This window comes from Vombatus ursinus, unplaced genomic scaffold (assembly GCF_900497805.2).
Source record: "Vombatus ursinus unplaced genomic scaffold, bare-nosed wombat genome assembly UNPS02014946.1, whole genome shotgun sequence".
NCBI classification, from domain to species: domain Eukaryota; kingdom Metazoa; phylum Chordata; class Mammalia; order Diprotodontia; family Vombatidae; genus Vombatus; species Vombatus ursinus.
The window spans coordinates 2244488-2520777 of NW_020954724.1; the positions used below are offsets into that span (position 1 = coordinate 2244488).

A 276290-nucleotide genomic window follows, 5' to 3' on the forward strand; every position below is an offset into this window, starting at 1 on the left:
AACTAAGATTTTCCCCTTTTAAAAACTAGAGCTACTCTAAAATATATAGCAGTAGCTTCCTATGACTTAAAGAGTAATTGATTTCCCCCTTATTCCTAACGTAGGACAGCCTGAAGCAAAGAGCTTTATAGAGTAGTGGGGAAAAGCAGATTCTCTGTTCCAGAGAGAATTCTAACAGTGCTTGGACTTGTACATCCAGCTTTTTCATATGCTGAATTCTGATAGCAATCAGCTTGAGTGACCTCCACTTCTGATTTATTACCAGTGGTGAAATCTTTGGAGCATGGTAACTAGTGGTGTTTTAATGATCTGCAAATATTCCCTTTAGGCTACCCATTTCAACTATTACTTGTGACTCCAAGTTTTTACATTTACCTACTGATTGATTATATCTCCTGTCCCTCTAAGTAGCAGCTGAGTTACAAGGGAAGTAAGAGACACTGATTATAAACACAAGTACCAGGAAGAAAGAGTATAGTGGTGGCAGTTGTACTCTAAATCAAGTATATTAATATCTTAATTTAGTTATCTTTAGATACCAAATATTTATAAGAGGCCGAAGTGATAGTTGAGGCTTACCGGAGACTATGGGTTGCTCACTTCTAGGCTCAGGCAATTTCAGAGGTAGAGACAGACCTAAGCAAAAGTGTAAAGTAGTCTTCCCTCTTTTCATTCTTCTCCCATCTGGAGATGTCTCTTCTTTATCCCCCTCAACCCTTGTTGACCAGTACCCCCTATTCTTTCCCTCTTACCTCCAATTAAAACTTGTTCCTAGGAAAAGATCTGGTGGATTTAATGATCTTTTTCATAATAGGCTCTTCATCATTGTTTGTTGACTTGGAAAGAAGGTATAAATGACTAATAAAGCATATGCTATCCCTTTTCTGGAGAAACAAATCTCTGCTTATGGAATACCTCAGGCTCCCTGAGGTATTTTTGGAGGTGTGGAGGGTCTTCTCTTCACATATGTACATATAAGATAATGTATACTAAGTATGTTGCAAACTTTAAAGTGCTATATAAATGTCAGTCATGATTATGTTTGGTTATGTTGTAGAGAGGATTCTTATTCAATATGGGTTGGGCTAGATAGTCTTTGAGATTCTTTCAATTCTGATGTCCTGTGAGTCTGCCTAGCAGGTCAACCTTGCATATGCACTGGAAAATGTTCACTCTAAAGGTGAAGGTATTAGTGTTCTCTCTACTTCCATGACAACTTGGAGCACTAGGAATGAGTAAAAAAGAGAAGATTCCTATAGCATTAGCTTACAGCCTGATCAATTAGAACTTAACTGACCAAAGATGTAAATTATATAACTGTGTCCGCTAAGGACTCAGGCTTAAGTTTTATTTGTCTGGAAGTCTCTATCTCCATTACCTTTGGAACCTATCACCAAGGATGTCTTTATTTGGCCTTATAAATAGCAATGTCAGTGGAGAAATTACCAGTTCCACCATTCTAGGATTAGTCTCTGCTCTACTTCTGAGGGCTCAGGGCTATTCTGAGTCTCGGTATCTTGATCAGGAGCCTGAGTCAAGCCACGAAACCATAGTTTGGACAGCACATAGAGCATAAGGCCTTACACACTCCCTGCACACAGGTAAATTTTACTTTCAAACAGTAATTCAGCCTCCTGATGTCACAGTCAGTTCACTGAAGCATCCCTGTCTGATGCTATTGATGTTTAGAAGAATGCCAAACTGTCCAAATTTGGATTTCATTTTTATGTAAAATTTTATGATATAGATAAAATGTCTGGGAAGAAAATAACTGGAAGAAAAATAACAACATAATCTAATCTAATCTGTCAATTTTCAAATCCAAGTTCTGGTGACTCACTTAATTCTTAGTATTTTGTGATGGCCGACATTGTTTCTTTGATGAGTTCTTAAATCAAACATCATCTATGAAATGAAAGGGTTGGATTAGATTATCCCAAAGCTTTTCATAGCTTGCAGTTTCCCTATCTAATTATATAGATGCAAGAAAGGAGTGTATGTATGCATGTGAATGGTGGTGAGGGAGAGGGAAGGAGATGAGAAAGGGGAAAAAGGGAACTGCAGAGATTTAGGTTTAATGTTCCTGCTAAATAATGCTGTCCAAAAGTGGAATGGGTTAGAGCATAAATTCCTCCTTGTGAGCAATATTAAAAAACAGTCTGAATGATCACCAGTTAGATATTGTAATCTCTACTGTGAGCCCTGAACTTGGAGTCAGGAAGACCTGGGTTCATATACATCCTCAAACTGTGTGATCCTGGAGAAGTTATTTAAATAGAATACTTTACAAATATTACTTCATTTGGTCCTCACAACAACTCCTGGGATAGAGCTGTTATTGTTATTTCCATTTTACAGAAAAGAAAACTGAGGCAGACAGAGATTAAGTGACTTGCCCAAGGTCACACCTCTAAGTAAGTATTTGAAGGGGTATTTTAACTTAGGTCTTCCTGACTCTAGTTCTCATGGTATTATTACATGACCTACCTGCCTCTAATAATAGCAGTGTCCCTTACCTCACAGGGTTATTGTGAGGAACAAGTGAGTTTAAAGTGTTTTGTAAACCTTAAGGTCCTATATAAACAATCAGCTTTCTGTTTTTGTCAAGAATGGTGCAGGGGAGATTCTAGTTCAGGGATGAGTTGGACTAGATGGCTTCTGGAGTCTCGCCCTACTCTGAGGATCTGTGATCCTGTGAATGGGCAGAAGAGAAAGGATGGTTTTATTGCATACCTGATCAGAGGAAGGGGGTTAGATTAGATTTAATTAGATTGTTATTGATGATACCACCATCTTTCACATACCCAAGTTCAAAACCTTAGAGTCATGTTTGATTCATCCCTCTTCTTTATTTCTCATGTTCCACTGGTGGCTAACTCATGTCCATAGTCTTCCTTAATCACTGAATGAGTGTTACCTAAGACAAACTGAGACCTGGGAAAGACCTTAACTTAAAAAGCCCAAGGTCTCCCACTTCATTCAGGGCCATCTCCAGTCATCCTCATCTGTATCTTGCCACTGGACCCAGATAGCTCTGGAGAGAGAGGCTGGGAACTTTGCACTACCTCACTTAAATCCAATTCACTTGCAAGTCAGGACATAACCTTCCTAATGTCATTGGTCCTCTTCAAGAACAAAGGACAAACAACATCAATAATAAATAGTAGTCTTCCTAAGGAACAGGTTTGCCCTGTCACTCTCCTTAAAATCTTTGCAGTGCTTTCCATGTCTCTAGGATAAGATACAAATACAAACTCTTCTGCTTGGAATTCTATAATCTGGCTCCACTCTACCTTTCCAGTCTTATTTTATAATACTTCCCTTCAAACATTATATTCCAGCCAAACTGGATTATTACATGTTCACAGAACTGGAGAGCCACCATCTATTGCTTCCATATTCCCCGCCCCTCCTCACCCTGACATGATTGGGATGCAATTCTTCCTCTTCTCAGCAATTCATTTTGGATTCCGTATCTGGCTTTAATACTCAGGTTAGAAAGTCACCTACTCCCTGTTGCCTCCCCTGGTTTCTTCAGATATCTCCTCCAAAACTTTGTTCCTATTACTCCTTGCCTTGAATTATACTTTAATGATGTACCTGTTGAAAACTCCGTCAGTAAGCTATGACATTTTTATCTTTATATTCTGAGTGCCTAACACAATACTTTTTATGTAGTATGGGAATGATATATGTTTGTTGAAATTGGTCTCTTTTATCCCTTCTACTTAGTTAACTTCTATGAATCTCTTTTGAATCAATATTCCTAATTCCTTTATTATCACTTGCTCCTTGGCAGCCAGGAGGAACTGTATACTTGTCAGTTTTGAAACTTGTGCTCTACACATGGTGGGTCACACTTAGTTATAAAGTAAACAACCAGAGAAGGTGAAAAGGGCATTTAATGAGCCCAATTGACATACTTGGGAAAAGTAAATAATAAAAATATAGTTTCAAAGTTTATGAACAGGAACTCTTATTGGAGGGAGGGAAAGCCTGGTTGAGAAGTTTAGCAAGGGAATAGGAGTCAGAAATATTGAGGTCCATTCTTGTCTCCACCACTGATTTGGTGTCTGACCCTATGTGAATATTAATCTTTTATTTTCTCCGCCAGCAAAATATGCAATGATACTCCCTTGTAAAACACTTTAAGATTTAAGAAGAAAGGGGTATTATTGAAATGTAAACCAGGGTTATAAACCATGCATTCATTATTTTAAATACATATGACTAATTCCTTCACTGGCATTATACAATGAAGATTATAGCCGTACTTCATTGGGATACATGTAAATCAACAATCCAATAATTTCAAAGTAAACAAATTCGCTGGAGAAACAATACAAATAATATTCAACAAACTTTCTCTCATTCCAGTTTGTTCAACTCAAATGTCAGTGTGTACTTTTTTTTTTTTTTAAATAACAATAATGTTGCAGAATTTACCAAAGGTGTGCTTGGCACTTTAAAAAAAAAATTTTTTTTTTTGAAGGAAGGATGACAAGGAAAAGAACCACACGCTTCAGAACTCAAGACAGTACAATGCTTTTGAGTACTTTATAAAAGTGAAGAATTGTGATTTCTTCCATGTATTTTCTTCTTTCTTTCAGTATCCCTGGCAAAATTGTGCCGAGCCTGCACTTCAAAGACGCTTGATTCTTTTCAGGGTTGGTCGAGTTTTGCTCACAGAAACTAAGAGAAATCTGACCGAGGACAGGTACGTTTACCAAGTGGAGTTAGTAACCGTAGATATGGAAGGGAGCCTTCGAATCAAGACTGCTGCAAACTTTTGACGAGCAATGAACAAATCTGAGGTGGGTAAGAAATAGAACAAAATCTACACCTACCTCGTAGGAGGTTTTCTTTTTTTAAATAAGTAATTTTGCCAAGTTGGGTTGCCAAAGACTTTTGAATCTTACCTCCCTTGACAGTCCGAAGCAAAGCAAAGAATGCTCGTCTCTCTCTCTCTCTCTCTCTCTCTCTCTCTCAAAGAAATTCATTAACACCAACACACCAAACACCCCCACAGGAACCTTGCAGCTCTATTAGTCTGCATTTTAGAACAGGTAGAGACCTATTTTTGTTCCTTTTTTTTTTTTTTCCAGAATGCATCTAGCCAGACTAATACTAATTAGCAAAGGACTTTAGAGAAGAGGAAAAGGAGGAGAAGGAGGAAGAGGAGAAGCTAGAGGAAGCCTTGGGAAACTTAAGTAACCTGTCTTTAGTACCAAGGAAACTGGGCGAGTAAGAGTGCCCTGCAATTTTTCCCAAGCGACTGATTATTTGTCTTAACTTTGCTTCGGATTGTCCCTGGGAGCTTCGAAGAGAAGGTAGAAGAGGCAGAGAATGTCCCAAGATCCTGGACTGGACTGGAGGTGTAAGGTAGGGAAGAAGAGGGATTTCTTGGTCTGGGAAAGAGCCCGCTGGGGGCGAGAGAGGCGGAGTAGATAATTAGGGGGCGGGAAAGGCGGGAGGCTCAGAAGCAACCAGAGAAAGGGGAAGTGTGGAGTGGGGTGGGGAAAAGCAGACCGAGCAAATGTGAGGCTGGACTGCCTATGGCTTGTCTTTTAAGCTGGGCAGCCGAGGAGGAGGAGGAGGGGAAAGGGGAAAGAGGTATAAGGGGGCTGGCAAGGATTGAGATGGGTGGGGGGAATTTGTAGGACGTGGTAAATGACATCACAGCAACCCAAGTGAATAAGGTGGGGAGAGAGAGGAGGCAGCAGGAACAGAGTGGACTAGGTCTGAGAGTTTGGCAATTAAGAGTCACCACTGCAGTCTGCTCCCGCAGGGCACCCTGGCAGCCCCCGAGGGACCATGCAGAGATCACCCCTGGAAAAGGCAAATGTCCTCTCGAAACTTTTCTTCAGGTAAATGTTTTGCTAGTCATTCGTGGTAATGACATGTGCCTGAGGGAAGAGGGGAGTGTGCAGGTGTGTACATGGGGTTTACGTCTAAAGGCATTGTTTTTTTGTTTGTTTATTGTGAAATATAACCTTTGAGTGTTTCTCTAGGAAAGGTTCATTTTTTTTTAAAGCTAGAGACAGCTGAAATGAGAAAGGAGATTAAAACAAAAAAGAATGTGAAAGCAGGCTAGCAGAAATGTACATGTACTCCACCCCAACCCCCATCTGCAAGACCCTGTAAACCTGGGGTTCTTAACTGTGTGTGTGTGCGTGTGTGTGTGTGTGTGTCTGTCTGTCTGTCTGTCTGCCTGTCTGTCTATGTCTCAGGGATCTGTTTTGTAGTCTGGTAAAGCTTACAGACTGCTTCTCAGAATAAGGTTTTTGAATAATTTAAGGAAATGCTATTCATATATATGTTAGTGAAATTAAAGACATAATTTTTTTTCTTATCCAAGTTTGTGGATCTCCTGAAATCTATCCATGGACCTCAGATTAAGAACCTTTGTTGTAACTGTATTTAATTATAGCAGTATCTATTAGAAGCTAACATTCAAAAATGCTAGTGAAACACTATGACTTACCCTGTGGTTACTGTCTTTGATTTTTCTAAAGGAAATTATTACCAAGTGGTATATTATTACCAATATTATTACCAAGTGGTTAATAACTAATGATTAAGTTATTAATGAATTCTCCCTTTTCATATTTAGAGATTTCCAAAACTCACACATTTATTTTGTTGCAAATGCAACCAAATCACTGTACTGCCATTTGAGGAAAAATATTTAATTAAGAAAATTATTTTTTGATGGTGATGATAATGAGGAAAACTTCTATGATAGAGTAAATTCTGTTTGCCTCAAAAGTATATTTGTCTTTTGAATAATGAAAGAAAATGATTCCAGTTTTTAACTTAGGAAAAGCTTAGCTCTACTACTCATGAATTGGAGAAGAGTTCATTGTTTCCATGGATACAGGAATGGGCAGAGCGATATACTGTATTGTAGGTATATCCCATTAATAGTTAACAAGTTATTCTTTTATTTCTGTGTATGAGATAAGCTAGGAAGTATCACTTAGTAAGGATTTTTAATGCTAAGGTTTAGTTTTATAGTCCTAGAGTCTCATTAAATAGCTCTATTTCAGATGAAAAGTACTCCTGGGATGGATGCTCAGTTGCTCTCTTTCATTTTCACTTTTTACTCACTAAAATAATAAATACAACTGAATTGATGGGACTCATCTTACCCAATTTTCCAATACCTTTGATTCAAGCATTAACAAGATTTGGCAACAGAAAACAAATCAATTATGAACGCATATCTACATATAGTATTTAGTATGTATCTGTCTATATGTGTGTATATGCATTTTTGGAGGGGGGAATGTTTATTCTCATATCCAAGTTGTATCACCCTTCCTAATATACAATTTTCTTTATATGTCAGGGGAATTTTAAATGAGCAAAACACTGAAGGAGAGCTCCCCCCCGTGGATATGAGAGCAGGTTTTTACTTTTTAGAATCACCTTTTTCTGTTATTTAGGTGAAGGTAAATATTTTGGAGAAAATATTATCAAACTATCAGAACAGTAGCCTAGCAGTCTTTTAATTGCTGTCTCATCGCTAACTTCCTACCTAGGCTTTATTGCTTTGATTTGTATTAGACTTATTTGTATATTCCTCCTTCTTCCTCTCCATATCATAAGATTACAGCACTAAAGCTCTAAGGTAAGATAGAAGCCATCTAGCACAGTGTCTAGTACACAGTAAGTACTTGATAATGCTTTTTCAAGATATCTACCTAGTCCAGTGTCTTCATTTTACAGACAAAGAAATTGAGGGCTAGAGAGGGTAAATAACTTGTCCAAAATCACACAGGTAGTAGGTAGTAATAGAGGTGAAATTTGAACCTAAGTATTCTGACCCTAAGTCACTTTTCACTGTGTTGTGCTGTTCCCCAAAGTTCTGGTTGGATAGATGGTAGTGCCATATCCAATTTCCTTAGCTCCTGGTCTTGCACATAATGGGTTCTTAAAAGAAAAAATTCCTAATACTGAAACATTTACTAACTGAAAACAAGTTAATAATAATCATAGCATAACATACCAGTCTACTTATAAACCAGAGTCACACTTTTCCACCAATACATGCAGTTTCTGTATGGGACAGTAGACAACCATAATAATGTGACAAGGAGGCACATGGGTAAGGAAACCCATGTGCCTGAGACAACTCACAACTCTGGACTTTTATGTACTCCATCTCTTTTGGGAATAGTCATAATTGAGCGGAGCCAAGATGGTGGAGTAAAAGCAATGACTTTCTTGAGCTCTCCCTGAAACCCCTCGAAATACCTGTAAAAAATGGTTCTAAAGAAATTCTAAAGCAGGAATAGTCATAATTGGTTCTTAATAATTGTTGAATTAAACTGTTCATAATCTATTACAATACTTAGGGTATTAAGATTACAGATTTAAAACCAGAAAGACCTAAGAGATCATCTAGTCTCTGTCTTTCTTCATTTTTCACAAGGGTTCTGCTTGTATTCCTGTGACACAAAATACTATATTGGGGTGATGAACTGGTATTTAGAATCACTTTGAAATATCTAAATGCCAGGCACTTTAAAGGTGCGATTTTAATTTACCTTAAATTTCCCCATTAGGAAAAGTTGTGCATTACATCACCTACTAGTCTAACAATAAAACAGTAATCATATTACTGGGCAGCTAGGTGGCGCAGCGGATAGAGAGTGGGGCCTGAAGTCAGGAAGACTAATCTTCACGGGTTCAAATTTGGCCTCAAATACTTAGTAGCTGTGTGACCCTGGGCAAATCACTTAACTCTGTTTGCTTTAGTTTCCGTCTCTATAAAATGAGCTGGAGAAGAAATGGCAAACCACTCCAGTATCTCTGCCAAAAAAAGCCCCAAAAGGGGTCACAGAATCAGAGAGGACTCAACAACAACAATCATGCTACTAGTTCTAAAACTGAATGTAGTTTTTCTTAAACAAAACCCTCTTAGCCTTGGGTGGGAAGAAAATCCTTAAAATTATTAGTGTGTTTCCCAACACTATACCCACTATTTTTCTCCAAACTATTTCATGATAAAGTTATCTAAAATCATTGCATAAACAATCTTGGCTACCTTCTGAGGACTAGTAAGAACTGGAATCTTTAGAGGTTTCAATTGTAAAGAAACTGTGATTTTACATGCTCTATTACATTGTAAAGTCCTAGGTAATAAGTGACAATTGTATTCCGTAGAGTACCTAGCCCCGTGAACTGTAACACATAGTAGGTGCTGCATTTTGGAATGAAAAGAATGAACTCATAGGATAATTTTTGAAAGTATATTACTTATCAAATAGAGCTCTGCCAAATGTGTGGTAAAGGGATTCTTTTTGTCTTCATCATGTATATTGAATATCTTAGCAGCTACCACATAGAATATGAACCCTGATGCCTGAGTTATAAAAAAAAGAAGCATTTGTTACTCATGATTCATATGAAAAATCTCTTCAAAAGGATTTGTTATTCTGAAAATAACTGTTTTTGAAAACTTAAGCATTTTATTAATTTAGCACCATCTTTATAGTACAAAAGCAAAACATTTATGTTTCATCTACCTACATTCACCTACCTACTTGTTTAATTTTTTCTCATAAAAATAATCCAAAAGAAAATTTCACACACACACACACCCCAGAAAGGTACAGTTATTTCCAAATTGTAAGGGGAAATTACATAGTTTTAGATTTGGTCTTCAGCAGTTTTTTTTTTAAGACACGCATATAAAATGATAAGAAGAATTAACAGCTGACATTTATATAACACTTTAAAGTTTATAAACCATTTTACGTAACTCATTTAATCCTTACAACCACCCTGTGAAATAGGTCCTGAAGGTATTATGATCCCCATATTGCAGATAAGGAAACAGAGCATCTGAGAGGTTAGGTGATTTGCCAGAGGTCATATACCTTTAAGTGGTAAAAGTGGTACAGGAATCCTAGGCATTTGACTTCAAATGCGGGGTGCTCTTTCTACTATGCCACTGTGACTTCTATAATGTTTGAAATCAGAGAATCCCAAGTGTTGTATTTGCATAGAGTTTACTTAGGATCCAAGTAGGAGTGGTTTGTGGTTGGCTTACCAGCTTTGCCTGTATTTTTGATTCTTAGGAAGTTTTCCAAATTACACTTTGATTATAGCCCTTAAGGCTGTTTAAACCTTACCTTTTCTATCTGTATCACATGCTATCATTCATCTACACCCCTTATAGTAGGACAGTGGGTCTGAGAGACATCTTGGTCCACCTCAGACTGTAGAATCCTAACAGTGATTTCAGGTATTCTTGGGACCAGGGTGACAAGGGCTACCTGCAGATGCTGAGGCTACACTAAAATCTGAAGCTGGAAGGAACCTCAGAAATTATCTTCATTTTACAGACAAAGAAACTTGACCCAGAGAGTTTAATAAGGTTAAATAAATTGTCCAAGATCACATAAGTAAGGAAGGAACAGAGCCAGAATTTGAACCCAGGTCCTTTTGTATTGGATCCAATGTTTTTAACACTATATCACAGCTTCTCCAAACAAATTTAAAGGTATAATATTTTCCAAAAAATTAACTTTAGAAATTTAGGCAGAAACCCAGTAAAGCACTGTAATAGTTGATGTGTTCCTGAGCAACAATTAAGATCCCTAAGATAATTTTTTATAAATTAATGCATGAAATATAACTAAAAGTCACAAAATTGATCTTTAAAATTACAAATATGTCAGATATATATCTGAGTGAATGTCATTCTTCCAAGTATCTACGTTGGGAAGCTAGGGTTTTAATGATGACTACATCACTCACAACAAAGTTAGAATTCTATTCTGGAACCGTCTCCGAGAAACATAAGAAATCATTCTCACCTGGTTTTTGGTAGAGAAAAAAATGGCCAGCCAACTTGATCATCATTCAGCAGACTTGGTTCTAAATGATTTGAGTCAGTTTCTAAAAATAAAATCTACCTTCGAAGGATGATGATTTGCCACAGTTGAGAAAATTTCAAAATAGGAATTCTGAAAGTGTGTTGAGCAAGAACTTCTCAAAGTAACCACTTTGGAGAGGTTACTATTTATTTGGATGTATGTTCTATTTCTTTGAAAAAAAAAAGCGGACACTTAATCTTGTATGTGTGTGTGTGTGTGAGAGATATCTTATTTCCAATTCAGTAAGTCACTCTGGAATTTTCTAATCATAGTAAAATATTAGTATGTTGATGTTTAATTGAATAATTAATGATTTAGAAGGGGCTATTTTGCCCCCAAAATGTTCTTTTTTTGATCTTGAGATATATTCCCAAAGTATTTCATATGGTAAGTCGAATTGTCATCCCACACAATGTCCTGGGGGGTAATTCTTATCTACATAGAGCAATAGAGGTTTAATGTTCAGTTGTTTATTTGCTTTTGTTTTTAAAAGAGGCAATATGATGTGGTGGGAAAAATGCTAAACCTTGGAGTCAAGAGAAGACAGGATTTAAAAATAGCACTTAACTATCTGTGTGACCCTGCATAAGTAACCGAAACTCTCTTAACCCCTGCTACCTCATAAGAATGATAGTTTTTATGCAGGGTTGTTGTGAAGGAAGTGTTTTATAAATGTGAATGTGTATACATGCACATGTATATGTCACATTAAGGTTTATATGTGATACATATGTGTATATATATATGTATGTATATATATACACACACACATATATACACATATTCAATTGGTCTACTGGGGTATAACAATTTTTATTTTCTACCTTGAGGATGTATGATTATACCTAATTGGAAAATTCAGATTTGGAAAGGCTTATTTGGCCCTGAAATGCTAATATTTGGGGGAGGGGTTTGATTAATAGTGTTTCACATGACAAGTTGTCATCTCACACAAAATTCTGGAGGTAATTAGTACAATAGAAAGAATGCTGGATTTAGAGTTAGAGGACCTGGGTTTGAATCATGGTTCTGCAACTTACTACCTGTGGGACATCAGGCAAGACTTCTTGTTGTTGTTCAGTCATTTCATTCATGCCCGACTCTTGGTGACTCCTTGTGGGGGTTTCTCAGCAAAGATACTAGAGTATTTGCCATTTCATTCTCTAGCTCATTTTACAGATGAGGCAACTGAGGCAACAGGATGAAGTGACTTGCCCAGAGTCACACAGCTAATAAATGTCTGAGGTCAGATTTGAACTCAGGTGTTCCTGACTCCAGGCCTGGCACTCTACTGTGCCACCTAGCTAACCCCTTAGGCAAGACATTATATAATGAAGGAAATTAGACCCGGACTTCTAAGAGCCCTATGATATTTACCATGATTTGGGGGTGCTGAGAGGAGGGGAGGGCAATGCATTGTGGACCCATGATTTCATCCTTGCAAGGAACTTCTGATATGAAAATATCTTTATCAGGGCTCACTGTTCAATTTATCTCTTCTTAAAGAAGTACTACTATGTAAATAAAGCAGAGCATGACTGTTTCTGAAGCTGTAATGATGAATAATGAGAAACAGCTGAGTGTAGTTAATAGCGAGAGGCCTTAGAGTCAGAAAAAATGACCTGGATTCAAGTCCTGTTTTGGATATTACTTCCTGTGTGACCTGAGGCAAATTGTTTAATTTCCCTGTGCCCCAGGCAATTAAGACTTTTAGTTACTATCCAGGAGTTTCCCACCCTAATGATACCACACATATGAACCACAAAAGAAAAAAAAAATTCCTACAGGACAGGATTTAGACACCAGCCTTGGCCTGTTTACCTTATTTGTAAAAACAGTCTCTTAAAACGCCTTTTGACTCAGCAGCAATTTGAGCAACTTCAATACCATTGCTTCCTGACACATCTGCTTTGAGTATTTCCCTTGAGCAAAATCCATACAGCACAATGTAGATCAGGAGAAGGAAGCAGGCCTCTGTTTGAGGAAGGCTGAAAATTCTTTCTTATGATTCTCTGGAGGCCACAATATGCTGTTGCATGTAATATGATTTTAATAGAAATGAATCTTTAAATTTTGCCTTATAGGCAACTAACATCATCTGACAAAAGATGCTCAACCAGCTTCAATTGTTTTCTTCCTTTCATGGAGACTCAATTTATCATGTCATGCACATTTCAGCAAGGAGTTGGCATGACAAGGAATTTTGTGGTTGTTGTGGAATGTATCTGGAAAAGGGTTAAGTTTTCTTTGTCAAGAGGCGTGAACAAAAATTAGGATGTTTACACACCTAAATAGTTGTTCTGCAAGGGCCTGATTTTCATAGCTGTATGCTAGTCAAAAGTCTCAATCAATCTACCCATCAATCAGTCAGTGTACTTGTTAGGACTCTGTCATACATTGTTAACATCCATTAATTTGTCTTTGCCTTTGTTATATGGCTGTGAGTCACTCAAGAATTAAAAAAAAAAGTGAGACGTGAAGAAGAACCTGATTGTGATCAGACTACAAAGAATTACAAACAAGGAGCTTTAAAGAAGTGTTTTGGTTTTTTTAAAGGTGTCATCAAAGAAATATATGATGAAAAATATGTTGAAGCTGAGAGACAGTGTGTGGATGGTTTATAGTTTATGTACTACACTGGTATACTATTTGCTATCATGAAAAATCAAGGAAGACCAACCCTCCCATCTTTGCTCCCCACCCCTATAGGTTGGGCAGACTACCATGTTGGGGGAATTTATGGATCCTAATTTGATCCTCATAATAACTACTAGGTAGGTGCTGTTATTACCCCTGGCTTCCAGATGAGTACCCTGAGACTCAGAGTAGTTAAGTGACTTGCCTATGGTCATGCAAGTAACATGTGTAAGAATCTAGATTTAAATCCAGATTCAAGTTCAGTTGTCTGTTAGCTATTCCACACCATCTCTTCAAGAATGACTGCAGTGCTATGTTATTCTGATGGAATGTGATTTAAAGGAAGGTAAGACTATCTCTGGAGACCCTATGGCCTGAGCCAATTTGACTTAGCATTGATTGTGCTCTGATGTCATTTCCCTGAGGTCCCTTGGTGATGAGCAGAAGCAATGATGAAATGCTTTGAAAGTGCTTCTAGGATTGGGGATGTGGGGTTCAGTTCTGAACCTGGGGTTCAACTGTGCCCTTGGAGAAGTGAAAGGTTCAGGGACTTGTGACAGTCTGCTCCTCTGAGGAGCTGAATCAGCACAAACTTTTCACGTTTGCCTGGCCAGAGCCTTTGAAGAAGGTACCAGTGGCTCAAAGCAAATATTGTCCTTTAGAAAATCTTTCGTGAGATTCAATAGCTAGTGAAAACTAAGTCCTCTGGGGCTATAGCTTTTGGTAACCCTGACCAGCTGAGGTCTAGAGTGATTGACAGACATGCCTAATTGGTTCACTTGATTTGCATTGTGGCTTCTGGGTGTGTCAGAACTGAAAACTCTGGTCTCTGGGAATAGCCCTCTTGTCTGTCATCTTTTTTACTCATTGCTGATGCTTACAGCTCTACCATTAGAGCTTCATTTTTTTAGATTTAGAATTTGGTCTTTACCTATCATCTTTGCTGAAAACCCTTCTTTGGTTCTTCTGCTCCCTATTGCTTCCCAGATAAAGTTCAAATTCCTTTTCCTGGTGTGGGAGTTTCTCCACAATTTGATGGCATCCTATCTTGTGGTATAGTGATTAGAGTGTTGGAATTGGAGTCAGGAAGACCTGAGTTTGAATCTTGACTCAGACACTTAATAGTTGTTTGATCCTTTATCACTTTAACCTCTCTAAGCATGGGTTTCCTCCTCTGTAAAGTTGGAATGACCCACCTCATAGGGATGTTGTCAAGATCAACAGAGATAACCAGTGTAATTAGAACTAGGCACATCCTTTGAAGACTTCTTACCATGTATTGTCTCTGTGCTTGTGCTCATCAAGTTCCTTATGCCTAGAATACCTTCCCTGAACCCTCTCACTTCTTCCCCCTTGCTGAAATCCTATTCATGCTTTAAAACCCTGCTCTAACATCATCCCTATGATGTCTTTCCTGGTGAGTAGACATCCCCAGTCTTCACCACCTTGGAACTCACATAACAATTTTACACTTATACACTTGTATCATAGCTCTTTGTGTATGTATCATCTCTTACTACATTTATAAGGGCATATATTCCAATTTATTTATTCTGTGTATCTTGTCTATCCCTAGTGTGGTGTTTTGGAAATAGTAGGGACTAAACAAAGGTTTGTTGAATTTAGTTGAAATCTTCCTGAGGAGTCGTTAGAAATCTTTTGGATTTTAGTGTGCAGGAATTTAGGGTTCTTTTCAGATAGTAGTTCTTGACTAGAAAGAAGAGTTAATATAAGGCCATTGGTACCTAAGGAATAGAGAAAAGAAGTGGTCATAAAAGAAAGAAAATGGCACAGATTGAGGAGGTTGCAATGCAATATAACAAAAAATTTGCCCTTAGTTTCACTGAAGTTCAATCTTGTCAATGACAGTTCCCTACAGCTCCTTAAATTATCCTTACCAAACTGCACCCTTACTGCTAATTGAAAAGAGGAAAAAATTTTCCTGTGAACGTGACTTGTTCTTATTTGGAATGTTACAAGACTACATAATATTCAGGATGGTAGAATCTTCACGAGATCATCTGATCCCATCTCTTGTCCTTAGGGAGTTGGATATCTAAAATCCTCTTTAGACAGATGGTTTTCTACTCTGAATCTTCTCACAGCATTTCATCACTCTAGAAGTCAAATTCTTTATGTCCAAACATTAGCTCTGCTGCTTAAATTTAAGTCCATTTCCTTTTCTTTTAATGCTTTGCAAACATAGAGAACTAGTCTTCATTAAATTACAATTTCTCATTTTTAGAATATAAGAATTTTAGGGAAGTTTATTCTCCTATTGCCAATGGTCATATTTCCCTTTCAATATTGGTTCTCAGGACAGAATCTTCATGTATATTTTTGTCTTAAAATAGGATTAATTTCAGCAATAAATCTGACCCTTTCCCTCCCAGAGCCCAAAATCTGATCATACCATGTTAACAGCACAACCATATGCAATGCTCAGAGTTATAGAAAGGATGAGCTCATGGTCCTGCTTAGAGCAGTAGCAGCCAAAGAATAGTAGCTTACCAGGGCACATAAAAATTACTCCTCAAAGTGTACAACAAATTGTCAACAAATTGGATGAGACAAAATCCTGAGTAAGGGTTTAGCACTGACTTTCCTTCTCTGTGAAAAGACCTTGTACTTCTGTCCAGTGGGAGGCATTTTGCAGATGTGAAGACATTGTGAATGATTCCTGGTCATTCCAGGTCAATTCACTAAAATTCAAATCTGAAGCCTCATCATGGCATAAAGGTGATATTAAGTTCTCAGAAAGTTAGGCCAATGGACTATGGACTGGCAAGCCACTGTATGCCTGTCAGCTGAGGACCTGCCTTAAGCTCAGAGACTCATCAGCAGGGTGGCTGAATGCTGATTAGTTTTTTTGACCAAAGCAACTCTTAGAAGTCTCCACTGAGTTGGAAGAAAGGTTGCAATTTCTTCTGTGTTTCCTCCATGTTACTCCGCTTCAGGTACTCCATGTTCTGTGGTTTATTGGACAGAATACTTGACTTGGAAACAGGAAGATCTGAATTCAATCTTGCCTCAGACACTTACAGGCTACATGACCCTGTGCAAGTCACTTAACCACTGTCTGCCTCAATTTCCTCTTCTGTAAAATGGAGATGATAATATCACCTACCTTCTAGGGTTGTTTTGAGGATAAAATGAGGTAATATTTGTAAAGCGCTTTACAAACCTCAAAGCACGATATAAATGCTTTGTTATTATTAAGATTATTTGCCAAATTGTATTACTAGCTGCTCCCCTGATGGCATTCCATCTACCATTCCTCTGAATTTGCAGAGGATGTCTCCAATATTAGGACTATATTCCCTTATTTTAAAAATCACTAGTTTTCTGCAAAGCTTATCTTATTGATTATCTCCTAGTCTTTCCTGGTTCTCTCACTTGTTAGTGTTCTCTTCAACCTCTGGTTACCATCAATTTACTTCTCTGTATGGATATTGTATCACTGCAGTAGACTGTAAGCTCCCTGAGGGCATTTTTTTTATCACCTGCATCTAGTTCTATAGAGCTATAACTTGCAATTATAGTATCTGAACACACAAGGGCAACTTATCTGAATAATATCTGATAATCAGCTTTGAAATCCATGCTGTGAAAATAAAACAAGAAGTAATTAAGAAAAATCCATTTTCACAGGAAAGGGGATTAGTTATTATGGTGACTTCTATACAGCTGAATATATTTAATATATGTTAAATTTTTGTATTCTTGTAAAACCCTAGTTGCCCTGTCCTACCTTTGGTATGGGTTTAATAAATGTTTATTGATGTGAGTTTTTTGTTTTGTTAGGCAATGGGTTAAGTGACTTGCCCAGGGTCACACAGCTAGTAAGTGGTAAGGGTCTGAGACCGGATTTGAACTCAGATCCTCCTAACTCCAGGACCGGTGCTTTATCTACTGTACCACCTAGCTGCCCCCTGATTTAAGTTTTTGAGAGAAAGAGAAAAAAAGAGTACCAACACCTATGAATTAAGATTATTGAAGTATTTAAGTGTATAAGAAGTCAAATAATTCTAGTAATGATCACAGGAATTTTTTACTTTTTGAATCAGTTGCCTTGTATGCAGTTAACAGTATACACACACACACACACACACACACACACACACATATTTTAAAAATGGTTTCCTATTTTGCAGGATGTATGTGTGACGTCTGCTGATTTTGTCTTGTGATAAAGCTTTATGTTCAAATAAAAATGGATTATAAAAGTTAAAACAGTCTAATGAGAGCAGGATGGTGGTGGACTATAGTAAACCTCCGTGTGCCTTTAAATTATCTTCCGTTGAGGGTTGTTTTATGACCAGATTCCTTCCTATGTACATTTCATTTCATAGGTGGTACTTGCTCAGCACTTTGATTTTTGCCAATTTTATATAAGCTCTTAAGTATGTTTACATCATTTCAGGCCATTGTAGTTACTTATTCTATCTCTGGGTTTCACTAATTTTCCATAAACTAACTTTAATTTGTAGGATGGTTTGTCAAGGTTAATCTGTGTTAAAACATGACCATATTTATGAGCTAATCCGCTTGAAAATCTACTTACTTATATGTGAACTTAATGCTCAGTAGATATGCTGGTTACACATTGCCTTTTATAGTACAAGAGAGAAAAAGGGTGTGAAAGAAAGTAATATGAGTTTTTAGAAGTCAGGTCTATCTTTTATTCTAGAAGTTTTATGGATGTGAGTGGCATTTCCTTTTTCTAATTAACATTTGACATATGAGATTGTTTTTTGCTTTATTGTAAAAAAATAAAAAAGGTCAAGGACAGTAGCAGGAAGAAATATTTCTCAGACATATTAAGTAATTTTGTTTGTTTGTTAAGGAGCTATGTATATTTCTTGGCATATTTATGAAAGATATGTTAAAATAATATTTTAAATTCTCTTTTGATTGCTACATCTATTCATTTTTGATATACTTTCTTATTTTAAAATTTAATTGATTAAAAATCTAGAAGTAATTTCATTAAGACAATATTTTGGTATGACCTAATGTGATTGTGTTAAGTATTCTGAATAAACAAGTTATCTTCATGGCTTTGAAAAATCATGATTCTTTTGTAACCTCATTGTGCATAAAAAGCTAAATCCAAAGAAAAGTGAACTTCAATAGGTTTCTTCTCATGAAACTAATTTTTAGTCTTCTTAGAACTTTGTTATTATTGACCTCAATGATGACAGCAATATCCCTATTTAGAATGGATTTTTCCTAGAAAACTCTAAGAACAAATAATCACTTGTTTTATACCTAACACATATTTATAGAACATCAAATATTTTAACAAGAACTAAAAATTACTATTACACACTTATGCATTATGTATTATTTATACATCTATACATTACGTACTTCATATTTTAAACATTCAGATCTTTGAGTAGCATCAACTTTTCGTCAAAATATTTTGCATTTTCTGAACATAACCGTAAACTGAACAAATGAAACTTTATTTTTTTTAAATCCATAGAAAAAAGAGGTTAGAAGATCCTTGATTTGGAGAGGCAAATGAAATTCTCCACTAACTATTGTTCCATTCCTTTATTTTTTATTTGGGAAATCCTAGTTTGTATCTTCCCATTTTCATTATATTTTCTTAAAGGAAGATAATTACTGACAAAAATGATATTGCTAAAGGCAAACACAATAAGACGTTTTTCCACCAACTTTTTCAAATAAAATTTAAAAAATTATTAAAATCAATTTGAAAAAAGGTAGCTACCATTTATTAAATTCCAGTGGTCCTCTATTGCATCTAGGATCAAATATAAGCTCCTCTTTTTGGCATTTAAAACTCTTTACAATCTGCCTTGTTACATATTACTCCACTTCAACATATTCACACACACACATGTACACTCACACAAATGTATGCATGTATGCATTTATGGGCATGTACATTTATGTATTTTGCCTAAACACACAGTTTCTAGTGAGGAAGTCAATAACTCCCTTTGGGGAGGGTATCATTTTATCTTTGGCATTGCCCATCCCCTCCATGCAGCTCTGATAAAACCACCTTCTCCTTGCGGGAGTTAGTGACTTCTCACACATGAGAGCTGGGTGACAGGTAGACACCAAACGTAGATAAGCAGCCCTAAAAAAGGGCTCAACAAGCACTCACACCAGAGATTTTAGTCCTCCCCGAATACCCCATACACCCCTGGGTAAAACCACCTCGGCAGACAGGCTAAACCAGGTTGAGAGTGACTGAGAGGCCTCAATCCCATCATTGAGTTAAGAGGATGTCTACTCTAAGCATAGGAAGATTTCCCCTGCCATCCCCATGGAATGGGCAGATGAGAACAATTTGCTCCAATGTCCATGAAGACAGCTTAAGCAAGTGCTGTGGAGCATTTAGAGCTCGATTAGATGTGGAAGACACCATGGTCATCCACTGCATCTCTGGCTAGTGCTAGTTTTCTTGACTTTTGTCTTGCCACTAAACTCTGAAAGAGAGAGCAAGACTGGTAACTTTGTGCAACTCTGCTTCACTTAAGTCCACTTCATGCTCAAGTTGACATCACCTTTAGAAATCGCCAATTCAAAGGGATTGATCCTCTTCCAAAAACGAAGGACAAACAACAATTGACTTCCTCCCTAAAAACTTGTGGGTAGTGCTGAATATATATTTTGTTTGTAGCTCTATGTATATAGGAGCATATCTACATTTGTACATACCCATAAATATACACACACAAACACACACACACATGTAATATACATGTACACATACATGCAACATACATGTACACACTCATACATACATATTGTATGTATACATACTTATATATGTAAAAATATTGTCACCTCAGATAGAATATGAGCTCTTTGAGGATAGGAAATGTTTCATTTTTATATTTGTGTCTTCAGCACAGCATAGCACACGGTAAATTCTTACTAAATGCTTGTTGTTTGATCAATTGCACACTACGATGACTTCTGGATTTTGAATTATTTCTACAATAAAAAAGCAAATTGAAAGTGGATAGTGTTATCCAAAAGAGCATTATTAAAGTTAATATGTCTTAGGTGATATATATCACTGAATTGCTTGGAAGATTTATAGAAATTTATCTCTCCATGGGGAATTTCTTATTCACCCTTCAAAATGGCAAAAATAATGAAGAGCAATGAAATGCAAAGTTGGTGAGATTGTGGAGGAAGAATGGAGAAAGACTTGGGGATGAATGATCATTCCTTGCTGTTGGAAATGAAACCTTGTAGAATTTTTTTTCTGGAGAACAATCTGGTAGTACGTAGCAAATAGGCATATTTCAAAAATAAGTACATTCCTTAGCCTAATAATTCTGTTTTTGTTGACAACATACCATGAAAAGGTTATAAAAAACAAACCCCCCAAAGAGCTATTTTATTCTAGAGATTCTCATAGCGTGTGGTTGATTGCAAATTTACTCCTAACTTAAAAAAAAAAAACAACAGTAAGCAACCTAAATGTTGCTCACCAGGGGACCAGTTAAGTAAATTGTGGCACATTAATTTAATGGGATGAGATGTAATGAAACACAACCAAATATGATGATGAATATAAAGAATTCTGACAAGACTGTTATAAAAGAACACAAACTTTAAAAAAAGTAGCTCCACAAGAACAGAGTACACATTTTGACAACAGAAGAGGAAAATTGAGTAACAAAATGATAAAGAATCCTGAAAGAGGCCATCAAATGAAGTCAGTCAGTCAGTAAATATTTATTAAATACTCGTGTACCAGGCATTTTGCTAAGCACTGGAGATTTGGATTAGCATCACTCTGTGAAGATGATTTTCTAAATAAGGAGTGCTAAGAGGGACAGAAAGAAATGGGTGAATTTTACAATTTTACTTTATATAAAATCTTTTCTATTTTCTTGTCTCATATGTTATTATTGTTATTATTTTGACAAGGCAATCAGGGTTAAGTGACTTACCCAGGGTCACACAGCTAGTTAAGTGTCAAATGTCTGAGGCAAGATTTGAACTCAGGCTCTCCTGACTCCAAGGTCAGTGTTCTATCCACTACACCACCTAGCTGCCCCTTATCTCATATGTTATTGTTTTGAAATTGGAGTTTGGTTTTTCTGTTAATTGTTTTATTGGTGTTTTTATATTTTTCAAGCTGCTGAATTTCATCACCTTTTCTTAAGATATCTTAGCTTTGCCCAGGACCTCCCTCAATTCCTCTTGATATTTTTTGCTTATTCAGTTTCTACCTTTGATTTTTTTTATCTTCAGCATTCGTATTATTGTCTCAGCAATTTCTTGTGGTTTTTCTTATGCAAGTTTTGATGGTGTTATTATAGATCAACTTATTTATTCACTCTGTCTCAATCTTTCTCAGTCTGTTTCTATCTTTTGTCTCTGCCACTCTTTCCCTCACCCCACATTCTGGACCTCAATGGAGAATTCCCAACATGGAATTCCTTTTAGTTGCCTGGGTCACCAACAGATTAATTGACTTGCTTGTGGTCACATAGCCAGTAAGAGTCAGTGGAAGGACTTGCACTCAGGTATTCTTGATCTTCTATCCACTACATCCCATTGCTTCTCATTATTCTTTATTTTTTATTGTGTTTGAGTTTTCCATTTGCTGCTGCTTCTCCTCTTATTCTTCTGTCATTTTTATTGCTACTTTTAAGGGGAAGCATTAGAAAGCAGGCTCCCTTAGGACATCTCACTCTACTGTCTTCCTGGAAGTACTTCTGATTTTTTAAATTTGCAAGTGTCATATATCACTTGAATAAAATATTAAATTCAGGTCTTCCCAGGAGGTCCAGCAACATGCCCTTTAGGGTCTGTTTTCAACATTATTTGTAGGTGATATGTTGCTGTGTGGTCTCACTGTGTCTCGTGATATTGAAGAGATTGTTTATAGAACTCCAAAACATCCAGATGAATAGGGAAAGATTCAGTCAATCATCTGGATGTTTTATCTACACAACACCAAATAGCCAAATGTTTCTTATGTAGACACAGTGATTTTCTCCCAGCTGCATAAAGGTTTACAATAACTCTTATTCTTATCATAGCCTTTCCGATCATGATTCCTTCACATTAGCTCTTTAACAGCATGACTACTCCCGGGTGCTCCATCTCCAGACATGTAGTCTGATATTTCTTACACTCAAGTGATGCTACTCTTTTCCTGTCCTCGGGCTTTCTGTTTATCCAGTACCTGTAATTTAACTAGGCTCCTAATTGTTACTGATTTACTACAGTAGATACTTTATTTAAGCTTAGTTTCATACTCAGTGACATTAATATTGCCCTCATTAATATGCTAAAAGTTCATGACCTTTCATGATGCCTGCCAGTCCCCACTCCTAGATCTACCCTACATTAGTACTTCTGCTTCTAGGCTCCACTGTGATCTTGAAGGAAGAAACAGCTATAAAAACCCAGCTGGTCCTTCTTTAATTATTCATTTCCTCTTGGAAATCTTTTCCTTAAAATTAAAACAAAAACAAAATTCTACAAAAAACAAACAAAAAATAAACCAACTCATGTCAGTTCTTTATGGCATTCCCAAGGTATACTATTCCAAACTTAATTTGTCTCCTCAGCAAATTAATTCACTTCCAATTGATGCAGCTGGGTGCACAGTGAATAGAGCACTAGCTGGAATCATAAAGACCTGAATTTAAATGTTACGTCAGCTGCTCATTAGCTGTGTAACCTTGGATAAATCACTTAATCTCTGTCTGCCTCAGTTTCCACATCTATAAAATGGGGAACATAATGGCACCTACCTGTCAAGACTGTTGTGAGAATAAAATGAGATAATTTTGGTAAAGGACTTACAAACCTTGAAGTGCTATATAAATGCTCATTATTATTATTACTTCCTACATCTACTCCACCATTATCTTCACCTAACCCTCTTTTCTCAGAGGAAGAGGACTTTCTCAGTTAATCTCAATTCAGTTCTCATCTTCTCCCTGGAACTCAGTTTCCTTATCTAAAAAATGAGGTGTTTGGACTAGATGGTTTCTGAAGTTGATTCCAGCTCAGATCTATGATTCTTTGACCAATTCAATTCAGCAGACATCTATTCAATACCTTCTATGTACAAGGCACTCTGCTAGACACTGGAGATAGAAAGACAAAAGTAAGACAATTCTTACTCTCAAGGTTATATCCTTTCTCTATGTAGCCCTTTGAATTCTTTAAACCTGCCACCATGCTTCAGATCTCATTCATTACTCAGTCTAGTGACCTTGTTATTATACTTCTCATTCTACTTCAACATCCTTAATTGTCTAATTTTTGCTGATTTCTACTTTCCACCCAGACTTCAAATATGCGTGTGAATCCTTCATCTTAAGTCCTCAATACCACTCTTTAGACCTCTATCTGTAATGTACTAACTTAGAAAACCACTTCTGCCCTGGGATCCCTCATTTAGAATCTGTGAGAACAGAAATTATGGCCATGTAAAAAACTCTCGAGAGGCAACATGGTGTAGAAAATAGCTATTCTCAGCATCAGGATCTGTGTTTGAGCCCTGCTTCTGCTATATACTGGCTAAATGACCTTGGTTGAATTACTTAACATCTCAATGTCTAGGCAAGTTTCTAAGATTGTAAATTGCAGAGCATGGGTTGACCTTTATTGGTAGAGGGCATTTCCTCACTGAGAAGCCCCTGCATTAATGAAATCACAGGTCTAATTCAAAGGTAGGGGAAAGTGAAAACTTTACTTAAATTGTTTACACAAACTGGGGTGTCTCAACTTGTAAGGTATACATGAATAACTTGGAGATGGTTCAGAAGACAACTATCAAAATGACATGAGAGTTATTATGAAGGGTTAAAATAAGTGACATTATTTAGCTTTTGGATGAGATGAATGATCTTACACATGAAAAAGAATTCCTAGCTGTAGTTTATTTCTATTGAGAATATAGTTTGCAATGGAGGAGATTTAGGCAAAAATAGTCCCTTGCTCTCAAGGAGCACACAGTTTAGTGGGAGGAGACAATATGCAAACAACTTTGTACAAATAAGATAGACATGGGATAAATTGGAGATAATATCAGAGGGAAAACACTAGGATTAAGGGTGACTCAGAAAGGCTTATTGCAGAAGGTAGGCTTAAATCTGAAGGAACTTAGGGAAGCCAGGAAGCAGAGATGAGGAGGGAAAGAGTTCCAGACATGGGGTGCAGTCAAAATGCACAGCAATTGGAAACACAATGTCCTGCCAAGAACATCAAGGAGGCCAGCATCACTTGTCTAAGAGGGAAGATAAGACAGGCACACAATTAACCATAATATTCATTCAGTCATATTTTATTCAACAAACTTTCTTTTTCCCTTAGCATTTGGGTTGCACCTGGCACATAGTAGGTGCCTAATAAGTGTTGATTAATTGATTAATTGGAGTGCTAAAGAAGACACAAGAGTTGGGATGAGACGCATGAATGAAGGAAAAAATATTTATTATGTGTAAAGTACTATACTAAGTTAAGAGCTATTTATAGAAATAGAAAAGTGAAGAGTGTCTGCTCTCTAGGGACTCACATTCTAATAGAGAGACAAGGTATCTAGGAGGTTGCCACTGTAAATCTGATGGAAAGGTAAATCAGATGGAAGGGTCCCATGATCATTATGGTGCAGCAAAATAGATGGTGATACATCTTTGTTAGTACTATTTCCACTAATAAAACCTTCTCTGTTTATGATGTTGAACCATTTGACAGTGTTAGATGGTGGTGAGAACGTTTTTCTTCCTTAGCTGTGGCTGCATTTGCCATGTCAAAACTTCACAGGGGTTGCTCCCCTATATTATGAATATAGGGGCAGAGCTAGGAGCAGGGTTGATGGTCTGGGGAGTATCAAGGCACTGCTATTTTCAGGGCTTTTGGGCTCAGAGTATTAGACTGTCACCATTGGTGTCTGGGAGGAGGTGAGAGCTGAAGTGGTAGTTGTGGTTTGACTCTCCTGGAGCATGACGCCTATTGTCTCTTCCTCAGGATGCCTTTGCTGCATCAGCTGTGCTGGCTTGGAAGTATCAGGTGTGGCAGTTGGTCAGCACTTAGTTGGAGTGGCTAGATCCTTTTCCACAGGAGTTGCTTCCTTAGATAATGTTTACAGGGGCTTGACTGGAAGAAGAGCTAATGGGCTGGTTGTAGAGGAGAGTGCTACTTTTCCTGGGGCCCTTGTGCTTGTCTGTTGGTGTCAGTTGATCAACATTTGGTGTTGATGGTGACAAAAATAATGGTTTACCTTTCCATGGGGGTTGCTTCTCTCAATGATAGGTCTGGGGACAGGGCTGGTATGGTCTCTGTCTTCATGAAGCTCCCAATCTAGTAAGGACTTAAGACATAAATAGAGTTACAATGAAATATATTGAATGCATATGATTAATGTAACCAGTATAATATATGAGAACTATGAGGAGGGAGTGATTGTTTAAGTTGCCCATCTTTTGTAAATTAAAAAAAAAACAAACAAACGTGTGCATGCTTTAGTTAGATGTTGAGCATATAGGGCACCTGCATTGTTTTTGAATAGATTAACCCTGACCAAATCAGGGGAAACATTTAGTACTGTTAAAAAAAAAAAAGAAACCATTGCAATGGTTGGTTTAGACTTCAGATAAGGATATAAAGAAACTTTTGCCCAAGTAGAGATTAGTTCTTCTGTCTTTCTTTAACTTTCTAATTCATCAAAGATGAATTCTTAAATCCTGGTATATTGTACCATTTATATATATTTTTAAGATTGTGATTATCACAAGTGCAGGTAATTATACATTACCAGGCTTCTTTCATAGTGTGTTGACATTTCAGTTAAGCTTTAATAGAGTAATGGTGGAAAAATTTGCTTAATTACAAATGGGCTGATTTTCACACTTGGGCTATATAGCCTAGATATTATTTGAGTGTATAAATGCACAAATTGTTTCCATCAGGCTATTTTTAAATGACTTTTGAGTTACTGAAGGGATTTCAGGAGTGGGAGGACAAAATGAGAAAGAATTTCATTTCTAGATATTCAAAGGCTGTTATTCTCTAATGTGCCATCACCTTTGGTGAGTGTTGGTACAAAACAAAGTTCTAATGAGAATAGGTGAATACTTTTTCAGAGTTCAATTTTGGCTTTCTAAGTACTTTATGAAAGCAATGCTATGGAATGATAATATAATCCCATAAGACACCGACAGTGGCTGGAAGTTTTTGTTTGTTTGTTTTGTTTTGTTTTGTTTTTTAGTAATTCTTGATTATCTTATTCTTTTGCTAAATGACTATCATATTATGGATGAGCTCATGCAGTGGGAGCTCCTACAGAGTTCAAAAGGGAGAGAATCTGGCTGGAAGATTCCTTTCAAGTTCAGGATTATAAAGAGTAAAATATAGAAAAAAACAACTCAAGATGATTTTTGAGGTATCTATAAGTTAAAAGATGTTTTTGATTTAACTATTAATCACCATAAACATATTTCCACTCAATTCAGCCATTTCCATCACAGTTTAACATTTCTGATTTCCTAAGATCTTGTGTACCTGATTGAAAAGGTTACAATTTTGTATTTGCATAACATTTTGGATTGCTCAAGCATTTCATAATCAGTAAATGAGTTAATAAATTAATCATCCCTTCAGCTGCTTAATATTATCTCAATTACACAAATAGAAAAAAAAATGAGGCTTAGGGCTTTGGTGTGTTCATCTCCAATGAGATTATGGACCAGTTCCTACCTATATCTTCCTGCCTATAAATAAGGAGACTTTTTAAAGCATGATCCCTAACTAGTTGACCAAGATGTGTTGGTAGATCTTAAACTCAATCTGATAGAACTTTTCCATGTTTTTCTGGGATTGGGTGGAAGGCAAGAGTGGGGGAATTCAGAGAAAACTAGGAGTAGCAGCTGTTTAACTTCTATTGCTGTGGTTTAGGCACTTTATTCTCAAGGCTTTCAGCCATTGCAGCTTTCCTGATTTCCAAAGCTGTTATGATGCCCTGCTCTGAAATCACTTTGTATTTTTTTCCTATATTATTTATTTACTTATCAGTGAACATGTTATATCCTCTAATAGGAGGTAAATTCAGATCAAGGACTGTCTCACTTTTATATTTGTATGACTAGAGCCTAGCACAATGCTGGCACACATGAGGCATCTAATAAATTCTTATAGATTGGTTGATTGATTTGAAGAGTCACATCAGTGCTGCAGCTTGAGTCCTTGAATCCTATCCTGTCCCTAGTACACAGAGTATGTCAAAATGCACCTTCCCTAAAAGCCAAGAAAATGCCACTGTAACAACCAGCTTGATGCAAATGAAAGTGACATTTGACACATTATTTTTTTAACAACCAACAAGCATTTGTTGCCTTCTGAGTGTCAAGCACTGTGGTAGGCACAAAGAACAAAAAGACAGAAAGGAGACAGTCCCTTCCCTTAAGGAGTTTACATTCCATCAGGGGAGATAACATGTACACATGCTAGCATATCCAAAAATATAAATGAATGAATGAATAAATAAATAAATAAAAGGTATTTTGAGAGAGAAGGCACTAGAAGCTGTGGAGACCAGAAAGGACCTCATGTGGGATATGATTGAACTGGACTTTGAAGGAAACTAGGATTCTAAGAGGGAGAAGAGAAGATGGAATTCATTCAAAGTATGGGAGACAGCTTGAGGAACATCATTATGTGAGGAACAGTAAGAGGCCAGTTTGTAGAGGATAGAACAATGAGAATGGAATAGTAAAGAATGTTTAAAAAAAAAAGACTAATTAGCATATTTAGAGATAAAAAAATCCATTCTAAAGATAGACTAAAACTATTGCATCACATTGCTTTAAAAACTTGTATAAAAATTATTAATACTAAAGGCTAGAAGAGACTGTGGGGATAGGAGATGATATAGCCATTAAAATGGAAGGAAATTCCAAAATTTCTTTTTTATTGTTGTTAATATAAATGTAGCATTACTGCAAACAACAGTAAGCTACCAAATAAACCAAACAACCCCTAGATTTGTACCTTATTTATACCTCATATTTATACCTTATATTTATACCTTAGTTCAATGGAAAGGAAAGTCCCCAACAATTATACAATAAATACATCTTAACAAAATAAAATGAACAAATAAACAAAAAACAAAATACTTTTGCTTTGTATCTCCTTCTATATCTGTTTGTATACTTATCAACTCTGTTACCTTTGGTTTGTTACAAATTTATTGCTATATGCATAATGTGGTGTTCTGGTTCTCACTTAATTTATTCATTCTTTTAGTTAACTAGCACTTTTCATTACATTAAAGTATTATTTCTTTATTTTCTTATTTATTTTTTGTATTTCTTGTCTTTATAGTGCTATATATTGCTTTATCTTAATATGCCATGATTTATTCAGCTATTTTCTAATTGTTGGAGAACATAGATTATTTTCAGGCTTTTTGCTATCACAAAATAGGCATTTATGAAATATTTTCATAGAGGCACATCTTTTTTGCCTTTTAATAATTTTTTTTTAATATAGAGGTGTAGGAATGGGATGGGTGGGTAAAAGGATATGTTTAGTTTTCTAACACTTACATGTTGCCAGATTGCACTCTAAAAGGTTTGCATCAGGCTATTATCCTACCAATAATGTATATCAACAACAATAAGCATTTATTAAGCACCTATACTAGTCACTGTGCTAAGGGTTGAGGACACAAAGAAGGCCAAAAAGAGTACTTGCTCTCAAGGAGTTCACAATTTAATTGGGGAAACAAAATGCAAAGAAATATGTGCAAACAGAAAAGGATAAATTGGACATAATCTCATTGGGAAGATCCTAAGATTAAGGAGGACTGGAAAGGTTTCTTGCAAAAGGTAAGACTTTACCTAGGACTTGAAGGAAGCCAAGGAAGCCAAGAGGTAGAATTCCAGGCATGGGGACCCCTCACTACCATGTCACTAGAAAGCTTTACCTAGGTGTTAGGTAATTTGTGGGTCAGAATACTTTTTCAACCATAAAAGCCAAGTTCTAACTTGTATGCTTACTTTTAGTAGTCAGCCAGTGGATGTACACAGGTTTTTTGTTCGGTTGTTTTAAAAAGGCATTTAATGAAATAGCATAGAAATAAAAGTAACAAAGAATACACTCTCATACGCCTGGAAATCACTCTTCCACAAATATACACACACTTAATTCTCAGCCTATTCACTTCCAGTGAGCTCCTCTTCTGCTTCTCTTCAGCCACTCACCAAATCATCATTTCCTTAATTTTGCCATCATTCACAAATATATCGTGTCCACGTACAAGAATTCTGAAATCCCCTTATCAGATCATAATCTGTTGGCCTTACCCCTCTACCTCTGCTTTCTCTTATAAAACCCTATTCATTATCCACACTGTGACAATCCCTTTACCCTTCACTTCTGTACCAGAATATCTCCCCTGCACCAGTCACTCCCTCTTCTTCTCCCCATCTTGATTCCATGGTGAACCAACTCAACTCTACACTGTCCTCATCTCCTGAATCCCTAGCCCCCTTACCATTTTACCAGGTAAGCCTACCAAGCCTCAGCCTTGGATCACTCCCACCATTTACCACTTTCACTCCAAGATGACTCTGGAAGAGAGAGTGAGGTTCATGTGCAACTTTCCCTCACTTGAATCCAATTCATGTACAAGTCAAGACATCATCCTTGTGATGTCATTGGTCTTCTTTGGAGAACTAAGGATGAACAACAAGAACAACAAAGGATTCTGCATGAGGTCTCTTCACAGAGAGAAAGACTTCCAGAGCAGGTCTTGTGAGTTAAACCTATGTCACACATATTTCTTACACGTGTGCGTCACTACTATTGTAGTCTAAACTTAAGTTTACTCCTCCCATGGATGTTGTGTGTATCTGTGGGAAAGAGTAAACCAGGTTTTTAAAAGGTTTTATATTAACTGTCTTTACCATGTTATCTGTGAGTAGTAGTAGTTGCCCTCTTGGTATCCAACCTGCCAACTGGAGCAGCAGTTGGGTAATTGGAGAGCTGCTTTCTTCTCATTCTCCTTCTTCTTCTCCTTCTCCTTCTTGTTCTCCTTCTCCTTGTTCTCCTTTTCCTCCTTCTCCTTCTCATTCTCCTTCTCCTCCTCCTCCTCCTCCTTTCTTCTTCTTCTTGTTCTTCTTTTTCTGCTTCTCCCTCTCCTCCTCCCTCTCCTTTTCCTCCTCTTCCTCTTTCCTGCACCACATGTGGTCCCTATCTCCACTTGGGATGCTACATGTGTGTGCTCTGTCCATAGGAATATTATTTTTGGTCACTTATATTTTGGGGTTTTAATGTTTTAAATCTTTGTTTGTTTGTTTTTAAAAAAACTGGGACAATTTGCTTTTTGTCCTGAGAAGTTTTCATTTATGATTTCTTGAAATATAGCTCTGAAAAAATGGCTTTAAAATAGCCCTTGTGTTTCAAATGGAACTACTTGACTACACCCTTAAACCCAAATCACTTTAGCTTTCATTGAATGGCCAATGATAGCCCCCAGCCCAAGTCTTTGTGACTCATTGTTTAGGTTTTGTTGGCTTAAAATAAATAAATAAATAGCAATTATTTTCTGTTCTGACCAGAAACTCTGAGGGTCTGCCCCTCCCAGATTGATATATTTGTGATGGTAAATTGCCTACATCTTTTGTCTCCATTCTTACCTAGCCCTTAGTCATTGAATGGGTGGGGCCTCAGACAAACTGAAACCTGGGAAAGACTTTAATTTAGAAAGGCCTAGGTCACTATCCTGGGCCATTGTCAGTCCTCATGACTTTTGTCTTGTCATTGGACTTGATGACTCTGGAGGAGAGAGTAAAGCTGATGATTTTGTGAAGCTGTGCTTTGCTTAAATCTAATTTATGCTCAGGTCTAGACATCCCCTTTGTGATGTCATTGATGTCATTGGTCCTCTTCAAGAATGAAGGACCAATAATAACAATAATATTCATTCAATGGGAAGAGTAGATATACATACATAGGACTCATTTATTGACTTTCATATATGGGCAATGAAGAGGTTTACCTTTGCCCCTTTTCATCAAAAGGAATTTGGCTCCTTTGTTTACAATTCCCAGAAAAACCTTAAAACCTTTACATTCTCTCTTTGAAATCTTATTCAAATGCGCTTTCCTTCCCGGCCCCAAAAAGAACCTGACTTCAGTTTGTCTACCAGTCCCAGGAAAACCTTAAAGTTTTAGAAACTGCCTTATTTCCCTTTAAAAGCTCTTTGAAAGCAAACTTCCCTGTCTTCCAGTTCCCTTCATTATCTATTCTCATTGTCTGTTCAAATCTCTCAGACATTCCAAACGAAATTCTCACCTGGACCCTTTTCTTTATCACCTCCCCCTTCAACTGGCCTCTCATTCCATTGTTTTGCCTTACTGGCCAGATCCCACCCTTAATCCAGGACCCATGAGTTCTGTTCACCCCGGCTTGCTGGCTACTCCCATCCAGATCTTCTTAGACCTCTCCTCTCCTGTCACTCCAAACTGCTTGGCCACTCCTAGACCACTCCCCTAGTCTTTCTGTACTTAAGACTCATCTTTGCCTCATTCAGATGCTTAGTGTCACATGGCCTCCTTAGCCCCCAGCCCCCATTTAGATCACTGATGTTTGGGTTCCTTGGGAGTCTGGCCTATATGCTTTTTCTTTAATAAACTTTTTCTTTGGTTGAAAGAAGATCTGGGTTGAATTCATTCAGGCAGATTTGGCACCGCGATCTGGGCTTTTCCCCAGCACCCCAAAACCTCCTGTGATCTTGGGGTGCCTCTGTGCATCTAGGAGCACCCCAAAACCCCCCACCTCTTCAGGCAATTCACATGATTAGAACACATGTACAAGGGTGAAAATCCCCTGATACTGCTGATGTCTTTTAGTGATTTTTGTTCTAAGCCCTGAATGTTTCTTCCCCATAGTACATCACTTAGCACAGCTCCTAAGTATCACTTCTCTGTTGCACCTAGTCTTGTGCTATTTAGCTATCTTCAAAGTCACCTAGTATTCTTTCCACTATCTATAGGCAGCTAGCTAGGTGGTACCATGGATAGAATTCTGGACCAGGAGTCAGAAAGACTTGGGTTCATATAACCTTGTTAACTGGAGAAAAAAAAAAGAAAGTTTTAAAAAAGCTAAATTTGAAGTGACTTCAGATTTACACTTTAGTATCTACTACTCTTTATCCTTTGGGGACTTGTTTTCTACCACATAATTTACATCTCCTATTTAAACTATACTAGAGATATTTATAAGGGTGTGTGACACTTACCTGGTGTCTGCCCTTAGTTTCTTAATCTATAAATGGAGATAAAAATATCACCCAGTTTCCATAGTTGCTGTAAGGATAAAATAATATTTACAAAAGATCTTTGTAAGTTTTAAAGCACTATATAAATATTAGCTATTATTATCTACTGGGGAAGCTGTTGTTGATAAACCTTTTCCCAATAGGACAGGGTTATAACTCTTTTTAGTAAACTTTTTCATTTTTTTTTTTATTGTACTTTGGCTCTAGTTTTCAGCCAAAGAATCTTCTTCAAGGCCACATGCTACTCTATTCACTATCCATGAAGGATGAGGGTAAGACTCCTTAAGAAGGAGAGGTTACAATTATTTATATTAATGGAAGGGAAAAGGAATAAGTAGTGATGTTATTATCCCTGTTTTATAGTTTATTTATGCTAATGGTAAGGGAAAAGGAATAAATAGTGATGTTTTTATCCCCATTTTATAGTTGAGGAAACTGAGACAAATAGGGTTCAAGTGACTAGCATGGTCACTAGTAAATGTCTAAGAGCTGATTTGAACTCAAGTCTTCCTGACTCTAGGAAATCTTAATCTTTTTGGAAACATAATGCCATGTTGATGCCTCTGGCTATGAACCACTTTTCTCTGTCAGACTACAACTAGGGTAGTAGTATTCTACCTGAGATCATGCAAACTATGTTCTTTTCCAGTCTTCTCTGACTCCCTCAGTCTACTTCTCATTTTATTTATGGTCAAAAATTCCTTTTATTTTTTTTTAATTGCTTATCATACCTTCTTAGTGGTAGCAAATATTTCCCAGGGCTTTGCTTCCTCAAATAGAAAAGAAAGTAAGTGAAATTGTGGTGAGAAAATTGCTTTCAACTTCCTTCTACCATGCTCCTTTGTTCTATGCAAATTTTTTATTTGGCCTAAGCTTGCTGGAGAAGACTGAAAAGGTGAGTGATCTTCATCCCACTTCAAATTAGAGCTTGATTAGTCTCTGGTATTTTAACAAATAGGATAGATTATCTTATCACCCCTAATCCTACCAACATTGAATGTTATAATTTGGGGGAGTATTTTTTTTCAATTTAACGGATATAAAATGGTATATTAAGGTTGATTTGATCTAAGTTTTTTTTTTTGTAGGAAATTTGTCCCTATTTTCGCATTGTTAACCATTTATATTTTTTTCCTTCAATAATTATCTATCAATATCATCTGGCCATTTCTTTAATGAAAATGTATAATATTCTTCTTGATATATAAAAGTTAGCATTAACTTAATTAAGCATTAGACCTTTATTTGATATTTTTACTAGCAATAATTTCAACCAAATTTTTATTTTTATTTCTGAAATAGCTGTTTTTTTTGGGGGAAAATACTTTTGTCATTATATAATGAAAATTTATTATTTTGTCTCAAATAATTTCTCCCATCTCTTACATAAAAATTTTTCTTCTCTTTACAACTGAGACAAATATATTGTTCTTTTTTTCTTCTCACATATTTAAGAAAATAGATCACATCATGGTTTTTATGTATTAGACACTTAATACTTTCTGAATAAAGTTGAATAATTTGTTATGGAGACTTGAATCCTCATTTACGATTACAAACCCATGTTACATTACTATATGTTAACACTTTTGACTGATATCTCTCATATAGTTTAAGTAGGAGGTGTAAATTACATGGCAGAATATATTTCTTTAGAGGATAAAAACCAGAAGATGCTGAATTGCAAATCTAAAGTCATCCCAAATTTAGCATCTTAAAAAATTTAATTACATTTTTTTTTTCAGTTAACAAGAATTTATTTTCCTTCCCTCTCACCTCTCCTTCCCACAGTGTTCATTGTTCTATTACTTGTTTTTATCCAAATCATATCCCTTTAGAAAATTATGATAACTGAAGAATCAAGGAGAGGCTTAAGGTATACTTTTGCAAAGTGTTGGGGTATGATGAGTTAGATGTTGAAAATTCTCTGGTTTCGACTTGTATGGCATGTAAATAAAATATAATTCTGTGGCACTGTTCTGTCAGACCGAATGACCCTACAGGATAGAAACCAGTGCGTAGATATAAAAAACAAATTAAGGGGTTCTCCTTGAACAAAAAAAGGTTCTATATATAACAAAGGTGAGTTACTCTGGAGGATATCTGATTGTATTTTTTTTGTATTTCAACATTTATAAGGGCTTAGGGGTGATTAATTATGTATTTGAGTAACCCAAACTTAGGGCAGCTAGGTGACACAGTGGATAGAGTGCCAGGCCTAGAGTCAGGAAGATCTGAGTTTAAATATAGCCTTAGACATTTACTAACTGTGTGACCCTGGGCAAGTCACTTACCCCACTTTGCCTCAGTTTCCTCATCTGTAAAATGAGCTGAAGAAGGAAATGGCAAACTACTCCAGCATTTTTGCCAAGAAAACCCCAAATTCAGTCATGCAGAGTCAGACACTACTGAACAACAAATGACAAAAATCCAAATGTGTTTATTGGCTTCATACTCCTTGATGAAGAAATGCAGAAAACAGAAAATAGATATTTATGACAATTCAAGTTAACCAAGAAGAGGCAAAAAATGTTTGATTTCAGTTAAACAGTTTGGAGGGGCTTTGCTATGAGCCAACAATGCCTAACATGAAGCTTAGATTCCTCTTAAGGCTCATAACCAACAGCACACAGGGCCTTGAGCTTTTTGTGTGTATATTGGGGTGGGGTTGGAGAATAGATGGGGAGACCTGAATTCTCAGTCTTAGGGTACCTGCCCAATTTAAGGGATGCTCCAATCTGCTGTAGCCATTCAGAAAAATCTCTGCTTGAACCCAGTTTGGTTTCAAGGATGTCTCTGCGTATGGTGAGCCCTCTGGGTAGTCAGACCAGCCAGCAGTTTTTCTGGGGTTTCTAATCTATCCTGGAGATTTTGGTAGTCTAAAGTTCAGCTTAGTTATCATTATAAAATGTCTTTCAAGTTCCTGGGGGGCAGAGGAGGTGCCTCGGCTATTCCTTACCCATGCAGACATTTTCTTCAGGTTTCATCTGAGTCAACAAGCAAATCTCACTGAGTTTTGGGACAACATGGTACCATGAAAAAAAGCACTGGCTTTGTATTTAAATCTCATGTCTACGTTTCTTGTTACTCATGTGGCCTTGGTCAAATCACTTAACCTCTATGGGCGTTAGTTTCCTTATCTGTAAAATGGGGAACATCAGGTCCCTTCCAAGTCTTGATCTATCAGAGTTTTTTTTTTTTTTTGGTGATTATGAGAGATATGGCTTTAAATCCATTTTAGAGGCATGCAGGTTTGTTTTTTTTTTAATTGAGTTGAAGATAACATATGTGAGCATACTCTGTTACTGCAAGGTAAAGGTATCAAGCCTGGGACCCTTGGACCTCACGTGGTTCACAGCCTGAACCAGATTAAAATGTCGTTGGGAAACAGATAAAACAAAAAATAGATTAAAATACAATAAAACATAGATAATATTGCATTTAAAAGTTAAGTCAATATATGGCCTGCAAGGATCCTTATGTATAGTTAAGTGGTTCCATTTCTATTTGAATGTGATACTACCCACGCATAAGGTATTGTTCTTTGGTATATTACATTAAAGTTCTCAGGCAAGTTGTGTTCCCACACTTAGAAAAATACTTCAAGGAGAAAAATAACTAATTGCCTCTGGTTCCAACTGTTGAGTCAATGCCAGGATTATAACCATAGTACCAAAATGGCAAGGGTGTTTATCTGCAGAGGACAGAAAAGCCCATTGGCTAGTATTTATTTTGGGTCTCAGTGATGAATAAACTAGAAAAACAAAGAAAGAAGTACAACAAAGAACAGAGGGTTCTAGAAAAGGGAGGGAATACCAAAGAAATAAGATAATTGTAAAGCAAACATCAGCAAAGTTAAACCAATATGTCATATGGGTTATATCCTTATGTCATTCAGTGGAGGTGATTTTGTCACTCCCTAGTCAGTAGGAGAAATAGAACTCATTTCCCTTCTTTCCATCTTAGCAGTTATAGCAAACATTTAAAACTAGTTCTCTGCCAAATTCTCTATTGAAAGAGCTTATAATAACACCCAGTAGTGCAATTCTGATAGACCAACACACTGTTCTATGTAGCAGCTTTTTTTAAAATGCCAGCCAGTAAACTAGAGTATTTTTTTTTTTAGCTTAAACCTTAAGATATGTCTATTTCCCCTCTTCCTTATTTTCTTGGTTTCAAATATATTTTTAGAGCTGTCATCCCTAGTTAAAAACAGTTCTGAAAGATGAAATAGTGCAGGATGTAGCTAATTTACAGGATGGTTAATCACCTTACCTTCCTCTCCAGTTAAGCCAGTCTCATTGTTCTAATGACAATACATTTCGTGTCTTTTGTCTGTGGCTAAATGCCCAGATAGCATCTAATCAAGAATAAAAACTAAATAAAAAGAATGGCAAGAAACACTGAGATTGCTTTTCCCAAATACATAGGTACTAGGGCTGTAAATCACTTTTTGTTTCTTTTCCTAGTCTCAAGATGGTTGGATTTTTTTTTTCTTTCTGGGGAGGCTCAATGGCCTTTCCTTTCACAATTCAGAGAGATACAAATTATGCAAGTGAAGTTTTTTTTCCTCCTATACTATAGGAATCTGGAGTAACTGTTGGAAGCCATCTTTTTAAATTGTTGTCTATGACTCTGCTTGCTTTACTTGTTTACTTTAATCTCACATTTATTAACTTTTCTGGATGTACTGGTGTTTCAGCTGGTGAGTCTTTTGGTTTCTGAAAATTAGAGGATTAGCATTATTTATACAAACCATGTTCCTTGTCAGTAATGCTTAGTTCCTCATACCATTTACAAGATATTAATCATTTTTAGTATCATCTAGACACTACAGTTAAGGACTCAATTCATTTAAGGGACCACAACTAAATTTCTGAACATGCTAATCACTGTATATATCTGTGACAAATCATTATTTCAGAGAGCCCTTCTAAACTTGGCATAAGCACATGACACTGTTGTTTGAATTTTTCACAAGGGTGTACATTTCTTTACAAATGGCAACTTTCTGAGTAGATGACTTAAACTCAGCATATCTAAAACAGAACTCATTATCTTTTCCTCTAAATCCTCTCCTCTCCCCACTACCTTCCCTGTTACTGTAGAGTGTATAAAGTTGGAGACAACTGAAAAAAGATTGAACAAAATTTTATCTTGTATATAGCTTGCTTTGTTTATAAATATTGTTTGCATGCTGTCCCCCTTGTTAAACGGTAAGCTCCTTGATGGCAAGGACTGTTTTTTGCCTCTTTTTTTGTATCCCCAGCACTTAGCACAGTACCTGGTACATAGTAGGAGCTTAATGGATGTTTATTGATTGAATGATTAATTTAGAATACAGGTAAAAGAAATTATTCCTATCTAGCTAAGGAAGTGCAATAATGAGAAAGTAACTCTTTACATTTGTATATTGCTTTACAATCTACAAAGCATTTTTTGCATGTTTTATTGCATTTGATTCTCACAACAAAAGTGAGAGGAAGACAGTAGAAGCATTTTTATTTCCAGTTTTTAGAAATGAGAAAAATAGAGAAATTAAGTAAATTGCTTATACTCATATGATTAATAAGTGGTACAGCCTAGACTGGAATCCTGAATGAGTATTCTGACTCCTAGTAGCAAAAACCACTAGACTGTGAGTCAGATTCTCTTTCTACTCTAGTTTTAATTCCATCCTGTATTGATTGTGTGACCATGGGCAAGTAACTTGGATTTCCCTGAGCTTAGTTTCCATATTTGTAAATGCAGATAATAATATTTGCCTCACCAAGTAGTTATGAGTACCAAATGAAATAATGTATATGATAGTACTTTGATATGTATATATGTATGTATATGTGTGTATATGTATACATACACACACATATATATGTATTGCTCTCTTACCCTGTATGGTTAATGGGGATTTTTGTTTAGGTGTAGCTTGGACTAGATGTCCTCTGTACCTTTGAGGTACCTTTGAGCTCCACATTGCAAAGGTTTTATTCCTTGTGAGTTCATATCAGTGTTTTGAACCTTTTGACTTCTGGTAATTATATATTTCTTTGATTTCTTCCCAGAGCAGTTTTCCAGATGGAAGAAGAATTTTGTGGGAATTCTTTATTTGTCTTTTATCTGTTTTCTGATAAACATTACAATACAAATCTAAGACATTATCATTATGATATTAATCTGCTTTCCTATTACTGGACTGACTCCCTTAATTCATCCAGTCTGAAGAAAACACAGTCCCATTTTATGTTTTATATTATTGCACCATAGTTACTTCATAGTTACACATAGCACTTCTCTATAGACTTATTATGGGACAGCTAAGTGGACACAGTGGATATAGCACTGGGCTTGGAATCAGGAAGACTAATCTTCCTGTGTTCAAATCTGGCCTCAGAGACTTAGCTGGCTATGTGACCCTGGGCAAGTCATTTAACTCTGTTTTCCTCAGTTCCTCATCTGTAAAGTGAGCGGGAGAAGGAAATGGCAAACCAGTCCAATATCTTTGCCAAGAAAATCCCAAATAGGTCATGAAGAACTGGGCATGACTGAACAACAACAAAAGGTGCTTAACTATTTAACTATTCAAATGTATCTCTGAGCTCATCAATGTCAATATTCCCTCCAACCCATCAGTCACTACGGGCCCATCTTGTTCAACTCTTAACCAGGTAGTTCCATAAATTTACCACAGGGAGAACATCTAATATGCTTGGACCCTCCTTCATTTTTCCCCCTAACATCAGTAGTTAACCAGTGAAGCACTCAAGTTGTCCATGTTCTTAGCCTCACTACATAACCAGTTCATATTTTTTGATCATACATTTCTTTGATAACCTCCTTTACTTCAGTTCTTCTTTATAGTTCCTTATTTGTTTTATGTTGGTTCTGATTATGGCCACTATATTACTCTCTGTAGCCCATGGAATAATAATCATTTTAATTAATTAGAAATTATAGTATTCCATAACTTATAGCCATACAATAATACCAGGATAATTTGGGCTATAGAATATCATGGAAACTCTTGATATAATCTGTAACCACTCATAAGTTTGCCCTAACTACCCACACAAGAAAAACCAAGTGGATGAAGAAATGACTCTTATCCAGATTATGATATGAAGTTAGTTAGACAATTTATAGAGCTTGTCCTTCAGTATAGAGAGAGATACAGAAATATATAGAGAGAGCTATATCAATCCATCTCTGTAGAGATATATATCTTGGACATATCAGTATTGATATAGATATAGATGTAAAAATATATGTATATATCTATGTGGATATGGGTATATATATGTATATATGTATGCCTACATTTGTATATCCATATCTTGGACAAACAGTGCACTATCTGTAGCTTGATGCAGTCAATATTAGATCATCCAGAGACAGGAACATTTGAAAAACTTCACCATATAAGGGAAGTCTCTTTTCAATTTGAACTCTGTACAGGATCTCCTCCATAATAGTGGTTAACTCATTTGATGAGCCTAGTCTCTGTTTTATATGTTTGATATTAATGATCACAGGTTAATGAAACAAGATAAATTTGTTGTCACATCTTACATTGAATCTTGAATAAATTTGATATATAAATGATAGTCAATATGTTGAATGACAGCCATGGGGCTGGGTTTTGCCCATAGGGCTGAGTTTTGCTCTTGAAGATAACTATGATATTTTATGGGGCCTCTGATATTACTTAGTAAATGTAGGTACTTAAATTAGTAGGTAGGAAACTACTGCCCTACTCTTAATTCTGGGCCTTTGCATTTGGTCTCTTGAATTCTTGTCAGCCTCTTAGCCCATAACATTTGAGTTGATACCTACACTTAAAATGTTCAAGTCTTACTGAATCTAAAATTCAATGAACAAGGGATCTACAAATTCATTTAGAAAACCCTCAAGCTTACATTTGAAAAATGACTTAGTAAATTTGTAGTGTTTTTGCAACTAAGCATAATGAAGACTAAGTTATACTTTCCCTCAAGTCTACTCAAAATAAGAACATAGACAAAGCAAAATGGCGGTTTTTTACTATCATTCAGTGAATCCAAATGATACTATTCTTCCCTCTGTCACCCTCCCAGAAAAACTCTATCTTGTCTGAACTGTTGGGATTGACCAAGAGCTTTTTTCAAATTCACCATAAATTTACTAGATGAGTAATTCCTGTCTACACAAAGTGATCTGGGAGAGTTTCCACTCAGTTGCTCTAGTATTGTGTATCTATGCATTAATAAAGGGCATTAGCCTTTAGATATGTTAATCTGGCTATGGTTGGCAGTGTTTACATGCCGTTAGTTTGAATTTCCTTATTTTCCATTTGTTACAGGTAGTTAACATTCTAGAAAAATGTAAATTCTGTAAGAAGCATAAGTGTTTCACATAAACTAAGTCAGTTTGAAGCAAGACAAATCTGATAGTTGACCTTTATCTTGGGTTCCAGTAGGTGAAAATGTTAGACTTCTCAAGTGGATTAGTGCAGCCAAATTTCAAATGTCAAATAATTTTAAAATTCAATTATGTATTGTAAAAAGATCCATATTTGGTGAGTTCAAGAATGGCTATAATTAGAAAATTTTATATTTTTAAGGAGTTAAGCTATATGAATAAAAATAGATATCCTTCAGGAGTGTTAGGTTTCTCTTACTTCAGATTTTAAAAGCAATTCACTATCAGTCGGGAGATTGCATTTTACCCAAACAATATGTAAAATCTTTTTTTCCCCAAAACAATTTAAAATATAAAGAAAAAACAAAACTGTAAACATTGGAAATGCCTATAATTATACTTGACAATTCTACTAGCTGGTAGTCAGTGGTTAGCTATAATTTCCACTGTAAATAGCCAGAACTTTACAAAATAACTCCATGTCTTCAGTAAACAGATTCTCAACCCTATGGTCACTATATATTAGCTAATTGTAAAAGAACACACAGGTTGTACTTGGGGTACAGAGGGAGGAGGAGGAGAAGAAAAGAATCAGGGAAAGATGGAAGGATCTGCTGTGCAAATATGTTTACCCTGATATCATAAAACAGTTGGAAATTTAATTGTTGAGAAATAGATGCATTTGAGTTATATCTCTACTGCAATGCCAAGGGAAAAGTACTATGATTGTAATCCAAAGCCCTGTCTAAATCTTTACAACTTTGTCAGAATTGTTTAGATTCTGGGTTATCCTAATAGCTATAATTTCATAGAGTAAACATTTGTGCATAAATGCCCATTTCTGGTACTTATAAGACTGAATTGAGGGTTAATATGAGATGCTCCTACTCTCTGTGAAGGTACAAAAATCTCCCTTGAGTTCAATCCTTATCAAAGTCAGCAAAAACATTTTTTGTTCCTATGTCATGAAGATATTGCAATTTTAAGAACTCTTGACACTTTTTGAGAGTTTGCCTGTAGAGCCGATAAGCCTTTGGCGGATTTGATGCCAACTACTGAATGATTTACTTTGCTCCAATACTCTTCCAGAAGTTATAGGTTATGAATATAGACTAAGCTGTGTTCAGTTACCTGTGGTTGATGTGTCCAGTAGTAGCACTTAATGGCTTCAAGCCCTTTAGGTAGTAGAATTAGTTTTGTTCTCTATCCTTCATGTTGGAATATTTCAGCTTCATTTGTTGTTTAGGAACTCATTTTGTACATAATCCCAGTGTTTGGTACCACGTGGTACATAATGAGGGTTCAGAGGATGCAGGAAGGTTTTATTAATTTCTCCTAAAGTCAAGCTATTCTGAAATGAATGAGAAATGCACCATAGTCACATGAAAAGAATGACATTTACTGACCTTAGAGATAGCTGTAGATCAGGGGTTCTTGGTCTGGAACCCATGCACTTGTTTTTTGTTTTTGTTTTTTTAAATTCCTAACTGTATTTCAATATAATTAGTTTCCTTCTTAATTCTATATATTTTATTTTATGCATTCAAAAATATTATTCTGAGAAGGGGTCCATCAGTTTCATCATTGCCAAAGGGGTATATAGCATACACAAAAAAGATTAAGAACCTCTGTTCTAAAGGAGAAAAAAAGGAAATAATGACTTTAGCTATAGCTCTAAAAGGAAAAGGGAGAAAGTTATAAACAATTTTTTGAGAATGGTGATCTCTTCAATTCTTTAGGTATTTCTTACTCATTCCCTAGGCCTGTACTTTCTATACAGTAAGACTTCAATGAATACTTATTGACTTGAATAGAGAGTCAATATTTATTGATTTGGGCAAGATAAATTTCTGAGGAATTTATCGACTTGCTCTTTATTTTAGAAGCTGAATCATGAATTTCATTCGTGATCATTAAAGATGTATTAATTTATTTAGAATAATGAAAAAATGTAAGGTAAAAATGAACTTTGTTCCAGAGAGTCACAGAATAGGACCAATTGAGCTGCTATAAGAAACTATCCCCCTTGTGATATAGAGGAAAAGACATTGGGTTTGGGGCATGAGAACATGACTTTGAATCACAGTTCTACTGTTTACTAACTATGTGATCTTGGACAAGTTACTTCACCTATCTGGGCCTCAGTTTCTTAATTTTAAAAACATTAGGGTTAGAATAAATAAACTCAAAAATTCTTTCAGGTTCTAAATGATACAATCCTTTGTTGGTATGTTTGAGAGGCTCTCGCTCATTGCCATTTTTTTCTTACCCCTTCCCATCTCTGCCAAATGCTTGAAGTTCCTACTTAGTAACGCTTTATGTTACTTCTTGAAAATCCCAATTGAAAAGCTACTACTATTAGTTATCAGATTAATTAAGGTGTTATCATTCATTAATGTCTAAGTGATGAGTGGTTTAAGAGACTACCTAACCTGAAAGATCAAACAGAGTCCTGTAGGGATGAGACTAGTCACGGATAGATAAGTTTGATGAGTGGAGGAGGAAAAGTTCTAGGAATGAAGTGCTGCCTAAGGGAAAGTTCTGTTGAGGCACAGAGTGCCTACTAAAGTAGCCAGGCACAGGCACTAACGCATCTAACACCAGGTAATGGGGGTACTGAAAGTGCAGTGGTGGACCATTGAAAACAAAAGTTACCAGCCTTAGAATTTTGCCTTTGTCACCGTAGTCTCCTAATGCCTGTCTGTCTGTCTGTCTGTCTATTTATCTATCTGGATGAATGACATAATGTTTATACTTAACATGGAATCTGAGCTTTTTTTCACTATTGTTGATGGGTCTCCAATAATACCAAAATATTATTTCCTTTTTCTTTGTAAGTTTAGCATATATTTTTATCTATCATGGACACCATAATCCAAATGCCACAATACATTAGTCAGTCAGTCAGCTAGAATTTATTAAGCACCTATTTATTATGTGCCAGGCACTGAGTATAGTGCTTAGAACTCTAAGTCAAAAGAAGGGGATTATAGGGAAGGAAGTTCTCTATAATTTTTTTTTAAAAGTTAGGGAATCAGGATGTCTATACCCAGTTCTAATGGGGATCTGAAGTTTTTCTTGAAGCAAGTAAGTGTTGGAAAAGGTTTCATAACCAGAAAAGTCTCTGGGAAATTTCTCTTTCCATTCAACTCAGAAAGAATTTATTGTGTCTTATATTGCCTGGCACCATGCTAGGTGCTGGGAATACAAAGATAAAACATACAAAAGTTTTTACCCTCAAGAAACTTAGGTTCTACTGGAAACATACTGTACCCAGATAACTCTATACAAAATATATAAAAAGTATATACAAAATAATTATGAGGGAGTGGGTGGAACATGAAAATGGGGTAGAACATGAAAAACAGGTTGGGTGGATCAGGAAGGGCCATTAGAAAGTGGCATTTGTTATAAATCTTGAAAGGAGTTAGTAATTCTAAGAGGGAAAGGTGATAAAGGAGAACATTCCCCAGATATGTGTTACAGTCTGTGCAAAAACACAGTGATGGAGATGGAGTGTTATACATGGGGAATAGCCAGGCCAGTCTGGCAGGAATATAGAGTGTGTAAGAGTCATGTGAAATCTGTTTGGAAACATCATGATGGAAAGAGATTATGAAGGACTTTTTATACCAGAGAAGTTTGTATTTGACCATATGAAGAGAAATGGCAAGGTAAGGCCTATACTTTAGGAATAACAGTTTGGGAACTGTATGTAGGATGAATTGAAGCAGGTAGAGATTAGAGTCAAGGAGACCAATAAGGAGACTTGCAATGGTCCAGGTGAGAGGTCATAAAGGCCCAAACTAGTAGGATGGTAGCCATGTGATTGAATAATAAGAGACACTTATGAGAAATGTTGATAAGGTAGAATTGATAAGACTTGTATTGGATATTATGAGTGAGGGACAGTGACGATTCAGAATAATCTGATGTTGAGAACCTTGGTGAATGGAAGAATGGTGGTACCTTCAACAGAAATGAGGAAGTTAGGAAGTAAGTTAGTTTTGAAGGTGAAGATGATTTCTATTTTGGACATAATAAGGTTGAAATGCCCATTATACATCCAAGAAGAATGTCCCACAGGAAGTTGATGATAAGGAACTAGAGTTCTGGAGAGAGATGAGAACTGAATATTTAGATTTGAGGGTCATTTGAGGAGAGTTGATAATTGAACCCATGGAAACTGATAATAAGAGGAAAATACTCAAGACATCTTGGGATACATTCAAAATTAGGGGTAGAATGGGGATGGTGATCCATCAAAGGAGTCTGAGAAGGAAGAGCCAGGTAGATTGGAAAAGAACAAAGAGAGAGCAGTGTTGTAAAAAACCTAGAAAAGAAATTGTATCCAACAGTGGTGGTCACTTGTGTCAGATGCTACAGAGAGGTCAAGAAGGCTAAACACTGAGAAAAGGCCATTGAATTTAGCAACTGAGAAGTCATTGGTAACCTTGGAGAAAACAGTTTCCTTTGAGTTGGGTGGGGGGATAATTAGAAACCACTATTTCAGGGGGCTAATAAGTAAGTGATAGGTAAGAAAGTGGAGGCCACTAAGCTTTATGTTTAGTGGGAGAGTACCAGGATACTTGTTTATTAAACAAAAACTTAGGTTATTATCACAATTCTGGTTTCTTTTAAAAATATTTTTGAATGGGACTTTAGCCATTATGCCTATGCAGTTAATAGGTATTCATTTTTCTTTTCATCTTATGAAATCTCCACTTTGATTTTTGTTCTTCAGTTTATAAAATGAAGGTCATATCACTTGAATCTAATGTGAAGCTTTAATATTCAAATATTAAAATGGATCCATTTTACTCCAACAGTATAAATTACAGCCCATTCATTCCTGTCCATCCTGTACCTCTCTTGTCCATGTTTTCCTACATGTTCTCTATGGGAAGTTTACCCAACAAGCTGAAGGATTTCCTCATTTTCTCAACATCATTCGAATACTCTGCATGTCTGGCTGCCACATGACTAGCCCATCCGCTGTCCTTATCACACAATTCCTTCATGACATCTTTTATTCCTGTTCTTCTTTGGAGTTCCATGCTGTATACTACTATATCCACCATGAACCTCTCCATTGTTCTCTATGCAGTGGCATTCCATATTTTGCTGCTGCCATATAGAAACATTAGTGAAATTTTAGCATTGAAAAAGTAGGCCTTTGTTTTCATCAGAAGCTTGGACCTCAGTACAAAAGAAAAAGAGCTTTGCAATTTGCTGGAAACAGACCTACCTACTCTCTACTTTTTCAGGGCTAGGCCTAGCTCATTGTCTATCTGAAACTTTAAGGGTTAAAAGTTATCTATCAGAATGACAGATCCTGCCCAGTTTAAGGTTCAATTTATTTAATTAATTGCTGTCATAAACTCATTGTTACTGAATGGCTGTTACTGCATGGTACTATTTACAGTGCTGCAGGGCATAGATAAACACAAACCAAAAACAAAAAAACAAACCAAAAAAAAAAAAACAAAAACAGCCCCCAAAACCCATACAAAAGTCGTGCTCTGTGGCTTCTAAGAGTTAAGCCTGGTCAGATAAGATGATTTATTGAAACTAAATAATGCAAACTATTTACAAAATCTTGAGCTATATATCATCCAATTTTTCAAAATTCATCCAGAACATAGAGCCAAAATAATTAAATATGTGATAAGGTGTAATGGTAAGCCTCATGAGATCTTATCTACAAAGAGCTTTTAGAGTCTCAAGTACAATTGTGATACAGACCTTTTTTTTCTTTCTGAGGAGTTAAATGATAGTATGCTTGAAGAATATTAAATTGGCTTGTAATTCTATTTATAAATGCATATGAATAATTTGTTTTATTATATCACCCATAAAAATTAATCAAGTTGCAGTCTAAATTTATCTTAGAATCAGACTGAAATTAATATTTATTTCTCTCTTATTTTACTTTTCAGTTGGACTAGACCAATTTTGAGGAAAGGTTTCAGACAACGCTTGGAATTGTCAGACATTTATCAAATTCCCTCCTCTAACTCTGCAGACCATCTATCTGAAAAATTAGAAAGGTATGATCATATGTATCTGTTTTACAGTTGAAGAGTAAAAAGTACTTGCCATACTGTTTTTAGAAGCATAAAAGTGATTAGGTAATTTGGAGGGAAATGTTAATTTGAATAGTAGTAAGTACTGTCTATTGGAAAGAGTGAAACAAAATAATAAATTTTATAGTTTCTGAAATTTAAAAAGTGCTATTAGGACCCTTAAAACTTATAAACACTCTAAAGATCCATGATTTCTTCACCATATGAAACTCATTTCATTAACACATGAGACTAGGGATACCCTCAAGATATCTGAGGGAGTGGCCTGAGGTACCTGGTGATTCAATAACTTGACTAGGAACAACACGTATAGTTGTCATTGGAACTAGAATTTGAACCCAGCTCTTCCTGATTCCAAGCCCACCCCATTATATACTAGACCACAGGTATCAAACTTGTAGCCCACAGTGAGTGCCACCAGCATGTAACTGGGAAAGGCTTAACAAAATAGATAAAAACACAACATACATGATGTTAATTTATGATTTTCTAAGTCAATATATTGCCTGTAGGGATTGTTTTAATGTAACAGCTATTTGACAGTTAAGAAGTAATATTTACTCTTGTAAAGAAATCCAAAATTATTTTTGTTCTTCTATTGCTTATTTATAAATTGATAGAACCATAATTTTATTGGGAGAGGGGCATTCCCCTTATGGAAGCAGATCATGATCTTTCCATACCTCATTCTATATAATTCTTAACCACATCTCCCAATAATTCTTCCAAAGACCATCTACTTAACATAGTCATCCACTGCATCCCGGGTCATCACCAGTTGTCCTGACTTTTGTCTTGCCACAGGACTTTGATGACTCTGAGAGAGTGAGGCTCATGACTTCATGAAACTCTGCCTCACTTAACTCTGATTCCCTCACCAGTCAAGACAGCACCCTATGATGTCATTGGTCCTCTTCAAAATAAAGGACAAACAACAATCTAATACACAATGGGCCTCCATTGTATTAACTATCTTGAGTTTACTAGCATGCCATCTTAGCATCTTTTGTCTACTATTCTCAATTCATGATCTGTCCTCTTTTTATTCTTATTTGTGCTTGATCAAGCTGAATGACCACTTGCCAAAGATGTTTGTAGAGCCCTTTATAAACTTAACTTTTCACATCACCTAGACCCCCAGTCTCTTTATGAGAAGCAACAGATGATTCCCAGTGCATGTACAAGTTGAACTAGATGGCCACTGAGGTCACTTCCAGTTCCTGAATTCTGTTCCTGGATCTTCAGAGAAAGTCTAGCCTCTTGCCTTTCCAAGGTTTCAATGGATAATAGCCTGGACACTTGTCCAGGAAGTATGGAAATCATGGGACTGAGTTGAGCACAGGGTTCACTCCAGGCTCCAGGTGTAGGGCCACTCCTTGGACTGGAGAACTCTGAGTTGCACACAGGCATCTCGCTTGACTTTGAATCTTCTCATGAGTGTCTTGCCTTTATTATGCAGAATGACATTAATAGGCATGCCAGTTTACAAAATGCAGAATTGTCCTCTACTTTGTAACTGCTTACACAAGTTATTGTATATTTGATCTCTGAATGGTTAGAGAATAGTGCATACTGATTTTTTTTTTTTGGTGAGACAATTGAGGTTAAGTGACTTGGATTTTTGTTTTTTGTTTTGACTAGGCAATGGGGGTTAAATGACTTGCCCAGGGTCACACAGTTAGTATTATGTGTCTGAGGCTGGATTTGAACTCAGGTCCTCCTGAATCCAGGGCTGTTGCTGTATCCACTGCACCACCTAGCTGCCCCCAATATACTGATATTCTTTAGAAATACAATGCTACTTTAGAAAAAGATAGGGATGCATGGAACTTTAAGCTTTTTATTAACAGGATACTCTGAGAACAACTGGAGAAAGAAATGGCAAACTCCAGTATCTTTGCCAAGAAAACCCCAAATGGAGTCATGAAGAGTTGGACACAATGGGAAAATTACTGAACACTACCAATATTTTACAAGATGATAATATCTAATGACAGATATAGTATTTAACAAAAAGTAAACAAACGGTGTAGTAGAAATACAGGCAGAATTTCTCAGTTTCTTAACTACATAATTTCTATTCCTAACACTAGGTATGACAAAATAGCTATGGTGAATTCCTTAAGTTGATCTTGTTTACTATTTTAAATCTTTCACTTTTAAAACTGTATCTAATACTAAACTAAAAGAGAGATCATGCGGAGAAAGTTGACCCTAGAAGAGTCAAGAGAGGTGCAAGAGAGATACCTTTAATACATACTAGTGGTAGGACTTTGGGTAAGTTACTTAACCTCTTAGTGCCTTAGGCAACTTTTTAAGACTATAAACTGCATGCTTTTGAGAACCCAAGGGTAATTAATTCACCACAGAGAAAATTTTTTTTAATATTTAAGATTTTTTTTAACATTGGTTTTGAAGTAATCAAACTCAAATCTTCCAGGAGGAACCCCATCTGAATAAAAAGATTTGCATGAAAAGTCATTGTTTTCAGTTGGGTCAAACCCTCCTTCATCTTTTTGGTTATGAAATATATGGAAACTGTGATCATTGAAGTGGGACAAAAGTGCTGATTGATTATCATTAATTATGGAGAGCTTACAGGGCTGGGCTCTGTGATACTCCAAATAGACAGTTAACAGTGAAACCATTCTCATTCAGATCATAGAACAGTAAACTTTTAAGCTGAAGGATTCCTGTGCTATGTGTGGGCTAGCAAATTAATAGATTGGTAAATGGGTGTTTTTAAGTGCTCCAATGAACTGATGATGAAACATCTCTCCATTTGTTCATTGGAGAAGAGGGAGACAATATGTATGGAATGTGGTATATCCTGTCAGATGGGATCACAATTGCCCTGTGTTTTGTTTATTTATGTAGATATGTGTGTGCTTGTTTCTGATACAAGGTGGAATTCAGTGAAGAAGGAGATGACTTTGGTGGGGGAAAAGTCATCAATAAGCTTAAAAATAAAAACAAATAAAAAAAAGATTATAGCTTGCAGAACTATTGCTGGTCTGGGCATTGGTATAGGGAAGTTCCAATGAGTGAGAATATTAGATAGATTCATAATTTTAAGCTCATAACTCCCAGTGAGGGAGTTTCTTACTTAGATGGAATCATAAATCCAGACAAAACTAAGATATTAGGAAAATTCAACCTTCTAACTTTTCAGCTTACTGTTTGAGTTTAAATTGTATGTGCTACTTAAGTGGTAAAGATCTAGGAAAATTTTTTGCTAAACTTACAAAATTTTGAAAGACATATTTTAGAATACCTTTTCTGTTTTTTTTTCTTTCTTTTCTTTTAAACTGATTTTCTTCTTTCTGAAGGTTATAGAAACTCCTAAAATTTTTTGCCCATTATTTCTGGTGTTAGACAGTACAGTGCTTTCCGTTAAGAAATACACTGTGACCTTTTCATGAATCAATTCCCTGAAGGGTGATATATGGTGAGGCATTTAAATGTGCCAAATATGTGACTGAACTAGATTTGAACTTTTATTGAGTTATCAAGTCAGTGAGCATTGGGTCTTTGGGGTCTTTACAAATTTTTTTGTTTCTTAAGTCAATTTGACTAAATCTCCTTGGAAATACTTGGGTGAATCAAACTATGTTGAGAGCACATAACAACCCAAACATTGTCCTTCCAACTTAATGGTCTCGTATTTTGTGTTTCTTTTTCAGGGAATGGGACAGAGAGCTGGCATCAAAGAAAAAACCCAAACTCATTAATGCCCTTCGGCGATGTTTTTTCTGGAGATTTGTGTTTCATGGAATCATATTATATTTAGGGGTAAGAATGCCGCAAATAAATTCATTATAGGTATATAAAATGATCCCAATCTCTGTAATTGTAATAGCTAGCATTTCTATACTGCTTAAGGTTTGCCAAACACTTTGCATGTGTTATTTTAACCTCTCAGCATCCCTGTGAGGTAGGTGCAGATGAGTAACCTGAGGTTAAGTTACTTAGCCAGGGTCACACAGTTAGTAAGTATCTGAGGCTGGATTTGAACTCAGCCCTTGGTGACTCCAATACTTTATCTGCCTAACTTTATTTCAATGGGACTGATACAACAAGCTGGCAATGCATTGTTTTGGGTTTTTTTCAGTAATATGTAAGGAAAAACTTACAAGTTGGAACCATTGTAACCAGGAAGGAACTTCAAATCTCTGCTATAGAGATGTAAAATTTTAATTAATTTTTTTTTCTTTTTTGCTAGGCCACAATTTCCTTATCTGCAGTATGGGTAAATTGGACTACATGACCTCTTAGATACCTTCTAGCTCTAAATCTATGTAGAAAGAGGGGCCATGAAGACCAACACAAGTACAAGGTATCAGCACACCAAGTGCTTGAACCTCAAAACTAAATATTTTACCCAGCTCTGAAACACATTCCAGAGCAAATGTGCTTTCCATTCCTTCTTGGATTGCAAGTAGCAAATTAAACTTAACAATTAATGTGCTCATATGAATTGCTTCTTCTAAATAAGTACTCTTTCAGTACCAGTTCACTGTTCATTCTGTGCCTTAGATTAAATGTTGCCTTTGCTTTCCAGAGATCTGAATAGCAGAAGTAGCATAAGGGGGAAAATGGCTCTTAGCCATCTGCCCTTTCAGGGCCTGAGGACCTGGGTTTGAGTGTACACCAGTGATGGGGAACCTGCGGCCTCGAGGCCACATGTGGCCCTCTAGGTCCTCAAGTGCGACCCTTTGACTGAATCCAAACTTCACAAAACAAATCCCCTTAATAAAAGGATTTGTTCTGTAAAACTTGGACTCAATCAAAAGGCCATACCCAAGGACCTAGAAGGCCACATGTGGCCTTGAGGCTGCAAGTTCCCATCCCTGGACTAGGCTCTATTCTATAACCTGCTATATGAATTGTGGCAAGAGATTTCAACTCTTTTAGTCCTCTGTTTCCTTTTTTTGGTAAATTGAGGGGGCCAAACTAGATTATTTTTAAATTCTCTTCTGGCTCTAAATCTTATGCTGAACTGCTTTCCAGTGATGCGAAACAAGGTTTTTTAAATTTTGCATTGTGGTACTGTAGGCAAGTGACAATCTTGAACTGCATTCATTAGGCTTGTCGTGTATTGCATCAGGGTAGATGTGACCTTAGACTGAAATGCTAAATCCAGAGGCAGTGTTGAAAAGGCAGCTTAGGACTTTACATACCTGCTTCCTAAGTGTAACTTTGATTCCATACGTCATCTCTTAAACACTTTAGCTTTTACCTAGAAAAGTTGGTGACAGAGATTGCAAATGAGTTTATTCTTCACATTAGAGCTGCATAAAATATTTGGTTTGGGGTTTCAGGTACTCTGTGTGTTGCTTTCTTGTACTTACGTTGGTCTACCTGACCTCTCCTTAGAGGTCATGTAGTCCAAACTACCCATACTGCAGATGAGGAAATTGTGGCCTAGCAAGTTTAAGTGACCTACTCGAGATCACGTGGGTAATAATCAACAGAAGTGATATTTGATCTCAGGTACTCTGGCTCCAGAGAAAGTGTGCTTTCTACTATACACTGTTACATGTTTAGGCAATATTAGATAATTATCTGAAAGGCAACTGCTGGTGTAATGGATAAAATGCTAGATGTAGAGTCTGAAAGACTGAGTTCAAATCCTGCTTCAGACAATTATTGCTGTGTAACCCTGGACAGGTCATTTAATCTCTGTTTATCTCAATTTCTTCATCTATAAAACTTAAAACGTGATTTCCAAAAGATAGCTTCACTGTATGATTGGAAGAGTAACACTTCCTTCCTTTTTCTTTTTTCTTTTTGGAGAGGATGTTGGGAATTTTTAAATCTTGTGGATTTTTTTTGGTGGGTGGTGGTGTGTGAGTTGTCAAGGGCAGAGTGGAGGAGGAGGGAGTCTGCATTCTCCATTGCTATTTAAAAAATTCATGGAAATAATTTTATTTTGAGAATTTTGAAAATTTTACAACATACTTTGAAATTCTCTGTGCTAAGTAAAATTAGAGTTCAGAATCCCTGGTATGGTGATCACATAATCAAATTCATGTATTGGATATTTTCTTTACATTCTACTTTTCTAGGGTAACTCATGATCTTTGGCCTTATAGAAATCATACTAGAGTTTATTCCTTGAATGTATTATATAGAGATAATTTACAATTGTCCTTTATGACAGATATAGGTAGATAGAGTGATAGACAGACAGAAAGACTAACAGACAAACCTTTGGTGTGACCGTGGCCATTCTAGGCCTTTCTGGACCCTTCTTATCAGTAAATGGATGGTATCAGGGTATCTAGTCCTCAAAGTCTCTTCCAAGCCCAGAATTCTAGCCTAATATTTGAACATATTCTCTGCTTCTGTATACTGGTCTAGGATTATGATGACCTAGATCCATAACATAGCTGTATGTTGTCCCTAGATGTTGTTCTATTACATATGGCTTGTGTTGAATAACATCCTCATCTTCTCCTTAGTAACACATTATCTACCATTACATAATTACTAGTTCCCCAAAGTTGGAGGTGAGCCCTGCCACTACTCCCTTTCTATTTATGTCATCTATTTGTACAACACTCTTTTCCCTTGATTCCCTACAGTGCATAAATTAAATTTAATCCAGTCCAACAAACATTTATTAAGCAATGCACTATGCTAAGCACTGATGATGCAAAGACAAAAACGAAAAACATCACTTCTTCTGTCCTCTAGAAGCTTGTATTCTACTGGTACATATGAACAAAGCAAATCATTTCATAGATAAAAATTACTTATATTGTTAAATAGATGTTTATGCAAATTATGAAGTCTTGTCCAATAGAAACGTAGAGCTATTAAGAAATCTAGGAGATCATCAGTATAATTCACTGGACCTGACCTTGAAAAGTGACTCTACCTTGTGACTTTGAGCAAGTCACTTCTCTGGGCCTCAGTTTCCTCATGTTTAAAATGAGGAGATAGAACTAGATCTCTAAGGTCCCTTTTAACCTTAGGTCTATGACATAATCAAACTCTCTTGTTTTATAGATGAGAAAACTGAACCTTATAGCTATGAATTGACTTGCAGAGGGTTGCACAGAAAATTAGTGGCAAAGTTGGGACTAGAATTCAGATGTCCCAGGGCCAGGCTGTTCCCACTGATACTACAATGTCACATTAAGTATTGTAATAATATTCAGTATCTAATAATTGTAGCTGAAGTTCTTTATAAAATAACACATCATTAACAGTTCACAGTCCTAAGTCTCTCTGTGAACTTAGACAGTTATGAAGTTTCGCATAAAATCAGAACTCATAGAGAGCTTAAATGACCATATGATGATTGCCTTTGCAGTGAGCGAAGCATTCCAGGGTATGTGGTCTCTAGGCTTGCCTAACCCCCATTCCTCTTGCTCAACTTATAATTCCATTACTTCCCAGGTGATGCTTGAAATTATTACAACTTTGCTGCTGCAAATAAGTAGCAGTTATAATTCCCAAGCTTTTTTTTTTTTTAATAATGAATACACTTGGCCAAGATGGCAGATTAGAGGCAACTCAGCTGAACTCTCTCAATATTCTTCTCCAAATAACTTTAAAACAATGACATGAATGAAATTATGGAGCAACAGAGCCAACAAAAGATCAAGGCAAGGTATTTTTCTGGCCTAAGAAAACTTAGGAGGTTGGCAAGAGAAGTTGGTGACACTGGGTTGGAAGCCTGTCCAGGGGCCCGCATACCTGGCAACAACAACAGTGGTCACAACAACAGCAGCAGCTTTGGGAGCTCTCAGCCCAGACAAGGTAAATGGGCCAGACAACTGGTAAGAAAGAGATTACAGGGGACCCTTTGCTATTACAAAGTACAGATGGCACTGATTGGCAAATCTATTGCCTATACACAGTTCTGAGTCACAGTTTTAGAGTGGAGAAGAGAGCTGGGGGTCAGTCACAAGGGAGTAGGGTCCCTGGTCTCAGTTCCAAGGCAAAGAGAGTACTAAAAGAGTTGCTCCAGGGAACCAGGGCCCTTCCTGGGTAAAGACCAGAGTGCAGACCACACCTCACAGGATCATACCACTTTGGAGTAACAAAAACTTACAGATATCCAGAACTAGCTCTGAAAACAATAGCATGAAAAAGGCTAAAGCTTAGGCAGTGCCTCCCCACCCCCAGGTGAGCAGGGCCCAATTTTAACATAAAGTTCAAAGTCAAGAAATAGGCTAGAAAAATGAGAGCAAACAACAAAAAAATAAATTGACCATAAAAAGCTACTACAGTGGCAGGGAACATCAAGACATACACTCCGAAGAAGCCAACGATGTGAAAACATCAATAAACAAAGCCTCAAAGAAAAATTCTAATTGGACCCATGCCCAACAAGAATTCCTGGAAAAGCTAAAGAAAAAACTGAATGGTAGAGGAAAAACTGGGAAAAGAAATGAGAGTGATGCAAGAAAACTATGAAAAGAAAATTAATAGCTTGGTAAAAGAGGTACAAAAAATACTTAAGAAAATAACTCCTTAAAAAGCAGAATAGACCAAATGAAAAAGGAGGTACAAAAATTGACTGAAGAAAATAATTCCTTAAAAAGCGGAATTGGCCAAATGGAAAGAAGAGGTACAAAATCTCACTGAAGAGAATAATTCCTTAAAAATTAGAATTGGATAAGTGGAAGCTAATGACTCCATGAGACATGAAGAAACAATAAAACAAAGTCAAAAGAATAAAAAAAAAAGAACAAAATGTGAAATATCTCATTGGAAATACAACTGACCTGGAAAATAGATCAAGGTGAGATCATTTAAGAATCATTGGGCTAACTGAAAGCCATGATCAAAGAAAGAGCCTAGACATCACATTTCAAGAAATTATCAAGGAAAACTGCCTTGATATTTTAGATCCAGGGGGTAAAATAGAAATTAAAAGCATCCACCATGAATTACCTCCTGAAAGAAATCTCAAAATAAAAACTCCCAGGAATATTATAGCCAAATTCCAGAGTGCCCATATCAAAAAGAAAATACTTCAAGCAGCCAGAAAGGAATAATTGATAGATTGTGAAGCCATGGTTAGGATCATATAAGATTTAGTGGTTTCCACATTAAAGGAGCAGAGGGATTGGAATATGATATTCTGGAAGGCAAAGGAGCTAGAATTACAACCAAGAATCACCTACCCAGCAAAACTGAGTATAAATCTTCAGGGGAAACAATCTTCAGGGGATATTTAATGCAATAGAGGACTTTCAAATATTTCTGATGAAAAGACCGGAGTTGAATAGAAAATTTGACATTCAAACACAAGACTCAAGAACAACATAAAAAGGTAAATATGAAAGAGTAATCATAAGGGTTTCAATAAAGTTAAACTGTTTACATTCCTATTTGGGAAGATGATACATGTAACTTCTAAGAACTTTGTCATTATTAGGGCAGTTAGAAGGCATTTACATGGATAAAGAGCTTGGCTGTGAGTCAGTTATGTTGGCATGATCTCCAAAAAAAAAGGGGGGGGATAACGATAACAAAGAGGGATGCATTGGGAGAAGGAAGAAGGGAGAGGTAGAATGAAAAAAATTTTTCTCACATAAAAGAGGTGTGTAAGGGAGAGCTTTTACAGTAGAGGGGAAAATGGTTGGAGGGGAATAAATGGCAATATTTGAACTTCCATCTCATTGGAATTGGTTCAAAGAGAGCAGAATACACACACACACACACACACACACACACACACACATACACACACACAAACACACAGACTCACTCAATTGTATATAGAAATATAACTTATCCAGTAGGGAAATAGGAGAAGAAGGGGATAAGAGGAAGGGGAGGATGATAAAAGGAAGGGGAGATTGAAGGAAGCAGTGGTTAGAAGCAAAATAGATTTTTGAGGAGGAACAGAATAAAAAGAGAGAAGAAACAGAAGAAAATGGAATAGAGGGAACACCCAATTAGTAATCATATCTGTGAACGTGACTGAATAAGCTTACCTATAGAACTAAAGTAGGTAGCAGAATGGATTAGAAACCAGAATCCAATATGTTGTTTACAAGAGACACACATACTTGAAACAGAAAGATACATACAGAGTTAAAATGAAGAGCTGGAATAGAATCTAATATGCTTCAGCTGTACCAAAAAAAAAAAAAAAGGCAGGGGTAGTGATCATTATTTCAGACGAAGCAAAAGGACAAATAGACTTAATTAAAATGATAATCATGGAAACTACATTTTGCTAAAAGACAGCATAGACAACAAAATAATAAAAATATTTATAGCAAGTTTCTCTGATAAAGGCCTTATTTTAAAATATATATTGAATATAGAACTGAGTCAAATATGTAAAAATAAGAGCCATTTCCATATTGTTAAATAGTCAAAGGATATGAATAGGTGGTTTTCAGGAAAAGAAATCAAAGCTATCTAAGTCATATGAAAATGCTCTAAATCACTATTGATTAGAGAAAGGGGAATTAAAACAACTCTGAGTACCACCTCACACTTACCAGAAATGACAAATGCTGGAGGAGATGAGGAAAAATGGGTATACTAATAATCTATTGATGGAGTAGTGAATTAGTCCAACCATTCTGGAGAAGAATTTGGAAATAAGCCCAAACATAAAACTATATCCTTTGACTCAGCATTACCATTACTAGGCCTGTGTCCCAAAGAGATCAAAGGAAAAGAAAAAGGACCTACATGTACAAAAATATTTGTAGTTTCTCTTTTTGTGATGGCAAAAAATTGGAAATTGAGGAGATGATCATCAATTAGAGACTGGCTGAACAAGTTGTAGCCTGTGATTGTGATGGAGTACTATGGTTCTGTAAAGTGAAGAGGTGATGATTTCAGGGTAAAAAAAAACCAAAACAAAAAAAAACAAAACATGTCCAAGACCTTCATGAACTGATGCAAAGTGAAGTGAGTAGAACTGGGAGACTGTTGTGCACAATAATAGCAGTGTTGTAATGATGATCAACTGTGAAAGACTTGGCCACTCTGATCAATACAATGATCCAAGACAATACCAGAGAACTCATGATGAAAAAATGTTATCCACCTCCAAAGAGAGAACTGATGAACTCTGAGTACAAATTGAAGTATAGTTTTCTCACTTTATTCTTCTTGCTTTTTAAAAAATAATAGCTAATACTGAAATATGTTTTGCATGATTTCATATGTATAATTGATATCATGGAGGCAGTTAGATGGCTCAGTGAATAGAGTGTAGGGCTTGAAGTCAGGAAGATGTGAGTTCAAATCCATCCTCAGACACTTACTAGCTGTGTGACCCTGGGCAAGTCACTTAGTCTATTTGTCTTGATTGACTTTAGAAGGAAATGGCAAAGGATTTCAGTATATCTGCCAAGAAAAGCCCACAGGCAGTATGGTCTATGGGGTCATGAAGAGTTGGATATGACTGAACAATGCTGGGTGGTGGAAGGTGTGAGACAGGTAGAGAATTTGGAATTCAAAATTTAAAAAGAATGTTTAAAATAAATAAATAATGATTTTAAAAATTTTTAAAAGAAAAAGAAAAAATTATGAATACATTTATTTGTTTTCTGATTTCCTCTGAACCTCACAGCTGCAGTACTGGCAGTTTACTTTTGGTTTTGGCACTGATAAATGGTATTGTATTATTTATGCTTGGCCCTGGGAAGGTTGAAAAAAAGGAAATTAGCATCATGAGAGAGCTTGCTTAACTGACATATTTATATCATCTCATGTCACATTAGTGATATATCACCATGAAATACACACTTGGTTTCCTTAAACCTTGTCAGCAGCCAGACCAATAATATTCCTACCATGTTATCTCCAACAGTTAAGGTTTCCATTGGGAACATATCAGCCTTTCAATATTTAATTAAGAAATTGAAAATGAGGATTGAGTAAAGATAAACTTTTCTTTGCAAAGTCAAGCTGGTGGTTATCCTGCTAGTTGACTGATCAAAGAAGATGATAATGATAAATAATAATAGCTAGTATTTATCTAGTGCTTAGACATTTGCAAAGCCCTAAACAATTATCTCATTTGGTACTCAACAACTCTGGTAGATTAGTGCTATTATTACTTCCATTTTTCAGATATGGAAACTGAGGCAGACAGAGATTAAGTGATTTGCCTGTAGTCACACAGCTATTAAGAATTTGTGTTTGAACACAGGTCTTCTTGACTCCGGGTCCTATACTCTATCTATTTTCCCACCTACTGCTTCATAAAAAAAAATCATTTATGGTAATGACAATGCTTTAGTACTTCAGTAATATGCAGTTTTTTTGGTATAGGTGCTCCTTCCACTGAGATCACAAATCCACTATGGCCATATCTGTCAATTATAGACTGTGTGAGTTAGTGCCCAAAAAACTTCATCACATGGTGGTCAGACAGACTTGTGGTGGTAAGCCACTTTACATTTAGCTAGGATGGCCATCTAGCAACACATATTCAGTCCCATGCCTGAAGTTTTTCCAACTGCTTAGGACCTGGTAGAATGAGTAGTCCTCTGACATAAACTTCAGGAATACAGGCTCACCTTCAAACCATAACAAGGTTTCAGAGGAAAACTGATAATAATGCTAGTAATTTGCATTAAGTTTTCAGAAAAATATTTTCTTACCCTTTAATCAATTCTGAACATGTCTACACATTCAAACTGGGATTCTCTCCCTTAATTAAACTTATTTGAAAAGTTTGAGGGATAAAGAAGAGGGTAGGAATTTTAGGTGGTTCTGTTGTTATGGTATTCAAATCCTATCCCTGACATTCCAAGAGACTATTATTTCCTCTTACCTATGGATGGAGGTAGAGAGTATTTTGATTCAAGGAGAAGCAGTGATGGTGATGAGATTTTGATATTGTAAATTCTGGAATAACCTACAGTGATTTCTATGTTCCATATACTATACGAGGTCCTAGGGATACAAAGGCAGAACAAAGCCATCTCCACCTTTGGGGTGTTTCCATGACCCTATATTCTCTTATATAGTAGAAAATATAGGTTGAAATATCAGAATATCACTGGTATATCTAGAATGGTAAGCTGCCTCTTATAGTGGCCGATAATGAGATTTTGAGAAACAAAGCAAAACACATGTACTTAAACTCTGTACCATTTTTCCAAGGATAAACATTTGCCTTGACTTCTCTAAAGATATATTGATACCTTCATGCATAAAAAGGCTATCCTTATCAGGTATACTAAATTACAAATTACAATCCCTGGTTCATATGGTTGAATTCCTCATGATATAATGATTGTTGGTCAATTGAATGAAAATCAGAACATGATATAAAACTCATATTTTAGTTCATAATAGTTTCTCCTTATCTTAATACACACTAATACACACTTAATGCACCTTGTGCATAGTCAAACACTTCTATAGTTTTAAGCATACTATAGGCCAATCAAACTAAATGATTCATTTTGAGCAAAGGCATCCCACTTATTTCTGTGGCAAAAGTCCAAAATTTAAAAAAAAATTGCATGTCAGATTTTGTTGTACCACTTGTATATTGTTTAAGGTGAAACATGTGCATAGTTTCATAATTCTTTTTTGATGTAGAAGTGACCTTAGAGATCATCCAGTCTAACTGTCTCTGTCTCTGTCTCTCTGTGTCTCTGTCTCTCTCTCTGTCTCTGTCTCTTTCTCTTTTTCTCTCTCCCTCTCTCTCTCTCTTTTGCTCTCCCTCTTTCTCTTCCTCTCTCTTACCAGTGAGGAAACTGAGGGACCTTTCCCTTTCCCTTTCTCTTTTATTTTGCTTTTAGGCCAACAAAGGTAGATAGCCTGGCATTTGTTCGAGGTGTCTATCCTGTTGCAGCTTACCTTCCTGGATCAACAATGCCTCTTATGGTAATCACACAGAAAGCTTCATTCAAATACTTTTCATCATATGCAGGTTAGCAGAGCTTAGGATGATTTCACGTTATAGACTGATTCCCTTTGTGGTCTGAAAAAGCCAGAGTATTTCCTAGTTTGTTTGTATGACCAATGGGGTGGATGAACCAATATAAGTCCTTATAACTGTGATCCCTGTTCCTCCCTGCACATATACTCATCGTTTCAGACACTAAGGAAGGAAAACTTAAAGAGTTATGACCATTCACACGTGGGGATGTAACTTCAATATCACTTTTAGTGAGAAAGGTCACCTGAACTCATAACTCTATTCCCACCTTATGAGTTGTCTAAGTTCCTTACTTCTATGTTCTGGCTCTTTTAGATTGAAATTCATCATTCTGATGATCATAATAAACAGCCCTAGTTCTAATACTGCTTTAGCTCTCTTCTGTAGTATGCTATGTCACACTTAGGAACTGTAGTGGCTGACTTGCTACTATTCTACTTATGTTGTGGCATCATGAAATGTGAGGTAATTTATCCAAAGCACTTTGCTAACTTTAAAGTACTATATAAATGTGAATTATTATTATTATCATTATTGTATCAAACTTATCTTCATGTATAAGGGTAATGTCAACATGCCACCTAAGCCACCTTACATGGGTATTTGGTGGTGAGTGGAGGGTGGCATCCTTTTCCTTGGATGTCTGTGTGAGGAAAATGGCTAATTTCTGTGTGCATATTTTCTGTCACCCCCTTAATTTTTTCGCTGCTCCTATTGATCCTACTCCTGTTACTTCTTCCGTTCCTCAAGGACTTGCCTGTGTTTTCATCATGTCTATTGTCATTTTTCTTTTCCTCCCACTTTGGTAAATCCTTCCTCTTATTTTCTTGTTACATATGACCCCACAGACTAGTGCACATCTTCTCAAACACTGATGACTCCAGACGATAATGCAGTTCCAGAGATCTTGGAATGACTCTTCCAGGATGTAGAGCTTGCCAAAGAAACCTGTCTTGCAGTCATCTTGGGGCTTCAATAGCCAGAACAGCATTGTACAGATCAATAGAAGGAATTGTCTAATGTGGGGTCTCTCTGGGGATAACTGTGTGTTACTTCATCTAAGTGAGGCTTCCTTCTGGAACTTTGGGATTCATTTAAATGCTTTGATGAAACAAGGTACTTAAGGTGCCTAAGGTGCCTTATGCTCTTGTCCCTAATGCTCCAAATGTAGGGATGATATTTCTTCCTTTTCCCCACATTGTTGCCCTCTCCAACCCCGTAAAATTTTCAGGGAGATGAGGAATTGGTGAGTTGCCTCCCATAGTCTGATAGGGCCTGGCCAAGGGATTTGTCCCAACTTTTTTTTCTGTCTCTCATCTTCCATCAGGGTGACTTGCTATTCTCTCTAACCAATTCAACACCTTCTCTTGTCCCTCTGGGACTGACAGATTAGGGACTCTGAGCCCTCGAGTAGCTACCATCTGCTCTAAAGTAGTTTAGAATAAAGTTCCTCTCACTCAACTGTGGGAAAACCAACCTCATGTTCTATCTTTGTAGCTTTAAGTCCACCTATTCTCCTTATGAGCTCATTTTGGGTGTTGATAAAAACACAATATTTCTTTCCAAAGCCCTCTGAACCTGCAGGCTCTACATATATGGTCGTTGATTCTGTATTTGGCAAGATGGAGGTATGACAAAGAGGCACCTTCTTTGGCTCCCCATTCTTCATGTTTTATTCCCTGATATGAATTCTCCTCTTCCATATCCTATTTCCATAGGATCATAGATTTTGAGTAGGAAAGAACTTTAGAGGCTATTGAAGCAAACCATTTTATAGATGAAGAAATTGAGACCCAGAATGGTTGTGACCTGCTCAGTGTCACACAACTAATAAGTGTCTGATTTTGGATTTAAACATTGGCCCTCCTGAGTCTGAGTTCAGTGTCCCATGCTCTATACTCTGCTGCCTCCTAGTATATTGGGGATGCACATTTAGGTGGGATGGGGGAGGGTGCCTAGCACATCGTTGGCAAATATTGGAAGTTCTTGACCATCAGGTTAATTTTTCATTGATCTTTTCTCAGTATTCACCCCCATCCTAGATAGATCCTGGTAGTCTGAGGGAGGCTGGAATATATGTAGGCATATACACACAGGCATTATATTATAATGCCACAGATATTATAAATTGAGAAAAGGTTGCAGAGTTACATATTACTCCCAGGCTTTTCTTGTTACAGTGAGAATGAGTATGCTATGAATTACTTTGTACGTGGGACAAATGATTTAAACAAATCTGTCTTATGATGAGGCTCTTTACAATGAAGTTTCTCTCCGTCTGCATAGAAAGGACAGTCATAAACTACTTGTCCCCATCACATCACCCTGTACAATGTCCCAACATACACATATATAAGATTGAAATGGACCAGACTCTCTGCAAATTAACAAATGCAACCTGCCCTAATAGAAATATTAAAAAGTCTGGTTCATAGCTTCAAAAAAACAAGTTAGACAAAACAACAACAAAACAATGTGCCTCTATTGAATTAAAATAGAGTTAAAACAGCTCATTTTGAATCTCAGTTAATAAGCAGTAGACTAAAATAATGGATTAAGTAAATTTTTCAATACAGGTTAAGAGCATGCAGATGTTTCTGTAGATAAATAATAATGTTCATACTACAAGCAATGTATTCTTCAGTTTATTTACAAGTAAATTCATTTTACTTTGTTGTATTAGACACAACAAAGCTTTTAATTTGGGGCATAGGTGGTGTAAACACAAGTTTCAGAAAGATGTCATCACACCTAGTACTTGAAGATAAAGACTTTGGAATAGAAAGAAAGATATCAGGAATGAATATGTAGCACATAGATAGGTGTTGAAAAATAAGGTTTGTTTTTTGGGACCATGGATTAAGATATGAGAATAATGACTCTCTAAAGAGACAAAGTACATTATATGAATACAGAAGAACATGGGTGGCTAGAAATTTGCTTTGACATACTATATGCTCTTTTTTTTTCCTCTTCTGTTTTGTTTTGTTTCTCCTTTCTTGTGGTTCCTCCTATTGGTTCTAATTCTTCTTTACAACATGACTAAAGAGGAAATACGTTTAATCAGAACGTATATGTAGAACCTATATCAGATTGCATGCCGTCTTGGGGAGGGAGGTGGAGAGGGAAAAAATTTAAAACTCAAAAGCTTATGGAAGTGAATTTTGAAAACTAAAAATAAATTAATAAAAAATAAAATAAAATTTAAAAAAAGAAATTTTCTTTGAGAAGGTAAAGTTCTGCATTTCTACTTTTTCATAGCTCAAATAATTATTCACTAACAATTCATCATTCATCACGTTCCAAATCTGCCTAAGTGTACTGAAATCTATACCACATCTCTCTATCTTGTCCAAAAGGATAGCATGAGAGACTTGTCACATGACTCACTTAAATACAGAACTACTATATCTATAGCATTTCCTTGACCTACCAGCCTAGTAACCCTTTCAAAAAAGGAAATGAAGTTATTCTGGCATTACCTGTTCTTGATGAGTTAATTTATGTTAGCCTTTAGTAATCAGCACTTCCTTTTCTAAATTCTTATATAACACTACTTCAGTAATATGTTTTATAATTTCACCTGGAATCAAAGTCAACCTCACCAATCTCTAGTTTGAAGAATCTGCTCTCTTCTTTTTTTTCCTAAAATTTACTCAATTTTCTACTAAGGTTTAGAAGAATATACACTCTCTTGTTGATGAAAACATTGATCTTTGAGGCATTGAAGCACATTTAGAAAATTGGAAAGAAGAAAGCTATTGTAGTCCCAAAGAAGCTTCAAACTCAAACAGGTTATTGATTGGGTAATATGTTAGTATTTGGAGGGCAAAGCTGATCTTTGGGGTGGGAAGCTCTCCTTTTAGATATATCTTATGTTTCATAAACCTTTCTAGTGCACAGGATCTCAGATTTTTATTTATTTTTTTTGTACAGAGAAGATCCTTTAAAGTTATCTGATGCAACACACTGTTTAATTTATGTTTTCTGAGCTTTGATTTCCTGACAACTAATAATTTTGCCAGGATTGTACAAAGCTCACTCCTGGTCTGCAATTTTCAAGATCCACTTTTTTCTTTTTGAAAATGAAGATGACTCTAGTTTTCCAATGTAAAAACAAAGAACAAAAAACACTACCAACAAAAATCACAGTACCTTAGCTGTGGGGCTAGCATGTTAGCTGCTGTGTGCAACCACCCTGAAGACTTTGCTAGTCTTTTCCCCACAATGATGCTGCCTGCAGCCTTCCAGGGGAGTTTGCAGAACTGTTATTGGTTGGTGTTTGTGAGGCTAGTCCATTCAATTGATGTTTACAGAACTCTTAGAAGGAAGTGGTGGAGTTGATCCAAGTGAAATCTTTTTTTGGCACTGCACTACAACTTTTGGAGTCTTTTATTCATGTGTGTCTTTGTGCTCTTCTGTTTTGTGTGGGTCCCTAGAATTGTTTGAAATTGATGAATGCAGTGTAAGATTTACACATGTGCTAAATAAGTTACAGGTTAAGGCCTCATCATAGGAGGGTACTTTTAAGATACATCAGAAATAATGGTGTCAGCCTTAAACCCTGACATCGTTGAGGGCTTCAGTCTGTTGCTTAGGTTCCAGATTAATCTATGTCACAAGGTCAGTTGCATCCTTGACAACTCCCCGTGAGCCATTCTTTATTTTTTCAGACATGCCCGTGTTAGAGTTGATAATACCTGGCAGTCAGAGGTCATAGGTCCCAGCAATCTCATGGCACCTCTTCTGATTCCATAAAAATTGCTGACAGCTGTTCAGCAACCACACATGTAAAAGTTTACTAAGATCAAGTCAGGTCAAATTAGCCTTATTGACTTTTGCTGATAAGGTTCTTAAATTAGTAAATCAGTGAAATGTTGTAGCTATAACATATTGTTAGGACATTTTGTAAAGTCTGTCACATTATCCCAAGGAGTTGTTGACCAATATGAAACTGTAGCAATATGTTAAGTTGCATCCTGGAGGTATCACTATACTTAAGTCTGATCTGTTCAACATTTTAACCAATGATTTGTATGAAGACATAGTAAGCATGCTTATCACATTATGACACCGAAGTAAGAGTGAACCCCTGGATGATGGAATCAGAATCCAGGAACATCTTGATAGTGGTGAAAATAGGAAGGTGGGGAACTCAGAAGCATGTCATAATTAGCAGAATAGGGAACACAGCATAGCTGACTTAATGGGGTGAAAAGTGAGCAGATGCAGTCTGCATGAGAATTTTTACTTGAGTGGGTAAAATTCAATTTAAGAAGCATTTATTGAATATTTGTGTTCTAGACACTGAGTTAGGCACTAGGATATGAACACAAAAATGAAAATTACTGCTTCAAGGGGCTTATGTGCACTGCTATTGGCCAGGGAATTTGAGCATTGAGGAACAATTGAATCTTGAGGTTTTTCTTAAACAGGTCTCAGAATGAAGTATGAAGAGAAATGGAATAAAGGTAATGGCAGGAACTTCATTTCAGTAATATGGAAGGAACAAGCATTTATTAAGTGCTTAATCTATGCCAGGCACTATACTGAGCCCTTTGTGCAAATATCTCATTTGATCCTCATAACTCCTTCTATTAATATCCCCTTTTTATAGTTGAGGAAACTGAGGCAGACAAAGTGACTGTCCGACAGGTAGTAAGTGTCTGATGTAGATTTTGACTCCAAGCCTAGCACTCTGTCCACTATGCCACCTAGCTGCTTGGGCTGTTGTGGTTTGGAATCTGTAGGTACCTTTCCTTCCATATATTTCTTTGCTTTCTGCAGAGATCTCGATTTCATATTCCACTTCTGATGTTCACTACCTTTGAAAGCTTGGGCAAATCATTTAACATCATTGGGCTTCTATTTCCTCATCTGTTAGACTACACAGACTCTAAAATTACATCCAGCTTCAAGTCTGTGCTCCTATGTGTATATGTACCTGGTTACACATTAGGTGATAACAGCGATTAACTGCTGGTGATGAATCACTCAAAAAAAAATGGAATGGTGATGCCTCTTGCCCCAGGGTCATCTGTTGCTGTATGACCGATATGACCAGTGACTATTTCCTTTCCTTCAGTCTCATTATCCTGTTAGGTTCTACTGTTCATTTGAATAATTTTTGAAGGAACTGGTGATATTTAGGTTCAAAAAAGAAGATCTAAGGATGTTATATCTATTTTGAAATATTTGAATGGGTGTCATCTAGAAGAGGGGTTGGTCTCGGTCATTCTAGAAGACAGAAGTAGAACCAGTGGTTGAAAGTAATAGTAAGGTAGATTTCAGCTGAGTATTAGGCAGAACTTCCTAACAATTAGAGGGTTGGGGTGGGGGTGGGGTGTTGTTTTATTTATTTATTTTTTAAGAAATGGTCTGCCTTGTGAGTTACTGAACCCTTTGCTACTGAAAGTGTGGAGCTAGAAGCTGGCTTACCACTTCTGCGGGATAGTGTGGTGGAGAAATTGTATCCAGTGAGAAGTTATACAAGTTTACCAATATAACGTTTAATTTTAATACTTGCTGATTTTATATTTGTGAGAGTTTCCTTTTTTGGAGGGGGTAAAAATAACACTTATGCTACCTCCCTGAGAATAGTGTGAGGAAAGTCCATTGTTAATCTTGATGTAGTACATAAATGTGAGTTACTACCAATAGAAGTCCTCTGAATGAACAAGTTATAGAAACGTAATACCAAAATGATTGGAAGTCATTCACTGATATTGAATTCTACCTCATTTTGGTTGGTGTTTAGTTTAGTAAAGACTAGTAACAATTTAAAAAGAAATTTCTAAAAATATATCTTTATTTCCATTTCTTGTAAATGTATAGTTGGTTATACTGTTTCATACTGTGGAATCTCAGGAATCTTCCTGTGGCTTTGGAAACAAATCCAACGGTGGGACATGTGCACATAGATATGAAAAATCTCCACTTACTATCTTCCTATAGAAAAATTCTGGTTGATTTTTCTCAAATAACCAAATATCAAAAATTGCTTTTCCTTTAGTCAGATTATGACTTCTGCAAGTATTTAAATGAAAGACTCCAAATGGGAAATCTAAGTGCTGCCTATAAGTGATTTACTTAGTAAACATAAGAGAACACACAGCTTGAAAGATTCAGTAAAAAAAAAAAACAAAAAAAAACCCTACACACTGTTTGAACAGTATTGCTTTTGTCCTCAAACTGTCAACTGCTTTACAGTTTTTGAGAAGTTTATGGGAGTCTATTTACTGTTTGCAAATGGTCACCTTATCAGAGCTGTCATTACCAAAAACAACCCAGGTTTTTCTCCTATAAACACATCCTCTCCTCTACCATTGCCTTTGTCAAAACAGTCGATTACTATTTAAAAGCCATGAGTTTTATCATATGTACTGATTCAAAATTATAACTAATCTAGTAATGCTGGTACATAAAACAGGTGTCCCATTCAGAAGCTGATAGAGCTTTTTTTCCCCTTGTATGAAACTACAAACAAACAAATTCACCTAAAAGGTTTATTGGAGTAGAGGTCAAAGGTTTGAAAAATAAAGGTAGACTGGAGAAGCAATGACAAGGAGTTTTGTCCAAGTTACTTACTAGGAAGGAAACTATACAGTTAAGCCTAATTCCTAATAGTAAAAGTCTTAGCTGTCATGGTATGATTCTTTTCCTCAGAATACTCTTTTTTTGCATTGAATAGGCAACACCCAACCCATAAAAGTATTTACATACATTTAAGCAAAATATAGTTTTGACATTGGCTTTAGCAAAGTTCTGTATCTTTTGACCTGATCTATACCTAGTAATCTCTCTATTATATCATTGTTGGGAGAGAAATGAAGACTTGGAAAGAGATAGCATTTATTTTTTGACACCAATAGTGAAATAAATGATTGACTCTTCCAGCAACAGTCACAATTCGTGAGTTTTTGTTGATTGACATTAAATGAGAATGAAAGAGATATCTGATCTGTTATGAGTAGAGGAGATTGTGCAGATATCAGTACAGACCCATCACCACTGGAAAAACAAAAACAACACTCCTTTCTTAATGAAAGTGGATCTTTATGATAGGGATAGACTGATTAAAAATCAATATAAGGAATAAAGAAAGTTAAGTAGCTTCTGGTTCACAAGTTCAATAAGTAAAGAAACAGGATAGGAATTAGACCTATGATTTCAATGGTATATGGAACTCTCAGGTGATGAAAGCCCTTCTGCCAATATAGATAATATTTGTAAAGTGATTAGTATAGTACATGGCAGGTGGGTGCTTAATAAGTCAGTCTTTCCTTCTCCCTTTCCCTTCCTTCCTTGCTTTGTTATTTCCTTCTTTCCTTCCTTCCTTCCCTCTCTGAAAATTATTGCCTTAGAGAACTGCCTCAGTCACTGAGAGACTAAGTGATTTGCCCAGGGTCACACAGCTAGTATCTGTGAAAGGTAGGATTTGAACCCAGGTCAGCTCAGTGTCCACTCTGGCATTATTATAGCTCCTTTCTCCATGAGCTATTTAATTACTGAAAATAATGGTGAGAAATTGAGTGACATTACACAAATGATTTTTAGTGTGCATAATAATCTATGAATTATCAGTTTATTATACATGTATAATCAGTTTATTATACATGTTGATCTGGGAATCCTTAATCAAACCTTCAATCCACACAATAAAATTACAGAGCATGGACCTTTGTGAGAAAGGGGAAGTTCTCATGGAGGTGAACTTTCACACTGGCTCATCACTGACTGATAAGCAAGTGCTTGTATAGGAGCTCTTCGTTGGTTCCTATATGTTCCCCTACTTGGGGACTGTGTTGATGACTGACTCATGAGTCAAAAGAAACTTGCCTCCTTGGTGGTTTATAAGAAAGGTAGAAATGATTACACCAGTTCGCTGTGTAACTTAAATCTAAAGTAGAGAATGCTCTGGATATATTCCCAGAGAGACTGGCCTCAAAGAAAGTAGGTGTAGTCATTTTTACCCTCTTTTTTTCAGTTCAGCAAGGTGGGGAAATTCTACCTGACTTACTCAACAGTCATCTTCAACGCAACTCCTAGGCATGGAGACACACAGAGATCAGTCAGGAGATGCCACGCATACCAAAGCAGCTGCCCTTCAGTGCTGAGCCAGTAGGAAAACGTTCAGTTCCACAGGAAATTTTCTTTTCTGACAAAAAATAACTGTCTATAATTTCATGAAGGGGGTTGAGGGGACTCAATTCACTATGCATGTATAAGCTGTCTGCATTTGTTATGCTGTTAGCATTTGTTGGTTTCTGGCATCAGAGGAAAAAATGTTTATTTCGGATATAGGTTTGTGTAATTTTTTCTTAAAGGGTGCCATAATATAATAATAAAAAAAAACCACATCAGCTACAGAGTTAGAAATCTGTGGATTTAAATACTGACTCTACCATTAGCTTGCTGCTTAGCCACGTAAGTTATCTGAGCCTCAGTTTCATCATCTGTCAGAAAGGAGAAAAGGCTTTGTACTCTCTAAAACACTGTGCAAATATAAATAGTGATCACTATTACTTTAAAAATGAAAGTGGGAGGCTTTATTATAGTATACAGAGCACTGGATTGGAAGTCAGAAGACCTGAATGCTCGTTATTTTCCTTACTCTCAGTTTGACTTTGAGCAAATAGACCCAGTTTTCTCATCTGTACAATTAGCATGTTGGACCAAGTAATCATTAGAGTGTTTTCCAAATCTAAATAATGTGATACTATTGTTTTTCTTATATTTCTTTTAAGTGTTATACTTGTTATTAAGTATGTGATAGATTGGGTTCTTTTGTTTAAAAAGCTTAAAACACAGAAGACAAGCTGCTTCTTCAAATGACTGATCATAAAATGTTTCTAAGCTCTTTTATGTTTTGGCTTAATAGACTAGGGATGAACTGAGAGCTGGCCTGTGTTAGAGAGTTACATGGAAAAGATGTATATATTATGTGGAGAAATAAAGAAAGATATAATGATGCATTCCATGGGAGGTTAAGATCACTGGAACATAGGTTTAGAATTGAGAGAGATTTATAGGTCATCTAGTACACAACTCCTTCATTTTCCAGATGAGGAACCTGATGCCCAGAGTAGCTAACTTGATCACACTCACATAGAAAAAAGGACATGAAATGAATAATGGAGACTGGAGTTATACTGTGCAGTGCCTGAGGTTGAGGACAAAAATCTGCCTTGGAAGATTCATATTTTAAATTAATGTTTTTGTTTTTAATCTAGTTTCCTTTCTCATTTAGTTCCCCTCTTCCTCTTTCCTCAGTCCATTTTAGATCCATCCTTAGTTAGTTTTCAGTAAGCTACAGGGGAAATAAAATTACCCAAACATTACAGTGACATTTAGAGGGGGGAAATAATAAAGTATTTGATCACAAGCTCAAGTGATGCAATTATACGTGGGGATATTTGGGACCATGCCTATATTAAATATGAAAAAAATCTAGAATACCTCTCTCATTTGTTCACTGCCAAATAACTAGCTATATTAGATAAGAAAGCAGACCCATAATATAAAAATTTTTTAAATCCTCAGGATTTTTTTCAATAGTGGTGGTGCAATGGATAGAGTGCCAGGCCTGGAGTCAGAAAGACTCATCTTCCTGAGTTCAAATCTGGTCTCAGATACTCCATAGCTGTGTGATCCTGGGCAAGTCATTAAAACCCTGTTTACCTCAGTTTCCTCATCTATAAAATGAGCTGGAGAAGGAAATGTCAAACCACTCCAGTATCTTTGCCAAGAAAATCTTAAATGGGGTCACGAATACTTAGACAAGACTGAAGCAACTGAACAACAAAATTTTTCCAAAAGATAAAAAAGAACTTATATAAATGAGAGCATATACCTTAAAGCAGCCCCCCTCCCCAGAAACTCTAAATCACAGATTCTTAACTTGGTGTTCACAGATCCTCAAAGAGTTCATAGATAGATTTCAAGGGGTTTGTAAACATGAATGGGAAAAAATTACACTTTTAATTTCACTAACTAAAATTGAACCTTTCCTTCAATTAAAAAAATATTATTCTGAAAGAGTTGGCTTTAAACTCCTGCCCCAGATTCTCTCCATTGTTGTTGCCATTGCTCAAAATATTTTTTGGGAACTTATCTCTTAGCTTTGCTTTCAGGGTCAGTTTAGCAACCACCCAAGAAAACCCACATCATCATTTGTTGTCATGCTTTAAAACAAAAACAAACAGAATTTTATCACTCAGTTTATTTATTTACCCTTTTCATTCAGCTTGTCTCTAAAAGATTTTGGAGGAGAGGTTTCTAGAAATCAAATCTATTCTCAAAAGATAAATATGTGTTATCACTGAGGGTATGTCAAAGAATATGCAGTAAGGCACATACCAAATGTGAATTTCTGTCCAATCCTATCTTAAGTCCTCCCTACAATCTGATTCTTTTTGGATTGATACTATAAGGCTCTTTGTATTATTAAAACAAGATAACTGCAATTTACTTTTTGTGTGTTTTTTTCTCCCTCTGCAGGAAGTAACCAAAGCAGTGCAGCCTCTTTTACTGGGACGAATCATAGCCTCCTATGATCCTGACAACAAAGTAGAACGATCCATTGCAATTTATCTAGGCATAGGTCTATGCCTTCTCTTCATAGTGAGGACATTGCTTCTACACCCTGCCATCTTTGGCCTTCATCACATAGGAATGCAGATGAGAATAGCCCTGTTTAGTTTGATTTACAAAAAGGTAATGTCTTTTTGAAAATACATGATGGCATAACAGGAAGATTCACTTTGGTATATGTTGTGAATGAATCCTGCTAGCATGAAGCCTTTTTTAGATGCCATAAATTCACAATCAGATAGAAATCACAAAGGTTTGAATTTTAAAATAAACTTTGGAGAATTATTTAAAATGCATTTATTCCTCCTTTCCTTTCCCTGCCTTCTTCTTCATTCCTTTAGACATGTTATTTTCCAGGAGAATGCAAGTACCCGGAGGGCAGAGACTATTTCATTTTTTGTCTCTGTATTCCCTGCAGATGGCACAGTTCCTGGTACATAATAGATGCTCGATCAGTGCTGATTGAATTGAATTGAACTGAAACACTGCCAGAAGCACTAGAGTCAGGGTACTGATGTCATTAAATGTCAATATCAAAATGAGTCATATTTAAAATTTTTGTCACCTAATTAACATTGCTATAGCACATTGTAGTCTTCTGAGCTAGAAGTCACCTTAGAGAACATCTACTCCCAAACCCCTTATTTTACAGATGAAGAAGCTGATGTCCAAAGAGGGAAGTGACTTGCCCAATGTCACAGAAGTAGCAACATGGAACTTGAACCCATATCTCCTGACTTCAGATGCACCATTTATACTGCTATACTATATTCCTCTTCTTCAAATCTTAAGGCTATAAACTTCATTGCCAAGTGGATGCAGGCTGCCATATGGCCCATTTTTAACTTATTTTTTATTTCCCATTAAAGTGACTATCCCCATCTACATAAAAATTAGCAGAATTTGACCTTTAAAATTAATTGATGGAAGTAAAGTTAAAGAAAAAATGAAAGATTATATTTTAAATTCTAAAAAAAGAATTATCATAAAAAATACCAGGAAAACTTACAGTCCTAGCATGTTGTAATAGAAAAGTGTAGCCTTAGATGGGGCTTGATTTTACATTCCTATGAACCCTGCAGATCTCATTATTTGTACTAGTATATGCATTACATGCTAGCAGTAAGTACGTGCTCATTCAGTCTACCCTACCTCTGTTTGTAATGGCAAGCATTCAAAAAAGGGTCTGATTTTGCCAAAAGCACTGTAAGTGGATTTAGCCCAAGACATGTTATTTTCCAAACAGGATTTAGAACTGTTATAATGACATATGCTAAGGCCAGTCCTGAGTTAACACAATGTGTGGCTTCCTAATTCTGTCAAGTAGGAATAGAAAGATATTGCAGTAGAGACGTTTGGTAATTTCTTTACCATTCGTTTTTGAAAATGGCGACTTTGTATAGTTGAGTTAATAAAGACAAACAACGTGCAATTCGGCATCAGAGAAGATCCTAATAACAATTTCATGATACAAAAGCTAGATCTCCTCTGTTCTAAAATCATAATACTCATCCTTTATTATTAGGCAAACTTTGTAGTGGGAAGAGGAAGAGAACACATTCTCTATCTTAATCAAATCACTGAAGACCGTCTCCTAAGTTAACAAGCATTAGAAAATAACAATGATGTAATCTTTAGTTTAGAAACTGATCTAAACACTGTTTTGTGAGAAGAATTTATAATATTTTTCCTGGAGTTTAGAGTCTGTACAACATGGACATCAGAGAGAAAAATATCATAAAGAAGACTCTGATTTGTAAACATATCCATAAGTGGTACTTACACCTTATCATTCTTTTCCCATGGGTCCTTGCCAAATTATTTTATCTCTTCAGCCTCACCCTCACGGCATCCATAGTTATCATCATTAAAATAATATAATGAGAATGCATAGCACTAGTTTAGGCACTACACTTGACCATGAGTAAGACCTACCCTTGCCTCACCCTTTCCCATGCCCAGTCGGTTTTTACCCTTATGGCAACTAGCCACTCACCACTCCCAACTCCATTCTTGTCATCTCAACTCCATTCCAACTTTTATGATAGAGCAAGTTGTTCTATTTTCTAAGTTCTGCAGTCTGGCAACACCTTTATAATTTAACTACTAGTCATAGGCACTAATAAAATAAAACAAAACAAAACAAAAACAAGTGCTAGCTCCTTTAATTAGATCCTTATGAAAAGATTTTCCCAAGTGGAAGAATAAATCAAATCAACATACATATATATATATATATATATATATATATATGGATATGTATGTATTGAATGCTTTCTATTGTGCTAGGATATGTGATGCAAGGAAGTATAAGATATGGTCCTTGCCCTCAAAGCTTTCAGTCTTTTAAAGAATTGTTCTCCTATCTCACAGGACATTTGTGAGGATCAAATTAAATAATATATAAGCACATTAAATATAATTTTTATATTATATTATTATACACACATGTATGTGTATATGTATGTCTATGTATACACACACATACACACTCATACCACTCCTTAGGTTTTGATATCAATGCGCTATTGATGATAGCATTTGTGATTTAATTTAATGTAGGAATAGACATTTCTAACCAAAATTATTAAGTGAGAAATTATAATTAAGTTATCTATAATAGATCAGAGTCTATGGATTTTTATACCACAGGATTTCAATATATCTTGTTGAGTCATTTCAGTAGTGTCTAACTCTTTGTAACCACATTTGGGATTTTCTTGGCAGAGATACTGGAGTGGTTTGCCATTCCCTTCACCAGCTCGTTTTACAGATGAGAAACTAAGGCAAGCAGGGTTAAGTGACTTGCCCAGGGCCACGCAGCTAGTAAGGGAGGCCAAATTTGAACACAGGTCCTCCTAACTCCAGGGCCCATGCTCTTTCCACTGTGCCATCTAGCTGCCCTTTTGATATATCACTATATCCTTAGTATGTTCTCTTCATTGATGCAGGTTGTAACTTATCTGTTTCTTATCCTATTAGAATCTTGTCCATGTTCTCCTATAACTTCTCCATGCTAGAGTAACATTTTGTGGATAGCCTTGGATCATTCAGGCTTCACTAAACATAATCTCCTAGGGCCTGTTTGTTTCATTTTTTGCTTTTGGATCACTAGCACCTAACATAACACTCAGAACATTTTTTCTTTTAAAGTATCAATCATTAATTAATATTATGTCTAATATAGTATGCATTTAAGTATTAATGATTCACATATAATGAAGTTTTAATAATTGTATCAGCTGAATAGTTATAAAATAAAAAATATTAATGCCAAGATTCTAATTAAGAATGTCCACTAATTTTTTGTATATTTCTAAAAATATTATATACATGTAATTTAATTATATATAGATATTTATATATTGTTATTCATGTCATATGATTTGGAAATCTTTACAAATGGAGGAGGGGAAGGATTCAGTTACTGCATAGCTTTTAGAAGATAAAAATCTAGCTAACAATGTACAATCATATGAATCTAAAAGGGAAATTAAGTAATTAAATTATTTTCTGTTTTTTTAATAAGCAAAGATAGTATGTTCAGTATAACACCTGGTTTTTATTAATAATTTTTTGGGGGCTGGGCAATGGAGTTAAGTGACTTGCCCAGGGTCACACAGCTAGTAAGTGTCAAGTGTCTGAGGTCAAATTTGAACGCAGGTCCTCCTGACTCCAAGGTCAGTGCTCTATCCACTGTGCCACCTAGCTGCCCCATAATGCCTCTTTATAATGTTACTAGATATTCCTAGTAATGTTAGGATACTTTGATGATACTTTAAAGCCAATTCTTTTCCTTTTTTCTCTTCAGACCTTAAAATTGTCAAGCCGTGTTCTAGATAAAATAAGCACTGGACAGCTTATCAGTCTTCTTTCCAACAATCTGAACAAGTTTGATGAGGTATGTAGCAGCTCATTTAATCTTTTGTGCATGTTATCACACAACTAATGTAAACAACTACACATCTTTACAAAACTCGTAGCTTAGAGCCTTCCTGAATCAGAAAACAACAATGTATGGTTGAACTCTGATTATTATGAAATTCTGATCTCTGCCTCACTCAGCCCTATTTCCTCTGGTTGAATTAATTAGTGATTCAGAAGGGAATTAGCTTGGAGTCTATGATATTACAGAGCTCAGAAGAAACTTCAGCATGGGAACATGGCTTCCTAGTAAGCAAAATTTACTGAGTTATCAGGTCTGTCTTTCCTTCCTAATTCCATTCTTTGACTGCCTATCATACCCTAAGTATTTTTGATTCAGGCCCCTCTGTTAAGGAATGTGCATCAGTCCTTATAACAATTAAATTTCTGTTTTGGCCATAAACAAACACATGATTCTGAGGATCTGGAGATCTATCATGCCCCTGTGCCCTAGCTGCTGTTTTCTTTTTTTTTAACTAAATCATCAGTACGCCATTTGAAATAAATTTTTGACATACTAAGTATTCAAAGTAACAAGTCCTAAACTTAACTGAGTGCAACATTTTCCTATGGAAGTACTCTAAGGTATGGGGCCTGAAATTGACTGAAGTGTGGGTGTAGAATGTGTTGTCAATGTAATTAACATCTAGACTGCAATGTGCTTAGATCCTCAAAGTTTTATTTTATATTACTGTGCTCTCTTTCTGATATGCTTTTGTGGGACATAACTTCCAAGTCTTTTCTTGGCTTTCTTTCTTTTTTTTTTTAACTGAATTTTTCAGGGGCTGGCACTGGCACATTTTGTCTGGATTGTACCTTTACAAGTGGTGCTCCTGATGGGACTTCTTTGGGAATTGCTACAAGCCTCAGCGTTTTGTGGACTTGCTTTCCTAATAGTACTTGCTCTGTTCCAAGCCTGGTTAGGACAGATGATGATGAAGTACAGGTGATAAAGCTTTTCTTGGGGGGGGGGTCCCACCCCCAAATTTTCTTCTTTATGGTGTTTGCAAAAAGTACATTGACATATTCTTAGGACTGTTTTATGTCGTTATCTGACCTACAATTTCACTAAATGGGAATTATTTTAAGGATTTCAACATAACTTTTTGTGATCATGTAGTATTTTATATTTGTTAATCTATTGAATACTTCTAGGAAAATCATTAAAAACTAATACAGTTTTTATAGATTAGAAAATGCATTTGAGAGACATCAATTACATGCACATAATGTAAAGAATCTGACTTTTCAAATTGCTTTCCAGTGACTTTTCCCAGTCTCTCTAGTTTTTTTTTGTTCCTTCAAATGAGGATTACTATAATATTCAAATGTTATATTATCACTGATATGTAGGATTACTATTATCAATAACTTAATTTAGCATTGTTTTGCATTTGTGACCCAATAACAATGCAACATTGATGTGGCATTTTTGCATTTGTGACCGAACTGCCTCAGCAACTCAAAAAAACTGTCTACTGAGGCATGAAAGAGTGGTAATCTGCTTTGGTGTGTGGCAGAAAGATGTATAACTATCTACACCAATTATTTCACAAATACCTGAAGTGCAATATGGAATTGTTATTATTGATAATGATGATCATATGGGTTGAGCAAATGAGAAATCATCTGCAGTCTTTTTTTTTTTCCAAAAGATTTGCAGCTGAATCTTATCCTTTTAATTTTAAAATCTTTGATTCCTCTAACTGGTATGAACAATGCTGATTAAACAATGTAAATTATTTGGACCAGAGAACCATAGAATAACAGTGTTAGAAGAGCTCTTTTGAATCATTTTGTCTAACAGATATAAGACTATACCAGTAAAGATATCCTGAATTTGAACTGATTTAATTTTATTACTTTTTTTTTTTCAGAGAAAGGAGAGCAGGAAAGATAAATGAAAGACTTGTGATAACTTCAGAAATGATTGAAAATATACAGTCTGTTAAGGCATACTGTTGGGAAGAAGCAATGGAAAAGATGATTGAAAATCTAAGACAGTAAGTTATTATCTTTTTATGACTAAAATTTCCAGATTTGTGGCAATTTAGAAATTTAGAAGCTGCTAAGTTGTGTGTTATGCTAACTGTAGCTCCACAATATTTAAATTGTTGCTTTGCAGTTGCTTCTAATATTTTCTTTTTGACCTGGGAGCTTTGAGGCTTAGCTATAATGTTCCTGTAAGTTTTCATTTTGTTGTCTTTTTCAGGTAGTAATTGGTGGATTGTTTTCAATTTCTGTTTTACCTTCTAATTCTAGAACTTTGGGACAATTTTATCTTAATAATTTCTTGAATTATAATGGCTAGAATTTTTTTTAATCATAACTTTCAGGTAGTCTAACAGTCCTTATATTATCTCTCCTCTATTTTCCAGGTTTTCCTAATGACATGTTTTCCATTCTCATATTTTTTTCATTTTTAAAATTTTGTTTTATTATTTCTTGATGTCTTATGAAGTCATTGGCTTCCGTTTGCTCAATTCTAATTTTTACTTTTGGATCTCTTTTTTCAGTTTGTTGACTTTCTTTTTATAATTTTCTTGTTTTTCTTTCATCACTATTATTTTTTCCCAATTTTTCCTCTCTTATTTGATTTTTAAAGTCCTTTTGAAGCTCTTCCAAGAACTTATGACCATTTTACATTTTTCTTTGAAGCTTTACAGGAAACTGTTTTGTCTTCTGAGTTTGAATTCTGATTTTCTGTCACCATAGTAACTATCTATGGTTGGCTTCTTTCTCTGTTGCTTACTCATTTTATTAGCAGCCTGTTTGTTGTTTGTTAACTTTATATTAGGCTTGGGCTATGCTTCTGGGCATGGGGGATAATGTCTCAGGCTTCCAGTTTTTCATGCTGTTGTTTTCTGAGTTCTATCTAGAGGGTCTTTGATTTTTTTAAAAAATTTTTCTATTGTTCTACAATTTAAGACCAGATGTGATCACTGCTTCTCTGGCTCATGCCTTGGTCTGTAAATGACCTCAGGCTGTGACCTGGGCCCCCAGCACCTCCACTGCAAACTCTCTTGCTTCCTGTAGTCTCTCAGATGGCTGCAGACATCAGCTTGCCCCTGTGCCCTAGAACTGAAACCAGGGACTCATTCTCCTGGGAATGACCATAACCGGCAGGGCCCTGCCCCTCTGTGACCACATTCACCAACATGTGCTCACTCCTACTTGCTTATAGCCACAGCCTGAGACCCTCTCTTGTAGCTCACATAGACTCCATGTCCAGAACCAGCAGAGGACCCCATAATGTTCCCCTGACCATCCACCCAACATTCATGGGGTAAAACCTCCCAAAAGTAAGGCTGCTGCAGACATAGCTGCCCCCAGGGCTTGTTGTTTGTTGAATCTGTTTTATCTGTCAGGATGTATCTTCACTTTAGTAAGGCCAGCCATCACCCTGGGAGATGAGATCTTTCTTAATGTCTTCCAAGTTGTCTTAGGCTGGACAATTGATTTATCCCAACTTTTAATTATTTCTGCTTCTCTAAAATTTACTTTGAGGCATTATTTTAAGTTATTTGTGAGGGAATTTGGGAGAGCCCCTAGTTTCCTGCCTTATTCCACTATCTTCCCAGTTTCCTCCCATTCTCTTGATCTTACTAATTAATAAGTCCGTTATACCTTTAAGTAGGTGAATTCCTAGAAGATGTCTGGTCAAGCAATATTAACTATTCCCAGTAATTATGTTGTTGTTTTTCAATGGTTTCAGTCATGTCCAACTCTTTGTGACTCCAGTTGGGGTTTTCTTGGCAAAGATACTGGAATGATTTATTTCCTTCTCTAACTCATTTTACAGTGAGGAAAATGAGGCAAGCAGGGTTAAGTGATTTGCCCACTGTCACACAGCTATTAAATGTCTGAGGTCAGTTTGAACTCAGGGAGATGAGTCTTCCTGACACCAGGCCTGGCCTGGCACAACCAAGCTGTCCCACATAATTGTGTAGCTTCTAAATTATATCTCTAAATGTTTACATCAATAAAATAGAGAAAGAGAAGATCAATGAATTGAGTATGCCATTTAAAAAACTAGAAAAAGAGCAAATTAAAAATCCCCAATTAAACACCAAATTGGAAATCCTGAAAATTAAAGGTGACATTGATAAAATTTAATGTAAGAAAACCATTGAATTAATAAAACCAGGAGTTGATTTTACAAAAAAAAACCCTAAAAAACAATTGGTTAATATGATTAAAGACAGAAGAAAACCAAATAATTAGTATTAAAAATGAAAATGGTGAAAATGAAAATGAAAATAAACATATTTTGGAAAAAATTGGACAAGCCATAAATGAATAAGAATAAATAAGAGAAAATAAATAAGAAAAAATAATTAAAACCAGTTGGATTTACAACTGAATTGTATCAAACATTTAAAAATAAACTAATTTCAATATTAAAGAATTATCTGGAATAATAGGTAAAGGACTCCTATCAAACTCATTTTATGAAACAAATACTGTGCTGATACCTAAACTAGAAAGAGCAAAAACAGAAAGAAAGCTACAGACCAATTTCTTTAATGAACATTGATGCAAAAATCCTAAATAAAATACTAACTAGGAGACTGTAACAATAAGTCACAAAGACAATACCTTACGACCAAGTAGGATACCAGGAAATGAAATCAAAGCTATATATAATCATATGAAAAAATACTCTAAATCATTATTGATTAGTGAAATGTAAATTAAAACAATTTTGACATATCATCTCACACCTATCAGATTGGCTGAAATGACAGAAGGGGGAAATTACAAATGTTGGAGAGGATGTGAAAAAATTGGGACAGTAATACACTATTTCTGGAACTATGAACTGATCCAACCATTTTTAAGAGCAATCTAGAATTGTGGCCAAAGAGTTATAAAACTGTGTATTCCCTTAGACTTAGCAATACCACTATTAAGTTTGTTTCCCAAAGTGATCAGGGAAAAAGAAAAGGAACCTATATGTTCTAAATTATTTATAGCAGCTTTCTTTGTGGTGGCAAAGAATTGGAAATTGAGGGAATGGATGAATGAGTTGTGATGTATGATTGTGATGGAATACAATTGTCTGTAAGAAATAATGAGCAGGATAATTTTAGGAAAACATGGAAAGACCTGCAAGAAATAATGAAGAGTGAAATGAGCAGAACCAAGAGAATGTTGTATATACCATCAGCAATATTGTTCAAAGAGTAATTGTGAATGATTAAGCTATTCTGAGTTATATATGACTATTCAAATCAACTACAAAGGATCTCTGAAGAAAGATGCTATCCATCTCCAGAGAAAGAACTGATATATGGAGCTAGGTATTGTGTAGTTTCACAAATATATCTGTGTCAAATGTTGGCCTCCTCTAGTGCAGGGCTGGGAGGGAGTAAGGAAATAGCTTGGAACTCAAATGTAACAAAAAAAAATTTAAATAAAATAAAAATCAAATTACCTAAAAAGAGATCAAGAGAATGATTTCTCTTTGGTCAATCACTTTCCATTCAGTAGTATAATTCACTACTGTTGCATTTTGTAAGGAGATGTATATGAGGTATCATAGCAAGGTTTAGACAAGAAATGAAGAAAAACAAATGAAAAATCTTCAGTTCTTTTTGCCTGCTGCCTAATGATGGTAGTAGAAAAGTGGCAAAGGGGCATAGGGTGTTTAAGAATCACATAGTTTTTAGATTGAGTACAAACATTAACTGTAGACTCTCTAAAGGTGAGGTCTTGGTCTAATGACCAACGAATTCATATACTGTGTTACTATGAAACAAACACAAGCATTGCAGTAAGCAAACCTGAGTTCAAATCCCTCTTCTGACACTAGCTACCTGTGACACCTTGGGTAGGTCACTTAATATCCCTGAGCTTCATTTTCCTCACCTGTAAAATGAAGCTGTTTGATTCTTTGACTCCTGAGGTCTCAGGATCAATGATCCTATGATCTTGGGATATAGAACTGGATGAATCAACGAAGAAATGGAAGTTGGAGCTAAATGGAAGAATGGATTCACAGGTTTTCCCTGGAGAGGCAAAAAAAAAAAAAAAAGAAGTTGGCGGAATTGGTTTCATCTGATGCCCAAAGGCAACACAGAACATCACTTTATGAGACATATAGCTGTCTCATGCATTATGAGCACAAGAAAAATGCTACTATAAAGATAATTTCACCATATGTACCAATATCCGTTTTGGAGGATGAAAAATTAGAGGAAATTCTATGAGGTACCTCCATATGAAATCAACATCCTCTCCCACATTTACTGACTTTGATGGAACTATGAGCACAAGTTGAAATGTCACTTAAGAAAAGTTGGGAAGAGCGACTGAACTGACATGTATACAGAAGCAACCTATGTTGGAGGCAACATGATTTGAAAAGCCCTCAGAGATTGCTTCTCACATTATCTTAAAGAGGTAAATTACCAAAAGAATGGAGGAAAATCATGAAAAGTGGTGACGGAGAGGACATGAGAAACTAATACCACATGCCTCTTTTAAAAAATGAAATCTCTATGAGCATCATATATGCACATATTGATGGTATCCTTGGTGAAAACATGAGAGGGGAAGAGGCAGGCTTTCATATATGATCCTCTACAGCAGGCAACTTCCTTACAATTTCACAGCCAACTGAATGGTGCAGTAGAGAAACAATTCCCTCGGGTTGGTTTGTTTATTCTAAAAATATATTTGATAGGGCACGACATAGCCTTAAACCTGGACATTTCTCAGCCCTTAATAAATATGTTAAGATCCTATAAGATTCCTGATAGAAGCAACTGTAGAGATAATTATTTAACAAATCTTTGATTATTAGGAAATTAAGGTATAAAATGGGAAATTCTATATTATGCTCACTCAGTGGTGTGTGTTGTTGTTAGAGAATATAAATGAGGCAGGGTATTATAGGGAAAAGAGCCCTGGCTCTAGATATAAATCCTACCTTACATGCCCAATACTTGTGGGACCTTGGGCAAGTCATTTAACTTCCTTGAGCATCAGTCTCCTTATCTGTAAAATAAAGAAGTTGTACTTATTGGCCTTTGAGGTCTCTTTCAGCTCTACATCTAGGATGCTGTGCAAGGTCCAGATGGAAGAGATATTCTTTATTGATATTACAATCCTCAGTATATTTCTGTTTGGTGAAGATGTTTTGCTGATTCAATTACAGGGCCTTCTTAATGAAATCCATGAATACTCAAATGAGATGGGTCTAACAATCTATATGAGAAAAATAGAAGGAGTTGAAAATGTCCAATATCCAGACCATGCCATGCTATAGATAGTCTGTCTATTGAATTAGTATATAAATGCACACATATACATATGTACACATACATTTGAGTTTTTAGGCTCAAAATAGCCCAGCTAATCAAAGATTTTCTAGCTTGACAAGTCTCACTAGAGCTTGTATTCCTTTGTCATAGCCTTTGAGACCAATGTATCACCTGCACAGTGCCGTGAGTCTTTGGGAAATGGCTTTCATGGACAGTTATGTGGCTTATAATAAATGGTAAATACGAAATCTCTTTGGTGAAATGTGTTCTTTAAAACAAGAATAGTAACTTATGGAGGCAAAATCCTAAGCCTGTGTCCCTAGCATTTGAACCTATGAACCTAAGCTTTTGAAGTTAATGCAGCTTATTTAATGAAAATCACCAATAGGAATCATTTCTCCTTCCTCCCTTTCAGTCTTCTTATACTTTACTACCTTCACACACTCCATGATCCAATGACACTGGCCTCCTTGATGTTCCTCACAAAAGATACTCCATGTTGTAGCTGCAAGTATTTTCACTGGCTTTTCCCCAGTGGAACTCTCTTCTTCCTCATCTGTAATTCCTGGCTTCCCTGGCTTCCTCTAAGTCTCAGCTGAAGTCCCACCTTCTGCAAGAAACCTTTCTTGGTTCTTAATCTCTGTGCCTCTCCTCTGAGATTATTTACAATTTTATTGTGTGTGTGTGTGTGTGTGTGTGTGTGTGTGTGTAGTCATGTTCATACATAGCTTGTATGTTATCTCCATTAGACTGTGAAGTCCTTGAAAGTAGGGACTATTCTGTCTTTCTCTGTATCCTCAGAATTTAGCATAGTGCCTGGCACATAGTAGGTACTTGATGAATACATTTTTACTTGATTTGAATTGATTCTTTGTTTTGGTTTGGAACTGTTCTTTCATTGGTATATAGAACTAAGGAGGGAGATTCCTTGTATGAAATAGACTGGAAACTTTTCTGAAACTTTGAGTTTTAGAGAGTTGCCTAGGGCACTGAGAGATTGAGTGATTTGCCCAGGGTCATAGGGTTTTGTGTGTCAGAGGCAGAACCTGAACCTGTCTCTAAGGCTGGAATTCTATTCACTATGCCACAGTGCCTCTCCATTTGTAAAAAACTACTAGTACCTAGCACTTGGGATCCTCTTTGGCTTCACCCCAAATAACTTTCTTGCTTTGATCATTCAAGACTATATCCAGGGAAGCCATACAGTACAGACTGTGTTACGATTGCTCAACTAACCCTTGGCAAAAAATTAATCCAGTGTATTTTCCAAGCCATAGAAGGTCAATTTCCTTTAGCCAAAGCCTTTGTTCCTTAAACATTAGGAATCTGGAAATTTGAAAAATTAGGAAATCGAGTGATGGGAGACATACTGGTTCAGGAAAGTTGGTGAAAAGTGATCAGTAATGTAGGGTTATTTATATATTGCATCAAAGTTTCAAAGGGAAAAGTAGACTAAAAGAAAAGTACTTTCTTGGATGAGCTAAATATGGGTTACCTGGAATTCAAGGGGTTGATTCATGTAGACAGGAATGAGAGCTAAACTACAGGTGTGTGATTGGAATAACAAGAAAGAAAAGGTGAAATGTTAAGTCCCCTGCCATATAAATAGAAGGAGTAAAAGAGTACTATTTCCCAAACATGGTTATTGGTCATTTATTTTTGTTATGCCATTTAAGAAAGAATCCAGGAAAGCCACAGAATTTTTCTCACCATCATCTAGAAAAAGTTTACAATACCATGGCAGTTTGTGTAGGACTTAGGAGTTGTTTTTGGAAGTAACAGCGATTAGCCAATCACAATCTTCATCACTGTTGTATATATTAGTGCTGGAATGGCAAGCTAGATGACTGGTTAGCAGTTATCCTTTTGCTCAGACCTCCATGATAAATTTTATCTAGGTGATCCCTACTTCTGACTTTGGCTATTTCTTCCTCTACTACAAAAGATAACAATGTAACATAACAAACATAACATAACATAACATAACATAACATAACATAACATAACATAACATAACATAACATGACAACATAACATAACGTGTTATGGTGAATAGAGAGCTAGGTCTACAGTCAGAATTTGAATCTCACCTCAGATTCTTACTAGCTATATGACCTTGGAGAAATCATTCTTCAGGCCTCAGTTTCTTCATCTGTAAAATGAGAGGGTTGGACTGATCTTTAAGGTCCTTTCCAGTTTTACATCTATAATCTTGTGAAACCCATCCTTTCCACTGTAAATTGATGTTTGCATAGTTTTAATAGTAAATGCTTGTTGTTCAGTTGTGTCCGACTGTGCATGACCCCATTTGGGCTTTTTTTTGGCAAAGTGAATGCTTAGTTGTGGCTTATAAAATCTAGTTCCTTAATCTGGCATGAAATTGTTGCTTGAAAAGGTTGGAAATTGCTGACGAAAGGCATGTTTTGAACTGACGTAAATATGGGAAATAGTTGGCATCTACCAGAGAGATCAAATAGAACGTTCAGAGAGAGATTGCTCTGATGAAGGGCAATAGAGTGATTAAACTCAGCCTGTGCCAGCATTGAACCAGGGCAAAAGTGTGCTCCAAAGCTCAGGTCACAGCTATTGTTTTATTGCACTTCTGTCATAAAATCACTTTCTAGTTTTCAAAAGACACTGATAAAAGTATTTTTGTAACTCATATAGCATAAGTGGATTTCAAATGAAAAATACTACTCATTAGAGAATAATCTTTAAAAAAAGTCTCCCTTTTTCTGCTTCCAGTTATTTTTTCTAAATTATCTGTTTTCTTTTCCCAGTATACCTTTGTGCTTCTTTCTCCCTCCATTGTTCTTTTTTAAGCTGTTTTATCTTTTTATATTCTTAGTGTTTTAAATGTAATTTAACTTTCATAAAAATTTTGAGTTTTAAAATAATTTGAGATTTTATTAATTTTAAATTGACCTTAGCCAACATTTTTAACTTGGCTTACTAAAATAAGTAAAACTCATGGACTAAGTCATTGTGTAGCTTGAGCAAATTCAATCACTTTCATCTCATCGTGTGTTTAATCTCCTTTTTCTTTGGAACATTATTTTTGGGAAAAAATTAAACAATAATTTTTTCTACTACTTTAGTACAAAGCACTCCATACCTAGATTATGTATATAAAGTGGGACTAACTCACATTTCCTGTGCACTCCCTAAAAATACCGTGTGGTGCTTTTGTCTGCTTGACCTCTCCTTTAGTATAGTCCCTAGTCCCATTATTTTTTCTTTATACCAGGGCTAGATGGGATGGGTCCTTGTGTCCTGTGAGCAACATGGAACCAGAAGAGATAGAGCCTGAAGTTGGACTCAATATTGACATAAACTTTCATTGGTCCCTTTTGTTGTTTCCTTACGTGTCGTAACTCAGATTTCTATGGTATTTGTCCAAATACCTGCTGAAACATCTCCAAAGTTTAAACACTTAAATTGCTCTTTGAGCAAGAGGACTGAAAGACTTTGGGATGACAGCAAGGTAACAGAACTGTTTTATTGACATATAGCTTAGGAATGATCTAAAATATTTTTAAGAGCCACCTAGTAGTGTCAAAAATGTTAAAAAATTTAAAAATTTTCTTTTTTTGAATATGAAAAGTAGTGAGCTATAAGTAATTATAGATATCTTTATTAGCATGGTATCAATGAGTTTCTCTTTTAAACTACATGAGAAAAGTTACACATTTAACACTTTCCTGAATTCCATATTTAATTTCACTAAAATAAAAAAAATGCTTAGTTACAAATTGTTTCAAAAAGTCAGACCAGTAGACCATCCAGTCCAGTATTACATCTCTGCCAATGGACACAAGTGATATACTGTGGGAAGACACAATAATTACTCTCCAAATTATCACCTACAAAGATTAAAGATGTACTCTGAACATCTCAAATGTATTTTTAATACCTATTATGGTATTATCATTCCTTTATTATCTAAACTCTTCTTTACATTTATTTAAATTTACATCTGTAACAACTTCTCAGGGTAAATTTTTTTTCAAAAATAAAATTTACTCCCTATTGTATGTAATAGCATGGTGCTTATTTTTATGTAATTCAAATAAATATTTTGGGGGGTATCTGAAGAGTGTCTTAAAAGGAGTGTTATAATAAAAGAGAATACTAAAGGTGAACAAAGTTTAAGAAATGGAGTTTTTCTTAATATAGAAACTCTCTTGTGTAAGAAGAGTAGTTACATAGTTAGCAACATTAGGGCAGATATATTATCACAGCCTATATAGCACTTCTACATTTGAAGCTTCTTTGAAATGAATGAGAAATTTTGATGAGATGCACCTGATGATAGGAATCTAGGATGTGATTAGCTAAGTGTCATTGCTTCTAAAAAAGAACATGTTTAAAAAAAAAACCTAAAGATAGAAATATTAGCATTTAGCCAGAATATCATCTACTGCAGAAGTTTTATTCTTATATTTAACCCTAATGCACTTCATTGTAGGTGTGTGATGAAATTTTGTTGAATTGAATTTTAGATTAAGAATAGCCTTCTTTGTCTGAATAATGCCTCCTCTCTGATTTCCAGAAATATTTGGGAATTGGACACTTTTTTTTAACCAATTAATTATATGTCAATTCAGTCGAATGACATTTTCAGCAAGCCCCTAGACTGCCTGACAGTTTGAAAAAAGATAACATTCTGAGATTAAATTCCAAGATGCATCAAATCGGCAGCTCTGAAATACTACCCAAAATTCATTTTGTTTTGCTTTGTTTTTACAGAACTGAACTGAAACTGACCCGAAAAACCGCATATGTGAGATACTTCAATAGCTCAGCCTTCTTCTTCTCAGGTTTCTTTGTTGTATTTCTAGCTGTGCTTCCTTATGCTTTGATCAAAGGAATTATTCTGCGAAAAATATTTACAACCATCTCATTCTGCATCGTTCTTCGAATGGCGGTCACTCGGCAGTTTCCCTGGGCTGTGCAAACTTGGTATGATTCTCTTGGAGCAATAAACAAAATACAGGTAGTGTATAACAGCTACACATAATGTGCAGCACTTTCTGGGTATTTCTACACTTGCGTAGTGAACCCATCTTAGTAAATGGGAATCTTGGGGTATGAGCCTTCTTCAAGCATAGGCTATTTCATCACAACAGCTGTTCTCAGTCTGATGAATTTTTCTACAGAGAGGGCTATTGGATTGAAAGAAAGGAATGATGGATGCAGAGTGTTTTAGGAGTTCCTTTTTCTTTGGTCCAGAGACTTTTCTGTTGATTCTCAATGGATTAGCCCTGAGATTGTTCATTTTCACATAGATTGGTGGCAGAATAACTAGAAAGATAGGAAATTTATCAGGCAATACCTCTGTTAGGAGAAAGATATGAAATTTATCAGGCAATACCTCTGTTAGGATAAATGTTTCTAAATCATATGGTTGGAAATGATTAAGTCTGAGCCAAAATGGCCTTATATGCCAAGTCAAATTACTCGCAAAACTCAGCATTAATGATAACATTAAGACCTTTTGAGAGAAGCTTTAAAACACACATGTAGTAAGTTATCTTTTTAAAATGTAGGATGGACTCTTTTCTACTCTCATTGAATCATAGACTAAGGCAATCAATAAATGTTTATCAAATACCTACTATGTGCCACGTGCCATATGGAGTGTTCAGGGAGGACTAGTGCCTCTCATTTGAAGGCTTGTTGAGCCCTTTTCAGGGCTGCTCATCCACCTTTGATGTCCACCTGTCACCCAACTCTCACCTGTGGCTTCAAGTGTGTGTAGCATGGGCAGTGGCCACACCTCAATAAACCATCTAGGTAGATGGGCTAAACTACTTGAGAATAACTGAGAGGCCTCAAACTTGTTTGTGAGTTAGGGAGATATCTACTGCAAGCATGTGAAGATTTCCCCCAGTGGAATGGGAGATGAGATGAGAATAATTTATTCCAATGGCCACGAAGGCAGCTGAAGCAGGTGCTGCAGAGCACTTAGAGATTGGTCAGACATCAAAATTGCCAAGGTCATCCACTGCTTCCCGGGCCATCATCAGTTGTCCTGATTTTTGTCTTGCTACTGGACTTTGATGACCCCGGAAGAGTCTGATGAGAGGTTGATGACTTTGTGCAACTCTGCCTCACTTAAATCCAATTCATGAGAAAGTCAAGACATCACCCTGTGACATAATCAGTCCTCTTCAAAAAGAAGGATGAATAACAACAACTACGTGCCAGGCATTGTGCTAAGCACAGTGCTGAGTGGGTCTTAGAGGTCAGCTAATTCAATCTCTTCATCTTCCAGACTCAGAGCGGTTAAGTCCCCAAGGTCACATGGGTAGTAAGTAGCAAAGCCAGGATTCAAACCCAGGTCCTCTGATTCCAAATCCAGTGTTCTTTCAACCAAACCACACTTCCTTTCATTATCTACAAATGCACAAAGAGATGAAAATTTCTGTGACTTTTTTTAGTAGAACATTTATTGATCTTCCTTTGAATATTTAACTTACGGGTTATTTTCATTTTTATTCTAATCTTCAGAATATTTCTCCAGATCACCTTATATCAATTATTGAAAGAACTTACAGTTCTGGATTATAATATAAAGTTAGGAATAATAGAAATAGAGTCTGGACCTGTGATATCACTGCTATAAGGAACTCCCAAATAAGACATCCTTTCTGACAATGTATCTTTCCGACAGGTACTTATGCCTCCCCTGCAATGCATAGTCTTAGAGAATTACCTGCAGGGGCAGCTAGGTGGCGCTGTGGATAGAGCACTGGCTCTGGAGTCAGGAGGACCTGAGTTCAAATTTGGATTCAGACACTTAACTAGTTATGAGAACCTGAGCACGTCACTTAACCCCAATTGCCTCCAAAAAAAAAAAGTTACCTAGAGCACTGAGAGGGATTTGTCCAGGGGTTACATAGACAGGATGTGCCAGAGGCAGGATTTGAGCCTGACTTTTCCTTCAAACTAGCTAGCTAGCTCAGTTTCTATCTACTACACTATATATAACATATGTTATATTTATGAGTGGATATATATATACATACATACATACATACATACACACACACACACACACACACACATATATATATATATGAATATGTTAAATGAAGAAGGTCTCAGACCTTGAGCAGGATCTCTTTTGAATTTAGGGATTCTGTTTCTCATGAATACTACCTCGGTGACCTTGGGCATGTCACTTATTTGGGCATCAGTTTCCTCATCTGTAAAATGAGAAAGTTGGCAGACGGTCTCTGAGGTCCTTTCCAGTTCTCGATCTATAATCTTTAATAATAATCAAAGTGAAAACTTTAAATCAGTAACTTTAAGAGGCCATTTACTCATTCACCAGAAGCTGTTTTTTTTCGAGCTTATATTGGAAGTCGGGTTACACTTCCCAAGAGGACTAACTACATGTGTGTGAGTCAGAGAAACAAGCGTGAAAGTCTTTGGTATAGTTGTGCTCCATTCTTGTATCTCTTTTCTGCGCTTATCTTCCCTAGCAAGGATGGTAAAAACCTTTGACTTATGTAACTTCTAAAATCTCTTTTTCCTTAGGACCATGGACTGATCTTTTAGGAAGAGTTGTATCAGATCTTCTACTTAGTTTAGTAAGTTTATGGCATAGTAATTAGTGTAGTAATAGTACTAAAGATGAAATCATAATAACTAGTAACAGTAACATTAAGGATAAAATTATAATATTAATATGCTGTAAGGCGAATATATTTTATTAAAATTCTGATAGGCTTCCTTGATATTCCAGCCATGTTGAACCGTGTATCTAGGCAGTATAGAGTCAGTCAGTCAATAAGCGTTTATTAAATGTCTACTATATACCAGACATTGTTTTAAACAATGGAAAAAAAATACAAGCAGAATGAATGTGTTGTGGGGTAACACATAAACACATAAAAAGGAAGCTGAAAATGGGAGTGGGGTGGGGAATTAGAAGGTGGAGGTCCCTTCAGTATACAGAACATGGATGGGTGGCTGGAGGGCAGCCTGAGGGAATATGAAGTGCAGCCTGAAGAAGAATGAGACATAGCTGGCCTGGGAGCCCTTCTTAAATGGAGATTCTGAGAGGAGCTACTCATTCAAGTGGAAAATCCGCAGGTGCTGAGGGTACTTCCAATGTATGAGTACCGACAGCTGGAGGATAGAGATTTCTGCTAAATCCTGAGTTATGGACTCTTTTTTCCTTGCAAGATGGGCATAATACAAGCACCCTCAGCATAGGAAAATTATCTGTGTTGTCAGATCAGCAGGCTTCTGACTCAAGATGGTCAGTTGGGGTGACCAACCCTGGCATCAGGCTCTCTGCTTCTTGTTATTGTTCTATCCTCTACAATCCTCAGCTCTGACAACCTGGTGATGTGATTAGAGCAGGGATCCTTAACCTGGAGTCTCTGATCATTAACATTTTTTCATAACTGTATTTTAATGTCATTGGCTTTTTCTGTTATCTTTGTATTTATTTTCTGCATTTAAAAACATCATTCTAGCGGCAGCTAGGTAGAGCAGTGGATAGAGCATTGGCCCTGGATTCAGGAGGACCTGAGTTCAAATTCGACCTCAGACACATAATACTTACTAGCTGTGTGACCCTGGGCAAGTCACTTAACCCCATTGCCTAGCCAAAAAATAAAAGAAAAAGAAAAAATAACATTATTCTGAGAAGCAATGCATGGGTTTCACTGGATTGCCAAAAGATTAAGTATCTCTGGGTAGAGTTTTCTTCCTAACAGAGTCAATGGTTCTGGAATTTGGACATACTGAGAAAGAACCAGTTCCTTGTTAACAAAGAAAAATTTGTTTTACTGAAAATTTTGTATGTTCAAGTATGGTTTTTGCTGCAATGTAAAAATTCATTTCAGAATTCTGCAATATGGGTATAACTGTTTAGCTCTTGAGTCTCTAAATTACACTTCTTAAGAAGTTTCAAACTCAGATTATAGTATCTGTATTTGGAATTTAGATAATGATGCATTGGAAATAGGTATACCAGTGTATAATTGTTATTTTTGGTCACACAGTATCTGTTTCTGCTCTCTTTTATAAACAGGATTTCTTACAAAAAGAAGAATATAAAACATTGGAATATAACTTGACAACTACAGATGTTGTGATGGAAAACATAACAGCATTCTGGGATGAGGTCAGGATTAAAAAAACACCCAAATAATTGTATTTTATTTTATTTGCTCTAAATACTTAAACATTTTGACCTTTTATATTTTGGATTTGTTCTGTAGGATGACAGGGTTATAGTCACAATAGAATTTTAGAGTTGACATTAACCAATCCTCCTATTTTTTTTGGATGAAAAAATACAGCTTAAAAAGGTCAAGCATATGTTACATATTATTTTTAATCAAAGGGAATTGCGAATTTGAGATGTTGTTCTTTGTTCGAGATCCCATGGCCAAGTAGCTGAGTAAGTAGTGGAATCTAGAATAAAATCCAGGACTCATGACCCCTAGTCCCTTACACTTTGCCTACACTACACAAAGATATACAAACCAATAACTTTTAGTACTCTTATACTTTGATACACTTATCAGTTTGGAAACTTTTCTATTAATTGTTTATATTTCTTATTCCCTCAAATAGCATTTTGTATCTTCTAATATTAGAGAATAGTTTTTGTTGCAGTGAACAATAGCAGCAGGAACTTTCCCTTTGGTCATTTAGGCCTTCTGTGCCTAGAGAATATGAGCCAAAAAGAAACCAGAAAAAATAGGAGCAAGAAAAAAAGAAAACAGAACATTTTTCTTAGTTTCAGTTATTTTGCTCACTCCAGTATTAGGCTGGGTCTTATTAGCTCCTGGGTCACCTGAGCTTCTTTCTCTCTTTCTCCCCCCACCCAAATCTTTATCTATTGAAAATGCACAGATTGGTTTAAAAATCAGCTCAGCTCATGTCTCGTTATGAGTAGAAATTCCAAACACCATCCCAATAAGAGGAAGAGATAGTTCCTTTTTCTTATCTCCTCAATTCCTTGCTGTCTCATCTAAAGCCATAGATAGTAATAAGGCACCTGAGGGAAGGCCAGCTATTCTGGTTAACTGTATGTGTCTGAAGCTCCCTCATCTAGAAGTTCAAAGGAACCAGGTGTGTGCCAGATGTAGTCAATCTCCACTCATTTATTCTCCTGATTTGTTCCAGGTTAGAGTGGGTATAGTGTTACTGCCCTTCAGCAGTACATTATGGAAAGCCTAAGATATCTGGGCTCTCTTTTTTTTTTTTTTTTTTTTTAGTGGTTTGAATTTCTCAGTCAGTTACATTGTGTATGAGGGTGTCTTAGAATCTAATGAAATATGCTATAACTTTCAAATGTTTTGCATTTTGATTAAAAATTATTTTAAATTGGTAAAAAGACATAGGATCCTTCCCTAATGTGTGACTATGATAGCTCATAGTGAGTTCTAGAAAATCACAAGTTTAATACTAGAGTTTCTATCAACTTGAAAATATCTAGATTACAGGCTTTGGGAGAGACTCATGTCTATCATTATCTGAACTACTTAAGTTTGGAAAGGTTCATTGCTAAGTGGTTGGTGATGAGGTGATTTTGGGGAGGGGTTGGTACTGTAAGACATAGAATATTATCTATGAAAAGGTGCTAATATACACAAATGTAGCAAGTACTCACACTAACAAAATTATGGTCTTATGAAGCACTTAAGTTAAAAGATAGGATAAATAATTAACTGATATGCCTCCCTTTTATTTTCTGTGTATTCTTTTCCAGGGATTTGGGGATTTGTTTGTAAAGGCAGAACAGAACAACAGTGATGGGAAATTTTCCAATGGTGACAATGGCCTCTTCTTCAGCAACTTCTCACTTCTTGGTACTCCCGTCCTTAAAAATATAAACTTCAAGATAGAGAAAGGACAGTTATTGGCTGTTGCTGGATCTACTGGGGCAGGCAAGGTATTCCATTTTATGTATGTTAGCTACAAACATTATTTACAAATTTGTGCTATATTTACTCTTGCAACTTAAAGATTTCCTTAATATTTCCCTTTTGTCTTTCCAATGTGATTCTAATGTGTGGTGTAGTTTAATACAGCATACTACTTTCAGTGGAATTTTTAGATATAATTTCTCTCCTATAATGATGAATGGTGAAGTAATTTAACTTTTCAGGTAGGCACAAATATATAGAGTTATAGGAATAGTTTTTTCCCAGATTTGACACATTATTAGAAAGTAGGGTATCAAATGGAGTCCATGAAGGGAATGATGCTCTTATACTACTCTGCTTCCTGTAGCATGATGCCTAACCATAATGTTGTTGAGTCATTTTAGTAGCACCTGTGTCTTTATGACCCCATTTGGGTCAGATACTGTTCCTTCTCTAGTTCATTTTATAGATGAGGAACTGGTGCAAATAGGGTTAAAGGATTTGCCCAGGGTCACACAGCTAATAAGTGTGTGAGGCTAGATTTGAACTTGTCTTCCATACTCTAGGCCTGGCATTCTATCCGCTGTGCCACCTACCTACCCCATAGTGTTTGTGAATTATATAATAAATCCTCAGGAAATAATATGTTGAAGGAGTGATTTAGGGAACCATCTGCATTTTTATCAGAATTTACCAAAAATTATTTTAGGCTTAATAACAATACTGATGATCTGGTACAACTGCTGTAGATGTGGTGAGGTAAAATGTGGCCAGCGTTGGTGTCTGGAAGTCTTAGGTTTAGATATTGCCTCTGATTTGACGATGGGTAAATCACTTAAACACTCAGCATCAAATGGAGGAAGTTTTCATACTGCTTACTTTCCTACATCAGTGAAATCATAGGTCTAGTTTTTTTTTCTTAAAGGCTGATACGTGCATATGTGTATGTATGTGTTCACACATATACACATGTATATATGAGAGTATGTATATATCAGATATATATGCATGCACGTATATACACACAAGTATGTAGATGTGTATGTATTACGTATGTATATGTGTGTGTATATATAAACATATATGGGGTATCCTAAAAGCCTTAGAGAAGCTTAAGCTTTACTACATTAACACTGCATTAAGACTTTTGCAACACTTTTTATACATGTGTTTGTATATACATGTATACAGACATCTTTAAGGTTTTTCAAGCATGTTACATTAATTAAATTGCTAATATATGAGATATGCTAAAAATTTCACTGCTTCTATTATGTAAGCAATAATTTCTCATTTTATTACATTAAGTTATGCAACCTTATAAAATTCTTTGCCTTTTTTTCTTTTAACAAACCATGGGATAAATAGGGACAAGATAGAGAAGTTGATTTTCATAGTGCTAGTAAGACCCTTGCTAGAGTATTATCTCTAGCATTCAGAAATTGTCAGAAATAAAGAAGGCTTTATAGATAGTATATAAAAAAGGTGATTTAGGAGATTGGAAAATAAGAGTTAATGGATCCATATTTATTAGTCTAAAGAGCAGAAGGCCAGAGTGTCACTTAATACTGGTCACATTTCAATCCAGTTTGACTCAACAAATGCTTATTAAATGTATGCCATGTACAAAGTACAGTGCTAACTGTTGGGGACATAATGATGAAAAATTACTTATTACCTGCCTTCCTGGAATTTACAATCTCATTAGGGTGATTGATATTCCACATGTACAAATTAATGTGATAAAAGATGGAATGTGATAAGGCAAAGGCAAAATCCAGTCCAAGCACTTTGAGAATATTTGAAGGTAGAACTGCTTTCAGCTTGGAGAATAAGGAGAAAATCAAGAAAGGCTTTATGGAGCAGGTGGTACCTGAGCTGGATCTTGAAGAAAGAGAAGAGTTTTAATAAACATAGATAAATAAGGAAGGGAGAGAGTGCTAAGAGAAAAGAAGGTTGAGGAGACAGTGTTAGTGATACTGAAATTTCAGGGTGAGAAAAGGAAAATAAATTGATGGAGAACAGCTTCATTTGAGAAGGTAGTAAAGAATGTAGACTGTTCAAGGGGAAATACAAGGAAAAGGATGCAATGGAGAAAGCATCCAAGTTATTGTAGGAATTGATGAACTATGGCTCTCTATAACTTGGGTGAGAATTAGTGGAAAAAAGATTTAAAATGCATGAGAAATTTCCATTAGACCTTAAGAAAGAATTTCCCAACAGTGAGAAATATTGAACATTAGAGTGGGCTACTAGGTGTAATTGCTTTATCTTTCTCTAAAGGGCTTCCATTAGAGGGTAAATTCTTGTTTGACTATGATTGTCTAGATTTCATACTTCATAAAGTATGTGGGGAAAGGCTGACTAACTTCACAACAGCTTTTGAGCTATTGTTTTTCCATGAAAAGACATTTTTTTCTAGGACCAAATGTTTATAAGTGGTTGAACTAGGAACAACAGAACTGCTAGTTAAAAATTAAAATTAAAGTAGAAAGGTTCTTTCTAAACAGAGCACAATTAATTATACACATCTAGTCTTGTTATTAGTATTTTGAAGAATTTATTACATGATACATGGGAAATAAATGTCACAAAATAGTCTCAGTGATTGAATTTGGTTTTAGACATTATTTAGCTCATTGGGTGTCAGTACCATTTCATATAATTTTTTTAGTGTTCTCTCTAATTTTGGTTTTCTCTCCATGATGCAGATTTTGCAGAGAAAGAACCAGTGAGATTTTTCTTCTTACTAAATAATTTCCCCTGCAGACTGTTTCCCCCCCTTCCTTTTTTTTTGGCCCTGTGTTCTCTTTATTTTTTTTTAATCACCAGCTGTAGTCATTGGTAAGGGAAAAATTTGATGGAGGAAAGATATAGGTTGCTTCAAAGATAACCCCAAGTTTGCTAACAAGAAAGTTGTTAGTGTATTTCATTTAATATTTTTCTATTTTCTAATTCTGTAGCTTATTATCAGTTATGGTATACAAAAGAAGTAATTACCTCTGAATTATAAGACCTCTCCTTATTTAAATTACCAGCAATTATTTCAAGAAATGATGAACTGTTAAATGTTAGTTGTAAGAATGACAATGGGAAAGGCCAAACCACAAGCTGAGAGGCAGTCCCTGCAAATAATCCAGCTAGGTCTTAGAAACAGAACCTGTCAAGGTATTTATGAGAGAATGCATCTTTGTTAGAGTCATGAAGTATTCAAAAGAACATTTTAGCATTTTTATTGAGCAGCAGAAAAAGATGAAAAATGCTCCAAAATAGTTATTTTAGGGAACTTCTGAGTGAAGAAACTCCTTCTCACCAGTATAGGTTGGCACCTTCTCTGAAACTTACAGAGTTACTTAGAACATTGAGAAGTTAAGGGACTTTCCCAGGGTCACACAGCTAGTATATATCAGAAATGAGTCTTGAACTTAGGTTGTCCTGGCTCCAAGACTTGCTTTCTGTCTACTATGCTACAATTTTCTTTCCTTCCCCTGTCCCTGTCCCTTTCTCTCTCTCCAGCTGCATTTATTGACTTGTAACATCTTTAAATAAATAATAGTTCATTTTTATATAGCACTTTCCTCACAATAACCCTATAAGGTAAGTCGTGCAAATATTATCATCTCCACTTCCTAGATGAAGACACAAGGCCTCTGAAAGGTTTAGTGATATCATTTCACAGCTAGTAAATGTCTAAGAAGAGATTCAGACCTAAGTTTCCTCACTCCAAACTCCACTCTGCTGTTCTGTCTCTCAGATCTATAGTTTTGTCCATAACAAGGGCTTAAAGATGCTTTTTCATCTCATTCATTCAATATTCTTGTTTGGGATGACTTAGATATAGTGCCATTCTGGGGATGAAGAATGTGAATGAATTCTATAACCTCTCTAGGAGAATGTGTTAATAATTTATTTAGTCACATGTCTCAGTTTAATGCTACTGGGTTTCATTTTCAGACTTCACTTTTAATGTTGATCATGGGAGAATTGGAACCCTCAGAGGGCAAAATTAAGCACAGTGGAAGGATTTCCTTTTGCTCGCAGTTCTCCTGGATTATGCCTGGTACTATTAAAGAAAACATTATTTTTGGTGTTTCTTATGATGAATACCGATATAAAAGTGTCATCAAAGCCTGCCAACTAGAAGAGGTATGTCTTTATCCGAAATTTTTTGTAGCATATCATTTAAGTTTGTGTGGGGAGTAGTCCTCTTACTGGTAGAGGGAATTGTTTTTGTTATTATTTTATTTTATTATTTATTATTATATTATTATTACTATATTTGTTAAACATTTGTTAAACATATTTTTTTTCTTTTTTCTACTTGAATTCTTGAAAAGGCCAACTTTATAGTGAAGTAGAAGAGCAAGGTATATTATGGTTGGGTCATTACTGAACATCTGAGAGATGTGGATATTTCTGGTCACTAGAACATTAAGCATTCACTGAGTTTGTTGCATGCCTGCCAGCTCTACTTTGCCAATAAGCTAAGGATCAAAAAAGAACCAATGTCAGATGGGGGTGGAAGCATAGCTTTTGATGCAGGAAGGGTACACTTTATTGGGAACCCTTGCAGAGAACAATATGAGGAAGGAAGTGTCGAGGATAATGGTGACTCTTAGGCTTCATGGCAACTGGCCACATGGTTACTAGAATGGAAATAGGCTAAGGTTCCAAACTAGAGCAATAAGTAGAAATGCAAAACCTTACCTAAAGGATTGAGTCACCTTTAGCAAACATATATTAACCACATCAGGGAAATCAATATGGGCAAAATAGAGCAGGTAAGAACAAGTTAAGATTGACAGAACTCAAGTTGATGAAACTACCAACAGAGTGAAGGAAGCCATGGAGCAGCTATATAAAATGACTTGATGCCCAGGAAAGATATTTATGGATACCATATAGAGAAAGACTTTTCTTGGCTAGGGAGTCAGGAGGGCCTGGAGTCACTAAGATATCCCCAGAAGAATCAAGGTTGAGAATTCAAAGTCTTTAAGTTGTTCATTTATTTATTGTGTCTGAGTCTTCCTGACCCCATGGATCATATCATGCCAATGCTATCCATGAGATTTTCTTGGTGGTTTGCCATTTCCTTTTCCAGTGGATTAAGGCAAATATAATTAAGTGTCTTGTCCAGGGTCACACAGCTAGTTAATGTCTGAGACCAAGTTTGAACTCAAGTCTTCCTGACTCCGAGCCCAGTGCTCTGTCCACTATTACTTAGCTGCCTTTAAGTCTTTATAGCATAGCATAAAAAGGAAGCATGGATCATTAAATAAATGCTTCCTGTGAACCAGAGAATACCTTAGCCAGAGATAAATACAATTGGGAGTTAGATTCTAGAAGGGCTGAGAAACCTAGCAAGCCTGCCAGATTAGATCAATATAGAGTTAGGAGTCTTCTCTGCTTTCCAACCCAGGCAGGATTTGGACTAGAATTTATATGTAATGTCTTATACCCATAGCCTCCTGCCCCAGCAAAGAAGTATGTATATTTTTAGGGCCATCTTGGTCACCACAATTTCCTAGAGTTCAGTTCTGATTTTTTGTTTTCATATACATTGTTATAGTAGTCATTGTGTACATTGCTTTCTTTGTTCTGCTTATTTCACTTTACATAGGTTCATATAAATCTTTTCATGCTACTCTGCTTTAATTGAATTTATCAGTATTCTGTTGTTATAATATGCAATTATATTTCCCTTCTTCAGAAGTATAAAAATCATATATCATAACTATCTCAGTATTATTTTACATTTCATCAAGGTTATTGTCAACTATAATCACATATACAATATAAAATAAACAATTATTGTATAACAATAGCATCTACCACTCATGTTTATACAGGATGTTAAGTTTTACAAATTGCTTCACAGTAGCACTGTGAATTATAATTTCTGTTCCTTCAAAAATGTTGAAGGCACCTATGAAATAAAACAGTTTAACAGCAACACATTTATCAGGTCCTTAATGTCTTCAAGGTACCATGCTAGAGAATGCATGGTTATTGCTCTCAGGGAGCTTGAAGACATTGAAATGTGTTGTTTCCTGTTGTCCAGAAGGCAGATGAAACCTCTTCTAAAATGACTGACGGGTGATTTTTAATAAGCAAGCTCTGAAGTAGTAAATGTTTCACTTGAATGTAAAAGGAATCTTGGATCACTGATCAATGGGCTCAGATTTTTCTGTTCATACATTTATAGGACATGGACTCTTTTATGGTGCTCCAAAAGTCACCTTTTGGGACGTCATTAAAACAGCATAATTTACTGAAGAGAGTGTAAGACTGCCATGTAGGAATTCTTGAGACAAACTGAGAATTAGAGCTCAATCAATGGCCTCGGTCATACAACCATATAACCTTTCTTGGCCTTGGCTTCTGTTCTTTGATCTAGAAACAAATTTAAAATGATTCGATAGATTGATTTTACAAGTGAGTTACAGAAGTTTATTATCTATTAATCACAACCAAAAATTATCTGAGTTCTTAAGATTTTGACTTATGTTTTAACTCATGAAATACATGATATAGACTTTGCTATAGCTATTTATCTTAGAGTATAATAGTGATGTGTACATACCTTGGACCAGATACTAATCTTTGCTTGAGTGTGATGTTCTTTCTACATTTATAGGTGTGTTCTTTGAATCAATGGTGCTATTTATTAGTCATTCTCCATGTAGTACTACTAGCATGTACTATTTAGTACTGGTAGTTCCTTTCATGGCCTCTCACAAAATTAGGACAGAAGCATGGATAGAGAGTGTATGAAAATTTAAATGAATGAATTGGTGGGCTAGTTCACACTGTAAAACTAAAACCTCTTCAGTTTTTGTAGAAGTGTCCAGTACGTTTTAGCAATAGTTTCTCTATATATTAATTGTTCAACAATTAGGTTACTAATGTGCAGTTCTCTGTATTGCACGCATGGCAGCCCTACTCTGGAAGCAGAGGAGAAACTTTCAAGGTGAAAAATGAAATCATATTCGAATATAGTTAGAAGCAACAGAAACTAGAGCAGTAAGAACAATATTGCTTAAATCAGATGGTTGACACGTCCGAAGGAGTTCTTGGAGAATTCTGTCTGAGTTCTAAAGGTTACTCCGGGGGCATCATGGAAGTTAGAAGGCCTGGCAAGATAAAATGGAAGTTTCATTTAATGATTGTAGAGTTAGAACAACTTGAAGTAGGTGTTTGTTTTCCTGTTTACTATCCCTTTGACACATATTGGGGAACTCTTTTCCTATGTCACACTGTCAAATAATTAGGCAGTCCCTTTAAATGATATATAAAATTTTTTATTGAACATCAATATTGAATACTTTATCTCTTTAGAATAGTTATAATCCAAAGGCAAACCTACAATTTTATTTTTTAAAAGAAAAGCAATTATCAACGTACATGGATTATTATCTCTTTCAATGAAATCTCTCTTAACTACTTCAACCTACAACATTATTTTCCTCCTAGAGCTCAATAGTTAACCACTTTTTTCCCACATTTATCAACCATACAATTCATTCAATAGATAATTGTATAGTGCTTTGTGGCATCACCTGTATTATTATTTAATTTATATTTTCCCTCAGATACTTCACTTGTCTTCCTAACATTAAAAAAAAACTCCTTTAGGGCAGAGACTAGGGTTTGTACTTTTTTATATCTCCCCCAATTCCTTAATCCAGTGGAATACACATAGTAGGTACTTGATAGTTATAGCTTAAATGAATATTGATGGACTACCTGTGATGAACTCTGTGAGTAAAGTACTTTGTAAGGGACATGTAGACAAGTAAATCCAGAAAAAGTTCAATTTAATATATTTCAGTTAAACAAGTACTATCAAGCAACTTCTCTGTGGCTAGAATTGTAGTTGGGGAAATAAAATCTTGTAGCAACCAAGAGCATTTCCTAAATACACGCCTATACATAGGAAAGTATACATTTGTACTGTATACATAAGAATAGAGAGAATTCAGAAAAAAGGAAAATAACACTGTGTAGTGTGGGATTAATTGGAGAACACTTAATAGAAGAGGTGACACTTCAAGTGGACCTTAAAGGAAGTATAAAAAATCCCTAATTTACTAATTTAGTCTTTTGTTCCAAAAACACTTTTGCAAATCAGTTCTTTAGAATTCTGAATATAGTTTTTCATGGAAACGGTACAATGAATATTAATGTTCCCAGTCTAGTCCATAAAACTTAATTGAAATATAATAACAGTGTCCTGATTTCTTTATCCTAAGAGCATGGTCCCTGTGGAACAAGAGGGAGGAAGAGGAAGAAGAGAGTATCTTCACCTTTTGCTTAATTCAGAGCCTATTGTAAGCAGCATTTTGAAACAGATCAAGATTTTCCTTGATACCTTCTTACAAACTCCATCTTTAGAAGGCAGGAGTAAAAGGAAAAGAAGGAAGAATAAGAATCTGTTATTGGACAAGAGAAACAGAATAGTAATAAAAGAATGGAAGCAGATGGTATCAAATATAGATCACTAGTATTGAACACACTCTTTTTTATACCCTCTTCTTGTTTGCAAAAAAAAAAAAAAGGACAGAAGGGAAAAGGATAGGAGAGAAGGAAATACACAATTAATAATCATAAATGTGAGTGTGAATGGGATGGTCACCTCTAAAATTAAGGAAACTACCTTAATGCATTAGAAAACAAAATCTAACAATATTTTGTGTACAAGAAACAAATTTGAAATACCCTTGAGACAAATTTACATAGAATTACAATAAGGGGCTAGAATAGTCTTATGTTTCATTTGAATTTTAAAAAGCAAAGCTAGTAATTGTAATCTCAAGGCAATGATAAAAATAGTAATTAGAAGATTAAAAGAGAAAAATTGATTAAAATAGATGAATTGGGAAACTAAGCTATGCTTAAAAGACAGCATAGACAATGAATCAATATTAACACTTAGTGCATATCTACTGAATGGCATAGTACCTAAATACTTAAAGGAAAAGTTAATTTACAGGAAGAAAGAGTACACCTAAAACAATTGGGGATCTCAATGTATGCCTGTCAGACTTAGATAAGTCTAATAAAAGAATAAACAATAAAAAAGTTAAGGACATGAATAAAAATTTAGAAAAGTTAGGTATAATAAATATATTGTGGTTATCAAATGGGAACAAAAAGGAGTATACATATTTTTCAGCTATATATAACATTTCTACAAAAATGGACCATGTACTAGAGCATAAATACCTGGTAAACAAATACAGAAAAACATAAATCCTTTACTAATCATAAGGCAAAAAAAAAAAATCCACAAAAGAGTCTTTGAAGAAAGGATGAAAAATTATTTAGACATTAACACAATCCTAAAAAACAGATGAGTCAAAGAACAAATCATAGCAAATCATAGAAACAATAGAATATTTCATCAAAGAAAATTACAAAAACAATACTTTGGGATGTAAGCAAATAAATCTTGAAGATAAAAATATCTCTATATAGTTTCATCAACAGAGAAGAGAGAAGAGATCAATAAATGCAGAATGCAACCAAAAAGCAACAGATTTTTTAAAACCTTACCAATCTAAACAAAATAAAAATCTAAAAATCAGAGAAAAGATTAAATAAAAATAGAAATTTAAAAACAAAATAGATAAAATAGATTAGCTAGCCTGATTTTTAAAAAGAATGATGAGTTGTTGTCTTGCTAGTTTGACTGGTTCCTTGAAAGAAGTGATATTGCTGCTGACAGAAAAATTCAATGCTTGGCTGGATCAGAGAGGTCTCTTGGCTACTGCAGTGGCTTCTCCCAAGCTATTGCTGCTACCAGCTTCTTTGTCATCTCCTACAGACTCCGGCTGATGAGGGAATTTCTAATGGCTCTTACAACATTTTAAAGCTCACAAGATTATAAACTGGTCTATTCTATTTCTAAATATTCATTCATTTAAGATCATGAAAGGATAAACAGACAAGAAACAGACACCATATACTTAGGAGGAAGCTGGAGGAGGGGGAGATGACCAGCTGTTCTTCCTGCAACTCAGTAGCTTATAGTGGTTCTTTACTTCACTCAAAAACTACAAGGGAAGAAAGTAAGAGATTGTCTACTTGAACCTTTTGCATGAATACTTAGTTCTGTATGAGCTTTTATTTTCAGTCCTTCTGGCTCCTCGACTGGCTTTTCTTTATCACATAAGATTCACCCTGAGTCATCCTGCATGAAACTGGCTTCTGCAGTACCATATTTTGGATTGGTAGTAAGTAAAGGATATTGTAAATGCTCTGTATGTTGGACAAATCTAAGTATGTTCCAAATACCTGGCCCTTGTTTGCAAGTGTTCCCCTATCCTCCCCAACTCCCAATTCACCTGCCTAGGATTTGGATTATTGAAATATTTATAGAGAGGCTATTTTAGCCCTTACCAAGATCATAAACAAAGACATGGAAGAAGGAATAAAAAAATAATGAGGTTGATAAAGAGATCTGGCCTGACTTGAAGTAAAGGACATGTAAAAGAGGAAGAAAATGAGGGGTCAGGGTTATCATCTTAATAAAGATAGCCAGGAGCTATTAGAAATATGGGACATGAGAAAAAGAGAGTGAGAGGATTAAAGGGAAAGATTGAAAGAGTCCCTCTAGAAAGTGAGCCCAGGAATCACTGAAGGATGAATTGTAGGATTGCTGATCAGTAGCCTTGGCCAAATTGTAGAGCATAAACTTGTAAGAGATCAAGGCTTTTCAGTTCCTGGAAGTTCCTCAATAAAAGGAGTGGAGAAAACAAATGATGAGGGTAATCCATGGTTAAAGAGAAAATTCATGGAGTTAGGGAGGCAGGTGATAATGTGGCTGATTATGGAATGAAGAATTTGGCAAGGAGGATAAATTAGTTGAGTAACATTGTCAGGGTTAAGCACTTTAAGTTCCTGGTAATAATCGTGATAAAAATAAGAGGTAATATGGTCTCAAGGTTTTGAAACTGCTTTAGTAGAAGAGTGCAGAGAACATATATATGAAGAGTAGAAAAAATTGAAAGCACAGAGAATGTGATCTGAGAGGGGGAATGCTAAATTGGAAATCTCAAGTAGAATAATACCTTATGAAAAGAGGTCAAGGAACTTGATAAGAATCTGATGTGTAATGGAACTGGAGGCTGGAAAAATCATGGGTTGTGGGGCCAAAGACATAGGAAAAATTATGAACATGAATTTTTAAGTTGCCAAGAATGATGGCATAGGGACTACTGGACAAGAAGCTACCTAACTGGAAGTTGACTGCCCAGCTTCCATATTCCTACTCCAGCAAAAGCCTGAAATCCTCACTAGACTTAGTAATGATCAAGAAATCCAGTGGGAAACTACAGTAAGTTACTTTTTTGACTCCATTACCTTACAAAAAGTCATCCACAGGGCCACAGATGGTAGGTAGAAGGGCCACTAGCGAAGCCAGCTCCAGCAAAGGCAAATGAGATGACAGCTTCTGAGTGTGATCGGAGTGCCAACGAACCATGGTGAGGATTGCACAATACCTGACAACTTCTCTAAATGAAAGGAGATAGTGGAATATAATATTCCAAAAGGCAAAAGAGATAAGTTTGCAACCACAAATAACTTATCCTGCAAAGCAGGGTATAGTTCTACAAGGGGAAGAAGGGGGGTGCTTTTTATGGAATAGAAAATTTCCCAGTATTTGTGATGAAAAGACCATGGGGAAATAGAATCTTTGAAATGCAAAAACAGTATCAAGAGAAACCTAAACTCAACCCAGAAAGGTTCAGGCAGAGAATGCACCTCATAAGTCTGAGCTGGAGAAGGTGCCATGACTATTAGGGAGTTGTGCTGAATGGTTTATCAGACTTCTTTTCAAGTGATCACTTTAGCAATACATAAAATATACATGAGCTGGAAGGCAGGAACTGAATTGTACTGCTGTCATTTAGCATGATATTATGCCAGAAGTGAGGAAAACCTAATGCCCAGATTTTGACAAGCATTCCTATAAACTGTTGATCATTCACAGGCTGATTATACAGTTCGTAGATTCTAAATGTCTCTCACATCTCTCCTTTCTTGCCATTCATGGCCATTTCATCTTTTATTGACATCTCTACTAGAGTTTCTCAAGCTACTTGCTGGTGACAATGATACTAGGGAGTCTGGATCAATCAACGTTATACCTCTCTCCTATTAGCATCAATTAATCAAGAGTTAACTGTATCAGCATTTAAGGGATTGAATCACAACTATTTTTAATGAGATATATGGTACCAAAAAATGTGTACAGATGTTCAATTTTTAAAAAAAAATGAATGATGGCAGAGAGAAGAAAATAGAAGAAAAACAGATGCTGATGTAATTTCAGAAGTTGGAAATGAATTTGGAAAAGGGGATAAAGTGCTTGATAAATAATAGGTTTAATGATCATAGAATAATAACACAAATGGCTGACATTTATATAGCTCTTTAAGATTAGAAAAGAAATTTACATACATTATCTCATTTTAGCCTAGGCATGTAGATGATGTAAACTTCACATAATGAAGCATCAAGAAGATGGTTCAGTGACATTTGGTGGAGAGGGAGGTGATCAAGGAAAAGGATGACCCCCCTGCCTTATCAGTACTAGGCAGCTCAGTGGCATAGTAGTAGACAGACCACTGAGCTTTGAGTCAGTAAAACCTGAATGTAAATTTCACATCAGACACTAGCTATGTGAACCCAGTTTATCCTTTTTCAGATTCAGTTTCCACATTTGTAAAATGGACAAACTAATACTACCTACTTAAAGGGTTATTGTGAGGACCATATGAGATCACATATATAAAATGTAATATAAACCTTAAAACACTATGCAGCTAGTTATTTTTATCATCATCATTATCATTCATTTTTCTAAGGGCATAGGAAAAGTTAATGTCTCTAATGAAACAAGGAATTAGGGAGTCCTAGGTTTCCGTTAAAGTGAGAGTGGTAAAATAGGTTTAGGATAAAGGGGAAATCTACTGTATTGGAACAGGTTAAGTTGTAATTGGTGATAATAATAAAATAGGAATTGAAAAAAATATGTATGCCTATAGGCATATATATATATATATACATATAGGCATCAAGTTTCTTGTGGCAGCAGAAGTATGCAAGGCATATGTTAACAGAATGAGTGTGGAGAACATAGATGAAGGAAGCAGTGCTAGTAACTGAAGCATTGGATAGGGTTTACTGTCTCTTGTTAGCTTAAATGATAAAGACTTTTTGTATTTTGAATCCATGATTTACCCTTGAGAAACAGCATGGTATAGCTGATATAGAGCTGGTCTTGAGGTCAGAAAGATCTGTGTTTAACTCTCCGTTCTGACATTGTGACTCTGGACATATAACTTAATCTCTCAGTGTTTTCAGGCATTTGTGTGTGTGTGTGTGTGTGTGTGTGTGTGTAATTTCACGTGAGGAGTGCACAAGGGAAGGGGATAAGCCTTTGTAAAGCAACTAATACGTACCAGGTATTGTCATAAGCATTTTTTTTCCAAATATTATCTCATTTAATTCTCACAACAACCTTGGGAGGTAGATGCTACCACTGTCCCCTTAATAGGGATGCTTAGTGGGCAGAGAGCTGGCTGTGAAGGGTGGAAGTGCAGATTCCAGTCTTGCCTCTGGTACATACAGCCTGTGGGACTCTAGGCAAGTCTCAGTGTTTAGGCAGCAACCTAACAGTATAAGTTGAGGAAAAGGTGATGACCTGCATTAAGCAGAGGGAATTTCCTCATCATTCCTTCACTGTACACTAGTGAATTTAAAGGTCTTGACCTGATCCTCAAGAGTAATGTAATGATAACTTTTTTAAAAATCTCATGTCATAGTATCCCTCTGTGTTGTGGCAATAGTAGATAACATAGTAACATGGTAGATGACATAGTAGGGGCCCATTAATTACTTGATCCAGTAAAATCCAGTAAATTAAATCCAGTAAAGTATATATTTTTTCAAGTAGGAATGTCAACTGCAAAATTATGTAGAATTTTCTAAAAAAATTACAGTTTCACAATTTTCTGATGGTTCAATCAGACAGCCTTGCCACTAGACATAATGAATACAATTTTTTTTTTTAACTGTTTTGGAATCCTAACAGTCTAAAACAGAAATTTACTTCATCTGGATGGACTAAAATGCTACCATTTGGTAAGGTCATTCTGGTGCCAAAAAGTGTTTACAGCTGAATCGAGGTGTGGAAAAGGCTAATATAGTTCATGGTCATGTGCTAAAATGAATATTTTATCTATAAGGAACATAACATTGTTTTGATCCTAGGGAAATAGAAACAACAACAGGACTCTTGGTGGCTAAGCAAATAGTGCCAGAAATATAATCCCTTAATGTATTTTTGACACTTGTCACCAAGTTCAAACCTTTGCAAAAAAGCTTATTTTCATTTTGACTGCCAAAGTTGATCTGATTTCTAACGCACTATCTAGACTTGGAATAAGAGATGAGGGAAGCATTTTCTCTTCCTCATTTTTATTTCGTTCCAATCTAATATTTTTTCACAGCACTTACATCCTTAATGGTTATAGGAGTGGACAGACAGATATAAATTTTCCTGGATGGAAACATTTCACATGGTTTCCTGATTTGTTTGTCATTAAGTAGGGATATTTGAAAGTTTTATTAGAGGTTAGCATATTTATGGTATTAGATGTTCACAGAATGACCTTCAACGAATAGGCATGAGTCTTAGGTCAATAGTCTCTAAATCCTATATGCCTATTCCTTTTGTCTCATCTTTCTACCCATCATGAACTCTCTGCTCTGAAAATATAAGCTTTTATCAAGATCATAGTAATAGGAGCTTTTATACAAATTTTTCCTCCTCCCCTTTGTAGTCCAGTTGAACACTTGTTCCTATTATAAACAGCCATCATTACAGAATCACAGCATTTCTCAGTTAGAAGGAACCTAAGTAGTCATCTAGTCTATGAATTTCTGCTACAACCTTCTTGACAAGGTTTTTCTTGAAGACTTCTGACATTACAATCAGTATTGTTGGAAGCAGGTAAGGAGAAACTCATCTAATTAGACCCTAGAGAGCTGATCTGTTTTCTTATCCAGAATAAATCAGAATCAATCAATCTCTCTCTCTCTCTCCCTCTCTCTCTCTCTCTCTCTTCCCCCCTCCCCCATTTATCCATCCTTCCCACTATTTCCAACAAATGGTCAACCATCTTCCAATTAAAGATTTCCAATAATGATAAATTCATTATTTCTCCCACCCAGTACTAACATCAGTTTCTTACACTTTTGGACAGTTCATTTTGTTAGAAAAGTTCCTCTTAGCTCCACCTTCTGCTATCTAGAACCAAGTAAATGAAACTATTCCTTCATTTCTTCCATTCTGTACTTAAGCAGTTGATTATTTGAACTCAAATGTAGGACTTTACATTTACTCCTAGTAATTTTTGTCATATTAGATTTTATCCATTGTTCTTCCTTGCTGAGAAATTTTTGTACGCCATTTCTGTCATCGGGAGACTTAGGATTATATTTGCCTTTTTCCTACCATAATACTGATATTCTTTGACTCTCCTAGGATCACGACCCTGACACTATAGCACCACATTTGTTAGGAAAAATATTATTAGTTAGGTCATTGTTAAATAGGGATAATTCACTATTCTCTTAATGTGCAAACTTGAAATTGGGGAAAAAATAAGATTTTTCAAAGTGAAAAGGTGTCAAAGATTTTTAGGTATTATTTGGTTATCAACAAAATTAATGTGGTACTTTGGATATGAAGTTTAAGATTACTGCACTAAATATTAATCATGACACGCATTGCCTAGCTATTGTAATCAGAAGATTTACTGTGTAATTTGAAGAAGATAAAATCTGCTTGTGTTCAATCTGCCTACTCACTGCTTAGTAGGTTTCATTTTTAAACTCGTGATTGGGAGGAAAATTGGCAAAGAAAAGGAATTCTTTCAGTAAAGAGAGTTGTATGATTATCAAATAAAACACCTGTCCTGAAAAATAAATTCCATTATTCAGATAGCACACTAATGAATTTTGACTTTGACATCTGGGTCAGAAGTTCTGATAACCACTAACCTACACTGTAGTTGAGACTTAAGCATTAGAGAGTTAGCAGTGTGAAGGGAATGAATGTGTGGTTTGTTGGGAAAGATCCAGATAAATAGTGTTGTGGGAAATGACCTTTTTTATTGAATCAAGTGAGATAACGTGTAAAGTACTGCATTTTGCAAACCTTAAAGCAGTATATAAATGATATCTTTTTATTATTATTATTATTTTTATAGGACATCTTAGTTAACAGAAAATGAATGACATCTAAAATAGATATTTGAACCAAATTGAAAAGTAAACCATGATTTTTTTTTAAAATGGAGTGCATTAATGAGTAGAACCTGGAACCAGACCCCAATCTTAAATTTTCTACTCCGCAATCTAAATCAGTGTTTTAAAAAGCCTGTGTTGGCTAGTTAGTTTGAACCAGAACCGTATCTATTTATTTCCTGAATTAGAACTAAACTGGACCACCAAAATATTTTCTGAATTAAACTCTGATCTCTTTCAGTTGGGGTTGCTAAATTAAAATGAATTCTTAGATCTGCAATTTGCAGGGTTCCTGTAGACTGACCTTATTTGCTATATAGCTAAGGTGGATCATTTCTTGTCTACCATAAATAAACAAAAAGCCATGAACATTTCAGAAACAGGTTAAGTCAATTTAGAAATATGGATTGTTGTGGGGATTAGAGGGAGTAGACATCACAGAGCATGTAGCAGGCACTCAACACATATTTGTTGATTGATCGATGGAGAGGAATTCACTTGCAGTGATCTATCAGTCAAAACAAAAAAAAAAAACCATACCATTATTGCAAAGGCTTGAACATAGTGACAAATATATGAAAATACATATATGTGTGTATATTTACGTAAGCCTGTATATATGGATATACACATACATATAATACAATTCTTAGGAGGATTTGAAGCAAATTTGGCTAGTTAGGATTAGGAAATTTTAATTGCAATTGACCACTATGTAGTGTATGAGTTTAAGACTTCAAAGTTATTTGCATTTTTTAAACCTGAAATTAAAAGCAATATTAACTCTCTGTAGATGATAAGCATATCATAATGATAATAATAATAAACATTTATGTAGAGCTATTAGGTTTATAAAATGTTTTATATATAATTTCTCATTTATCCTCATAATAACCCTCAGAGGCAGATATTCTTATTACCTCTATTTTACAGATGAGGAAGACAGAGGTTAAATGACTTGTCCAGGGTCACACAGCTACTGTCTAAGATCACATTTGAAATTGGGTCTCCCTGACTGCAGGTCCAGTGGTATATCCACTGTACCAACTAGCTGTCCCCCAAAACTGGGGGACTTTTTACCTGAAGCTCAAGGATCAAATTAATATTAACATAAATATTTTAAAAATGTTTAGTATATACAGAGAACTGTGCTTGGTGAGATACTGGATTTAGATAAAATACAGTTCCTACTTTTATAGAATCTACTGATTAAAAGCATGTTATGACAGATAACTATAACTGGAGTTTTTTTAAGGGGCTAGTTACATGATTGAAGCAGTGTTCTAGGAAGACTAATTTATCACTAGTGTGTAATCAGTCAGTGCTTACTATGTGCCAGGCACTGTACCAAGTGCTGGGGATGCAAAGAGAGGCAGAAAACAGTCCCTGCTCTCAAGGAGCTCACAGTCTAAGGGAAGATACCATATACAAATAGCTTTGTACAAATAAGATATATCAAGAATAAGGGAAGGGAAGGCACTGGGAGGCCTGGGAAAGACTTCTTGAGGAAGGTGGATAAATTATAGGTAACCTCAGAGGAAAGATGCCAAATTATAGAACCTCAGAGACTCTTTATTCAAAACCATATCTAACGAGAATACCTCTGAATCATACCTGACAAATTAGGTACATTGGTGGGATAAGAGTCCAGGCAAAAGAGTTGGAATTAAAAATAAAAGATATCATTCCCTCATAGTGCAGTATCCATGGAGTCATAACAGACTTCGTCATGTTTGCTCTCCGTGTTGTTCATTGTTTCTGGGCACGTACAATTTGACAGAATATAAATCTGTTCATGAGAAAGGAGAAGTTCATGATAGGATAAGATAATGTCATGAGGGGCATGAAAATTTATTGGCATCAAATGCCTCTGTGAAATATATTTAAAATGTACACACACACAAATTTTCAAAAGGAATAAGAGCAAATCATATTTTTGACATAGCAGAATACTAAAGGGTTGTAGCATCTTGGGGAAAAATGGTAATTATCAAAACAACACTTGCAATGATTGATGCCTTTAAGTACCTTGGGTTCTCTATGGAGAATTGGTGGGAAGACATAGACAAGAACTGTACAGAATGAAAAAGCATGGATGGGTTGTGATCTGTGCTATTCAAGGTACTCACTCCAAGAACTCACAGATACCTGAAAGTATTGAAATAGCATGGCTCCTATTTGTATCATGCATTACAGTTTACAAAGTGCTTTCCTCAAAAAACTGCCCCATGAAGTAACTAGTACATGTACCCCCATTTTATAGATGAAGAAACTAAGGCTGAGAGCTTAATTAACTTGGCTGGAATAACACAACCAATAAGTGAAACCCAGGAACTCTACATTCTTATACCTTATTTCTTTACCATGCTTGTTTACCATTGAGCAATGTTACCTCCCCAATACTAAGGTTCTTGTAACTTCACTTCTATACCTAAAGCCACCATATACCATACCATAGTCTTGTAGCTATTATAAAAATGCCTCAGCTGTTAACTCCAAATAATAATATTGCACATTTTTCTCTAGAAAGCTTTGGAGTTTCCTGTGATCTTGTGAATTAGGTGGTTCTTTTTGTATCACCAACACTTAGTGCGGTGCCTCGCATATAGTAATTGCTTAATAAATATTTATTGATATTTATTGACTGACTAGGCAATACAAGTATGATTACTTTACAGATATAGAAATTGAGGTTTAGAGAAATTAAGTGACATATCTATGTTTCTATAGCAAACAAAATTTTTTTGAGGAAATTGGGATTAATTGATTTGGTCACAAAGCTAGTAAGTTTCTGAGGCTAGATTTGAATTCAGGTCCTCCTGACTCCAGGGCTGGTATTCTATCCACTCTACCTCCTAGGTATCTTAGCAAGCATATTTTTGAGAAAAGTTTCCTGACTTCCAATCCTATAGTCTTTCCACTGTACCTCTCTCTAAATATAAACACAGGTGTCAGGACCCATGGAGAAATACATACATAAATGAGTATGCATCTTCCTACCTCCCCAAGTGACAGGAGAACAGGATTTGGAAACAGTTTGGCTGAGTACCCTAGCTTGGATATTTAGTATCTGTAAAATCTTTGTGCCTTCCTTTCCTCTTTGCAAAACAATGGGGTTGTATTAGAACTCTGATGTTCTTTCCATCTTTAAAACCTGTTACCCACACGGAGGGTAAACACAAACATAAATACACATTGTAGGTTAATACACACTTTTAAATATATAAATTCACACAATGTAGGTTAAAAACTGAATAATGGTCTGTTGATAACAGAGAAGACACACCAATCTGTTTATACCTTTCGCTGTTAGCTCTAATAATTAGTTTATTCAAAATTTTCTAATGCTAATTGAAGTTATTAATTCCTCCCAGTGAAAGATTCAAAATTTCTGAAGGGAGGAACCTGGTCTTATTTACACTTGTCTCTCCTATACCTAACATAATATATTCGACATAGTGTTTAATAAATGTATTTACATTTTCTACAAAATGAAGTTTTATATATTTTTTGCAGTTCTCAGCAAGGACTAATTTTCAGTCAATCTTTTTTCTATACTGAAACATGTATTAAGGTTTGGGGACTTGATTAAGCTAAAAAGAGTTATTCTAAGCAATAGCACTAAAATCTAAACTCTTTTTTTTGTCTGTAATTTCACTGGCTAAGGCAGACATGTTAAATATGCAACCTGCAACACTACCAAGTGCAGGCAGAACCAGATTAAAATGTAATTGAGAAAAATTTAATAAAATAAATAAATATACAACAGAACATAGATGATATTAATATGTAGTTTTTAAGTCAACATGTAGTCTTGCAGGAATCCTTATGTACAGTTGGTTGTTCCCCTCTCCTCTCACCCCATTTCTATATGAGTTTGATACCACTGAGAATTCCTAGTGAGGGAACTTCCACTACCAAAGCAGGTTCCCAGCTCTTCTGCAAGTTGTAGACAAAATTACCTGGGACTCAAAGAAATTCAGTGACTTGGCCAGAGTAAGATAGCCAGTACAATATTTATCAGAGGCAATTGTGAATATGTGCTAATTACTCTTATCTATTACAAATACTGTCTTTTATAAGTCAAAAACACTCATACTATTCATAAGCGTGTATTACACTAAAAGATACACAAATACAGATAACTGTACATTCACATTTAAAAGATCAGAGTGGAAATTAGGTAAGAGGATTTGTGGGTTGGTGGCAAAGGGGTAATGACTTTCAGAGTGGAAAAGTTATCTTTCGTAGTACAAAGCACAGAACTTAGCAAATAGTCAATATTAATAACAATATTACTAACTCTTGATTGGTTTACAACATCTCAGTTAATAGGCTTTATTCAGTCACTTTTACAAGCAAGTATTCACTTCTAAAGTTCATATTCAGCCATCCTAGGCTTTTTTCTCTCCTTGTTCCAAGTAACTCTCTTGTCAAAGTTTAATCAAAGGCTGATAAGACAATTATAAAAAGAGATTTATGGCCTTTTTCCTATCTCTAAAGTCACAGGAAGCTAACATGTGCTTAGTAAATATTGCAAAATTGCACAAGGTGAGTTGGGAGGAAAAAAAAAAAAACACCCAACCCTTTCTTTAAGGGTTGGGTGGTTTTTTTTCCCCTTTTTGGTTTGGTTTTTGTTTTTTTCCTTCTGGTTAACAGTACTGCATTCCTTTGCTCCCTAGTAAGTTGAATGTAATGAGAATGAACTTTATTTTATCAGTTCCTCTTTAAAAATGACTGCTTTTGTTTATGATTTTTGTATACTATTAGACTGATCAGAAATGATTTGTTATTTTTAAGTGAAAAAGTAAATATTTATGCAAATAGTCTATATGCAAAGTTTGGATGTACTATAGTCCTATAGGTAATAAAATGAGTTAATCTTTGTCATACAATGACTTCAATATTACCTTGACCTTCTCTAGCACCTCTTCTCTAAATGTTTCCAAGTACTTTACAGTCTGAAATGAATTTTCTTACCCAGAATCCTTTGAGATAGGCATTTCTTAAAGGGAGTAGCCTATTACCACAGTAGGTAGCCAAGCCACTTCCTAAATTCTTAACTTCATTTGGGCTTTGTTGGAATCTAGGATTTAAGGTAATGACTAAATTAAACTGTTCCTGCAGATGCCTAAAGATCTGACTTGTGTATTTTATGTATATGAGACTACCCATCTAAATATTTTGTAAGCTATCTAGATTAAGTGAATAGGGAGCAGAGAACATCACTAAGCATTGAAACGTTCCTTTAGGAAATGGTTTACCTTAAAATATGGACTCTCTGTGTGAGTTCTAACCTTAACATCCAATATTATAGTGGAAAGTACTTTCAATTAAAATCTGATAATAGTTCTTCCCGTCTTCACCCCACATAGTTCACTTTTTATTCTTGGACTCAAGTTGAACTTCTTAATATATCAATTCTTATGGTCAGTTTTCCCAGTAAATTATTAAAGGCAACTCCTATTTGCTTCAAGGAAAGTTGTAGTGTGAGTGTATCAAAACTAAATTTGGCTTGATGTTCTTATAATTATGTTTTTCTAAAGAATGAATGCTTTTCTGTTGCTATCTTACATTATTTAGCCAAGACTGTAGTAAAGGCATGTAAGTTACTATCTTTAAGAAATGAAAATCTTTCTTCAAGGTTGGAAGAGCCAGCAACACCCTTAAAAGAAATTTGATATTTCTTAGTAATCAACAAAGATTTAATAATAATAATGTTTAATAATAATAAAGTTTAATGGTGAATATAAAACAAACCGTTTTATGTAAAATTGAATAAAGAGAAAAGACAAACGCTAATAATCTGAGAATGAACAATAAACTAAGTAGGCAAAACGGGTAAGCACATTAGTGGTAGGCTATTACTGTTATAAATGCCTGATTTTTTAAAAAAAATGGGCTTATTTAGAGTTCTTTCCTTCTGCCCATATTATTTAATTTCATTTTGCTACACAAGAAAGTGTTCATTTATAATCTCAGTAGTATTTACAATGACAAAATAAGCAAAATATACTTAATTCCTTTTCATAAATGGATTCAATAGCACCTTTTCAGATGTCAGAATCTTTTAATTATTTAACTTTTAAATTTTTTGAGGTGGGGGGAAGGGGAGACAGCCTGTGATTATATTGATATCAGGAACTTTTAGTGAGGAACTCCCTCTACAAGTGCTGATGAGAAGCTATTCTGCAATGTATAGTTTTAGAGAGTTGTCTAGATACTGCTAGGTTAAGTGACTTGACCAGGGTCCCACAGCCTTCATAGGTAGGCCTGAAACCCAAGTCTTCTTGACTCCGGTCTAGTCACTATACCATGCTGGTTCTCAATATTTAAGAGAATCCATGCCTCTACTATCTGTTTTAGATTGCAATCCTCATTTTAAAAAACTTGCCTTTGTAAGACACATAGCCAAACAACATGCATTTTGATAGGGTCTCTGGTGAAGTGAGTGGCAAGATTGTTGGACTCGGAGTTAGGATGTATCTGGGTTCAGATACTGGTACTTTGCTTACTTTGGCAAGTCATTTACCTGTATGCAAGAAAGAAAATTTAGGCTCCACGTAATGAAAAACTTTTGAACAATTCGATTCGTTCCAAAATCAGAATGGACAAGATGGTCCTGAGGTCCTTTCAGCCTCTGAGAATCTGGGATTCAGCAACTTCTTTGAAGCTCAGTTTCCTCATCTGTAAAATAGAGAGTGTTGTTGTTTACCTTTGTTCTTGAAGAGGCTCAATGACATGTTTCCTCATCTGTGAAATAGAAATAATAATAGCACCTACCTCCCAGGGTTATTATGAGGCTCAAATGAGATAATGCATTAAAAGTGCTTTGCAAACCTTAAAATGTTATATAAATCCTAGCTATTATTATTATTATTATCATTGTTGTTGTTGTTGTTGAGATTTTAAACACACAATTTAAGACACAATTCAAGAATATGTTGTATTATAGAAGATTGTGTCTGCATCATTTGGAATGCAATGTATTTTCCCATAAACAATCACTCAGTAAATGTTTGTTAAGTACCTACTATGTAGCAGTTACTGTCCTAAGGGCAGAAGACAGTTCCTGTTCTCAAGGAGCTCACAGTCTAAGTGGAAAGACGTTTTTCCTTCAGGCCAACCACCTAAAGTCTCCTTAGCTATTATATACCTGAAACTTAGTGTGATACCATAGAATCTAATCATCACATATAAGAATCTTTCTGTTAAGAATACACTTAAAGTTTCAATTTGCTGTCAGTAGAGACCAGTGCAAACCCTCCCCCCTACGCAGACACACATGCAGACACAGTAGGATCTGTGACTTTGCCTATCCTTTATCTGCTTGGAAGACAGGGGATTCTGCAAATTCCTGGGGGTGCTTCTACTCCTGTCCAGTTTGGGGAGTGAAGGTGAGGGAATCAAATATCAACCATCAAATTCCTTGTTTAGAGAGAGTAAGAAGAAGGGCATTTGGATCCATATTTCAAAGCTAATTCTTTCTGTTGAGTGTGTCAGGAGAAGGGTGCAGGGCCTTGTGGGGGCAAGGAATCCCTGTGTGGCTATTTGCACAGGTTATGGGCCCTAGTTCCTGTGCCAATTCCCATGGTTTGGGAGGTGTGATTTCCCAACCCCGGAAAAAGTAAGTAGCTGACTGGAGCAGTACCTTGGAAGGACTACTGGATCTGAAATCAAGAGAATCATGTTTGAATTCTCCTGCAACTTGACATCTCTGTGACTTTGAAAAACCAATACAGATGACCCTCAGTTTCCTTTTCTAGGTGAGCCAAATGACCTCTACGATCCTGTGTCATTTCTAGGCCCTTACTAGTCATCCTGTGAGAAGAAAAGAGAACTTGGGCAAAAGCCAATGGATCGAGTGTAGATATGAACATAATTAATGGCAAATGGTGAAGTATATACATGTCCTTATCATTCCTTCCCTCCTACCACTACTGATTCCCCCCTGGATTGGCCCTGACAATACCTGAGAGATAAGGACTGTGGGGGGTAAGCCTCAGGAAGCTGGTTGAGTATGGAGAAAGGGAGAGAAATGATAAGCCCCGATTCTGGAGGAAATGGGAATGTCAGGAGCCATCATCTATTCCAAGGTGGCATTTAATATTGCAAAGGATTTAGAGTAGTTGGGCAGGAGTCAAGAACTCTCTGTATAGTAATATCTTAGTTAACTGACTTGATTGGAGAATGAGATATTTTTTAATGATTAGCTTTTTGATTATCGGGTAAACCGACTAGCTCATTTAGATAGTATAAGTCCTCCAGTTAAGAACTTTTCTGCATAAGATATAGGACCTAACTCAGAAATCTCTTGCATATATGTAACTTTATATTATTGATCTGTCAATTGTGTATCTTTAAAAATGCAGAACTTTACCATATCTTGCATTTATTAGCCAGATAGATCAATCCAAAGTATCAACATACTTTGAAGGAGGCCTCATTAAAATATGTAATTAAAGTTCTTTTTAAGTCAAAGAAAATAAACCTAGAGAGAAAAACAAGTCATTTTATCTAAACATTATACAGTATAAAAGCAATAAGCTTTAGAATTCCATGAGAAATGAATGGCATTTGAAAAATGAGGTCTGATTAGAAATGTTCTTCCATTACAGAACCAAAGGTAATTTGGAGAGGTCGGTGATAAAAGTGCAAATAGCAGATTATTGCTAGATTCCGTTTAGTCCAATAAAACCTACAAGTCACTCTGTCTCACTGTTACAGATTAATGGCTTTCGAGAACACTATTTTGTATCTTCTAGGCCCAAGCTCTCCTCCCATTTAAATCTAGAGCCAAGTCTAAGCTTAGTGCTGATTACCTGATTAAATTCCAAATGAAAGACTGCTTAAAATGTGAAACAGAGAAGGCTATTGAACAAATTTATAAGTTTGAATTCAGTTTCCATTTTGTTCTTTTTTTCAAAGTCAGATGTTCATTTAACTGAGAGTTATGACTTGATTAGGCTTATTAGTAAATGAAATCAATGAGTATTTGAATTTTTTAAGTTTTTCAGTTCACAAAAGAAAGCCAGCCTTACTGGACTATTTATTAAACCTTTAATCAATCCGGAAGGCTTAAATTAAGCCTCATTCTCCCATTGAACATATACTAGTTCCAGCACTAGTCTTTTTCCACTCCAATCCATGCCACTGTCATACTACTCTTCCTAAAACACAGCCGATCATTTATCTCCCTTCCTTGCTGTTCCTTAAACTAGGCACTTCTGTCTCCTCACTCAAGACATTTTCATTGGCTGCCTCCCATGCCTGGAATATTCTCCTTCTTCCTCATCACCTTCAAGTTCCAGCTAAAATCTCACCTTTTATAGGAAGCCCTAGCCCTTAATTCTAGTGCTTTCCCTATATATAGTGTATATAGCTTGTCTGTAGATAGTTGTTTGTATTTTGTCTACCCCATTGGACATTGGACTCTTTGAGAGCAGGGCCTGTCTTTTGCTTTTCTTTACATCCACAGCACTTAGCACAGTCCCTGGCACATAGTAGGTGCTTAATAAATATTTATTGATTGACTCTACCTTTCAATGAATTGTTCTGTATATGTCAAAATTTCTACTAGTTCCAAAATTTTTAAAAGTGTTTAATAACAACTAGGATATATGCATACACATATATGTATGTGTGTGTATGTGTGTATGCTCTAAGGTCTGCAAAGCAATTTACATTGTCTCATTTGACCCTTACAATGACCCTATAAGACAAGTATTATTATTATTTATATTTTGTAGAAGATGAAGCTAGGGCTGAGAGAGTTTAAGTGACTTGCCCACAATCACACAGCAAGTAAGTACCTGGGGCGAGATTTGAACTCAGGTCTTAATTCCCAAGTACAGCAGTCTATCCACTACACCACTTAAGTGCATAATGTGTGACTACATGAAAAACAAATTTACCACCTCTCTTCTAAAACCAGCATCTCTTCCTGACTTTTCTATTTCCCTTATGCCATTCTTCTCGATAAAACTATGAAGTCCATTTTTGCTTCTCTCACCTTTCTCTTCTTACCATTCAGTTAGTTGGCAAGTCCTGTCTTTTCTCCCTTGAAATGCCTCTCCAATCGGTGCCTTCTTTCTTGTTATCATTCTTATTTAGATTTTATTACCTCTTGTCTGGGCTGGTCTCCTTTTTTCTAGTCTCTTTCCTACTCAAATCCATCCTATACCTGGCTGCCAAAATAATCCTAAAGCACCAAACTGATTATGGCTTAAAACCTTGGGCAGATCGCCATTGTGTATGGAATAATGTCCATGCACTTTGCTCTGGCATTCAAAGCTTCTACTGCTCAGGTCTCCACCTACCTTTCCAGCTTTGACCTCCATTGCTTCATACATATACTCTATATAGTAGCCACACCCAACTGCTCACCACTTCCTGAACAGACTCTACATTTTTCTCACCTCCACTCACATTTTTCCTTTTCCCTGGAATGTCCTCCCTCCTAGTTATGCCCCTCAAAAAAAATCTAGCTTTTGTTACCTTCTCCCTGAAACTTTCCTGATCATCCAGCTATGACATCAACCCCCATCATACTTTGTATTCTTTTATGATCCTTAGCACTTTCACCCTTATATGGTGGCTTAGTTCCCATACTAGATTCTAGCTATTTTAGTGCAGAGACCATGTCTTAATCATCTTTATAGTGATTTTCAAGAAGTCTTGTGTGTAGTGGTTACTAAATAAATATTTGTTGAACAATACTGTAAGTTGCTTGAATTAAAGTTGTCTTCATCTGTACTTGTGAGAGGCAGTGTGGTGTGATGGACAGAGAGCTGATCCATCAAATTTCTTTGAAGCTAAATATTAGATTCAATGAATATATTTTATTAAATATATTGTTTGTTTCACTAAATATTTCTCAATTACATTTAAAATTTTTTAACATTCATATTTCAGATTTTTGAATTCCAAATTCTCCCCTTCCCTCTCCCCCCATCATACTCCTCAAGAAGGTAAGCAATGTGATATTAATTATGCATATGAAGTCATGCAAAACCTATTATCACATTAGCCATGTTGCAAAAGAAAACACACACAAACCAAGAAAAACAAAGAAAGTGAAAAAAGTGTGCTTCAATCTACACTCAGAGTTAATCAGTTTGCTCCCTGAAGGTGGACAGCATTTTTCATCCTGAGTCCTTTGGAATTGTCTTAGATCATTGTCTTGATTGGAGTAGCTAAGTCTTTCACAGTTGATTATCATTGCAATCATCGTTGCTGTTACTATGTACAATGTTCTCCTGGTTCAGCTCACTTCACTTTGTATCAGTTCATATAAGACTTTCCAGGTTTTTCTGAAACAATCCCACTCACCTTTTCTTTTTTTAAAAATTAATTAATAAATTTATTTTTAGTGTTTAATATTCATTTCCATAAGATTTTGAGTTCCAAATTTTCTCCCCCTCCTTTCCCTTCCCCCTCCCCAAGACAGTGTGCAATCTAATATAGGCTTTACATATACATTCATATCAAACATATTTTCACATAAGTCATGTTGTAAAGAAGAACTAGAACCAATGGGAGGAACCACGAGAAAGAAGAAACAAGCAAACAAAAAGAGAGCAAATATTATGCTTCGATCTGCATTCAGACTCTATGGTTCTTTTTCTGGATGCGCATAGCATTTTCCATCATGAATCTTTTGGAGTTGTTTTAGATCCTTGCATTGCTAAGAAGCTAAGTCTATCAAAGTTGATCAGCATACAATGTGGCAGTTACTGTGTCAATGTTCTTCTGCTTCTTCTCACTTCACTCAGCATCAGTTCATGTAAGTCTTTCTGGGTTTTTTCTGAAATCCACCTGTTCTTCATTTCTTATGAACAATAGTATTTCTTTACATTAATATACCACAACTTGTTCAGCCATTCCCCAACTTACAGGCATCCCCTCAGTTTCCAATTATTGGCCACTACAAAAAGAGCTGCTATAAATATTTTTTGTACATGTGGGTCCTTTACCCATTTTTATGCTCTCTTTGGGATACAGACCTAGAAGTGGTATTGCTGGGTCAAAGGGTATGCATAATTTTATAGCCCTTTGGGCATAGTTCCAAACTGTTCTCCAGAATGGTTGGATCCCACTCATCATTTCTTAATATTCCATCACAATCAGATACCACAAGTTGTTCAGCTATCCCCAATCATCTCTTTCCAATTCTTTGCCACCATGAAAAGAGATGCTATAAATATTTTTGTGCAAATAGGTCCTTTTCTTTTTCTTTGATCTCTTTGGGATGCAGACCTAGTAGTGGTAGTGCTGGGTCAGAGGGTAGCCCTTTGGCCATAGTTCCAAATTGTTCTCCAGAATGGTTGGACCAGTTTACAACTCCACCAACAGTGTATTAATGTCCCCATTTTTTCCATTTCTCCTCCAGCACATATCATTTCCCTTTTCTATTGTGTTAGCCAATCTGATAGGTATGAAGTGGTATTTCAGAATTGTTTTATTTTTCATTTCTCTAATCAATAGTGATTTACAGCATTTTTTTCATATAACTACTGATAGCTTTGATTTCTTCTTTTGAAAACTGCCTGTTCATAACCTTTGATCATTTATCATTTGGAGAATGGTTCTTATTTTTATAAATTTGGCTCAGTTTCCTGTATGTTTGAGAAATGAGGCCTTTATCAGAGAAACTTGCTGTAAAAAAATTTTCCCCAATGAATATATTTTCAAGTGTCAGAAGAAATTTAATTTACTAGGACTATATTAGCTTGCTAAGAAATCTAATAAGGATAACCCACTGCTCAATCCAGTGAACCACACAAAGAATCTCAGCCAACATTTCAGCTCATTATTATATTTCAAAACCAATATCTTAGAGTAGGTTAGATTTAAAACTTCTGCTTTTGTTATAAGCAGAAATTAACAAAAAAGTAAATTTAATTCAGCTTTGTGGAGATTTTGTAGTATAATGGATAGAATATGAGACAGGGCAACAGGAGTTTGAAGCTGTTGGTCTTGGGCAAATTTCTTTGGATGACTACCTAGGACTTATCTATGAAGACATAAATGAGTTTCCCCTGCATCAGTAGAACTCCACTGGGAATGTCTGATGCTGATAAAATCACAGCTCCTTAATAGACTTTAGCTGAGCCTGTTGTATTGAAAATGTCTTCTGGGGAGAAAATTAGTAAAGTCTTTGTTTTGCTCAAGAAAAATGAACTTAAGGGCAACTAATAAAAGGAATAGAGAGCATTTCTTCTTTGTCTAGAACTGGCGGTATGGGAACGATGAGTCCTGGAATTGTTTAATTAAGCAATAGACTGGGTTTAATTGGTGTGTGTGTGTATGTGGGTATGAAAACAACAACATTGTATAAAGGTAGCCCTATTTCCTTGATTGAAATTTTCAGGTTTCATAAGAAAGTTTTAAAGAAGAGAACAAAGTATGTACCCATATCTAGACCTGTCCTGTGACATTTTGAGTATATGCACAGATGTGAGACATAAGATTTTTAGAGGGGCAGACTATCCTGCCAGCTACACCAATTGTAAGACCAAATGTAAGGGAGCTGAGCTGTTCTGCCTTGATATGCCAGTTGTAGAGATACTAACCCTCCAAGACAATTCTGAGAAACTGAAGAAAGAGAGGCCCATGCCAGCTTGGTTGTATATGTGTAAATTTATTAGGGTTATGGGGGAATTTACTCATGAAACCCAGTCTTTGTAGCAGGAGGACAGAATAATATAGTAAATCCCCATACCAACCCCAGGCCAGGTCAGATATTATGTAGGAACAGAACAAAGAAGGCTTAGTGTCAGGGATGGCCTAGGGTCACATGCAAGTATTCCCTTGAGATGTTGGAGCTCCTTTTGCCGTTTACATTTACTCAAGGTAATTTACATTCTTCTGTGTAGTCAAAGGTCACATTCCCACTTTGGCTACTACAGTACAATAGAGTAACCCATGGTCTTAGAAATGATAATCACTTGTTAATACATTTCATAGAATTATGTATCCAGAAGGGGCATCAGAGGTTATCTAATCCAAAGCTCCTCAGTTTACAAATGAAGAAATTGGGACCTAAGGAAGCTAATTGAATTGCCTGAAGTCATATAGGTAATCAACACCAAAGGCCACATTGGAACCCAAGGCCTGGGACTCCAGAGCCAGGGCTGCTTCTCTGTTCTCAAAGCTACTGAAGTAGATTGTTCAAGTATGAAATTTTGGAAATGTTTGATATTCTTCAGGTGTACTTGGCCATTTCTTCAAACATAAATCTATAAAATTTTCACATTTAACTCTCCTTTCAGCTGTATATCTTGAAAATATTCTCTAACTACACAGACAAACTCTGGGACAGAAACAGTGCAATCCACTGATGATTACATCAATATAATAGCAGAGGAGTAAATTTAAATTTTGAATTCATTTTTTAAAAGCACTTAAAATTTTTTTAAAGTAAAGATGAATACATACAAGGTAGAGACTTAAATTAAGTTGTTTCCAAAAAGGTCAAGGAAGGTTGAGTAGAATTCATTACTGGACTCCTAATTATCTTGTTAGAAAGGATAACCAAGAAAAAAAAAATTGAACTGAAAATAACCAGTTGATCAAATGCATTTTGCCCAGCAAGAATAGAAGGGAGAATTCTTCAGTGTAAATTCTTTACTACTATAATAGTCTAATGTTCATTTACTAAGAGGGTTGCCACATTGTTGCTTACTAAAATATTTATCTAACTGGGTGTTTCCTTATGCAATAAGTGGTACTTTAGTCAATTATCATAAAGTGTGGGAAAATGACAATAATCTTGGTATTCATACTCACTGCCAAAAGAAAAAAAATCAAACCCAGTAGTACACAGTGTGTTTCTGCTTCTAAAAGGAGGATGCAGATTCTCAGAAACTAGGCTACAAGGACCGAAGACATGATTTTTTGTAATTAGGAGATTGCAATTAACATGGATGGAAGGTGAATCAAAAATATTTTTTAAAAAACCAGTCAAATGTTGTAAAATTTGAAACTGTCAAAAATATATGATGTTAACCAGAATGGCAATATAAATTTACTAAGGCCATAAGCACTAATAAACTTGGAATTCCCAGCTTTAGAAAAACAAAAAAGGAGCATATACAACTATTTTAGAGGAATTCTAAGTCTACAAAAATATACCATAGTATATTGGAAAATTTATATCAGAGAATTTTAGGTAATAGTGAATTTTCTTTAAAAATCAGCTTTCTTTTCCTGCCATCTGTAATATGTATCAAATGACATCATTCTCTGGACATGGAGAGATGGCTCATATTTTCCTGCCAGATTTTGGTCAAAGCAGAGAGAGAAAATTAACTAGGATCTCCTAGAGGCAATGCTCCTAATGTAAGATACTCTTTTGGCCATCAGTTCGATCCTTTTCCCATTACACTTGAATACCATTCATGTATTCCACTTTAGAAGCTATCTAATCTGTGCTGTTCAAGTTTTTTTTTTAAGAAAACTTAATTAAAGTAAAAATGGATAGTAATACATTTTCTTTTTGTTAAGAGCATCTCAAAATGCTTTGTGATGTCAAGTTGCTAACCTTTATAAATAAACAACCAGTGTGCAAGAATTACTCTAAACAGAATGACAGGTGGAAGAATTGAGTTACGAAGTTTTTGACCTCAGAATTCACAATAACATTGGCAAAGCTTAGTGTAAAATTTGAGTTTGCTATTAACATGGTACAGAAAAGACAGAGTGATACATTTAGTTTCAGAGAACCTAGATTGAGGTCCCATCTCTGCCACCTGTGTGAACTTGGGAAAATCACTTTTCCTCTCTGGCACCTACTTTTTTCATTTGTAAAATGAAAGGGTTATTCAAGGTGACTTTAAGGTCCCATCAATCTCTGTTACCATAATTCAATATTCCAGATATTTCTTGAGTACATACTATGCACCTTGATTGTATGACATCCTGGATGCCTGGAAAATGGCACCACAAACAAAAATCCAATCTTGGCTGTAATACAGACTTGGGAGCAAAAATGCTGGGTATGTCATGCATTTTCTACTTTGAGGTTTAACTGCATTCCAGGAGCATACCCTAACTAAACTAGTACCAAAGCCAACTCTGGTGAAAAGTGAATTGAGAAGAGCCTGCTTTCTGAAAGCTCATGCCTTAAAATTTGGGCCAAGGAAAAACCTTAATCATGTGGGAAACTGATGTTCATCTAGCATTTCAGGAGGCAGACCTGAAGCATTTCCAGAATGTAGAGCAGGACTGATAAGGGGGCAGGCCATCTGAGTAATGGAGGATGTTGAGTGAATGAATAAGTGAATGGATGCATGGGGAAAGTCCATTTACAGTGGAAAAGAGCACCATTCTTCATATTTTTTTTTTTGGCAGTCAGTGGCTCAGCAATCACATCTGGAAGTTATATCAGTAAAAAATAAAAACATTTCTATGGCTATAAAAAGTAATTACAAAAAAAGTGGAATTTGGTTAATGAGAACAGCTGAGAATAAGAATATAAAAAGCTAGTTGTTTTTTCCCCCTACCTCTAATTCTACTTTTTGCAGAGGATAATAGGAAGGGAAAGAAGGAAATAAGCATTTGATAAGCACCTGCTATGTGCCAGGCACCATGTTAAGTACTTGGAAATATTATTTCATTCAATTCTCACAACAGCCCTGCAAGGTACTGTTATTATTCCCATTTTACAGTTGGGGAAATTAATGCAAACAGAGGTAAAGTGACTTTTTCAGCTTTACTGAGCTGTAAGTGTTTAAGACTGGCTTTGACTCTAGATCCACTTCTCTGTCCACTCTTCCACCTAGCTTTTGGGAGTAGGATTCTCTTCTTCACATCAAATTTCTGGAAAATAGGATTTGAAATGTGATGGAGCCAAAGGGAATGTGATTTCATATTTTCTTTGGAGGACTTTAATTTTATTTTATTACTTTGAGAGGATAAAAATCATTTTGCCCTAGATTTTTTTTAAATTTTTTCTTCTTCTATTTTCTTTCCATTAATCCTCTTTCCACTCCTGTAAGAGGCAGTCAGGAAAAGGATTGGGAATTTTTAGAAAAAGGAAAAGAGAGAGGGGATCTTTTTCTGTTTCTTCCCTGCCTCTTTCCTCCAACTTTATTGGCAAGACTCTTGTATAAATATTGTCAGTTCCTGGGAAAGAAATTTGGCTAGAGATTCCTGTTTTGTTTTGTTTTTAATCTTGTTTTAAAGATGGAAGAATGAATGTAAAATAGTTTCTTTTCTGATCTTACTTTCAACATTTGAACTTACTAGAAGTGGAATAGTCTACTTAATACCTCCAACATCTTGCCTTTCCCATCTTTTTTTACCCATTTCAATTTTCCTAATTGTTTATCCTGTACTTTCTCTCTTACACTCTATGTCCTTCTGCTTATTTTTTTCCTCTCCTATTTACTTTCTCCAGTGTGTTTCTTTTTATATCATGTTGTTCTTTCCTTCTTCCTTCATGCTTGGTGTAATGTACTAGATTTAAAATAAGAAGACCTAGATTTTAGATGCAAGTTCACCATTTACTAGTTAAGTGACCATGGACAAGTCACTTAATTATGAACCTCAGTTTTCTTATCTACAGAATAGAAATAATCATAATTGCACCTTTTCTCATACAGTTTCTGTGAACAAAGTACTTTATGAAGTGTCTATCTTCCTTATATGTCTGAAGACTTGACGTTTTTTCTCCACTTTCTCTCTTTGTGTGTAGTGGCTGTTTCATTCTGTATCTGCTGAGTCCCTAAAATAATTTTTGTCCTCTCATTGGCACCAGAACTGGGGCTAAGTACATCATTAAAACTCATTTATTATGTACTGTACTGTATATAGGAAAGAGAAAAAAGATAATGCTGTAGGTGAAAGAGAGGAAGGGAATGAATAGATGCTATGGAGAGGAGTAACTACCCAACACTTTCTTTTCCATCTAACCACATTTTTTATGTCCTCTATAAATTTTTCCCCATTTACCCTAACCTAAGACATTCTCTCTCATCTGAACTCTTATGGTTTATTTGTCTGTATAGTTCATTTGGACTCATTGAGGAAGAGAGGAAAGTATACTGGACGTTGGTTGAAAACAGCTACCAGAATCTTGAATGGTTGATAAACATGGATTGAGTAAACCTTAAAGAAAGGCAGGTTACTGAGTGATGGTGGTAAAGGGAGAGCCTGGAAGTAGCAAGGGTGTACAAGGAGTATTCCAATTCTCCCCCTTCAACCAGTTGGTCAGGGTGAATGAGTGAAAGATCAGCCAGTGCTGGAGGTGGCCAAAGAAGCTGTGTCATCAAGAAGGAAACCAGGTCTCAGTGAGTGCAAGAAGACATAAAGAGCAAGAAAGGAAAAGGTTTAGCATAAAAGCTTGTTTGGTAGGCATTCTAGAATAGGCATTCTAAAAAAGCACAGTGGAAGGGATGGGAAGCTTTAAAATGGGGTGTTGGCAGGGTTGTATTGAGGGGGATGGGAATGAGGGAGCAGCCCATGAGGGAGCAGCCCATGAGGGGTCAAGAATGGGGTTTGGAGAGGGCAGGTAGAGATTTAGAATCACTGGGATGGAAAGTGAATGATGGGGTGGGAATATGTTAACCACTGAGGAATAGGGATTCAGCCTGGGAGCAGAGTTTTCCTGGAGTGTGAGGCAGCAGTGTATAGATGGAAGGGGTTGAGGGGCCAGGGAAACTGAATGATAGCCAGATTGTGCTCAGAATCTGATCCAGTAGCTTTCCTGAGAGGCCAGGAATGGAAGCCCTAACAAATTATAGTAGCCCAGATAAATAGTACATGCTCAATAAATATTTATCTATTGATAAGTTGAAGAGTTGGAGAGTACTGGTCATGAAGGAGACAGAGGACAGGTTGGGATATAAATGGGGAAAAGTTTGGGGAAAGGATAGAGCATGGGGTTGCTGTGAGTAGGAGAGAAGAGGAAAAGAGTTCCATGAAAGAGGGAGGAAGAGAGACTGAATGGGTATGAGGCCACCCAAATTTCACAGAAAAAAGAGCTACTTATTAATAAGACTGTTTTCCACATTCATACTTACCTATTACAAAAGCTTGGTGACTGTAGTTCTCGGGCAGTAAGAATGATATTTATACTATTTTTCTTATTAGTGAAGATGTGCATTTGAGATTTTTTTAAAAGCAAATGTCTTTAGATATACATTTAATTAGGTTGAAATAAAAAATAACAGTTGTAGGGGTAGCTGGTTCTGTAGCAGTGGGAAACCAATATCAGCTTATACATAAAGATAGGCATCTCTTTTATGTACATGCAATGCTTGCAGGTATGTATATGTATCTATATATGTACAACATCTTGCCCATGGTATATACTAATTATGGGACCCTGAACAAATCACTTAACTTCTCAGTGTTCTAGGTGACTTTTTAAGATTAGATGTTCACCTCCAAGATTAGATGCTCACTTCTTCTTCTTCTTTTTTTTTTTTTTTGGTTAGGCAATTGGGGTTAAGTGACTTGCCCAGCGTCATTCAGCTAGTATGTGTCAAGTGTTTGGTCTGAGGCTGGATTTGAACTTAGGTCCTTCTGACTTCAGGGCCGGTGCTCTATCCACTGTGCCACCTAATTGCCCCTAGATGCTCACTTCTAAGAGTAGATGCTCACCTACACTCACAGGAGTTTCCTCACCTGGTAATTCTCTATACACCAATGAAATCACAGAGATATACCTCTATACATACACATATATGAGTGTGTGTATGTAGTTTTCATATATTATAGATCATTCTGAACAATTGTATGAACACCAACACTTTCTGTTACATGTGGTATAGTAAATTTCATTGACTAACATTCTGTAAATGCCTGAATCTAAAAAATAAAAGAAAACATTATTTAGACTAAGTGACATGTGAAAACATAAGAATGCTATATGGATTCCAGTAATTGCTCAATGATTTTTATCCCGTGTTCCCATTACTTAATTCAAAACATTAATGTACTTGCAAAGCTACCAGGATAAAGGGGAAAGGATAAGAAATTCTTTTTATTCCCTCACTACAAAAAGCAAGTCTGATCCAACTTAAAAGATGTGATGATTGAATTGGGACAGACCTGAGAAATCCTTACAATAGTCACTGCAATTTGCCTAGTCTGAACTGCCTCTGGGAAACAATGCTGATTTTGACACAAACGCCAACATTTTGATTACTTCAAGAGTGATATTTGGACTGCATGTAACTAGGAGTGTGATGGCTCAGGAAAGTCAGTTGTTAAATTTGTTGGCAAATGCTATAAATCAAGACTTGATTTACTACTTTGTTGATTGCCTAGACTTAAGAAAGTAATGAAGAAAATGTTAATAATACAGATTAAGTGTAAAAATATGCTGCATATAGTTTTTTTTTTCCTTCCTCTGGAGAGCCAGTTTTTAAACATTTACCAGCACATATCAGTGGATGACCCTGTTGGGCCATTATGGTCCTTCCCTAGAATGAATAAGAATTCCTTAATTTCTGCTTGACTGAAAGGTTTAAAAACTGGAAACTGGAAATTTTAAAATCCCTCAGCATCATCATCAATTCTTTCTTCATTTCCTGTTTCAGCAAAATAGGTACTCTATCTCCTTGTTGAGGTTAACTTTTTACTGTGGGTTCTTGTTCCTCTCTGCTAAGGCTTTGCCTTCAACAATTACCCAACCCCTCATTCTCATCTTCCCCCTGGCTCCTTCCCTTCTCTCTATGAGCATCCTGAAGACTTTGAACTCTAATAAAGCCTTTCCTTAATCCTTTTTATTCCACCCAACTAACACCTCATCACTCTTCACCCCTTTATAGCATTAAGCTTCTTGAAAAAGTAGTTCACGCCTACTGACTTCTCTCTCCCTAACACCTGGTATTTTGTTTCTGTCCTCTCCCTAAAAAATAAAGAAAAAATATTCTTTCGAAGGTCATCTATCACTTCCCCCATCAAACAGGATTGTTCTTTTTTTTGTTTTTTTGTTTTTGCTTTTTCCAGGTCTCATCCTGTTTAGTTCCTCTGAAGTATTTGACACTGTTTATTAATTTGCCACTTCTTTCTGGATCTTTTCTACTTTGTTGACTTCAGATATCACATTATCCTTATCTCTTCCTTACTTCTATAACTGGTCTTCCTATCTCTTTCATTAGCACCTTGTCTTTTTTTCAAAGTATTCTCTTTCATCTTCAGTTCTGTTCTCCATATGCTGACTACTTGGTCAATCTAATTAATTCCCATGGCTTCAACTATCTCTTCTTTGAAGGTGACTCTTAAGTTTTTACATCCAGCTCTGACCTCTCCTGACCTCCAAGATCCCATCTTAGATTGCCTACAGGATACATTTACTTTATTCTATATCTCATGTCCATTTTATATCTGTAATGATACCCTAAGCTCAATATGCCTAATACAAAGCTTCTCCTTTCTCCAAAAATTTTCTTCTGCCTGACCTCACTATGTCTGTCGGTGTGACTAACATTCAACCAAATCTTTCCCATTTAAAACACGCTGTTATCTTCCCACTATCTCATCTCTTATATCCACTTAGCAAATCCTTTCTATCCTACCTCAGAGTCATCCCTTCTTACTTTTCCCAATGTCCCTATTCTCACTGTAACCACCCTAGTATGAGTCCTCATTTCAATCCAATCTAAACTTCCTGACCCTCCTGCCTTTAATCTTCCCCCCCACCTTACAAATCATCTTCAATGATGCTGCCAGACAAAACTCCCTTATGCATGATCTAGTCATATTACTCCTCTACTCAAAATTATTTAATGATTTCCTGTTGCCTACTGAGTAAAGTTGAAATTCTTTGCCTCGTATTCAAAGTTCTCTTATGATTTGGTGGAAACTAATCTATCTTCAGCCTTGTATGCTATTCTCCCTGCTGCTTTATATCTATATACATACGTATATACATATACATATCTCCTAAAAGAAAGAACCATCCCTTCCTTTTTATAGCACAAATGGCCCGACTGAACTATTCAAAGAATTTTGCAAGAAAAGACCCATCCTATTCTAATTTATATGACTGTCTTCTTTTTCTTTGTGGCACCCAGTTCCTAGTATAGATTACTAAACATAGTAGGTACTCAATATATGTTTGTTGAATAAATTTTTAAATGAATATTTTACTATCTCACAAAATTTTTATTTCTTCCTGTACTTACTAAAATCATAGCAGTAATGTATTACTCCTGAAGAAGTAGAGTACAAATGTTATGGGCCACATTTAAAACTTGTAACTATTTTTATAATCCAGGTTTTTGTGTCTGGGCTCATCAGTATGGCTACTTTTAGTTATGGTGAAATATGAATTCTTTGTCAAGTAGAAATTGTTAAGTTGTGGCTTGTTCCATTGTATTGCTACATTATTCTGCTGGAATCCATTTAATTGTGAACTGATTTTCTTATTCAACTACAGCTTTTTATGCCATATTAATTTCATATTAAGGATATTTTAATATATTTATTGAGATTTTTCCCCTTTAAAATAATTGCTTCATTTTAAAAGTCATAATTTCTCAAGAAAGAATTATGACAGAAGGTTTCCACCTGACCAAAACATACATTTTCATTCTTGTAATCAGATGGTAATTTTCATGTGTTATTCTTTTAATAGGAAATATCAAAGTTTGCAGAAAAAGACAACACAATTCTTGGAGAAGGTGGAATCACTCTGAGTGGAGGTCAACGAGCAAGAATTTCTTTAGCAAGGTTAATATTTTGGAATTTGTTCAACTGAAATTTGCTGTAACTACAACATTTATGAAAAGGCACAAAATCCTTTCAATATTTTTTAGATAATTTGATTTAAAATACCTTAGGGTTCAGAGCAAGAGCGGTATTTTCTAAAGTTTTGTAAGTAATACATTAAAAACATACTTTAAGATCTATAGATAATGATGTACCATCCAAATCTTATTAAAATGAAAACTTTTACAATGAGTGAACCCTAAATTGTAGATTATATTAACAGACGTTTTACCATACACTGTTCCACAATCTGAATCTCCCTGAGAACTGGGAACCATTAGTGAGATAATGCTAATTACATAAATTCAACTAAACTCTCTCTTCAAGTGCGTCTTCTCAAGTAGCAAAATATTTAATTAAGATCGACTAGCCAAGTAGGGGGCAGAATCCTTCTTAGTTTTCCTTCTCGCCCCCCCTAAGAAAATCGAATGCAATCTCCTATGCAAAGGAGAGAGGGCTCGCTTACTTCCTGAATAAATGTCCCCTAGAATGACTTTTCCATAGCACCCGTAGAAGGAAAGAAGGAATGAGAGAGGGAAGGAGGAAAGGAAGTAGAGAAAGATGAAAGGAAGGAGGGAAGGAAAGAGGGAAGGATAGAAAGAAGGAAGAAGAAAGGAAGCAAGGTCATTTTCCTCCATATCATCTTGTGTGACCCTGGGCAAGTCACTTAACCTGTCTGTCTCATTTTGTCACCTATAAAATGAACTGGAGAAGGAAATGGCAAGCCATTGCAGTGTCTTTGCCAAGAAAAACCCCAAAAATGAGATCATGGAGAGTTGGATGTGACTGAAACAACTCCACAACAACAACAGCTTCTCAGTGTGGTCTTGTTAGCTAACGTGGTGATCTGTGTACATCTCTGGGGTATAGGCTTCAGGATCATCAGAGTTTTTACCAGAACTCTTGTGCTCAGGCAGACATTTTGTAGTATCTCCCACACAATTTTGTCTTTATTTTCTTTTCTCCAACTAAAGACTGTTTCCAGTTACAGTGGGAAGTCATCTCTGTCTCTTGTCTCTCTTAGTTTATTCTCAGAATTGACAAGCAACTTCCATGGGCAGCTGCTTCTCCCACCCTGTGGTGGATATCACAGTGAATGAATTCTTCATGTGTGGCTTCTTCTTCAATGAAGCCTGTACCTCCTCAGACAACCCTTGCATCTAGTTACAAACCTGGCATGAGTCTGATATCCTGGGACATCTCCCAAAGAATAATAGCTCTCTTGTCTCATACTTTGTGGGCAGTAAGGTCGGATAGGAATTAGACAGTATTGACAATCATCAGCTTGCCCTTGGTATGCTATTGTATCCTCACGATAACCCTGTCAGGTAGGTAGGGGCTTGACATCATAATCTCCATTTTTCAGAAGAAAAAAACAGACTTGAAGAGATTAAATAACTCGTCCAAGGACACATTGCATGTCATTGGGAGAGGTGGGATTTGAATCCAGTTTTTCTTACTTGAAAGTTCAGTGATTTCTTTTTTCCTTTTGTTACACCTCACTGCCTCTCCTAGTCTTTAAGTCTATATCATGCCTTTGCATTTGTGGGTATGTATTTGCCTTATGTAGCTGAACTATTAAGCTTAAATTCACACAGAAAGTTCATAGAAAATACGTAAGATTTTTAGTTTGCCATTTTGTCTCAGATTTCACTGATATAGGGAAATTTCTCCCTATGTGGAAATTATCTTTACAGATATAGATCAGCACTACACATCAGCACAAGCCTTTGGTCTTAGCAATTGCTTGGGAGTCAATGAGAGTAGGGAGTGTTCGTTCAGTGGAAAGGGTACTGACTTTGGAGTCAGAGGAAATTGGGTTCAAATTCTGGTTCTGCCACTTCTTGTCTGTGTGACTTTGGCCAAATCATGGCCTCTCTGGGCCTTGAGTTTTCTCAACTATAAAATAAAGAGTTTAGATTTGACCTCTAAATTCTCTACTATCTCTCTGTGACCCTATGACTTTCCCTAACTAGTATGTGTCAGAGGAGGGACATAAGCCTAGATTTTCCTGAGTTTGAGGCCAGTTCTCCCTCCCATAGTTTTCATTTTAATAGGCTTAGAAGTTAATTTTTTAAAAGAGAAAGCTGAATTATATTAGTTGACAATGGCTAGAATTTATAATTGTTAAAGAAGAATGGACACAGTGGCTGTTCTTACCAGTGTGAAGAATTATACTGGGGCTTATTGTATTTTGCAAAGAGGTAATAAATCATAAATTTCTGGAGTTGCATGGAAATTCAGAGTCATCTAGCCTAATTGTACAGAAGCATAATTCCCTTTCATAACTGATTAATTTGTTTTTGAGAACAAAAAATATTAAATATGCTGAATCATAATTTAATCACTTAACCCGTTATCTCTGATAATAAAATAAATCCATCACTATTCCTCAATCATTCATGTCTCATTAGAGTTGTTAAGGGAAAAAATGGACTCATTAAGGTTTCACCTGGGTAATGAGAACAATTGTCTCAGTAATTCACAAATGAGGTAAAAGTTGACTTAACCTCTGCCTCTTAGTTATCCTGGCTGCCTTTGATACTTAACTCAAAGCCCACATTTTTTTTTTCTTTTTGGTTAGGTAATGGGGTTCGGTGACTTGCCCAGGGTCACACAGCTAGTAAATGTTATGTGTCTGAGACTGGATTTGAACTCAGGTCCTCCCAAATCCAGGGCTGGTGCTGTAACCACTATGCAACCTAGCTGCCCCCAAAGCCCACTTTTCGAAAGAGCCTCTTTTGATTTTCTAAGTTACTCATGCCTTACCTACCAGATTGCCTTCTCTATATATCTTAGCAGAAGAAGGATTTGAATCCAGGACTTCTGATTCCAGGTCCAGTGTTCTTTCCCATATACATCTGGGATGCCATTGAACAAGAAGTTATTTAATGTTGTAAATTCCTCCAATAGAATGTATGCTTCTATCTTGAGGGTAGGGACTGGGCTGTTTTACTTTTTTTTATATCCCCAAAGCTCAGCAGAGTGCCTGGCACATGGTAAACTTTTAATAAATGAACATTGAATGACTATACTGGTACATTAATGAATTAATGTGAGAAACTTCTGCAAAGCTTACATTTCCATTTTTGTCCTTTCTGCAAATAGTTTTCAAAAATATAAATGTAACTATAAAAATTCCATTTGACTTTAGAAGCTACATTGGTTTGTTTTATATTTACCACTCACTTCTACCTTGTAAGCATTTTTCCTTCTTGTACTGTCCATAATAATAAGGTAAAAATAAGCTTCTACTTATAAGAACAGAGAGGTAGCCACAAAAGCAAAATTAAAAGGATAAACAGTGTCCATTCCTTTTATATGAATGCTTTGGATTTATCTGTCTCACTTTGGTGGGAGTAGCTAGGCCCTATATTAGTAAGCCAGAGTTACCAGCTGCAAAAGGCAGGTATACACAATGTCCAGTTTGCAAGGCTAGGAGGTCCCTTGATTGCTAATCAATGAGTTGTAGATCAACTATGATCAACTGTAGATCAACTGTAGATCAGTTGAACAGATAACATGGGCCAGACCAAGTACTTCAGGACCCATTTTTAGAAATAACAATATTCTGCCCTATTTTACTACCTAAAAAGTTTGGGTCTCTCAGGGTCTGTTTTAAGAAGAATCTGATTTTTCTGACTTGGTTTAAGGCCCCCAGATTCACTCCAGAGTGAACTTCAGCGTCTGAGGGTAGCCCTTGAATGATCTTAGCTTTTCTAGTGCATCCTGAACAAAGCTGAGCCAAGAGTAGTCCAGGCTCCTTAGCCTGGCTCTGCAAGTAAGTAGAATCCCAAAAGTATCACTAGACCTCGAAGCAGAGGTCCTAGACTAAAATCCCAGTTCTGCTGCTGAATATCTGTTTGACTTGGGTAATTATTTTACCTTTCTGCCTTAGATTCCTTATTAATAAAATGGGGGTGATGGTGGATTAAATGATCTCTGTCACTTCCAGCTCTAAATCTGTAGCTTATTGTACAGAATTTTGTAGAGAAGCCTTTCACCAGTCTCCAGAAATACCCCCACTTTATTCAGGAAAATTCTCCTTCCCTTCCTTCGTTCCTTCTTTTTCTTTCCATTATTCTTTTCCTGCTTTCCTCCTTCCCTCCCTCTCTTTCTCCCTTCTTTCCTTTTCTCCTCGCTTCTTGGCTTTTTTTCCCCCTTCTATTCTGAGGTTGCTTCCACATCAGAGGTTAAAGAGATCCCAGAACTTGGTCAAAAAGAGCATTTTTTCAGGAATTGAAAAGCCCTAATGTATAACCAGTTTTAAATTCTAGATATACTTGTCACCAAAACAACGTATCAAAACTGAATAATAAGAGAAATCGATCATGTAGTTTGAAAGGTGTGTGGTTTTTTGTTTTTGTTTTTTTAGCAAGCAAAACTTTTTCTTTATTCTTCTTGTTTAATTTTAGAACATAAAAATTATTTTGTAATATGCCATAATATAGTGTTATAGCAGGATTTTTGCTTACTCATATGCAACAATCTCATGCATGCAGGTATGCGTGTTGCAAGATGTAAAGCAATACCTTTCAGGTTTTTTCTGAGACAAAGACACAAATCCCTACCCTCACCCTACTACTAATATGTCACCTTATAAATTCTTCCAGTTTCAAAGACCATTTAGTAGATATGAATGGAATTTCATTAGAAAGTAACAAAATTAGTCATTAATTGATTGACTGATTCATTGGCTCTGAGCCTCAGGAAAACCAAAGAAATTTCTTTTCCCCATAAGCTTTTTCTCCTCTCTGTCTCATACTTCAAACTCATAGACTTAGACAAACATCAGTGATATTGATCATATAATTTATTAACAGGAGAACATAATACATGACATAGATAAATATTTAGAGAATGCATTGGCTGTGAGAAAATCACTGCCAGAGTGCACTGTGTGCTCTTTAAAAGTAATAAAAGAAGTTGTTGACTAGAATTCTCTCCCCGGTAGTTACCACTACTGAATCCTCCAAAACTCTGAAACCATAGTTCAACAATTCCGTTCTCTCAGGAATAAATATAATTTAACTCACTCAATTCACCTCTGGAATGATTAGTTAAACTCAGATCTCTCAAAATATCTCTTTAGACTCTCAAATGACAGTTAATTTTGTTAGTCACATTCTCATTCTCTCGTGGAGTTAACTGTAGTCTTTTGTTACTTGAAAGTTAGCTCTCCACCTCTCCTCAGGACAGAAATTCTCATAATGCTTTCTCAGTGTTTCACATAAACTCCCCCAAAGATGAATGTTAATGGTCAGTCCCCAAGGTTCTTTTCTCCTTCTTATAAAGGTATAGCAATAGCATCTATTGTCTCTGTGAAAATGGCTATTTAATCTAGGGTTACAATCAATTTTAAGAAGCAATCAGGCATTTCTCGTATTACCTTTGAACTTAAACTTCAATGTTTCAATGGAGTTATGATCTCATAGATTTCAATATTCCCTCTGTCAGTGCAAGTCACGTCCCATCCATCACTCATTCTGTGCAATATTTGGTTTTGTTCTAACATAGATCCTCCACAGAGGGTCTAACTCTAACCTGTGTGCCCATTGTCTATTAAATAAGTACATCTATATTTTAAAAAGCAACAACAGATTTTCAGCATCAAATAATTAACATCTTGAAAAAAGTTCTGTGAATTACAAAGAAAGTTCTCAAACATATTTGAATAGTTTACTGTCTATTTATAATCTTAAGGGCAAGAAATATGTTCATTATGCCTTTTGTATCCCTCGCACCTGGTACAATGTTTTGCACATAGCCTTTAATAAAAGTTTGTTGAATTTGTTCAATGATGTTTCTTAGTAATAAGTTAATTAAATTCACATTAAATTATGGGAGCATAATCTCATTATGCTATTGTTCCAAAATTGAATCAACAAGGATTTTATATGGCCAAAGATATTTTTCTTCATAAAGTTAGGAAAGCACAATAAAAGTTCGTGGATGAACCCTAAGAGACTGAGCTAAGAATTCTTCCTTTGAGGAAATTACACATTCACTAACATTTGACATTATCAAGAACAAAATGTTTAGTGATCCATCAACAATGTTTAGTAGCCATCAACATTATTTGTTATTTTAAAAACCAAATGGGTGTTCTCTACTATATTCCATGGAGGGAAGTTGTATGGGTTGGTGAAAGGAGCACTGGACAAGGAATCAGAAACCTGCCATGGACGTGCCATATGACTGTAGACATTAGTCTCCCTTAGCCCATCTTTTCATTTTCAAGGCAAAGAAATTGAACTATGTCAGTGAATGGTGATTCTAAATTTTTGTTTTCAGTTATAGAACCCTTCAGAGCAAAACTTTGTGAATATGTGAATATGTAATTCTGCCATCAGTTTTTGTTGTCAATACTTTTACTTTCAAACAATTAATAGCATTTATTAAGTGCCTGATATGTGGCAGAATATGTTCCACTTACATATAAAACAAAAATGTAGGTAGGCAGTTATTATTTCATTCCCTCTCCACCAACATACATTGACTGGGCATCATATGTTATTTGGATATATTCAGTGATTGATTTTGACCAATCTCCAATCATACTGTGCATTGGCTAAACAGCCAACACTGATGGAAAAGCTTTATTATGTGCATTTCTCCTCTCTTATTATTATTTTGTTTGAGGGAACTCTCATACTCTTTTGTGGAGTCCCAAAAATCTACAGAATAGTTTGACAAATATTAGCCTAGCTGATTTTTAAGGTTCCTTTTACTGCTCTGATTTTCTTTGGTTTAAATACTTTTAAATTTTTTTAAAAAGTTGTTTTTTGTAATATATGTTTTCTCAAGGTAATATATTAAAAGGAGGTGAATACTTAAATTACTATAAAAATGTGCTAGTTACATGGCAACCACCATGAGTTAATTTTATTTAAATTTAGCAAAACTCTTGCCTTTAGGTAGTTGTTAAAAGTCATAAAATCTTGCATAATTCCCACCCTACCTGTACATTTAAAATCACTTACAAGAAATAGAATATAGAAATTTGCAAGTAAATATGGAAGAAAAATGAATTTGTTTCCATTTGTTTTTTAGAGCAATATACAAAGATGCAGATTTGTACCTTTTAGATTCTCCATTTGGCTATTTAGATGTGTTAACAGAAAAGGAGATATTTGAAAGGTAAGTTCTTTGAATAATTTATCAAATTCAGTTGTTTTTAGGGGAACCTGACATTTCATTGACATAGAGTTCCTTAGGTGAGGAAATTCCCTTTACCAAAGCTCATCAACATCTCTGCAATTCATATTCTTAGAGAGTAGCTTAGAGGCATAGAGGGTTTAAGTAATACTGGGGTCAAGTGGACAGCTAGGTGGCTCAATGGATAGAGCACTGGGCCTGGAGTCAGGAATACCTGACTTCAAATTCAACCTCAGGCATTTCCTAGCTGTGTGACCTTGAGCAAGTCACTTAACCCTGTTTGCCTCAGTTTCCTCGTCTCTAAAATGAGCTGGAGAAGGAAATGGCAAACTACTCCAGTATCTTTGCCTAGAAAACCCCAAATGAAGTCATGGAGAGCTGGACACAACTGAACACCAGCATCATAAGGTCAAAACACATGTGATAGGCAGGACTTGAACCCAGATCTTCCTAGAGGAAAATTGGAAGGACCACTTATCAAGTTGATTTTAATTCAATACATGATGACCGGATATTTAGAAGAATTTAGTCACCTTATATGGTCCAGGGGGTTGCTTCCAAAGTCTAGTTTTGTTTTCTTTTGTTCATAATTCGACCAAGTTTCTTGTGGTAGTCTTGGCTTCATTATTAATCAGAGGTTAAAACCTGAAAGGAAATTTGTGAAATTGCTTAAGAATTGAAAAGCTCTGAAATTTAAAAAGGCATAAATATAGAATTGAGAGTTCCAGAGGGCTGTGGAAACAACATGGGTCTATTCTTCCACCTCCTGTACCATTTTATGATTTATAAAGAAAGTGAAAAAAAAAAGTAAACTGTGTGAAGTCACACTTTTATTAGAAGAATTTGCTTATGGCACAATTAACTAAAAACTCTAATTCAATTTGGAATAAGAATTACAACCCCTTTGTGGTCACAGAGTCCTTTCTCCTCCCTACTCTACCTCCAGGTCTGGAACCACAAACCATAATCAAATCAGTTCTCCCATTGTTCCTGCATAGAACTTTCTCATCTAGACCAAGGTGGCCACTCCCTGGCCACTACTCTTTTATATAATTTGTCTCCCCCATTCAAATCTAAGTTCCTTAAATGCAAGGATAATAATAATAGCTAGCATATATGCAAGTGTGCATATATATATATATGCATATATATATATAATTTATATAATGTCTACAAAGGCACTGTGCTAAATACTTTGCAATAATTATCCCATTTGATCTTCACAACAATCCTGGGAGGCAGGTACTAATTACTATTTCCATTTTAGGATTGAGGTAACTGAGACATATAGAGAAAGGTTAAGTGAGTTGACGGGGATTACATAGCTAGTAAGTGTCCGAGGCTGGATTTGAACTCAGGTCTTCCTGATTCCAGGCTCAGAGCTCTATCCATTGTTCCACCTAGTTGCCTCAAAGACAGTCCTGGGGGACTACCTTTACTTTTTTATTTATAGCCTGAAGGCTTAATACAATGTTTAGCCAATAGTAAGTATTTTATAAATAGCTTTTCTTTCATTAATTCATAAAAAGTAAATGAAAAAAGGTTTATAATATAAGCTCCATAATAGTTATATAATGAATTAATGAAATATAAAGGGTATTATTAACCTTTTCTGGATCACGAATTCCCTTGGCAGTCTTGTGGAATCTGTGGAATCCTTCTCAGAATGATTGTTTTTGGTCTATATTCATAATTGAAGAAAGTACTAAATTTCAGTTAAAGATTAATTAAATTAATTAATTAAAGATTCAGTTAAAGATGAGGATAAAGACGTAATTTCCCCCCACCAAAGTTTATGTACCTCCTTAAAATGTGGAGGGGGCTTATATAACCATTACAATTAGCCTGCCGGGGCAGCTAGGTGGTGTAGTGGATAGAACACCGCACCTGAAGTCAGGAGGACCTGAGTTCAAATCCTTCCTCAGACTAAACACTTGACACTTACTAGCTGTGTGAGACCCTGGGCAAGTCACTTAACCCCAATTGCCTACAAAAAAAAAATTAGCCTGCGAGTGAACATTTTGTTGACATAAACCCCCTTTCTGTTTCTGAAGCTGTGTCTGTAAGCTGATGGCAAACAAGACCAGGATATTGATCACCTCTAAAATGGAACATTTAAAGAAAGCTGACAAGATATTAATTTTACATGAAGGCAGTTGCTATTTTTATGGGACCTTTTCTGAACTTCAAAGTCTGAGGCCTGACTTTAGCTCAAAACTCATGGGATTTGATTCTTTTGACCAGTTCAGCGCAGAAAGAAGAAGCTCAATCATAACAGAAACCCTGAGACGTTTCTCCATAGAAAGTGATACTGCTGTTTCCTGGAATGAAGGAAAAAAACAAGCTTTTAAACAAACTGGAGACTTTGGGGAAAGAAGAAAGAATTCTATTCTCAGTCCACTGAACTCCACTAGGAAATTTTCAGTAGTGCAAAAGGGTCAACAGCAAATTGAAGAAAATGGTGATGAGCCATTAGAAAGGAGATTGTCTTTGGTGCCTGATTCTGAGCAGGGAGAGGCCATTCTGCCTAGGAGTAACATGATCAACACTGGTCCAACATTACACGGACGGAACAGGAGACAGTCGGTATTGAATCTGATGACCCGCCCCTCAGTTCACCAAAGTCAGAACACGTACAAAACAGGAAATGCTGCTGTCAGGAAGATGTCCATGGTCCCTCAGTCTAAGTTATCTGAAATAGATATCTACTCCCGACGTTTATCCCGAGATAGTGGCATGGACATAAGTGATGAAATTAATGAAGAAGATTTAAAGGTATTCATGTGAATTTTCAATGGTAACCTTTTTATATTTATCACAGCTTATCTAGTAAAACTTACTAGCATTCGGAGAGGGGTGTGTGTGTGTGTGTGTGTGTGTGTGTGTGTGTGTGTGTGTTTAAACTTTGGCCTTTCACCACGTTGGAGTAGGGAGAAGAAATTTGGATTAGTATACAAGTGACCTAAAAGTATCAAGAGAACAAACTGTTTTCAAGCTTTTTTGAAGCATTCATTTATATTCAGTGGAACTTTGCAAAGTCAGCAGAAATTACCTGGGCTGGTGCTTTATTTGCTACGGGAAAGTGGGTTTCCTTAGGGAGTTCCAGGTCAGCATAGAAATAGGTTCCCTTGTTGGTGGAGGGAATGCCCTTTGAGGAAACACCTACCAATATACATTAGCACTTATTTTGCAATGTATAGAGAATGGCCTAGGATTTAAAAAGTTGTGACTTGCTTGAATTTACAAAGTCAACTTGTATCAGATGCCTCAGTAGCCTAGTGGATAAAGCATAGGCTTCCTAAACCAGGAATTATGGGTTTAAACCCTATATGGAATAAGTATTTTTTTAATCCTCAAAACTCCTACACATTGATAACTAATTAAGGAGAGATGTGAATAATTTGTGGCTATTTTTATTATATATATCACAGATTTGAGAGCTGGAAGGGCCTTTAGGGGTGACCTACTTTAACCCCCTCATTTTATAGAGTAGGAAATTGAAGATCAGAGATATTGTATAACTTGTCCAAAGTCACACAGCTAGGCAGCACAGACAGAGCTAGGATTTGATCCACCCTGCCCTCTAACTCATAATCAAGCGTACTTTGTACCGTAACACCCTGTCCCTGTTCTCACTATCTACCCAAATCTATATGAAACCTGACATTGGGACTACATATGAAAACCTCTCTGAACCTAAATCAAACCTTATGTTTTATGTGCCCACAGTGTAAATGGAACTCTAACATATGGACAGAAATGTAAGTGAGAGCACCATTCTTGTCCTCTAGAAGTTTATATTATGCAAAGGATAGTGCTTGTTCAGATCAACTGTATATGCTGGTACACTACTGTAGTCATGTATTAGCGTGCCATGTATATACATATACATATATGCATATGAACATATGCATGTACATATATGTGTATATGGATACATATCTATATTCACATGTACACATATGTACATGCTCACAGGCATTATCTTATTTTGGAAAGAACAGTAGATCTGGAATCAGAAAATCTAAGTTAAATTTGAATTCTTTACCGGTTAGCTATGTGACCATGAGTAAATCACCTAACCAAAGTTTCATCATATGAGGTGGTAGAGTCCAAAGGAAAGGATATTGTAATTGGAGTCAGATACTCAAGTTCAAATCTGGTTCTATGAGTTACTCATGTGATTCTGGGAAGCTGATTTAACCTTTTTGGGCCTCAGTTTCCTCATTTATAAAATAAAGGAGGAGAGATTGAACCTGATGAATTCTGAGGTCTAAATCTATGTTTACCTTTTTACATGAGGGAATTGGACTGTATGATTTCCAAGGTCTCTTCTGGCTCTGAAACATATCCATTTATATTATATTTATGTCATCCAGAATGAGTTCTCTCTAGACAAATAAAAATTTTAGGAAAGTTCTCATATTTAGACTTACCTACTTGTTTAAATAATAGTTTATCTCGAGTATCAAAGTATGGATAAATTATCTAAAAAATTATGGTTTTTAAGAATTGAAAATCTGATCAAGTGCTTCAGTAGGTAGAAGGATAGATAATTTTAAACCTCACATGAATGAAAAAATGCATTTTTCAGATATTGAAAAAAAGCTTATTTTAAAAAAGTTTTTCATTTTACTTAAATCAAGAAAGTTTATGTGAAAGTGTCCAAGAGACTTTCAAGGTGAGCTTTGTTTTCAATCATGTCACACCAAGATTATAGATCATTTTGTTATTTAATTTAGATGCTATGCTTTGATAACCCTTACCAGGTCTGCATATATGTGGAATGAGATTTTTCCTGGGAAAGTATTTACCAGTTGCTTTCCTGGGCCATAATAAATAATTGTTTCCATTAATGTGGAACATTTAAAGACCACTACTTGGACTTCAAAGAATAAAAATTGGGGACCACACAAGTTCTGTTAGCTGCTTCTGAAAAGAGAAGATATAGCAGGTTAATTAACACACTCTTCCATTATCTAGCAAAATGATCTTGGATAACTCTAACCTGTTTGTGCTTCAGATTCCTCATTAGAAAACTGAGGAATTGGGGCATAATGATGTGGTTTCCTTGGCCTCAACAATTCTTCTACATAAGAGCTCAAAGCACCGTTTGATTTCAATCTGAAAGGATTTTTCAAATGTCAGCCTAAAGGTTTCCTTTTTCTTTTTTAAGGATATAAGAAAGCAATCTCTTTTCTGATTATAGATCCATTATCAAAGGGAATCACTCCCTATAAAACCTTGTACTTTATTTATTTATTTATTTATTTATTTATTTATTTGTGAGGCAACTGGGGTTAAGTGACTTGCCCAGCATCACACAGCTAGGAAATATTTTGTATCTCAAGTCAGATTTGAACTCAGGTCCTCCTGACTCCAGAGCCAGTGCTCTATCCACTACACCACATAGCTGCCCCAGAACCTTGTACTTTCTCTCCAAAGTCTGAGAACTGAAAGAATCACAGAGCAGATGATCATAGGATCACAAATTGTGGTGAAGAAGTTCAACTCTCTCATTTTATAGTTGAGGAAACTGAGGTACAGAGATATTAAGTGATTTGTCCCATAAAATCATGTAAGCCAGTAATTATCTGAGGCACAATTCAAACTCAGGTATTCCTGGCCTTAAATACAATACTCTATCTATTATGCCATTTAACTGCCTCATCATTAAAGATGGAAAAGACATTAGGAAAAAAAAACCTACAGAGCAAATTAGTGGTAGTTCTGGGACTAGTATCTGAGTTTATTCTGAGTCTTTTTGAGAGACTTGAATATCCCACCGCTTTACCTGGTCCTTCCATTCTTTAACCATTTGGATTTTATCTGCCTAGGACACTAATTGCAATAGAAACCCAGAAGAAGAAATCCAAAATAATAATCTTGTAGTTACCTCATTACTGTACGTGAGAGAAAATTGTAAACTTGGGGGAATCCCTAAAGATCCAGAGAAGATTATTTTAAGGCCCATCCCATAAAAAATTTGTACTTTGAAAAATTCTATAGCACAATCTAAAACAACAAAGTTATCCATGGCATTCAAGAATACTTTATGTATCATTTCAATGTTCATAGATTTTTAGATATTATGATTTAAAAATCCCATTCATTAATATTCCTTTTGTGTAATGAGTAATATGGACTAGCATTTCAATAATTTGGTTTTAAGTAATTATTCAGTCATTCAGTTACTTGAGATATGGATACCCTAATTTGAAAAATGTAGTATTTCCTGGTTTTGAAAGGGATGTGATATTTGCTAAAGAATCAAGTTGACACCATCATAAATTTTCCTTACATGATTTTAAATTCCTGAAAATTCTCTAGATATCAGAAAATAACATTGTAGTTATTTCTGCCTACTCAATTAAAAATATGAATGTAGTGTGGTCCAGTTTTGGACCATTACAAATAATCATGGTCATTTTTTCCCCAGGAGTGGTTTTTTGATGATGTAGAAAACATCCCAGCTGTTACCACATGGAACACCTACCTCAGATATATTACTGTTCATAAGAGCTTAGTTTTTGTGCTAATTTGGTGCCTCGTTATTTTTCTGGTTGAGGTAAGAATGTTCTACTTATAATGAATTATTATCATTCCAAATTAAGAATACAATTTTCAAGCTTATTGTGAAAGTTACTTTCAAAAACTTATGTACGTGCATTTGATATCTAGCAAAGATATAAAAAGGTGTGGAGTGAGGCTATTATTCAAAGGCATGTTAGAGACCAGACTAGAAAGGTAAATGGAATAGTGAAGAGATGAGTTTTGTCTTAGAGAAAAGGGCCATTCTGAATAGGGAATAATTATTTGCATAGTGCCTACTATGTGCCAGGCACAGTGCTAAATGCTTTTACAAATATTTTCCCATTTGATCCTCATAAGAACCCTGTAAGGTAGGTGCTATTATTATCCCTGTTATACAGTTGAGGAAACTGAGGCAAATAGAGGTTAATGGAATTACCCAGAGTCCCACAGCTAGTAAGTGTCTGAGAGTGGATCTGAACTCAGGTCTTCCTGACTCCAGGCCTGATGCTCTATCTACTGCCCCACCAACAGCCTCTCTCTATCAACAGAAGTGTAGATGACTAGCTATGAAATTCCTTAGAGTGAAATGGAAATAAATAAATTTGATGATATTTGAACTAGGAGATAGAAAAAGAAGATAAGGCAATTGAGAGAGAGAAAGGAGAGCAGAGCATAGTGAAGAACAAAACATGTCGGTGAAGAGAAGTAGAGGAATGTAAATCATTCAAGACTGACCTACCTTAGACATACAAGCAGTTACTCGTAAGAAATTGTATGGTCATAGGTAACATATGAATGGTTATCACAAGCACAGCGGTGAGTTTGAAGATGGAGAGCTGTCTCTTCACTAAAGATGAAACAATGATGAATTAAGCTAATGAACAGTAAGCAGATTTTTAAGTTCTACAGAGATAGTGCCTCCCATCTGCAATTTCTGAGAAAAAATGTTGGACTATATAATTAACAGTACAAGACCTTTATGGATGAAATAGACAGTTCTGCCTCATATGGTTTAAGTTGATCTTTCCTCTAGTATTATTCTTAGTTAGACCAGAGTAGTTCTGAAATCAGTGCAAGGGAAGGACTTTATTCAGTTGACTCACTTATGACCCCACTCACTATATCAGAAACTTTTCAAATGTAAGTGCCCTTCCCTGGCTACTACTTTCCTTTCACAGACTCTCCTTGTTTTTGTATTTGTACCTCCTAGGATTTAGCACAACTTTTAGCAGGAGATAAGTGCTTAAAAATGCTTTTTCATTCATCCATCTATTCGTTCACTCTTTCTCAGTGGCTGATCTGTAGGTCACTTTTGTGCTAATAAACTACTAAATCCTTAGGTTGGATAGGAACTACTGGTCTCTGGAAGTTTCTTCAGGCATTATCCAGGGCAAGGGCCTCCTAGGGATATTCTAATTGAAAATTACCTTTTGGTCCTAAAGTCTATACCTTATCACCTGGGTTTAGATGAAAAGAGGTCACTATCTAGGGATAAGAGAGAGCCCTAGATTTTTCTTGTTGTTTGTGTAGTCCTTCCAGGGACTCCAAGAGGTTTTCTTAGCAATGATACTGAAATGGTTTGCTATTTCCTTCTCCATCTTATTTTACAGATGAGGAAGCTGAGACAAATAGAAGTTAAGTGACTTGATTAGGATCATATAGCTAGTAAATGTCTGAGGTTGTATTTGAACTCGGGTTTTCCTGATTCTAGGCCCAGCACTCTGTCCACTGTGCCACCAAATGCTCCCTAGGCAGGTGTTGGTGGCAGAGTTTCCCCCTTTCAGGAAATGATTAATTAGAAGTTGCCCAATAGAAAAAAATGGTACTTTACAGTCATGTAATTAATCTTGGACAGTCTTGCCAAATGATCATCATTAATATGAATTAAACCCAGCCCTTTGACATCGTAAATCCCAAATCAATACTTCAAAGTTATTAATGACCTGAGCTCCTGGGTTGAAAGGTTATAATGTTTGTCCTCAAGTTACAAAGTTATATAGGTTGAGGTTCATGTATTGATGTAAAGCAAAGGTGTCAAAAAAGAACATGATTATTTTTATATATGTATCCATACATATATATCTCTATATATACACATATCCATATCACACACGTGTATATACACATATATGTGTATGAAAATAAATATATATAGATATGTAGACATATCTATCCATCTATCTATCTATCTATCTATCTATCCATATATCTATCTATATTTTTTTTTTACCACAACTTTGTCCCATAGATTTGGACTTAGGCATCTTTCAAAAGAGTAATCCATATTGTTCAAAAAAAGGCAATGATGTCTGAAATTTTTTAAGGTCCTCATCTATGTGGTCTGGATCCTTAAGAGTTTGCCATTTTTTTAAGAGTATTATCTAAACTGTGGATTTAGTTGTATGGGATTGGGACCAGATCAATTATTTTATTGGTAAAAGGAACTAGGAAATGAGTAAACTCCTTCTACCAGTGCAAGTTTGCACCTTCTCCGAAATGTTGTTCTCTTGGACTCTAAGATTAAAGGACTTGCCCACAGTCAAACAACTACTATATGTCAGAAGTGGAATTTAAGTTCAGGTCTATGTGGTTCTAAGGCTGGATCTCTAAGCATAAGCCATGCTATTTCTGGTACAGAGAAGCATTATGGGATAGGGGAAAGAGTTTTGATTCTGACACCAGAGAACCTGGGTTCAAAATCTTGTTTCTGGTGATTACTACCTGTCTGAATTTAGGAAATGTCCCTGGTCCTCAATTTCCTCATCTGTAAAATGAGGTTAAAAAAAAAAAGATGGTGTCTTAGGTGCATTCTAGATATTGGGTTTAGATATGTTAGAAATATTTTTTTTTCACTCTTGAAAGTGCATTCTGAGTATTTGATTGTTTTTATGAAATTCTGTCTAGAGCTAAAAAAAATTTAAGATCCTTTGGTGAATGGAGATAGAAACATGGCCTTGTATTTTTATGCAATGTATTTATGTACATAGTTTAGTTGCTTCAAACTATTTTTAACAGGCTATATTATTGAAGTTACTACCATGGAAGTCAAATAGAGCCAGTCAAATAAAAGAGACATTTACACTCCAATTATTGTTATAATTTTAAAATTTCAATTACCCTAAAGGCATTTTAAAGAAACAGTCTTAGCTTTCTTGGCATCTAGATAGCACAGAGGAACATTCTGTTGGGCCTAAAGTCAGGAAAACCTGAGTTCAAATGTGACTTCAAACACTTAGTGTCTGTGACCCTGGGCAAGTACTCAATGTCTATCTGCCTCCATTTCCTAAACTCTGAAAGGGAAATAATAATAGCACTTACTCTTACAGTGTTGTTGGGAGGATCAAATGAGAAAATACTTGTAAAGTACTTAACATAGTGCCTGATACATAGTAGGTACATAATAAATGCTTGTTTCCTTTCTTCTTTTATTAGGTGATTTATGTCTTTTTATTTACAAATATACGTAAAATGGTATGACAGAGTTAATTACTATTACATAAAAGAAATTATAAATCATGCATAACTGCCTCAATAATGTAGATGAATTGAAATCTGTTCAAGAATGTTGACTTTTTATGCATAAAATATGATAATTTGGAGGGAGATAAGGAAAAATCCAAGGCTGACATATAGAAACCATAAATATCTTTGGCAACTTCCTTTTCAGCTTCTCAAACTAGCAGATTTTTTTTTAACCAAACCTATGATTTTATTAGTGTAGTGAACTCCTGATAAGGAATTTCTCTGTATCAGTACAGGTGTGACTTACTTAGCACAGTGCCAGGCACATAGTAAGTGCTATATAATTGTTAGCTATTTATTATTAGCTATTACTTCATCTCAGTACACTGCCTGGAGCATCAGAAGGTTAAATGACTTGCCTAAAGTCAGAGAGCTGGTGTGTGACAGGCAGGACTGGAAGCCAGGCCTTCCTGACTCCAAAGCCAGGTCTCATATTCACAGTGCCATGCTGCTTCTGTAGCAGGTGTATTACCAGAACTTTACATAATTAAAACATAATGAAACTCCCCAAGGGAGAACTGACAATTGTATTATAAATAACCTAAGTTCTGCTTTTAGTCACAGCATACCTTTTTAGTATATTTCTTTTTTAAAAATAGTTTTTATTGAGATCTTTTGTTTTTACATCCCTTAGATTTTTCCCCTTTCTCTTTTCCTCTCCCCTTTCAAGACAGCCATCCCTTACAAAAATAATTTTTTTTTAAAAAAGAGAAAGATAATTGAATTCAACTAAATTGGTCAATATATCAAACAAAAAGTTGACATTATGCTCAATGTTCCACATATTCCTCCTTACCTCTACAAAAGAGTAAGGGGGAGGTATCCTCTCATATGTCTTCTTTGGGGACAAAATTGTTCTTTATAATTTTATAACATTAATTTTTAATTGTTTTATGGTTGTTCTATTCATTTACATAGTTGGAGTCATTGTATGTATTATTTTACTGGCTGTTTACTTCACTTTGCCTCAGTTCCTATAAGTCTATCTGAACTTCTCTGTGTTCCTCATTTTTGTCTTATCTTATACCTCAGTAATATTCCATTGCATTCATGTACCACAATTTGCTTAGCATTTCCCCAACAGATGGACATCTACTTTGTTTCAGGTTCTTTGCTGCTACAAAAAAAATGCTACTATAAATATTTTAGTATATATTGAGTCTTTCTTTTTATCAATGACTTCCTTTGGGTTTGTTCCTAGTAGTGGGCTCTTGATGGTTACATAGAACTGTTCTATTTTAAAGCTACTTTTTACTTAGGATAACCTTGAATATAGTAGAATATCATCTAAGACCCTCAGACTTACATAATTGAACATTTTATTGTCATCTATGGTCATTGTTGACAGCTTTGTGGTTTTCTCTAATTCAAACTTTGGATGATTAAAAATAAGGAATATCCCTACATTAATACCTAGGCAATATGACAATTGATGAAATTGAATATTTACATAGTTATATTAGAAGTATTGCCACAAGTATCATGGTACATGCACTGAACTAGCTTTCTTCTTTCTATTGTTATTGCTATCAAGGTGCTCATGGTTATCCTTATAATGCCCAAAGAAAGAGAGCAGGGCTGTTCTTTCCTTATGAAATGGTTCCTACCCTTCCTTACCCACTCCCTTTTTTCCCTGAGGCTTAACCAGTGCCAATTTTTTATTTGTATTACTTCATTTTAGATTTTACATTATTCTAGATATAGACTTCATTTACTTCTCTTTTAGTTACGACAGCATGTTAAATTGTTTTTATTTAAATTTAAATTATGTTAAAATTAAAGAATGCAGTGTTCTAATCGGTAAATTAATAAGTATTTAAATGCCCCCTATATGACTTTAGTTCTCAGCATTCAATCCTTAATACTTAGATATTCAATTTTGAATTATATTAAGGTTTTGTAAAATTCTTGAAGGACCACTAAATTTTTGTTATTAGTTCTGAGTGGCATAGCAGGATTTGTTATGTAGAGATAATATACAACTAATAGATGAGTAGTCACTTCCCTCATCTGTGAAATGAGGAGATTGGACTAGATGATTCTGAAAGTCTCTCCTTGTTCCAATATTCTGACTTAAAAAACTAACAGATTGGGAGACTTTGTAATGGCTTCCTTCCTGGTGTACAGCTTGGGCTTCCATTTTAGTTATCAATAAAATTGTTAGGAAATCCTTCTTCAGTAGTGATCTTCCAGTTGAAATGACATCTAGTCACTTCACTTAGTGAATTTAGTTCAGATGGAATTCATTTTTAGTATTTGATTTGACTTGCTTGAAATTTCTATAAAAATAAATGTGTGATTTTAGCATTTTTCCAAATAATTTTTTAATTTCAGTGCTTCCAATGTGAGAAGCAGTTGCTTCCAATGTGAGAAGTAGTGTGGCATAGTGGATAGAGTACTGGTATTGGAGTCAGAAAGACCTGAATTCAAGTACTGCCTTTTCCATTTACTAGCTCCTGTGACTATGAGTAAATCATTGAATCTTTAAGTGCTCCCAGATAGCTCTGTAACACTATAAGCTACAGATGAGTGCTCAATCTGCATAGGTAGAAGAAATTTCCACTTGAGAAGTTCTATATACTGATGACATCACAAGTTTGGCCTTCTAACATTCTCCCTTCACATTTCTTCCTTCTCCTTTCCCCTCCCTTTTCCTCAATCTTGCTTTGTTTGTGACTCCGTATTTTGTTGCTAAAGTTAGAGCTTTCCAAAGAAAGCAGTTAAGCCTCTTAAATTTTTCATATAATGCATAAAGTACAGTCATTCATTCAACAAGTAGTTATCAAGAGATATTCTATATCAAGCAGCTGTACTGGGGCCTGTGAGGGAGGTATACAAAGATGTATAAAGACCTGATCCCTCCCCTTATTCATTTCACAGACCATTTGAGTATAGGTCTTGTATACAGATAACTGCAGTACTAGGTATCAGGTTCTAAGGAAAGAATGAATGATAATGCAGAGAGTATAAACTAAAATAGTACAAATGGAGAGATGGCTTCTGCTTGGAATGATCATTTGCATTAGCCTTTTTTTAAGAAAAGAAACCTAATTATAAAAATGGGTGAAATTTCATTTGGTAGAGGTTTTGGGTGAGCAGATGTGTGTTTGGGAGGGGTGATATGATGGTATCATGGTAATGGTGGCACAGACAGGTATTTTAGTCAGAGGAAATGGCATGAGTACAGATGTAGCAGTGAGAAACTAGAAGAGATGATGAAGGAATGGTCGGTAAAAATTTGAAAAAAATAAGAGGCTTCTTTTACCTGGTATGTATTCAGCCAACATTGAATGAATGAACAAATGAATGAATGGATGAATATTATGTGGATAGTGGGGAAATGGCTTGAAATGTAGATAAAGAACAGATTTCGGAGGATCTTGAATGCCTGGCTTAAAAAAAAAAACTTAAGCAATAGGAAGCCATGGAAAGCACTACAGCAGAGGAGGATTGTTATCAGATTGGTGTTTTAAGAAGATAAACTTAGGGGCAGCTAGGTGGTACAGTGGATAGAGCATTGGACCTGGAGTCAGGAGGACCTGAGTTCAATTCCAGCCTCAAACCAGACACTTGACACTTACTAACTATGTGACCCTGGGCAAGTCACTTAACCCCAATTGCCTCATCAAAAAAAAAAGAAGAAGAATATAAATTTGGTGGCAGTTTGTTGGATGGATTGCAAGGAAGAGAGGATGGAGACAGAGACATCAAATAGAGGAGGCAACTGCAATAGGCTAGATAATATATGATAAAGGTCTAAACTAAAGTGGAGGGGCAAGGAAAAGGATATACATTTTAAGATAGATTGTGAAGCAAGAATTGATCCAACTTATTAATTGGTTGGATGTGGGAGTGACAAACTTTGCACTTGGGTTACCAGGAAAATAGCAATACCATTACTAGAAGTATGGAAATCAGAACTAATTTGTCAAGGGACAAGGAAAATGAGAAGTTTAAGGGATAGTAAGAAATCTAGGTAGGAGTATCAGAAGGTGGCTGGAAATAAGACTGGAACTTGGGAGGGAAAGTCCAGACTGAAGATATAGATAAAAGTATGTACACATAAATCAATACTTGGTTTTAGTTGTGTAATAGTTCTAATTTCCCTATATTACCTAGCATTGCCTTTTCTTATCTACCTTAGCCCTTAGTTCACTTGTCTATAAAATAGAAATGATAAATGATTTACATGGTGCATTAACATTTATAATGAACTTTCTTTACAACTTTGTAAGGCTGGCAATGCAAATATCTTTCTTTTCATACTTACTTTCCAGGACTGCCACAAAAGGAATATTTCTCCTTGACCAGAATTTTTCGTATTTAGAAGTCTCCCAAGACTTCCATACAAATGCCTGTTATATTAGCATAACTATACTTTATTTATCTTCCTAGATAGATTTTTAAAGAACTTTGAGTTCTTTGTCTCCAATTAGAATTTTTATTTCTCTTCATGAATCTTAATCTTCTTATAATAGATGGCTTTGTAGGTAATAGAATCAAACAGTAATTGTGTGAAATGTACAGTACTTTTAGCAACTAACCAAGATTCTTATGTAACTCTCTGGAGTCAGGGTGAGGAGTATTTTGCCATTGTATCAGCCTGCTCAGGGCTAATACCCAATTGCAAGTGCTCTTAGTAATTGTTTCTAGTGGTTTGCAGAATCCTCTTTTCAAAACTCCGTGGTGCCACTCCGACCTCCCCCCGCCAAAAAAGAAGGAAGAAGATGAACATGAATAAACCATTTATAAAATAAATAGAATAGAACAGAAGGAAAATCAGAGATATACAGACAAGCAGGGCAGGATTGGCATTATCAGGCTTAATTTATTAGAGTCTTTAAAAGTAAGATGGACAAAATTAAGTAAGTCTCTCACGTGCTATTCTTTTGTTTCTATTGTTCTTTGTGTATGGAAATGATCATATTTGTTAGCATCTGTCCCATTCACAATAAAAAAAGAAGAAGCAAAAAATTAAGAAAAAAAACATACTGACAAAATTTTGCCAAATTTTATGTTCAGATGCTTCATATGGAAAATATTACTTGTGACTGTGAATGAGCTTTCACAGACTCATTCATGAAACCAGTAAAAAGTGATTTTTCCCACTCAAATGCTTTCACTGTAACTTATCCCTCCTGATGAGATTCAATTAATTTTCCTGTTGATTGATGGAATAAATGACAAGGTATTTTACTCTGATGCAATTTGAATTCTTCTCTTAATGTATTCTCCCTAAACATACTGGTGTTGTGGACAATTATTACAGCTGCTGAACAAAACAAAACAAAAATGCATGTGCTTTCAGGGAGTGGAGGATATTGAAAAGGACACTGTTTGGCAGGGGAAAATTTAACTGTTTGTTGTCCTGTTGCAGGTGGCTGCTTCTTTGGTTGGGTTTTGGATCTTAAAGGAGTGAGTATCCCAGGTTGTGAATTTTGTCTTATTTCTAATGTGTCTTTAAAAAATATTTTACTGTGCATTAAGTTCACTCCTTTTTTTGTGAGAGGGCAGGGAATAATAAAATTTGTTTCAAAGTTCTACTGATCTAGATTATATTTTCTAATTTTCTCTCTGCCTGGGTCTCTATTAGTTTTACTGAAAAAGAAAAGACTTGATCATGTCCATATCCTATTGTCCTCTGCTAGTACCCAGAAGAAAAAATTTGCACCCAGTTTTCTCTGAGAGTCAGTGACAACTTTGGGGACGAATTCAAACATGAAATTTTTCTTCATGTTTTTTCAAAGATTTTCAAACATGAAATTTTTTTTTTCATGCTATAATTTGTTTCAAAAGTTAAAGTAGACTGGCTTTGTCTATGGTATGATAAACTCTTTTCATGCTCTGAAAATCTCAGTAGTTCACCTTCTCTAGTAAGTAAAATTTTGGGGACCCATCAAACTCAAAGTCAGTATTATTTATGTTTTTGGAAGAATAAAACAAAGAGAAATCTCCAATTGCTGAATAATTACTTCTTCTTTGTTTTACAGGACCTCTCTTAAAGATAAAACAAATTCAAATGGGACCAATAACACCTATGGAGTCATTATCACCGACACCAGCAAATACTATTTTTTTTATATTTATGTGGGAGTGGCTGACACACTTTTTGCCCTAGGAATGTTCAGAGGTTTACCACTGGTGCATACACTAATATCAGTCTCCAAAATTCTGCATCACAAAATGTTATGCTCCGTTTTGAAAGCACCTATGTCAACCTTCAGCAATTTGAAAGCAGGTACTTTGATGAAAGAATGTACTGTCCTTTGTGTGAAATAAAACTATTGATCCCCAGGGACATGTGACTTTAGTTGTTTTTTTCAGTTGTGATGGATTTGCACTGAAACATCCACTTTTTTTTGTCTAATCCCTCTAGTGACCAATAACATACATTTACAAAGGTAGCATCTACAATTTATTTATTTGTTTGTCTGTTTATTAAGATTTTTAGGTCTTATCATGGTCTTTTCAGTCAATTAGGTTACCATAATTTGCTAAAACATCACATCATTGAAGTCATGATAGCAAAATTTGTCCTCATGTCATGTCTAGATAGCTGCACAAGCCTGGTTAGAGGCAGCTAATGGTGCAGTGGAGAGTAGTAGGCCTGATTTCAGGAAGACCAGTCTAAACCTGGTCTCAGACACTTACTAGCTGTGTGACCCGCTGGCAAGTTTCTTACCTTCTTTTTGCCTCAGTTTCCTCAACTATAAAATGGGGTTAATAATGGCTTTCATTGTATAAAGAAGCTTAAAGAAGGGAAAGAACTTCAATGTCAGACATCGATTTTAAATCCAACTCCCAAAGAAAAAAATAAGTCTTTATCTCTCAAGTTTGCATTCAGATCTTGTTTGCTTTTGTGTTTTTAGGGCATACATAAAGACTTGCACATCTAAAGTACTTTGATATCCTCACATTCATTAGCTTGTCTGATCTTTCTGCCAATCCATTGAGATATGTAAGGAAAATATCATCATCCATATCGAAATGATTAGGAACTATACCTTAAAGAGGCAATCACTTCAGTAGTCTGTTTATGAACCAGAAAGTATCAGAGGCAGAAGGAATTTTAGAAAGCATATAGTCCAATTCCCTCATTTAACAAAAGAAGAAACTCAAAGCCAGAAAGAGTAAATAATTCACTCAAGGTAACAGTTATTGTTAGTGTATGTGGCAGAAGTTATACCAGAACTCAAATCTTCTGACTTTCATTGTAGTGTACTTTTCATTATATCTTACCACCTGCCTGAGTTCCTCATGCCTTTGAAGGCTACTAATAAATCATATCTCAATCTACCCTATCCCCTTAAATGTTTCTTGTGAATCTATTTTTTTTCAACATTTTAATTATGGGGCTGCTCTGAAACCTCTCCAGGTTATAGAGAATTGAACACAGTGACCTCAGAATACTAAAAATGATTCTGCTTTTTAAGCTGAAAGGGACCCTAGGCATTATCTGCTACAATATCCTCATTTTATAGATGAAGAAGCAGACCCATGGGTTTTAATGTTTCCCCAAGAGCGTAAGTAATGTGAAGGGGTAGAGAGGGAATTTAAACCCTCATACTTTGATTCCAAATCCAGTTCTCTTTCCACCTCCAAGTATAATGTTAGAGTTACCTAATCCTACCTCCATCTCCAGTCTCACACACCCTGTCTGATTCTTATTTACTACTTGCACCACATTGTGATTTGTGGTTCGTTTTTTATCCATTGAGACAGCTAGATGTTTTTCTGTTATAATTAAGTCTCCATTTTATATCTGCCTTTTGGTTTTGATTCCTCAGCTATTCAACAGCATTCATCTTTGTTGAATTTATTTTCTTGTCTCTGATTATTTCTCTCATTTTCCAGTCATTTATTTAATATTTATTTAAATATTTAAGAATATTTAAGTATAGTGTCATGTGCAGAGTTGATTGAGTCAAGGAATTCTGACATTTTGAGAGAAAGCCATCATTTGAAATGGAATAAGTATTGTATTCATAATTTTTTTTCCTGAAACTGCTTTTACTTATTTTCACAAACTCTGTAGATTGTTTATATACATTTCTTTTTTTATTTTTTTATTTTAACAAATACAGAAATGCACAAAGTCACTTATGCTGCGAACTGTTCGTAGTTATAGATAGAGGGCAAAAGTGTGATTATATAACCTTTACTTAGTATTACGGATCAAGGTTTGGAAGGGACCCCAAAGGCCATCTAGTTCAATCACCTTATTTTACTACTGAAGAAATTCTGTCCCAAAAAGGTTAAGTGACTTGCCTGAGATTACACAGGCAGTCATATGGATTGTTAATAGTAAGAGGAGTGTAACTTTCCCATTCTTTATAAAGAGCAAAAGTAAATAGGCCTACATGTAGAAAGGACTTAGATGAGAACTGAACCACATTTGTTTTCAGACATCACAGCACATGATTAGTGGAGAATGTTGTATCTATTGCCTAACTTATAATTATTAAATAAACTCAGTGGCATACATGATATTCTCCCTGAAGTTCGTAAAGGGGACCAAAAGAATTCTGGGATTTCTCTGCTAGCCTGTGAGTCTGTTGTTTAAATGATGCAAAGGAAAACAAATGAATATTCATTTGTACTTACTTATATGTTGGTACAGGAAATTAGGCAGGGGTATGTTGATAAACGTTTAACAACAGCTCTCTGAAAAAAATGTACTCAGACACTTTTAATTTTAATCTGCATTATTAACAATCAACAAAACAACAAATCAAGTCCTCTTTTATAACGTTTGTTGATTTCTGAGATATAAATGCTTACACTGAAAATTTAACATTCCAGCTCTTTCAAACTGGATTGAGATAGCTCCAGCATACCCCTGGACATAAGCCAAATTAAATTATAACTACCTAAATTGACCTATTTTGAGAATTTTCTGGGGCTTTTGAAGAATGCATTCTCTCTTTTAACTTACTCCTACTTTTTTGCTGATTAGGGGCAATATATAATAATTTGATTTTTGGTATTATGAGGAAAAAATGATATTTATACAGCTAAGAACTTTATACACATTCTCTTATTTGATACTCAAAACAATCTAGTGGGTAGGTACTATAGGCATTATTATCCTCATTTTATAGATGAGGGAAATGACTTAGGTCTTGTGACTCACTCAGGGTTAAATAGATAGTATAAGTCAGTGAAAAGATTCCAACCCAAGTTTTCTTACCTCTAGAGCCAATGTTTTTTTTTTTATTTTTGTGTATTTTTTTAACTACTTAGCAAAGACTATGGAGAATCTCCATTAGTAAATACTTAGCCTTTTGTTTTATTAAATTAAAAAGATGCCAGGAACCTCAGTACATTACAGTTACACTAAAGTGTGTATGTGGATTGGAGTGTGAACATAGTTAGACTGTTGGATGTTATTTATGACCAAAGATAAAAGGTCCGCTGTGGTCAGACATTTTTCCCCCTGAAACTTAACAGAAAATGGTTATGTCTAAAGAGATAAGATGATACTGTAAACACTATTATAAAACAATGAACATTTTTGAGGTTCTAGGTCAAGCACATTGCTTCTATCTCTATACTTTCGAGATAATGAAAAATTGACTCTTTGACTTCATTGAAAGGCTGTTTCTTTCTTTTGACCTTTAGGTGGAATTCTGAACCGTTTCTCCAAAGACATAGCAATTCTAGATGACCTTCTGCCACTTACAATATTTGACTTCATCCAGGTTTGTAAAATAACCCTTCTCCAATAGAATTTGTTGCTTTAGTCTTTAAAAAAATGCTTGAGTTTGAGTATTTAATTACATTTTGCCCACATTTAATTTAGACTTTGAGGTATCTTCCCTTGTGTAGAATTTGGTAAGTAAGAGTACTTTAAAAATAAAATGATAATGGGAAACCAAAAGAAATAGTACAGTTGAAAAATCAATGCTGTGTCAGAAGAACTGACTCTTTACACCAAGAGATGAAAGCCAGCAATAATATACACATGGATCATGTAGCTAGCCACCTCTGTGATATGACTTTTGAGGAACATTGCAAGCCTTCTCTGACCTGTGATATCTCCAACACAGGCTTGTGTTGTGATGAAATTCAAAGAATGAGAGTTTTTCTAAGGGAGTTAAAACATTATGCCTTGAAAAACAATCTGTGAAAATGCAAATATTTTTCTTGGACGAGGTAGCATCTTAACATACAGCATGTCCCCAAAGTCTTAGTGCAGTTTTAAGCTATAAAATCTTAACACTACTTTAAGACTTTGGGGACACTCTGTGCATTCACTAGCCAGTTGACTGAAGACATGGAAAACTAGACTGATTCATATGGATGCTTGGAAAAGAAAAGTCCAGAGCACAGGACATTGCCCTGAAGACTGTTATTGAGTGATTTAGAAATGGGGATAGAAGTGAATGAAAGGTATGTGAAGAGGAAGGAGGGAGCATGGTAAGGCGAGGTGGGCAGTTGTCCAAGATTAGGTTTGCCTACGTAACAATTTTGCGTAGGGCCCACCCTGGTTTGGGAAACCACATTAGATCCCTCTAAGCTACAGAATGCCAGCTATGACGTCATTTGATAACCTTGGCCTTTAGGACACATATGACTCAAGCTTCCTATCTAGATTTCACCATCGGCGTCCAAGATCATAAATGCCACAACTGTAATCGTCTGCAGTGGCAACAGATGGAGGACCATATGATCACTCCCTGGGTTGATTCCTTCCTGTTCTTCCTCACCTTCCACCTCCCCTAACCTCTCCAACTGAAGGGAGAGACTCATATTGTTGTGTTAGAAAGGAGATAGAAAACCAAAACAAGAAAGATGACACGCACGTGTAGACTGAAAGCACATTGTTTAAGGCAAAATAATCAAAAGGTCAGTTTGCCTCACACTGAGACAAGCAAACAGTCTAATGAATTTCCTGTTCCAAATGAGTGGCACTGTTTTGGGTTTGACACAGTTTCTTCTATTTCAAGTTGCAACTCATGACAGTAGCTGTTGGAATCCTAATGGATTACTTGAGACCAGTGATAAAATGAAAAAAAAAATATTTCTTTTTTGTCTATGAATTCTAACAATTTGTTCCTCATTCCAGAGTTACACATGACCAGTTTTGAAAGAATAAGTATGGAAGCCTAAGGCATAGTTGCAACAGCATTAATTCAGTCCAACTCTCTTTGGCCTTTCTTTTTCAATTGTTGCTTCTTTTCTTCATCATTTTTTGAAATAGTCTAAGACTGATTTCAAAAATTCTCTGGGAGAAGTTACTTTTAAATAAGTATTTTATAGATTAAATAACACTTTTATGTTAATTTTTATTTTTTTTTGTTTTCAACATTTACTTCAACATTTACTTTTTTTTGTTTTCAACATTTGAGTTCCAAATTTTCACCCCATCTCGCCCCTCCCCCCACCCCAAGATGGCATGCATTCTAAATACCCCTTCCCCTAGTCTACCTTCCCTTCTATCTCTCCCCCCTTCTCTTATCTCCTTCCCCTTCAATTTTCCTGTAGGGCAGGATGGATTTCTGTACCCCATTTCCTGTATTTCTTATTTCCCAGTTGCATGTGAAAACATTTTTTTTAAACATGTGTTTTTAAAACTTTGGGTTCCAAATTTCCTCCCTTCCTCCCTCCCCACCCACACTCATTGGTAAGGCAAGCAACTAAATATAGGTTATACATGTGCAGTTATGCAAAACACTTCCATAGTAGACATTCTGTGAAAAACTAACTCTATCTCCCTTAATCCTATCCCGCCCACCCATTTACTCTATTCTTTCTTTTGACCCTGACCCTCCTCAGAAGTATTTGCTTCTGATTATTCCCTTTCCCAATCTGCGCCCCTCTCCACCATCCCCCCATTCTCCTGTCCCCCTTCTCCCCCTCGAAGGGCAAGACAGACCTCCACATCGGAGTGTGCACTTCACTCCCTCCTCAAGTCAAATCCCATGAGGATAAGATTCACTCATTCTCTCTCACCTTCCCCCGCTTCCCCTCCACTGCAAGAGCCCCTTCCTTTCTGTTTTTTTTTTGTGGGATAATTTACCCCATTCTACCTCTCCCTTTCTCCTTCTCCTAATATATTCTTCTCTCACTCCTTAATTCCATTCTCTGGATATGACCCCTTCATTTTCAACTCACCCTGTGCCCTCTATCCATCTATCTACATCTATATATACGTACATATAATTTTTTCCCCTCCAACTACCCCAACACTGACAAAGGTCTCATGAGCCACAAACGTCATCTTTCCATGCAGGAATGCAAACAGCCCAACCCCAACAAGTTTCCTATGATTTCCTCTTTCCTGTTTACCTCTCCATGCTCCACTTGAGTCCTGCATTCAAAAATCAGATTTTCTATTCAACTCTGGTCTCTTCATCAAGAATGCTCCAAAGTCCTCCATTTCACTGAATGACCACCTTTTCCCCTGCAGGACCATACTCAGTTTTGCTGGGTAGGCAATTCCTGGCTGCAGTCCTATCTCCCTTGCTGTCTGGAATACTACATCCCATGCCCTGTGATCCCCCAGTGCAGAAGCAGCCAAATCCCGTGTTGTCCTGATTGTGCTTCCACAACACTTGAATTGCTTCTTTCTGGATGCCTGCAACATTTTCTCCTTGACCTGGGAACTCCAGAACCTGGCCACGACACTGCTAGGAGTTCTCCTTTGGAGATCTCTTTCAGGAAGAGATTGGTGGATTCTTTCGATTTCTATTTTGCCCTCTGGTTCTAAAATACCAGGGCAGTTTTCCCAGATCAGTTCTTGACAGACGATGTCCAGGCTCTTTCCCTGACTATGGCCTTCAGACAGTCCAACAATTTTTAAGTTCTCTCTCCTGGATCCACCCTCCAGGCCAGTTGTTCCTCCAATGAGATATTTCACATTGTTTTCTCATTTCTCATTCCCCTGGATTTGTTCTACAGTGTCCCGATTTCTCATAAAGTCACCAGCTTCCAATTGCTCCAAGTTCCATTCCAATCTTTAAGCAAGTATTTTCCTCAGCAATCTTTTGGACTTCCTTTTCCATTTGGCCAACTCTGCTCTTTGGGGCATTCTTCTCCTCACTGGCCTCCTGGACCTCTTTTGCCATCTGGGCCAGGCAACCCTTTAAGGTGTTATTTTCCTCAGTACTTCCTTGGGTCTCCCTTAGCAAGCTGCCCACCCGTTCCTCATGATTTTCTTGCATCACTCTCAGTATTTCCTCTACTTCTCTTACTTGCTTCTCAAAATCCCCCTTGAGCTCCTCCAAGGCCTGGGACTGATTCATATTTTTCCTGGAGGTTTTGGATGTAGGAGCTGTGGCTTTGTTGTCTTCTGGTTGTATGTTTTGATCTTCTTTGTCACCAAAGTAAGATAATATAGTCTGACTCTTTTTGCACCGCTTACCCATGATCCTGACCAATTACTTGAGTTTTAAACTCTTTGTTAAGCTAAAAGTCTGCTTCCAATGTGAAGTGTACGGTCCCAAGCTTTGGGGGTTTGTACAGTTATTTTCAGAGGTACTTCTAGGGACCTGAAAATTCTCAGTTCTTCCAAGGTGGTATGACAAGGGGCAAGGTGTTTTCTCTCCATCACCACAAGCCCCACTGCACTAGTGCTCTCCCTCACCCCAGGACCACCCCCACTGCGACCCAGATCCAAGCACTTGCAAAGCAAGAGATTCCTGCCTCAGCACTGGCAAAGAGATCCCCGCAATCCACCTCTGATCAGCCACACAACTACCCCTCAGTCTGTGGGCTGGAAGCTCAGGAAAAAGCTGCGGCCTGGGCCTGTGCTCAAGACTTGTGGCTAAGACCTAGCTTGTCCCTCACCGCAGTCACAGACTCCTCCCACTGACCCTCCAAGCTGTCCCTGGCGTTCCTGGGTTGAGAAGTCTGAAAAGCATCACAGCCACTGCCACAGTCACCCAGGACTCAGTCCTCTGAGGCTTGCTCCAGGGTCGATGCAGCCCGCCATGCCCACACTGAACCACGCTCCTCACCCTGCCCAGCATGATACACCCCTCTGATCAACCATCCAGGCTATCTTCGGCTGGAAACCCGTTTCACTCTGTGCCCTTGTGGGTTCTGCTGCTCTAGAACTTGTCCAGAGCCATCCTTTTAGGTATTTGGAGGGCTTTGGAAGAGAGTTCAAGACAGTCACTGCTTTCCCTCCGCCATCTTGGCTCTGCCCTCTAGTAGGTCTAAATAACACTTTTGAACACATTTAATGGTTCCTATGCCCATTGTGTGTGTGTGTGTGTGACCTATAAGTATAATCTTTCTTATATTATTCTTTGCAGTGATTCTTATTCTGGTTTATAACTGATCTGAGTTACATTTTATCCACTCCCATTCATTCATTCTATCAAAAAACATTTGTTAAACATGTATATTATGAGCTATTATACTATACTATTATATCAAAGCTATGCTAGTCTCTGGGAGTTTTTTGTTTCATGTTTTTTGCTTTTCAGTGCTTAGGACAGAAACAATATAATATAGACACTTGGGGCAGCTAGATGGCACAGTGGATAGAGCACTGGCCCTGGATTCAGGAGGGCCTGAGTTCAAATCTGGCCCCAGACACATAACACTTACTAGCTGTGTGACCCTGGGCAAGTCACTTAACCCCATTGCCTAACCAAAAAAAAAAGAAAGAAAGAAAGAAAGAAAAAAATATACAGACTCTTCCTCCAAGAGATTGCAGCCTATCAATAACTTAGTAAATACATCTTACAGAGTTGCCTGAGACCCAGAGAGGTGAGGTGACCTTCATAAAATTAGGAAGTGCTAGAAGTCTTCTTGATTCCAAGTTCAACATGCAATCCACTACGTCATGCTGCCTTTCATAAATCATGTTTGAATAAAAGATGAAAGTCTTTCTGAAATGTGTTATACACTTCCCTGCATTAAGCAAAAAGAACATACTGAACATAATTTACCCTTTATTACTAAAACATCATTATAAACATCAGTTATTTTACACTGATGCTCTTAGGGAGAAGTCAGTATTGATATTGAGGTGTCTAGGTCTGATTATTCTGAAGAATCCCAGAGAACTCTGCCTTTCCTAATCATTATTTCTTTTATCCCTTCATGGGCTGTGAGATTTCATTTCTTGCTCTTGTCACGGAATTAGCATCCTTTCCTTTCTTACCCTTTGTAGGTGTTTGCTATAAATGAGTCAAAACTGAAGGCTACCAGGGGAAGCCAGTAGAAAAGTCTAAATTAAGCACCTTAATCATATATACAACATTGGGTCTATATAGGAAATTTGGTATAGTGGGTGGAGGGCTATGCCTGGAGACCAAGAGAACTAGATTCAAGATCTAGCCTCTGACAGTTACTCCGTTTGCAAACCTTTGCAAATCTTTTGACCTCAATCTGTCTCAGGAAGTTTTGTAGGGTTTTTATACTAAGTCATAGGCAAGGTTGATGATTTAGAAAATGAAGGATCTGGGCTAGATTATCTCTGAGGTTCCTTTAAGCCCTGCAAATCTATTACGTACAATTTGCTATTCCTCTTAAATATATAGAGATGGCTACCGTTAGACACAAATAGGTATATATATTCACACATATATAGAATTATTCTACACATACTTCTATTTATCAATTCTTTCTCTACGTACAGATATCTTTCTTCATATGCCCTTTATAGTTAATTTGAGTATTTACAATAGTCAAAATGACTTATTTACTCAAAGTTGTTCTTAAAACAATATTGCTGTTACTATATACAATGTTCTCTTGGTTCTGCTCAATTTGCTCTTCATTATTTCATACAAGTCTTTCCATGTTTTTCTAATATCATTGAGCTTATCATTTCTTACAGCACTCTATTGCAACCATGCACCACAACCTGTTCAGCCATTCCCCAATTGCTGGGAATCCCTGCAGTTTCCAGTGCTTTGCCACCACAAAGAGAGCTGCTATAAACATCCTGTTAGCATTCAAAGTTATAATTACTATTTGTGAATTTCCCTCCATCTTATTTTTACTTATTATTTTCTTTCTCAGCCCCCTACTTCACCTCCCTCCAAGAGTCTCCCTATCCCTACCCTCCCAAATCCCTATATACCTTCTAAAAGTCTCTCCCCACCTCCCCTCTTTCTCACCTCTCTACATATTCAGAATACTTCTATACCCTTCCAGATGTACATATTGTTTCCTCTTCAACTCAGATGAGAGTATGGTTCTTACATTACCATCCCTCCACCTCCACCTTCTTCTTCTACATTGGCTCTTCCTTTCACGCCCCATTTTATAATATAATTGCTCCTTTTTACCTTTTCCTCCCAATTTTGTTTTTTAGAATTACCTCATCATATATAACTCAGCCTTACCTTTTTTTTCAAACTACCTTAGAAATGATGACAATTTTAAGAATACTTATAATATTTTCATATATATAATAAGTAAACAGTTTGACTTTAATGAGTGCCTTATAATTAGTCTTTAATGTTTTCTTCATAGTTCTTCTGGATCTTTTGTATTGAATTTTCCATTAAGTTCTGGTCTTTTTGTTACAAATACCTGAAAGTCTTTCAGTTTGTCAAATGTACATTTTTTTTTCATTCAAGATTATATTCAACTTTGCTGGCTAAGTTAGTCTTGGACATAACCCTAGCTTTTTCACTCTTCAAAATATAATGTTCCAAGACCTATGGCCTTACAGTCTTTTAGAATTGAAGCTGCTAGTGTTTGTGAAATCCTGACTGTATTTCCATAGTATTTAAATTGTTTTTTTTTCCTTGTTGCTTGCATTATTTTCTCCCTAACCTGGGAGTTTTGAAACTTGGCTATGACATTCCTGTAAGTTTTCCTCCTGGGATCTCTTTCAGGTGGTGAATGATAGATTTTTTTCTATTTCTACTTTACCTTCTTGTTCTAGAATTTCAGGGAAGTTTTCCTTAATTTCTTATAAGATTGTATCCAGATTTTTTTTTCATCTTTTTCAGGTAGTCTGAGTTCTTATATTGTCTCTCCTCAATCTGTTCTCCAGATCAGTTGTCTTTCTAATAAGATGTTTCAGATTCTCTTCTATTTTTTCTAGTTTTATTGTTTCTTGGTATCTTATGATGTCACTCTATTCCTTTTGCCCAATTCTAGTTTTCAAGGAGTTATTTTCTTCCTGAAGATTTTGTACCTCTTTTTCCAATTGGTTAGTTTTCTTTTCATAATTTTCTTGGGTTGCTTTTTTTCCCTAATCTTTTCTTGATCTCTTATTTGATTTTTAAATTTCTCTTTAAGTTCTTCTAAGGCCTCTTTTTGGACTTGTGACCATTTGATGATGTTCTTTGGGGTAGATGTGGCTTTTTTTTCTAACCTTACTATCTTTCTCTGAATATGAACCCAGATCTTCTTTTACACCAAAGTAGCTATCAGTGTTGGGTTCTTTTTCCTTTGCTTACTCATTTTTATTTTTAATTTGTCTTATTTTATTTTTAGCAGCTTAGTATTATTATTATCAAGTTTTAATCCTGACATGTGAGTAATGTTGTCCCAGGCCTCAGGTCCTTCTTACTGTTGTTTTCTGAGTTCTGTCAAGAAGTTCAACCTCAGGGCTCCTCTTTTCCTCCCCTAAGCCCCAGACAGGCTGACCTGAAAATATTCTTGCTCCCTGCGGTACCTTTTCTGAGGTCCTTTCAAGTTGTCTTATGAGTTGTTGAGGTTATCTCTTAATCACAGGTCCTCCAAATATTTGGGCTATGATGGACTAATCAGTCCATTGATAAATGTATATTAAATGCTTACTATTTGCCAGGAAGTGTGCTAGGTGCTAGGGATACCAACAAAATCAAAAGTCAGTCGTTTTCCCGAGAGGCTTATTTTTTTCCTGTAGTAAAGTAGAAAAAACACTTGAGAGTTATTATTCCTTCTTGCTCAGAGACTTTTTTTGGCTTTTGTGGTTGCATTCTAGATCAGTGGTGCAAAACTCAAATAGAAATAAGGGTCATTAAATTGTGCATAAGGATTCCTGCAGGCTGCACGTTGACTTAGAAAATCACATATAACTTTGTTTTAATTAGTTCAGGTCACACCTAGGAGTGTTGTGGGTGGTGTGTTTCACACTTCTAATCTAGATGAGTGAGGCTGCTAGAAAATTCATTTCCTTAAAAGTGAGTTTTTAATAGAACTTAAAAGAGATCAACTTCTCCACTTTCTTGAAGCACCTTTCTAAAACATAGTGACTCTGTGTATAAGCTACACTTTCCTTTCCTTTACCATGGTTTTCCTTTTTTTCCCAATATTGATCTTGAGAGGTAATTGATTTCGTTTAAAATAAGACAGTGATTTTGTTCCTTTATTATTAAAGGGATATTAACGAACCCTAAATTTTGCTCCCTTCTTAAGCAACCCTAAATTTCGAAATTTTCTTGTCACTGGGGACAAAGAACTAGTATGATAAGTGGACATAGTAGGACATAGTAATTGGAGACAGAAGGGACTTTAGAGATTACCTAGTCAGTAAATCAGTCTGTTTATCAGCTAGCACGTGTGGTGTGTGGGGTGCTCAAGAGGACTAGCACCTCTGGTGTGAGGACTTGCTGGAGCCCTTTCCAGGGCTGCTTATCCTTTGGTGTCCACCTGATTCACCCATCTGTTACCTGTGGCTCCAAGAAGCTGTAGCATGTGCAGTGGCCACACCCCAGTAAACTATCTCGGCAGATGGGCTAAACCAGGTTGAGGGTAGCTGACAGGCCTCATATATGCTGGTCGGTTAGGGGGATGTCTAACCCAAGCATGTAAAGACCTTCCCTAGGGTGAATGAGAACAATTTGTTCCAACAGTCATGAAGGTGACTAAAGCAGGTGATGTGATGTGCTTAGAGGTTGTTCAGACATTGAAGATGCCAGAGTCATCCTCTGCATCCTGGGCCATCACCAGTTGTACTGACTTTTGCCTTGCCACTGGACTTCGATGACTCAGGAACAGAGAGTAAGTTGGATGACTTTGTGCAACTCTGCCTCGCTTAAATCTAATTCATGTGCAAGTCAGTACATCATCCATGATGTCATTGGTCCTCTTTGAAAACAAAGGACAAACAACAGCATGTATTAAGAGCCTGTTATACACTGTGTTGGTGCAGAGGTAGAGTGCCAGGGACTGAAGTAAAACCTGGCCTCAGACACTTACTAGCTGTGTGACCTTGGGCAAGTCACATAACCTTGTTTGTCTCAGTTTCCTCATCTGTAAAATGAGCTGGAAAAGGAAATAGCAAGCCACTCCACTATTTTTGCAAAAAAAAACAAAACAAAACAAACAAACAAACAAAAAACAAATAGGGTTACAAAGAGTCAGACATGAGGGCAGCTAGGAGGTGCAGTGGATAGAGTACTGGTCCTGGAGTCAGGAGAACCTGAGTTCAAATCCGGCCTCAGATACTAAACTGTGTGAGCTTGGGCAAGTCATCTAACCCCATTGCCTCAAAAAACAAAACAAAACAAAACAAAACAAAAAAACCTGAAGAGTAGGACATGACTAAAACAACTGAACAGTAACAACATATGCTGCCCTACATATTTACATGCCCTAGGCATGTAAAGACAAGAAAGAAAACAATTCCTTCTTTCATGGAGTTTACATTCTATTGAGGGAGACAATGCATGCATATAAGTATATGTGGCATAAATTATGCAAAATAAATACAAGGTACTTGGGTAGAGAAGGCATGAGCATTTAGGGGAAAGAGGAGAAGAACCCAAAAAAGCTTGATTTAGGAGGAGGCACTTGAATAGGGTCTTGAAGGAAGCAAAGGGTTGTTTGAAGTGGATTTGAGAAAAGAGTACATTCTAGGTATGGAGACAGCCAGTGCAAAGGCAAGGAGTTGAGAGATGGTGTGCTATGTTGGAGTTTGACTCCACCATAGAGTGTGGGAAGGGTAGTAGTCTACTTTGATTAATGTACAAATTAGGAAATTGGGACCCTGAGAGGTACAGTCCCTTTTTCAAGCTCATCCGGTGAGATAATGGCAGATTTTAAAATATAATCCAGATTTCCTGACTCCTAGGCCCATATTCCTTTGTTTATACCAACACTGCCTATTTGCAAGAGCTGCTTTAATGATGCAAGTAGAGACAAGCATGTGAGATTAGTCTGAAAATGCTTTAGTTGAAGAAGCATCTTTGATAATTATTTGTGCAAATGCTTTCTACTCTTATTTAACAGTGTGAAATCTTCAAAATATGACTAGAAGTAGAATAATATGATGAAAACTTTATAACTTTACTATGTGGAATACATCTGAAAAGAAGTTTCTAACCTTTAATTGTAAAAAATTAAGGCATAAGAGAAAATAGTAATGTCTTGATGAGTATAAAAAGGACAATATTCTGTCTTAATTTTACTCATCTTACTAATATTCTAATTTTACCATTCTTTTAAATTTCTATTTTGTTTCCATTCTTTCCAAGTTTATCAAAGACCTAATTGTCAAATCCCATGTCCTTTTCTTAATTCTCATCCTCCTTGAACTTTCTACAGCCTTTGACACTAGTGGACCACCTCCTTCTCTATACTTTCTCCTCCTTTGCTCAAAAGATCTCAGTAGTTCCTGATCATTATAGGACAACACACAAATACCTTAGCCTGGTATTTAAGACCTTCAACAGTCTAATTTAAACTTACTTTTCTAGCCTATTTTTTGCAGCTCCCCTTTATATATTCTGTATTCCAGTCAAATGGGAGGGGCTATTAAATATGTCTTCGTCTCAAACTAATTCTCCCACCTCCATGCATTTATATAGGTCAACCCTCATGCCTATAAGTATTCTATTCTCATCTACCTGTTGAAATCCTCTTCTTTTAAGGTTCAGTTCAGATAAAATCTCTTCCATTAATCCTCCCATGATTTTCTCACCCCAAAATGGTTCCCATCATGAAATTTTCTTATAAAAGTTTTTCACCTACCTATGTCATACTTGTGTTTGTCTATGCCATATCACTTCATTATATCGTAAGCTCCTTGAGGGCAAGAATGGCATCTTTTTATATCTTTGTATTCTATAGGGTCTAGTAAAGTTTTTGGCACATACTGAATGTTTAATAAATGTTTATTAAATTGAATGGAATTGAATTAATGATTGATAACTTGTGCTGGTTTGCCCAAAAATAGACAGAAAGTTAGTGGCACAAGTATCCACACTCAGATCTTTAAGTCCAGTCCTGTTTTGACTATGTATGTTCCCTCTGCTGTTTGGGACCAAACAATTTACCATAGGATCATAGATTTCTAGTTAGAAGGTGTCTCAAATATGATATAACCCACTCTTCTAATTTTATAGCTGTTGAAACTGAGACTCAATGAGTGGTAGCTTCCTCAAGGTCACACAACAAGTAGGTGATTGACCCAGCATTGAACTAGTGCTATAATAGATAGAGTACTGGACTTGGAATTAGGAATACCTGGGTTCAAATCCTAACTCTGGCATTTACTAACTGTGGGCAAGTCACTAAACCTTCCTGAACATTGGGCAGTTCTGTAGAACTATAAGTAATAAATGGTATGTGACCTATGTTAGTGGAGGGAATTTTCCATGGTGACAAAATAACAGTTATTTATGACACTTGGGTTAAGTAGAATCTGAAAGCAAGTGACACTGAGAAATCAGTATTGGATTTTTTTTGTGGAAACACAAAACTATTCTTAGATGACGGTGTTAAAATAGGCTGGTCTAGATCTGAGTGGCACAACTCTCCAAAAGTCAGGTTTTACCTTATTACAACTGGAATAAAACACTTGTTACCAATGGAAATAATAGTGAGGATAATGATCTGGAACAATGTTTAATGTAGAAATGCTACAATGGGCATAATTTATGACTCTCCTTGCCAAAAGTTGCTTCATACTTCAGGAGAATTTTTGTTTAGTTTGTTTGTTTTTTTAAGTAGATAATGCTGGAAGAACCATCAGGGACTATCAGTAATAATCTGGGCTAGATTTAAATTAGTCTTCATAGCATTAACCATTCAGTCTTAGTAGTCCATGCAAGTTTCTCCAGTTTTCTCAAGGGGGTATCCTAAGCTTTTCAAAAATGGTACAAATGAAATCATACACAAACATATACATACAAACACACAGACTAGACTTGTAATTTCATTAGTATAGCATGTGGAATAGATGAGGAAATTCCTTCCAGTTCAGGGCAGGACCTTCTAAGACCTCTAGAGAGTCATGTAGATCAGAGGTGTCAGACATTAGCCTGCTGCCTACATGTGGCCTCAACACACCTGAGTCCCAGTTCCTGTATAAACTTGTATGGTTTTCTAAGTCAATATGCTGATAGCTGAGATCCTTATGTACAGTGTAGTGGCCTGTTTCTATTTGCATTTACTACTGGCCAGTGGTATCAAATGGAAACAGATCCCTGCAGCTGCATATTGACTTAGAAAACCATAAATCAAAATCTTCTATCTTAAAATGTATTTTTATTTATTTTGTTTTATCATTTACCGGTTATGTTTTAATCCGATTCTGGGCAGCCTACTGGGCAGTGAGCTTAACTACTGCTGTAGACCACTGAACAATTAAGGTTGAAGTTATGAGGTAAGAAGTCCAAGAATTACCATAAAGTGACTTTACAGATGGGGGAAATTGAGGCTCAGATAATTTCAGTGATTTCTTCATAGTTACTTGGCTTGTTATTGTTCAGTCCTTTATTCATGTCCAACTCTTTGTGACTTCATGGACCACAGTGTACCAGGCTCTTCTGTCCTCCATTACCTCCCAAAGTCTGTCCAAGCTCATGTTCTTTGCTTCCATGACACTATCTATCCATCTCATCCTCTGCTGTCCTTTTGCCTTCAATCTTTCCCTACATCAAGTTCTTTTCCAATGAATCCTGTCTTCTCATTATGTGGCCAAAGTATTTAAGGTTCAGCTTCAGTTATTTCTCCTTCCAATGAATACATGGCTAGTAAGTGATAAAACCTAGCAACAGGAAGGTTGGGGCTTTGAACTCAGATCTTCTGACTGCAGGGACAAGTGTTCTTTCCTCCAGCCCACTGTTCTCGTTACTAACAACATTAAGATGACAAAACAAAGATTGCTAGTGTCACTTATCTTGGAAGTTCTCTGAACTGACACTCCCAAACTATAGAGTTGTGTCAGAATTGCAGTTCTTTGTTCCTAATAGAAACCTTCCTAGGTTAAGAAGAACACTGACTAGTACAATGAAACCCCTGGAAGACAATTCACCAATCTCTGCTATGTCAATACTCCAAAAAAAATAAACATTCTCATCAATGCTTTATTCTTTTTTTTTTAATCCTACAGTTAATACTGATTGTGGTCGGAGCTCTCATTGTAGTGTCAGCCTTACAACCATATATCTTCCTGGCAACTGTGCCTGTGATAATAACCTTTATTATGCTAAGGGCATATTTCCTCCAAACCTCCCAGCAGTTAAAACAACTGGAATCTGAAGGTATGGTCAATAAATACTATTTTCTTATTGTAAATGAATCTCAAAAAGCTATTTTTAGCTTTTATTTGGGTTTATTTTTGTTTTATATATTTCCTTCTGTTATTTTTCTCCATGTGATCTACTATTTCCTTATTTTAAAAAAAAAAGTCTTTTAAAACCAGAACACATAGAAAAAAAATACCATATTTGGAATGCTTTTGATAAATTCATACAAGTCTTCCCAGGTTTCTAAAAAAAAGGAAATTTTAAAAAGTACAATGTTTTTGAGTATGATAAATGCTATCTATCTTTCATTATCTTGGGGCTATAAATACATCTTGTTTCTTTACCAATGTGAGATACTCATTTACGAAAATTAAGAATGTAAGTGCAACAAAAATGATATGATCATCATTGGTGCCAAAAAGCAGCCCAATCTAGTAGACACAGAGCTGGCTCTAGAGCGAGGAAGACTTAGTTCAAGCCTTGCTTCTTTCCCTGACTGACTGTGTGACCCTGGGCAAGTCACTTAACCCCTTAGTAATCTAGGCAATTCAGTGAGCCTGTAAATTGCAGATAGGGTAGTGACCTGTACGGGTAGGAGTTTCCTTACCTGACGTTCCCTAAACCAATGAAAACAACAGAAAAGAAAACAAATGTCCTTGGAAATGGTTTTCCTAGGTACCCAAAGAGTTACAGCAAAGGGCCCCCCTCAACTTCATTGCCCATGAACAATGCTTTCATATACCTTCCAGCTCCTTTTATTTGTGGACTTCCAAACAATTCAGGAGGCTGCTTCAATGGTGTTTACACATATGAGTTTCATGAATGATTTTGTAAGCAACAGTTCAATAATACCTCCAGTGCTATGTGCCACAACCAGAGGTCAGTGACCAGATGAACAAGAACTGCACTGGATACAGAAAATTGCAATAGATGAGAAAGATAGTATCCCAACCAGTGAGATGACAGACCTTTCAAAATGTTGAGGAGGATGATTTCTTAGGATCTTCTCTGAGTATCACTGATTTATTTAAAGACCTCGGTAAGCCCCAGGACAAATCCTTTATTGTTAACTGTGAAAAAAGTTGTTTTTAGATAATCTTATGATTCTGGAATCACTGTTAAATTTTGATCAGTGAACACAATATCAGGTAATAGAGACATGCTACATCATGAAAACAAAGATGGGGGAAATCTTAGTATACTTAAAGGTTTCTTAAAAAGTAAAATGCTTTTGTTGGTGGAGCTGTGAACTGATCCACCCATTTGAAGAGCAATTTGGAACTATGCCCAAAGGGCTACAAAATTGTGCATACCCTTTGACCCAGCAATAGCACTTCTAGATCATAAAAGAGATCATAAAAATGGAGAAAGGACCCACGTGTACAAAAATATTTATGGCAGCTCTTTTTGTGGTGGAAGAGAGTTGGAAATTGAGGGGCTACCCATCAATTGGGAAATAGCTGAATAAGTTGTGGCATATGAATGTAATGGAATACTATTGTGCCATAAGAAATGATGAGCAGGCAGACTTCAAAAAACCTGGAAAGACTTTTACACACTGTTGCTGAGTGAAGTGAGCAGAGCCAGGAGAAATTGTACACAGTAACAGCCACATTGTGCAATGACTAACGTTGATAGGCTTAGCTCTTCTCAACAATGCAAGGATCTAAGATATCTCCAAAAGTCTCATGATGGAAGATGCGATTCACATCCAGATAAGAAACCGTGGAGTTGGAATGCAGATCAAAGCATACTATTTGCTCTTTTTTCCTCTTCTGTTTTGTTTTGTTTTTTCTTTCTTGTGGTTCCTCCTATTGATTCTAATTCTTCTTTACAACATGACTAATGCGAAAATATGTTTAATAGGAATGTATATGTTGTGCCTATGTCAGATTGCACACCGCCTTGGGGAAGGAAGTGGGGAAGGAAGGGGAGAAAGTTTAAAACTCCAAAGCTTATGGAAGTGAATGTTGAAAACTAAAAATAAATTAATTAAAGAAAACAAGCAAAATGCATTAAAGAAAAATAATGAATCATCTTGTTAGAAGAAGACTATACCATGATCTAAACAAGGATATTAACTAACTTGCTATTCTTTTAAGTTATTCCTTTATTGGTATGGCATAATGTCAATCTTTTTAATTTATTAAAATATTCACTTTTTTAATTTGAATATTTCCAGCCAGGACTCCAATTTTTGCTCATCTTGTTACAAGCTTAAAGGGCCTGTGGACTTTACGAGCTTTTGGACGCCAACCGTATTTTGAGACCTTGTTCCATAAAGCTCTGAATTTACACACAGCAAACTGGTTCCTATACATGTCCACACTCCGCTGGTTTCAAATGAGAATAGAAATGGTTTTTGTCATCTTCTTCTGTGTTGTAACCTTCATCTCCATTTTAACTACAGGTAATTAAAATGACTGAATGGTCATTGATACCTTTACACTTAAGGAATTGTGTTTATATGAAGCTGCATTCTTGTGTTCACATATCATTTAGCATCTATTTTTCACATTTCTGTTGAAGTAGTTAGTACTTCTTGGAAGCTGGATTATTCATTTGATTTACAGATGACAAAACTGAGAGAAATTCAGCGTTTGTTGGAAATCACATAACAAATCAGTGACTAGAAAAGAACTTATTTGATTACCAATCCAGTATTCTAGTTAGGGAATGTAATAAGCATTGATATGGTCCCTACTATGTGTCAGGCAGTGTGTTAAGAGCTTTACAAATATCATATATTTGATCTTCACAACAGCCCTCAGATGTAAGTGCTATTATTGTCACCATTTTGCAGTTGAGGAAACTGAGGCAGAAAGAGGTTAAGTAACTTACCTAGAGTCACATAAGTAGAAAGAGCCTGAGGATGGATTTGAACTCAGGTCTTCCTGACTCAAGGCTCAGCTATCTATTCACTGTGCCACTTTACATACTAGTTACTACACAAAAACACAGTTTCCTGGCTGCGCAGTAAGGCTAAGTTTTTTTCATTGAAGAAGTTTAAGCTGATCAAAGATAGAAGCTCCAAAGTGTTTAAGGAAAAAAAAAGATGCTGTTATTTTTTGCCCTGTAAACTGTTACACTAAAATATCAGAAATTAGACTGTTGAAAATTATAGCTTAATACTTTACTTTTCAACAGAAACAAATAAAATAATCTTAATGTAAGGTTTACATGATTTGAAGAAGAAAAATATTATAAAATGCAATTCAGTTGAAATATGAGCATCTGATTCTGTATGGTGTTTATATTTTCTCATTTACTAAAACATTATTTTCTATTATATAGAAGTACCTGTACTTTTAAGATATTTGGATTAAAAACAAAAATATTTTATAATAAACATAAAACCAATTTATCTAGAAATTTTTGTTGTGCGATATTTTAGTTCCCAGAAGATAAAATACATTAAGAGAGGGAGCATGACCTAGTGGAAAGAAGTCAAGCCTGGGTTCAAATTCTGACTCTGACACATATTATTAGCTGGGTGGCCCTGCGCGGGTGACCCTTTAAGTGCCCAAAGTAACTCTTAATGACTATATCAGCAAAGGGAGTTTCCACACTCAGACTACCCCACACTGATTAAGCCACAGGTCTAGACCAAAACAAAATAAGATTCATCAAAGAATTATTGTATGAACTGTCAAATGAAGTCAATCTCAAGGTAGGAATAATTTCTTGGGAAATGCAACAAAAGGAATGTGACTGATATGTAAGCTACAGGATAATTTTAGGCAACTTTTTTTTTGTTTTTTAAGAGTTAGAATGCTTCTTATGAGCCAAAACATTTGTCCAGCTTTTTTCAATTTTGTTTTAAAATGATCTTAAAAAGTATATTTGGGAAGTAGATTACATCAGATAAGATTCTTTAAACCATTAAATATAAATTACATATTTTTCAAAGCCATATTTTGTTCTATTCCTGGTTACTGTTTTTGCAGGGATATTTTGGGGGCCCTAGGTAAGTTTTATCTTAAAACAAATAGAGAGTTGAATTAAAAACAGGCACCAGATTGACAATGGGGCTATAGTAAGGTTCTCTCCTCTGGAAAGGTACAGTGCATATAAATACCAAATGACTGGCTTTCCTTTCCATTACCCTATAGAAGGCACTGAGTAGACACATTTTTCTTTCCCACAGGCATATCATTTTCAGCAACATAATTCAGAAACCTCACAGTGCACATTGTCTTACAAGTCTCCAATGTGTTTACGATAGGGTAATGTTCACATTAGCCAAGTTGTTATATCCCCTTGCTAGACTGTGTACTGTATTAGAGCAATAGTAATGTCTAAAAATAGTAACAAATAATAGCTAATATTTATACAGCATTACCACGTGCCAGGCACTGCGCTAAGAGTTTTATAATTATCTCATTTGATCTTCATAGCAACCTTGGAGGTAAGTGCTATCATTATCCCCATTTTTACAGATGAAGAAACTCAGGCAAACAGGGCTAAGTGACTTGCCCAGGGTCACACAGCTTGGAAGTATCTGAAACTGGTTTTGAACTCATGTCTTCCTGATTCCATGTCTCATACTCTATCCGTTGTACCACCAAGCAACCTCATAAAGTTTGTCTTTTCTTCCAAGGTTGAGCACAGTACCCTGAATACTATTTGTAATTAACACATTAAAAACATGCACTTATATATTTATATAATTGTAACTTATAAGCATCTGTTGAATGAATGTATGATAGGTAGTCATCTAATGTAGAAGAAAAATATGAAGAAACTAAAGCAGTAACTTACTATAACTAATTACTTAAGAATGAAAAATTCAATCAGTTATACACTTTTATTCAGTAACACATCTTACTATGAAATGAACTTTAAGAATTACCAAGATAAGTATGACCATTTTCTGTCCCTAAGAAGTTCACAATTTAGTAGAAGACATGTTAAAAACCCAAATTATTATGATATATGGTAGAATATACTTATTTTCAAATGTAGTACAAAGTGCTTTGGGGGTTCAAATTAGGTAGAGATTATATCTGGCTATAGAAATTAAAAAAGAGGAAGCTTTGAATTGGGTTTTCAGAAATTGATAGGTTTTTCAGTATGCTAGGCAAAGGGCCTAGAATAAATGAAAGCATGATAGTAGGAACTGCCTATTTATTTAGGGGAAATGAAATCTGTTTTGGAGATGTTGAGTTGGCAAGTTTTCTAGTACATGGAGGAAGAGGTGCCCTGGAAGCAGTTGGTAATGTGAAACTAGTGTTCAAGAAAAAGGCAGGCATCAGTCAATCAATGAATCAACAAGTATTTATTAAGTTCCTACTATGTGCCAGATATTGTGCTAGGTATGGGGATACAAGTACAAAGACTGAAACAATCCATGCTCACAATGAGCTTACATTCTAGTGAGAGAGGTAAATGCATATAAAATATGTAGACATAGAGAGTCTCACTATTGTAACATCAAACTCCAAAAAACCTGCCATGTAGTTTCAGTTGAATTGAACATTTGTTATTTTTAAATAAAATTTTATTAATATCTTTTGTTTTTTTATCACCAGAATTGTTCCTATTATCCTTTTCCTTCATTCCTTCTAGATAGTCATCAGATATAGCAAATAATATTTATGAAAAGAAAAAAAGGGAAAGAGACCAAAAAAATCAGCAAAATAGACATTTGTTAGATGCTACCATGCATTAGACACTTTGGAGAAATATTAAAAATTTATATGATTTGATATGTGCCCTTATGGATATTGAAGTCCTGTTGGAAAGTTAAGTCAAAAAGCAATTAGAGAATAATATGTAGTAGATAACAAAACACTGCATTCATTATTATTACCAAGAGCCAAAATAAATGGTGCAGATTGCAAAAGGAAAACAAGAAAGGGGAAAGATAGAAATGATCTGACATTGTCACAGAAGGCTTAGAGAACAGTGGAGGTTTGGCATGAATCTTAAAGGATTAGTGGGTCTTAGACCTCGAAAAGGAAGGAAGGCCTTTTCAGGAAGGATATCAGCAAAAGTGTGAATGTAGCAATGATTATGGTGAATGAATAGTAAAGAGAATACCCGAGAAGCTAGAATTAGGTAAAATTATATAATGCCCTTGAAAGCTAGGCAGAAGAGTTTGGATCTCATCGGAGAGGCTATGGAAATTCATAATAAATTAATAAATAAAAATGTGACATGATGAAATTATAATTGTAGGAAGATTGTCCTGATAAGAATATAGGATGAGTTAGAAGTGCGTGTGTGTGTGTGTGTGTGTGGTCAGATTTGGATGAGTGGGAAGGAAGGAGATAAGGAAACAGACTAGAAATTATAAGGAAACAGACTGAACTAGTAGTTCAGATCAGAGCCTAGATTAAGGTGATAGCTATGAGAATGGAGAGGACAGGATGAATTCAAGAGATATTGAAAAAGATTTTTTTTCATTCATTCAACCAACAAGCACTTATTAATGTCCCTACTCTCTGCTAGGCTCAGTGCCAGGACTGGGAAACACAGTTGGGGAAATTAGGAAAGGCTTGAGGTAGAAGGTAGCACATATGCTTAGCCTTAAAGGAAACTAGAGGTTCAAAGAAATGTGATATATTCTAGGCGTGGGGAACAGCCATTTTAAAGGCATGGACATGGGAAGTGGAGTGCCAAATATGGAAAAGTTAATGTCATTTAGGTAGTAGCATAGAGTAAGTTAAATGATATAACATTTAATTTTTAAATGGAAAATTAGGTTGGGTCTAGGGTGGGAATATATTTAAATGACAAATAGAGGGGCTTATATTTTTGCCTAAAATTACTAAGGAGCACTGAAGTTTACTGAGTTAGAGAGTATTGGAATCAGAGCTACATAAAGTGTCACTTTTGGCAGTTTTGTAGAGGATGGGTTTGAGTATAGCATGAAGCAAGATGAACAGTAAGGTAGTCATCGAAGTAGCTGAAACTAAGGATGATGGTAACCTAAACTAAGATAGTGGTCGTGTGAAAGAAGAGAAGGGGAAGGATATGAGAGATGTTGTAGAGGCAAAAACAAGATTTGGATCAGAAAAGTTCTCATGTAAAAGCTTTTAAGAATAAACACAACTTCCTGGCAAGTGGATATGTATGAAGATTGATGAATCAAAGATCATTCCCAGATTTTGAGTATAGGTGACAGAAAGCAGAGTTCTATCCATAAAATGAGGGCAACTAAATCATTTTATCATAATATGATTATTTTCATCAAACCTATAAAATAACAGGATGATACTGGGTCATATAGATGGTATAGAAATAAAATATATCTCAGTGCAAGAGAATTTTCCTTCTGTTAATTATGTATGCTGTACTTGTTTATGATTGAATTACCTAAAATGGTTTTTTTTCTCTGTAACCTATAGGTGATGGAGAAGGACGAGTTGGAATTCTTCTAACTTTAGCCATGAATATCATGAGTACCTTGCAGTGGGCTGTAAACTCCAGCATAGATGTGGACAGTTTGGTAAGAAATGAACAGCAGAGTGTCTTTTATTTCTCCTAAGTGATTTAAATGGAGAAGGGGGAGTGGGGAAGAGTAAGATGTACTAAAAGTTACTCATGTATGATAACCAATCGATAGCACTTGAGATGTTAAAATTTTGTGAACAGTCCTCACCCATAAGATCATGGATTCATTGTACTCTTTATTTAAATCAGATGGGAGCATGAGGGAGGACCTCTGAAGTTTCTTATTTGATTTTGAGTCAGGTAAATTCTTCATTTCAAATAACCATAAACTTTTTGGCATATATAATTGGTCTTCAGATCTTGAGGGCAAAATCACCCATTTCCTTTAAGTACATTGTAAAAAGCTCAGAATTACGGAAGTATCCAATGATGTAAAAGAAAACTCATTCATATATGTCATAATATGAAAAAATAAACTCCTTAATCAGTTTATTAAAGGAGCAAATTTGGGGATAGAGCTATTATTTTAACTGAATTGCCCTCTCCAGGAAATAAGCCTTGGGACGTGAAATTAAGAAAGTAATTTGTGCTCTTGAATACCATTCTTGAGGGTAGTAGTTTGTACTCTTATGAAAACATCCCTGAAAGAACCCACAGGGCCCCAAACCCACTTGTTTGTCAAACTTTCTTGATGGAGATGTTATATATGCTTGTGCAACGGTCTCTATTCAAGATTAGAATTTCCCTAGTTTTTCAAAAAGTTAAAGTCTTCCACCGTTTCATAAGGAGCAGAGAGCGGAATCCTGATCTGTATGGGGGGGGGCGGGAAGAGAAAAGTTAGATAGCGTGTTTTAGTGCAGAGAGTCCTGGCCTTGGAGTCAAGAAGGCCTGGATTCAGAACCTGCTTCTAACACTTAGCAGATGTGGGCTAGACTGTGGGCAAACCACTTAATCCCTGCCCCCCCCCAAGGCTAGTTTCCCATCTATGAAATGATATCTGTAGCATATACCTCTTAGGGTTATTGTGGGGCTCATAAACAGTATTGTATATAAAGTGTTTGGTAAACCTCAAGACATGAGTGACTCAGCCATCATTATTAGAGAAAACTCATTCTCATCTTGTTTGATGATATTCCCATAGAAATGGTCCTAGGATAAATTTATCTCCTCCTATTATTCTTTTATATTTACTACTTGGCAGACTCATGTGCAGGTGTATAAGATAGTTGCTTCAAAGAGTATTAAGATGCAAACTCACCTTTTGTAGACTCACTGAAAGTATGTTTGATCCAATGCCAGTAGGAGACAGGATGACTGGGATGATAGGTACCTGATACTATTCTCACATTATTTTGATTTGTTCTGCTACATCTCTGAATTTTGAAAGCTTTACATCCCAAGCAATTTAGAGATTGAGAGTATTTGGTATATTGTTGTTATTCAGTTGTTTCAGTCATGTCTGATTCTTTATGACCCCATTTGGGGTTTTCTTGGTAAAGAAAAACACTGGAGTGGTTTGCCATTTCCTTCTCCAGTTCATTTTACAGGTGAGGAAACTGAGGCAAGCTATTAAAGATGATAGTTCTTAAGTTTTTTCTATGGATCAATGATATGTTTGGGTGATTGTGGGCAGCACTATGATCTGTGATAATGCTCTCATTCCAATATAGTTTTGTAAAATATTTCAAGATCTGTAATTGTGGAATGAGTATTTGTTGTTTATCAGTCCATAAAACATAGTGAGCTTCTGATATGCGATTGCAACTACCAGATTCTGTCTGCTAGTTACTTAGTAGGTGCTAAATTATTGCAGTCTGCCTGAATGTATTACAGTTTCCTCTATTTCATTGAATAATCCACATTGATCTACATCCACATCCCCAAGTGTGCTTTCTGCTGCTGATGACTTGGTCCTGAATTATCCCATCATAAATCTCTGTTTCCATAAATAAATCCACATAACTTAGCCATTTGTTTGATGTTTCTTTGTCAACGTATTGTTATTTTGGTTCTTGTACCTGATTCTGTTCTTGGCTCTTAGCTAGTTTTTAGCCTCTTTACAGAGTCAAATCATTTTCAGTGACATTCAGTAAATCTAATTGAATGTATCTATTATCAGCTTTTGCTATTTGCTTAAGTCACTTCTTCTTGCTCAAAAAGTACTTCGGTAGAGTTTCAACCTCTTTATTGCGTGCTCTGAAAATGTCTCTAAGTCTTTTTCTTCCATTTGGGTAAGGAAGTACTAATGTAAGGTTATCAGGATACTTTTAAAATCTGTTATGTTTATTTTACAGTTCCAAAAGTATCCATTAAGTCTGACATTGCCTATATATTGCTTCAAATATCCTACTAAGTTTATGTTTTAGGATGGCAATAACTCAATATATTTTGCCACAGCTTTCTCCTTGATAGCTTAAAGCTCTGTGGCTTGTCTGTAGGAAATTAAGGTTTCATTATTGGACATAATTTCTGAAAATTGTATTCAATGAAGATTTCCAATGGTATCTGGTTCTTGAGATTTCAGGAGCCTCAGTTACATTTCTAGTGTTATCTGATCTAAATTGAGGCATAAAATTATTACTCTAGCTATGATGATGATGATGATAATGATTATCTTAGTAGCTTTTGCATCATATATTTAGATACTACATAACAAAACAGAACGTCTTTCCATATTTCTATCTAAATTTTTTCTTTTATACTCAGTTCTCTGAAGGAAAAAAAGACACATTTTATCTACATTTTCTTCCTTTATAAAGTCAATGAAAAACAAAAAAAGTAGTAACCATGCATCATACCTCTAACATCTTAATTTAACAACTATGATAACAGTGGCAAAAAATAAAATGTTTGCTTCCGTTATATTAAAGATGTTTATAGATAAAACTTTATATTACCTTAGGCTGACTGATTTCAACAAACCTTGTTGAATTTTGATAACACTAAATATAAAAGTATTACCATATTTAAAAATACATACTTTCTGCTTCTGGCTTTCCTGTAAGCATTGTGAATACTTGACTTAATCTTACTGTCATAATTCTCCCCATAGCTTCAAGTTCACGAGGATACTTAATGATTGTTATTTGATGTTCATCATATAGAGGTAATAGAATAATAGTTAAGTAATTAATATTCTGTCTTCGGCATTATTGACCAAGATCTTGGGGAAAAAAAGGTAGAAGTTATACCTATACTCTTAATTTCCTATAAAAAAAAAGATGACTTCAACCTTTGGTGGTGGGAAGTAATTTGAATATAACTTTCTAATATTAAATCTAATTCTTCCAAATATGAGAAGATAAAACCCATGAATGAAGGGAGACCAGGGAGCTTTACTTTAGAGTAGTCTATTGACTAGCTCTCTTTCTCTCAAATCTAAAGAGGGTTTGCTGTGCTACAATTAAATACTATTAATACTGTTAAATACTATTACTATGCTATTAATGTTATTAAAAGATTGTTTTCTTTTTCAAAATATGGACAATATTGCTTTACCTTAATGCTTAACCCTGAGTCTATTTCATGGAGCTGGATTTTAAAAGAAACTGTCACAATGAGGTTGTTCTGATACATCTAGTAATGAATGAGATCCATGGCTGATCTGCCTCCAATTCCAGGCTTGGAATTGCCATTCATTCATAGACCCATTGTTTTGGTACAGCAGTGCCTGCAAATAGAAAGATTTTTAATACGAATTAAGGGGTGTTGGTGTGCTTTACTTTTCAATACATTTTATTTGCATTAAACCAGAGGGTATCCAAGCATTGAACTTTCATTTACTTGTGATTGCTTCTCTCAGCATTTCTGTTGCAGTGGAGATGACTATAAAGATTCTTCATAAAAAGAGCTCTGAGCTTAGAGTCTGGTCAGACCTAATGTTCAAATCCCGCCTCTGACACTTACTAGTTATGTGGCTTTGGGCAAGTCACTCAACCTTTCTGAGCATCTGCTTCCTAATTTGTAAATTGTAAAATAGGGATGATGATACTTGCATCTGCCTTACTTCATGAGTTGTTATGAGGAAAACACATTGTACATACATATATATATATATATATATACACATACATATATGAAACATTTTTATGTGAAACTACTTTTAAACCTTAAATGTAAGTTATTGTTATCATAATCAGAGGCACTTAGGTGGCACAGTGGATAGAGTTCTAGACCTGGAATTGGGAAGACCTGAGTTCAAATCCAGCCTCAGATACTTATGATGGACATATGTTGATCAATATGTAGATTAGAGACCATTAGTAAATGTCTGTACTTTGGAAATTCAGGAATGGTCTTTTTTCTCAATAGTATTGGCTTAAAGGATTTTTTGGGTACAAATTAAAATTTTAACTCCTCTATGTAACTTTCATATCAAGCTTGCCAATTCTGGTTGCCTGTCTAGGACAAGTTAATGAGTTATAGCACAGGGTATCTCCCTGTTGTTCAGAAGCATTCATATCCCGCCCTACACTGTTGTATCATTTTCTCATTTAGTTTTATTATGTGGGTACTTACATATGAGATACTGTGTTAGGTACTGGGCATAGGTGGATAACTATGTCACTGACCTTGCTATCAGGGAGTTTGCAGTTTAATAGAGAAGAAAGTCATATATCCGAATCACTGTAAGTCAAAGGACAACATAATAATTCAATTTGACTAAGTTCAGTAAACATTCCTTAAATGCTTACTATATGCCAGTCATTGTGCTAGATGCTGATGACTCAAATACCAAAATGAAACAATTTTCACCCTTAAGAAGTTTATATTCTACTGGGGAAAGCAGCATATATATACAGATAAAAAAATAAATATTTTCAAAGTACAAAATAATTTTGAGATGGGGAGAAAGTATAAACAACTGTCTTCTCTTGAAGGAAATAATAAACTCTTAGGAGAAATACAGGCAAAGCACTAGGAGTAAATAGAAGAGAAAGAATTTATCTTTCGCTAAAGAGGGCAAGGAAGATTTTAAGGAAGAGATAGGACTTTAGTTGAGCCTTGAAGGTTGGGAAGAACTTCAAAAGGCAGAGATAGAGACAGGGTACAAGCAAAAGTATAGGGATAAATTAGGCAAATTAAAAATAGGGGATGAAGAATGATTCATTTTGACTGCAAATATGGAATACACAAATGGAAGAAGAGTGAGATAAGGCTGGAACGATGAATTGGAGGCAAATTAGAAGGACCTTGAATATCATTTTCAGGAACTTATGTTTTATTTGGGAGTCAGTGGGAAGTCAGGGAAAGATTTTGAGCAGGTGAATGACATACCCACATTTATTTACTATGTAGATGATGTTATGAAGAATGGGGGCAAAGAGAAAGTATAAACTAAAAATACCTGCTAGGAAACAATTCATAGATTTAGAAATGGAAGAGGCCATTCAGTTCAACCCCCTCATATTACAGGTCAGGGAAGCAAGGCAGTGGATAAGTAATTTTCCCAGAATCACATAGCTTTGTGAATTTATCAGGCAGTATTTGAAATTACTTCTTCCTGACACCAAACAGCACTTGATCCACTGTATCACCAAGCTGCCTTATTACCACAGTCCAGGTAAGAAGAGATTGGGGCTTCACATAGGGTGATTGCAATGAAAGTGCAAAGAGAAAATGAATTCTAGAGAAATAGCAGAAGCATAATGCCTCGGCAGTAATCACAGGACTTGGCAATGGAATGAAGGTGGGTAGTAAGGGAGAAGGAAGAGTCAAAGATACCTCTGTAGTCATGAACCTAAAAGGTTGGATTGATGAAAAAGAGAAGTTAGGGGGAGTGGCAAGTTTGAATAGAGATGATGAACTCATCAGCAGTGGAGTTGCTTAAACTTACACGTTGAGTTTAAGGGGTCACTGGATCATATACAGTATGTTTTTGGAAATATACAGTATGATTTTGGAAATTTGGAACTAGAGCACTAGGAAAAGGCTGAGGTTGTGGATATATAACAACAACAGTGATAATACAAACAAAATAGGCATTTATGTAGCAATTTAAGGTCTTCAAAATGTTTTACAAACATTATTTCATTTGATCCTCACAATGACTTTGTGAGGCAGATACTATAGGTAATATTGCCCCTTTACAAATGAGGAAAATGAGGTAAGTGATGTTCATGGCCAAACAGTAAATATCAGAGGTCAGAGTCAAATTAGATTTGGATTTATGTATAGAGTTCGTAATTGAATAGGTTCATAGGATTCAGAGCTAGACAAGTCCTTGGAGATCATCTCCTCCAACTCTCTCATTTTACAGATCATAAACCTGAGTTCCAAAGATGTTAAGTGACTTGTCCAAGGTCACACAGATAAATAATAGAGTTAGCATTGGAACTGAGATAGTTTCCACTCCAAATACAGTGTTCTTTCCACTATACTACGCTGCCTGCCATCTAAAGAAATAGATAAAATCTCCAAGAGGGATAATGTAAAGACATTATTTTGGGTGACATACATGTTTTAAAGGGATGGAGGAGGACAAGGAATCAGCAAGAACACAGTACTGAAGCAGTCAGAGAGGAAGGATGAAAACTCTGAGTGTACAGTGTTGTATAACAACATGAGGTAGCTAGGTAGTCCTATGGATAGAACAGAAGACTTGGAATCAAAAAGACCTGAATTCAGATCCAGACTGAGCCATTTACTAGCTGTGTAGACCTGAGCAAGTCACTTAATTTCTGTCTCAGTTTTCTCCTCTGCAAAATGGAGAGTATAATAGCGCTTACCTCCTTGTGTTGTTGTGAGGATCAAATGAGATGACATTTGCAAAGCAATTTTCAAACCTTAAAGCACTCTGTAAATGGTAGTTATTATTATTATTATACCCAAGGGGTTAAGAGGTATAAAGAATAAGAAAGTGATCAATGATGTCAAATGATGCCGAGAAGTTAAGAAGAATTGAAAATTATAAAGGGATCATTGTATTCTGTAGTGAGGATACTATTAGCGATCTTAGAACATTTTTAGTAGAATGTTGGAGATATTAAATCAGATTATAAGAGACTGAGCAAATGAGTGAGTGAAATGAAATGAAGGCAGTGAAAGTGGACTTTTTGTAAAAGGAAGTTTTGACACTGAGGGGATAGAATGACAACTTTATAAGTTAAGGCTCAGGGTAAGAAGCCAGAACATGTGATGAGATGGAAGATGTATTAGATAATTTGATCTCAATTTGTAGGGGCAGGATTTGACATTTCTGTAGTGTTTTAAAGTTTGTGAAGCACTTTATATAAATGATTTCTCATCCTCCTAATAAACCTGTACAGTATCAGGGGTGGGGGAACCTGCGGCCTTGAGGCCACATGTGGCCTTCTAGGTCCCTGGGTGCAGCCTTTTGAGTCCAAGTTTTACAGAACAAATCCTTTTGTTAAGGGGATTTGTTCTGTGAAGTTTGGATTCAGTCAAAGGGCCCCACTTGAGGACCTAAGTGGCCACATGTGGCCTTGAAGCCAAGGTTCCCCACCCCTGTGCTAGAGTATTATGATCATTCCTTCTTGACAGTTGAGGTAAGAAAGCTGGAAATCAAAGAGGTAAAGTTAATTACTTGTGGTCATACAATTAGAAAGTGTAAGTAGTCAGATTTGAATTCAGGCTCTCCGGACTCCAAATCCAGTTTCCATTCTGTCCTGCTGCCTCTCAATCTCCAAAAAAATAAACCAGACTAAAGGAGTTTGTATATATTTCAGAAAGGCACAGGTGGATTGGAGCCTTCATTTCTAGAAACAACAAATCAATTTCCACATTGGCTCTGTTTACACAATACTGCACTAGGAGAAGGAGGACTAAGAAAGGGTCATTGTACTTAGTGATGATGATATCATTAGTGATCTGGTTGAGAACATTTTCAGTAGAATGTTGAGGGCATGACCCAGATTACAACTTGATATCAATAAATCAACAATAAACAAGCATTTGTTAAGTGCCTTCTTTGTGCCAAGTGTATAGGCATGTAGTAAAGTTTTAAGAGATTTGGTTTCCAAATCATATCTGTCAAGGCTTTATCTGGAAACATTTAATTTAACTATATAATGTTAATCTCAGTTAAGAACATTCTGTATTTTTTCACTATAGTCGCTTTAACTAAAATCTTAAATTGTTGAATTTCATTTTTAGAGTGTTTCAATACAAGACTGGTTTATACTCTATTCCCCCCCCCCAATAGAAAATAGAAGCTATTTCTGTTTGACAATTCCACAATAGGTATAAACAAGTCTCAGGGGACCCACTAATGATTTTATGCTACAATAGAAACTTCCTTGAAGTCCATCCTCTTCTGTGTTTTGGCTTCTACTAATGACATTCTCTTTAGAATCTGCCTGTATTCATGCTAAAATGAAACTGACCAGAATTCTGATTTTCCTGGCTCTGTCTTTGTCCTTTCCATATGCATCCCATTCATAAAGACTATTTCCAGTGTGGTTTTCCTGCTACCAGTCATGTGGATTTCTTTTTCTACAGATATTGAATGATGAGAAGCAGTATGGTATAATAGAAATAGCACTAGATTTGTAGTCAAGATAGTACAGGGTTTGACTTATACCTCTAATGCTTACTAACTGTGATCATTGGAAATTCATTTAACCTCAGACTCAGTTTCCTCTACAGTAAAATAGGAACAATAATGCCTGTAGAACTTCACTCTCAGGGTTGTGGTTAGAAACAACTGAAATCACGTAGATGATAAAAACTTTACAAGCCTTAAAGTGCTACTTAAATGTCTCCTGTTGTCCTTATCTATGAGATGGACTTTTTGTTGTGGAACAGATAACTGGTTCGCTTCCTTTTCCAAACTGCAGTTGAGATAAATTTCTGATTTCAGTAGGACTGGGCAGTTTACACACACTTCTGATTTTGGCAGTCCATTCTGACGCAGGATTCTGAGAGCATACCCTTGGACTACTGCAATAATGACTCATAGAAATGAAATTTACTAGAAAATCTCTTTATTTGTTATAAAACTAAAATTTTATATAATTCTGTCCTTCAATATTTATGTTTCATTAAAAGTGAATTTTACTGTATATCATTGGTTAAGCATTTGAATTATAATAAGTTAAATTCTATCACAGATTTCTTTATTTTTTCAGCTATTTTGCCAGTGAAACCAACTTCTATTAGAATGTGAACTTAGTATGAGTTTAATTCTTCTCTCTTGTCATCAAGCATTTGCATACTTTGAAAATATTCATATATTCAAATATATACCTCAGCATCAAACAATTTCAGAGTGGGAGGGAAGAATGCTGGAAACAATATAAGACATCCCTTTCATTTTATAGATGGGGGCAGTTAGGTGGGCACAGTGGCTTGAGTGCCAGGCCTGCAGTCAAGAAGGCTCATCTTCCTGAGTGAGTTCAATTCTGACCTCAGAAACTTACTAGCTATGTGACCTGGGTAATTCACTTAACCCTGTTTGCCTCATTTTCCTCATCTGTAAAATGAGCTGGAGAAGGAAAAGGCAAACCACTCCAGTATCTTTGCCAAGAAAACCCCAAATGGGGTCCTGGAGAATCAAACACAATTGAAAAGCAATTGAAACATTTTATAGGTGAAGAAACTGAGGCTCAAAAAGGTTAAGTGACTTGTCTGAGGTTACACAGCTTGTCAGGAAAAAAAGAAACTAGAACTCTAGTTAGATAGCTCCTCCGGCAATTGCTTTCATGAGTGAATGTCTTATTACATACCATATTCACAAGCAATGGAATTAATTATACATCAAATTGCATTGTAAAATCCTCTTTAAAAAAAGGGAGAAGGAACTCCCTTTATCTCAAAAGTATTTAATTTGACATTTATAACAAAACTCCATAACAGCAAAAGAAATCCCTTTAAGACAAAGCAGTCACTTGGATTGCATACTAACAAAATTTGACCTTTATTAGCACTAAATCCAGGCAGCTAGATGGCCAACGGCCAGGCCTGGAGTCAGGAACACTCATCTTCCTGAGTTCAAATCCAGCCTTAGATATTTACTAGCTGTGTGTCCTAGGAAATCACTTAACCCTGTTTGCCCCAGTTTCCTCATCTATAAAATGAGCTGGAGAAGGAAATGGAAAACCATTCCAGTATCTTTGTCAGGAAAACCCCGAAAATGATTGTGATGGAATACTATTGTGTTTTAAGAAATGATGAGCAGGATGCTCTCAGAAAAACACAGAAAAACTTACACGAACTGACGCAAAGTGAAATGAGCAGAACCAGGAGAACATTGTACACAGTATCAGCAATATTGTATGATGATCTTCTATGAATAACTTAGCTATTCTCAGCAATACAATGATCCAAGACAATTCTGTAGGACTTATGAGAGCTGCTGTCCATCTCCAGAGAAAACTGGTAGAGCCTGAATGGAGAGCAAAGATACTTTTTCTTTATTTTTCTTGTGTTGTTTTTTTTTTTGGTCTTTGTTTACTTTCACAGAATGACTTACATGGAAATGTGTTTTGCATGACTAACTATTATAACCTATGTGAAATTGCTTGCCATCTCAGTGGGGTGGGGGAGACAGGGAGAGAATTTGGAACTAAAAATTTGAAAAAAAAAAGAATACTAAAGTTGTTTTAACTTAATTGGGAAAAAATAAAATGTTAAACAAAAAAAGAATGATAAGAAAATATTGACACATAAATATCATGCACAAACTTTTCCTGTATTTAATTCAATGTTCTCATTTCTTAGAATCCAGCTTTTCACAGTATTTTATTTACTTTCTGAAAGTCTCTCTCCACACTTTATAATCTTTTGTTTTTTCAGGCTCTGTCCCAAATTATAATACACGGGTTAAGTCTAAATGTACATGTTGACACTTTTATATATTGCCTTTCTTTTCTTTCATCTATCCCTTATTGATTGTGATCATTCAGTGTCTCTCTTCTGAAGTTACTTTAAGACATTTTCACTTCTCTGTCCCCTTTCTGAAGATATGTTATGGTCTTGGGTTTTAGCACATAAATAAGGCCATTTACATGTGTATGTTGTGCTGTTATACAATCTATGGAAAACATCAATATTTGCATTTGAACTCATTATTTTTTAAAAAGCCAATTTCTATTGTTTGAATGCCAAAGTGAAATATGCAGTTTTTCATTTCCCCACCAACTAGCATGAGGTGTTTTGTATGCCTTTGTCATTTACTTAGTTACATGATTCTATTTACTTCTTTCCTGCTGTGCGTGCTACCTCCAACCTTTTTCTTTTTCTCTACCAGTGCCAGCATCACTCACTGATATACTTGCTAGAGTGTTAGATGCAATACAGCTCTGGATTTTTTTTTCCTTTCAGTATGTTCAGAGTAGATGGTGACATTACTATACCCCTAAGGTTAGGTTCACACATCCTTCGTATAACTGAGGAAGTCAGATAAATTAGCTTTTTTTTTTTACCTTGCCAAATAGTTTGACATGATTTCACAATCATAGAGGGCTGAAGCTAAAACTTGGAGCAAGCCAGGGTCACTCATTTGTAACATGATTTTAGTGCCATAACTCATGGTTACTGAAGTTGGACAACTTTTGCTTAGGGGAAAAAAGTTCCTTGGATCTTTCCCATGGACATATATTCTAGGTTATTGCATGAGAAAAGCATTCTCCTCCCTCCCCCATACCCTCCAGGAAAAGCTTTGAAATAAGGCAAGTTTCTATTTGAAACTTTCCATCCTTCCCTGGAAGTTTCCCTTTTTATTCACCAGATACCTACCTTTCTTCCCTCCACCCTCCAAGGTGTTTATCCTGTCTCATTATTTCAGCTAATTTCTAGGTAAGGTATTAATTGATAATTAATATCACAAATGAATATACTTCATAATTCCCTACCCATACCCCCAGAGTATTTACATTTTAAAAACTATAAAGGTATAATATCTAGAAGGAGTTTTAACATTTGAGTACAAGGATTCTTGTTTGAAGCCTCTTCCAATCTTAATATGTATGCAGTTGGTTACCTACTTGTTCTGTTGGTGAGGCTGAGATAATGGGTTAAGTCATCTGAACCTTGTTAATTCTGTATAAGCAATATAGTTTATTATGTGGTGGATAGTTTGAGGGATATTAAAAATATTAAGTGATTTGACAATATAACACATTTTATGCCACCTAAAGGAATTTCTAATTATATCAAGGAATTTTTAAAAATACCTTTTATATCCTATTGGGGATGAAGTATTGGGAGGGTGAGGAAGAAAGCTTCATACCTTTCCATAAGTGGCACAAAGCATGCATTTATTATTTTTCCAAAACTATTAATCCACCTATTTGCTTTGTTTATTAACAAAGTTCTGCCTTTGATGCATACTGGCTGTGTTACCCTGGACAAGTCACTTAACTTCAAAAAAAACCTCTCATTTGATCCTTCCATCCCCACTATCTATTATCATATATCTCTTCTGCCGTTTGTGGCTAAACTACTTGAAAAGGCCCTTTACATTAGGTGCCTTCACTTTCTTTCCTATCACTCTCTTCTTAACCACTTACAATTTATCATTCCACTGATGCTGAGTTCTCCAGAATTATCAATGATCTTTTAATTGCCAAGTCCAGTGATCTTTTCTCTATCCTCATCCTTTTCAACTTCTCTGCAGCCTTTAACACTGTTGATCACTCTTTCCTCCTTGATAATCTCTTCTCTCTAGGTTTTCAGGACACCACTCTCTCCTGATTCTCTTCCTGCTTAACTGACCACTTCTCAGTCTCCTTTGCTGGATTCTCATCCAGGTCACACCCTCTAACTATAGGTGTCTTACAAGGTTCTGCTCTGGCCCATCTTCTCTTCTCTCTCTATGCTACTTCACTGGATGATCTCATCAGCTCCTGGGGATTTAGTTACCCTCTCTGCTGATGATTCTCAAATCTACCCATCCTTCCCCAGTCTCTCTGCTGACCTCCATTCTCACATCTCCAACTGCCTTTCAAATATCTCAAACTGGATATCCAGTAGACATCTTAAGCTAAACATGTCCACAACAGAACTCATTATCTTTCCCTTTAAACTCTCTTCCACCACCTTCCTTATTACTGTCAAGGGCAACTCTATCCTCCTAGTCTCTCAAGCTTTAAGCTTATGTGTCATCCTCAACGCCTCACTATCTGTCACCCAACATAGCCAATCTGTTGCTAAGGAAGGCCTGAGGATTTCACATTTGTAATATCTCTTGAATATGTCCCCTTTTTTCTTCTGATACAGCCAACACTTTAGTCTAGGCCCTCCCCTCCTGATGCCTGGACTCTTGTAATAGCCTGCTGGTGGGTCTGCCTTCCTCTAGTCTCTCCTCGCTCCAATCCATCCTCTATTCAGCTACCAAAGTGATTTTTCAAAGCAAAAGTCTGACTAGGTCACCCTATTACTCAGTCCAATGACTAGGTCACTGGAAGGCAAACACTTCCAGGATCAAGTGCAAAATCCTCTGTTTGGTATTCACATCCATTCATAACCAGGCTCCCTCCTACCTTTTCTGTCTTCTTAAACCTTACTCTCTGCCATGTCTTCTTGGATCCAGTGACAAGGACCTCTTTGCTGTTTCATGAACAAGACCTTCTATCTCTCAGCTCTGGGCATTTCCTCTGATTGCCCTCCCACCCCATCACCAAAGTGCAATCCCTCCTCATTTCCACCTACTGCCTTCTCCAGCTTCTTCTAAGTCCAACTAAAATTCCATTTTCTGCAGGAAGCCTTTCCCAACACATCTCAATTCTAGTGCCTTCCCTCACTTAGTTATTTTCTATTTATCCTATATGTAGCTTGTTTATACCTATTTGCTTGTTGTCTCCCCCTCCTCACACACACCCATTAGACTATAAACTCCTTCAGGGCAAGGACTGTCTTTCACCTTTTTTTGTATCCCTAGCACTTAGCACAATGCCTGGCACATAGTAGTAGGTGTTTAATAAATGTTTATTGACTGACTGACTTAACTTCTCAGAGCTTTAAGACAACTCTTTAAGAGGGAAGGTGTAGATTTCTATTAGCAGAGGCAGGTTCCTCACCTGGGAGATCCCTATACCAATAAATCACAGGCCAAGTCTCAGTCTCGATCCCAAAATCAGGTCCATATTTTCTTGCTGTGGACTCAAGAGAAACCTGCCAGAATGTCTGATCAGCCCTCCTTGGTATAGGGTAATAGTTTTTCTTTTTTTTAATACTGTGCTTCTCATGCCTAGCCTACCTTTGCAGATCCAGAACCCATTTATTTAAAAAAAGGATAAAACATGAGCTTGAAAAGACTTCAAGACTGTATTCAAAGTTCTAGCAAAAAGGTGATAAGAATCCATGTATACTGAGGATGATTTGTATTGTCAGAGTGTTTAAATGGAGGAAGTATGGCATTCTAGTTCTTTTCAGAAAGGCCTACCATTTAGTGAGCCAAGGCAGAGGAACCATGCCTACGCATAAAGGCCATACTACTTCCTTATATCTTCTAATGAAACAGTATACAAACCATCTCTTTAATTATCCTTTCAAGAAATGTGTAATCCAAATAAAATGAGAGGAGAAATACAAGCAAAAATATCAGGGAAAGAAACTGAATCTGCAATAGTTCTTGTATATAAATTCTAGTTAATAAATCTCCAGAAATGTTTAGAAAGATTGAGGTGATCTGAAAGCAACGTTTTTGTCACAGAAACTCCTGTTTCTCCTTTGTCTTTTAATTTCAATGTTTATTCTGGTTTCTGCTATAGATCAGGTGATGGACTGCAAGATGACCAAAAAGAAATCTGATTAGGAGAGAAGGGGAAAACGTGGTTTATCTTCATTCCTTCTGAACTTGCTGATGGCTGGCTCTCTTGTTTTGGAAGGAGCTTCTCCTGTGAAAATATCATTGTTAGAAGGAATGAATCCCCCCCTGTTTCTTTCTATCTCTAATGGAATCTCATTTGAAGATTTAGATCTGTTGCCTCTCCTTTAATTGTATGTCTTTTTTCTTTGACTTTTTGCTTCATCCATGTTTCCTTCTAATATTCCTTCTATTTATTGAACCCTCCCCCCAATCTGAGCTTTTTTCCCCAATCCAATTATTCTCTTGCTATTCTACAACATTTCAATGGAAAGAACACCAGAGTCAGTTGACTCTCTTATTAAACGATTTTATAACATTAGGCAAAACTCTGAAACTCTTTGAATCTCAGTTTCCTGACCTATACAATAAACAGATTTGACCAGAGGGACCCTTCCAGTTCTAAAATTTTGTGTTTCTATGTCTATGCCCTTTTTGACTTTTGACTCTCTCATGTTTGGGAACCATTACAAAGCTTTCTAATAATCTCACCTTTCATTTCATTTAATAGTTCTTGCATGCTAACGTTCACTGATGTAAATATTTAGTATTCTAATTACTATAACTAATTAGGTTTCCAAATCAAGTATTCCAAGGAGGCTCATCAACAAAAAGAGGTAACATGGATGGTTCTCTTAAAATTTGAAGTTGATAAGGGAAAGAATTTCATTGGTAAAGTATTTGATTCAACAAGAACTTACTGGATAAAAGGCAGGGAGGGAAATATAAAGATAAATGAATCAAGGTTTTTGTCCTATATCTTATAATCTAAGTAGAAGAAAAGTAAGACTCATAAACAGCCATAATAAAAGAAATAGAACATGATAAGCATAGATAAGTGCTATGAGGTGCTACAAATGACAGATAAGATCATTTTGTCTTAATTTAAAAAAAAAAACTATTCCTACAAAAAGTTTCCAACAATTCTGCTACACATGAAAGGATGATTAGTGCAAGTTGTTCCAAGTACCACATTCTCTAGCAGTTTGAGCATTTACTGTTAGAGTGTGTTTTTGTCCTTAGGCAAAGCCTTCTGACTCACTGGATTCCACAGCACCGATAATTTTGAGATTTCTGTTAGAAAGTTTTGAGAGGATGACCCCTAGATCAATTCAGTTGGTAATTTTTGTGTGTCTACAGTGTGTATTGTGTATTCTGTAACAATGTAAGGAAGACTAAAATAGACTTAAGGTAGATCCATAGAGGGAGAGATATTTTTACTTCTCTCTTGCACCATTGAGATTATTTTTATCTATTATTAACTCTTAGTAAAAAAAATTTCTCTTACAAATGTAGATCTGTACCTGTTCTGCAACATGGTCTTTAAAAAGTTGCCAGAGCACACTGTGAGGTTAAGTGACTTAACCAGAATCACAAATTCAGCATGTGTAAGAGGCAAGACTTGAAGTTCCATATTGAAATCACTACTGTTCATAGACAGTCTCTTAGAAAGGATGTGATTGGGTTGGAGTATTGCTGTGGTGTAGGAAATGAAGAGCTGGCTGATTTAGAAAAACTTGGCAAGACTTGGACTTATGAAGGAAGATGCTATCTATCTTCCGAGAACCAGATGACAAGTAGAAATAAGCATAGTACGGTCTTGCATAGATGTGTATCAGTGCTTATTTGTATATATGTGCATGCCTTTTGTTCTCTGCTGTGTGTTTTTTACTGGTACATTATAAATACTTGAATGTTTTTTTTTTTTCATTTCATTCCTTACTCTGAGGGCACTGTGAGATCCAGGATGTTATGCTGCCTGTCAGTAGGCTATTAAGTTATTGAAAATGACAACAACCAAATTTGAAACCTTCTCATTTACTGTAGACAGTATCCTTATTGATCAAGAGACTATTTTCTTCCATCCCTCTGTATTAAGTAAGACAATAGCATATGTATCTTTGTAATTATAAATACAAACACACATACACACACACACACACACACACATACATACATGCACGTGCCATGGCAAAGTCAAGATTAAAATGGAACAGGTATGTGGATTTTAAGCGATTGTAGAAATTGATGCAGAAAGCAAAGTACTGTAATGAAATTATTGAAGGGTTAAGGTTTATAGTATCTCTGAAGAAATTTCATTTTAGCTCTTGCACTGTTAATGAGTAACATCAGTACAGCACTTTTGATTGCTTTTTTATGGCCTACAGAAAATAGGAGCAACCAGATAGGCTTTGTATATAAAATCTGTAGTTTAGGTATAGATTTTCTTGAACAGCATGGACATAATGTGAATCTGGAGGAGACAAAGATATAAAATATCTGACAATGAAAAGAGTGTGGCTCCGAATTTGTAATCTATGATATTCCAAACAGTACAATTTTTAAATATGGCAGGACTTGACATTAGTGGCACTTTAACCCTCTTTTACAATATCTTTGATTTTGAAATTGCCTTTATTTAACTATATGTTATATTCCTCTAGTAGACCATACACTCCTTGAAGGATTTTTTAAATTTGTCTATATTCTCAGCAAGATCCTTTCACATAGGAAGAAAGTAGCTTCTAGCATGTGACAGGTAAAAGGATGTAAAGAAATAAGGCAAAGAGAAATTTTCCAAGCCCAGTTGACCTTGTCATCAGCAAAAGGGGAAAAAAAAAGACAGGAAAGTAGTAGAACATTGGTTGCAAAAGAATCTAGATAAGTCTGTGAGCCAGTGCTTTTATGTCCTTAAACATTCCAAAAAGTTTTGCCATCCTGAAAGTCAGATTAGAGATTTAGGCCATTATATTGAAAGCTAAGGGATTATATACTAAGCATAACATTTGATGTAAATTGCCTCCATAATGATTTACTTGGAGAATGCAAAAATGAAGAGTCATTGGAGTAGAGTGAATAGATATAATTCCAATCAGGAATACCTGAATTCAAGTCTGGCCTTTTACACATCTTGATTTTGTCATCCTGGGAAAGTCATTTTAACTTCTCAGTATCCTTAGGCATTTCTAAAACTGTATATTTTCTGATCAGGTACTGATCTCAGTCAATCAGCAAACATTTATTCAGTGCCTCCTATGTGCCAGAGACTATACTAAGCTCTAGGGATACAAAGAAAGGTAAAAGATAGTCCCTGCTCTCAAGGAGCTCACAGCCTAATGAGGAGACAATATGCAAACATCTATATACAATATAAATTTGAAGTAATCGACAGAGAGAAGGTGTTAGAATTAAGGGAGACCACGAGAAGCTTCCCATAGAAGGTAGGATTTTAGATGGGCCTTGGAGGAAGCCAAGGAAGCCAAAGAGGCAGAGATGATGGGGGAGAGCATTGTAGGCATGGGGAACAGCCAGAGAAATGCCTGGGGTCAGGAGGTGGAATGTCCTGTTTGAAGGCCAGCAAATACGCCAGTGTCACTGGACTGGAGAGTATGATGGAGATGTGAGTGGGGTGGGAAGAGAGGAAGGGTGTATAAGGTTTAAGGAGACTAGAAAGGTAGCTGGGTGCTCTCTATACCTATGAAATTGCAGATCTGAAATCACAAGCATTGTTATGCTTGTCACATCATAGAAGGTGTTTTCTTACCTGAAAGTTCCTTATATTTATGAAATCATAAATCCAATAAAAAACAACAAAACAAAAGTAAAAACCTTTAAGAAATGATGATATTGAGAAATTTAAGGTTGATGATTTATCAGTAAGAAATCACCTTGCCTGCTCCATCCCTCCCCCCCCCACCTTGGTCTGAAGTTTTATTTTCAGTGTGTTCCCAAATTATGCTGATAAAGCCTATGATCTATTCTACCCAAAAGTTAATCTATCAATCTACCCAATAGTTAATCTCCTTTCTACAGATTAGAGGATTTTTTTCCCCAAGAAAATGAATTTCCTTTCGACTTTATTAAAATTTATTTTAATTTATCTTTTCTTACATTTTAAATTCTGAATTGTTTCCCTCTCCCCTTCTCCACCCTGCACTAAAGAAGGGCACCATTTGATACAGATACACATACATAAATATGTAAAACCATGCTATGCATACTTCTATTTATCAATTCTTTCTTTGGAGGTGGATAGCATCTTCCTTCATGGGTCCTTTGTAGTTGATTTGAGTTTTTATAATACTCAGAATAAATTAGTCATTCAGTTGTCCTTCGATCAATATTACTATTACTGTATACAATGTTCTCTTGGTTCTGCTTATTTCACTTTTTGTAATCAGAAATACCTATTTTACATCTCACGATGCTTTCAATTCCTTTTGACTTTCTATTATAACTCAATGTAAATAGATAAATACTAAGCTTCACTGATGATTATAAGAAGTGAACATCACCTCTTAATGGAAATGCAGCTTTGGCAAAGTGGACCTCATCCTGGCTCCTCTGTATGAATCCCTAATTAAATCGGCAGGAATAACCAGCCAAAAACTAATTACTATGCTAATACAAGATTAGGTGCTTTGGTTGATAATCAGCAGCTTAAAGGTAATTTACAGCTGAGGGGTTGGATGCAGTATAGATCTTTTTATGTATCACTGTGAAGAAGTTCAGCCCTCTCTGCCTTAAAGAAGTGGTTAAATGATGTGAAAAATCTCAATGAAAATGTTTGGGAAACAGTCAAAACAAAGTAATATGCTGTAGCCTTTTTAAAAAATATTTTATTTTTTCTCCAATTATATGTTAAAACAATTTTTGCTATTTTAAAAGATATTTGAGTTCCAAATTCTTTCCCTCTCTTCCTCATTTCCCTTCCCCCTCCCCAAAATAGTAAGCATTTTAATTCAAAGGACAGAATATACTTACATAGAACAAAAGGTGAGGTTGTAAATTCCAGGAAGGTCTAATAATGTGCAGTGGAAAGAGCAGTGACTTTAGATTTAGAGACCTTAGGTTCAAATCCCAGCTCTGACACTGTAGATTGTATAGCATTGGGCAAGTCCCTTACCCTCCCCTTCCCAAAGTTTTCTTATCTAAAAATAAGGGAATTAGATAACACAGCCTTCTTCTATCTCTTTGTCTAAGTTTCTGTGATTCCATAAGAGCTAAATAGAGGGAAAAGAGCTGAATTTGGAATAAGAGACATTGGCTTAAATCCTTGCTGGCCAACTCACTACTTGTGTGACCTTGGGGACCTCTCTGGGCTTTGCTTTCCTCTTTTTCAGAATGTTGGTCTTGTATTATATGGCCTATAGGTTCTCTTCCAGCTCTAAAATTTTTGCCCTGAGGAAGTTGCATTACTGTGGTTCTCCATTTAGTTATGTAGATTCTTGGCGGTCAGTAAAACAATGAAGCTTTTGAACAGTGTCACTGTTGAAGTGAACACTTCAACACATGTGGAACTAAACATAATACAGGTATCTGGATCCATCAACTCATCCTTCCTCCCACACCCAGAAATGTTCTGAAGTATTTGCAGCAAACATCAGCACCCATGCTGTAAATAAGTAACCCAGAAACAAAAGGTGACATCACATGTCATTAGACAGAGATGTTCAACCAGGTGGTTTTCTATCAACGTTAGTGTCATTTGCTTAAGGATCGCACATCGTGCCAGGTGGCAAAGAGGTGGTGAGTTGCTCTAAAGGAAAGACAAGAACTCTCCATTTTTGTTAATTTGATTGATGTATTTCAGTGTTTGGTATCGACATCATATTTGTGGTTAGAAGGCATCATGTCAGATAGCATTATCTTTATATACTTTGAAGGTGAGCCCTGAGATTGTGTAATGTATTCAGTTCAGTTGGCTCAAATATAGATGCATTACAACAGCTAACATTCATATAGCTCTGTGCTAAGCATTTTATAATTATTATCTCATTTGATCCTCACAACCAGTCTGGGAGGTAGGTGCTATATCATTATCCCCATTTTACAGATGAGGAAACTGAGGGAAACAGAGGTTAAGTAACTTGCCCAGAGTCACACAGCTAATGTGTCCAAGGCTGGATTTGAATTCAGGTCTTCCTGGCTTCAGGCCTGACACTCTAGGCATCACCTAGCTGTTTCTGACTATGGGTAGGTAGGTAGGTAGGAGCTATAGGTTTATAGCTTTCAGCAAAAGTTTTATGTCATAGCCATTTCTGAACCATTCAAGGAATAGTCATGTGGGTCAGTTTTGGTAGAACAAGTCAAGAGATACAACTAGCAAAAATGTGAATGTGTCCATTGCTCTAATCATATCACTCTAATGCCTAGGCTTCCCCAGTATCTGTTACATGCAAGTTTATTAATTTTTCGGTATTTTATTTTTTTTACTGATAGGTCTGTTAGGTTGTTTCTAATACTAGTAAGTAAATCAGTCTAATTTTTGGTTAAATGGTTAAAATCCTAGTCCAATCTCACATGTTATATATTTTCAGTAATTAATCAGGAAACCTCAGTATGGCCCAAATATGAATGATTGTATGATCATTAATGACAAAGAACAGTTCTACAGTTGGGAGTGTCGATGCATTCATAAGGTCATTTTTTAATTAGCAGGGGTACTATTATTATTGTTATTTGATAAAGGGGACATACAAATTCCTAAGAGACAAGGAGATAAAAGATACAAATAAACTACTACTAGAAATGTAAATTCCTAAAAATTACCTATATTGTTTTAGCTTGTTTAACCCTAAGAATGATGTATAGTTTGGTCTTACAAAAGAAATTTCAAGGACTCAGTTCTGCTTGTGAAAGCAGCCAACACATAATGGACATGGTACATATTATCTAAAAGACACAACTTGTTCCTCATGACATGGCTTGCTGCTTTTTACAAAATGTTTCTTAGTTTAAAAGACTCCAGAATAGTTCAGAAAGTTGAGTTTCCTAGTTTTAACATGATCTTCCACCCTAATCAAAGTTTCAGGCCAGGCCTTAGGCCTTTTATTTAAGGAGATTGAATATTTAACATGGTAAGTAATTTTCTCTACTAATTCTAACCTATTAACATGATCACTAAGGTGTAACTGCCTTCCCTGGACATGTCCCAGCCTTCCTTGTTGACACCATGACCAAAAATGGGAAAAGGTTCTTAGCTCTGGGTGAGCTAGTTTTGAGCAGAGTTTAAACACAGATGGATTCCTTATTGTTTGGACAAAGTCAAAGCAGTGCTAAAATGTTCACATTATGTTTACGTTTACTTGGTTGCTGCTTAAAAGTTATTTTTGTTATACTCTCAATGAAAAGCAGGGTGATCTAGTGCATCAGAGAACTACAAATTACATTACGAATTTGTTCTGTGAAGTTTGGATTCAGTCAAAGGGCCACGCTTGAGGACCTAGAGGGCCACATGCGACCTCAAAGCTGCAGGTTACTGTACTGTGGGACCTTAAGCAAGTAAGGCCCATATATCTCTAGATCTCAGTTTCCTCATCTGTACAAATGAAGGAATTGGATTAGAAAATGAGCTGCTGAGGGCCCTTTTTCTTCTTGAGCCTGTGATCTATTTTACCCAACAGTTATGCAAGCAGAAACAATCTGTAGGACAGTCAATGAACACTTTTTCCTGATTCTTTGGTAGGATTTCTAGGAAGCATTACTGTGCAGTGCCTTTTTGATTCATGAGTTCTTTTTTTTTTCAATTTATTTATTTTTAGTTTGCAACATTCACTTCCATAAAATTTTGAGTTCCAAATTTTCTCCCCATCTCTCCCCTCCCCCTACTCCAAGACAACATGTATCCTGAATACCCCTTCCCCTGATCTGCCCTCCCTTCTATCAACCCACCCTTCTCTTAACCCCTTCCCTTTCTATTTTCCTGCAGGGAAGGATGGATTTCTACCCATTGCCTGTATATCTTATTTCCCAGTTGCATGTAAAAACAATTTTTAACATTTGCTTTTAAAACTTTGGGTTCCAAATTCTCTCCCTTCCTCCCTCCCCACCCACCCTCATTGATAGAGACAAGCAACTGGATAAAGGTTATACATGTGTAATCATGCAAAACACTTCCATAATAGCCATGTTGTAAAAAACTAACTATATTTCCCTTAATCCTATCCTGCCCCCCATTTATTCTATTCTCTCCTTTGATCCTGTCCCTCCTCAAAAGTGTTTGGTTCTGATTACCCCCTCCCCCAATCTGTCTTCCCTTCTATCATCCCTCCCTCTCTTATCCCTTTCCTCCCTACTTTACTGTAGGGTAAGATAGATTTCCATACTCAATTGAGTGTGTATGTTATTCCCTCCTTAAGCCAAATCCAATGAAAGTAAGATTCATTCATTCTGTCTCACCTTTCCCCCCTTCCCCTCCATGGTAAAAGCTTTTTCTTCTCTCTTTTATGTGAGATAATTTACCCCATTATACCTCTCCCTTTCTCCTTCTCCCAGGACAATCCTCTCTCACCCCTTAATTTTATTTTTTAGATATCATACCTTCTATTCAAGTCACCCTGTGCCTTCTGTCTATATATATTCCCTCCAACTACCCTGATACTGAGAAAGGTCTCATGAGTTAAAATTTCATCTTTCCATGTAGGAATATAAACAGTTCAACTTTAATAAGTCACTTATGATTTCTCTTTCCTGTTTACCTTTTCATGCTTGAGTCTTGTATTTGAAAGTCAAATTTTCTATTCAGCTCTGGTCTTTTCATCAAGAATACTTGAAAGTCCTCTATTTCACTGTATGTCCATTTTTTCCCCCAAAGGATTATACTCAGTTTTGCTGTATAGGTGATTCTTGGTTTTAATCCTAACTCCTTTGACCTCTGCAATATCATATTCTAAACCCTCTGATCCCTTAATGTAGAAGCTGCTAAATCTTGTGTTATCCTGTTTGTGTTTCCACAATACTTGAATTGTTTCTTTCTGACTGTTTGCAATATTTTCTCCTTGACCTGGAAACTCTGCAATTTGGCTATAATATTCCTAGGAGTTTTCCTTTGGGTATTTCTTTTAGGGGGTGATCAGTGGATCATTTCTATTTCTATTTTACCCTCTGGTTCTAGAATATAAGGGCAGTTTTCCTTGATAATTTCTTGAAAGATGATGTCTAGGCTCTTTTTTTGATCATGGCCTTCAGGTAGTCCAATAATTTTTAAATTCTCTCTCCTGGATCTATTTTCCAGGTCAGTTGTTTTTCCAGTGAGATATTTCACATTGTCTTACATTTTTCATTCTTTTGATTTTGTTTTATAGTTTCTTGATTTCTCATAAAGTCATTAGCTTCTGTTTGCTCCATTCTAATTTTAATTTTTAAGGAAATATTTTCTTCAGTGAGCTTTTGGACTTCCTTTTCCATTTGGGCAATTCTGCTTTTTAAGGCATTCTTCTCCTCATTGGCTTTTTGGACCTCTTTTGCCATTTAGGTTAGTCTATTTTTTTTTTAATGAGGCCGTTAAGTCACCGTTAAGTGACTGGCCCAGGGTCACACAGCTAGTAAGTGTCAAGTGTCTGAGGTTGGATTTGAACTCAAGTCCTCATGACTCCATGGCAGGAGCTCTATCCACTGTACCACCAGCTGCCCCTGAGTCTATTTTTTAAGGTGTTATTTTCTTCAGTATTTTTTTGGGTCTCTTTTAGCAAACTGTTGATTTGTTTTTCATGATTTTCTTGCATCACTCTCATTTCTCTTCCCAGTTTTTCCTCTACTTCTCTTACTTCTCAAAATCCTTTTTGAGCTCCTCCATGACCTGGAACTGATTCATATTTTTCTTGGAGGCTTTGGATGTAGGAGCTTTGACTCTGTTGTCTTCTTCTGGTTGTATGTTTTGATCTTCTTTATCACCAAAGAAAGATTCTGACTTTTTTTTGCGCTGTTTGCTCACTTTCCCAGCCAATTACTTGACTATTAACTCTTTGTTAAGATAGGGGTCTGCTTCCAGTGTGGAGAATGTACTGTCCCAAGCTTCAGAGGTTTTGTGCAACTGTTTTCAGAGATACTTCTAGGGACCTATAAATTTTCAGTTCTTCCAAGGTTCAAGTTCTTCCAAGATCAAGGGCAAGGTGTTTACTCCTGTCCTGGCCTGGGTTCTGGTTTATGAGTGACCACAAGCACTCTTTTCTGCCTTGAAACTGTGAGGAGGATTTCCTCTCCACCACCACCACCAGCTCCACCTTGTCAGCACTCCTCCTCACATCAGGATCGCTGCCCAGAACTGCGACTCAGATCCAAGCATGGGCAAAGCAAGAAAATCCTGTCTCAGTGCCAGCAAAGAGATCCCTGCAATCCCTCTCCGATCAGCCACTCCATCCTCCCCCCATCTGTGGGCAGAGAGCTCTAGAAGCAGTCACAGCCCTGGGGCTGCACCAGGACTGGGGCTGGACTAAGCTAAGCTCCTCTCTCACTCAGGTCCAACAAACCTTTCCTACCGACCTTCTAAGTTGTCTTTGGCATTTGTGGGTTGAGAAGTCTAGAAACTGCCACAGCTGCCCGTGATTTAGTTCCCTGAGGCCTGCTCCAGATTCGCTGAGGCCTGGTCTTTGCCTGTGTGCTCCTCTCCTAGCCCAGCACAATAGATCTTTCCCCTCAACCATCCAGGTTGTCTTCTGCTAGAAATTGTTTCACTCTGTCTTTTTGTGTGTTCTACTGCTCTAGAATTTGTTTAGAGCCATTTTTTTTACAGGTATTTGGAGGGGTTTGGGGGAGAGCTCAAGCAAGTCACTGCTTTTACTCTGACATCTTGGCTCCATCCCCAATTCATGAGTTCTTTAGAGACAAACTTGTTAATCTTCAAAAATCATGTTAATGGAATGACATTGTCATCTCACAAATCTACATTTTAAAAGTGAACTGAATTTTTATGGTCTTAAAATATTTCAGAGTAATGTTTTTTTCTTCTTTCAAGGATAAATATTTTGAGGTTACTTTAAAATATGGCCTTCCTGAATTATTTCACTTGAACCTCCACCTTCGTGATGGTTTCACTCCTAATTTATCTTCCTGACCTTCAAACAGTAGCTTCTATATGGCTTTGAAAATTAAATTATGTTCACTGCTGTGACATATAGCATTTAATAAGCCTTACTTAAGAATTAATTAAGTGGAGCAGTAGGAGAATATGTCAGCCTCTGAGAGTCATTTATAGTGCAGCATCAAGAAATGACAAGTTGGAAACAAAAGCTTACCTTTCAACTCTGCCTGAGTCATTTATTAAAGATGTGGGCTACTGAGTCCTTTCTACCTCAGATAGCAAACAGTAGGCCACACATCAGGAGGTTGGGCATAAGTCATTTCTCTCTCATGAGTGACACTTGAAGTTTGCTCCAAGGTTAAGGACAAAGTAAGCATTCCATACATGGGATTTATGTAGGATGTGGAAAGGAAAGAAGCACTAGAAAAAAGAAACAGCTTAGCAAAATGAAGAACCTGAGAATAGAGGTAACATTGGTGTTTCAATAATGGGTCATCAATTAAATATTCCTTTTCTGCTCTATGTACTAGAGCTGAGGACCTTTTTTCATTTTCTGCTACAATCAGGATGAGGCAAAAATTATATAGAAATTCAGTTAAATTAATTGAACATTTATTAAGTGCCTACTTCATGGGAGGTACTGTGCTAGGAAATGCCCACATCCCCACATGTTTTTGGTATTTTAAAATAATCCTAATATCCTATGCCCTAATTCTTATTTATATCCCTACTATCCAAAGTGGTTTCAGATTCATTTTGCAGTGGAAGGGTCTGTTATAAAGTTTCTGATTTATAAAGTCGATGTCAAACTCTGATTCTCAGACAAATTGTAGGGGAATTTAAAAAAATCAAGGATAAACTATGGAAGGATATATTATGGACTCATTAGCAATATACTGTTTTATAGCAAATGTATAAATTTAAATATTTCAAGTCTTTTCTTCCCATATAGAATACAGGTTTTCACAAAAATGCTATTAGGGATTATAACTAAGAATGACTCCTAATTAACATGAATGGGCTACCTTATTTATGTTTAAATATATGTGTGGCAAACATCAATGTGGATAAGTGTGTGCATATGTTTTCTAGTAGGCACAGGTTAGTTGTCTTTCAGGTTCAAGGGTGATGCTACATCTGATATAGGAGAAAGAAGTTCCAAACAAAGCACTCAATACAATTTGCTTTTTTCCTCAGAAATATGATACAATTTAATTTTAATATTAAAATGTCATATTTACTTCTATATTTGGGTAAAAGTGCCCATAAATGACTTGATACTTCCTTAAAGACTTTTGTGACATATGCTGAAGTTAACCATGCACCAAGCTCTCCTTTAATAGTCATCTGATGTCCAGAATGAAAATTTGTCATAGAGGCAGTGCAGGAGAAAGCCAAACACCTTTCTTAGTTTTTATAGCTTGGTTCATTTTACTTTGTGGTACCAATTATATATTATTGTGTAATACTGCCTAAGGTGGAAAAGAAAAATCTCTTTCTGTACACTTAAGCAAGAAGATTGAACATTTCTGAATCCCTTGCATAACTGCAAATGTTATCAATCACAAAATGTCAACAGGTTAATACAAAGCCCATTTGTACAAGGCATGACTAATTATTCTTTGTTAATCTTTTAAATATAGCCAACTATTTCCTGTTAAATCATTGAAAACACTCAGACAAAATCCTGAATGACTGTACCTGTGATTAGGTGTCTGTGATCAGCTGACGCCACTTCTGATGGGAGGAACTTTGTTTTAGGAAACAATTATACTATTTATTGCTTTTGGTAAGGATCTTAACCCTGCCCGCTTCCAAATTCAAATATTGTTTATTTTGGTTTCCAGATGCGGTCTGTGAGCAGAGTATTTAAATTCATTGATATGCCAAGTGAAGAACCCCTTCCTACCAAACCAAATAAACCGAAGAAAAACCAGCTTTCACAAGTTCTGATCATTGAGAATGAGCACGTAAAGAAAGAGAACAACTGGCCCTCTGGAGGTCAAATGACTGTCAAAGACCTCACAGCCAAATATGGAGATGGTGGGAATGCTATATTAGAGAACATTTCCTTCACAATAAGTTCTGGGCAAAGGGTGAGACTTAAAACATTTCTCATTTTATTTATCGTGTCATCAACTTTAATTTGGAATGGCTGATGGCAATATAAAAGGTATCCAACCTCTTTGTAACACCATTGTTGAAGGAGAGGACTAATACTAGACTAATAGATTAAACGGGCTATGCCTGTTAGACAATATAACTTAGTGAATAAAGAGATGACTTTGGAGTCAGGAAGATCTGTGTTCAAGTCCCTCCACTGACTTTTATTGGCAATGTGACCCTGAGCAAGTCACTCAACCTTTCAATGCGCCAGGCTATTCTGTAAAGGTATACACTGAAGAGCAGTTGGCAATATGCATGGGGAGATGGAGTTTGCTCTCTGGGGAGCTACTTATACAAGTGAAAATAAAGGTCCAGATACTCTTTCTTCCCTACAAAAAAATCTAATATGTATTTGATATAGTAATGTTATATAGGATGTGAAAATGCTAGTATATTTGAAGCTATCATGATTGGGTCCACTGATGTAAGTAACATCCCATCCTTGTGAAAACATTCGCCACTTAAAAGGTATTCCTCTCATGGTAAACCTTTCTGCTAATCCTCTGATGACAGATCTACACAATCCATTACTAGGTCCATGGGCAGCTAGGTGGTGCAGTAGATAGAGTGCCAGGACTGAATTCAGGACGTTCAATGAGTTCAAATCTGACCTTAGACACTTACTATCTCTGTGATCTTGGGCAAGTCATTTAACCCTGTTTGCTTCAGTTACTTTATCTGTAAAATGAGCTGAAGAAGGAAAGGGCAAACCACTCCAGTATCTTTGTCAAGAAACCGCAGATGGGCTCAAGAAGAGTTGAACATGACTGAAACAACTGAACAACAACACAAAGCCTTTTTAACTGGGTAGAAATTTCCATAATTCACACTCTATTAACACAGCTTTAGTGAGCCCAGGATTGCCCCTGTGCCACAATGAAACATAACAACAGAGTTTCAGTACAGGAGTCATCTCATAATTCAGTACTATTTTATTGGTTACTGAGCAATGAAATTTCTAAATAAACCACTGTCATAATGATATGTAGCCGATTAGCATCATCTAGAATTTCTAGCTCAGATGAGAGAAAGTAAATCTCTGTTGCCTCGATAAGGTCATAGATTTAGAACTGGAAAGAACTTTAAAGGGCATCCCCACCCTATCTCAGAGGGAGTGTGATATGTAGTAGATAGAATGCAGGACTTGAAGACAAGAATGCCTTGGCTCAAATGCTTCCTCAGACACTCACTAGTGATGTAGCCTTGGGAAAACCACTTAATCACTCTATGACTTAGTTTCCTTAACTGTAAAATGAAAAGTTGAAGTCATTGACTTCTAAGGTCTCTTTCAACTCTAAATCTGTGATCTAAGTATTTCTTTCTGGAACCTGTCTAACTTAAAACCTGCCAAACCTATACTATCTCCCTTTTGGGTGTTCCTCCCCCAATTTAAAAAAAAAAATAATGCTATTGACATCATATAACAGGTGTAGAACTATTAAAAGTATAATCAGAAATTGTCTATCACAAAGAAACATGTTGTAATTCATTGCTGTGCCCTGCTTCATGCCTAGTATAATACTTAGTAAACACACTGATTATTTCTTGAAGGGGCAATTTTGCCAAATTCAAAATGGAATGATGCTATGCCTTAAAATAGCCTATTCCAGAATCTCAGAATTTTAATAACAATAACAACAAAACTTAATGTCATTGAGTCTTATACATCAGTGGATCTAAGATCTCATTGGAGCGGGCACTATTTCCAGTAATACAAATACCAACCTGTCTATACCTTCTCATCTTGTGAAATTTCTGCCTAATCCTCTTAAGACACCTCCACACACTCACACACCCCATGTGCTGGAAACTTTCCTCTTGGTCTCTTAACATCATGTCAGTGATGACTTAACATCACATGTATATGGTATAGTCCATTTGTTGTTAAAATGACTGCTGCACTACCAAAGGAGCACTTTGGTGTGAAAACTGGATTACCTCACTTCTCACAGTGCTTTAGTTTCCTCTTGTAAAATGATGCCCACAGCATTTCTTTCAGGATAGTTGTTAGAGCTGTTGAGATGTTATTGAATGAAAAAAAAAAGTGTTATCATTGTCTTTTGCCCTGGAATTTTAGGAAACTTGATGAATGTGATTTAAGACAGATAATCTAGAAAGGAAGACAGATGTTGAACTACAAAGCCCTGTGAATCTGCACTAAAAATGGCTTTAGGGGAAGATTCGGGAATTTTTTACTTACTCCAGAGTTGGCAATCATGAGCTAGGCACTGGAGAAACAAAGATAAAAATGTCCCTGCTGTTAACAAGCTTACATGCTATGGGGAGAGACAACACGCATATGAAGCATAGACAATATAAGGTAATTTTGGAGGTGGAGACAAACTAATAGCTGGGGGAATCAGGAAAGACCTCATGTCAGAGGTGGTATTTGAGCTGAGCTTTCAAGGAAACTAGGGCTTCTAACAGGCAAAGTTGAGAAGGAAATCCATTCTGAACATGAGGGACAGCCTGGGTAATGGCATGGAGATGGGAGGTGGAATATCAAATGTGAGGAACCACAGGAGGTCAACGTTTGGTTGAACTGAAGACTGCCTGAAGGGGAGTAATATATAATAAAATTGGAGAAGTAGGTTGGAGCTAGGTTGTGAAGGACTTTAAATGCTATGCAGAGTAGTCTGTGTTTTATATTAGAGACAATAGAGGGCCACTTGAGTTTATTGAGCAGGGGAGTGACGTTGTCACACTTGGGCTTTAGCATTAGCCTTTGGTCAGAGTGTGGAGAATGAAATGGAAAAGGGAAAGACTTGAGGCAGGGAAATCAACTATTTGACTATCTTAGTTGTCCAAAGGAAATGGATACCCATATAGAGAATCCTGAACTAGGGCAGTGGTCCTGTGAGAAGAGAAGTGGACAGATGTAGAGGTAAGATCCATTCAACTTGGCAATTGAGTGGGTATGTGGTCTGGAGGAAGAATAAAGAGGTCTGGGGCTAGGAAGAGAGACTAGGGTTGGATATATAGATCTGCAGGGGGATCTTCATTTTGTTGTTGTTCAGTAGTTTCAGTCACATCCAACTCTTTATGACACTATTTGGACTTTTCTCGGCAAATGTACTGGAGTGGTTTGCCATTTCCTATTCCAGCTCATTTTACAGAAGAGGAAACTGAGGCAAATACTACTAAGTGGCTTACCCAGGGTCACATAGCTAGTTAGCATCAGCAAACAGATTTGAACTCCAGACTTTAGGCCCAGCACTCCAACGCTGCATCACGTAGCTGCCCTGGTCATCTTCAAAAAGATGATCATTGAGCCCATAGGAATTGATGAGTTAACTAAGAGAGAATACAGAGAGAGAAGAGATGTAGGCTGAGGGCAGAATCTTAAGATACATCTCAAGTTAGTAATTAAGATATGAATTATAATCCTATAAAAGAGACTGAAAAAGTAGTACTTGGATAAGTAGGAAGAGAACCAAGAGGGAGCAGTGCCCTTAAAACCCAAAGAGACTAGTAGATCAAGAAGATGTTGGTTTATAGATCAGATAATTATAATTTAGATATAATTATTTTTTCTTGGATATTGTCAACCCCTTTTCATTAAAAATATTATTCTATGGCAAGATATGTTTTCAAATGGACATCTTAGTGAAAGCTTTAGAATTTGGTCTTAATAGTTTTTCTTACATGTCAGTTTAATAAAGATAGAATCGCCGTTGATTCATAAGTTGCAAGTTCTCCCGTTACAATCATTTAGAGTCATTGTTTACTTCCAAAAATGATTGGGTTTTATATCATGGCATCATAGGATTTAAAGTTCAAAGGAATTTTAAGAATAATTTAGTCTACTCTCCTCCCCTCTCCTTTCATAGATGAGGCAAGTGAGACCCAAGGTAAAAGCCTTGCTCAAAATCAGGCACAGTAAACAACAGAGCCAAAATTCAAGTCCTGGGCCTCTGACTCCAAATACAGTGCTCTTGCTACAGTACCGAATTGCCATTCTAGGGCAGGAGGAACCTCAGTGAAGACCAATATTTTAGGAAAGAGGCAGGTCATACATTGGTTCTAGGAGTGTAAAAGACGAATGATTGTATTTATGCCTCACCCTTGATATTTGGGAATTCAGCAGCTTCCTGTTGAAAGGATAGTTCATTGTTTTGACTTGTTTTGTATGTAGGACTTGTCAGGCATGTGAAAGTATCTTTCTCTTTTCTGACACCTTGGATGATTTCCAAGATGACTGTCAAGAGATTGTGGATTATAATAACAAATGAACTTACATAAGTGAAGATAGGAAGCCTTGGCTAATGTCTTCATTGTTTTTTTCCCTTTCCCTGTCAAAACTCCATTACTTACCATCTCTGTTTCAAAATTGCTCATCTCCTTTCCCCTTCCCTCATAAGCAACTATGAAGCAGGCTTTTGTGATCTAACAAGCTAAAGGACAGAATCTTGATTTTCCCACTCAATTTTGGCAGTTTAAGAATAGGAATTCATACTGCAGGATTAGGGAACCTTTTTATTCTTAGTCTTACATGTTTTCTGAGTCATACTTAATATCATGTTAGTAAACCTATAGTGTGTGTGTGTGTGTGTGTGTGTGTGTGTGTGTGTGTAACTTTAGGGAGGTATCAATATACATTTTAAGGTTAAGTAGACAACTAAAATTCTAAGTTATGGAACAAGAGTTGATCTACATTGGTAGAGGGAGTCCTCTCACTGTGACTTCCCTACACCTGTAAAATCATGGGTCTGTACAGAAATGGTTTAGTCCTTCTTCTTGAAACAACATTTTAAAATGGGAATCTTATAAAAAGAGGCAAAGTAGTATAGTGGATAGGAGAGGTAGCCTCTGATGCTAGAAGAACAGGATTAAGACCTTCCTCTTATATACAATAGCTGTCTGGCTATGGGCCCAGCACTTAACCCTTCCATGTCCCAGACAACTCCCTAGAACTGTAAATTATACCAGAGCTACCCATCTCCATGTCTAAGGGTTTCCTTATCAGGAATATATCCTTATATTCAAACACCAATAAAATCCAGACTGGGGAAGCAGGGTTTTAGGGAGAACCCAGTGAACTTTGGCATGTTGGTAAAGATTAAAGAGATAAATGCATAAGAAAATTATGGTTTATTTGATCATCTTAGAATAGGTTTATAATATTTACACTAGATAAAAACTGCCCCTTTAAGGTTGTGGACATACTACCTATATTACTTTGTCTATAAATAGTGTCAATAGTACATAGGACCACTAATTCATGATGATTTCATTGTATTAATTATACAAAGTCTAAATCTCACTAAATCTTAGTTGATGAATATGTTTGTCTTTCTGTTGCCAAGTTTTCTTATTAAAAGAAAAAGAACAGAGGTGATAAGTTATAATATCGAAGTTACCTTCTCTGAACCAGAATTTTTTTCTCTGCTCCCTTTCTTCTAACAGTATAGTTTTAAAAATTAAGAAATAAATTTAAACTCTAAACTTAAACTTAATTGTGGGACTGGTTTTGAATGGAAAATCAAATCCTGACCTTCTGGAAATGATGAATATCACCATCGGGTGTACAGACAAGTGAATTAAATAGTCACTTAATAGTTGTCCAAGTCTCATTCCTTTGGGTGAACTTGGCTACCTTCATTTGTATTTCTACATGTACAAAGGGGAAATTGCTCACAAATATAGATTTTTCCCCCCTGGGCAGACTGACCCAGTCAGATGATAGAAGAATACTGGATGTGATGCCAAAAATAATAGGTCTCTAGCTTAGGTGTTCAGATTATAGCAGCATGAACATTTAAATGCCACTTGATTTGTAAAGAATACGTAGGTAATCTGTCTTTGCTAAAGAAAAAGGTGATGTAGCTGAAATGAATGTATTACACCTGTTTGGGCAGTATTCCCCAGGGCTACTACATTTTTATGTCCAAACTGTAGAAAAAGATGAGCATAATATGCAGAAGACTTATTTTTTCCTACTATGAGGAATCTTATTTTCTTTCATTGTGCCATCCCTTGAAAAGGATAAGAGACTGAAAAATATTTGTCAGCTACAGTGAGATTAAAAAAGTAAACTAGAAGGAATGTGTTGAAACTCATTTACTTATGGTAGCTTTCAAAATGGCACCAAATCCATGTTTATTTAGAGCTCCAAAAAAACTTTGATTTCTTTGTCAAAATTATTAGAGAGTAGGCAAAATTTTATTAAAAAGAGCCATTGACTTGAAAATAGAACTGGATTCAAGTCCCAGGCCTACTGCTTAAGCCACAGTTTCTTTATCTGGACAATTATTGTCGTTCAGTAATTTCAGTCATGCCCAACTCTCATGAGTATATTTTAGTAACCTTCTTATCCTCATTTTACTGATGAGTAAAGTGAGGCAAATAGAAATGATCCAACTTGACCATGGCCACATGGGTAGTAAATTTCAAAGTCAGGTTTTGAACTTGGACCTTCTTCATACCAAATCCAGCACTTTATCTATTATACCATGCTGCCTCTTTTAACTATGAAAAAGTTTATAAATATAAGTTAATAAGGTAAAGAAACTATTATTATAGTGAGAATATTAGAAAACACTCACTTGGGATGTTTAAATCTCAAAAGATAACTTGCAATCAAATGCTCTGATGTTGTATACCCAGTCAGTATGCTGCTTAAAAAAAGCAAATTCCAGAAAAGAGTTTTTACGTGCCAATTAGGTAAGGAATAAGAAGTCTTGGTTAGGCATAACCAAATGCAGTTCTTTATTCCCAGAAAATCTGTTCATCTTAATGCATTATCAGACAATGAGTAGGGTAGAGAAGACAGAGCAATAGCTCTTAAATGCAGGACTTTGTGTCAATCAACACACTTTCCTTAAGCATCTACTATGTGCCAGCCACTGTGCTAGGTGCTAGGAATGCAAATATAGTGAATGAAACAGTCTCTACTTTCAGAGAGCTTACATTCTAATAGAAGAGACAAGGACTGAAGAACATGGAGAATCAATATGAAGAGAATATATGTAATGTAGTTAAAGTAGGGAAGCTAAATGGTATAGTGGATAGGGTTGGAGGCCTGGAGTTGGGAAGACCCAACTTTGTAAGTTCAAGTCTGGCCTGAGATACTTCCTATCTTTGTTACTCTGGGCAAGTCACTTTACCCTGTTTGCCTCAGTTTCCTCATCTTTAAAGTGAACTGAAGAAGGAAATGGCAAACCACTCTAGTGTTTTGCCAAGAAAAACCCAAATGGGGTCACAAGGAGTCTGAAATGACTGAAAATGACTGGACAACAACAACAAAGTTAAATCTCAGTAGTTTAAGAAGGGCTCAGGAAAGGTATGATGTGGTAGTGCTTATACACTCATGCTATTCTCTCATCCCTGCCTCTTCCTAAGAAGAGCAGGGAAAGACTTGAGGTCTGACTGTGACAGTATTTTGGTGTGATTCCTGAAGATGCTACCATTTGTGGCCGACAAAATGAGAACATGGTCCTTTGTCCTCGATAGATTAGAATGTGAGGTTAGGATTTAGGAATGCTAAATTCCAGCCTCTCCTTAACCAACAGATCTTGATTTGAGTGATCACTTCTGTCTATGAGATTTGGGGCTTCCTCATCTGTAAAGGGAAGATCCAGGTTAATTGTACAGAGATGTGAACATATTGACTGAAAGAATGTGATGTGAGTGGAACCTACCATGATCTAGTGATCAAAGCATTATTAGTCCAATTGAAGCATTAGTCTGCATAGTTGACCATGTAGCTCATATCGGTTATTGGTGGAATTGTTTGGGTTTTTAGGACAGCAGAAAAACAGAAAAAAAAGTTTGGTTGGTCTCATCATTTCAGGGAGTAACTGATAATGCACTGAAAAGGACGTTATACTGCCATTATGAGAGCTGGAAAAGGCAATGTTATCATTCTCCCCAAATCCTTAGCTTCTTTCAGAGTATAGCTTAGGTGGCCCCTTCTACTCTAGGCCACTTCTGATCCCTGCAATGTTAGCACTCTCTACCTTTTGAAATTATTTTGTATACGTGCTGTACTTACAAGTAATGTTACTTCCCCTGGTAGAACGAAAACACTTTGAGGGCAGTACACATGTTGTAGTATATATGTAGTATATATGCATATATACTGTTGTATATAGTATAGCATATATATTGTAGTATATACAGTAGTATATACTGCACATACACCTATACAACACACACAATAGTGTATATAGCACACATGTGTACAGTAGTATATACCGCACAAACACACACACACACTTTGTTAACATATATGTTATACTTATTTGTATACATGTTGTTTCCCTCAGTAGAATGAAAACTCTTCGGGAGAAGGGACTATTTTTGTTCTTATATCCCCACTACTTCACATGTAGTAGTATGTACATTGTTGTATATACAACATGTGTATATAACTATATATGTTGTACTTATATGTATAGATATTGCTTCCCCAAGTAGAATGGAAGCTTTCTGAGAACATGTATAGTTTTACTTTTATCCTTGTGTCCCCAGTCCTTTGCATGTAGTAGTAAGTACTTTAAAACATTTGTTGAATTGAATCATCCCTTTAAATGTAACAGTTGATCTTGTTAGTCAGACCAAGAAACCCTAGTCTGTTAAAAATGCTTTCATAGGCTCATTCAATAAAGTGAACTGTAACACTCTTTTTGCTTCTCCTTAATGATATGTATTTTTTTCTTGGTTCAGTGATTTCAAGGTTATATTACTTTGGTTATTTGTAAAAGTTGTTATATAGCAACAGTTAACTCAGTAATGCTAGTATGATCAAGGTTTTAGGTTCCATACTCTTGTAGACCAGTTAGCCTCTGCTTCATGATCATTGGATGCCAGTCAGCCTTTTCAATATAAACACTGCTCACAGTTGAGGAATGAGCAAGAAGATATACAGAAATCAATACCAGTCTATCCTTTAGACTGTAAAAAGAACTCAACAAGTGGACTCTTGTAATGATGGCAATATTTTTCTATATGAAATTTATAGTACAATATCACATTCAATTTATTGATGCTTGTAAATAACAGGAGTTATTTAAAACTAACTTCTAACTCCCTACCCCTTTTATTTTATAGGTGGGCCTCTTGGGAAGAACTGGTTCTGGAAAAAGCACCTTGTTAGCAGCTTTTTTAAGATTATTGAACACAAAAGGAGACATACAGATTGATGGTGTATCTTGGGATTCAGTACCCTTGCAGCAGTGGAGAAAGGCATTTGGTGTAATACCACAGGTAAGAATGGCAGAATTAGCAAAAATTCAAAATTTTAATGAAAATTTTTGTTGCCAGGGCCAATTCTCTATCATTCATTATGTATCAATTGTGACCTCTTCAAGGGAATGTCCTGTAGGCACCACAAATTCATCGTGGGCAGACCAGAACTCATCATCTCCTTCCTCTCCTCACACTCTTCCATGCTCTTAATGTCCCTATTTCTGATGAAGACACCATGATCTTGGCCAGTCACCCAGGTTTACAACTTCAAAATCATCCTTGATTCCTTCCTTTTTTTTCACCCTTCACATCCAATTATTTACCAAGTCTCACTGACCCAACCTCTGCTGTGTTTATCACAAACTTCCGCTGTTCTCCATTCACATGCCACCACCCTAGTTCAGACTCTCATCCCCTTCTGCACTTACTGCAGTTGCTTCTTCAGTCATCTCCCTGCACAGTCTCTCCCTTCTCTAGGTCTCTCCTCCTCTCAGTTTTCAAATTGATATTTCCAAAGCCGAGGTCTGACTATGTCACTCCTTAGCCAAAGAATTTCTCGACTTTCCTTCTTGCCTCTTCCATCTGACTTTTAAAGGCCATCTGGTCCCAGCCTACCTTTCCATGCTCATTGTACATTGCTGTCTTTCACACACTTCCAATCAAACTGACCTACTATGCTATTTCCTGTATGTGACAGTCTGCCTCTAGCCTGCATGCCTTTGCATTGGCTATTGCCCATACCTGGAATGTACTTATACCTCACCTCTCCCTCTTAGAATAGCTAGCTTCAGAATTAGTAGCTTACCTAAGTGCCACCAATACGGGAAGCCTGCCTTGACCCCTCACTAGATGCTAGTGCCTTTCCCCAAGAACTTACTTCCTTCTTAAAAAAATGGATATTTTGTATTTAATTTTCTGTATGCATGTTATTTTAACTTAGAATAGAATGTTAGCTCCTTGAGGCCAGGGATTGTTTTATTTTTGTCTTCATATTCCCATAGTAGGGGCACATAGTAGGCCTAATAAATGTTACCTGCTGAATGTCTATAGTATGATTTACATTTAATCCAGAACACATTTGTTAATTTTTCCGTTCTTATAAATTGTATTTTTTCCCTAGGAAAACACTTTTTTAGGTGTTTGTAACACTCTGTGAGAAATGGTTATTACCATGTCATTAATTGTTTTGATTACATTTCTTAGCTGACATATTCATCAGCTGGAGCATGCTTACCACTTTTTTTCTTCCACATTTTTCCCTGCTCCAGTGCGCTAAGCACCATGTTAGCAATCACAACAGGATGACAAATAAGAGATGCTACTGAAATAACAAACATTTGGGAGAAGTATTAGGACACGAAGCAGTGGAATTGAAAATAAAAAGTGTAATGATTGTTTTTTGTTCCTAGAATAGAGTGAACCATGTCAGAATAATCTGTAGCTAGTTTTAAAATGTCATTCTTTGATTTGGGTCATAAAACATTACTAATATGATACTACTTTGTACATTATTATGCAAGAACAAGAGTTTTAAGTATGTGTGTTTCTGCATGTGAATGAGGGAGAATTTTATCAGTTGCTCATTTAAAATAAAAGTTAAATGAAAACAATGGTGCTTGCAAACTAGACATGACTGGCCCCAATCTAGGTGACTTTTGCAAATTAGATGTAACTGACCCCAAATCTGGATAATTTTTGCAATTAGTTTCTTTCCCCATTCCCCACCTCTGCTTTTATATCTTTAATACATTTACCAGGGATGAAATAAATGTAATCTCTCATGATATCCTAACTGTTTTAATATATGTTCATCATCATCATCTGTTTGTACTAATAATTCGCTGAACACATATTGCTGTCTGGGCTTATTTTAGTGCTTTTCAGCCTGGTCCTTCATCTTTCAGTTAGAAAATAAAATTTGTAAGCCAGGAGGAGCTAAAAGAAGTTGGATTCCAAATCCAGATGGAGAAGAAAATTGTATTACTTACCAAAATAACTTTTATGAACAGTTCTTTTAGATATTAAAACTCTCTAGACTGATATTTTCAATTCTTTTCCCCATACTTTTGTCATCTGCTAAAAACCTGGTCTTAGTTTTAGGTGAAAAATGTAATTTATTCTGATGGAAAAAGAAAAGATTTTCAAATTCCCTGATAGCAAAAAATTCTGAAGAATAAAAATGCAAAAGGAACAAGCTTGAGAGCAATAGCGATGACAAAAGAAAAGTACAGAACACTGGAGACTAGAATCTGGTTAGCTGAGGACATTTACTGTTAAGTTTTTGTTGTTTCTTGTCTGCTTCCCTGCTATAAAGCAAACTCTTCTAACTAATATAGGAAAGCCTTGCTTTGTTGTGGTGTCACTTATGTAGAGATCATAGGATTATAGATCTGGAAGGGACTTGGAGGACCTTCTAGTTCAACTCCTTCATTTTACAGATAAGGAAACTGAGGACCAGAGATGTAAACTGACTTGCTCCAAATCATGTAGTTAAGGAGCAAATCCGAGAACAGATTCTAGGTTTCATTAGTCCTTGCCCTGTGACCTTTCTGCTCCACCAAGACAATTCTCTTTAGGAAGCAGTCTGACGTGGTGGGTAGAAAGCTGGTCTCAGAGTCAGGAAGGCCTGGATTCCACTGCCATCTCTGACAAACGCTGGATGGGATGTGGGACCATGGCTCTCTAAGACTAGAGATTGCAGACAATCTGCTCGTGCATCTTGTTTGAATTTTTCTTCACCGAGAGTTCTCAAAGCTCAGGAAATCACAGGTCTGGACTTTCCCCACTCCCCCCAAAATTCTTGCTCATCCCCCAAAGTAAATCTTTTAAAAACTATGCTTATTTCAACTCTCTCCCCACAGGAGAGCTACAGACCTCATGTTCTGCATGACAAAATGTTCTTTTTTCCACTTCATCACCATTTCTGTAGTTGGTGAACTACCAGATACCTCTCCCCATACCTATCTTTTCTTTGACTTTGGTTCTGAGAGACCTGAACCCCAGAGTCACAGATGGACCACTTCCCAGAAAGTTCTGACATTCTTCAGAAATGCCCATTATGTAGCAGAATGAACCCTAAGGAGAAAACAACAACAATAACAACAGAACATCCCCACATATCTTTGCTATCTAAACAAAGAGATGTTTTTATTTTCCTAACCTTTCTCTGTGACTTCTGATTGTCATTGTTTAAAAGCTTCCTGGAATTCAAGTTATAAAAAGAGAATCCCAAAATTCTAGTAGAAAAGTTTTTTTTTTTAATTTACTACATGCTTATCATTTTTCTTCCAACTCCCCTCTTCCTAACCCATGAAAGATAAAAGTTTATTAAGATATCTATCATTAGTGATCTCAGGGAAATCAAGGTTAGATGATCAAAGACCTAGGAGACTTGACTGTGACACTCCCCTTCTCCTTTAGGCAGCAACTTAGATTTCATATTACAACAGGTAAAATCACAATAGGCAATTTATTTTTGGCAAATTCTGCTGTGCCTTATGCTCCTACATCTTTCAGTCCTAGCTACATTAGGCTGTTTTCCTTTCTTCTAAGGAGCTGGACAGCACCCATGGAGAATATAATAATTGAGGAGGTAGGGCAGGGTGAGCAATTCAAAGCAGAAACTGCCTCTGAACGTTGCATTGATCTCAGGAGGAGCTTTGTAAAGGAAGGAAGAGGTATCAGGAAATCATGAGACTAGCATCCAAAACCAACACTTATTATCCACAGTTCTTATTAAATAAATAGCCTTTTCTTTTTTTATCTTTCAACGGGTATTTATTTTCCCTCCCTCTTTTTTCTTCCAACCCCACTGCCCTACCATTGGGGGAAAAAAGACAAAACTTATGACAAATATGCAAATATCCAGTTAAGTCAAACAAATGGCCACGTCTAAAAATATATGTTACATTGTGTACTTTGACTCTATCATCTATCAGGAAGTAGAATCATGAATCATTGGTCTAATGGAGTTGTGACTGTTCTTTACATTGATTGGAGTTCTTAAGTCATTCAAAGTTGTTTGTCTTTAAATGTTATTATTATTATTATTATTATTATTATTATACAAATTGTTCTGATTCTCTTCACTTTTCTCCACATCAGTTCATATAAAAATTCCCAGGCTTCGGGACAGCTGGGTGGCACAGTGGATAGAGCACCAGCCCTGGATTCAGGAGGATCTGAGCTCAAATCTGGCCTCAGACACATAACACTTACTAGCTGTGACCCTGGGCAAGTCATTTAACCCCATTGCCTAAGCCAGAAAAAAAAATTCCCAGGCTTCTCTGAAAGCATCCTTTCTGTCATGTCAACGAGAGGATTCTATTATATTCATATATCATAATTTATTCAGTTATTCCTCTCCCTCCTCCCCCAATGATGGACACCCTTTAGTTTCCAATTCTTTGCTACAAAATAACTACTATGGATATATGTTTTTAACTTTTGGTTCCTTTTTCTCTTTCTCTGATCATTTTGATGTCTGTAAATTTCTTGAGGCTAAGGGCTATTTTTACCTTTCTTTGTATAACCAGAACTTAACACAGAGCCTAGAACATAATAATCATTTAATAAATCTTTTTGGATTAGTTAATTGATATAGTTTGACAGTCCTGTTCTTTTTCCTTTAAAAAAAAAGTTGAATATTCATCTTCTCTACTACTACATTCCTTCTTTTATTTTCCTATGATCTTTAAAGGATTTCTCAGAAATTACATCAGCCTATTCTTTTAGTAGCCTAGGATGAAGTTCAATTTGGGTTGGTGATGAACTCATCACAGGTAGAAATAAACTCTTTTACTATCTTTCTACTTGTATTGGCTATCCAGCCTCTACTAGCCGTTTCTGTTCTTTTCTTTCCAATGTAAGAATTGTTCTGCTTGGCCAAGTAAACAAAAGCAAAATAAAAGCTGCTCTGTCATCTCTTCATCATCTATTATCATCATCCCATCTCTCTTTCATTCTTTGATCCTTCTTTCATTTCTATACTTCAGCAAACTGTACAGATCATTTATTTGGCCTGTTATTTCAGACTCTGTGTGATCTGGCTTCAACTACTCTTTTCTTTTTTGTCTTCTATTGCTTTTCCTAATGTATTCTTTCTCTCTGTATCAAAATCTGACAGCTTTCCTGAAGATTCACCTGAAATGCTATCTCTTCCATGGTTCCCATAGTTGGAAGTGATCTCTCTTTAAATAACCTTAGCATTTGACTTTTAATCCTTATGATAATTATCACACAATATCTCGTATTATCTTTGTGTACTTGTTTTGTCTCCACTATTTCTTAGCTATTTAGAGACAACATTGTGTTCATTCATCTTTCTGTCCCTCACAATACCTAGGACAGAACTTTACAAACAGAAAATATTCTACAAATATTTATAGTAGCCAATATTTTTTTAGTGCTTTCTCTCTGAGATTACCCCCAATTTACTCTGTACGTATCTTGTATGTACATACTTGTTTGCTTACTGTCTATCTCATTAGAATGTGAGCTTCTTAAAGGCAAGGACTGTTTTTATTTTGTTTTGGGTTCTTGGTGCCTGACACATAAAAACCACTTAACAAGAATGATGAAGGAAGGTTTAATGGAAGGGGTGGTATTTTTTAATGTATCTTCTAAGATTGATAGGATTTGGTCTGAGATATGTGGGAGGTCATTGCTGGGAGGAAAAGCAACAAAAATAAAATCACAGAGATAGAAATTATTATACTAGGTGGAAGACAGTGATGTTATTGACCTGGTTGGAATGGAAAGTAAGTTTTAGAGAGGATAGGGGAAAAAGAATTAGCAAGTGAGGAATTTGGACTTAATATCATAGGTATTGAAGGCATTCTAAATTCTTGAACAGGAATATGAGACATTAAATCAGTTTTCCGTCAGCCTGCTGTGAATAATTAGAGGTTGGAGATCTTAGAGTCAGGGACACCAACCTTGCACTTGACAGGGTTAGAATCCAGTCCCACAACCAAAGAGGGTTCTAGAATTTCCAGAGAAATAGCAGAGATCTTTGTGGTGCCATTAGCCAGGAAAAGATGCTATTAAAGTAGTTTATTTTTATCTTTTATTTTTCATTGATGGAATAAAACAAGCATCTCTGTAACATAGCATAATAAAAAAGATAATTGTACACAGAACTGCAAATCTACTATGCTAAAGTACTTTAGCTATGGTATGATGATGATGATGGCTAGGATGGGGGTAGCAAGGGAATGGAAAAATTATTGGCATTGGAAAGAGGAAGGGTTAAATCTATGTTAGTACTTGTGGAGTTATGACAACATATTTATAAGAAACAGATTAGGACCATTTTAAGTTAGTGAAAAGCTTTCAAACTTGGACATCCTTCACTCCCAAGCTAGGCTAGTTTGAAACAGGGTAATCTGTTGTCTATTAGTGTCCATTTACTTGCAGATACAGTCTGAGACTCATTAACTGATAGCTTTCTTACCATTTTTTGTTATCTCATATTAAACAATGTCTATTCATATGATACATGTTTTCAGAGGCTCTCAAAGTGTTCCCTAGAAGTTAGTCTATTCTTACCATACTTGGTACAATACATAAAGGGGAAATCAGGCCACTCATAGTTAACTAATTTGTCCAATAGGTGAATAATTATTATTTCCTTATAGTTTCTTGATTCCCAAGAATTAATCTTTATGCTATTCATAACATTAAATAAATACTTACACACTTGAAATGTCACTTTCTATGAGCATTTGTTTTATAGAGAAAATAATTCATTCTGATTCACAGATGCTGATTAAAAATTGTTTAGTTTGGTCCAACAACTAAAATCATTTTGAAAGAAGCACTATTCAATCCAGTAGTACTAACTAATATTTGTAAAAGAAATTTAAATGTTTAGTTAATGATATGAAACTTTTAGCAGTGAGAGAGTTTGTTCAGTTAACTTTTCCATACCTGGGGGAGTACACAATTATTTTAATGTTAGTCAAATTAGTTATAAACAAAAATTATAGAACTATTTCCTTAACGATATCAAGCTCATCACAGTTCAAGCTTTGGACATTTAGCCCTAGAAAAAAATTTTCTAACTTCGTTTTGAAAGGGTCAAAAGCATAACCTGCTGTGAGGAAAGACATGGTTGACATGTCAATATTCTAGTGCCTCTAGTTTTAAAATTTCTGCCCTAAACTTTCTTTAGCATTTGTAAAGAAAGATAAAAATGCATATTGCCAGTTTTCTTCATTATAAGACTTCTACATGTAGTAACACATATCCTATATCCCTGTGTCGAAATGATTCATCTCTGGTCAGTCTGGCTTGCAAGCAAAGCTAATGAGATGACTGCTCTAATTTTATGATGAGACTATTTATTTACCATATATGCCTTCACCTAAAAGGGTATAGGATAGGTTTCATAAAGTATAGCATGATTACTAGGATCTTTGCTAATTTTAGCTACTTTAGAATGAAAAAAGTCCTAGGTGGCTCAGTGGATAGAATGCTGAACCTGCAGCTAGAAAGACCTGAGTTCAAATCTAGCCTCAGACACGTACTTTCTATGTGACCCTGGGCAAGTCACTTAACCTGTGCTTGCCACCTGTGAGATGGGGATAACACCTGCTTCCCAGGGTTGTTGTTGTGAGGATCAAATGAGAAAATATTTGTAAAGCATTAGCACAATGCTTTGCATGTAGCAAATACTTTATAAATACTTCCTTCCTTCCTTTTCTTTCCCTTCTCTTCTTTCTTAAATCAATCAAGGAAGGTTACTTCTCCCAGTCCCTATGCCTTTTTTTGATGAATCCTTTTGTAAAAACAAGAGCCCTTTAAAAAACAAACTTAATACCCCAAAATTAGTATTTCCATATAGGAAGTTGAACAAAAAGATGATCACAAGTGAAACTGTGAACCTTTATTGTACATAACTTCCTTTTTTTTTAAAAAAAAAAGTATGTAATAAACATAACATGCTACTTTCAAAATTGTCCTGCTTATCTGTTTCCTTTTATACTTCCTTCTGTTCTTTTTGCATTTAAAAAGATGTTTCAATTGTCCTCTTTTCTTTCCTTTCTTCTCCCAATCCCCTGCAACATTGTTGTTCAGCTTCTTATTGTTTCCCCTCTAATGTTAACTGCATTGACTTTGTTCCTGCAAAAAATTTAAATTTTAGTGTTCATTCAACACATAACAGATTCTGCTTCATCTCTTTATTTAATTCTGTGTCAATCTTTGTGTTTCTTGTAAATAACATATTGTTGGATTCTGCTTTCTGATTCATTCTATTATTCTCTATTTTATGGGTAAGTTCATCCCATTTATATCTGCAGGTATAATTGATGATTTTGCATTTTCTTCTATCCTGTGCTTTCATATTTTTCCCTATTTCCCCCATCTATCCCCTTTTTTACAAAGAAGAAGACAGTTGTGAGAGAGGAATGTGCTCATATACTGGTCTATGGTGCCTCTTCTCTTCCCTTTGCCCAGCCCTTATCACCACCTCAGGATTTAATAATTGTGCAAGCTTCTTGAGTCAGAATTTGTTTTGCTTATGACTAATTCTCCACTGAACCTGGCCTTCTTCTTAATCCCCATATCTCCTATCCCTTTTCTAGACTAACTCTCTGATGAATTTAATGACTTTTAGCCACAAATTCTTTGGATGTGTGTGTGCATAAGAGTGTTTGTGTGTGTGTGTGTGTGTGTGTGTGTAAGTGTGAGTTCATGCACTCATGCTCAACCCTCCTTTGTCCAAGTCAGATGAAATTGAGGTTCATGTAATACATTTTACTCATCCCTTCATCCATGTTTATATAGTGTTATTCTCAAACACTTTGATTATGTGAGTTACTAAATTTTACCCCTTCCTTGCTCTCCTTTACCTTAATTTTCTTTCTTCTCTTAAGAGCATCAAAATAAAACAAAACTTCTCCCAGTCCCTATGCCTTTTTTTACTCCCTATGACTCTTGAAAACATTTGGATTCTGAGAAGATTTTTTGTTCTTCCCTGCCTATTAGAATATAAACTTCCTCATCCTATAAGTATAGTTCCTTCCAATTGCTCAAATGTATTACTCAACCTTTCTATGTTTTTCATGAAATCTGTGTTTGCATTTTAAGGTACCTATTCAACTCTGGTCTCTATCAGGAATACTTTAATATCTTTTATATTGTTAAAGGTAGATTTTTTTCACCCTGTAATATTATACTCAGTTTTTCTGGGTAAATTATTCTTATTTATATGCTTTTATCTTTTACCTGCTAGAATAACATTCCAAGCTTTCCTCTTTTTAGTGTTAGTTGCTATGTCTTTTGTGATCCTAACTGTCTCCTTGGCACTTGATCTTTTTTCTTTCTGGTAACTTACTTTTTTTTTCTCTTTGATCTAGAAGATCTGGATTTTGACTTTTAGGAAGTAACTGGTGGTTTCTTTCAAGTTCCTTTCTAGTCTTCCAGTGGGAAGGCTTCCATGAGGTATACTTAAAGGCAGGGGGTTTTATAATCTTTTCCCTACTACCTGTAGACTTCTGTCTGTCTCTTTTTGGGCGAAATGGTCTGGGAAAATGCTTTTACTATAATTTCTTCTTGGATCTTAGAAGACCATTACTCATCTTAGTACTCTTTTTTGATCCTCACTGAGGTAGTTGTGAGAGGACTATAGGCTGTTCTGTTCCCATTTATACTTCCAACTTGAGAGCTTCAAGGATATTTTTGTAAAGTGAGTAGTCATTGGCTACTTTACACATTTATAATGTTTTAGAGAGGCAACAAGTTATATTGAATAGAAAACTGTTCTTGAAGCTAGGAAGTCCTCCATCTGATTACCACCTCTGAAATAGTGGGTGTGTGACCTTGGCCAAGTCACTTCACCTCTGAATGCTCTAAGCGACTCTCTAAGACTATAAGTTGAAGATGAGGTGCTGACTGAGAATCCCCTGTATCAGTGAAGTCACAGTTCTAGTCCCTATCCCTATAATGTTTTTGTCTCACATTTTCTAATAATGAGGAAATGGCAACCAAAATGAAGAGTTCTATATAACTTTCAACTGCTTGATTCTTTTTACATACTTAAAGAAATAAGAATAGCTATACTCTGTGTTGAATATTTTTTAAAAAATCCATAAAAGCAATTTTGTTTAAAGTCTAAATTTAGTGTGGATTGTGAAATAAGACTGCCATTGTGATGGACTGCCTGGTCCAAGTCGGTGGGAATTATGTCATTGTGCGCAGGATTCTTCTTAGATTTGAAATTAGATTTGCAACAAGAAGTACTGCCCCTCAGGCTATTATTTTTGTTCTAAAATATATAATCAATAATTTTGATAGACTAAGCTCTTCTCAGGAATGCAAAGAACTAAGACATCTCCAAAAGTCTCATAATGGAAAATACTATCTACATCCAGAGAAGGAACTATGGAGTCTGAATGTAAATCGAAGCACAGTATTTGCTTTTTTTTCTTCTGTTTTGTTTTGTTTCTTTTTTCTTGTGTCTCCTCCTGTTGGTTCTAATTCTTCTTTACAACATGACTAATGTGAAAATATGTTTAATAGGAATGTATATGTAGAGCCTATATCAGATTGCATGCCATCTTGGGGAAGAAGATAGGGAAGGAGAGGGAGAAAATTTAATACTTAAAAGCTTATGGAAGTGAATGTTGAAAACTAAAAATAAGTTAATTTTTAAAAATACAAAAATAGTATATAGTCAAGTTTTTAATCATATCCTTTCCTTTTTCCTCTACCCAAATAGAAAGTATTTATATTTTCTGGAACATTTAGAAAAAACCTGGATCCTTATGGACAGTGGAGTGATCATGAATTATGGAAAGTTGCAGATGAGGTAAGAGTGTCTACCAAAGATGTGTACATGACAGCTGAAGCAGTTTTTTTTTTCCTATAATGAAAGAGATAGTCCAGCTCAAGACATTAAAAATGGTTGTCACTATTAAGATAATATTGGAAATGCCCTGCCTATTGTTTCATTCATGAACATACTTATGATATGTTCATGACAAGGCCTCACACCTAGTTGATGTTTAATAAATATCTGTTGAGATGAATTGATTTCATGACATATCTTACTCTCAAAATACAAAAGTTATTGTAGATGAGATTCCATCAAGTGAATGTATAATACAAGGGGCAAAATGCAGGATTTGGTCTCAGGAGGACCTGGGTTCTAATACTGATTCTGCCACTAGCTATGTGACTTTAGCCAAGTCACTTGACCTCTCTGGGCCTCATTTCTCATCTCTGTAATGAGGAGATTGGACTACATGGTCCGTAAGGACCCACCTACCTCTAAATCTATGATATTTTGAATCCACCCTGATTAAAGGTACTTAAGTAAATGTTCTAAACAAATACTAATATCATCCTGTCTAAGTTTCAGTTTAGATAGACTTAGCCAGATTCAGATATTCCTTCTGATCCCAAGCTGTCCCTTATATAAGAGGTTTTTCCTCCACAACTCTTATTTCCACCTGGAGACTATGTCAGTTCTGAAGATGTCCTGAAATAGGCAAGGGGATCCAATTTGGCAAGAGATGATTGGCTCCAAAATGACAGTTATGACCTAGGACAAAGCTAGCCACCCTGTGGGATGGCATAAATATATCTCTGGGACTCCCCTGTGATAGAATAGTCAGAACTCCCCCTTCTCATGTGAAGGTGACTGCTACAAGGATATATACATGTGCTGTTGCTTTGGGCAGCATCCCGGAGAAAGATAATGTAATTCACTGTAATTTACCAAACATTCAGAGTAAATGTGAGATTCATGATAATAACATGCTGGTATCATAGATTCAAAGTCATGAGTTTTTAAAATGTTTATCAAATTTAACTGCCTTCTTTAAAAACCAGACTTTTCTTGTCTTTTTTTTTTTACGTACTCTAGTCCTTCTCCAAATACTGTTATATCCCAAATCATCCATTTTTTTTCTCACCTCTCTTCAACATGCCCATGTTAGGTACTGTCAGTAGCTTTGAATTGTTACTGAGTGTTAAACACTTACTTGTCGAGTGCCCAACCTTAACACAGACCTAATAAAATACTACTTAGATTAACCATTTTCATTATTCAAGTTTCCTTATTACCCAACAAAAGTTCTTTTCATGAATGTTTTAGAGAAAACATTAACTAAATTTTCAAACAATACACTTAGGGATCTTTGATCTACAATTTAGAGGAGGTAAGGTTTAAGGATGCCATTTTTAGGTTGGGGAAATACAATGTTGGGGAAAGGGTGAAATTAGAGTAGGAACAGTATCTGAACCTCATGACAGTTTGATATCTTGCCAGTTCACACAGGAGATGATAGTATCAGAATCATAAGAATATTGCAGGTTAAACCAAAAGAAATACTAATGAGTCTCACACATAATTTTAAAAAGTCAAAAGGCTTACAAAAATGCTGCCCCACCCTCACTCCACATTTTAATTTGCAACACTACTTTTAAGTATAGTAGAGCTAGAATTGTGGTAGATAGATATTCGTACATGATGTGTGAGTCTCATGATTATTTACATTGTCATATAGGGTGCTGAACCTTGGAGTCAGAAAGACCTGGGTTCAAATCCACCTAAGACTCTAGTTGTATGACTCATGGCAAATAACTGCTCTGAGGCTCAGTTTCCTCATCTGTAAAATGGAATTAATAATAGTAACTACTATACAGCAGGGTTGTGGGGATCATATGAGACAGTGCATAGTAGAAACCTTAAAGTGCTCTATAAATGTCAATTATGATTATTGTTACATCTCCCATATCAGTAATATGCTGTTCATCACATATCAAATGACGTTATTGACTTAATCACTGATAAGTCTTATGGAAATGAGTTTGTGTCCACATGTATTCTCCTGGTCCCCTGAGACCATATGTGTGGAATGACTGACCAGAGTTAGGCTGCGCTTGATATTTATGATTCCAATGTCCTTTCCAGCTCTAGAACTTGTTACTTTATAAGTATAATCTGGATGAACACTTGTAAAGGAGGCTATGGATGTAATACATCTTTTGGGTATGGTTGGGCTAATTGACTAGGTAACTAGGTGGCACAATAGATAGAGCACTGGGCCTGGAATCAGGAAGACCTGAGTTCCAACCCAACTTTAGACACTTGCTAGCTGTGTGACCCTGGGCAAGTCACTTAACTTCTGTTTGCCTCCATTTCCTCATCTGTAAAATGGAGAGGACAGTAGAATCATGAATATCAATTTAACTATCACCTGGGGAGTCTTTCATTACCAGTTGTAGTTCCTCTGAGTCTATTGATTCACACTAAGAGTAGCTTGAAACTCATTTATCATCTGTTTACTTATATTTCCAGAATATATTTTTGCTTGACCTTATTTAATCTGAAGATTATTCTATTTGGTAGAGAATACAGAGGCAAAATAGAAGAAAGATTAGTTTTTCTCAGTCAGCCACTATTTTTTCCCAATTTTTAAAAACATTTTTATTTAAAGTTTTGAGTTCTGAATTCTATCCCTCCTTCCTTCCCTCTCCCCTTCCCTCCCCAAGCTGGTAAGCAATCAGATATAGGTTATACTTGTGCAATTATGTAATGTTACATTATTATTATGTAATGTTACATAATATGATGTTAGTCATTTTGTGTAAGAAGACTCTAATAAAAAAATGAAAGAAAGGAAAAATAACTTGCTTCAGTCTGTATTCAATCAATGTCAGTTCTTTTTCTGGAAGTGGATAGTATACTTCATCATTATTCCTTTGAGATTGCCTTAGATCATTTTATTTCTGAAAATAGCTAAGTCATTCACAGTTCTTCATCAAACAACATTGCTATTACTGTGTACAACATTCTCCTGGTTCTGTTTACTTCACTATGCATCGGTTCATGTAAGTCTTTCCATGTTTTTCTGAAATCATCCTACTTGTCATTTCTTATAGCACAATAATATTCCATTGCAATCATATATCACAACTTGTTTAGCTATTCCCCGGTTGACGGGCATCCCTTGGATTTCCAATTCTTAGCCGCTGCAAAGAGAGCTGTTATAAATATTTTTGTACAAATAGGTCCTTTTCCCTTTTTTTGGATGTCTTTGGGGTATAGCAGTGGTATTACTGGATCAAAGGGTATGCACAGTTTCATAGCCCTTTGGGCATAATTACAAATTGCTCTCCAGAATGGTTGGATCAGTTCACAACTCTACCAACAATGCATTAGTGTCTCAGTTTTCTCACATCCCCTCCAACATCCAACATTTTCCTTTTTTGTCATATTACCCTCTTTGATAGATGTGAGGTGGTAACTCAGAGTTGTTTTAATTTGCATTTATCTGATCAATTGTGATTTAGAGCATTTTTTCATGTGTCAGTCATCTACTATTAATGTCCCATCTACCCCAAGCAGTAGACTGAAGCTTTATTTCTCATTAGACTTTAAACACAGATAAAACAAACATCCTTTGTCGCATGACTCATGTTGTTTGGACTTTAGTGTTCCTGATACTATTCCTATAGGATCTTTTAATTCTTTTATAAAGCAAGACATTCTCTTACTTCAAAGTACAAAACAAATTTCTTTTTAAAAAGCTCTAAAATTCTTAACTGATTCAGGCTGAGAGTTTGTAAACTGTAGTTAAACTGGATGCTTCTGAGAACCTCAGTTGCTCCATTCTACCTGTTCAAACTCATGTGTGTTTACCCACATGGCATTTTGAGGACATGTGTGAATGGTCACTAAGAAAGCTGTTTTTCCTCTATTCCTTTTCCTGTAGGTGGGACTGAAATCCGTGATAGAGCAGTTTCCTGGCAAGCTGGATTTTGTCCTCGTTGATGCTGGTTGTGTTCTAAGCCATGGCCACAAACAGTTAATATGTTTGGCTCGGTCTGTTCTTAGTAAGGCAAAAATTTTGCTACTGGATGAACCAAGTGCTCATCTGGATCCCATGTAAGTTATAGTGTTTCTATTCTTTTGACAAAACAGAAAGCAGAATCATTTAGATCTATTTATCATTGACCCACATTTTCATGATGCCATCTCCTGTGTAACCCATAGTTACTCACCTAGAAGCAGTAAGATTTCATGGTGAAAATGCTACAATACTAAGTGTTCAGTGGTGCAGGTTTATTTATCTGAATGTGAGTCTCACTCCTAGCTCTTGCAGACCACTTCAAAATGCTACGCAAACTTGCAGTGTTAACAGAGGATGAAGCTGTATAGTTACCCAAGTAAAGCCTAGCTGCCTAATTTCCTTTTTTCCATTTCAAACACAAATGTAGATGTGATATTGGTAGTGTGTGACAAGAATACAAATAGTAGTATATTCATGGGGTGGAAATGTTAGTGATTTTCATATAGGATATTTTATTTTGATACCTTAAAAGTGTTTGCCTCATAGTTCCCACGTACTAAAAATCTGACCTGTTGGTAAAAAAACTGATCATAACTAATTCTATATCAAAAATATTCTCTTTTTAAATATGCTTTTTATAAAGGATGGTAAATTATTCAAGAGTCTTAGAAGACACAGACAGGCCTGTATTTATTTATTTAGTAAGATCCCTTAAAGAGCTAGATCCTTAAAGTTCTGTGGTTATGTGGGCTCATTATTCTTTCTCTCTTTTTAAAAAAAAGAACGTATCAAATCATTCGAAGAGTGCTGAAGAATGCCTTTGCCGACTGCACTGTAATCCTCTCTGAACACAGGATAGAAGCAATGTTGGAGTGTCAGCGATTTTTGGTGAGTATTTTATAATTTACTTATAACCTGATTTCCTTATTTAATTCCTGGTTGAAGAATTCTAAGTTAAGGTTCTCAGGTGTGTGAAGGAGGCTATATTTAGAAAGTCTCTGCAAATATTCCCAGTGTAGAAGTTCCTTCCTTACAATTGTGTCATGTGAGGCCACTGAGTATTACTCAATGTAGCTGCCCAACTTTCTGGGTTTGATCCAAGCTGTGAGGTCATATTGGAATTAAGTGAATCTGAAATGGCAGCAGATTGCTTATTAATGTGGAGTATTTATGAGACTCTGCTTGGGGTCCAAGCTGTGAGACCGTGTTTCGGGTGAAACCATCCTATGAAAAAGTCCTTCTGGTACTTATTCTAATTAAATCCTCTTGGATGACATCCAAAGCAGACTTATGTTGTGCTAAATTCTGTATTGTATTTGATCATATTTTAGTCAGCCTCTAGAGTTTTCTTGTTTATACTCTTGAATATAGAGCACTCATTAGTATCAGGTAATCTCTTTTTACATCTGATGTTGAAAGGTTCAGCAGCTTCTGTTCCTTGTGGATAGCTCCATTTGGTACGCTTCCCACCCTCCTTTTAGTGGCAAAATCTCCTGCAGTTTTGTTTTTTTTAAATGATGATTCGAAGCTCCCCTAGGCTTAGTCACAAGGAAATTCTAAGGATGTATCACAGTATTTCTGTCAAGCCTTTGTACATCCCTGAGCAAGGACAAACATTTCTATGTTTAAGGAGCTTCTTTATTTTTAATTATCCAATAAGTGATGAATCTGGAGATAGGCTCCTGGTCTTGCTGATGGCTTAACTGCGTGAATGAAATTGGGCTCTAGTTTGCCCATTGGGGTCTATGGGTTGTTCAAGAAGGACAAGCAACTCCCACATGAGGGCTTGCTGGGCCCTTTTCAGGGCTGCTTATGTAGCTTTGGTGTCTACCTGGTACTCAACCCTTACTTGTGGCTCCAAGGAGCTGTGGCATTCACAGTGGCCACACCCTGGTAAACTGTTTTGGCAGACAGGCTAAACCAGGTTGAGGAAACCAATGGGCCTCAAACCCATCAGTGAGTTGGGGGGATGTCTACCTCAAGCATGTGAAGACTTCTCCCTGTGGAATGGGCGGATGAGAACAATTTGTACCAATGGCCATGAAGGAAGTCGAAGACTTTTGTCTTGCCACTGGACTTTGATGACTCTGGAAGAAAGAGTGAGGCGGTGGACTTTTATGCAGCTCTGACTCACTTAAATCCAACTTGCATAGGAATCAAGACATCACCCTATAATGTCATTGATCCTATTCAAAAATGAAGGACAAACAACAATAGTTTGCCCATCTATAATATGCCATTCTTGGGTGGGGAAGGGACTGGAGGGAGGGATAGAATTTGGAACTCAAAATTTTAAAAACTGAATTCTATAAATAGATAGAAAGCAGGGGAAAAAAAGAAGCTGTATGGTGCCCAACAGACACAGATAGCTGATTAATAATTATTTGTGGTTATTTAAGAATGAAATAAAAGTATTTTTCTTTGTAATATGCCATTCAGTCAACAAGAATGTCATGCTAACTTCATACTCAATACTGAACAGGCTGCTAGTTTTGCTATATACTAAACACATAGATTTCCAAGGTGATGGATCCTAGGGCTATTGATTTAAAGCTGGGTCAGAGTTCATTTCATCCAATTTGTTCACTTTATAGATGTGGAAACTAAGACCCAAAAGGTTAAGTGACTTGCCCCAAAACTGTAAATGACAAAGACAGGATTTGAAGTCAACTTCTGGTTTCAAATCCAGCAGTCTTTCTATTACACTATGAAATGAACCAAATTTCTATCATGGAAACTGGTGAAGGACTTTGGCATTCTTTCTTAGAAGGTGCTAGAGTAGGAGTGTCAGTGGTCAGTATTTTACCTGCCAGAGTTGACCCTTGCTTCTTACTGACCCATCATGTTATGGCTAATTTTGTTTGTTTATTTTGATTGTGATAACCCTCTGCTGTCTGAAAAACTGCCATGCTGCTATGTGTAAGGACCATAGTATAACATGGGCAACTCTAGGGCCTCTTTAGAGCTTGAGCGCTCAGACTGAGTAAATGAGGTAACACTGATGATGACCTCCTCTTTGGAGAGGGGCCTTGGGGGTTTTATCTCTTCCAAAGAACTTATGGTAAGTTCTCACTCTACTTTCTGCCTTGTCTGCTTGTTAGGTCTGGTATCTTAGCTTATATTCTCCCTGAGGGGCTAACTGGTCCACATTTCCCTAGGTCATAGAAGAGAACAAAGTGCGACAGTATGAGTCCATCCAGAAGCTGGTGACTGAGAAGAGTCTCTACAGGCAGGCCATCAGTCACTCAGACAGGATGAAGCTCTTCCCCCACCGGAACTCAAGCAGGCACAAGTCCCGAGCCAAAATCACTGCCCTGAAGGAAGAAACAGAAGAAGAGGTACAGGAAACCAGGCTTTAGATATTCACCACTGCAAATTCTTGCCAGGCTCACCTCGGCTCTTTGAATTTTTTGTGAAAAGAGAGCCTTTTTCCTTCTGCCTGGGAAAACTGTCATGAATAATGTTCCAAACTGAGAAAAATGAAAGAAGGCTCCTCATGAAACACTGTGTGTGTGTATGTGTGTCTGTCTGTCTGTCTGTGTCTGTGTGCACGCTTGCGAGCGCATGACACACATGCCTGTGCATGCCTAGGGATGTGCCTTCTTGGCAAAGTGAAGCAATGTAAAAGGCCTCAAAGATCCTTGAAGAGTTACCACTTTTTTTTTTTAGCGACCCAGATTGCCCTGAGACACCACTTCATATTTACTTATTGTATATGTGGGGACCGTGAGCCAGAGCTTTCCAAGAACAGTTTATTTGCCTTATAAAATTTGGTAGGAAAAATAAAGCTATTATGTCTCACTGTAAGGTAAACAAGATGCATTTAGGTTCATATACCTCCATTTCCCCCTTTTCTTTAGCATCATAAGAAACAGATTGATTATTCTAACTTTTCAAGAATTCTCTGTGATAGAGATGGCCTCTATATCACCATAGTGCATAAGTCATAGCATGTAGGAATTAGTGAAGGAAGTGAGATCTGGTTGTCCGGATGTCAGGGTTAAGAATGATTCAAATATAGGAAAATCCAAGTCCACTAATCTAGATAGTCTGGACCCTTCTCTCTACATGGAGATAGGGGTTGGAAAGGTCCTGTATGGTAGAGAAACATTATGCTATGTAAACTGATACACCAGGACTTCTTCTTCAGTATGCTAGTAGTGTAAAGGTGGAAGGTGTGGAGAGCTGCCCTTGTGTAAGACTGCCTAGTACTATAGTCCAGGTAAACCATTGTTCTGGGTGGAGGCATGATGAATACAATAGGAGACACTGCAGGAAAACATGAATTCCAGAGGTGTTGTGTGTGGCAATGTCTGTAGCTTCATAGTATATATACAAAGTGACAGATAGGACAGAAGACACATTGAAGTAGAATTAATAATGAATCAGTTTTTATATTCTTCCAATTGCAGTTTTAGAATGTAAAGGAGTTTTTCCCTAAAAAATATTATTTATTTTAATACTGTGTCTTAATATAAAGAAAATTATGTATTTTGAGAATGATTCTGCACAAATAGAAATATATTTGTATAAAAAGATTTTTATATCAGAACTATATACTTTTGTGACACTACTTATTTTTATTCTACACTTTATTAAAACTGGAAAAAAATTGCCAGACCCTAGAGGGAGGTGTAACAAAGGGGCATTAACTACCTTTTCAGATGTGTAGGAAAGCATCATGCTTATATAGATGTTGCACCTATTAGTTTTATTTGAAATATCTGATCCAAAGGGTCATCTCAACTAACTATCTTTCAGGTATAGTCCCATAGAAGACTATTGCAAAGTTTGAACATTTTTCCTAGTGTACACTGTTTTCTGAAATCAAGGTAGGCCTTGAAGATTGAATTTTATTTATTGTCAAGAAAGAGTATATCATGTGTGTTAATAAAATTCATATATTTGTGTACAAATCAGCTGCCTTTCAGATGCATTTATTAATTTTATACCTTCTGAGTGCTGGGGTTCTTACAAATGTATGGGTTAACTCTTAGCTCTGAGAATTAATCATTAATTGAAATGACTTTGAGACTTTTTGTGCCTCCTAGTCTCCCTTCATTACCTAGCATATGTGTAAGGATGAAGAATGAATTGAATTCTCCTGTTCAACATAAACTCTTTGAAAATCCTAGATGGACCATGGTTACTTCAAAAGCTACTTCTATGTTTTTTCTTTAAGGTTTGTGAAATAGTTTTGAGGAAGTGAATGGCTATTGTATCATCTATTTCTTCACTTTGAAAGCCCTTTCAAATTGCACTATTACTCTTGAAAGCCGCTGTATCAAACCCAGGTTCGGATCCATCCTATCCCGGTGACGTCTCTGCTTCCTGGCTTCCTTGCCCTCTTTCAAATCTGACTAAAATCCCACCTTCTGTAGGAAGCCTTTCCCAGCCCCTCTTAATTCTGGTGCCTCTCCTCTGTTCATTATTTCCTATTTATCTTGTGTATAGCTTGTTTGTACATAGTTGTTTACATGTTTATCTCCCCCATTTCATTGTAAGTTCCTAGAGGAAAGGGATTGTTTCACTGTTTCCCCAGCACTTCCATAGTGCCTAGCACATAGTAGTTGCTTAGTAAATACTTATTGACTGCCTGACAGGTAGGTAATACCTAGTAATATGTGTCTTTGTTGATTTTATGGGGTTTCAGTCATGTTTTCTGATAGAAAAAGCAGTTTCTCTTTTAGAATAAATGCGTAACTCTTTCAGGGACCAGGTACATGTGGATATGTAAAAACTGACTAGTCTACATTACTTCTGTCCTTGCCATAAACTCATAGGAAGTAAGTGGTTTTGTTGGGTATTTTGCACCTAGATAGCCTCACACATATTCCTCAGAGGACACTCTAGGAGCATATTATCTCTGTTTCCTTCCATTTAAAAAAAAATTAAGCTAAAAAAAAAACAAACAACTTCACAAAGGCCACATGAATCATGAGCAGAGTGAATGGGAAAATGAAAATTCAAACTCAGGAAGACCGTTTTTATAACAGTAAAACCTGAAAGCACAATTAAAAAAAAAGTAAAAGATTTGTGTTTGTTTCTATCTCTCTTGACCTTGTCATCTGTTTTCTGATTTTCTTCTCTCACATCGACTCATCACTTCTTGAAATTGGAGAGAACTTTAAGATCTAATCCCTACCAATAGATTTGGTTCCTTTTTTATATACCTGCCTCTTGTTATTTACATTTCTGTAATCACTTTCCAAATTTTCTCTGGCCAATTTTCTGTTCTGCCTTTCTTGCCTTTGTGGTCTGACCTTTTTATTAATCACCCTCCCTCCCGTCCTAGTTGTTCACATCCTTAATCGACTTAACTTTTCTTCACTTCCTCTTCTCTCGGCCCTTAACTTTTTTTCTTTCTCATGATGAGAGAAAACACAAAACAAAACAATACCTGCCAGTAACTTGCTACCTCCCAGGGTTGGGAAATGGCAGTCCGTCAGAAAAAGGCTAATAAAACCCCCAAAGTAAATACTGTAGGAGTAGGCCAACGTAAGAATCTCAAATACTATTTAGAACACAATTTAGAGTTCTGTTTAAAAAGCTCAATATCCAAACCTGTTTAACCTGTAAAAACAGGTGTAGGCTATCCCACTTCCCTATTAAAAGATAGAGGTAAAAACCTATAAAGGCAAGACAAATATATTAGGGCATGAGAACTCCAACTCAATAGAGTTTCAAAATATAATCAATCAGTCCAGTGTCCAGGGTTGCATTCTCTCCAAGTAGCATTCAAGCCTCTTCCTAGTAGCCTTCCCCTCTTGAGAAAGGGAATTTTCCTGGTCTGTTTGGTGGAGGTAATTCAAATTTGCTGCATATTTGGAAAAACAGAGAGGCAACATAGTATAGTGGATAGAGAAACTGCCTGGGAGCCAAGCTGGCTTGGGATCCCAAGTTCAAATCCTGTCTCTGACATATATTAGCTGGGTGAGCATAGGCAAGTTATCCCACCTTTCAACTCTTAAAAAGGAAGATGACTTCCCCTTCTTCATTGGTGTGGAGTTGTCCATCTCCATTGTTGTGTACCTGGAATTTCTGATACCTACACGATCACTATTGATACCAACATGGAATTTCTGATACTGTCCACCTTCCCCATGAAAACAAACAAACACAAGAATAGATTCAACAGATTAGAAATATAAAACTGTGTGCACTGAAATCAGACCATAGCAGTGTGATACTAAGAAAGCTTGGACACAAAGTTGACAAATTTAATCAGATTATCCTGAAGTATATCTTCCTCTTCCATCCCAATCAAGGGGAATGTTAACTTTTCTTTTCATACCAATGAAATATGGTATAATGGCTAGACAGCTGGCCTTGGAGTCAAAAAAGACCTAGGTTCAAGTACCATCTCTGACACATACTGGCTATACAACCCTGGAATAGTCACTTAATCTCTCAGTTCTCATAGCAACTCTTTAAGACAATAAGTTGCTGAGGTGCCTACTTATATTGGCAATGAGAATTTCCTCATCCAGAAGTTCCCTATGTCAATAAAATCATAGGTCCAGTTCCCATTGCATATTCATCTGTCAGTGATCAGGGATCCACTAGAGGACTCAAAGAATCCACTGCTGGGATTAGAGGGACCAGCTTGGATATCGAAGGTATACATTTGGATGGAGCAGATAGACCTAGCTTTGGGAGACAATAGAAGTGTGGCATCCTAACATTGTCTAACATATGATAAAAGAAACTGAGGCAGGGCTCTAAGACAATGGCACTTTGTTCAAAGGTCCATGGCCCCTCTAATGAAGTGGACCTCAGACCTATCTCATGATCTGAGATGCCCCCTTCCACCAGGGCCTTAGTTTTATAGTCCTTAGTACCCAGACAATACAGATACAGCAAACTAAACTACAGAATCTCATTGATAGACCTTGCCTTTGACCCTCAACTCTCCAGGAGGGTCTACACAAAATGCAGAATCCCATTGGTTGACAAGTGGGCTAATGAACAGACTTTGACAGACCTATCTTGACCTTTCAGGAGGTCCTACCAAGAAGAGAGTACTGAGCAGACCCATGGTCTGGGCTGATAAATAGATGTCAAAACAAGTGCTGATGGACCAGTAGACCAGGCAGGCCACAGGCTGGCAAAGTGGACCACTTGTTGGCCAAGTGCTCATGGTCATCTCCCCATGTTGGGCGATAGAGGGATGACAAAGGATGGAGGGGCAACAAACATAGCTGGGGGACGTTCCATGTAATTTAGTCACCTCTACCATACTGGGCTTGGTCACCATAACAAGGAAAAACAAGGGTGGAAGTCTTCCAGTTAGCTTCCTATGATTGAGCAAGTGAATTTATAATCTACAGCTCACGGTTCTGGGGCCTAATATACAGAACTTATCATCACTACCCCTATGGAATCCTATCAGACTGATTAATACTGATTGGAATAAAATAGGGGTCCAATAAAATAGGAGTCTAATTAATCATCTGTCACAGAAGGGAGGACATTCCAAGACTATTTCAAATAAATGGATTACAGTATGATTTTGTTTTTTTCCTTTTGACAAGCCAATCAGGGTTAAGTGACTTGCCCAAGGTCACACAGCTAATAAGTGTCAAGTGTCTGAGGCCAGATTTGAACTTGGGTCCTTCTGACTCCAAGGCCAGAGCTCTATTCACTGTGACACCTAGCTGCCCCTACTACAGTGTAATTTAATGAAGATACTCATCATTTCATCCAACAAAGACCATAAAGAAGCCTCACTATTTAACACTGTCTTTGAGGTCTTCCCATGGAACCTTGTAAAGAAATCCTTTTTGGCTACTTTAGTAACTAAACTCTTTAGGACTTGGTCTAATACGTGCCTGATTTACATAAATCATTTTGTAAACCACACATGCTGCATATCATTTATCATTATTATTGTCTTTATGGAATTCTGCTCTATAATCATTAAGGAACCAGGGTAGTATCTTAATTATCTAATTAAAATGTACTTTGCCTCCTGCTGTTGCTCTCATTTATGCTACTGATTTTAGCATTTAAGTATTCATTATTTTCATGCTTATTTTATATGTATTCATGCAATATTTTGAACTTCTACATAATTCCAGCATAGTAAGAATAATATAAGTGAACCTAGGATAGAGCTATAAACAGGATTTTTGTTTAAATCATTGATAAAACAGTTAAGGGGTGGAGTTGCAGTCATGCAAAATAGAATCTGGGGATGGTTTCTCCATGAGACAAAGGACGATCAGACCTGGTGCAGTCAGTCTGGAAGAGGGGCTGGTCCATTCCCCTACTAATCTCCCTCCCCCATACCTGTGAACCATCTCCTTCTCCCTCCCAAGCCTATTTTCCTACACAACCTTAAACTGACAGACCCCAAGGAGCAGGAACAGAAATGTCTAGATTCTATACTAGAGGTGTCAAATACACTGCCGGCAGGGACCTTGGGCAGTCAACTCACCTTACCAGCCTTTCATTTTCTCATGCAGAAAATGAAAGCATTGGATTAGAGAGTCTCCAGCTCTAAATCTATGATTCTATGACTTCCAAATTCACTTTAAGTCTCAAAGATCTTTGGTCATGAGCCTATGATGATGCAGAAATAGTCCATTGACCAAAGAGCTTACCTGCTTACAAATGCAAAAGTATAATGTCCTTCTCATTAGAAGATTAATTAATCTCTCCTGTATAAGGATGGGGAGATGGGTTCTAACATAATGGAAGTAGGTTGCCTGGGAGAATATATGTTTAATCATAGACCAAGATATGTACAGAGCTTTTTAGACACAAGTTCAAATTAATTTAGAGATGTCCTTTAAAGCTAAGTCTGAATGAATGAATGAATGAATGAATGAATGAATGAATGAATGAATGAATGAGAAAACATTAAATATTTACAGTGTAACCAGGTACTATGCTAGGCACTGAGGACATAAAGAAGAGATGACTGACCTCAGGGAGTTTACATTCTAGTGACAGACCCCTTCACATTTATTCTATGACCTTGTGCTTCTTTTAGGATTTAAATACTAGGTCTGAAAATAATTGAAAGATAAATCTCTCTAAGAACAAACACAGAACATGGGGAACCAAAGCAACAGTTGGGAAAAGCCTGGTGGTCAGCCACTTCCACCTTTGCCTTTAGTATTGACAGAATAATTGGAAGGTCTCCAAGTTCTCAACCACTGACATATGGCATGTGCTCCAGATCACCATTGTTAAAGGCTGCCTCATGATTTTGATGGACAAGCCTCATCACAAAATGGAATCTAAAAATCCACTTTATAATATGCTCAGGAATACAGATGACAAGGGTTATTTTACTTGTAAGTGCTCTCCTTTTTGTTATCGACAAACCTCGGTTTAGTAACAAAGGAACCATCAATATAGGTCCTGCCATTCATTACTTTGCCCTTATTTTTGCTTTAACAAGTTTTTAAACACTAATAAAAACCAGGCTGAACATTAGTTTTGCCTCATCTTTTTGTAAAACAAACATCAGTGTTGCTACCTCCCTTTTTATTCCCCTCATCTTGTCCCTTTTAATAGTCTTTTAGAGTGTCCCAGAGTCACAAGAAGCTTACTAAAGAAAGAACATATTTTTTCCTCCTGTCTCCCATCAGGCTCTGTATATACTATTCCAGCGTCCCTGGGGTGAGCAGGTAATTCAACCACTTCTACTGCAGTAAATTTATGCATGAGTTAGGAGCTGGTGGTGGAGGGTGGGATGGAGAATATAGAATACTCTGTATGTATATTACCACATACTTTGCCTTTAGACCAAATGGCTCCTCTAGGTTTGGGTGAGTCAGATAATGAAATATGGTCTATTGGCATAGAATGGCAGGTGAATTATTAATTATATGCTTAGAAGTAGTGTGAAGTTTCCCCATTCTTACTTCAAGACTGTGGTTTCTGTATAGTAAAGCTTATCTGGATCCCTTCTTGATGTGGTAGATAGTCTTCTAGAGTTACTATGGTTAAAAATATTCATTACCTGTGGTTAACCTGGAGATGAGCTTCTACTAATGGGCCAGTACTTATGAGCTCTTGCAGTTGAGATCTTGTTGGGGCTTTTGTGATCATCCATCTAGTCCAGTCTCTTAATTTTATACATGTGAGAGATGAGTGACCTTTCCAAGATCGTATAGATAGTAAGTATAATCATGTAGACAGTAAGTACCAAAGGCAAGATAGGAACCTAGGTTTTCTAATTCTAAGTCAAGTACTTATATTGCTATTCTGCCCAGCCTCTCAGGTCTAACTTGGTAGAATCACCAGATAAGAGCTTGCATTTCATCAAGCCAAGATTATCCAGAAGTGATTTGGGACAGTGGAAAGAGGACTGAGTTTGGAGTCCAAAGAGATGTATTCAAATCCTATTTCTGTGGTTTATTACCAATGTGAACTTGGATATGTCGTAGCTTCTTTGGTGCTTGGTTTGCTCATCAGCAAAATGATGGAGTTGGACAAGATGATTCTAAGGTCTCCTCTGGCTTTAACTCTATTATCCTATGACCACTATAAAAAGGACGAGTTTCTTGCATTTCTAATTATTTGAACTAATCTGCTGGCTGCCCTCATAATACTGAGCCAGAAGGGTCAGTGGTGGAAGGCTAGAAAGAACAAATAGAGCAAGAATCAGGAGACTTTGATTTCAGTTCTTCGTGATGCTGCGCAACACTTTATCTTTCTGGGCCTCAGTTTACTCACCTGCAAAATGAGTGGTTGGACTGGAGGAGTTATATCTTGTCCATACAAATGGTAAGAGGGAACTTTTCAAATTCTTTGTTAAAATCTAGGCTGTCCTTAGATCATTTGGCTTCAAAGTTCAGTTATTGCAGTTCCCTTTGAGGAAATCATGCCTCTTAAGGAAAGAGATTGTCCCATAACCCAGATGAAAAAAAAAAGCCATTCTCTACCACTTTGGGTTTTTTTAATCACATTAATTATTTATGGAATAAAGCAAACACTTTCATAACATAGTGCAATAAAAAGATGATTATACATCAAGCTGCAAATCTACTATGCACAACTTACTATTCCTTTCAAATATACAGCAAAATTATCATGTAAATATTTTTCCTTTTTTCTACTCTCTCCCATCCCACCTTAGAGATGACTACCATTAGACACAAATAGGTATCTATCTATTTATCTATCTATCTAATACACACACACGCATACACACACACACACATATATATATGTAAAATTATTCTGTACATTTATTTATCAGTTCTTTCTCTGGATACAGATAGAATTAGTCTTCATATGTCCTTTGTACTTAATTTGGGTATTTGTAATAGTCAAAATGACTTATTATCTCAAAGTTATTCTTAAAAATATTGCTGTTACTGTATGCAACGTTCTCTTGGTTCTGCTCATTTTGCTTTTCATTATTTCATGCAAATCTTTCCATGTTTTCTCAGATCATCAAGCTCATCATTTCTACAACTTACTACTATGCCATCATAATTATATACCATAACTTGTTCAGCCATTCCCCAATTGAGGGGGAATCTATAATTTTGTGAAAATTCTCCACAACTTCACAGACTCTTAAAATGAGCAAGGACCTTGAGAGCGCATCTTGTTTTAGGACTCCTGCCTTTACATAAGTCTTCCAGGAAGATGCTTATCTATTCTTGCTGAGAAAACATTCTTAAAGCTGTTCTTGAAGGTTTATTTTTATAGAATTTTGACTCCCCACTGAATCTGCCCAAGTTGTACTATAACATTGCATCTTTGGACATGACACCTTCACTATAGATGTGCCTTGAAAAGTCTGTCTGGATGACTCATGGTATCCTTTGGGCCTGCCCTTTATGGCACTTCAGATGGCATTGCAGCCACTCCTTTTTTTTCCAGTTTCATGTGGCTTATGGGATTTTGACTATTTCCTCACCTTGACTCATTAAGCTGAATGCCTAATACATGTAGTGAAGGACAAGTGGAAAATTCTAGGAATTTGTCCAAACCTTAATTGGGACCAAAGATTCCCCACCCTTTTAGCTTGCCTTGGGCAACTTGTTATGTTGATATTTTCTTTCCACATTGACAGATTATTCAGTTCTGGGCTCAGTTATCCAGAACACATCAGTTAATTCACAGATATTTATTAATCACCTACTAGGTGCCAGGTGTTGTGCTAGGCATTAAGGATACAAATACAAAGAATGAGATCATCGCTACTTGCAAGATTACATTCCAATGGGGAAGACCCTTGGTTCCATCATCTAGGAAAGAAAAGGCATCCAGAGGTGTTTTGGGACATAGGGATAAAGAAAGAATCTCACATTTACCTTTCTTCCACCCAATTTTGAGAATTTTCTGAGGTCTGTCATTATCTTCCCATCCTACGAAGGTGAACAATGACATATCTGAGTGCTATACATGAGTCTTTTTAAAAAAAAAAAAATTTCTTTCCAATTGTATGTAAAAACAATTTTTAACATGAGTTTTTTTTTAAGCTTTGAGTTCCAAATTCTATCCCTTCTTCCCTCTTCTCCCCCCTTCCTTGAGATGGTAAGCAATCTGATATAGGTTATACATGTGCAATCAGGTTTTTACATGATTTTTATTTACATAATATTTCCATATTAGTCATTTTTGTACATGAGTAAGGGAAAAGAGATAGGGACTAGATCTAGGATTTCATTGGTCTAGGAAATTAAGGTCAGCACCTTGTCTATAATTTATAATCTTAGAAAACTGCCTAAAGCCACAAGAGGTGAACTGACTTGCCCAGGATAACACAGCCAGTATTTATCAGAGGCAAATCGTAAACCTAAGTCTTCTTGGCTTTGAGACTGGCTTCCTGTCTCTCATGTCATGCTATTTATTTGAGTCTTGAGTTAAGTTACTGTGTTTACATACGTTCCTCAACTAAAGTCCTTTTCCAGGGAATGCCTCCTTATGGAATGAAGGTAATCCTGGGTTCTTAAAGGCTATGCCAGTGGAATATGAGCTCAGACAGGTTTAGTTTAGTGACAGAGTCTGTTATTTTGGGACCAATCTAGTTAAGCATAGAGAAGTTCATTACTAAAAGATGATGATGATGTTAGTGGTGGTGATGACTATTTGGTCATAGTAGGTCATGGGGCATCTGGGTGGTACAGTGGATAGAGTGCTGGGCCTTGAGTCAAGAAGATTAAACTTTGTGAGTTCAAATCTGGCCTTAGAAACTTATTAGCTTTGTGACCCTGGGCAAGTCACTTAAACCTGTTTGCCTCAGTTTCTTCATCTGTAAAACGAGCTGGAGAAGAAAATGGAAAATCCCGTATCTTTGCCAAGAAATTTTAGGTTTTTTTTGGGATAGGATCCTGCGGTCAGGGATAGTTGGATATGAGTGAAAAAAAAATGACTGAACAACAAATGGCACTTCCATAATAAATAACTTGTTAATTGCTTAAGTGATTGAAGGCAAGATATGTAAAGAATAATGACTAAACTTGAAGCTCTACTTTTAGATTAGAAATGAGATAGGGCAGGAAAGGTCACATGATGAATTAGTCACATGATGAATAGATGTCTTCCCCTAAGTGGCCATCTGCTAAGACAATTTCCTCTTTCCAGGAAACATTTAAGGAAGCAGCCCAAACCTGTTTGTTCTCAAGTACTTCTGTTCCCCAGTTCTGACCCTTGTTCGCTTGGTTTTCAGATAAGCAAGATACTCTTCATTTTAGGTGAATGCTATTGTATATGATGACTTTCCTTCCCTCTAATTACCTTCTCAAAGACTAGAAGTTCTCTTTTTGTTCCTCTTGCTTCATCCTCAAGGAGTGTGTGAGTCCTTTGCCCTCCTAGACAAAGCAGAAAGGAGGCTTTTTAAAAACAAAAACTAAACAAAACAAAACAAGCCTTAGAATCATAAAGAGATGAAGAATTTTATCTTTATAGAAGCCCTGATTCCAAACCTCTAAGAAGTCAAGCTGAGTGTGGGAAGGCAGGGGATGGGGTAGAGTGGGGGGAGGGGTCATTAAAATGTTTCTAGGAATGGAAAACTTTTTTGAGATTACAATAATAAAAAAAAAAGTGGATTCGACGGAAAAATTCATTTCAACAAATGGGCAAAAGACAAAACAAGAAACAGGTTCTTCCCTCAAGGATTTACACTCTACTGGATCACAACTTCTCAGGGATTTTGTAAAGTGGGCTCCTGAATTGAAAGGGAAATTGGACTATCATCAGTGAGGTACTTGTTGGGGCCGTTCCAGTGCTAAGATTCTGTGATTTTACTATCCTGATCAGACCAAGAGCATAATTAAAAAGAATGCTGGATTTGATCCAGTGACACTGGCCTCCTTGCTGTTCCATGAACAAGGTACTCCATCTGTCTACTCTTGGCATTTTCACTGGCTGTCCCCCATGCCTTGCTTCAGGGCATGGTTTCAAGTCCCAAAAAAGAGAGGGATTCCAGAAGGAGATTAAGAAGAAGGAAGGAAAAAAAGAAGGGGAGGAAAAACAGTCTTTTTCTTCTACACAAAGCCTTTCCTAATCTTTCTTAATTCCAGTGCCTTCCCTCTTTTAATTATTTCCTACTTTTCCTGTATATAGCTTGTTGTACATATCTGTTTGCTTGTTGCCTCCTCCTGAGATTGTGAGCTCCTTGGTGATAACAGTTTTCTTTTGCCTCTTTTGTATCTTAGCACTTAGCATAGTGGGGCAACTAGATGACCCAGTGGTTAGAGCCCTGAATCTTGAATCAGGAAGATCTGAGTTCATATCTAGCCTTAGACACTTACAAGCTGTGTGACCCTGTGCAAGTCACTTAAGGCTGTTTGCCTCCATTTCCTCATCTAGAATGGCAAACCACTCCAGTTTTTTGCCAAGAAAACCCAAAATGGGATCAGGAAGAGTTGGACATGACTTAACAACAACAAAAACAAATTTAGCATAATGCCTTGCACGTAGTAGGAGCTTAAGAAATGTTTATTGATTGAAGTGAAAAGATCTGGGTTCAAATCCCAGCTTTCTCCCTTACTGCCTGAGTGATTTTAGGTAGGTCAAGTCAGCTTTCTGGGCCTCAGTTTTCTTAATATATATATGTGTGTTATATATATATATATATATATACACACACACACACACACACACACACACACATACGTATACTCAATATAAATGTAATATAAATTTATTATTTATTATTAATGATATTAATTATTATTAAAATATAAATATAATATTATATATAAATATAAATATATATCCTCAATATAAAATGAGGAAGTTGTACTGGATGAGATCTGAAGTCTCTTCCAGCTATATGATCATATGAGTCTATGATCATGGCCTGAGTAAAGAGGCAAACCCAGAAAGATGCTAAAAGAGGTACCATGTAAGGAGGTATCAAAACCAATGTAGGCAAGGCAGGGGTTAATTAAGAATTCTTTCTGAGTTCCCCTGATCAAATACATGGAATTTGTCATTACTGAGGAACTGAAACTTACCACGAAGGCTGGGGAAAACTTTCACAGATTTTGCTGGAAAAGGGTCTATCTAACAAATTCATCCAGAACTACCCCTTCTTGTTGTAAGCATATCAATAATCATTGAAACTAGATCTGCAAAATATATCTTCCTTATCATATTTTTGCTCTATTATGGGTAAATATGCCAATGTGAGGTTTTCCATCACTAAATGAGGTTAGAGTGAACAAGATCTATTTGTATTTTAAGGCTAATTAAGTCAGTTTATCTCAGCCACTCATATGCTCCTGCCTGGTGTTCAGCTTTCTCTCTTAAAAGGAGCCTTATTCTACCATACCAGTCTTCTGCCATTGTGGTATGGGAGAGAGGGTGCCCTTCCATCAAATTTCTAGCCTGGTCTCCTAACTTGCTTAAAGGACAATAGTCCAAGTTCTTGCTTTTTCACTGATTTGCCCATGGCTCTAAAAGGACTCCACCCGAAGGTCAGACCCTTTTAACATTGAAGACCTTTCTCACATTTTCCCTTAATGATGAATAAACTTGTTCTTTGTCTTACCACTCCCAAACCCGTGATTTTGGTCATCGTTCAAATCCCATTCCCTGTCTCCCACTGCCCAATTCCTTGTTCCCATTCCACTGAAACCTCCTCCCACCATGTTCTACCACAAAGCGACCCACCACCCCTTCCACTCTGCCCTCTGAAATGCCCATTCCATAGGCAACAAAGTTGCTTTCACCTTAGATCTTTTCCTTTTCTTCCATCTTCTAGCTCTTACTGAGATTTGGTAGGAGCCAGAGCTGATTGCGTCCTGATGACACAGCTTCCCTTGGCAACCCCTTCCAGCCCTGTCTACCCTTTCCCTCATTCCCCCCAATTCACTGGTCATGGTGGGGGTAATACATGCTGATACATACATGTTGATACTCCTTCAAACACCCCAACCTCCCAGTTCCTCAGCTTACTCCTTTGCCATGACCTACTCCTCCAACTCCTACACAAAGCCATACACAAAGATAGTCATACCTTCGATCTTGCTATCATGCACAAATGCACCACTACCATGTTCATGAACTGTGAAATTTCCTTATCTGATTAGAATCACACCGCTTACTGATTACATTGATTACAATTACACCCCTTCCTCTGCTTTCCAATATTAAAACCTGTTCTTCATACTTACTATGACCTCCAATCCCTTAACCTCTCAGTTCTCTGCCAGGCCATTACCCCTGAACTGGCTACACGCTCTTCCTTTCTTCATTTTGACCTATTGGTGAACCAGTTAATCTCTGCCCCGTCCTCTTTTCATGAGTCTCCTTTCCTCCTTATCATATCAATGATTGTGTCCCATCAAGCCTCGGTCTTAGATTACTCCCACCATCCCCTGCTTTCACTCCTGGAAAGGTTGAGAAAGTTGGAGAAAATCACCCAATCATGTTGACTGGATCCACAATAATTTATGCTACATAATTGCAACTGGACCCACACTGAGGCTGGGCAATCTTCTTCTACCTTCTTAATTAACTGGTGCAGTTAGGTGACTCAGTGGAGAGAGCACTGCGACTGGAGTCAGCAAGACCTGAGTTTAAATCTGGCCTCAGCCACCTTCTAGATGTGGGACCCTGGGCAAGGGTCCCTTAACCTCTTTTGCCTTAATTCACTGGAGAAGGAAATGGCAAACCAGTCTAGTATCTTTGCCAAGAAAATTCCACAAACAGCATGGGGTCATGAAGAGTCTGATACAATTGAATGACTGAACAATGACAATTAACTCACTCTCCCGCCCACCACAGCAGCTCTTCCAAACCTTTTCATCCCTCCTCAAATTTCCCATGGCTCCTTCCCTACCACCTCAGCTGAGAACCTTTTCTCATATTTTATTGAAAAAAGTAAGACTGTTCACTGAGAGCTCCATCTTCTCCCTTCCTCCTTATCTCAGATCATCCTGATACCCTTTGCCACTTTTTCTTCATCCCTGTCTCAGAAGATGAGATGGCTCTTCCCCTTGCAAAGGTCAACCTATCTCCATGCACAAGAGTCACCATTCCATCCCATCTTCTCCAGCGGATTGCCCCCTTTATCATTCCCACTCTCTCACTTACCTCCAATCTCTCCTTGTCTATTGGTTGCTTCTCTACTGCCTACAAACATTCCCATATCACCTCCATCCTCAAAAAACCATTCCTTGACCCATGCAACCCACTGATTATCATCCCACATCCCTCCTGCTTTTGTGACTGAACACCTTGAGAAGACTATCTATAATAGTAGACACTTCCTCTCCCCTCACATTTTCTTTAACTCTTTACAAGCTAATTCCTGACCTCATGCATCCAAAACCACTGTCTCCAAAATTACCAATGATCTCATAATTATCAACATTCCTCCTTTTTAACCTCTCCGCAGCCTTTGACATTGTTGATCACCCTCTTTTCCTTTATGTGCTCTTCCCTCTAGGCTTTTGGGATGGTATTTCTCTGGGGTTTCCACTCACCTATCTGATTGCTCCTTTCTCAGTCCCCTCTGCTGGATCTTCATTCAGCTCATGCCTGCCAACTGTGGATTTTTTTTTTTTACGGAGCTCTGTCCAAGTCCTTCTTCTCTTCTTCCCCTATATCCTGTTTGTACATAATTGTTTGCATATTGTCTCCACCATTAGGTTGCAGACTCTTCAAGAGCAGGGACACTCTTTTGCTTTTCTTTGTATCTCCAGAGCTTAACCTTAACCCTAACCCTAACCCTAACCCTGACTTTAACCCTAACTAACCCTAATCCTGGCACATAATAGGTGCTTACTAAATGTTTACTGACTGGCTGACTGACTTAGGCTAACGGTTAGGCTTATTATAAGCAAGGGATAGGACATGCTATGGGGGCGGTTTAATAAAAATATTTTACTTTTTTTACTTAATATTTTATTATTTACTTAATATTTTTAAAAAATAACACATATATTAAACATATGCTCATTTATTCCTATTTTTTTAAATCCACAAAATAGTCAAAGTATAAATACCTAACCCCTAGGTACAATGTAAGCAACTTTTTAGTAAAGTAAAACTAAACTGTTATCATATTATATTTATAGAAATCTTTGATTTCGTATATAATCTTCTCTTTGTCCTGAATTGTCTTTTGGCTCGTTCCACAGCTTTATTTTATCTGCTTTTTTGCCCTGGTTTTCTTGTCTGCCATCTTACAATGAAGTCAAATTGAAGTCACATCCTTCCCCTCTTGTTTCTCTAACAATTCACTGTTCTAAACATCTGTCATCTGTCACTAGAATGTTTCTGGCAAAAGATCCAATCAACTTTCCCAGTTCAGATAGGATTTGTGGTGCCTATTAACTACCATTTCCCTGATAGTATCTCCTTGCACACAAAATTAAAAGACCCTAAAAAAGTTTTATTGCTACCTTTTGTTTTTATATTACAGGCATTTCCCCTTAACCTTCTCCTCAACGCTCCTTGTAACAAAGAAGAGCATTAAAACAAAGCCAACTAACAGGGTGATCCCATCTAACAGTGTGTACTACATTCCACATGCATAGTCCCCACCTTTCTATTGAGAGTTCTCCTGTTTATTACAAACCATCAAAATAGGATTACTTTTTAGTGTTTTCGTTTAGATTATAGTAGACACTATATAGATATAGTAGTATGTTGTTCTCTTGGTTCTTCACTTCATATTACTTAAGTTTTCTGTGTTCTTCTGAATTCCTTAAATTCATTATTTCTCATGGCACAATAATACTCCATTATATCACACTTTGTTCAGCCATCCCTGACTACCCTCTTTTGCTTCCTTCCCCCCACCTTCTGCAACTAAGTGCTGCTCAGAATATTTTATTATCCTATGAGAACCTTTCTGTTATTGACCTTGTTGGGGATATGTGACCAATAGTGGAAGTGGTGGATTAAAGAGCAAAGGAGTATTTTTTTATAATATTTTGTCCATTCACAATTCTACCAACAAAAGGGTTATCTTGTCATAATTCCTCCAACATTGACTTTTCATTTTTAAAATCAGCTTTGGGGGCAGCTAGGTGGCGCAGTGGATAGAGCACTGGCCCTGAAGTCAGGAGGACCTCAGTTCAAATCTGGCCTCAGACCAAATACTTGGCACTTACTAGCTGTGTGACCCTGGGCAAGTCACTTAACCCCAAATAAAATCAAATCAGCTTTGGCAATTTGATGAGTCTGATGAATCTGAAGTGGAATCTCAGAATTATTTTAATTCACATTTCTTTTATTGTTAATGATTTGTCACAGTCTTTCATATGGCTATTTATCATTTGAATTCCTTCTACTGAAAGCTGTTTTTAAAATCTGGCCACTTCTTTATTAAGGAATGACTTTCAATATTATATATTTGTGTCTATTCACTATATATCTTGGTTATCAGACTTTTACCAGAAATATTAATGGAAATAGATTTGGCCACTTAACAGGTTCCCTTTTTATTCTAGCTGCATTTGTTACTGGTGTGAAGGCTTTTTAATTTTATATAATTGAAAATGCATATTTTATCTTTTACAATCACCTTTATCCCTTGTTTGTTTAAAAATTCTCCTCCTAGCCAAAATTGTAAAAGGCTCCAACTTCTGTTTTCTTTCTTTTTTTAATGATGTGACTTTTTATATTTTGATTTCATAGCCATTTGAATCTTATTGTGGTATATGGTGAAAGATTCTGGTCTAAATCTAGTTCTGCCAAGTTGTCTTCCAGTTTTCCTAGCAGTTCTTATGGAATTATTCCCCCTAGTAATTTATGTCCTTGGGTTACGGAAATACTTAATCACCATATTTACTTCCTTCTAGGTCTGGCTTTTTCTAGTTTGTTCCGTTGATCTACTTTTCTCTTTGTAACCATTAGCAAATAGTTTTGAGGATTACTGCTTCAAAAAAGTTTGTGATTCAGTAACATTAGGGGATAGAGACTGAACCTGTGATTTTATTATACGAGGAACTTATGAATGAGGGTATTTCCTTCACTAATGCAGGTAGAAACCTCTGTAGTTTATTTTCTTACAGAATGACCTTATCACTGGGAGGTGAAGTGACTCACTCAGGGTCACAGAACATGTATAAGTCAGAGGAGGGCCTTGAATCCCAGTCTTCCTGGAATCGAGGGCACATCTTTATGTACATTTATCACGTGTCTCTTAGCACTAGGGCCCCTTTACTCCTGCTTTTATTCAATTGTTTTCCTTGAGATTCCTGTTCAATGGAGGAACTTTTTCTTACTGCTCCCACTCTATGCTATCTCTAATGATCAACTGCCACTTTTCCTAAATAAATAAATACACACACACACACACACACACGTACACGTGCACTTGCACACATACACGCTCCTGCCTCTTAAAACATTCTTTCCTAAATGTTAGTTTAAAACAAAACAGAATGTGGTTCAAGTGAGCATCTGCATACTTTAAGCAAATCTGTTTCATGGTAAGCCAAATCAGAGGGGCAAAAACCCTGCAACATTCCCCTGACTCGTTTGTAATCTTTCTTCCAGCTTCCCTGAGATGATACTACATTCACCTACTTCTCTTCTTTGACTGCTTTTTTTTTTGTCTCATTCATTGGCTCCTCTAATATACCCACCAAACTCCTCCAAGTCTTTATTCTTGGCCATCTTTCTGAATCCTCTATCATTCCTTGATGATTTCATCTGTTCTTACGGCAACAGATATCATCTCTATGTAGATAACATCTAAATTTATCTTCCATCCCAACTTTTCTCCTGAACTTCAAACCCACATATACAGCTGTCTCTTGGACATCCCCATCTGGATGCTACACTGGTATTTTGTGGTAAAATTGTATCTTGTTCTGCACCCTGATTCTGTACCCTACCCCACCCCCTTTAAATTTATAAGGAGCCAATATAAAGTAACAATAGCAAGGAGACTACAAAAGAAACCTAGAAGTCATGCACAGACCATCTCAAAGATTGAAGGAACCTAATTTTCAAACTGTATCATATATTAACCAAAAAACCCCTCCTGGTAATAAGTGCTAACTCAGGGAAAGCCATCTAGGCTTTGCTGTCAGGGCCTTTTGATCCTATGATATGTAAATCTCAGATAAGTTCCAGATATCCACAATAAGACCAGCAGAACACCAAATGGTGCTGATAATTTTGACATGATGTGGACATATTAATTTTAAAGTTTTATTGACAACTTTGAGATGATTTGGATATGTTAATGAATTAACCTTAAGGCAGCAGAAATAAAGTTAGTCTGTTTCCACCCCTCCCACCCCCAAAAAAACTTTATAAAAATGAGACCTTAAACTCCTGCCCCACCCAGCACTCACTCCTCTGTCTCCATCTGGGTCCACATTGCCAAGTGCTCTCAATTCTAAGTTCCAGTTATGTGAGTGATTCTCTGTGTCTTTCCTCCTCCTCATCCTATTCCCCATAGTACTGTCTGCCTTCCTTCCCTACCCTGTCCCCGACCCACAATGTCTGCGTTTGTACCCCTTCTCACCACTTGTCTGTACCCTCTATGCCTTATTAAAGTATGATTACAGCCACCGGCTTCCCATTGCCATTGTGGACTTTCCCAGCAAGTACCTGAAGAACTAGGTGTGCCTGCCCCATTTCACAATTTCATAAACTAATTAGCAATTCACTTCAAACTCAACAAGTCCAAAAATAAACTTCACATTTTCTCTAAAACCTGTTCCTCTCCTTGATTTCCCTATTTCTGTTCATGTAGGAGTACTTCTGTTATCCTAATTATCTAGGCTAGAAATCTGAGTCATTTTCCTTAATTCTCTCTCTCTCTCATTCATAAAATTTCTATGACAGTCATCTCTCTAGCACTCAGCTAGAGTTTCATTGGAACCATTCTGACTCAGACCTTCATGATCAATTTCTCTTGCTTCTATTTTCTCCATCGTCCAATTCATTCTATACAGCACTGCCAGATAAACTTTCAGGGATTCCCCTTTGTCTATTAAAAGGAGTTCAAATAATATTTCATGATATCATGGAAAGAGTTCTGGATTTGGAATCAAAGAATCTGAGTGTGACTTCTGACTCATCTGTTTACTGGATACATAACCTTGAGTAAAATTCTTTATTTCTCTGGGCCTCAGTTTCCTCATTTGAAATTTAAGGCATTGAATTAGATGATTATTAAGTTCCTTTCTACTTCTGAATCCTGCGATCCTTAGCTTGGCAGTGAAGACGCTTCCCAACCTGGATCCAACCTGTTTCTCTGGCCTTTATCTCCTTATTTCCATTTGCGTACTCTACCTTGCACTTCACCTAAACTGTGCTCCTTGACATTTCAGGAACATTTTTTGCACATTCTCATTTCTTTTGCCTTTTGGCGTACACTATGCCTTCCTACCATCTCTGCCACTGAATATTCTAGAAGCCCCTGGTCAAACACCACTTTCTCCTTCTATATGTAGCCTCTCCCTGATTCTCTTAACCAGTCCCTATTTCCTTTGAACTCCTAAAACACTTTATATATCTTTTAAGTACTTTTATATTCTACTAGGCTTTCTATTTATTTGTATAGGTTGCATATCCATCCTCTCCTCCACTGGGAGATTCCACCCCTCCCCCCCCACACATATCATTTACTAGACTATAAGCTTCTTACTTATCATATATTTATATTTACCATGTATTTAGAGTTAGATGGAACCTACCTTAGAGGTAACTGAGTCCAAGCCTCTTATTTTACAGTTAAAGAACCTGAGTCCCATAAAGGTTAAGTGACTTGCCCAGGGTTACTAAGGCAGGATTCAAACCTAGGTTTTCCTCATTCCATGTCTAGTATTCTATCTATTGTACGGTGCTACCTCTGCTATCATTCATCTTGTAACCCCCTCAACATTTAGCAGAATGTCTTGTGAACAGTAGGTGCTCAGGAAATATTTGATGAATACCATTGACTTTTATTGAATCAAAATCATCTCTGGGTTCTGAATACCAGAACCTAAGCAGATAGAAATCTATTTATGTTATGGTCAAAGAAGATGGAAAACAAGTCCAAAACTGTGAGACTGGAAACCTTAGAAAATAGTCACCTACCGAGTTACTCGATATTTACAGTATTGACATATTGACAGTATTGACCCAAGCAACCCCAGAACATTTGGGGAGTTGACCTTCACTGTTCATGGCTGGGGAAGACATTTCTAGTGGTTGGTGAGGTAAAGGGAAGGGCCTACATCATTATGTTCCTTGGTTAGGTGCCTAGATTTTAAAATAGTGGAGAAGCTGTATAAGCAAACCAAGAATATGATTTCAAAGAATATGATTTTGCTCCCTTTGCACCATAGGAATCTAGCAGGAAAACTGCTTTCTGGGCTGGAAGATTTATTGTGTTTATTTAGGGCAACCTAGATTCTACTGCAAAAATAACCTGCCACTGGAGTTCTGTTGCTGATCTAGGGATGGAGAATTCCACAGCAACTGGTAGCTTAATTATGTGATTCACAAGCATTTTAAAGTGAATTCACCAAGACCTCAGCATGGTGCAAAAAAGAAGCAGGTGGTATCCTTATATCTTTAAGGCTGGGAAACACTTAACTAGCTCCTAGGCCCAGAAGTTAATATGATTGGAATGGAAAGGAAAATCATTTAGTAGGCAGTTAACTGTGTGACTTTCAAACATTCTGCCAACTTCTGGTGATATGGATAGATTGAGATAGTCCTTAATCTCAAGAAACTCGCATTCTAATTTGGGGAGGGGAATGGCACATGTATAATTTATGTTTATCTTCAGTTCATGGTAGGTAGAAAAACCAAGTAATGCTTAGACAGGAGAAGCAGCTGGGCAGATCATAAGGAACTCAGGGTAAAATGGTGGGACAAATGGTCTCCTTCAAAAGGTCAGTGGGTTTAACAGTTAGAATGGAATAAGACTTTTCAATACTCCCAGTAGAAGTTGGTATCTAGAGACAGTGGACATTTCATACCTAGTGGGAACTAGGACAATGAGGGTCAATTGGAGTTTTTTTTCTTTCCTTTTTTTTTTTTTTTTTTTAGTGAGGCAATTGGGGTTAAGTGACTTGCCCAGGGTCACACAGCTAGGAAGTATTATGTGTCTGAGGCCGGACTTGAACTCAGGCCCTTCTGACTCCAGGGCCAGTACTCTATCTATCCACTGTGCCACCTAGCTGACCCTCAATTGGAGTTTTTTAAACAATTTTCTTAAACAAACAAGATTCTATTTTTTTCTCCCATCTCTCCCCATTGGAAAAACAAAAAACAAATCCCTTATAGCAAGTAGACATAGTAAAAAGAAATTCCCACATTGTCTATGTCAAAGAAAAATGACTTATTCAGCACACTGAATCTGTTATCTCTGTCAGAAGGTGGGTCCTATGCTTCATCTGCCCTCAGGAATCAGGGGTGGTCATTGTGTTGATCACAATCCTTGAGCTGCTCAAAGTCAGTTCTGCTTACTATGGTGTTGTTATTGTTCTCCTAGATCTGCTTACTCACTCTGTATCAGTTCATACAAGTCTTTCCAGACTTTTCTGAAACCATTCTTTTTTGCATGTTTTATGGCATGACAGTATTCATTGGTCAGTAAATACTCTTATATAACTGCTTTTGCTTTTAAGATGCTGCTTCAGACTCCCAGGCCTTCAGAATAGAGGCTGTCTTCAGTAAAGAAACCCAGTCAAGGTCAACAGAAGACAAGTGAACTTAGTTTAACAATCCCTTTTTATTGGTAATATTTACCTTTAGGATTAGGAAGATGTATTTTCCCTCCCAGGAAATCTGGGTTGTCGCCACTAAAAAAACGTGAACAAGTAACAATGTCAAATGGAAAACATAGATGTAAAACATAGGTTTATATCTTTGAACTCCTAGGGAGTGTTACTGGTTATTTCAGGGCAATTGATTGTTCCTCTTAGGTCTTGGAGAAAAACTCTAAGACCTCTTCCAAATTGCATTTGAAAACTTCCTTAAAATTCTGGTAGTTTCTTCCTGTCTGTGTGTCTTTGTTTTACCCAGTATGAGGACAGATAAAGAGTGTCTTCTTCAAACTCATCTCACTCAGTTAGCCGTTAGCATCATAAATTTATAGCTGGAAGGGAATTTAAGGCCACTTAATCCAAGCCTCTCACTTTACAGGGAGGAAAAAGGCCCAGAGAGGTCTGGTCACTTGCCCCACTTGACATAGGTGTTAAGTAGCAGAGCTGAAATTTCCTACAGGTTTCTTTCCATTTCACCAAGGTGGCAATTGTCAGCCAATCAATCAGCAAGCATTTATTAAGTACCAATTGTATGCTAATCACTGTGTTCAGTTCTGGGGATACAAATACAAAATGGTACAGTCCCAGACTTCAAGAAGTTTATATTCTATGGAAATGCCCACAGGAGGAACAGCCAGAAGGCTTGTTTGGGTGGACCATGCAATGCAGGGAAGAGGAATAATGTGTAATGAAGGTTAGAAAGGTAGGTTGGGATCAAGTTGTGAAGTACTTTCAAAGCCAAACAGAGGAGTTCGTAGTTTATCCCAGAGACTGAAATTTATTGATTTGGGGGGTGACATGGTCAGTCCTGCACTTAAGGAACATCACTTTGATAGCTGTGTGGCAGATGGATTGAAGAAAGATTTAAGGAAGGGAGAATCAATTTAAAGGTCATAGCAGGCCAGCCAGGAGCCATGAGGGCCTGAATGAGGTCCAAGAAAGAGGAGAAAAAGGGGAAGATTAAAAAAATGTCATTAAATTTGAAACAAGATTTAGCAATGGATTTCCAGTGTTTAGCAAAATGCCCGTCATATAGAAGGCACTTAATAAATGTTTGTTGACTTACTGACTGACTGATTGGATATGTGGAATGAGTGAGAGTGGAATTAGAGGGATGGTGTGCCTTGGACATAAATAGGGAAGTTTGGAAGAGAAGTGACTTGTATTTTGGAAATGTTGAGTTTGAGATGCTTATGACACAATAAGCATTTGATGACATAGGCCAGAACCTCAGGAGGGAGACTAAGGCTAGATATATAGTTTGGATTCATTTGCATAGGGATTCATTTGCATAGAGGTACTTGGGAACTGATGTGACAGTGTAGAGAAAAAAGAAAAGAGGATCCAGGACAGAGCTTTGGGGTGCTCCCTCAGTCAGACAACACAATATAGCTGATGACTCAGCATAGGACACTCAGGAGAAGTTGGATAAAGGAATGAGAAGAGAGGAAGGTCGTCAATAATGTCAAATGCTGCAGAGGCCAAGAAAGATGAGCACTGAGAAAAGAAGAGATCATTAGTAACTCTGGAGAAAACAGTAGCAGCTGAATGATGAGATCATAACCACATTGCAAGGACTGAGAAGTGAATGAAAGAAGAGAAAGTGGAGGCAGTGAATGTAGATGATTTTTTTCTAGGAATTTGGCTAAGAAAAGGAGGAGAGATAGGAGAATGACAGGGGATAGCAGGGCTTAGTGAATATTTTTTAAGGAGGGAAACTTGGAGTATTTTTAGGTAGCAGAGAAGGAACCATTATATAAGGAGAGATTGAGAGTTATTAAGAGAAAGATATAATCTAGGGGTTCTTTGCTGGAGAAGATCAGTGGGAATGGGGTCAAGGGCATATGTAAGGAGATTATTCTTGGTGAGAAGATAGGCCATCTCATTTTCAGAGACTGGAGTAAAAGAAAAAAAGAGTGGAGAGAAGTCAATAGGTTTTAGAATTCAGCAAAAAGGAGAAAAGGAAGCTCAAAAAGGAGAAAATAGCCTCTATTTCCTCAGTAAATTATGAGGCAAATGTCTTCAGCTGAGAAGGTGGTGGAAGTGGTTAGAGGTGAGAGATGCAAATTTGGAACAGCTTCTGTGGGGAGTGGACTAGAGAATCAATTAGAAAGGAGAAGTATGGCCTCATTGAAGAGTGCCTGGTTGAGATTCAATTGGTGGCAGACCTGATGAGTTCCATTTCCAGATTTCTTTGTGCTCCATTCAGTAGCATGTTGGTAGCAGTAGAGATGGCAGCTGGTGGGAGTGATCCAGAGTGAAGTTTAGGCAGGTTGGGAACAGAGATAAGAGAGAAGAGGGCAAAATATTTAAGAACAGAGGACAGTATGTTGTTGAACTAGTTCACTTTAGGATTGAAACTGGAAAGTGAGCAAAGTGAAATTAGAGGAGACTAATGGTCTGAGAAAATATGGAAGACAGGAGGGATTGGCGGTATCACTGAGGACAAAAAAAGTTTTGGAAGGGTGAGTCATAGGACAAGATGTAATGATATGTAACTCTAAGTCCCTTGCTGGGTAGGCTTGGATACTCAGCCCATTCAGGTTTTCATTTTCTGTAAATGATCACACTTTTGTTCTGTGGAGTCCCTAGCCCCAGGATCTGGCAGTCCTTCCCAATGCCTTTTCCAAACAACCTTTGAAATCACTTGCCAGTGGGGCAGTGACAGGAAAGGTCCAGGAGCTAATTACTTTCCATGCTTTCTTGGCAAGTAACCATAGAGGACCGGGCAGACACACAGGTAATGGATTGACCCCAAAAAGCAGGAAGTTCCTGTAACAATATTCAACTGTCTTATTATTTTGCCTTTAATTGCTAACTAGCTGTGTGACCATGGCCAGGTACCTTATCCTTTGGAATTTATTTTCCTTAACAGTAAAGGAAGGAGATAGGGTAGATGATCTCCAAGGTTCTTTTATCCTCTAGCAGTCTGTAATCCCAAGGTCTCTATGACTGCAGTGTCAATTCAAAAATATTAGGTTGGGAACTGCCCAATCCAAACCAATTAGCTGGAAAATCTAGGCTTCTTCTCTGAAGTCTTTAATGCTATGTAAACAAATAGGTTCTTTACTTGTTCACCTTCACTTTCCCTTAGGCATGCAAACAAATTGCTGTTTTTTAGTCCATTTTCCCCCCTATGCTCTTAGCAGTAGATGGGATTGTCTATGCTATTGGTGCAAGACCATCTTATTGAGAAACTGAGATTGTACAAGGATTTCTTTGGTAGTTTGTTGCTGCCATCATGACCACAAAAAGAAAGCTAACTAGATGGCAGCAAAATAAACTGGTGCACTTATTTTCTCATCTTTTTGTTATTGCTAGGGAGTACAGCTGGAGCCTTGCTAACATACTGTCCTGAGACCTTGTTGTAGGCTCAATGCACCTGATATATATATATGAGATCTCATACTAATGAGACCCTTTCACTCCTCTTGGTAATTTAGCTGAGTGCACTGGGAGGCTGGAATCTAGTGATTCCTTTCGCTTGGGAGTTGCCCAACCCTTGGCTCACCTTGCTCTCATTTATTTGAGTTGGTCACTGGATCTTTTTGTTATCCTCCTTTTCCCCAGCACCATCTGTTTTCTCTCTCCATTCTCTGCTTCATTCCATGTAATGTTAAAGTTGCCTGAGATCACTTTCCTATCTCCCTTCCCCCCAACTCCTCTCTTATGTTATCCTTCCACTTCTTCTATATATATTTTCCGAGTTGTCTCCTCCATGAGTTCTTTGAGAGCAGGGACCATGTTTTTGCTTTTCTTTGTATCCTGTTCTCTTAGCACAGTCCTAGGCAGCAAGTGCTGATTAAATGCTCATTAACTGACTTAAAGGATAAGTGACCTGACCAGAGTCATGCAGTCAGTGTATGTCAGAAACAGGATCTGAATCAGCTTTCTATTCATTATACCATACTGCCTCTGATGCTCTGTGTTAAAGTAAAACCTGAGAACTATCTTTCAGGAGAAGACTAATGGAGCTAGTGTCTCATCAATATGGACAATCCCTATGTTGGTACAAATTGCAACCTCTCCTGGCCTTCTCAGCCTGTCCAATCCTTTGATAAACTTTCCATAGAGTACCTACTCATTTTGTTGTAGACTTTTCTCTGGCCTTGTTAATATTTTGTAAAGCACTGATAAGGATCCAATGTCTTTCATTGTTATTTCTTGCTCACAAAACACAAAAGGCCCACCTTCTCTTTCTCGTCAAGTTATTGATGAGTTTTTTGGTGGGTTTTTTTTTTTTTTGGTTGCAATGGGGGTTAAGTGACTTGCCCAGGGTCACACAGCCAGTAAGTGTTATGTGTCTGAGGTCGGATTTGAACTTGGGTCCTCCTGAATCCAGGGCTGATGCTATATCCACTGCACCACCTAGCTGCCCCCTTGGTGAGTTTTTAATGCCAAATCCTGCACATGTCATTGTTGGTAGTGTGCTTTGGTTGACTTATACATACTATTCAATTAACATCTCTTAAACAGATACTATGTACCGTACTAGGCCTGGGAAACATAAACATAAAAACAAATGCTAGTCCTTGCTCTCAGGGAGCTTATATTTCTACCTTGGACAAGAAACACACACCAATAATAAGTATAATCCAGGGACAAGGAGAGACTGATACAAAATGCCTTCAAAAAATTTGAGAAGGAACATCTTCAGTAGGGAAAATGGGAAAGCTTCACAATGGAATTTGAACCTAGCTGAGAGAGAAGGTGGTGGTGCCATCAACAAGAACAGCCGATTTGGGAAGGGGGTGGGTTTTTTTGGGAGGGACAGAGGATGGCAAGAGGATGAATTCTGTTTTATGTAATCTGAGTTTCAGGTGTTGTTAGGAAATCCAGGTGATGACTAGCAGGAAGTTAGAATTGCAGAACTAGAATTGAAGTGAGAGATAAGGAACAAGTGTATAGATATTTGTAGTGATTTGCATAGAGATGGGCAGATAAGATCCCTGTGTGCGAGAAGAGACAACAATCCAGGACCAGACCTTGGAGAATACTCAAATTTAAGGTATGGGAGGAGATTAAACAAGGAAGTAGAGAATTTGGCAGAGTGGTCAATAGAGTGATGAGGAGATAAGTGTCTGAGTAGGCAAAGAAGAGAGTGTATTGAGGAGGAGATGGTGAATAGTGTCCAACACTTTAGAAATGTCAAGGAGAATGAGGGCTGAGGAATAGACACTGGATTTTACAATTAAGTTGTTGATGATGAAGTGCGAGTGTGTGAGTGAGAGGTTTCTGTAGAAGCACATGGCAAGCTACTGAGGAGAAAATGAGGATGTAGAGGCAGGGAGAAAAGGAATAATGTTTGTAGGAGTTTAAAAGTAAAAGAGAGTTTGAGGGAATGGTGGGGTCAAGGGAAAGATTTTTCAGGATAGGGGAGACTTGAACATATTCATGGGGCAACTAGGCAGTACAATGGATAGAGTGCTGGGCCTGGAGTCCTGGAAGACTTATCTTCCTGAGCTCAAATCTGGCCTCAGACACTTCTTAGCTGTGTGACCCTGGGCAAGTCACTTACCCCACTTTGGCTCAGTTTCCTCATCTGTAAAATGAGCTGTAGAAGGGAATAGCAAACTACTCCAGTATCTTTGCAAAGAAATCCCCAAATGGGGTCACAAAGAGCAGGGTACAACTGAAACAATCGACCAAACAACAGAACATGTTTGTAGGCAGAAGGAAGGTAGTAGATAAAGAGAAATTGAAGGTGAGAAAAAAGAATGATCAATGGGGGCAGCTCCTAAAGAAAATGGTAATCAGAGGCACAAGTGGAAAGGTTTGCTTTGTTTTGTCAGGGAGAAAGGCCACATGATCCTATGGAGATTATAGTAAATCAAGAGGTGAATGGAGGAAAAGAGCTGAGGAACTTCATGATGGATAGCCTCAATATTGCTGCAAAATAGGCAAGGCCATTTGCTGAAAGTTGGAGTTGGGAGTGGTGAGGAGTAGAGGTGAAGTTTTAATGAAAGAAAGAAAAGATTGAAGTAGTTGCTATGGAGAGTTTGAGAGTCCATCAGAGACAAACATATCTCTCTGTTTAGCCTTTTGAGTCATTCCAACTTAAATACCAAGAAGCCTTTAGGAACATAAAGTCACAGTTTTAGAACTGGAAGAGGAAAAAAAAGATCATATAGGTGAACTCCCTATTTTCCAGAGGAAAGATATTGAGGTCTGTGTGGGCATGTGGAGTTTGAGATGGTTATGAATTATCCAGTTCTAATGCCTCCAAAAGCAATCGATGATGCAGGACTTCAGCTGAGGAGAGAGACAAGGGCAGGCTGTGGGAAACTTGGGAATCATTTTCAATTCCCAACCAATTTCATTAGAAATGCTCACAGAATGACCTGGCTTAAATCACAAACCAAATTTTCTACAAGTCTATTTTTTGCATCCTTTGATTTTTTTTTTATCCCCTCCTCCAATCTGCCCTCCCCTTTATCAACCCCCTGCTCTCTTGTCCCCTTCCACCCTTATTTTCCTATAGGGTAAGATAGATTTCCATACCCCACTGTGTATGTTATTCCCTCCTTAAGCCAAATTCTATGAGAATAAGATTCACTCATTCCCTCTCACCTTTCCCCATTTCCCCTCCACTATAAAAGTTTATTCTTGTCTGTTTCATGTGAGATAATTTACCCCATTCTCCTTCTCCCTTTCTCCTTCTCCCAGTATAATCCTCTCTCACCCCTTAATTTTATTTTCCAGATATCACCCCTTCATCTTCAATTCACCCTGTGCCCTCTATCTATCTATACATATATATAATTTTCCCCTCCCACTACCCTAACACTGACAAAGGACTCATGAGTTACAAATATCATCTTTCCCTGAAGGAATGTAAACAGTTCAACCTTAATAAGTCTCTTATGATATCTCTTTCCTGTCTACCTATTCCATGTTTCACTTTATTCTTGTATTTGAAAGTCAAATTTTATATTCAGCTTTGGTCTTTTCCTCAGGAATGCTTGAAAGTCTCCTATTTCATTGAATGACCATTTTTTACCCTGAAGGATTATATTCAGTTTTGCTGGGTAGGTGATTCTTGGTTGTAATCCTAGCTCCTTTGCCCTCCGGAATATTATACTCCATGCCCTCCGGGCCCTTAATGTAGAAGCTGCTAAATCTTGTATTATCCTGATTGTGTTTCCACAATACTTGAATTGTTTCTTTCTGGCTGCCTGCAATATTTTCTCCTTGACCTTGGAACTCTGGAATTTGGCTACAATATTCCTAGGAGTTTTCCTTTGGGGATCTCTTTCAGGAGGAGATCAGTGGATTCTTTCCATTTCTATTTTACCCTCTGGTTCTAAAATATCAGGGCAGTTTTCCTTGATAATTTCTTGAAACATGATGTCTAGGCTTTTTTTTTATCATGGCTTTCAGATAGTCCAATGATTTTTAAGTTCTCTCTCCTGGATCTATTTTCCAGGTCAGTTGTTTTTCCAATGAGATATTTCACATTCTCTTCTATTTTTTCATTCTTTTGGATTAGTGTTACAGTGCCTTGATTTCTCAAAGTGCCCTAGCTTCCAATTGTTCCATTCTAATTGTTAAGGAAGTGTTTTCTTCAGTAAGCTTTTGGACTTCCTTTTCCATTTGGCCAATTTTGCTTTTTAGGGCATTCTTCTCCTCATTAGTTTTTTGGACCTCTTTTGCCATTTGGTTTAGGCTATTTTTTAAAGATGTTATTTTCTTCAGTATTTTTTTTGGGGGGGGTCTCCTTTAGCAACACTCAGTTTTTCCTCTACTTCTCTTACTTGCTTCTCAAAATCCTTTTTAAGCTCTTCCATGGCCTGGGACCAATTCATATTTTTCTTGGAGGCTTTGGATATAGGATCTTTGGCTTCATTGTCTTCTTCTGGTTGTATGTTTTGATCTTCTTTGTGACCAAAGTAAGATAATACAGTCTGATTCTTTTTGCGCTGCTTGCTCATGATCCCAGCCAATTACCTGAGTTATAAACTCTTTGTTAAGGTAGGGGTCTGTTTCCAGAGTGGAGAATGTACTGTCCCAAACTTCAGGGGTTTTGTGCAGCTGTTTTCAGAGATATTTCTAGGGACCTGTAAATTTTCAGTTCTTCCAGGGTGCTATGATCAAGGGCGAGGTGTTTACTCCTTTCCTGGCCTGTGCTCTGGTCTATGAGTGACCACAAGCACCCTTTTCTGTCTTTGAACTGTGAGGAGGATTTCCTCTCCACTCCCACTACAAGCTCCACCACACCAGTGCTTCTCCTCGCCCCCAGACAGCCACCCAGAACCGAGACCCAGATCCAAGCATGGGCAAAGCAAGGGAATCCTGAACCAGCAGAGAGATCCCTGCAATCCACCTCTGATCAGCCACTTGATTCCCTCTCAGTCAGTGGGCCAAAAGCTCAGGAGGCAGCTGCCGCCCTGGGGCCAAGCTTGGGGACTGGAGCTGAGACCACTGTGCTTCTCTCTCACCACTGCAGAAACAGACTTTTCCCACTGACCTTCTAAGTTGTCTTTGCTGTTCCTGGGTTGTGAAGTCTGGAAACCACCACAGCTGCCTGTGATTCAGTCCTCTGAGGCCTGCTCCAGGTTCACTGCGGCCTGCCCATTCACGCCAAACTGTGCTCCTCTCCCAGCCCAGTGCGATATACCTTTCTGATCAACTATCCAGGTTATCTTGGGCTGGAAATTTGTTTCACTCTGTCTTTTTGTGGGTTCTGCTGCTTTAGAATTTGTTTAGAGCCATTTTTTTATAGGTACTTGGATGGGTTTGGGGGAGAGCTCAGTCACTGCTTTTACTCTGCCATCTTGGCTCCACCCCCCATCCTTAAATTTTTTTTAAAAAAGTATATTTTATTACATCTTTTATTACATCATTATAGTTTTCCTCAGCATACTTCTTCCTTCACCTCCCAGAGAGTCATCCTATATAAGAAATAGTATTTTTAAAAGACAAAAAAGAAAGAGGAGAAAATGAGCACATCAGATCAATAAACTGAAAAAGTCTGAAAATATGTAATGTACAAGACTTGTGCTGGGAATATCCTCATCTCTTCTTTAGAACCATGTTTATTCTTTATAATTTTTCAATATAACAATATAAATGGAAAGAACAATCATACATACAAAAAAATCAAAATGTACTTTTGGTTGTTCTTTCCATATACATCTTTCCAAATTTAACAATTTTTTGAGATTTTTTTTTAAAATTTTACTTTTAGTTCCAAATTCTCTACCACTATCCTCCTCTGCTCTACCCATCGATAAGGCAAGAAAGATAAAATCCATTACAGATATGTGTAGTCATGCAAAACAAATATTCACGTTAGCCATATTCCAAAAAAAAAGAATAAAAAGGAAGTAGAAGAAAATATATTTCAATCTATACTTTGAGTACAATCAACTTTGAAAGACAATTGCCGTTACAATATTGCTGTTACTGTATAAATTGTTACTCTGGTTCTGTTCACTTCACTATGCATCAGCTCATACAAGTTTTGCTAGTTTTTCTGCAACTGTTCCCTTCATCATTTCTTACAGCACAATAGTATTCCATCATATTTATAAACTATAACTTGTTCTGTTATACTTCAATTGATAGGTATCCCCATCAGTTTCCATTTCTTTGTCATCACAAAAAGAGCTGATGTAAATATTTTTATGCATGTGGGTCCTTTTTCTCTTTAAAAAAAAAAATAAAACAACTCCCTGGAGTACATACCTAGTGAAAATATCACTGGGTAAAAAAGGTTAATAGTAGGGGCAGCTAGGTGGTGCAATGGATAGAGTACCAGCCCTGAAGTCAGCAGGACCTGAGTTCAAATCCCACCTCAGACACATAACACTCACTATCTGTGTGACTCTGGGCAAGTCACTTACCCCAATAGCCTCAACAACAACAACAAAAAAAGTTAATAACTTTTTGCACACAGTTCTAAATTGATTTCCAGAATGATTGGACTAGCTCACAGCTCCAATAAAAATGTATTCATGTATCTGTTTTACCAAATCTCTCTTGAATTTGTCATTTACCTTTTTTTGTCATCCTAGCCAATCTGATAGGTGTGATAACACAGTCTGGGTATTTTATATTTTATATTTCATATTTTTTTTCAAGATATTCATCCATTTCTTTTACATTTTCAGTTTTGTTAGCATATACCTATGCATAATAGCTACTGATTTTTTTTTATTACTTTTAGTTTTATTGTGATTTTACCTTGCTCATTTGCTATTTTATTGATTTGATTTTCTAATCTTTTCTTTTTTAACCAGATTGGCTAAAGGTCTATCAATTTTATTAGTCTTTTCAAAGACCAGTTTTAGTTTTATCATTTCTGTGGATTTTTTTGTTTCTAGTTGATCTAATTTCTCCTCTTATTTTTAATATCTCCTATTTTGTGGTTATTTTAGGGGTATTTTTTAGCTTTTTTAACATTTAAAAATGCATATTCAGTTCATTAATTTTCTCTATTTTATTAATGTATGTTGGTAAGAATATGATTTTCCCCCTGAGAACTGATTTAGCTGCATCCCAGAAATTCTGTTATGTTGTTTTATCATTATCATTTTCAGTCACATAATTATTTGTTGTCTCTATGATTTGGTCTTTGACCTACTCATTTAGAATTTTACTGCTAAGTTTCTATTTGGGCCTGTGCCTTTTGTTAGTGGTCCCTGAACCTATTATTATTTTGTATTTTTGAATGAGATGATATATCTAAAGTAATTTTGACATATAAATGTCTGCTACAATTCCCAGACTTGATGATCTTTCAAAATTCCTTGTTAAATTGTATGTTTTGGGAGGAAACCACCTTAAGTCACTAGGAGAGATCTTGTTCCCATCAGATAGAATAAGAACAAAACAAAGATTGTGTGTTCATGTGTGTTGAGAGACAGAGAGACAGAGAGAGGAGTGGAGAGGGAGAAAGAGAAGGAATGGGGAAGAGAGGGACAAAGAGATAGACTTATACCAGGATGAGGGAGAAGACATTGAAATGGAAATGGAAGGGCCCCCAAGATAAAACACTTATTGCTTCATGATTTTCCCTTAGGCTTATGTTGAGTTCCGTTCACATAAGGGGTACTTATTTATTGATAATCATAAACACAAGTAGTTACACATATTCAGTGGTAGACACCAAACCCAGACTCCTGCTCGCATGGGTACTTTTACTTTTGATTTTGGCAAGAATTAGTAATTCTACAGATATTCATTTGGTTTCATAAAGCTGAAGAATCCTTCATTTCCAGATAGGTCTTTTTTTCCTGTAGACATATAAGTATTATAATTCAATGTCCATAATATTAAATAGACCAGATTCATCCCATATCTTAGGATTTCAACTACTTTATTCTGCTCCCAATGGAAATGGAGCAAAGCTCAAAGTCACTGTAGTAGCCAGAAGTCTGATGATGTCTCTAATCTGTCCCCAAAGTCTATGTGACCACATAAAAATCACTGACCTTCTCTGGGACTCAGTTTCAAAATTGTAAGATAAAAATGGATCTAGCAGGGATGGTGTGAGGATCCACTTTATAATGAACCAAGTTGGACCTGGACAGACGGGGAAGTGGATTCTTCTGAGCTTAAGAAGGCATTGGTCTGTTCAGAGACAGAAAAAAAAAAGTATTCCCTCCCCCAACCGACATGACTTCCCAACAGTCCTCTTTACACAAAGGATTATGTGGTGCTATAATACTCTTCAAGTACATTAGGCAAATATTAGCTAGAACAACAGAGTTAGTGTGAAATTATTTACAAGATTAAATGAGGTATCACTCAATTTTTAAGACTTCAAAGTGAAAAGGAAAAGAAGAAGATGATGTCCCACTGCTTTAGGAATCTGGCAAAGATCCCTGTGATCTTACTTTTGGAGAAACTGGTGGTTAGTTGGTTGAGTACACACTAGAGATATAGCACAGGGTGTTGGAATAGTGATGCTTTTCATTTACTGCATGAATGGCTAATAAAAATGGTAGTGGTGGAGGAGATTGAGTCTAGGTGCCTTGCTTCTAGTGCTGATAGTCAAGGAAACAGAAGAACAGCCCTGGGTCAATGTCTTTATCTTCTAAATCCCCCCCTATCTCCCTCAGTGTTTTCAGAGTTAGATATATTTCCATGCTCTTGACATTGAAAATAGGTGGCCCACTGTATAGAGCACTGGATCTGGAGTCAAGGAGACCTGAGTTCAAATCTAGCTTCCAGACACTCAGTAATTGTGAGACCCTGGGCAATTCACTTAACCTCTCTGTCTGCCTCAGTTTCCTCATTTGTAAAATGAAGATAATAACACTTTTTTCCCAGGGTTGTTATGAGGATAAAATGAGATATTTGTAAAGTGTTTTGCAAACTTTTGAAGTGCCATTTTTAAGTGCTAGCCTATTATTGTTCCCCAGGGTTGCCCAGCCAGGAGGCAGCACTGCTGGGATTCAAATCCAAGTCTTTCCTGATGCCAAGTCTAGTTCTATTTCTCCTATATCATAGTATCCCTCATCATGCCTCCTGTATTCAAAATAATGCCATTGAAAGAGTCCTCAATTTGGAATCAGAGCGTCTGGATTCAAATTTTGATTTGGTTCAAATTTACAAGTGGAATGACCCTGGCACGTCACTGAACCTCTCTGGGTTTTGATTCTTTCATTTGTAAAATGAGGATAATAATGCCTGTGAGTACATATTCTCACAGGGTTATGATGATTGAATGAGATAACACAGGTAAAATTTTGATATATAAATATCAGGCATCATCACCAAATTCTCAGCTAAAACTTTCTTTAGCTGTCCCCAAGAGCCATGGATTAATCACAAGTGGGTCGAATACAGTGCCTGGCACATAGTAACATATTAGGTTTTTTATATGAGCTTTTATTTTTTAAATGTTGGATTTCTCCCCCCCTCCCCCTTATGTAACATCTTCTCTCTCCCTTTTTAAAATTAACTCTGTCTATTGTCTTCATGCTACTCCTTGAATGCTTGGGGTCCCCTGACTCAGCATCAATCCTACCCAGTTGCTGCTTCAGATCTTTCTAGAACTTTCCTCTCCCACTGAAGCTTATTTTCCTTTTTCCAGTTCCCTCAGTTCTCTTGATGGAGAGAAGCATAATGTGATAAGTATGGGACAAGTTATTACACTCAGTAATGTAGTAGATGCATTTAGTAATTGTGGATACTTCCTTCATGTCCAGGCCTTATTAGAGAACTTTAACAAATTGCTGTGGAAAAGAAAAAAAATTCTGCCCAACTTGGTGAAGAGTTTCTTGAATTTAGCTAGGTTGATATGCGAATAAAACATTCAATCTCTCATGGGGAGCTACCCTGGAAACTTTCCCAGTTGGGAGTTCTTGGCAAAACTTCAGCTCACTACAAACCTTGCAGATCCCAGGTATACTTCCATTCTTTGCTGAAGCATTATAGGAAGATTTAAGCGGAAGTGCTAAGTCGTAAATGGCTACCAGTTTTGTTGTTGTTCAGGCCTTTTCTGTCAAGACCAACTCTTTGTGACCCCATTTAGGGTTTTCTTGGCAAAGATACTGAAGTGGTTTGCCATTTCCTTCTCCAGCTCATTTTACAGATGAGAAAACTGAGGTAAACAGGGTTAGGTGATTTGCCCAGGGTCACATAGCTAGTAAGTGTCTGAGGCCAGATTTGAACTCAGGAAGATGAGCCTTCCTGACCCCAGGCCCAGCACTCTATCCATGGTGCCTTCTAGCTGCCTCTTAAGCACATGCTTAACACATTTACATTTTAACAGAAGCTTCACTTACCCAAATTATTGGATGGGGAAGATGAATTAAGGCACAAAGGTCCTTTCCCATAACCACTGAAATCTCACCACCCACATGATCATATAATTTCCTATTCTCAAGACCAAACTTGGATGTAGCACTCACATGCCCAATGGAGGAGGATTTTTCTTAGTTCTAACTTTCAAGACTATTACATCCCTGGCTAGATTTTATTACTGTGCCTTTTCAAACACAAAGTGAAAGTATTCAAGGAAGAGTTCTGAAAATTTTGGGAGAAAGGCAACTAACCAACAGTGGAATCCGCAAAGCCAGTTGGTTTGGCAAAGCTGATGCTGGTTCTGCTTAAAAAAACACTCAATGAAAATATTATTATATTTGGACTTAAACACCCCCTGAAGGATTTGTTAGGTAGACACTGAGGCATTGTCTGGACTCTCCACCACCAGGAAGTCTGGAGCCCTGAAAACAAAAGGAACTTGATCAGTCTGTTTTTTCTACCCAAAAAGAGTGAAGTGCCCAAAATATACGAAATGACACCAGAGGGGATGCCAGGTTTTGAACTAGGATAGCTGGCTAGGTATCCTTGTACTATATTTCCAATTCAAGAGAACCAACAAGATTTCTCTAATTCATCCTGAATTAAAGTGGAAGTTAGGTGTGGCACAATATTGTCTTAAATCCACAAAACATGTCCATTCCTTAGGTAAGAGGCAAGAAATACCCAAGTTGGACAATGGACTCTTGTCCACCCCATTTGCTCTGCAATCTGGAATCCCTGTGAGAAGAGGTTCAGTGTTTGTCAGCTTTAGAACTATACCTAATAAACTCCAATTTCCCCAGTTACTGCTTATTTGAGGAAGGGGGAGGTGATAAAAACTCCAGATTGAGTACTAAAAACACCTTTATAGAAAACAATTTAAATTGTCTGAATGCTTTGAGAGATGATGGTCTCAAGATCCGGTATGAGATAAAGATTTTTGCAAATTTGCCTTGTTTGACTATGTCTATTTGTTTACAAGAATTTCCTTTTCTTTTTTAGGGAGGGTGTGGTTGTGAGAGGTGAGAGAGAAAATAAATTCTTATTAATTGAAAAAAAATGGAAAAGATACCCTTTCTCCTTGCCAGAGGACTGGGACAAGTTAGTGCCTTCACAATAGAAAAGCCTTCAAGCATAGACAGTTAGGTGTTTTAAGGGATAGAGCGCTGGCCTTGGAATCAGGAAGACATCCTTAAGAGTTCAATTCTGGGCTCAGACACTTACCACCTATGGGATTCTGGGCAAAGTGATTTAACCCTGTTTACCTCAGTTCCTCATCTCAGGAAATGGCAAACTATTCCAGTATCTCTGCCAAGAGAACCCCCAAATGGTGTCACAAAGAGTTGGGCACAACTGAAAAATGAGTAAAAAAGAATTTCTTTCCAGCACAAAATTTTGAAGCCACTTTCCCAAGATTTCCTTTTAATTACTCTTTCAAATCTTATGAGAACAGGAATAAAATCTCAGTCAAACTCTTCATAGTTTTTAATACTCTTTCTTGAACATCTGTTATTCTTTTTAATAAGGAGGTCCTGTTCTCTCCCTGAAGGCAGCAGATAAAATTAGAGTAGCATTAGAAAGAGGAAACAGCAAATATTCAAAATGGAAATCACCGAGCCTCAAGATGTGTCCTGATAGGTTTTTCCTATAATGATGAATTTCTGTATTCTTCTCTAACATTATTTGTTATAATTAGATATCATTGCCAAGTATCAGTAAAGGAGGCTGAGGAAATCTGTTGATAACTATAATAATTATTATTTTCTTTTTTAAAGGATGAAAGTTAAGGAACAGTCCTGTAGGATGGCAGGGGGACTGAACTTAATGGCCTATTGAGGCATCTCCACGTATATTATTCCATTATAAAATTGAATATCATGTTGTGGGTAGAAGGCCAACCTGGACATAAGGAAAATTAAGGCTCAAGGCCTACTTTTGCCACATTGCTGTTACCTTGGGCCCAAGATATTTCTCTAAGACTAAATTGCTAAGAGTTGCTTACTTGGATGGGGGAAGTGTTTACATATTTGGAGTTCCTTATATCATTATGTGGACAGGCAGATCCCCAATAGTTGCTGCATATGACATGTACAGATACATGACTCATTATGGCTGATCACTTTGTGCCTTAAGAACAATAGATTTTACCGTATTACTACTCCTGCAGTTCAAATGCATCAAAAATTAACATTATTCTGAAATGTGATTAGATGAAGGTCAAGTCTATGTGTCTGTGGATTCCCAGTGAAAAAGTGCCAGCTCCACCTTTACCAAAATATACTGGTTTCTTGGTTCGGATGAAGATGCCAAGTTTTATTGTCACTAAAAGTGCTTTCTCTTGTGGTAGCATCTGAAGGATACATGTGCTCTGAAATACATGGATTCCTTTACTTACAACAAGGGGGATGTCACCCTCAAGCTTTGGGCCTTCCCCAACACTTCATCTCTCTTTGTGTACATGTCTTTTTTTGCCTTGTTCTGTAACCTGCAATAACTTTGCCAGAAGGTGGGGCTGTGCACTTCACCCTTATTTTTGCATACTGGTGAGGCTTCAATAACTGAGTTGCAGAGGTGGTATTTCTGGGCCCAAACGGAGACCCTTTTCTGCTTCAGCTTTTCTGATGAACACTTAAAGTACATGTTTTTACCAGATGCATGGGTAATGACTCTTTGTAAAGGTCAATCCAGTGTCGATGAAGCTACATGTAAATATAAACAACTTGTATGCTTTTCATCCG

General features: G+C 36.5%; 1 protein-coding gene across 6 annotated transcripts; it reads left to right on the top strand.

Annotated features, from left to right (window-relative positions):
* Window positions 1-4627: 4627 nt before the first annotated feature.
* Window positions 4628-238525, top strand: CFTR (cystic fibrosis transmembrane conductance regulator). 6 transcript variants are annotated; one of them, XM_027845011.1, is made up of 29 exons: window positions 4628-4717; window positions 5106-5382; window positions 5789-5867; window positions 47169-47279; window positions 50999-51107; window positions 72703-72918; window positions 76607-76696; window positions 77502-77665; window positions 78597-78722; window positions 88737-88983; window positions 93040-93132; window positions 94729-94911; window positions 98840-99031; window positions 133797-133891; window positions 140984-141070; window positions 143143-143863; window positions 147528-147656; window positions 156522-156559; window positions 157135-157382; window positions 160766-160845; window positions 174384-174534; window positions 176702-176929; window positions 181872-181972; window positions 209333-209581; window positions 218703-218858; window positions 229564-229653; window positions 233567-233739; window positions 234427-234532; window positions 236803-238525. In XM_027845011.1, the coding sequence occupies exons 3-29, from the start codon at window positions 5815-5817 to the stop codon at window positions 237001-237003; spliced, it is 4437 nt and encodes a 1478-aa protein (XP_027700812.1). In that variant the 5' UTR covers window positions 4628-4717; window positions 5106-5382; window positions 5789-5814; the 3' UTR covers window positions 237004-238525. The 6 variants fall into 6 exon arrangements, with proteins under 6 accessions (XP_027700812.1, XP_027700813.1, XP_027700816.1 ...); XM_027845012.1 differs by lacking the exons at window positions 4628-4717; window positions 5106-5382 and adding an exon at window positions 5562-5613; XM_027845015.1 differs by lacking the exons at window positions 4628-4717; window positions 5106-5382; window positions 176702-176929 and having other exon boundaries at window positions 5712-5867.
* Window positions 238526-276290: the final 37765 nt, after the last annotated feature.

Bases quoted from the DNA above. Each gene is read 5' to 3' on its own strand.
- CFTR (XM_027845011.1), top strand. From the start codon at position 5,815: ATGCAGAGATCACCCCTGGAAAAGGCAAATGTCCTCTCGAAACTTTTC. The intron at 156,560-157,134 runs GTGAGTATCCCA...TTTGTTTTACAG, and splicing joins GGGTTTTGGATCTTAAAGGA to GACCTCTCTTAAAGATAAAA. The intron at 229,654-233,566 runs GTAAGAGTGTCT...CTTTTCCTGTAG, and splicing joins TATGGAAAGTTGCAGATGAG to GTGGGACTGAAATCCGTGAT.